This window comes from Nomascus leucogenys, chromosome 22a (assembly GCF_006542625.1).
Source record: "Nomascus leucogenys isolate Asia chromosome 22a, Asia_NLE_v1, whole genome shotgun sequence".
NCBI classification, from domain to species: domain Eukaryota; kingdom Metazoa; phylum Chordata; class Mammalia; order Primates; family Hylobatidae; genus Nomascus; species Nomascus leucogenys.
The window spans coordinates 113439549-113727906 of record NC_044402.1 but is presented as its reverse complement, the minus strand read 5'-3'; the positions used below and the strand labels follow the sequence as shown (position 1 = coordinate 113727906).

Below are 288358 nucleotides of genomic sequence, written 5' to 3'. Positions count from 1 at the left end.
ACTACTGATTCTGACAATCTCTTTGTTATCAATAACAGCAGACAGCCAATCAAAAACTGTCTCTGGGCAATCACATTTCCCCACATAGTATATTAATATTTAATGTAGTAAAAAAAGAGATTTTCTGCACATTTTGTTTAGAACGAAGTTGGTTTGGAGTTGTTAAAATACCTACCATTTAAAAATACCACTTACTATTATCCAGGCTGTAAGTGTATTATTTCTTTTAATTCTCCAAATCTTGCTATGAGGAAAGACACTATCATCAGAGATAAGAAGTAGATGCATAAAGAGGTTATATAACTTTACCATTTAACAAACGACAGATAACAGGTGGTGAAGCCAGGACTCAGATCCAGATATCTGGGCCATCTAGTTCTCACTTATGCATTTTACTATAGTGCTTCTCACTATGCTATATATTTGATTATTTTATTCCCATAACTCTGCTTCACAGAAGTCATCTAAGACTTGCTTTATTACTCCCCATTCCCAGCATTTTAAATCCTTGAGTTCTTTTGTGATATGGATAGGCATCATCTATGCTGAGTCATGAAAGAGGATGCAGGGAGATCTGATTTCTTATTACGTGACAGGACCTTTGCTTTGGGATTATAGCATTCCAGAGTTCCACACCTGATCCCACCATTTGCTGCTACGTGCTCCTTATGTCAAGTCAGCACATTACCAATGTCTTTTGAGTATTAAAAATTGAAAAACAGTGACCATAAAATGTGATACTGCTCATTAAATTAAATGTAAAATGAAATCTTGCATAAATAAAATTTAGTGTTAATTCTTTTTGACATGAAGGGTAATATATTAAGAATAGTGTGTGCATTTTAATACGGTGCAAGAATGTCGACATTACAAGTCAGGCTCCTGTTTGGATTGTATGGGGGCATCCTCACCAGGATTATCATACAGGTTCTCCAGGAAAGAGTGCTCCATATCTGCAACTTAATCCAAATTTCCAGCCACTTATATTATGTAGAAAAAGATTTGTTTTAAGACTTCCAATCTTATCTGCAGTTTGTTGATCATAGAGAGTAAGACTTCATCTGAATAAAGATTATAATTATCGCTTGAACCTGAGAGGTGAAAGTTGCAGTGAGCCGAGATCTCACCACTGCACTCCAGCCTGGGTGACAGAGGAAAAAAAAAAAAAAAAAGATTTTAATTAAGTGCTCTTTCTTATGAAGCATGCATGCATGTGCAGACACACACACACACACACACACACACAGAGCGAGAGAGAGAGAGAGAGCTAGAAAAGGTTTCTTACACTGTGTTCTTTACATAAACACAAGGCCTTAGCCTCATTTTTTCCACTCAAACTTAAAAGTACGTCTCATCCCTGGGACAGCCAGGAGGAGCCTATGGTGGCCTAAGTAGTCTTATCTGTTTACTCCACCATGATATCTTATACATTGTTATTTTCAATATGTATCATATGTCCTAAGTTTGGGGAGTCCAGTGAAGACATTGTTCAGTGCTCTCAATGTATAGGTAGAGTCTATATTAATCACCAGTGCACATACTTTCAGTGAACAATTGGTATAGTTTATAATTAGGGCTTTATATTATATGTCTGGATTTGCTGTTTATTTTTCAAATAATTCATTATTATTATTTTACAAAGGTATCTGCCCATGATGAAGTAGGGGAAAAATGGTCCTTTAAACATAGTTAGAGAGGGACATGCTCCAGGCTACATCTATCTCAATAAATAGTAAGTTCATTCCGTCTGCTCTTCTCCAGCGCTGGATTCCCTCCCAAATGCTTTTTTATGCTCAAGGAGAATTGATTTTAGTTTCTCAACACTCAAGCCAGGACCCACACCTGCTCCCTCGAGGTTGGAGGAGTCATAATCGCTTCCTGATGGCAAGTGCACTCTTGCTTGAGACCATCATCATGGTGTGGTCACCAACTGCAAAGGCCTGCTATTTATGTGAAACCTAGCTAGTAGAAAACACACGTCATTTGGTTAGCACTGGGGTAAGTTTTCCTTGTCTGCTCAACTTTTCCAGGGCTGCCAATGGTAAATACCATTTCTGCCCGTTATAGTTTTCTTAAACCTTGACTGTCATGCCCTTTTCTCATGTTACTTGGGTTGCAGTGTTTGAACTTACTAGATTGCCTCACATAACCTGTTCCCTGGTTAATAGGGACAGCATCTATTCTGTATCCTTTATGGATTATATTGCCTCATTAATTCAGAATCATGATTCTCATTCACCAACATGACCTGGTGTAGGAGTCAGCCCAGCAGCCTCATTTCTTCCTACGTTTATGGTAACTTTATCTTGGAGAGAAATTGCCTTCGTATGTTAAAAGACGTAGGACAATGCTAATCCCAGCAATTGCCACAACTTTAAATCTAATGTTGAAGAAGTTTAGGGTCTTTATCCCTTTTCTACTAAATAGCAACTGGGTTTGATCATCTCCTTCACCAGCAGGCTTTAAGCTTTCCTCATTAGTAGTAGCTTTTGCCAAAGAATATACACCACATGCATTAATTCCGCTTCCCCGGAAACTCCTTTACATATTTTTCCATTTTTGTTAACCTTAACATTTTTCATACATCACAGTTCGTTTTAGACTTTAGTACCTTTGACATTATCCTGACAGTCAGCATCATTGTAATATTTAAGTACGTAGCCTTTCTTCTTCTGTCTCGCCAATTTAACATCTGATCTTGTCAGTTGTTTCCTGGGAAGTTACACTGGTTTCTTTCAGTACATTGCCCTGTATTGTTTTTCTTCCAGACAATATGAAAATGTATAGGCCAACAATACCGATTTCCCTAATAGCTTTCTTCACCTTTTGCTGGATGAAAACTATCAGTAAGAGAAAACAAGACCTTATCAAATGCTCAGCTTTCAAGAAATTAGATTATCAGTTAAATGTGCACTTAAAGTCCAACTTTGTCATTTGCACCAGGTGAATGTTATCTATTCACTTTCTTTGGTCAAGTTCTCTCTAATACTCTTCTACAGTGATAATAATAATTAATATTTATTGAGCACCTTCTTTATGCCTGGAGATTTGCGTTTAATCTTATTTAATCCTCACGATAACCCTATGAGGTAGATATTATCATCACCCACATTCTACAGATGAGGAATTTGAAGGACAAAGAGATTAAATAAGTTGTCCAGGGTTCCACAGCTATAAGTGATATATTCAAGATAGGAGCCCAGGTAATCACCTTTAAAGTTCAGCCTGGTAACCACTGAGAGATACTGCCTAATTTTGTTTCTTATCTCTTTTTAGCCTCACACACATACCCTCCACAATTCTATAGATTTTCATGAAGGAATATATCTTCACCGTACTGCTCTACGATACCTTTCTTAATAATAGTTCTGTTTCTTTTGAACCTGGGATCATCATATCCTATCATAGTGTATTCTAGTAGTGAATTTCCTCCTTCATGCCCTCTCTTGTCACATGAACTTCCTTATGTCACAACCTCAGTTTCATGTTGTTTATTAATCATGTTTTTCAACTACTCTGGCCCCTAGGTAATACAAGTAAAACAGATGATCTGACCAGATTAATCTAATTTACTTCCCTCAAAAGTATATGAGATTTTGACAAATACAGAGAGGAGCATACCCTTATAGTTCCATTACTTATCTTAGATAGTTTTTAAGTGAGAACATTAAAAGAAGGGTTATTTATAAGGTTAAAGTTGGAACAGATTTTGGAATTCATCTAATTCAACACCCCCTTTTACCTTTTAAAAAATGATGCTTTGGTAGGTTAAATGATTTGCTTACAGTTAAAACAGCTAGTTTATATATTATTTTTTCCATAGTAATGCTTTCAGTAAGTTATCACTAGTGAAAAATATACTTCTTTTTAAATTTACTTATATTAACTTCATGATTATTTAACATCTTTTTCCCCAATTTAATATGTAGTAAACTTAAAATACACCCTTTTATCACTTTGTATTTTTAGTTAAGAAGGTTATAGTTATTTCAATTAATACATAGAAAACTAGATATTGTTATGTAAAAACTTCTACTTTAATTAGGCAACACATATTTTGGAAGATACATGTGATAGCCATGTACACAAAAATTTTATAGTATTTCCGATCAAAAAAATTCTAAAATGTCAAATATAAAAAAATTGACCAGAAATTACAATGACAAGAATATGAAATGTCTTAGTGACACTAATTAAGTGTCAAAATAATAAAAATAGTATACAGGTTATAAAGGTAATCTCAGGGAAATATACATTCAGTGGAGAAACATACAGCGACATTTTCTCTGATTTCTTTCTCCCTCCTCAGAGATTCAACAGGTTGCTTCTCTCATCCTAGTAACACTGGATTTGATGAATATACAGCAGTTACCTATGGTTGTTTATTTCATTATTTTGCCATAAATCTTATTTACTGACACATGTTATAAAAGCTATTCTAGTTATAAACATAAGCATTATTTTTTAAAAAGTGGAGCATTATGAAGAAAAAGTTTTCAAAATTCACAATTTGATGATAAAAATCTGCATGAGTAGGTCAAACTGGATATGCAGGAAGTCTGAGAAAATTAAAAATTGTGGAAAAACTCAGAAGTTTCAAATGTGATTTAGCTTTAATTATAACCAAACTCATATCCTTTCGTACATCTGATCTTCATATTACAAATAAAATTCAAAGGTAATGTGGAAATAGAATTTCATTGTAAATTATATACTTCATTTATGAGAATACAAGTTTGCAGACAAGGGCTTGTGGGGTGGTGTGACAATGATATAATGGAGAAGTAATGATCGCAACACAAAGGAGTGCATTTCTTTTCAGCTTTTATTCTGTGCGTGTGTTTGTGTGTGTGTGTGTGTGTGTGTGTGTGTGTTTGTAATAGTAGTCAGCCTCTCTACCAAGTTTCTCCTCCTTGTAGGTCACATGATATGTAGGATTCACTTTCTCCTCCTGTTCCACTAGAGGCTTATCCTTTACAAGTAAGAGACTGGTAGCTGACTAAGGTGACTCATCTACATTTAAGACCTATGATTACAAAATTGGGAAGGGTTATGTTTCAAAAAGTGAATAGTTTACTTTTTCAAATACAGGATTAACACATTTAGTGTTCTGGTCACAACAAGCAACCTGGCTTCACAGCCATCCTCAGAAAAGTCGGGGGTTCCACTGAGAATAATACTTCCAAACTAGAAGTGCTTGAGCTCTAGGCCCTAAATTGTAACTTAAAAAAGTGCTAATAAATTGAGGAAAGTCTCTTACGCTCCCTGTTCTACAGCATTCTTATCTATGTAAATGACATGATGCTAATTGTTGCACAGTCTTAATTGATCATTTGTATTAGTTTTATGTGTCTATTCATACCTCAATTTCATCTGAAAATAAATTTGGGACAGCTTCTAAAATAAAAGGAAAAAGATTAGGTTAAAAAGTTAAGTAGGAAGATCAGAACAAAAGGAAATATAAGGAGAAAAATATAAAATCAAGTCAGGGAAAGGATTGGTAGATAGTTTGCACGACTTTATACTTGAATATTAGCTTTTCCATAGCCAATGACTCTCATCTTAGTGTAAATTGATGTCCTCATTGTCAGAGATAAGCTGTTGATAGTGAGAAAGAGTAGAGAAAGCATAAAAACCCCACCTGCCTCAGTCACATAGGATAAATGTACATTTTTAAATTATATTACAGTTTTGCCTACACTAGAGCACACCCAAAAATAAATAATTTCTAAAATTTAAAGTGGGTCAGTATTGTTTGGTTCTGGCTGTGTAACCAAACCACTATATAATCTTTGGGAGGCCAAGACAGGCAGATGACGAGGTCAGGAGATTGAGTCATCCTGGCTAACACAATGAAACCCCGTCTCTACTAAAAATACAAAAAAAAAAAAAAAATTAGCCAGACGTGGTGGTGGGCATCTGTAGTCCTAGCTACTCGGGAGGCTGAGGCAGGAGAATGGCATGAACCTGGGAGGCAGAGCTTGCAGTGAGCTGAGATGGCAATACTGCACTCCAGCCTAGATGACAGAGAGAGACTCTGTCTCAAAAATAAAATAAAATAAAAAATAAAAACATCATAATTCCAGAAGTTGAAAAATCTTTTAACTGATGCTGACATAAGAAACAATCCTATAAAATATTTGCTTTTCTGATACTATCATCACTAAAACATGTAAAATCGTCATGTGTAACTGACCCTTGGAAATGTTTTCTTTCATTTTTTGCCACTCCAATTTTTGTCTTCCTCAGCTCCAAATTATGAAAGCAGTTTTCAAGGTCTTACAGATGCATTTCCTTCCAATAGAAAATAAGCTTTAATGATGTTAATGTCAGAAATTAGTTCCATAGCAACTATTATAGGAGCTTTCACATGCACACACATTTCTAGAGAAATGATGTTTGTAATTCACATTAGTACAAAGAAACTTAAACTAAAATTATCTTTTGCCTCTGGTACAAGAAATAGGAGTACTTCAAAGATCTTGAGGAAGTTTCTTAAGAGCTCTCCCTAGGTCAGTTAAGTTTTATTATTTTGCTCCCAAGTTCATGTTATTTTAAAGCAAGATCCAGAGCCTGGAAGTGAAACTAACTCTTCTATCAAAGTGATTTAAATGATCATACTTTCTGAAGATTAAAAAACTAGAATAATTTTGCCACTGTATTTCATAATTTCCTTTCTCACCTATAAAATAATTTTATTCTTCTAAGAAAACCTGCTGAGTTAATACGGGAGACATTTCCACTACAAGTACTAAAAAATCAGTCACCCTTACAGTTCATAGAAAGCAAATCAAATTCTATTTTAGTGAAGTTTTCATAACAGCCTTTTGGTAATAATGTTGAAGAATCATGATATATTTAAGAGATATTAATTCTAGTAATAGTCATTTATCTTTGATGTCAGAGAGAGACAAAGACTTGGGAAATAGAAGATTTACGATGACATATTATAGACTCACTTGGTAGATGTTGGATTTTTTACTCTTCCTCTGAAACGACAGATAATGAAGCTTTATCAAATTCCTTTTATTAAGGCTAAAAATATATCCTATAATAGGATCATAAACATTTAATGAAAATCACAGCTGTACTGAATTTTAAAATTAGGTGAGGATGGGCAAGTAGTTCATAGAAAAGTAAATCAGCATAACTCATACATTATGAGTTTACAACCCAGCTTGTTTTAATTTAATATATCTCTGGCTCTGACCTCTTTCCTGTAGTCCAGACATATATTGCCAATTTCCTAAATGAACCTGGATGTCCAAAATGAGTCGATTTTCCTCCCAAGCACATCTGAGACATGTCAGTGGAGAAAGCTCAAATTTAAGATGATAGAACAGGATGACAGATCTTCCCTTTATTCTTCCCATTGTTTTCTGGGAAGAAGATTAAAATTCTTATTATTATATCTCTGCCTTAAGTTGTATTCCCCAGAAACAGACTCTCAGAAGATGACTCATGTGAACACGATTAATAGAAAATTTTCCCAGGAAAATCAGGGGCATAGGGTGTGTAGTAAGGAAATAGGACCAGTAAGGTAAGAAGGCTAAGGAGGGGTATATTAAAAAGCAAAGTTTCATGGAGGGTAACTTTGTCTCTGTCCCAGAGAGGATATCTCTAAACAGTGTGGGTCAAACCTCAGACTTATCCTGATCAAGCCACAGTGGCTGGAATATTTAAACCCTGAACCTATCAGTGATTGGGTAAGAACTACTCCTGGAAGGATATAAGTCCCCAAATACTTCTACCACAGTGGAGCAAAGTAGATTCCGGCAGTCAGGGGCCACCCCTCCAATAAAAAGACACAGTGCTGTCAATGTGGGAATAAAAACACACGTGGAGACAGAGCCTGGGAACGTAAAAAGATTCAAGCAAGCTATGGCAGTGCACTGACTGTCTGCTTTAATCTACATACTGGTCACAATGTAATCTTATTTTCCTAATACCTACACCTTTATCACTTTCCATTTATTTACTCATCATTTTCTTCTCCTTTATTCCTTCCATGTGCATCCTGCAGGTGGGGTGAGGTCCTGGGACATCAATGGCTAGCAGTAGAGTGCCACCATAGGTTGGCACCAAGGTTGCAATTCCTTCCTTCCTCTCTGTTCTACTGCTTAATAAAGTCAGGAGATATATATCGTTGGCCAGCTCAGTATTTTAAAAACTTGAATATGACTGCCTTCAGATGAGATATTTTTTTTTCTAGTTCACCAGAATCTCCTAACACTATCAGTTAGGATTTGATTCAACTGCATGTAACAAAAAACCCAAAGTAACAGTCATTCTTAAAGTAGGGTTCCCGGACCAGTAGTATCAGCATCATGTGGCAGTCAACAGATACTACAGTTCTTTTAAGTCATGAAGAACCCAGTCATCTCTCAACTTCATGGCATAAGAACGCTGCTTTAGCAGCATCCATCATCTCCTCATTCCAAGCAGCAGGTGTGGAGGAAGATGCAAGGGAGAAGATGCAAGGGACTCATGCAAGATGTTGTTTGTTTGTTCATTTGTTTATTTTTAAAGAGGATAACACTTTCCAGTTGGTTCATTGTGCAGAACCAATAGTGTGCTGGAAAGATTTGACAAATAGTCCTCCATTCTTCATTGTGTAAATACGCCTGCTGTATCTGATTTCAAGCTACCAACTCGACTTCACTGAACAGTGATGGAGAGAGATATGCACAAGTGACTCTCGCAGCCTAGCTAGCTCCAGCAAATCACTGTCCATATCTAACATATAGCCATCCCTAAATACATGGGAAGCTTGAAAAAGAAGGCATTATTCCAAGGAGTTATGTGCTCAGAGTAAAATTTGAGTATACATTGTTAAAGTTGAAAGGAAGAATGGCTATTGTGCAGACGTTGGTTCTTTCTGCTGCAAGATTGCTGTCCTATACCCAACTTACATTTGCTTGTATCTATCCTTCCTGGACTCTGTAGAAATATATCTTTGTCTGAGATAGTGCCAAAATTCTAGTCTAATGGCTTTCAAAGACAAATACAGTTGACCCTCGAACAACATGGGTTTGAACTGTGCAGGTCCACTTATACACACATTTTTTTTCAACCAAATTAGGATTGAAAATACAGTATATGCAGAATGCAAATCCCACACATAACCAAGCACTGCCTTTTCATATACTTGGGTTTAGCCTGCTGATTGCAGGACTTGAATATGCAGATTTTGGTATATGCAGGGGGTCCTAGAACCAATCCCTGTGTGTTCTGAGTAACGACTGTAACTACTCACAGAAATTGCCAGGCAATATATTATAGATGCCAAAAGCTCAAAATACATTGCATGTGATCACACATGAAAAGCAGCAAATATCTGTAGATATATAAAGCTTATTCACTAACTAAAAGGTCATATTTTTGCAGTAGGAAAAAATAGAATATTAAATTGCCCATTTTGTGATGCTGTGATGATTCATGTGGTGTGCTAAGAAGCACCAGCTCTGTTGACTGGCAGACCTGGTTCAAACCACAACTCTTCCACTTAGACTGTACAATTTATTCATATTCTTGAAACTTGTGTCCTCCTAGGTAAGTAAATAACTACTTAAGCAGAGGAAGAAACATATTATTGGGTAGATACTTAGTTCACATATATATATAAATTGCTTATAAGAAGGAGCAGCACTAAAAAGGGATGCTAGATACAGTTGCATAGTAACTTTCCAAACTAAAGGTTATTGCCGTTCTGTATATTTGTGAGGTCAGAGTATGTTATGTTAAAGGGCTTTCACTAGCTCACTCTTTAGTTCAAGAATTTCCTCATAGAAAATGAAGCTATTAGAGCTCTCCTGCCTCTTCCTTCTCAGAACATTTTTGCTAGTTAACACTTGGAGCAATTTGTAGTCCTCTTTCCTGCTACCTGTCTTAGTGATGGTGGCTCCGAATCTCACAATCTATCTGAATTTCATCTCTTTTCTATGACTGTGGCTAAATTACTTTTGTCGTGGTTATACTACTGGGCTCTAAATTCAGTCTAGCTGAATTTGAAGTCAACTCGGCCACCTACTATTTAAATAACTCTAGAAACCTTACTTAATCTCTTTTGTGTCTGTGTGTTCCAATGAAACTGTACCCTTTTTCAAAAAGTGTTATTGAGATATAACTCACCTACCATTCAATGCACCTACTGCAAATTTCACCTACCCCACAATTCATTTAACATTGAAAGAGTACGATTCAATGTTTTTAAATATATTCACAGAGTTTTGTAGATCTGACAATCTAATTGTAAAACATTTTTTTACCCCAAAAGACAATCCATTAGTAGTCAATCCCGATTTCTTCCCTCAACCCTCCCAATTTCTGCAGCCCTAAGCAACCACAAATCTCCCTTGTGTCTCTGTAAGTTTGCCTATTACATAAACCATACAAATGGAATCATATAATGTTTGCCTATTTACATATGTCACACACATTGAATCATATGTGACTTTTGTGTCTGGCTTCTTTCACTCAGCATAACATTTTCATGTTTCATCCAAATAGTAGCATTATCAGTACTTCACTTTTTTAATTACTGAGTAATAGTTGTTTTTTTATTACTAAGTAATAGTTGTTTTTTTGTCTAGTTATTCTATTATTATTATTATTAAAGTAGAATTCAAGTTTCTAACTATTTTGTTGAATTTTCTATTTTTTCCCTTCCAACCTATCAGTTTGCTACATATAATTTGGAGCTCTGTTATTAGGTACACATACATATATATATATATATATATATACATATATATATATATATATATATATATATATATACACACATACATATATATATATCCTGATTGGCCCTTTTATTATTATTTAGTGACAGTTTTTATGTCTAGTAAAATTTTTTGTTTTAAAGTCTATTTAAAGTCTAGTAAAATTTTTTTGTTTTAAAGTCTATTTTCTCCAATATTGCCATAGCCACTCCAGCTCTTTTATGACTGTTATTTGCATGGAGTATCTTTCTCCATCCTTTTACCTTCAACCCATTTTTTAATCTTTGAATCTAAACGATGTCTCCTGTAGACAACATATAATTTGATCTTGGTTTTGTTTTGTTTCTTTAAATCATAGCTCTACAAGTGATTACAGGGGCAGATGGTGGCTTCCCCTCGTCTTCTTGGTTTGATCTTCTCAATGTGGAACTTCAACCCTATCAGTGAGCTGAGCCTGGGGAGGGGTATGCAATCAAGGCCTCAGTATTCTATGTCTAGTGTGCCTGGGTTAGAGCTTCTGCCCTACAGATGGGGCCTGCATGGGGACTAGACCCTCAGTCCACTCAGCCACACCTGCTTTTACAACATGAAGTTGAAAGGAATGAGAACTTCTGGTAGCCTGCTCCTCATGGGAAGATGCTGTAGCCCTGGACAGGGAGTTGGAGAAATAGGGAGTTCCTGTATTAGGTGCATATGCTGAGGTAGAGCTTCCACAACACCAAGCTGAATAATGAAGGAAGTCACAGTTCAAATGCCACATACTCTTATTGTTCTTATTTAGATTTAGTGCATTTTCTTAAATGAATATTTCTATCTTTTTTTGTATGTCTGTAAAACAATTTCCGGATATTTAAATGAATGCTTTTTATACTTTTCAGCAGTTAAACTGTTTCATGGTGAGACTTTCTTTCATTATTGTGGAGATCCTGCTCTCTAACCTCTTTAAGCATCACTTTTCTCATCTGTAGCATTTAGTTGATAATAATAATGGTTATATGAATATTAACTGATATGATGCTATAAATAATCAGAATATGCCACTCCAATCTATACAGTTTTGGCATAATGATTATTTTGAGCTGAAGGCAATTAAGAAAAGTCAACAGAAAAGCACTCTGCCCTTCCCTTACTTGCCTAAAATCTGAGTATACATCTCCCTTGGGAAGGTGTCTCCTTCTCTCATACTAGGAAAGGAAGAACAACTTTTATCACAGAGATGGAAACAGCACCAAGAAAAATTTGCATAAACAAAATTTTATTAAATAGCCTTTGTCTTCCATTAATTTCTGCTATATATTTACTGCCTGTAAAAGTCCAAATTTATTTTCCTTTGTTTTATCACTTCTCCATAATATATTGATTTTTGTTAGGATATTATGTAATCCCTTCCATTTCAACCACTTTTTTTGATCATTATTTCTTTCTATGAAGGCCTCTATGCATACCAAAATTAAAATGTTAACATCAAATAAAACTTGTATGCCTTCTCTCCTGTTAATCTGTGTTTTGTCAGATAAAATTAACAAGTCCCAGCTGCTTAATATCTTCCTCTATTTTAACAAAATTATCTATCAATACTGTTTTTATTTACCAAAGAATCAACAGCAATGTATTACAGAATAGAAAAAAATAGAAGATCTGGTCCTCAAGCTATAGAATGTTGTAGGTGTGTATATACTTGAATTTTAATTTCAGTTCTGTTTCAGGAACTCCTAATGAAATGTTGAATACTCTGTTTTACTGCACAAAATCACTCCATATTTGGTCTTGTTTTTTAACTTCACATTGTACAAAATGATCAAATATGGAACTTGTTCTTATAAGGAAACAGCTTCCTCAAGTGACAGTACTGTTTTCTTTATGTGAAAGGTAATAGAGAAAATAGTCTTGAAACAAATTCCTGGCACACGATTGAACTATATGCATCAATATATGTGACATCGAGACAAAATGTTCTACAACCAGGAGGTAGTTCCATCTCGCTTCTTGGAATGCTAAAACTCTATTTGACCCTGGAACAAAATGGAATGGAAAACAACCAGTTATTTTTTTTAAAAAAGATTCACATTGTAGCTTCTAGTGACTCATTTAGCAATTGAACTTGACCAGACTGGTTCTGTCTGTTCCTTTTTTTGCATTAGCAAATCAAATCCAAAGTAAGCTGGTCTTGATTTCTTTACTAGACTAAACTTGTTATTTTTAGTTATCTAAATGAATTTGTACTCATTCATCTGCAATTTCTTGCACAAACAACTTATATGTTTGTAACAATACAATCTGAGCTAGAATGAGTTAGAAACATTCCATAAGAACTTTATGAAAATTATTTTTGTAGATGTACTCTCAACTTTTAAAATAATTTTCATGATGTTTTTGAGAAAATCTGTTTAAAAATCCTTCACCAATTTTACTCTGTTTGATACATAATTTATCTGACTTTAAACCATTTGCTCTTATTTCTATGCAAATAATAGTGGAAGAGGTATTGTATTAAGCTATGGTGAGCTGTGAACAATTTAGTTTATTGTATTATTTCCAATCATGCAATTGTTCAGAGAAGTCTTTGGTCAATTAAGGAAGCAATTAAAAGCAAAGGAAATTGAGAACAGTAGTCAATAGACTGGTCTTTCCATACTGGATAAATGGCATCGTGGAAGATTATACAGACTCCAAAAAGAAAAGTAGGAATTTACCCTCTCACAACTGTCTTAGTTCAGGATGCTATAACATCCTCCACTCTCCACCAAATTCATATGTTGAAATTCTAACATATGAATTTGGTGGAGAGGGGAGGACACAAACATTCAGTTCGTAACAACAACTGTCCCTATATCAATATAGAATCTCAGCTATACCACATTAAAGTTTTGAAGTATATAAAGTATTTGAAGATATATCAAAATACCTCACTAATGTGTATGTCCAAAAAGCCTCTATGATAGTTTGTCAGGGGCATCGATGCAGTGCCATTTAAAAAGAACCTGACAGTTCTTTAAAGCTTCAAAACAAACATGAATAAAATGAGTAACATCGAAGAATCTAGTATAAGACGTAGGATTGTTTTCCAACGGTAACTTCACATAGGTCAACAAACACACATCATTTATTTATTCTAGTTATGTCCCCATTTTTATTTCTAACACTGGTTATTTGTACCTCTTGTTTTTTGTTCTTAATAAATTTTGCCAGTCTCAACTAGTTTTTTGTTGTTGTTGTTAATCTTCATTTTTTATCATTCAATTCATTAGTTTGTGCATTTGTGCATTGTTTTCCACTTTCTTGATTTTATTCTACTGCTTGAAATCTAACTTTCTAAGTTCAATGCTGAACTCATATTTTTCTGTCTTGTTTTCTCTTAGATATGTATAATGAGCTAAAAATGTCTCATTAATAAATTCTATAATGGGATCTCACAAATTTCTAGTGTAACGTATTCACTGAAATTCAATTCTAATGTCATAATTTACATTACTATTTCTTCTTTGATCCAAAGTTGCTTATAATTTAATTTTTTAGTTTGCCAAGATAAGAGTAAGATCTTTCTTTCCTTTCTTATTTTATTTATGGGTTGCATTTTGGTCTGGAAAATCATTCTACATCATATCGATTTTTTATTATATATAGAGATTTCCTCTCAGGGTGATGGGTAAATTATTTTTGTAAATACTCTATATGCACTTGAAAGAATATGTATTCTCTATTTCTTTTGAGAGCCTATAAATTGACCATTAGAATAAGCTTTTAGGTGTGTTATTTAAAATTTCCTAATAATTACCACTTTTGTTTAGCATAATTTATTGATTTTGAGCAAGGTGTTAAGTTATCCAATTGTATTTTTTCATATAAACCTGTCCATTTTTACTTTATATATTTTGAACCAACATTGTTATGTGCCTACAGACTGAGAAATATTTTATCTTTCTGATGATTTGAAAGTTGTAATTATAGGAGTCTTTGTGAATCTGCTGTGATTCTGGAATCTTCATTGCTCAATTAAACCCCTTTAAATTAATTTGGCTGAAGTTTTTTTTTTTTTTTTTTTTAATCAGAGGGTATCAGAAGCGGGATCTGAAGTGGAGCTTCTAGCGACCCCAGGAGCCCTGAGTGAACACGCAAGGCACCTGCAGGACCCACTGGTTTCCATTGATCTCTCAGAGCCGCTGGCAATTGTGGGTAAGCTCCCTCGTGGATTTTGCAGCTCCACGGATTCCTGTTTTGAGCTCTCCGAGTCTCTTTGAGCAAATTTCTGATCCAAACTGGGTTTGGAGTAACGACAGAAACTGGACTGGGTCCAGGAATGGATTTGATCTGGGAATTAACTGGCTTGGATCCAGTTAGAGGCCTCTTACGTCTGACTGGGCCAGAAAGGAGTTGGTAGTAAGCAATGATATTGCAGGGATTATAACATTTGTCTTTTGAAAATTCACAGGGATTTTTGAGTTCTACCCCTTTGTTTCATTTTTCTTGCAAGCTTAGGTAGGAAAAATAATTGGCTAAGTTAATCGAGAGAACCTGAGAGTAAAGCCAGTATTTTAGGTAAAAATGGGACCCTTAATTTCCGGAAAACTGAGTTCCTTCTGGCTTATACATTAGGCCTGGGAGGCAGTGAAGTCTTACAGAAACAGCAAAATCCTACTAAAGATAACTTACTGTGGAACATTCCAAATCAACAACAACGCATTAAAGTAGATTTAAAAAATGAGGGCGCTCGGTAAAGTCCCTTTTGGCTAAGAATGAGTTTGACACTACAGCATGTCAACTGCTATTCTCTTTGGAATAATCTGCCTTGCACTCTTTGCTGTCAGCTGTAGGTGACAGGATTAGGCATGTACAGGATCATGGGACATGGGGAGCTTTTTCCTCCCTAAAAGGGGAAACTTGAGAGATGTTGGGACTGCTGGAAAAGATGCCTTTGCTACCCAGAAGCAACCGCCTGAACTTTTCAGTGTCGCTGCAATGGGTGGGTCTTTCTTTGGCCTCCCTGATCATTTCGCCTTCCCCACCCTGCCACAGGTAATGCTTTTCTCTCTCATCTTTCCCTTTCTTAACTTTTCTATTACTTAGGGCAACCATCTTGCATAGACACCGCGTGTTGAAGCTTCTGGTCAGAGGTTGGGTTAACAATGATGGGGCCTAACTAGGGGCAAATTTAAGCCTTGTCAGTTTGATATTGGGTGCTAAGCAGAGTGGCTAATGTCTATGTTTTATCACACATATTTTACTCTGGCCAGAAGAAAATGGTAATTTTCCTTTATGATGTGGCTTGGTCCCAGCACAATAGTGTGGCAAGCTGAGTCACTGGGGCCACTCAGGGAAAGGGAACCCAGAACCCTGGCATGCTGGCAAAAGGGTAAGAATTTCTTGCCAGTCAGATTCTGGCTTCTCTCTCTGTGTGCAAATGGTTGAATGAATGGCAAAAATCACTGTTTGTCTCTTCTGTAAAGTTTTGATTAATGCAAAAAATAATTCTGAGGTGAGCCTTAAACTGATGTATTTGTGTTCTTTTTTTCTGGGTCGAGGAGTACCTTAGGATAAAACATGGGCTTAGGACCGCATAAGCTCACTGGTCAAGACGGCACAGCAAGCTGGTCAATAACAAACTTTCCTGCAGGTCCCTGAAACAAACAAAAAAACTGGATGGGGTCTCCATCTTGTTTTATGTCCTTGAGAACTTAACCTTGTAACCATGTGGCAGTATTTTCTCTTGGTCTCCACCTTCCATCGCACAGGAATTTTTGGGTTTATGTCATAGTTAGCTGTAAAAATTATCTTGAGTAGTTAAAAGCCTTTGCAAGCTCAGAATTAACTACTCTAGACTCCTTCTGGGAAAGACAATAGATATGACCCTGTCCTATAGCTAAGTAGCTATGATTTTGGCCTTGTACACTGGTGGTCCAGGTTTGGTTCCCTGCTTAGGAAGTAAGTCCGTTTGGGTTTAATATCTGCATAGCCTTGTCTGGTCTCTTCTCTTCCACAGACTGTCTTAAATTTTCCTTTTTCTGAGCACCTAGAAGGTTACATTTGGTAAAGTTCAAAAGCCAGAAATATCAGCTGTTTGGCCTGGCTAAAATCAGGTAATAGAAATTTTGAAAGGACTTCATTAAAGAGTGCTATGGTTAAAAGTCAGCTTAATTAAAAGTGAATATTCAAGCTCTAACTTCCTGGAAACACAGGAGGCACCAGAAACCCCTTTCCTGGCCCTGTTCTTCCAAGGGCTCCACCCAAAAGCCAATAACCAATTAAGAAACTTAAACACTGGCAAATGAAAAATCTTACAATCACTGTAGTAATCTTCTTCTGCCTATCTGGGTAAGTATATATATGTTGTGTGTAATTTTTATATAAAATAGCTCTAATTAATGAATTGACTTAAACAAAAATAAGCACTTGAATAAAACATTTTGAAAGCAAAATAAAACTATAATGCCTTTTAGTCCATGTAACTTTAGTAGTTTTGGGGAAATAAAAACAGCTTTAAAGATTATTGATAAAATAAAGACATTTTTATCTAAATTATGCAGGTAAGGTATGAGGTTTGCTAAATGCTTTAAGGTTGTAAACTGCTTCAACTTTTGAAAATTGTTCAATTTATTTTGGAGACATTAAATTATAAATAAGTCCTGGGATGGAATTAGCCATGGCCCTAGCTCTACAAAGAAGGTTATAAAGAAAAGAGATACTATATAAGAAAGGATGTTGTATGGTAAATTCTTGTCCTAAAGTAAAATGACTGATTGTTTAAAAAGAGGGATGTTTAGAGCAAGTCAGAAAGTCTAAACATGTCATACATCGTCTGTGTAAGTCATGAAAGAATTTATTAAAAGAAATGTATCCCAGCAATGTTGTACAGTTTAAAGGTGATTATGCTAAATGCTTCATAAAATGCCACTGTGACTCTTAGCTATACAGCTTGCCTGTTTTACAGCTAGGTAAGGCTTGTGACACGTGGAGTTAGATGCTGGAAAGAGTCAGACCTTATCTGCATTTCTGCCTGGGTCCTAGGCTCCACACCTAGTACATAATTAAAATCCCTTATTTAGCAAAGTTTTCACCAGAAGTAAAAGTCACTAAGAGTTAACACTGTAACATGTAATTGAGGCTACTGAAAAAATAAGTTTACATGCAAGGTGTGTAAGGAGAATGAAATGTGTTTTTTATAAGAGATTATAAGAAAGTACAGAAATGTAAATGTTTGCCTAGGTTAGAGAGTTAAAGGATTGTTTTAAATTAAATAAAGTTTGAACAAGTTGTGGATGGCTTATAAAAATTAATTTATAAGAGATTCTGTGTATGAACATATTGGCTAAAGTTAAAATGGCATTATTCAGGTTTTTTCCCCATAAATTGGAAATTGGAATAGAAGCACAACAGAGTTTTCTTAGAACATTGTTCTGCACTGAGAAAAGAATTGTAAAGGGTTATAAAAGGTTTATAAAAATCTTACCTTATGGTCAAACTAATTAAAACTGAATAGATTTATAAAATGTTATTTAAAAATTAGCTTTAACATGAAAAATACACTAATGGAAAAACAAAATTTGGTTTTCTCTTTTAAAAAGGATTTGCATGTAATATTAAAAGACAATGAAAGGTTTTTGTTTACCTTTTAAGTAAACTACAGAAGAAAAAGGGGGAAAGGGAAAGAAAGGAGACAGAGTCAGTTGGCTTCATGCTATCTCCACTGGGTCTTATTTGGAAAGCTGAGTCTCCTCTATCCGAATAATGTTTTTTCCTTTTAAAAGTTTTTGAGTTATCATTTTGGCTAAATGAATGACTTTTGGTAACCTAAGATTGTATTTTGTAATATTCAATGTTTTATACTTTTGGTATTTAACAAACCTTTCAAAATCAAGCTCTAGATTATCATGCTAAATCAGCCAATACTAAAATTGTTTAAATATACAATTTGAATGAACTCCATGGTCTAAGTCAAATTACCTACAATAACCCATTACTTATCAGTGCTATGCACCTAAATTGGAGAAGCAACTGGTATTCAAGAGGATATAAGTCCAGTGTTAAGCATGGACTCATGAAGAATGAGGATGGCCGCCTTGTCCTTCCTGAGTCCTTAAAACTATTGTTATTAAAGGTTCTACATTCCATGACCAGTCATGGAAAAGATAAAATAATCCAAATTGAATATATTGATGTGGTGACTTATAAATTGCAGAGGTGGTTTAAAACCAATGTTTGGTTCCATATTCTTGGGAAGACAATCAAAGCTTCAGGTACATTTAGCTACCTCATGGGCCATTTTAACATTTATAAAGGGATTTCATTCAATTATCATTTTCAGTGCATGTTTTCTGGTTGTATGAAAGCTTTCTCATGCAAGAGGGCTGATGTTATAACAGTAGATTATTATGATACAGTGTATTTTCACCAAGTAAAGAAAGCTTTCTATGGTCCACTGAGGACAGTCCTTTCACAATCTATAACCCAAGGATTGGATCTTCTCAGAACATCAGAGAAAGACTGTCCTTGCCACCCACACTACAGCAAAACTTTTGAGTCTTGAACCTTGGGTTCATAATCTCACAACTGAGAAGGGTCCCTCCACACTCCTGGAACTGTAAACCCATTGGAACCTTTAAGTTAAAACTAACCAGGAAAGTTTTTACCCAGAAGAAGATGGCATCCTTGATGTGAACAGCTTTTCCCAACATCACGGATCAAAACTTGTACTATCACAAGACTCTTATCTTTGAATATTTTTTCCTTGTTTATGTGTCTGTGAACATAGAAATGAAAAGGGGGTCTATTATGTGCACTTATAGGGCATACTTTGTGAAGAATTTTGAAGACAGCCTTATACATGAATAAACATATATATATAAAAACACTTATATTTAAGTTTATTCATGAATATATAAAGTTTATTTATATATATATATTTTTTTCTTTTTTTGAGATGGAGTCTTGGTCTGTCACCCAGGCTGGAGTATAGTGGTGTGATCTCGGCTTGCTGCAAGCTCCATCTCCCAGGTTCAAGCGATTCTCCTGCCTCAGCCTCCCGAGTAGCTGGGACTACAGACACACACCACCACGCCCAGCTAATTTTTGTATTTTTAGTAAAGACAGGATTTCACCATGTTGGGTAGGATGGTCTTGATCTCTTGACCTCATGATCTGCCCACCTCAGCCTCCCAAAGTGTTGGGATTACAGGCATGAGCTACTGTGCCTGGCTTAAACTTATATTTTAATAGATAAAAGATGAAGGCCCAATGTGGGTGAGAAACTGGTGGCACAAGCATTGCCTCATCATCAGTCAAAAATCCTCTGAACCCACATCATGGATTAAAGAGAACATTGTCGGGAGGCCTTCACTCTTCTAAGAGACATCATTTGTTAGGTCCTTTTTCCATGGTTTAGAATAAAAGAGGCAATAATTAGAAATGTCACCCTCACAATAGGTTCTACAGCAAATTCTACTGTAAAGGCTATAGATACACAACAGACTTTAAATTATCTTGTGAGAGTTATGCTAAATAATAGAATTGGCTAAACAGAAAAGTACCTGTGCAGCTGCTGACACTTGTGGCCTATGGAGAAATACATCAAATGTAGATTATAAAAATTCAGTTGAAGGGGATTAATGAAAAGACCACTTAATCAAGCGAGTAGACTCTTCATCTGGCTCATTCTTTAATCTATTTAATTTTATATGGTTTGGTTTATGGGGAACCTGGCTAAGGAGCATACTCCAAACTTTTGGTATTATCCTCCCAATAGTCATAATAGTCTCCCTGGTGCACTGTATTGTCTCAAAGGTTTTAAATGTTTGCATGCAGCCATCTGTAGAACATCAAATGGTCTCCAACTGGAATGACAAAAGCTGAAAGAAAAGTGTGACCACAAAGACACCATAACCTATGAATAATGTGCTGAGACTGGAAATCCAAAATGATGGTAACTGAGAGTGGTGCTAATGCCCTAAATTTTGGTCAGACTCTCACCTGAGAATGTGGCCAAAAAGGGGGAATTAAAAAAAAAAATTATGGGAGGCCTTTAATTTGGACTGAGCTCAAGCACTAGTTCCCAACAAGCAAAACAAAACTAAAATGGAGTCACTCGTGCTAAATGTGACATTAATCAAACTAAGGCTTTAAAAAACATATAGATCCTAGAATAGACCAGGTTTTGTTTTATTTTTCTTGTAAACAGAATGTTCCAGCATAAGGAGGTACTCTCTACTCAGTCCTTATTCTCTCCTTGCAAAACCCAGTGTTCTACTGTTTACCAGTGAGTTTCAAAACCATGTAAGTACATTTACCACAGTGATAGTAAGTAACATCAATGACTAAAGTTTCAGTCAGTCTCTCAAAATTGAGAAAATGACCAAAAGGGGGGAATTGTTAAAGCAAACTAAATATGACCTGAAAAGGACTGTACTTCTCTATTTGAGTCCTTGTCAATGTACTGTAAACTGGCTTAACAGTCAGACAAAATTGAAAACCTGAGTTAATAGTATGCACCTGTAACAGTGGCTGAGTGTTGGCCACCAGTGGCCATACTTCAGCCACTCACAGACTGCTGAATGCTCAACCTGCGTTCAAATAAGGCAAATGCCGAGCTGTAACCAATCTCACTATGTCTGTACCTCACTTCTGATTCCTGTACATCACTTTACCTTTTTTGTCTATAAATTTGTTCTGACCATGAGGCACACCTGGAGTCTTCGTGAATCTGTTGTGTTTCAAGGGCTGCCCGATTTGCAAATCATTCATCGCTCAATTAAACTCCCTTAAATTATAAAAAAAGAAAGTTATTATAATTACATACCCTATTAACCCTAATAATTTCTTTTCTTAAGGTCTGTTTTCTCTGATATTAATATACCTGTGCCAGATTGTTTTTGATAATTACTTTGTGATATCTCCCTTTCTATTCCTATACAATTATATTTTAAGTGAATGGTTTATGCAATCAAAGTTTAAGTGGCTTTCTTATAAATATCATGAATATAGCTGGGCTTTCATGAAACTCTAAGTTGAGAATCTGTCATTTAGTGAAAAAATTTTACCAGCATATATTATCATGATGCTATCCAGTGTATTTGGATTTATTTCTAATATATTATTTGAACTTTCTGTTTACCATGCATTTTTGTGCCTCTTTTTCCACCCTTCTTGCTTTCCAGTAGGCTGATAATTTTTATTTCTTCTTTTTTTCTTAGAGGTGTATTAGTCCATTCTCATGCTTCTAATAAAGATATACCCAAGACTGAGTAACTTATAAAGAAAAGAGGTTTAATTGACTCACACTTCTGGGGAGGACTCAGGAAACTTAAAATAATGGCAGAAGGGGAAGCAAATATGTCCTTCTTCACATGGCAGCTGCAAGAAGAAAGAGTGCCCAGCAAAGGGGGAGGCCCCTTATCAAACCATCGGATCTTGTAAGAACTCACTATCACAAGAACAAGATGGGGGAAACTGCCCCCATGATTCAATTATCTCCACCTGATCCCTCCCAAGACATGTGGGAATTATGGGAACTACAATTCAAGATGAGATTTGGGTAGGGACACAGCCAAACCACATCAAGAGGTATATTATTTTTCTATACTTTTAATGTTTATTCTTTATATATAACATGTTTACTTGCTTAATAATGTTTAAAGGTAATCATTATACAGAGGGGATAATTCGTTCATTTTTATTGTTTCAAACAATAGATTATTAGGTAGTTCTATATGTACTACACTTAAGCAGTCCTATAAGTTCTGATACAGAACAATCTCTAATTATGAGTTCAATAAGAAAATTCAAGGAACATTTCTGTATGTGTGTAATATGTTCTTTTTTGCATAGATATATATACACACAAATAACTATATGTGCAGATAAATGAATAGGAACAAAATATCTCTCTAAAAGTACACCTATGAAACTGCTAACAGCGTTTCATTGGGAACAGTGTTTGCTTCTGGAGGGAAGAAATAGGTACACATGGGACCAGTGTGAGAAGGAAAATGCTTCTCACTGAATGCCCTTTGTACACATTGAATTTTGTATAATATACATATATTACATTTACAAAAAAGGCAATAATAATTTTTTGAGAGTTAATATTTCTTCTCCAGAAAAATTCGGGGGACTTAAAATGTTTTAAACTCAATTTTTCTTACTTTTACATCCTTCTTAGTATGTAATGTATCCATTAGAGATTGCTGCTTATCTGAAAATCACAAAATCCCAGGAGCATTCAACAAGAAGCAATCATTTATCACTTTTTGGCTCAGCTGGGCTAGGCCAGACATGGCTGGACTGAACATTGGGTCCAAACTCTGCAATGGGTCCAGGTCTGTTTCCAGTATCTCTCATCTTCCTTGAACTAGTGGCTACCTGAATCATACTCTTATTGCAGAAAGCTGAAGAGTAAGAACAAATGCAACAGATATGCACATTTCAAGCTTTTTGTCTTTCAGTACTTCTGTTAACATCCCATTGACCAAAGTAAGTTACAAATCCAAGTCCAATATTTATGAGTCAGAGAACTATATTCCTCCCATGGCTATGAAGGGTGGAGAGTGAGTGCATACTTGCTGAATAATAATCAAATCTATCACACCTGGTATTATAGCTCTTCTTTTCTTTGAAATATCCCCCAAATTAGTCTCTTTTCAACACTAGATATTTACTTAGATTTTCCTAAATCTTTATCAATCTATTTGCCCAGGATTGCTCCTTGCATTCTATTTTTTTTTTTTTTACTTTATTCAATTTCCTTCTTAGTAAAATAAATATTTTAGTACAGGGCCTTTTCTGTGAATCCTTGAGTATTAAACTCTCACTGTATTTGTCTAGAACTATGTCTTGAATGATTACTTAGCTAGCTATAAGGCAGAAATGGCTAGAACTTAGACTTAAATAATTAGGTAGGTAGTTAATAGTACAAAAACATAACTTGAATTCATAACACTGCCAACTTCTTTGTGCAAAAGTTAGACATAGGGAATGAATGAACCCTAAAACATGAAATAAACACATCTTGGTGTACTCAGACAAACCTGGGAACTTGGACCCTGTCAAATTTCTCCGAACCTCCCTTCCCAGCAGAAACACTCACTTCTCACCTGTCTCAGAAGACAACCATTATTTTGTTTGTAGGCTTTAGTAACATCACTAGGGTAGTTACTTTGCAAAATAAATCCCATTCTTCTCAATACTTACCTTCCAATAGTCTTCACTGCCTCTAGACCTATAACTAGAGGCAAATCCAAGCATGCCCCAGGGGAAAGTACAAAGTGTAACCACACCTAATAATCTCTGAAATTTTGCTTATTTATATTAACGAAGTTCTGAGGAATACAAATTCTAACAGTGTCAGGCAAATGAAATGAAACGAAACACTGGACCAGACCAAAGTTATCAGTATAATATATGTCTCAGGAATTCTGAGTGTAATGTACAAGCTTCAACAACAGATTGTAAAAGTCAGATTTTTTTAATTTTTGATTTTTATTTTTGCCTAACTGAAACTTGGATCTTTGACAGATTATGGTTAATGAGGGTGAGATTCTAGAACTTTTCTTTCATAATATAGAGGAAATAATTGAAAAGCTTAGGAAGATGGGATGTGGAAGTACGTATGTCATATGTGTCTTGCATACTCACCTTCCCGTGATTTCTCACAGGAGGGCCCAGAGCATGCTCCCTTCTTTAAGACATTGAGAAATGCAAGAGAGGAGATCAGTAGCATCTTTGAATAGCTCTGGAAAATCTGGCCTATGGAGGCCTGGGAAAATGGTGTAAATGCCATCACTGAAATGTATTTCCTGATTTCAAAGGGTATAGTGGGATGTCGAAGTGCCAGATAGGTACAAATACCTAAGAGAAAGCAAAGATACAGATTGGGTGGCCAATATCAGACATGCATCTTATATTTTAAGACACCTGAGAGTTTTCTTAACAAGGTACCATGACCCCGATACACACACACACAGTCTGATTCTCGCTCTTAAGATGGCATTCTTGAGCCTGTTATTGATGTGAAAAATACCTCAAAGGAAATATTGAGACAATTCGGTAACTTGTAATAAGATCTTAAGTGGTACCCTCTCTGTTGCCCCAAAACTGGTAACTAGGACCCAAAATTTAGGGGAAAAAAGCCTTAAGTAACCTTATTCTCTAAATATCATAGCAATAATTGAGTCCATTGTAAGAACTAAACACCCATTTTGAAGATAAGAGGCAGCTGAACCAGCAATCCTCTCTCTTCTCCCCAACTGTCATCCCAGCTGCACCCTGCCTCATGATCTGTATAAACAGAAAACACAGGAGGAATGAAGTATGGTGGCTTTCATGTATCCTCCCCCACCATAGGTAGAAGACAGTGGGATGGGAGGGGCATTTACCTTCCCAAAGGCCAACAAGAGAGGAATTCAAGAAAAATCACTCATGCAAAATTAGAAATATTTGCTGGAAGTAGAAAGTGACATCTTAACCAGTTTAGTCAATGGATTTGTTGTTTTTCCCTGAGTCTACCAGAACCAAGAAAAAATTTTATTGGAAAATAATAACAATAGGTTAGAGACAAGGAGGCAACGTATCAGCCAGCTTTTCATTTCTTTTCTTTTCTTTTCTTTTTTTTAACCGTTTTTCATCACAGGGATGCCTAAATTTCCTGAGTCAAGAAACACAAATAGAAGATAGCCAGGTTTGAACTATCTTACTGGTGTATAAGAAAACCTGCCAGATGGGGGGACTATTAGCAGAAAGCAGTCATAGGGGATAACCATGGGCACTGACCAATGTCAGCGCAAGGAGCTCCAGAAGGATGGAAACTTCTCCAAATGTCATTAACACTTAGCAAAGTTGTGACCATTAGTTGAAAGCAGTGATTCAAAAAGAAAACTTCTTTCTTTTTTCAATGTTTGGGCCAAATTGACTTCAGAAGCTTCTGCTAATACATTGTGAGTCTATAGAATGTTGAAAGTGAGTGAGATAGAGAAGAAATAAAGAGTCTGAGTATTCATATTTGAGTGATTTGGAAAATGATGATTCTCCTGACCAAAGGAGAAGGAGGAAGAGGCCTACTTGGGAGAGGGCTGGAAAAAGTTGGGTTTTAGATATTTGATTTCAAGGAGTGCTGGAATATTTCCTAATGGAAATATCCAGAAAGTAACTGGAAATGTACTTTTAAAAGGGGTAAAAAAGAGGTCAAGAAGGACAGATATGGTAGACATTCAGAAAGAGATGATCACCAAAAATATAAAAGAGAATAAAATCTTCATGGTAAGGTGCTCATTAAGCACACACAGACGTCTCACCAAGTCATAATGCAGGGTTCCTTTTGTCTCCTTTAGGACAGAAGAGAAAATTAAAATATTTAAATAATGCATTCAAGTAATGATGGAAAAATCAAAACAGAGTGGCCTGTGCCCTTTAGCTATTCTGATTACTTCATTAATGAAACACTAAACTATTATGTTTGATGATAGGTATTGTATTTGTAATAAAGTCTCCTGCTTTTTATGAAAAGGACATGCCTTTCTTTTCAAGAAAGCCAAACTTTGTTGAAAGATCCTGTCACTTGATAACTCCAGTTTTGCTATTTAAACAGCCTGGATTTGTCCTTAATGACCAGACAAATGTCTGTCACTGTAAAATTAGGCAAGTCAAACTTTTAACTTTTGGAAACTTCAAGTTAACTTCCTGAGAACCATGCTTCACAGGACTGAGGGGGCAAAATGGATAAGGGCCTAATTTCCTAGACATATAATTTCTTTCCACCAAAAATGTTGTATTTATTTTCTTCTGTAAATTTGGCTTATATGACTTGAACTTCATTCATAAAAACTAAAAAAGATTAGGGTGTCCATTCCAAACAGGACAAGTGTGTGCATCTGGATGTTCATGAGATTTAATAAAGCATGCCTTAATGTGAATAAAGAAAAAAAAATCATCTTTAGTCTGAAAGCATGGGTGTTTTCCCCCCTGTGGCACTTTATGACACTTGGCAGCTCATTATCACACTTCACAGAGTCTCGTGTCAGCATGTCAGATTTCTCTAAATTTTGACAGAATTAAAGTAGTGCCGTTTGATATAATTGATATTGTACAGTTAATCAGGCAGTGGCTCCATCACAGAGTAACATTCTCAAAAGACTTAATTACTGAACTGTGAAGATTTACTGCCATCTGGAAGTTCCTTCCCAAAGTTCTGTTCCTGAATTTTATGTAGAGTTCACAAAAATAACTTGGTCCATTTAGAAATCATGCCCTCGATTTGGAAATTAAAATTGTTATTTTTGGAATCTCATTTGGCCTAGAGATCATAGAAGCCTTATGAAAAATAAAGGAGCAATGGCAAATGAGAGAAAAGGAAATAAAAGTGGAAGCTCTGGAAATTATTTTCTTTATGTAACGTTTAAAAGGGCAGACACTGGAGCCAGATGGCTTGATTTCAAACCCCATTTCTGCTACTTACTAATCATGTGACCTTGGGCAAGTTAGTTAAACTGTCTGTAAAATAAGGATATGAATAGTGCCTACATGATAGCATTAGAGTCACAATTACATGTATTAACAATTGAAAAGTAATCAGAACTGTGCCTGGCACATTGTAAGAGCAATGTTAAGTGTTTGCTGTCATTATTATTAAGGTTTTTAAATTACTTTGTCCTCAGATTTTTCTCACTTTAAGAGACAAACATATCGTTTGAAAAACTTCCCCTGAGATTGTAAACTTCTTGTGACTGAAGACTAATAAATTAAGTGTAAAGTAGCAACATCATTTGTCAGGAATCTTATAGCTGGGGTTTCTTTTGAGTAAAAAGTTGAATTGGATTCCCTCTAAATTCATCGTGATCTAAGAGTTTTTGATTTTATAGACTCTGTAAAACCAATTATAATAAATAAGGTAACTGATAAGAAATTTCAGAAATAGAGGCTTTAATCCAGAAGAAACATTTATTCATCATCTTCTATTCTGTGAATCAATACCTATAAGGAAGGAGGAGGAGGGGAGAGGAAAAGGAGGAGGAAGAGAGAAGAGGAAGGAGAAAAAAAAGAAGAATCAGTGTTATGATGGGAGTTCTCTATTGGTAGGAAGATAGAAATAATCCCTAGAAAGGAAATAATGTCTATTATAGCCTGAGTAGAACCCCAGTAGAATATAGTAAGACATACAGAAAAAAGAAAAGATAAAAGAGGTATATAAAGTTTATTCATTCCCAATAATGAGGAAAATATTGATTTAGACAAAAAAGAATTGGTTTTATAAAATCAGGTCATATGTTGGCAATATAGCCAGATTTGTCCATTTAAAATGCACTGTGAATATTTTGGTATCATTATATATTCTTCTATTGTATTATTATTATTATTTTGGTTAGGGATTCACAGTGTTTCATTGAACAGACATACACACAACTTATTTAACAAATCCTGAATTGATGAAAATTTACATCGGTTTTATTAGTTTAATGAGATGAACGTTCTTATGACTATAATACTGGACACCTTTTAAGTACTCCTTTAGATCCTCTTGACCTTTTATGTCTTTATTTCAGACACTTTGTGACAATCAATACTGCAAAAGCTCTAACCAGCTTCTTGGCTCAGGCACCTATGATTAACCTCTTTCCCCTCATCCCAGGAATTCTCCATTGACTCTGAGACATTAGATTCTAGGGAACCAGTTGGTGTCCACAGCCTTTGGGGTGGAACTTTGACCAATGGGAATGAAAACTGAGGGATACATGCTTATTACCTTTCTCTCCTGGGATGGACAGACCTTATATGCATTTTATATGGTTTCTCAGATGGTCCCACTGGATTTAGCAACATATACATAAAGCCCTTGTTTCAGGTTCTTCTCTCTGGGGAAAACAGATCATGAAAGATGGTACCAGGAATAGCCTTGGAAAGCAGACTCTCAGAAAAGGGTTTTGAAACTGGATTACTTAATGGTTAGACATTAATAAGAACTCTCTCCTCCCCTACTGGTGGTAAGAACCTCTGTTATTCAATAGCATCACAATGATTAAGACTTTCTCCTTCAGCTGATTAATATGAGGTATAGGTAGAAGGTGAGACATCTGAATGATATGGGAGCCATGATAACTAGAGTGATTATAAGGATTTTGGTATAGGCTAGTTTTTGTTAAGTGTGTTGGAAGCCTTGAAAAACAAGAAAATGAAGTCTCAGAAGAGCCAATCATCAAGGCTAACAAACTGTGAAACCCAGAGGGCCTGTGTGGAAGCTTTGAAGGAGAAAGTCGTTTCCTTCAGCTACAGTGCAGAGTTGACTGAAAATTGGGTTTGGAATACAATCATAAGAATGGCAGAGCTTAAACTGGATTAAGATGCAGCATCTGGATAGATCTTCTAGATCAGAGTCAGGTGCCATATAGGTAAAGGGTTGGACTTGAGAACTGAAATGAGGACTTTAGAGTGGACAAGCCCAAGAATCACAAACTCCAACATTCTCCTGAATCTTCCATTTTGCCGAAGCAGGTTTTTTGTCATAAGAGAGGAGGCTTCCCTTGCACGGAGAACTTGCAATGACCTCATCTGAGGCTAGTGCCTTGCAAGATGATGCAAGACTTACCCTTGAAATACCTCATTGCCTCCAGGCCAATGACCAAGGTCAAATCTCTAAATAATTACTATGTGCAGTCTCTGCTCTTGGAAGAAATACCATAAATAGCATGGAATTGCAAGAACTAACTAATAGTATTAGCAGGATTTAGGAGACCACGTATGAATGGACAGTTTGGGTAGATAATGAGAGTGTTGGAATAAAAGTCTAGATAGGGGAGAATTTTTTGATCTGGGATTTCTCAACTATAACTCAGGATTCAATGCCATGTCAGAACTTACGGACGTGATCCTAATACTCTTCTGGGATGACTCCTTGAAACTTGACCTAGAGCAAAAGAGATAATTGTAGAAGCCGGAACTTCTTGGAATAGATTGAGAAAGTGGTCCAAAGGTTCATGGAGGTGGGAATGTAAGAATGGATATTTATTATGAGTCCAGAGAATGCATGTGATGATTATATTTTTCAAAGATAGCCACAACATCATCTCTTACCTCACAAGTTATTCTACAAACTTACCACTCTCTCATCAAGAAGTGGAGTCTAATTCCTCTCCCACTGCTGGCGTTTGCCTATTTCTATGAATAGAACACAGAAGAATTGACACTATAAGATTTCTGAGGTTAGGTCACTGGTTGATCTACTATAGAGATGACATCACATTAATTGGACCAGGTGAGCAGCAAATGGCAAGAGTCTTGGACTTCTTAGAAAGAACCATGGATGTCAAAGGTTGCCAAAAAAACTCCACAAAAATTCAGAAGCCTACCACATCAGTAAAGTTTGCAGGGGACCATTGACCTGGGCATGGAGGAGCATCCTCTTCAAATAAAGATATGAACATGTGGCCCAGACACTCCATCTCAACCACTCTGTTGTACCAATACCCTTTATCATTAGGTTAGAGTGATATTTTAGCGTTAGTTAAGAATGCACTGGTGCTGCATTATGGCATGGCTTGGGATGACCCAAATTTCCCAGTGGTAAAGGGAAATTATCCCAGTGGGAAGACTGTGAATGGTACATTTGGCATTCAATTCATATGGAAGGAAAAGAGATCTAGGATAAAGATATATATATATGGAGCCCTAGACATTGGCAAATGGCGAGGCTGGTTTTTGGTGATCTAAAAAGAACAAGATTATAAAACCAATGACAAATCTGTGAAAAAGGTATGTGGTTGGACCTGTCACACTGGGCACAAAGCATGAGGATTTGTGTCTAACACCTGTGCATACCAGAGCATATCCACTACAAAGAACAGTATGACTTTTCCTGTGGATGTCAACTGACCGATTCTCTCTTCTTAGCCACAGTAGTGCAAAAATGATAATTGTCATGGTGGAGTCTGTACATGCACTCAACCGTATAGCCTCCCTCTCAGCAAGGATGACCTAACTACTGCCACTGCTGAATGATCAACCTGCCAGCAGCAGACATCAACACTTGATACAGCATCATTCTTTGGGGAGATAAGAAAGCCATTCTTGATAGGTTGATTACGTTGGATCTCCTCCACTCTGGGGGCCAAGTGCTGGCCAAGAGTAAGGAAAATCTTGAATTGATATTGAAGGAGGTAAACCATAAATAGTAATTACAATCTCAGGAGCAGTTGTATCTGTGGAGATGGTAGGTTTCTGTTTTGTTTTGCTTTTATTTCTCACTCATCATCTTATGTTAAGTCTTTGCAGAGACTGTGGCTGTCCTCCACCTTGAAGGAGACTCTGGCACATTTGATTTGTATCTCTCCTCTTTCAGGGAAGAAGTGAAGGAAACTTATTCTGACCAAAAATGAAGACTCCATTACATAGCAAGGGAGATGCACACAAATGAGGGACACAAACGGATCATTGTGTTGCAAGGGATGGACTTTATTGGATACCTCATATGCACCACTTCAGATCCTCTCAGTCTTGTATTTCAGACACCTCAAGGGCATTGATCCATTCTAGACACATGCAAACTGACAGCACCTCACATCAGACTCAGACAGAATGACCCTCAAGCAGACACGTGGGATACTGTGAAGTGAAGGATAGGGAGGAGCTGTTCTTGTGTAACCAGGAAATGTGCTAACTTTTGTCCAATGGGGGATGAGAAGAGGTACATAAATGTGCCCTTTCTCCTTCAGATGGAAAGCCTGAGACACATTTCCTATGACTTCCTGGACCATCCTGCAATAACAGGCAACCTCTTGCCTATGATGGTGACTGAAGTGATAATGCACTCTTTCTGGCTCTCTCCTTCCTCATTTTGCTTCCCTGTCCTCGTGCTTGCTCCTTGGGGTTGACATTCCAATATAGGACTCACCTATGGGGCTTCGTTTCAGGTTTGGCTTTTGGAGGACACAGGCTAAGAAACTAAATTTCTTCACAACTGTATGTTTCTTAGGATAAATTCCTAGATCTGGAATTGCTGAGTCAAAGCACATTTTTAAGGCTTTGATGCATATTGCCAAAATTGCTCTCCAGAAAGATTTTGCAGTTCCCTCTCATGTGTTTGCTATCATGAGGAATATATAAAGTGGCCATTTCCCCACATACTCGTTAATGATTGGTGTCACTTTTTTTTACTGTTCTTTAATTCAGTATGTTTTAAAATGGCATAATCTTATTGTAATGTTTATGGTTCTGCATAAGAATGAATTTGAACTTTATCCAATATGCTTATTGCCTACTTGTTGATATTTAGAAAAGTTTATATGCTTTGTCATTGTTATATCCAGTTTTCATGTAATTTCAAAAGATCTTTTTAAAGTTATGAATAAACCCGTTATCTTTCCTACATGTTGAATGTGTTTTTCCAGTTGTTTGCCTTCTAATTTTGCTTATGATGTTTTTAGACATACCAAAAACATATTATTGTTGCTGTTGTTTTGGAGATCTGACCCATAAAGCTGGCTCGTTCTACACGAGAATCATATTATTTTATTATGATAGTGGTATGGTCATTATATTTTAATATAATGCAGGCTTCCAATATGCTTTATTCATTTTAAGAAATATTGATGGCTATTCTTATACAGTTACAGTCATCCAATATGCTTTGTTTTAAGAAATATTCAAGGCTATTCTTATACAGTCATCCTTTTTTAAATCCCATTAGTTTGTTGAAGTTTAGCAATTACTTTGGATATCTGACATAAATGTTCACATGTCATTTTCATTTTCACTTATTTACATTGTGAATTATAGAAATATATCTCCAGATTAAATAACATTTTAATCTCTTGTGTAAGCCCAACAGAGTCTCTTTCTATTTCTACTGCTGCTACCTTCGTTTGGAACTTAAGCATCTTGTTTATTTGGAATTTTAATATCTGGTTTATTACACTATCATCTCTAAAAGGCTGAATGCCCACAATAACCCCTCTCCAAATCATTCAAATAATCAAATTTGATGTGTCTGATGTGTTTTTCTGGTTCTCGATATTCTTCAATGTGAGGTCCATTTAATACAGCACATAAGGGTCTTCATTATCTAGCCTTTTGGATATCTCTGCTACCTCATCCCTTGCCGTTTCTCCTGCACTTTCCCACCCCAACTCCAAGTGGGCCTCTGCAGTCAGTCCTTTAGTTGTTCTCAGGATGGGCAATATAGCCTGTCTTTGGTGCCATGCCCAGGCTGCTCTGCAAACACTATCACATCCTTTTACTGCTCATCTTTACCTGTCTAATGTCTGTTTATGATACTTGACTCAGGCCTCACCTTCTCTGAGAAGCCTTTCTTGACCCCATTTTGCATGTGTTTTCTTTCATATGTACTCTCTGTACACCTCATATTTACTGCTATCTTTACAATGCTCATACTCCGTAGCCACTGTTATTGAATCTTTAAAGTCTGTCATATAATAAAAAATTAGTTGAGGCCTGGCACAGAGGTTCACACCTGTCATCCTAACACTTTGGGAGGCTGAGGATCACTTGAGATTATTGAAACCCCGTGTCTACAAAAAATACAAAAATAAGCCGGGAGTGGTGGTGCACACCTGTAGTCCCAGCTACTTGAGATGCTTAGGTGGGAGGATCACTTGAGCCTGGGAGGTTGAGGCTGCAGTGAGCAGTGATTGTGCCACCGTACTTCAGTCTGGGTGACAGAAGAAATCCTTGTCTCAAAAAAAAAAAAAGGTCAGTTAATACATGGTGATAGATGGAATGAATAACTCAGTATCCACACATAAAAAATGAGGATATATTTCAAATGAACATTATATAATCCTAAAATCAGATAAATATATGAGAGGGCTTTAAACACTGTAAATTGGTATATAAATACAAAGTGAGAACCAAAGATGAAAAGTTACATTCCCAAATGATCAGAGTAATGGAGCTTTTACTTCATAGATTGAAGAAGAAAATGTAGTGATTTACATATTGAATTGTGTTTAACCCAGTGATACTCAGGAACAACTTTGAGTTTTTAAATATTTCATTTGGGATTTTTTTCGTTGGTACTTGGAAATGTGCTTATGATACATAATCACAGTTATTTCTACCTAACCTTTATATTCTGTGACATTCTCAAGTTTAAAATTTTTCTTTTGTTAAAAGGTTATATTTTACCATTTTTATAAAGCAGTTTTATCAACTATCTTAAAAGAAGAAATCATAATTTTTTTTTACAGTCTAAAAACTGTAGATATCTGCATTCACTTGAGAATGCCTTTAAAGGGCAAGTGTGCATCCTAAATAACAAGTTAGGTATATTAAATGAGTATAGTAAAAGTCAGAAAGACTAATCATAAATGTCTAAATTTGCTGACATTCTTACCACATAAAAAAAGAGCATTCAGTGGAAAGCTTTTTAAGTGACTCGTTAAAAAGCAGTTTATAAATGGATTTGGAAACTGTGATCTTCTAAAACTTAAAGACAAATTTTTATGTTAAAAAATGTACCAAATTGATCTATGAAGGCCATTCCATTTAAATGTTTTTATTTAAAAATATGTTTAGCTGGGTGCAGTGGCTCATGCCTGTAATCCCAACTACTGGGAAAGCTGAGGCGGGAGGATCACTTAAGCCCAGGAGTTTGAGTCCAGCCTGGACAGCATAGCAAGGCCTCATTTCAGATATATATAAATGTATATCTTTATATATATACCTTTATATATGTATATTTTATATATCTTTATATAACTTTATATATAATATTTATATACCTTTCTAAGTATATATATATTTATCAGTTTATCAGTTTTGAAACTCTGATATACATATTAGGAATAGACTTCCACTTTAAGAGATACATATAAAGATATATAAAGATACATAAATATATATAAATGTATCTCTTTACATTTGTCTTAATATAATATAAATTTTATTTTATAATTTTCAGTTATTGTAATACAAAATGTTTGTAATAAATATACCAGTGGTGAGGTTTATTTAAACACTAATATGTATCTTAAGAAATAGGCAGAGTAATCTGAATCTTGTCCTCATTTAACTCATATTCAACGTATCGACTAAACATATATCCAAAATATTCACAAAATTTTTGTAACTGCTCACTTCCAATTTTATTCAATTATAATCTAAAAGTATGTATGTTTTGTCATATTAAATTATTTTTGGATTGCTTAAATTACTGTTCTAATTCTGCATCCTTTTTAATTTCTTAATATTGACACTTAAAAAGCCAACATTGCTTTGATTTCTCCTGAATACTTTTACTAATTTTTGATCTATATAAAATATATTTAAGGGCAACTTTTTTCTTTCTTTTTTTTTCTTTTTTTTTTTTTTTTGAGACGGAGTCTCGCTGTGTCACCCAGGCTGGAGTGCAGTGGCGCAATCTCGGCTCACTGCAAGCTCCGCCTCCCGGGTTCACGCCATTCTCCTGCCTCAGCCTCTCCGAGTAGCTGGGACTACAGGCGCCTGCCACCTCGTCCGGCTAATTTTTTGTATTTTTAGTAGAGACGGGGTTTCACCGTGGTCTCGATCTCCTGACCTTGTGATCCGCCCACCTCGGCCTCCCAAAGTGCTGGGATTACAAGCGTGAGCCACCGCGTCCGGCCAACTTTTTTCTTTCTTAAAAGTAATATAAATATATAATGGAAATTTTCGGTACAGTGCTTGACTCATAATGTCATGAATTAAATAATACATTCCACAAAAAAAGCATTTCTGCTGGATGTTTGTTAGGGGAAAAAACGGGCAGTGGTTGCCTTTAAGAAGCATTTGAATACAAAACTTCCCTTGTACTTAGCAATTTTCACCTTTAAAACATTTTTTTCCATTTTTTGTTTGTTTTTATTCTTCCGGCTTCCAGGGCTGGAAGTTCACCTTCCACAGAGCCTATACTCCCTTCGCACTTCATTCTCTCTCTTACAAAGTTCTCAGCTCTTTCTTTCTGTACCCTTAGTGACAAAACTCTTCATTCAACAGATACAAAAGCAAAGTGAAGGTGAGGCTCCATACCTGCATATACCATTTTTATAAAGGAAAACAAAAAAGATAGGATGGTATGGAGTAGGACATGTGACCAAAACCCAGTACTCATCCCTTACTTGTTGATATTGTTCTCGACACTAAATGCTAAAGTCATACATGTTGGTGCTTAAATGGACTCATGATAAATGAAAATATATTTTTTCATCTTTTGGCACTAGGCTTGTTGAAAGTTGTGCAGTATGCTGTTTCACTCCCATTTGAAATGCCAGCCTAGAATTTTTAGCATCTTGAGTGTGTTGTGGGATCAATACAACAGACTGAGTATTGAGTTTGTAAAAATTGAACTTTGCGTATTTTAAAATATACTTTTTACTTGATAGGAAGTAAAAAGACAAAAAATAAAATAAATCACATCATATTAGGTGTAAGATAGATTGTCAACAAAGAACTTCCTATGCCATAAGTAGTATGAACATATTTAATCTTTTAAATATGTCCATTAAAGTGTCCATTAAAAAATTAAATGTCTATCTTAAAAAACTAAACAATTCAGAAGCAATGCTTTACGTAGTGAGAAAAAAATACTTCATGCATTATGAAAGAGAGAAATTACTTAAAACTTTCTTTAATCCTAAATTGTATATCAATTTTGAAACTCTGCACATAGTAGGGATAGACTTCCACTTTAAGAGATGCACTTTGGGGACAAAATTTTAGTTTGTCAGGGTGTTCCTCTTCCACTATCCACATGTTTCTTAAACTCTTTTTCATCAAGTGTCAAGGAGCCCTTCTTACTTATGACATTCTGTCTTCAGACAGTGTAAAACTTTCCCAGGAAAGCTCTAAGTCCATGTTTCCCAAATGTTTAAGCTGATAGATATTATAAGACTTTTTTTTCCTCTATTTTCTGAGCCCCCTCATCAAGCAAACGTATTTTATCTACTCCCATTTTATGTTATTTTTTAAATATGTATTTCCGTATATGGAATATGCTTCTCATTTCTACAAATGGTTGTTTTTAAAAATGAAAATAGCTTGCCTTTCTGATTAGCAAAATATTCTATGCACAATGTGAATAATTCAGATCATATATTACCACTTTCCATCATGTATACTTCTATTTATATTTTTTACATAAATGGGAACATACTACAGTTTATTTTTTTCACTTAACATAACATGTTAAAGATTCTAGGTCCATTCCCAGAAAACTGATTTACCGTGTATTTCCCTAATGACTGAAAAGTATTCTACTGGGTTACTGGTATCTTAATTGGCTGATCTAATCCCCTATTTACTAACACTAAATTTGTTTCCTATTTTCATTATCTGATACAATTTTACATTCTTGCACATATATTTTTATTCACCTCCTGGACTACTACTCCTTTAGGATAAAATCTAAGAAATGTAGAGGAAACACATTCTTTTAGTATGTTACAAAACCCAAATTGCCCTGCACAGTATTTATATCCATGTTCTGTCCCACCAACAGTGTGGGAGAGTACTTATACTGTCCTGTATCCCCATGATCTTGCTTATGCTAAGACATCAATATTTAAAAAATCAGATCATTAAAAAATGAGATTTGTATTATTTTAAACACCTTTGATTTCTAGTAAGATCAATGACTGCTCTGTTTTTGAGGTGATACTTAGAAAATACTTCCTGTTACAGACTGAATTGCATCCCCCAAAATGTGTATGTTGAAAGCTGAATGCCAGTGTGGCTTATTTAAAGATAGGGGCTTTAAAGAGGTAATTATGGTTAAATGAAGTCTTAAGGGTGGGGCCCTAATCCAATGACTGGTGTCCTTATAAGAAGAGAAAGAGCCACCAGGAATGCACATGCTCAGGGAAAAGGCCACCTGAAGACATAGGGAGAAGGTAAAAGGCCTCAGGAGAAACCAACCCTGCTGACACCTTGACCTTGGACTTCCAGCCTCCAGAACTGAGAAAATAAATTTCCATTAAGCCACAGGGTTTTTTTTTTATATTAATAGCAGACCTGGCAGACTAACACACTTCCCCATTTCAAGATTGTAGCATCATTCATCTGAATTTTCTTCTCATATTTTATAATCATTCTTTTCATTCAAATCTCTGTTCTGTTTTGTTTTGTTTTGTTTTTCTTAAAGACAGTATCTGGCTCTGCTGGCCAGGCTCTAGTCTAGTGGGTGATTATAACTCATTGCAGCCTAGAACTCCTGGGCTCAAGGGATCCTTCCTCCTCAGCCTCGCAAGTACCTAGGACTACAGATGGCAACACCCCCCTGGCAAATTAAAAAAAAAATTTTGTAGATACAGAGTCTTGCTATGTTACCCAGACTAGTCTTGAACTCCTGGCCTCAAGTGATCCTCCTACCTTGGCCTCCCAAAATACTGGCTTTTCTGGTTTACAGGTGTGAGCCACCATGTCCAGACTTAAATTTCAAAATATAATTAAGTGGGAGGCAAGGTTCTCTTATATTTTTGCAAACACTAGCCATTTGTTCCAAAACATTTTTTTGGAAAACCCATTCGGCACATTGATTTGAAATATCACCTCTGAATTCCCAGGGACTTACAGCTAGGTTTGCTTCTGGACTTTTTAATCTCTTCCATTGATCTGCCTGTTTACTCCGATGCTGTTACTCAAACACTATCGCAGTTTCAATTGTCACACCTTAAAAATATGGCTTGAGGCCAGGCACGGTGGCTCACGCCTGTAATCCCAGCACTTTGGGAGGCCGAGGCGGGCGGATCACAAGGTCAGGAGATGGAGAACATCTTGGCTAACACGGTGAAACCCCGTCTCTATTAAAAATACAAAAAATTAGCCAGATGTGGTGGCTGGCGCCTGTAGTCCCAGCTACTCGGGAGGCTGAGGCAGGAGAATGGCGTGAACCCAGGAGGCGGAGCTTGCAGTGAGCCGAGATTGCGCCACTGCGCTCCAGCCTGGGCGACAGAGAGAGACTCTGTCTCAAAAAAAAAGAGAAAGGTTTAATACACCACAGGCAAATTCCTACTTGTTACTCTTTTTTTCTCAGAATGTTTCTGGATATTCCTACATTTAGTCTTCCAAATAAATGAGAGTTACGTTGTCACGTCAAATACAAAATGGACCTCTGTGTTACACTTACAAATAGTTTGCAGAAAATTTACATCTTTACAGTATCTGTCTTTCCAAAAAGGACATGTCGTGACTCTCCATTCATTCTATTATTTTAGGCCCTTCATTTGGTTGGTTGGTTTGTGTTTTTTTCTTCATACGGGTTGTGTATATTTTTTGTTAAATTTATTCTTAGCATCCTTTGTATCTGACCTGGACTTTGCAGAGGAAGATAAGATGCCCTGCTGTGTTGGTTTAAGCCTGAAACTTATCCCTCCTTCTAAGGCTTGGCTTATTTCTAAAAACACCATTCTCGAACTTTGATAGGTTTCCAATCAATTTTGTTCTTGCGAACTCCATGGTTTAAAATACAGAACCAGAAATCTTGAAATGAGAGGCTTCTCCCTGCATCGCTACATCCACCTTGTCACTGATTCTCAATAGCTGCAAACGTGACCCGAGAAAGCTTTAGTCGCTTAGCAACAAATGGGACTAGCTCCTCCCCTCCCCATTCTTCTAGAAAGAAAGGCTTAAGCCTCAAGGCCCTGAAGGGAAATATCAGTCAGAACTCACAGTAAAGGCCCTTTCTTCCTTAATCTGCCTTTGCTTATTTCCAAAAGCCAGTGCTGCATTCCAAGCTTTGGTCACAGGATGGACTTAAAAAGGGATGTCTCCTCACATGCTTGAGGGAGCTTGCACTGGTAACTGCCTCAGAGAGGCTCGGGCGCCAAGAATTCTCAGCTCCCCATCCTGCAGGATAACCTTATGCACTGTCAGGATCTCAACCTTATCCTTAGAAACATAGCTTAGTAGAAGACTCTATTGCTGTCATTGAGGGCCCTGAGGGCCGAACGAAACCAGGGGCAGAGACGGCTTCCTCTGCAGAGATATCTAACACCTTTGCAGATCCAGATCTGTTTCCCACCAGGCAGCCCAGGGCAAGCTTGAGTTCCTGTGTTCCTTTTCCCACTGTACTTCATTTAAGGCTACAAGGAGTTACTGATTCACACTTCCGTTCAGCTCACGTATTTAATTACGCAAATTAAAAAAAAATTTTGATCCTCACCAGAGCCTTTTTCGGCCGGGACAGAAAGCACAGCGTGACTGTCCTTGGTCAGGTGTCTGTCTTTGATCCAGTTAGCTGTAGCCAGAGGTGGGGTAGAGTCAGAGGAAAAAGAATGCGGCTTTTATTCCTGTCGTTGGGATACTATTACAAGGAGAGAATGTGACTAGGCAATAGTGATTAGCGTTTCTAGCATAACGTCCTTTGCTGTTACCTTTTGAGTTGCATTATTTCAGCTCTCTTTTACATAACATATGGATGACTTTTGACGTCATTGGAGGTTTTGTCTATTAAATAAGTTGTTTAATCTCATTTTTATTTAGATTTAGTAATAGCAATATTTAATTTAATAACAAAGTAAATGTATTAAATGACTTAATTTTATAAAAGCTATCAGCATTTACAGAACCCTTGGTATGTGCCAGGTATTGTCATAATCCCTTGTTATATAAATAACACATTATCTTTTAATTCTTACATGTATGTTATTATCCCCATTTTATAGATGAGAAAACTGAGGCACAAACAGGTTAAGAAACTTGCTCGGTAGCACATACCAAGTAAGTAAACAGTGCACTAGGACTGGAACCTGGGCTAACTGCTTGCAGAGTGCAAGCTTTCCCCGCTCACCTTAGTTTCAGTCTTCTGTTATTTATGCTGTTTCTTCAACTTCTAATGTTTTGCCTCCTGTGGTCCCCTTGGTACTGTTCCTGTCCACTTCAGACCTCCTCTCTTGAGATTAGGGTTCTCCCCTCCTTCATCTGAGGGAACTTGGTAACTACGAAAATGTCAGACCGGAGAAGCAAAGTGAGGAGGGGCAGAGTGCTCACTTTACATTCCAGAGATGCCAGCATGGCCTAGGAATGTTGTTGAACTCCGGTGGGAAAGAGGCCCAAGGCCCGGTCATTCCTCAGAGCCTGCCTGCAGCGCCAACCTTTGTCTCTCTAATATTAGGATTTCCCAGAATTTCCTCACTGTCCTATAAGTCTGTGCTACCCTGGAAAAAAAAAATGGTATCTGGGTTCTAAATGCTGCCATATTTGGAAGAACTTCTTTAAGATTTGTGGTCTGTGTTTGGTACCATTCCCGACGTCAGTATTACTCCCCTGTGCACCCTGCGCCCCGCTGCACTGTACCTGTCATTGTTTTACTTCCGATCAAAGAAGTACATTTTTGTTCGGGGGTAGAATATGTGCCCTTATGCTGCCATCATTCTGGAATTGTTAACTTCCTTTTGATTCATCCTACATTCCAACAACATGAGGAAAATTTTTCAACTATCCACTATAGCCATTAAAACTAGGCCTAAATATTTTAAGAATAAACAACCAGCAAAAATTTATTGTTTCTGTACATAGGCTGCACTTAACTGGGGTGCCTAAAAAGTAAATTTAAAGGAAACTAAAAATAATGATAATAATAAGCAGTAATGTTAATATTTTATGTAAGAAAATCATTTAGCATATGTCTCTAGTATAAGTGAATAGCTATCTACCAGGAATCTGAATGTCATTATAAATGCTATTTATTTATAAAGAAATCTTATTGAAACCAGGAAAAACATTAAAAGAACATTACCCTGCTACATGGTACAAAGTTCATCAGTTTCTCGTTTGTAGTTTGTATTCTGGGATGTGCAATGAATTAGATTCTGGATGTCTGACAAAATTTCACAGACTAGAGTAAAGTCAATGGAAGGTTTTCATGAGTCAGATCATGTTGCTTAAGTTATTTAAACCCAAAGTATGGATTTGGACTAATAGATGGATGAGAAATCGATTAAGGTCAAGCAGTTTATAATTAATGTCTAGGCCAATGAACATTGCAGAAAGCTCATTCCAAAAATTATGCCGAAGTAAGACAAAAAATTTTTTCAAATAACTGAGAGAGTGCTCATTGAGTCTTACATTTTATTGGGAAAGGTAAACAAAATGGAGTAGTGATGTCTCCTTTTAAAAGTAATTTAAAGTTCCCATGCTGGGATTATTACACATTGCACACCTGTACCAAAATATCTCACGTATCCCATAAATATAATATACCTACTATGTATCCACAAAAATTAAAAATGAAAGTAATTTAAAGATTAGCTGAAAAATCTTTATATTCCATGAGAATCATCTGTCACATCTTTCTTGAAATCTTACCAATAAAAGTAAAACTGTGCGTGTTTGTATTTCATTAATGTTCCACAAACTAGTATAAGAAAAAATTTCTGAAGTATTTTTTCTGCTACAGAAAAAGTCTAAATATAATATCTACTAAAACTCATAAAATACAAAATCCTTTCTCACAGCCAGAGTCCTATAAGGGGGATGCAGCATGATCAGAATTATTTCTGGTTTTGCAAACATCAATTATGAAAACCATTAGGATTGTGTTTTTACCAGTAACTACTTACCACATACCTGGGAATTTGGTATACTTTTCACAAATGAGGGAGCTAATGCAGTTTTATGTTATAACTTACCTCAAAATAATACCATACCTCTCAAGTCACATCCTAGGTCTTGGAGATACTGAGTGCCCCACAGGAAATTGTATCTATGCTCTGAGGGAAAAAGAAAAATATCACAAGACATGTAAATTCACGCAAAGGAAAGGGGTAGAGCAGAGAGAACAAAGAGAACAGAGAAAGGGATAAAAATTTTAAAAGAGGAAATTATGACTGCTATTTCACTACAAAGTAATGATTCTGGTTTTAATGTGAAAATTTTTATTGCCTTTTAGTTATACTCCATACATCTTCCAGAAAAGAAAAAAAATCATTAAAAAAATTATGGCATATGGTTGAAAGCTAACCTTATGCCCTCAGTGAGGGGGCAATTAATTCAGTGTTTAGCATCCAGTTGTAACCCTGTGACCCTTACAATCCCTTCCTGACAAATCTGGTTCGTGGGCTATTCAGTGTATAATCTTTCTACATTCAATCATTTCTATAATAAATTTTGTGGCTCTTTTTATTATATATGAAATTATCACTTTAAAAAATTAAGATAAATGAGTCTTCTTTACCATATTTTGAAAAGGATTTTGAAAATGTTTTGACCTGTTGCTCTCAACTTTGAAGACTGATCAAAGCTAATATACTGATATTCATTGCATACTGATATTGCCTTCTCTAAGAAGATGCCAAAAACACGTATATGATTATTCAAGGCAACCTGGTAATTTTCCCTTGAAAACACAATTCCTGAGCACCCACAACCCAGCAGCTACATGCAGTGTGCCAGCTTCACAGTTCAACAAGAAGAAATTTTCAAATTTCAAGCAGATGAAGAATAATCTTTATTTGCATTGAGAAATATCTTTAGAAAGTGGACTATTTTCCAGCTTGTCCTTTCTCTGCCATGACTGACATTGGCCTGGATCTGAGGAAGCTGGGACTAATGATACATGATTTCATCTGCCATGTGACATTTGAGACAAATAGCTTGTAATAGAGCATGGAGTAAATAAATAAAATGAAAAGAACCTAGAAAGAAGGACTCCTGCTGATTAACAAACTCCAATGTCAAAGGAACAGACCAGTAATATAGATGAGTGACAAGGGCCCGTGTGAGTGCAGATGCATAGCTGAGTGGGTAGAGGGGACCCTGGCAAATTACAGTGAGTGACCCCTGTCTAAAGGGATAGACGAATCTGCTGATATATTTACATATGTATGTATGTATGTGTGTGTATGTTTGTGTGTATGTATACATATTTTTAGAAGAGAGCAATTCCTTAAACATTTATTAGCATACCCTGATCAACACTTGTTTCTGAGAATCCTCACTGAGCCCATGGCTTTAAAACCATACGCAAATGACGGACAGCACCAAACTATTCAGCTGAACTCTATTCTTTCATATCCAGCTTCCTGTCTGATATTTTCACTTAGACACGTACCAGCCATCTGAAATAGAATAGGTTCTTGATTCTCTCCTTTGAAATCCAAATATTAATAGGATCTTCCCTCATTCTTTCCCATCTCAATGAATAATGCCAGCAGGTGCAGTTTCCCAGGTCAAAACCTTGAAGTCATCTTTCTCTTTTTCCTATCTTCAAATCCATTAGGATGACCTGTGGCTCTACATTCGAAATATGCTCAGAGTCAGACAACTCCTCACCATGTCCACTACTACAACTTTAGTTTTATATCTGCCCTAAAGAATTGGAAATCATTCTCTTAACTGTTTCCCTGCTTCCACCCTAGCTTCCTCATAGTCTCTTCCACAAAGCAACTAGACATTCTTTTAGATAATAAAAATTAATACATTTTTCAAACATAAAGTGCCCCAGAAATATTTAGCTTTGAGATGATACTACTGCAGAAAATAAAAGGCTATTTAATACACCTCCACCTTGAAGACTTACCCCTTTTTTCCATACTGATGTGCATTTTTTCCAATTGATGTGCATACTACTAAATATGCACATTAATTTCATCACAATCATCACTCCAGAGCATTTTATCATCATCCGAAGTACTATACTTCTTCTTTTATACTTCTTCTTTTGTTAATTACTTTGTGCCTCTAAAATAAAAGTTCCAGAAGGGAGGCTTTGTCAGTGTTCACTGCTGTATCCACAGAGGCAAGAACTATGCCAGGCACAAAGTGGTTACTCAAAAATGAATAGATGGATGGATGGATGGATGAATGAAAAGTTCAGATTTAAATGCAGGCATATAATATCAAAACTTTTGCTTTTGCCAGTAAATAAGTTGACTCCTAGGATGGTGCTAGGTCATGAAAGGCAGTAGGAGTCACAACAAAGAGTTTCAATTCTATTCTCAGAGCAAGCAGTCATTGAAGGGTTTCAAATGAAATAATGGTGCAATTATATTCACACTTAAGAAAGATTGCTTTGACAGCATCCAGGAGAATATTTTGGATGAAGGAAAACCAATAATTCAGATTTGCAATAGCCTAAGAAAGAGATGCTGGTGGACTGGAATTGGATTGTGGCAGTAGAGATTAGAAAGACGGAACACTAAAAAGTTATTTATAAAATAGATTCATCAAGGATTGGTGACTGACTAACTGTGGGGAACAAGCAGACTGGAGTTAATGGTAATTCACAGGTGCCATTCTCTGCTCTAAGTACTAGCAGGTTTGGAGAGATGATTAGTTCAGTGTAGACATGCTGAGTTTGGATGTCAGTAAGACATCCACTTAGAAATATCCTAAGGCCAGCTAGATACACTCAATATAGAGATCTAAAGTCTTGTGCCTTACGTTTTTTAGTTATTCAGTAGGTAACTTATAGTTGGAGATGTTGAAGAAGAGTTCATCTAAGCAGACGATGAAGATTAGGAATTTAAAAAACGTAAGACAGAATCATAAAGAAAACAGGTAAGAGATAGGCAGAGGAAGAAAATCTTGCAAAAGGCAGGAAGAAGGAGTAATTAGTGCATGAAAGCAAAATCTACTGTTGTCTGCCCAGAAAAACCTAAAGCAGCTTACTGAAGTGCCTAACATATTCTCAAGAAGTAATATGCACCGGGAGACTCTGAATCCAATTACAACATCATTCAAAAGAGCTAATGTGTAAAGCCAACAGAATTGAGTAGATGGACAAGCTGGAAAGACATAATGGGTTGATCAATACAATGTCATGCTTGGTATTAAATATGGTATATGATAAATAAGCAATAACAATAACAGATAGCAAGGTGCTGGGAAATGTCTAGTAGAGGAATGATGACAGAGGAGATAAAAGAGAAACAAAATACCATACAAAGCTAACAGCTTATATACCCATTCTACCTCGATTTTCCCTCTATACTCAACATTTACTTGTAAAATTTAGCAAAACTCTGAAATCTCTGTAGATTGCTCTTCTCAGCATATATTTTAAAAACCCACTTTAGTTAGCAAACTTTTATGAGTTTCATTCTATTGTACATAGCCAGCCATGTTGCTCACTGTTAATTCTCATGATAAAGAAGTAATTCTAATGACAAAACCAGCTAATTGTCCATGGTTATCTCTGAGTATTACAGCAAGATCTCTTATATTGCTGTTTTAACAATTATGGAAGATTTTTTTCAATATAATTTTATATATCAGGGTGGGTACTCAGAATAAAAGTTGAGATTACGATAAAAAATGTCTTATTTAATAATAGCTGACATTTATTGAAATAATTATTATATACTTGGGAACCTTTTAAGTGAAATAGGCATATCAAATAATTTAACCCACACAACAACTAGAAAGTAGATTCTATTATTATCATCATTTTGCACATGTGGAAGCCAACGCCCAGAGAGTTTGAATGTTTTGCTCATCAGAACCAGGAGCTCTTGCCTTCTGACTCCAGCACCTATGATCATTTTCTTTTCAGTTATTTTGCTTCCATATTTTATCATGTTGGCCATTCACTTAACATTTATTTTGTGGTTAGAGCTAAATCTCATACGAAGACTCATCTCTGTCATTTTATATGATGTAGTACTAATTTTTTACAATTTACAATAGAAGCAAATTCTATTGTGTTGCTATTTGAACTGAACAATCCTACAGAAATTGAACTCAATAATGAAGCACTTACATATAGATTTTAATATGGAATAAATATAAAATTCTGATCAATACTTAATCTCTTCCAAATAATGGGCTTATTTCCATTTCCTGGTGAGAAAACCTCAAGAGATATGATCAACTGACAGAGCAGATGACTGGGAAGGGAGCACAGCTAGGTCAAGTACCTCCAAAGTAGTTCCTGAATGCCTAGTCCCTTTGCACTGAGATTATTTAAAGCATGCACAGCACACCTTCTGAGTTCATCTTGCCGCATTTACTCTTTGTTATCATAAATTCCCAGTTTTCTGTAATTTCTTATACCTTTATCAATATACTTGTTGACCGATAGGCATTTCTGACTAATTTTACTCTTAGAAGACATTAACAATCTAGAAATAATTTTATTTTTAATATTTATATTTATTTTAGCATTTTATATTTAAAATACAAATAAAACCCACGTGTTTATATTTTAATATTTTCCATAAATGGACTTTAATGTCATATACATCTGATGAACATAGGTAAAATGCTATATATAAATGGTGAAATTAAATCTTGGAGTGACTGAACCAGAGAGCAAAGTCACGAGTTTGATTTAATAATAATGAATAGATTCTTATAATTCAAATAAAAGATAGTGGAGCATGGAGTAAGTAAATTAATGAGAGTTTGTATTCTCAATTGCATTCTAGACAGAAAGATAAATAAGTATAGAGATGCTACAGTAATATATATACATGCACAAAGATACACAGCTGGTTGTGCATGTTAATGAGTGTTGCTCAGGGAAATTTACATCAGAAGTGTATGACCATTAGCAAATGAACCTAGACCTTTGTAAGCTAGCAGTGGAAATAGCAAGCAATAGGAGTGCTTGATTCATAAGGAGTTTTTGGTTTGTTTTTTATTTTTTTAAAAAACACAACTAATTTTTAGTTCAAAAAGTAAGTACAGAAAGGATGAGAGGTGGGCGTTGTGTTGGAACTGTTCAGTATCTTGACAGTCCAGTAGATACAGGCATAAAGGCAGGAAATGAAATTGTAAAGAACTTCACACACGTATGTACACAATACACTCATGCATACGCATGAACGCACAAATGAGGACAAATAAAAATGGGAAGTCTGAATAAGACTGCTGGATTGCATCAATATGGTTGTAATATTATATTATGGTTTTACAAAATGTTACCATTGGAAGAAACCAAACAAAGTATGCAAGGAATATTTATGTATTATTTCTCACAGAGTCATGTGAGTACATGTACAATTATCTCAATGAAAATTTCAATAAAAAGTAATTATATAATTCTAAATTAACTTTATTAAACAGTGAGTTAAAATAAAAATCAAATTAATTTTTTAAAAAACTACTTTTTTAACATGAAAAACCCTACAAGTATTTCTCAACTTGGATGATAATAATAATAATATCACAACAATATCATAGAAGAACAAGAAAAATTGCCAGCACTTGTTAAGTATTTAGTATATCTGACATTGATGTGTTTTGGTTTTATTAACTCATTTAAACCTTATAACAATCTTATAAGATTGGTATTATTTTTATCACCATCTTATAGATAAAAAAACTGAGAACAAGAGAAATGAATAATTCTACCCAGATCAAATATAGTAAGATGCATATATATGATATATAAGGTAAATATAGTAAGATATAGTATATCAAGATCAAATATAAGTGTCAAGACTTGAATTAAAAGCAAGACAAATTTCTTTCTTTCTTTCTTTCTTTCTTTCTTTCTTTCTTTCTTTCTTTTTTTGAGGCTGAGTCTTGCTCTGTCGCCTTGGCTGGAGTGCAGTGGCATGATCTCGGCTCACTGCAACCTCTGCCTCCTGAGTTCAAGTGATCCTTCTGCCTCAGCCTCCCCAGTAGCTGAGACTACAGGCGCCCGTCACCATACTTGGCTAATTTTTGTATTTTTAGTAGTGATGGGGTTTCACCATATCGGCCAGGCTGGTCTTGAACTCCTGACCTTGTTATCCGCCCACCTCGGCCTCCCAAAGTGCTGGGATTACAGGCGTGAGCCACTGTGCCTGGCCGGCAAATTTCTTTTGGCCTTTGACTATCTCCAATTTACCCAAACCTTAATGCAAATCCCCTCTTACTCAAGGTAACAAAATTAAAGAATAAAACAATTATGCTTTTATATTCAGTTTATTCAACAGTTTTAAATTGTTAATATGTGTTAACTACAACGTGGTGGTAGTGAGATCAAATGCCCAAGTTCACAAGTTTGATTTACTCATTCTACAAATATTCATTAAGCATGGCTATATGCAAAGCAACATCACGAAAGCTAGGAGAAATAAGAAAATATGTAAACTACAGTCCTTGCCCTCAAGGAGCTCAAAGTGTGTGAGAAAAGATAAGAAATGTAAGTAAATAGATTTAGTGCAAGACAACATGTGCTAAGATTGAAATAAATGGGAAAAATAAAATATTTAGAAAAATAAAATAAAATATGAGTACAAAGGTAATTCAGAAAGGTGTCTCAGTTATGATATTCAACTGGTTTTAAGTCAATAAAAGGTAATTTATGAACTTACAAACTTAAAAGGTCACTAGAGGTGGAAGTTTCAGGCAAGGCCTGATCCAGCAGCTCTATGGTATTCACCAAGGAGCAGTTTTGTTTCTCTAAGTTTCTTTCTATTGTGGCAAGTTTATTCCAAGGCTGGTTAACCTTGTGGTTGTAGAATGACTAGTATTTTGGAATACGCAATTTTGCAAAGACATATTGGAATGACAACCATGATAAGAGGGTGGGTGGGCATGAGAGAATGAGAAAATGGTTGATAGATTAAATTTCTTACCCAAAGCATCAACTGAAGTCTTGGGCTTCCTTCTAACTTGACCACATAAGCCCTTTGCTGACCCTTGACTAATCTCTTTAACCAGGAGAATTCTGTGTATTAAGTTGCTTACACCCTGATTCACATGTCCTATCTATGAACGTATCTCTACTGTAAGAGGGCTTGTGACTGTGTCAGTCAGATTGGCATCAACTAATCAGGATTCAATCTTAGGGTAACTGGACTGGCTTAATTCCACCCAAAATATGCGGCTGTTTGATAGTGAGGATGGTGTAGAAGGGATACTAGCGGGCAACCAACTATGTCTGCTGCAGCCCTCTCCATGCATCCATACATACCCTCCTTCCCATACGAAGGGCTTCTTGGAAGAGGTGGCATTTGAGTTGACTGTTGAACAGGAAATAAATATACAATTCACACTTTTCTTGGTGATTTCAAGAGGCATTTCAAGATCTTTTAGTAAATTAAGGACATCATTATATTGAATTTATTGAAGTGAAGAAACAATGAAATGTTGGTTATTCAAATCCCACAGATAAGTATTCCGTTTCAAATAGAGAAAGCTGTTTCTAGAGGCAAAGTTGTTTTGGCTCCTACATTCTATGAAGAATCTCCCCTTCCTCTTGCCCTTTCCCCAACTAACATCTGAAAGTGAAGTTTTCAAAACTGAAACATGATCAGTTTCATGGATGAAGGTGGGTGCTTAATTCATAGCGAGACAGTCTATTCCAAACATTGAAATGGATTTTTAGGTCCATGTTTATGGAGAGGCTTGATATCCCTTGACTGGAAATGTCTTTGATGTTCTGTAGAGGCCTCTCAACCAACTTCTCATAAATTCCTGTTATTCACTCTAGCTGAGGTCCGAAACTCCCCTGCTACTGCTTCCCAACTCCCAAATTTGAGTCTACCCTTCTATGCTTCTGTTTCCCACAGTGAGTCCAGTTTTTCTACTATGTCTTGTAAAACTTCTATTTCACTTACTTAAACTCCCGGCATAGTTCCTTATTTATAATTGTCACAAAATAAATGTTAAGTAGATTGGAGTCATCATTTTCTGACCTTATTTCATTACTCACTCTCCTTAAGTGAGACTGGATTTCCTCAGAAAATACCACAGTGCATATCTAGTCTGATAGAAACTATACCTTTGCTTGCCTTTCTCATGCCTACTTGATGGGGAAAAGAGAAAATAACTGATTCTTGGATCTCCAGATTTTTCACTCACACTTACTATTCCATTTTTGTCCTTTGATATTTAGATACCACGATATACCACTTTTTAGCCTTTTTGCATTTCTACCTTTCTCTCTGTCTCCACTTCCCAGGAAAGATTGGCCCTTCCTTGTTATTTTCAGAATTTCATAATCTGCCTCATGTTTTTCTCCTGGTATTTAAAATTTGGCTGCTATCCTCAACAATGTCAAATTATTGGTTGAATCTTCACATGATACAAACAATTTAAAATTCTTGGCTTTCCTTAAATCCACCAGGCTATCTGTCTTCTCCATAATGTCTCTCCAGCAATATGACCAACTCCTTCCAAATGGTATCCTCACGAGGTTCAGATTCACTAAGATTTAAGCCTTAATCCCTTTCCTCTTTGACCATAAACTTGCCTACTGCCTGTCTCTCTTCCACTGTACCTGCTCTCCCTCTCCATACAGAGCTTCCATCATTTCATCCTTTCCACATAAAACTTAAATATTCAGTTGACACTTCTTGCTACAACTTCCCAAGTCTGGAAACTACTCCTCAATGCTTCAATCTCAAAGAAACTAGGTTTCCACAGTGCAGCCCCCTACCTTGAAATCACTTCTGTTTTTCTTTTTCCCATCTCAATTTCTTGATCCCATCTTATATTCAAAACCTGTTTCATGGGGAGTACTGCTTAATTTAATGCTTTGCTTATCCAAAGTCTACAGTGATTTTCCATTACCTAAAATGATACTAGGTTTGTTGAGCAATCACTCAGTGAGTGCCACGCTATGCATATTATTGATAATGCACAAGTCTGACACACAAGTATGAGGAAACCACAGCTTTGGGAGAGGTTTAAAAGTTTGCTGGGCCGGGCGCGGTGGCTCACTCTTGTAATCCCAGCACTTTGGGAGGCCGAGGTGGGCGGATCACGAGGTCAGGAGATCCAGACCAGAGTGAAACCCCGTCTCTACTAAAAAACACAAAAAGTTAGCCGGGCGTGGTGGCGGGCGCCTGTAGTCCCAGCTACTCGGAGAGGCTGAGGCAGGAGAATGGCGTGAACCTGGGAGGCGGAGCTTGCAGTGAGCCGAGATTGCACCACTGCACTCCAGCCTGGGCGACAGAGCGAGACTCCGTCTCAAAAAAAAAAAAAAAAAGTTTGCCTAGTGTTCCACATCTAGTGAATGCGGCTGCTGAAAATCAACCCCAGGTCCTGTCCTTTGTTCCACAGAGGGAAAGTTTTGGCTGACCCTTCCAGGCTTTCTGTAATCTGTTTTGAATTTTTAATTTCTCCCTGACTACTCCTCAGTATGAATTGTACATTCAAGTTAAACTGGTTTACTTGCAACCCCACGGACATATCAGTGATTATTTTCACCTTGTATTCTTTGTTCACCCTCTTTCCCGTAGAAAAAAGTAGGTGTAGAAACAGTTTACTCTTACTTCTGTATTTACTCAAAGCCTTCTGAATTTCTAAGGAATCACTCAGCTTTCACCTCCAGAAGACTTTCTGCACACAGTGGTTCCTCTCTCTTCTGAATTCTCACAACACTTGTCTGTATAACTCACTTGGAACTTTATCATGTAGGTTTTATATTCAAGTTGTCGTATGCATATATGGGCTCTTATTGTTAAGAATGTATGATCCCTGAGAACAGAGTCTGTGTCTTATGTCTTTGTGTTTTCCATACAGTGCTAAGAATATGAGAAGGTCATAGCACAGAATGTTGAATAAAGTAAACTTAAAAAAAAAAACAACTTGGTTCTAAGGTGGGAGATTTTTGTTTGCTTCTTGGCTTGTGTATGTATTTTCCCTGCAGAATCACAAGTTTAAAAATAGGGTGCTTGTGATGATTAATTTTATGGGTTAACTTGACTGGGCTAAAGGATGCCCAGATAGCTGGTAAAACTTTATTTTTGTGTGTGTCTGTGAGGGTATTTCCAGAAGAGATTAGCATTTTTGTAAGTAGATCAAGTAAAGAAGATCACCCTCACCAGCCTGTTGAGGGCCTAAATAGAACAATAAGACAGAGGAAGGGCAAATTCTCTCTCTCTCTTTTTGAGCTGGGACATCCATCTTCTTCTGCCCTGGGATATTGGAACTTCTGGTCCCTAGGCCTTTGGACTCTAGGACTTACACCAGCCTTTCCTCCTACCCCCAGTTCTCAGCCCTTCAGACTCAGACTAAATTATAGTCATCCCTTGGTATCTGCAGAGGATTGGTTCCAGGACTCATGGAAAGTACCAAAATCCACAGATGCTCAAGTCTTTTACATAAAATGGAGTAGTATTTGCATATAACCTGTGCACATCCTTCTGAATATTTTAAATCACTTATAGATTACTTATAATACCTAATAAAATGTAAATGTTATGTAAATAGTTGTTATACTGTATTTTTTAAATTTATATTATTTTAAATACTTTTCTTTTCTGAATATTTTCTATCCATGGTGGATTGCATCCATGGAACCCACAGATACAGTGGGCTGACTACACCACCAGCTTTCCTGGTTCTCCAGCTTATAAACAGTAGATGGAGGGACTTCTTGGCCTCCATAATCATGTGAGCGAATTCCCATAATGAATCAATATATTGACCTCCTATTGATTCTGTTTCTCTGGAGAACCCTGACTAGTAAATTCAGTGCTAGAGCATAAATTTCTTCTTCCTAAGCCTTCTCTGTTTTCTTGGCAACTCAGTGGCTGCTTCTCACTCTTTATACAGAGTAAAAATTACCAAATTTCTTCAGAGTCAATTAGTTAACAAGTATTTGTTTAGCACCAATGTAGTTTCTTTGTGGAGATTTAGGACTTCTGCTTCCAAGGGCATAGGGTTTAAGTGTTAAAGGGGCAGTCACACTCCCTCATTTTGAGTTTGTTCATTCTCCTCTTTGGGTTATTGGGCAACAAGCTTCTAAGCTACTACAGACTCATCCAAAGACTGGTGACCTTCTTAGACTTTAAAATGTTGTTCTACTTGCTCCTCAAGATGTACCTCCTTTTTTGTCCTGGAGTTGACAAGGAACTTCAGTGGATTCTGGGTTCATTTTTATTAAACAGTAAATAGAAATTGTCAGTCACTTGGGTATATTGATGACAAGCTATATCTTAAGTGAAGCTAAATGCTCATCAGCCCCTAAAATATTTGCCCAGAGGGCAGCTTTAAACTCTCCTGTATTTACTTAAGAAGACCAGAGGTCATGGCTCTGAATTCTTATTCTAACTAAGCAGGGTGTTTTTATTACCCTAAATCCCTGGAATATGGCAGTGTTATCTCCCTACACAAATCTTGGAATTATTGCCCTGAAGTAACATTAAATGCATGTGATTTCAAAAAATGAAAAGCAAACCAATCCCAACAACCAAACAAGTAAAAACAAAAAAAAACTGTAAAGATGGTTTTGGAACTGAGAGTGAATTGTACAGTTTAGTTGTACAGTTTTTGTAACTTTTTTCCTGTAAATCCAAAACTAATCTGAAATTAAAAAGTTTATTTAAAAAACAGATTCTACCAACAAAAAAGGGATAGAAGACAGCATAAATGTCATTAGTCTCCCATTTTAGTCTTTCTGTTGTTTCAAATTATTTTCTTACTATGAAGCCATTGGAGTAGGAACAGAAAATTCTATTCATTGTATAAACTGAATTGTAAGATATTTCTACTTTTTCTTTTTAAGACCTTTTGCTTGATTTGCTGAGGGTCAGTCGGATAAAAAAGAAGAGCCATTCCAACCTTCATGAGAGATAAAGACTTAAGTGAATTGACATAATATATTGTGCTTCATATATAACCATAAGGCTGACACACTGTCAATAGCAGTCAGTTTCGAATTAAGGAGTGATGACATGTTGATGCTGAGCTATTCACAAAGAGCTAGAGGACATGTTCAGTGGAAGATGGGCCCGGAGCTTGGTTGGAAGTAGTACTGGGACTAAGATTCTAGTACACCTGGATGGGAGTCAAAATAGTGTCTGAGGCAAATTTTGCCCACAGTATGAAATTCTTCCCACTTTTGGCCAGGATTATTACCAGGAACTGGGCTAGAACAAAACTTGCCAATAGTGGTCCAATAGTGCACATTTCAGCCCAACAGCTTCAAAAGTGGTATACCCTAAGAGGTCCGCTGAAAAATCTCTCAGGGTTAAAGAAAGAAAACATTAGAACTTGTACTTATATTTATTTTTATCTAAAAAGAAATACATTACACTTTATTGGTATTTAGTATATGAGTTGACCCTGGTATCCTCACTAGATCTGCTCATTGGCCAATCTTCAGTAGAAGGGAACATGGTTTTCAGAAACCTTGTTTCTATTAGAAGGGACTTTACTAGGCAAAGTCTTGGTCTTTCCACCCCTCCAACCCAATACTGTCAGCCCTTTCCTTGGACTACTGGAATTCTGTCCTGTCCCTGGGGAACACCTGCCTCTCTGTAGCAACACCTAAATGGATTGGGTAAATTTGCTATATCTGGGGTCTTTGTAACAGGCCCATCTGGCGCTTATATTAAGCTACATTCTTTAATCTAGATTTCATAATACTAAACATGAGAATTTTCCTTCATATGCTACATGTTGCTTCATTTCTCAGTTTGTTTAGAAAAGAGGCCCCATTAGAGACCCTAACAGTCTTTTCTCACATATGATTATATGAGGTTTTTTGAGGGAAATGGAGGAGTTCCATAACTGGAGGGTTTGACAATGGCAACTTCATTCATTTATTTACTTTCAGTCTCTTACAGTTCACCCATGTGTGACTGATTTTATGTGGGTCAGATATCTTTCATTGGCCCCTCTAGATTTATTTTTCACTCCTTCTTCTTAGCCCTGAGAAAGGGCTCTCTTGACTGTCAGCTTTGGGTTGGTGACATTTTCTGTGGTAGCCAGTGGCTATACTGCCTAATAGATACCTGCAAAAATATAAATAAGCAATTCCTTAATGGTAGAGGTAATATTTTAACAATAAGTGAAATAGTAATTACTTTCAAAAAGAATATACATTTGAAAAGGGATTTTGGGGATGGTCTCTACCAGAACATTCTTTTATAGCTGAAGCAATGTAAGTAAATCTGCCATCTTTAAAAACACTTTTCATATTCTGATAGCTAAAAAATTTAAATACAGAATTTTCTGACATGCCAAAAATATTACAGTGTGTTTGAAGTACATTTGTCAAAAACAAAATAGCCAATCCTTTGATTACTTTGTAAGAACTACTAACATAAAGACAGAAATCGAAATTTATAAGTAAAATTTCAAAATCATCTTTGTATAAATTGGTGAGTCAGATAGAAAACAGAGTATCATGATGTTTTCAGTGCAGACAAATAGATATTTCTTCCATTTAGTTCTACCTCTGATTGTAAGGAGTCTTTAACTATGACAAGCACTAAATCCAAGCATTACGATAAACCAAATTACTTTTTTTTTTTGAGACAAGGTCTGGCTCTGTCACCCAGGCTGGAGTACAATGGTGTGACCCTGGCTCACTGCAACCTCCACCTTCTGGGCTCAAGTGATCTTCCTACCTCAGCCTCCCTAGTAGCTGGGACCACAGGCGCACACCACCACAACTGGCTAATTTTTGTATTCTTTGTAGAGACTAGGTTTTGCCATGTTGCCCAGGCTGGTCTTGCACTCCTGAGCTCAAGTGATCCATCCACCTCAGTCTCCCAAAGTGCTGGGATTTCAGGATTGAGCCACCATGCCCAGCCAAACCAAACTTCCAAACAGGTCTTTTAATTGCCGCAACTAAAAGTTTTAAAACAAGATTTTCAAAAATATAAGTTTTGGTCATTCAAAATAAAATAACCAAAGATGGAAGGAGCCTGGTTCTCTGAATTACCTAGTGGTGTGTCACTCATTATAAACTCACAGTAATATGTTACGTCAGTAGAAATTAACTATCAGTACATTAAGGCATTGAGATTTTGGTGTTTGGTTACAGTAGCTATTCCACCTTGCTAAGTACAGAAATTGGTACTTTGACATGTGCTACTATAATCACAATATCAAAAAATAAGTGGCATTAGTTTAGTGGCTGGCCAACAGAAAGTGAGCTATGATAGAGCAGCCTGGATGTCTGGAGAGTTCTGCTGTGTCTCAGCAGGTTTTCAGTAAAGCTGTCATGTGAGAGCTTGGAAAGCAAACCACACATACTACTGAGTCTGTGGCTCTAGGGCAAGTAGTTGGAACTGTCAGAGTGATAGTGAGTTGGCCACAACTTAAGCAAGAAAGATATGCACTCAGGTGAGCTTGGGCTGATTTCCAAGCAGAGAATGGACAGAAGAAAGTTCAGAGATCAAGGGCCTTACATGGTTGAAAAGTTGATAGCTTTTGGACCCCAAATAAAAAATGGTCCTGAGTGACAAAGAGCCAGTGAGATTTCTCAAAACAACTCAGCCCTTCAGTAAACATCAGATTAAGAGAGATACTTTTCCACTCTAGCATATTGTTTCAAATAGCCTCAAGGTACCTGCCATCAAAGTGAAGAAGAAACAGGACTAGGAAACAAAGAGTAAGGAGAGTTGAATAACTACATCTAGTAAAAACCTTGGCACATGGAACTAACTGGAAGCAAATAGATCAGAAGCTCACTAAGAAATTTTTGAAGAAATTATAGTGCCAAAGAACTCATGTGTTAGGCTAAAAAGGCCTTAAAAATAACCCATGGGAAGGAAGAGAGGTATGAAAGCTGTACAAGCCCCAAGAAGATAATATTCCCCAACAATTATTTCAGATATTGCCATGGAGGGCAGTAATGGTTAAGAAAGAAACTGAGAGACAGTAGCCAAGAGCCACGGAAAGAAGAATCATGAACAGACAAGAAACTACCTCACATTTTGGGTAGTTGCAGTGCCTACCCAGAAGGATTTAATAATTTCTGTGGGTCATTGACTGCTCTGTGTATCCTATTCTTCCTTTTTCTGAATGGAACCTTTTATTACAGTTATGCTGGGGAGACAACATAGATCACCCAATTGAGGTCTGGCTAAATAATTTGCAGTTCAAATTGAAAATGTAAGAACTCTAGTTCAAAAAAGCAAAGAAAATGTGCCATTAAAAGTACTAAAATATAAAACTTTCTCTTATCTTCTGTTGTAGGTTTTGACTGGTAATGGTGTTTTATATTTGTCACTTAATGCCATTCTAAATAAGGGAAAATCTAATTTTAATGTTCGTTTTTATCGTGTGCAATGCCAGTTTTAAATACAAACACAATAGCATCTAACTTGCATGTAGAATTACTGAACTTATACAATTTGTATTTCTTGAGCTTATACATGCCTACACATTTTGTTTTTCCCAGAACAGTGGAGATGCTGCACACGACTAATTTGGCTATTTTCATTTTGCTTCACAATGTGTCAATAGTCTAGCAATGCTCTCTACCTTTGGCTTACATTATTCCTTCCTAAGGCAGTAATAAAAGGAGAAGGAACTATGATTGCTCTATCATTCCCTTTCTTTCCATGACATCATTTTATTGTAAATTGTTGGCAAATACAGGGAAATATAGCAAAAGATTCTTTGGATTTTTGTGCTTCTTAGAATGCTACTGCCTTCTTTTTGTGTCTGAAGCACGTTTTTGTCCCAATGGAAAAATGTGGTTTCTCGAAGCTGTCAGTGCCCTCCTCACTCAGTCGTAGAAGTAACATGGTTACCTTGTTCTCCTTTTTTTTTTTTTTTTTTTTGAGACAGGGAAGTGGCATGATCACGGTTCACTGCAACTGCCACCTTCCTGGCTCAAGCAATCCTCCCACCTCAGCCTCCCAAGTAGCTGGGACTACAGGTGCACACCACCACCCCTGGCTAATTTTTGAATTTTTTTTTGTAGAGATGGGGTTTCACCATGTTACCCAAACTGTTCTCAAACTCCTGAGCTCAAATGATCCTCCTACCTCCACCTCCCAAAGTGCTGGGATGACAGGTGTGAGTGAACGTGGTTTTCATTTGCTAAACTCCCTAGCATCATAGGTCTACTGGAATTCTGTGCTCATGGGACATTAAAAATGCTAATATATGAATGGGACAGCAAGGAACAGAGGACATACATATCGCAGATACCTCTTCTCACATGCATGCTCTGTTATCCCATCAGATTTGATAAAAAAACCAAAAAACAAAAAACAAACAAACCAAAAAAAAACACAAGTTTAAAGATAAAATTATTGGCCAGGCATGGTGGCTCACACCTGTAATCCTGGCACTTTGGGAGGCAGAGGTATGTGTATCACCTGAGGTCAGGAGTTCATGACCAGCCTGACCAATATGGTGAAACCCCATCTCTACTAAAATTACAAAAATTAGCCAGGCATGGTAGCATGTGCCTGTAGTCCCAGCTATTCAGGAGGCACAGGCAGGAGAAATTTGGAACCTGGGAGGTGGGGGTTGCAGTGAGCTGCAGATCCGTGCCACTGCACTCCATCCTGGGTGACAGAGCGAGATTCCGTCTCAAAAAAAAATGATGAAATTATTAGTAATTTTAAGACATTGATAACAGAGCATTAAACCTAGGTAGGCCCACCTGATAATTTCACTTGGGTTGAAGATAAGTAAATTCTTTGTGTGGACAAAGAGTAAAACGGATGTTTTAGGTGAATAAAAAGATTAAGGCTTTTGACTCACCAAAACCTATTTCCTTTTTCCTTCAGAGCACACACACTTATTTGCCAGCCCCCCTGACCCTCCTCTTACTGTTATGTATGCCATGTGACTGATGCACAGCAGTTCCATGCTGGACCCTAGAAACTCCCCCTATGATTCTCTGCTCCCTTCCCTCCTTTGTCTGACAAGTTTGTGCAGAGGGGCCAGGAGAGGATTCAAATCTTCCGAAGAGACGATTGATCAACAGTTTAGAAAGGTCCTGAATCTCCCTAAATGCTTTGAGCAATATATGAAGAGATTTAGGGGCTTATTTGTAACAAATACTAGTTCTCTCCTTAATAGAAGAAAGCGCCGCCCTCCTAATATGTGATTTGCAACTGATGGCTTAACTGGCAACAAGGCAACAAGGCAAATCAGATTAAGGATGTCAGCTAACCTCGGAAACTGGACAGACATATGAGGTAATTCAGGAGTGTAAAGGAGATTTTGGTGGTGAGAATCACTGGGTGCAGAGGGTGTCACTGGTTGATAACAAAACCTGGAAATGGGGCTAACCCTGGATATATATGTTAAGTAGCTGTAGTTTTAAATTTGGTGGGCCATAGGGCTGTGGGTGGAGGGTGAGGTAAAGAATTTTTTTTAACCAATGTTATATTCTCCAAGAGGCCTTAGCATCCTCCATAGCATCCTCTACCCCATTGCTTTATTCCTTTTCATGTCACCTTATTTGATCCATGACACATAATACACATTGTGATTGTACATGTATTTGCTGAATTAATTCTTCATTGTCCGTTTAACCCAGTTTAATGTGTTTCATAAGGTTAACTTTGTCAGTTTTATTCAATCCCTGTGTCTAATAGAGTGTTTATCACTGAATGACCAAATAAATTTAAAAAAAATCTGGCCCTCCGTATTTATGGGTTCCATATCTGTGGGTTCTGCATCTGTGCATTCAACCAAACATGGATTGAAAATATTCCAAAAAAATAGAATGGTTGTCTATACTGAACATGTACAGACACTTTTGTTCTTGTCATTATTCCTTAAACAGTTATTTACATAGAATTTACATTGTATTAGATTTTTTTTTAGTAATGTAGAGATAATTTAGTGTATCTGGGATGATATGCATAAGTTACATTCAATTACTATAACATTCTATATCAGGAACTTGACCATCGATGAATTTTGGTATTCCTGGCGAGGTCCTAGAATACCAGGATACTGAGGGACACCTGTATATGAATATATGCACATACTACGCTCACTCATTGGGACGTTTACTACTTTAGACTGTTGTCAATTGATTCCTGTCTTGTCCCTTGGTACCACAGTGAATGGATACTCTACTTCTGAGATCAATTTTCCTTAACTGGGGCCCTGACTCCTGCAACTGGACTTCCCAACACTGAACACCCCACTGCTTAGGTCTCTTTCATTTGCCTGCCATTTTGACTATTGCAAAACACCTGCCCTACCTCTCCTTAGATAGATCACCTGGGCTTTCTTCCCTTGATTTGGATGGTTTGTCCTTGTTTCTCATGCTGATCCTCTCATTTCTGACCTTTCTTGAGACTCACAATTCCATGTGTTTGTTACCTCTGTCACTGATATTGGCTTCATACTCAGGTCCAAGATCACATATCCAATTGCTGCCATTCTGAATGCAAGTAAACCCAGTCAACATCTGCCTGTGAGTTCTATATCTCCAAATGTTCTTAGTATTCAACACAAAAGAGCTTACTTAGCCCCAGCTAACCAACTCTCCTGAAGTAATTGTGGTTCATATCAAACATGTACACTTTTAAAAATAAAATGGAACAATTTAAAGGAATAAGGATTTAATTAAAAATATTTTGGTAGTGCTGAAAAAAAATAGTGACAGGAATAATTAGACATTAATCTCAAAGAAAGGCTTAGGAGGTCAGATATTGTGTCTATACTACTGTTATTTCACACATGACCCCCAGTACAAGTACTCAATAAATATTTCTTTATGGATTGTTTGACTATTGTGTCTAAAAATTCATAATTTTAACAAATATTGATGTAGTAGAACATGCTACAAAGTCTATTCCTGGTTCCAGTGCTTTTTTTACCAGCCTTGGCTGGCTGGCTATCCCAATGATTATGTTCTGAGGTCTTTCATAGCCACATTTCATCACACTAGTGACAGTACTAAAGTGGTTGAGTGAATGTAGTGCCTGTTCACAAAATCATTTCAAGTAAAGGGCTTCAAGATTTTTCCAGACGCTATTCAAATCTATATAATTATTTACAGTAGAACATAAAACACCAAGGTCTCACATATTTTTTTTCCCTTAGCGAACTAAGCCAAGCCATGTAACAGGGCATTAAGGTGCAATAAAGTTGGTCGCTTCAGAATTTGTTTCCTCAAGCATTCTATTTTTTCTCTAAATTGTGGATAACAGGAATTGACAGTCACATGAACTTTAAGGGAATTAAATGCAATAGGCTAAAGCTTTGATGCCTTATAATGAATGGGCCACACACAGTGGGTGCAGATCACTAAGAAGTTATTATGTATCTGTTTTGAGATAAACACTTTGCTGCTGCTAATGTTCTGTAACTTTTTATTACATTTTCAAAGAAAGTAAGCCAAACTGGTTGCCATGGAAATGATTATGATGTCACAGAGGATGATGACTTCTCCTAATCTATAAGCAGCAAGAGCAGATGTGCTTGTAAGAAACAAAGATCTTGTTTTCATACAAATGCGCTCAAAATAAAACACGAAGGAAGAAAAATACCCAGAGCACATAATGCAAAGAACAAGAATTGCTTCTAAATAGAATGTTTTACAAAGTTTTCCATAAAGCCTCAGCTGCTCCTCAAGCCACAACCAGCTTCAACATGGATGGCAGACATGAAATTACAGTATTCACAAAATTAGTATTCAGTTCGCAGAATCTCTCTTTCCAAAGCCTTCAGGCATACTTTATGCATGCACAATTACAGAAGCAGGTAATGAGAGAGATTCTGATTTCTTCCTATTGTTGTTATTGTATTTAGCTAGATAAGTCTTGATAAAAAATTGCTTTGTTAAAAAGAAATCTAAGCAATAATTTATTAATTCTATTGAAAATATCTTTTGGCTCTTATTACAAGATATACTGGATGATTTCTCTAAAACACACATTACTGTGTCCATGGAGACGGGTAGTGTGACATATCAACTTTTAGTAATGCATCAAAAAGTTCCATAACAATTAATAATCTGCAAGCTACACTAATTTTTTTATAATTTTATTATTTCATATCACAACTAATTTCACTTCAATTATTAGAGATTTTAAAAGAGGATATTCACAGTTTATGACTGTGACCTCCTGAAATACATAGATATGATAAACAATATATCAAATGAATGGGTTGTGTCAAAATATATTACAATGTTTTCATTACATCACATTGAATTGAATCTTATATGCCTTCTTGGTCATTGAGACTCTCCTAAATTAATTCTTTAGATTCTCAAATATTTCTCACAGTAACTTCAACTATTCTTAGAATTAATCAAAGTTTAAGTGATAAAAATGAATGAATTATAATAAAGTTCTCACTCCCTGCAATAAAAAATAAACTTCCATCCAGTTTGCAACATGGATTTGCAAGTAAGAATTTTAAATTCTGCTATAACTAAATGAGAGATTTGAACTGAGTGAAAATGAGATAAGTTAACTATTTTGATGGCTCCTAAGATCCTGCTCCTAAAGAAATCTACCACCAAATAACCTTTTACATGAAAACATTAAACATTAAGACCAACATACATTGTGCTACAATTCTGCATTACTGTTAAGTGTATGTATATCCAATTTTACATTCAATTTACTGTCAAAATTAATTTTTTATTTAGAAATAAAAATATTATGAGAATTATATGAAAGAAAAACAAGTAAAAATAAACACGAAAAAAGTGAAAGTTCACTATGTTCTGTAGCCTGAGTTAAAAGAAATTGAGAATAAGTTAACAGGTGTTTCTGAATGCTAGACTTTAATCCTAGTTTTAGTTCTGCTATCATATTGAAGTCATATACTATTTTAAGACATAAGCTCACTTTTTTAAAAGTACATAGTATGAAGATAGTACTCTAAATGAACACCAATGTTTGAGTTGTATATTAGGACCTGAAAGACTATGATAATATAAATTCTGAAAAAAGGCTAAAAACACTTGACAGCCTTTTTATAAACACTGAAAAGATTTAAGAGACACCAAAGAGATGTTCGTTTAAAAACTACAGAAGACCATAATAGCTTGGTCGATTTAGACAAAGTGCAAAGGCCTAAATTTAAAAAGAACATCGGTATTTGAATTTAGAAAAAGAGAAAGGAAACTGCATTAAAAGTGCTTTTTAATGAATGAATGACTAGACGACAGTGGAATATTTTATAACACTTTGTTGATGAAGGGTTTTATCTCTGTGATAATTTTTATTACAAAGATAGTACCAAATCTGTTTAAAGCACTGTATTAAGAAATAAGAGCACTATAAAAACAGTTGACGAGTCTTTCTCTAAAATTGCTCTAACATAACAGTGTAGATAAGATACACATACAAGAAAAAATATATTTTATTGAGATAAATGATAACATTATTGATGTAGATAGTAGGTGCTAAATAACCTAAAGGGAATTACAAAGCATTCATTTATAATATATGGCATCAGCATAGTTCAGGGGCAAAAATAAAAATGTGGTGTAGCAATTTAACAGAATTAAAGCTGTATATAAATAAGTGTAACAGACTATGCTGTCTTTCCATATACATAGGTTTTTGTCTATAGTTTTTTTGAGCATATTTGATCTGATTTCATTTAAAAATGCTTAAGCGAAAAGTTTTCATTTTAAAGACTCCCAATGAGAGCAAACAAACAAAAACTAGGCAATTTTTAGTCCTTGGAGGAGAAAACTTAGTTGGCAGGTTGTCCTAAACTTTGCACTCCCTATGTAAGCATAGGTTAGTTCAGCTGATTGTTGCTATGTGAGGTTTTTCTAGGCACTTATACTATACAAATGCTCTAATTTAGAGTTGACCAAGGTCTGGATAGAAAAATTTGAATCTGATATATGTTATTTGGGGTATTACATTTTGAAGAGCAAGCATAAGTAATGGGTACTCTGATGTGGAAGAAAATATGTTTTTCATTAGTCTGATTTGTTCTTTTAAAAAAATGACATCAGACATTTGGGAAAAGATTTTTAAATATTGGGAAGGAAATCAATATAAAATTAAGGTACAAGCCTGAGCAATATAGAGAGACCCCCATCTCTAAAAAGTTTTTTTAGAAATTAGTCAGACGTGGTGGTGCACATCTGTAGTCCCAGTTACTTGGGAGGCTGAGGTGGGATTATTGCTCAAGCCCAGGAATTCGAGACTGCAGTGAACTATATAGTCACAACACTGTACCCCAGCCTAGGCAACAGAGAGCTATCCTGTCTGTCTTAAAAAAAAAAAAAGAAAAGAAAATTAAGTTACAAAACAATGATCAGCTTTTATGTCACTGAAATAATTAACTGTCATAATTTCAATCACACTAATTTAAGAATGTTCTTTGTAAAACTGCTATTTAGAATATTTGTTTGCTTATCAAAGAAATGCAAATAAAACCCCTAGCCATGAATGAGGCATTGCTCTACGCCTTGATTTGATCAACTATAAATATTAACTCATGTAAACCGTATTAAAAACAAAACTTAGATAAGTTTTATTATTTCCATCTACTATTAACAGATGAGAAAACTGAGACTATTAAGAAACTTATCCAACTGTTAAGTAACACAGTAAATCACAGGACCCTGGATTTGACAGCAGGCCTTCTGGATTGAAAGATCTTGATAATTATATAGCCAATGGTACTTTTGCCAGTATCCCCTGGGTCAAATTCCTCTTGGAGTACTGAGCTGGAATTTTTTTTTTTTTTATATATGGGCTGATGATTTCACAGGCTATCCAGACAATATGAGCTATGTAACCAACAGTGTGTTTCCTCTTTTATCTGATTACTATGTTTGCAAAAGTAATTTTTGTGTTCAATTGTGGCTTTTTCATAACCAAGATTTCTTGATATTTTTCTTTCCCCTTTGCAACTTAGTTTCTCTTATTATTTTCTGAATTTACCCTGAATTCGAATTCAAGCAGAAAGTACTGGTGGATAAATCAATCAACCAACTTCAAAAAGTAGCCACAAATCAGTCTTGAAAATAACTATTTCATGTTTTCCCATTTATAAATCAAAGGACTAGAGGCTACTATCAATTATTTAAGATAAAACATAGCTAAACTAAAGGTTCACTTGACAGTGATCTTAACTGCTTTTACAATTTAACAGGAAAAACATATACACATTCGATTATATTTGGCCTTCTCAAAATATTCATTCTCTCCTTCAGTAGCATTACAAGAACCATAGGTCACAAAGCCCACTTCACATAGTAAGATGAGGATAATGGTAAACTCTTGATTTTACAGTCCTACATAAAATGATGCCATGTCCTTTTATCTTTCATCAAAGGCATAATTACAGAGTAGAGAATGAAACACTATGATTCCAGATGACTTCTCTCTATCTAGCCTGAGTTCTACCATTAGCTAGCTGGTTAACTTTGAGTAATCACTTAAATTCTATGAGTTAAATATTAGATGAGTAAATATTTTCATTACACAAATCCACTTCTCCTTCCAGCCTGACTCTTTGATCATTCTCTGGTATTATCCCTTCATTTCACATAGGAAGAAGCAAGGACAAGAGCAATGAAGTCACCCAATCAGAGTAAAACAGTCAGATAATGGCAGACTCAGAATTAGAACAAAGGTCTCCTGTCTTCTAGAATTGTGTTTATTAAGAAATCAAACGTTGCAGATGCATCTCATCCTCCTCTCTCTCACACTGGAGGTTACTGCTATTCCCAAAGTGGTGTCTTTCTTTTATATTTTATAATACTTTTACTACATAAACATATGTACAAAAACAATATATATTGTTTTCTATGTTTTTAAGAATTAACAATTTATATAAGAATCCTTTAACAATTCACTTATCTTACCCTGTATAATATTTTAGGGATTTTTGCGGTGGTATTTATGTATTTATATATGTATTGATTTATGTAGTACATATATATGTGTCTGTGTATATATATATGTATTTGTTGTAGTATTTAGTTGCTGTGCAATATTTCAATGAAATGATACACTTCAATTTGTTTATCCATTCTCTTGGCCAGTAGCTTTCAGTCTTCTTTTGACCATGTAATCCATAGGGAGTAAAAATAGCTTTTTACATGGTGAGCCGATAGATAGATAGATAGATAGACAGATAGATCGATAGATATACCTCTGATACAAAAAGTTACCTTTTATTTATCTTTGTTGTGTGTGATAAATGTCCTCTATTCGATTCTATTTTATTTTTTTAGATGCTGGTTATGACTGACTAAATACACACAGCCTGCTAATGTGTTATAATGAGTCATTTGAAAAATACTGTTCTAGGGGGTATTTTCCAAACTGCTGTAACATTTCCAATACTCTGATATTCCTGCAGAACATAGTGGGAAGCTAGTGGGGGGCGAGTCCAGCTTAGAATTTTTTCTGTCAATGAAAGTTGGAATTAAATAGGAATATCTTTAACACGTGGATCATTTAGGTACAGAAAAAAGTTTGAACCATGGTTTTAAGCAGTGAGGCTGATTATGAGGTAATTCTAAAAAAATGTGTGTAGATTTTTAAACAAATGATTCACATTTTGAATTCATGCTGCTAGCTTACTACTTTAAGAATTCCTATGGACAGTCTGTTCGTAAACCGGAATGAATATTTTTTAGAAAGTGAATAAAAATCCCCCATTTTAATTTAATATTTATTTGTCACGGTCATTGAAGAATACCCCTAACTCAGAGAAATGGTTTTACCTACATTTCCATAAATTTTATCAATAAGCTTTATGCCTTCATTGCATTACAATAATATATTATTTGCAGACTAAAATACAAATGACCTCACTGACTTAAAGGTCTCCTGTGATGATGCTGTAATGAAGATTTCTGTGTTTAGTGAGTTGGGATCATTTCATTTTAAAAAAGGAATCTTCAATTACAATTTGGTTACATGCTATACTAGTCTTTGAAGGTGCATTTTAGCCTATGGTTGTGACTAGAGACATAAGAATATTTTGCTTTTAGCAAGGGTGGTAATTTCTGCTTCCTTTTTGGCATTGGCATCTGACTTGAGTACTCTAATCCTTTCGTCATCACCTCTCAGTGTACAATGCTTGGCAAAATCTAGTGACTTCGATGAATAAACCAGTCTTCATATGATCCAGAGGCCTTAAGCTGCCTTGTTTTCTTACCCTGATTTTGAAGCAAGTAATGGAGTTGGCAGAGACAGAGCTGAATCTGCCAAAGCTCAGAATAAAGAACACTCAAAACATAAGTGCAAAAGAAAGCAAATAGTAGGAGGTTATCATCTCAATTAGGAGTCATTGTATGGCAGTGATCTGGAGGAACTTGGACTCTGGTAAACGTTTATAAAGGTTTCTTACCTAAATCTGTCAGTTTGCAGTACAATAACTGCTGCAATCACTTGCAACAATGCAAAGACATGAATAATAGTAGGCATATTTCACCTATGAAGACTTGATTGTCCACTTGACTCCAGATGGAAAGAACGAGAAAGTTGACACAAAGATTGAAATGGAAGATGGGAGCTGAAGCTGAGGTCAACTCCTTTCTTCTGCACTCTCAATTACAACACTGCTTAGAACCTCCTTTCTCCTGAATCAATATCTCACTGCTCAATATGCTTTCAAAGCTTTTTCATTATGGCCCCTGGAACTCCTCTTTTAAGAAAACAAACAAACAAACAAACAAACAAACAAACAAGTAAATCCATCTATAGCCTCCTATCTCTTTAAAAAAAAACATTGCCTAGGCTGGGTGCTGTGGCTCACGTCTGTAATCCCAGCACTTTGGGAGGCTGAGAAAGGTGGATCACTTCAGGTCAGGAGTTCAAGACCAGCCTGGCCAACATGGTGAAACCCTGTCTCCACAAACATTACAAAAATTAGGTGGGGTTACATGCCTGTAATCCCAGGTACTCAGGAGGGTCAGACAGGAGAGAATCGCTTGAACCCTGGAGGCGGAGGTTGCAGTGAGCTGAGATTGCGCCAGCCTGGGTGGCAAAGTGAAACTCTGTCTCAAAAGCAACAACAACACAACAAACATAAAACAACACTGCCTAAATGAAAAAGGTCTTCTTTGAGGCCATTACTCCTTCTCATCTAGGATGAATATATAATGTCACACAGAAACCAAGACACTTAAGAATAAAAGGGGGTACTATTAATAATTATGCCAGGACCACAGGTGTAAACTGAGACAGTTCTTGGCAAACCAGCTCATATGGTCAACTTACCCATAGTCCTCTCAAGTGAAGGCTTTTCATTTTCTATTGATTCACCTTGCTCAAGTTTAGACTAAGGAGTCAGCATCCCCTATGTAGTCCAAAGACATTTTCAGAACATATACACTTTCATGTAAATCCCCGGTTCCTCTGATGCTCATTCTTTCCAGCTACCACCTCACAATTCTTCCTCCTTGCTTTTATTTATCAGTTTTCCAGGGATTCATTCTTCATACACTTTTGCACCTAGTTCAGTATTTCCCTCTCTTCCCCAAGAGCTACATCTCCCGATTATCCTTTCATGTTTCTGATATTCCATCCCCTAGAGGCCATGACTTCCCAACCTCCATTCTGGATTCTGGCACCTTGTTCTCCATCAGAAATTTCTGTTCACAATCTTCTATACTTTCCTATCTCTCACTATTCCTTCTTATGCAAATTATTTAACCTCACTGGGACCCAACTGAGGTCTCTGTACCCCTCTACTTCTACCTGTCAGTACCCTCTCTGCTTTGTATAGCTTGCTTGATGATCCATTACTCCAATTCATTTCTTTAAGTCAAGCTCAACTTCGATTCAATGTCTTCCAGCTCTGCAGCCGGTGAAATTTTTTACACTGGATCAATCCTGTGGTTCATTCTTTTCAAGATTCTATCTGGGCTGTGAGCCCAGTTACAGTTATAGCATTGAGCTTATTGATGGTTTATTTGTGGTCACCAGCCTTAACTGGGTCCTCTATTCGGCTTGCCTATTTTTCTACATTTTTTTTTCAGTTAGCCTCTCTCTATTTTTATAAAAGCAACGATTTCAAATTTATTCGCTCTTCTTACATTTTCAATCCAGTGGCTTTACAACCTTAATGAATAACATCGATACCTTCTTCATACTTTTCCTAAACTTCCCACCATGGCAACTCACAAAATTACTTACATCTCCAACCTTCCTTTCTTACTTATCCTAAGCACATGAGGTATGTCCTCTTCTAGCTGAAGCTACTCCTGCCAATTGTGCAATAGATTCTTTTCTTTCCTATTCCCTCAGGGACCCCACTTTACCAATTTTCTCATTAGCACTGACATATGTCAAGGTCTTACTTAAAAGACAAAACAAAACAAACAAGAAACTTCCCTCAACCCCACATCTTCCTGTAGCTACTAGCTTCTACCTCTCCTTTTATAGCAAAACTTCTTGAAATTACCGTCTATACTGACAGCCTCCATTCCCTCACTTATGCTTTTCTCAACAACTCTGCTGCCATTATTATAGGCAGAATTTGATAGTGTTAATCTCTCCTTTTCTCATTCTTAGATCTTTTGGGTTTCCTCTCAGATCTCTGCGGGGCTTGAGACAGGCTGTTTCAAAAATACTGCTGTCCCTCATGAATCGACTTAAGAAGGCTGGCTTGCTTATGAATCCACTGACATTCTAAAGCAGGTAGAAGGATGGTGGCCATATTCTCGAGGGTCAGAAGTCTGGCCAGGTGACAGGGATAGTGCCAAATGGCATGACCTTAGTGAACTCCACTTTCAAGAGACTGGCCATCAGCCTTAAACTCAAGTTTACAGATGCACTACTGTACTGTTCTTAGAAAGGAAAACCATACATTTCTAAACTCATAAGAAATAGGTGGAAAAAAACCAGAAATGTCATTTGTTTATAAAGAAAAATATAATGATCATGTATATTCCCTTCACACAGGAAAATCACACGGACAGTGAAAATATCAGAAAGTTGCTAATGTTGGGCTTAGAAATGATCAAACAGTTTTGTGTATGATAGACTGCCTAATGGCACCAGGCCTGACAGCCTGCAGTGTACCCCTCACATCAGGAATGACCTCTGAAGGCAATATTTCCAAAGACTTGGGGGTAGGGTACTCCTCTGTCTTCCATATTATGTTGTGAAGGAACATCATTCCTTCCTTTTTAAATATTCAACCAGTCTGATGCCAAACATTCATCTAACATAAATATGGGAAAATGTTAAACAATATATTTTTAACCTACCAGACACCATATTCATTTTATTTGTTGGCTACTATCTGATGTTTTAGGAAGCTCTTCTGGGTTACGTTATTCAAAACACCCTTAAGCAGAGTTCCCCTAAAATCACTGATTGGCTTTTCAAATAAATAGTGTCTTTGTTATCAAATAAAAGCATTATTTCTTTTCGCTTTTAGAAAAAATAACCTGTCATAAGAGAGCAAATATGTAACTTCTACACGCATGGGATAGGAAATCCTAATTAAAATAATATAGTTATGTTCTCTACTCCAGTATTCACTGTATTTGTAAATTAAAAACGAGAGAAATATTCTAATTTCACAAGCTTCATGTATAAACCCTAGCAAAATGTTCAACTTGACTTTTACTGTAAACTGAGAGCTGTTCTCCAATGGAAAAAAAATCTGTTCCCTGAGACATATCGTTTAAGAATGCCGCAACCATTTAAAATTACAGTATTTATCACAGAAAGCCACGCATTCATTATTTACACATGTAGGTAAAGTATGTCTAGAAAAGGGAGATGTATGATCCATCTGTTTCTGGGAGTAATAAATCTGAAATGGTCCCCTTTGAAATAAAATGTGCAAATATGCTTGGTGACCCAGACTTTAAAGTTATGTTCTTATCTGGATCTCTTTGTCACCATTGATTATTACTCAACTCTTTATAGGGTGACTTTCTTTCAATTCACTCTCAGTGATTCTCTCATGTCATTCACTTATTGAGAAGAGCTCTAGATATTAATAAACATCTGATTTTAACATACTAAATGCCAAATAGGTAATGTTTCACACATAGATAAGTATTGGGTTTGGTAAAAACTTCTATGTTGATACCACATTCGATTAACCTTCTTAAAACACCCTGGACATTTCAGTATGCTTTCAAGAGACACAACAGTGGACTGTGTATTACTCATAAGGCTGGATTAACTACAGTAAGATGTCTGTATGACTGATGAAAATAATTGACAATTTAGAGAGACTATAGTATGATGGTTATGAATATGGGCTTTCTAGAACCTAAAACATGTGTTTGACACTGTCTAGCTCTGAAACTGTGGGACCAGGGACAAGTTAATACTGTCTCCAAGCTTTCCATGTGAAAAATGGGGATAATATTACCTCTCTTAAAATGACAGTGGGTGTTAAATGAGATAATGCATGTAACATGCTTACCATGGTATCTGGCACAAAATAAATGGATATAATGATAAAAATGATATATGTGACTTTCCTAGTCCCACTGATACTTTAACTTAATTGAAATCAGTCATATCATCAATTTAAAATGCTATAGATTCTTCATATGGATTTATTTCTCAATAATAGTACACTTCAAAAGTATAGTCTTCCAATGTGGCCATTTCTGCAATATAGTTTACAGGACTTAAGAGTGATATTCTTAATCTACTGAGTGGGACTTTCCCAGGTGTCTAGTACCTCACCATGACGTCAGGTTTTAAATACTTTTGTGAAGCTTCGGCACAGCTGCTGGGGGAGATACAGTGATGGTGTTACTCTCTTCTTTATCATGTCTTACGACAGTTCAGAATGCCACACTAAGTTCTATATTAAGCTAACCTTTTTCTAAACCACAGTCATGAAAATTGGGGGAGGTGACATTTGACTTTACTACTTGTAAATGACCTTTCTTTGATTCAATTCCCTTTTCCATAGCTCACGCCCTCTTTCAGAGTTATAAAACAGAAAATGGCTCCCCAGTTCTATCCCTATATGGTTCTCAATTCCCTAGGTTGTAACCATCTGGCTATAAAAATGGGGAAGGTGAATTCTCTGGATTATTTCCTTTATTATCTGTTGGTAACGTGTTCCTCTATTTTTTTTTTCAGCTTAACACAATTGTTAAACAAGTGATTAGACTTTGCTTTACTGTGAAATAATTTTGGTTTATAAAGAGTTGAAGCTTCTCACAAACACTGGGTATGTACTTGCACAAGCTTTTCACAGGATTAAAAAGACAGTCATACTGCTATTGGCACTGGTTTAACCACCAAATGTTTCCCTTGAGATGCAACCTGTCATCACTCTGCTTTAGAGTATGGATCTCTCTTGCAGAATCCAACCTTTGATATCACAGATCTTTAGGTTAATCTGTCCTATTTTCACCTCCCAATTCCAAAGTCAAATGATTATGTTTGGTTTTCCTGCTGGTCCCCAGCAAAATAAGTTTCTTTTTAATCTCTTGCATGTAGCTGCTGAAAAATATTCCAAATAATGAGTGTTTTTTTTGCCCTGTGTCTAAATTAATGCTCACTAGGCATCTTCCCCTTTGTTACCCTCTTTTGGTAAGTTATTTCTTTACAAAGTTGAATCATATCTCTTTCATTTCTTGAATTAACACTTTATTGAGGATTCCAATAACTTCCCTGTACTTTTTGTGCTCTTAAAATTTTAGGGTTTCTTAGAAGAATGGTCTTCCCAATCCTTTTTAGAGTTGACTTTGAGCATCACCACTTGACCCAGCTCAAAGTTCCCTCGTTTTTGCATTAATGGAACTCATTTTATCAAATGCTGAACAAATCTGCATTTTGAAAGCAATTATGGTGGATTTTAATGACATCTTTAAAAATGCGTGCTTTCATTTTATTCAGGAACCGCTCTGGTCCACACCCCATTGGTTTAACTCCCATAATTTATAATTCTCATTTGGGATAGAGATAGCTTATCACCTGCTCTACATCAAAACACACTCTCTGGAAGAAATCTGATAGTATTCTACTAACGTGTGAATTTCAGTCATAATGTTACCTTTTTTAGGGACATGAGTATTTGCATAAGAGCCTTATCTCCAATTGCAAATGACACTCTCAAGACTGTTAAAAGAAACTATTGTTCAAGGTAGATGGAATTAGAAGACCCTCACCATGTGGGATTTATATGCCAGCTGAATAGACCCCAGACTATCAGGGAAGTAAAGTTTGACAGTATTTATATGCTTTACTTATGAACTGGATCTGGTATCTTAGAATATTTTCTTTGAAAAGGTAGTTCCATTTTTGGCTTTCTTGCTTCTTCATAGTGCCAATCTAGGTCAACAGGAGTAAGTGAGACCATTGTTCCATATCCCGCTTAAAAAGAGAACACTACTTCAAAGACAAGAACAACATCACCTGACAAAAATAAAACAAGTTATCAGTTTTAAAACATTGTGCTTATGTGTGCCTGTTATTCTTAACTTTTTCAGGGTTTCAAGTTATTTTAGGGTACCTATTCTGGTTGATTATATATCTAGCACAATAAAGCCATTTAAATAAAAAAATATAGAATTCATTTCCAAAAATTTCTTCTTTGATTTTAGGAATTATAATTTTCCAAACTGTCCCCTCCCACCTTCTGCTAAAAAAACCCCAAAACTTAAAAATATACAATTAATTCCTTGAGCAAACAAAAGGGGATTTTATCCAAATTCCTTTAAAGGGTATTTAGGGCTTTTAAATCTAAAATAGATAAAACAAACTACCCAAAGAAAACAGAACCAATACTCCATAATGTACCTTTTAGCTATATTGCCTTGTAAAATTTTTCTTTTGCTGATCACACTTAGTGATTACTAAATTAAACCTGTTGCACTTCTTGATAGTCACCCTGGTTCATGAATTGTCAGGTAGTAACAAGAAATAAATCATTTTTGAAACAGAGGCATTACATAAATGTATTTTATTCCAAATTGCATTTTATATACAACGTTAGCCACTTTTCATATTTATATTTGCAAAATTAACATATAAATGTTAAAAATATATATTTACATATAATTTTTTTATTTATATAACATTTTATATTATATACATTTTGTAAATATAACTGTTATCTACCAAGAGGTTCAGATCCTTTGTGTGGCTTGTAAGCCAGAGCTGACCTGTTAAGGATATTTGTAATATGACTTACGAGCCAAGATCTGACCAAATTCTTTATGAAATCAGCACGTATCTTTGAAATCTGACCCTTTTTGTCCTTTGAAAAGAATTTAATACATGAAAGGAGCTGAGTATATAATTTCCTACATATTCATTAATTTAATAAATGTTTATTGAGTACCAACTTGTACCAAATACTATGCTACTTCTGAGAAAACAATGATTAACAGGACATAATCCCTGGCCTTAAAAAGATCATATCCTAGTGGCAAAGACAGATTTTATTTTAAAACTCAACACATTAATAAAATATTTACAAAGTATGTTATGAAGGAAATATTCAAGGTGCTATGATAGGAGTTGGTGCAGGAAAATGTTTGGGTAGGATGGCACAGAAAGGATGAAAAAGAACCAGCTACGTGAAAAATGGTAAGGGTAGAGGAGTCTGTTTCCTCCCCACCCTGCCACTTCTTCCCTAAAGTAAAAACTTAACTCTCCAACTGGATACAGTGGCCAAAGAACATGGTACTCCACTTCCCTAGTGGTATATTTTAATGTACAGTATAGTTATATATGTACCTTAAAAAAATGTGTACAGTCTATATCTTTGGCAAAGGACAGAAATAAATGCACCCTCTAACTATCAAAATACTACCCAGAGAGGTCAGGTGCAATTGCTCACACCTGTAATCCCAGCACTTTGGGAGGCCCAGCACCCTGGGAGATCACCTGAGGTCAGGAGTTCGAGACCAGCCTGGCCGACATGGTGAAACCCTGTCTCTACTAAAAATACAAAAATTAGCCAGATGTGGTGGCGGGCGCCTGTGATCCCAGCTACTCGGAAGGCTGAGGCAGGAGAATCGCATGAACCCAGGAAGCGGAGGTTGTAGTGAGCCGAGATTGCTCCACTGCACTCCAGCCTGGGTGACAGAATGAGACTCAGTCTCAACAAAAACAAAACAAAAACGAACAAACAAACAAACAAAACTACCCAGAGAAATTCTGAACAAAGTGAATTACAGTTTATGCAAGGGTTCTTTCCCATAAGTGGATTGCATTGTGAATCTTAGGACTATAGACTCCACAGGCATGAAATAAAACCCAATCTTGGTATGAAAACATAATCTTGATTTCTCTGGATGAGTTAGATACACCATAACCTGCAAATAAGAAAGGAATGTAGGATGTTAAAAAGAGGGAAACATTTGCCAAGATGGTCCAATTCTCCCAGGTGGTCATGAGATCTTTGTTATTCTAAAATCTGGGATCCATTCAGGGGGAGGCAGGGTGACAGAATGTAGTGTCTGAAGCCTTAGCCACTAGAGGGAGAAAGTGTGCCTCTGGTGACTAGGCAGCCAATGAAAGTTAACTCTTGAAAAGGACAGGCTTCAAGGAAGCTAAATTAAGCTTCAATAAACCAGGGGCAAGGACTACATCAACTTGGTAACTTTGGGGAACTTGAGGATGTATCTTTAAGATTTCACAATGGATCCTCTTCTACCAAATAATTACATTGTGTAAACTATCAGACATTTCATCTTAATTTCGATTATCTTTATTTCATATTTTCAAGGATCTCTATAACTGTACAGATACCTAAACACTTAGGTTCAGTTTTTAGGAAGGACTTGTGACAATTTAGAGAACTTATGTTATCCTTTATATATTGGGCATTTACATATTATAAACGACATACAGATTTTTTGAGGTAATTTAAGACTAAAATATTTGCTCTCTGTTGGGATGATAGAGCGACTTACTGGTTCTCTACTAAGACTTTCCCAAATACGACTTTAGGAAAACTAATTTTACTTAGATAACTGGCAACTGTTTAAAAATCTGCCTTACCAATATATAACTCACAGGAACTGCAATTTTTCTTAAAATCATCATAATATTATTGCAAGCCTGAGTCCAAATAATTTCTCTCCAATGAAAATTTGTTAATCTTGTTTGCTGTATCACACCATCTACCATTTTCTATAGTTAAACAAAAAGAGACTATCGTTACAATTGTTTAATAATACACCGTATGGGAAAAAAACTTTCAAGCAGTAATTCATTATAAAAGCTACAGTATCACACAAGTTATATGGTATCTATTATTTAGTTTGTGTCGATGTGAATTAATTCCTTCCCTATATCAAAATGTAAAGAAAAGACACTATCCAAAATTACCTATAGAGTGGTGCTTAAGGTACTGTTGATGATTTAATTTTCAATATATCGTTTTTTTCTCAGCAGAAAGAAAACCTCAACAACTATTTCTGGGATTCTTCAAAGGAGTAAGAGTACGGTGCCTGTTGCGACTCTTCTAGCATTGATTTTCTTCACAATCTGTGATAAGGTTTCTCAGAAACACCGTTTGGCAGTCCTGATAATTTCATGTGTTTTCAAATTTCAGCCACCCAGACTACACAGTTCACTATTTTCAGCTCCTTTCATTTTCCTTTTCCCTTTAATTATAGAAGTCTCTATTCCCTCTTTTTGCAAATGTGGTCAGGAAAGATACTAAATGCTACTATTTGTAGAAAGAATATGCATTTGTTTTTCTCTTGACGGTTCACTTAAGTTCTTTCCAAATAAACAAGCTGTGATTGATAGTGATAGGTAACACTTCAAGGGTAGCAACTTTTTGGACTCTCATCCGTTCCTTTGACTTTGGGGGACGTGGCACATGCCCCAGGGGAGAAAAAGCAAATCAACACTTTAATTTTAAACTTGCACTGCTAAAGCACTTTCAAAAGAGTAATAGTTGAGCATCTCAGACATGAATGTCTTTCTTAGTCTATTCCCCAGGACCCCTCTTATCCCGCTTCATGTCCCGGTCAATGCGGTGCGCTTTCCGAAACGCGGCCGCAGAGTTGCCGGCGGAGACCAGTAGGTGGGAGGCTCCACGCACACTCCCCTACTCGGCCGGGACGCGGCTCCCGGACTCCGCGCAGGGCGCCAAGATCGCCGCCCCGCTCCCTTCCCCCGGCCTCCCCACCAATCCCAGTTTGAAAGAAAACTTCACGCGGCCGAAATGAACGTCACCTCACCGCTCCAAGCCTCCAGCCGGCAGAAAACGTGAGACTTATTATGACACGGGGTGGGGGAATGGGGGTCGCCGTGGCACACTCGGAAGCGGGTTACCTGGCCCCTGTCGGGGGCGGGGTCCGCAGTCCGGGGACCAACGGGCTGGGGGCGACACGGCCGGGCGCGCGGGTGGGCGCCAGGGAGTGCGCGCGTCGCGGAGCCTCCGGGGCAGCACTTGTCCTGTAATCGATTGCCGAGCGCGCCGAGCGGCTGAGCGCGCAGACACGCGCACACGCGCCCGCCAACCCGCGCGCGCGCGCGCACACGCGCTCTCATACACACACGCACAGGCGCTCGGGCTCCGCACACACGCACGCGCGCGCACGCACATCCGCCCGCCCGCGCCCGGGGCTCCGCTGCCCGCCGCCCGCCGCCGCCGCCGCCGCCGCCGCCAGCCCGCCCTCCGCCCGCGGGCGTCTGCGCGAGCCCGGCCGGCGGGGGAGATGTGCTCGGGCTCCACCGGATCGGTTTCTCGGGGTTTGACCAGCTGTCCCGGGCTAACCCTGCTCCTCGCTGAAGATGGAGGAAGTAAAAACAGGATTACCCTTAGCTACAGATCCACTGCCTTAGTTTCCACCACCAACTGCAGTGCACAAACACACGTTAGGCACAGGAAAGAAAGAAAGACAGAGGACACATTTACAGTAAACACAAACAAAAGGGTGATGGGATTATTTTACTGCATGCACTGCTGAGGTAAATCTCCGCTTGGCTTTTGCGTGGTGAAGAACAGCTCTTGTTTTGTCTTCTGATTCATAGATTATATATAAATATGTGTATGATTTGCAAAGGGGGGAGTGTTTTCAAAGTTAAGTGTAATTATATAGCATCTCGTTTTGCACTGTGATGTGATCAAATGACTTGTTGCTGTTAACCAGTAATAATAATAATAATATAGGTATTTTTCTCTGGGAGGGATGGATTGTGGTTCTGATTAGGGTAATGATTTTTGTAAAGGACGCTCAGGGAATCGGGTTGAAGATGATGTCCTCTGCCTTAATTTATCGTCCCCTCCTTGTAATCTGTTTCTGGGATGTTAATCGATTAATCAGTTCTCATCTCTATAGCTGTCATGAATTTGGACTTGTTTTGCTTTGTTTTAACTTGAATTCCAAGAAGAAAGATTGGGTAGGCTGGAATAAATTGCAGCTGTCTAGATAGAAGGTAATATCCAGATCCTGTTGGAATTAAAAAAGAAAAAAAAAAAACCCTGGCATGACACATGTAAAAAGGCAGCAGTTAAATCACTTTGACAGGTTCTAGTACGGGCGAAAGAGATGGAATTAAGATTTAATTTTTTTTCTTTTTTGCCAAGGGCCAAAAACAGTCCTGTGAAGTTGGCCTAGGTTCCTAGCTGGGTTCTGCCTGACTGTCCCTCCCCTCTACCCGCCCCCCCCTCCTCCTTTTCTTTCAGTTTTCTTGTCTTAGCTTTTGGTCGATTCTTAAGGAACCGGTGGATCAAGTTTTTTCTCTTGTTAATCGCATTGCTATAGCACTGACTGACCTCTCTCTCTCTCTCTTTTTTTTCCCTCTTTCCTGAAAGTACGTGGTGCCATTCCTGAGTGACTTTTCCTACTAGACCATCCCAAAGGGACGAGGGGGAGGGGTGGAAGGAGGAGGAGGAGGAGGAGGAGGAGGAGGAGGAGGAGGAGGAGGAGGAGAAGGAGAAGGGGGGTGTTCCTTCTCTCTCATTTCTTGGTTTTGTTTATCAGCCGATCTGTTTGCTGGATTTGGGCTTGGAATGACCCACCTGTAAAGTGCTTTTCCTTCCTCCTCCCCTTGAACTCTGCAGGGGGCTTGGCTTGGAGGGGGCAAGGGAGGGAAAGAGAGAAGGGGGAAACACAAAAAACTTCTTTCCTTCTCCCTCCGTTTATCTTCAGCCCGACATTGTCACCTCCTCTTTGAGGGGTTAGAAGAAGCTGAGATCTCCCGACAGAGCTGGAAATGGTGATGAATCTTTTTTAATCAAAGGACAATTTCTTTTGTATGTACATTTCGTTCTCTTTCTCCTTTTTCTTTCTTTCCTTCTCTGAGGGTTAATAACCATTTCATTGATGGGGCAGCCTTCTTTCGCTTCTCCCTGACGTTTCTTTCTTTTTAATATGTGTGTGTTAAATGTGTACATTTTTAAAGAGATAAGCTAATTTCTAAAATATCCGAAGAAACTGCTCCTCTTTTAAACTTTACGGATCTCTTTCTTTAAAGCCTTATATAATCATAATTTAGAAGAATGTGATAACAGTACAGCAGGTTGAAATTTAAGTGCTATGTAGTGACTGAGTCGGGAATTTGATCTGATTATTCCATAATGAAATAAAGAAAAGTTTTTTTTTGGGGGGGGGGGTGGTAAGGGAGGGTGGTGGTGAAGAAGGGGAGGGGAGGGAGAAGGGAAGTGGTTTTGGAGACAAGAAGTGAAGCTGCCTGTTTTCCAGTAAGTAATGGAGAAATTCCAGGAGCCAGGGCTAAATATACTTGGCGATCAATACAGAAATGGCTCATTGTGAATAATTTAGCTGCTGGTGCAGTGAGAGTTTTGAAACTAAAGGCAAAAAGGACCAAGGCCAAACGGGGGAAAAAAAAGTAAAAATCTTCTCAGGACTTGTCAATTCTTAAACTTTTTTCCCCACAGAATAGTTAGATTATCGATCTTTTCATTATGTGAATCAAAGCTAGGGGGTGTCATCTCATACAGTTTACTTTTGTTTCTGAGAATTATGTTCTGTTTTGTGGCATTTGTGCATGAGAATAATTGCCCAAAGTTTTTTTTTTTTTTTAATGATTCTCTCTACCACAACCAAAGTTTATGAAATTCTCAAAATCAGACTGTATTAAGTAGGCTTGGCATTTGTATCCAAGCATGGTCTGGCAGGAAATTAAGGTTACATTGAACAGGTGCTTACACAGAACTTGGGGTAGGCTAAAATGTCAATATAAGTCAGGGAGTTGGCCAACTGCTGTAAAAATCTTCAAGACACCGTTGGGCACTAAGTTTTTTGTTTTGTTTTGTTTTCTTATGTTTGTTTGTCCTCCCCCTCCCTATTAGAACATGATGAACCAACTTGCAACAATTGTGAATAGAGCTATCTGTATACTGGGGAAGTCCTCAAACTGCAGTGTGATTGTGGGAAGTAGTGAATGGTAAAACACTTAAATCCCAGTTAAAGCTGACACATTTGAGGTGTACCCCCTATTTTTTCTTTAAACCCAATAAATTTTGATTAAGAGAGTCATTCCTTTTTTGCTCTAGCCCATCTCACAGCACACTTATCTTTCCTATCCTATCTCCAGCAGGAATCAGATCATTTGCAGAAAGAGTTCAGTGACTTGCAAATGAGCACATACAGTACACTGTGTATGTTTCTGGGCACAGGTGGCAGCAGCAACATGGACTAACTGCTTGGAGCTTCAAATAAGTTAAGAATTTCATGGCAGATACTGAAAGGAATCATTGTATTAAGGGTATAATCTTTTGTTTTGCAGCATTGCACTTTGACTATGGAAACAGAGGCTATTGATGGCTATATAACGTGTAAGTATTAGTTTTCATTAATTTGTTATTGGTAATAAGGTTGCCTTTGTATTACCTGTGTTTTAATTCCTGGATTATGAAACTTTATTGAGAATGCTGTACTTTTTTCTCCCTGTTCACAATTTCACCTTTGAATGAGTTTGAAAAAATGACAGCACTGAAGTGAAATAAGAAGGAAATATAGAAATATACTAAGTTAAGTAGTATACTTAAATCAATAGTAGCTAGCAGATCAACACTTTCCTACTTTTTATAATTTACTTTGTTGTAAGTTGAGAATAGGCCAGGTTTCATATATGTCTATTAATATGGTGTGTACTAAATATTTACTTCTCTGTAACCTAATTTTTCAGACATACTATGTGAAAGAGAATTAGCTTTCCTAACTTGAGACATTTCTTTAGCTACCTGTCTTTTCCATCCTCTCTCTGATAGCCAGCATTTTGGAAAATGCTCATTATAAATTCTGTGTGCTTAACAATTAAATTAGATGCTAAAAGAAAAGTTATTTCTTTCAACTGAAAGATACTTTAGAAATCAACAACTTATGTATTGAGATAATAAAGTTGTATTAATTTTTTTTATTTTGGGTTGATTATGGCTTCTCATCATTTCATTCAACTGTGTATTTCTAAATGATATTTCCTTATAGTTTCTTTTAAGGGAAAAATGTATTACCTTACAGTTTGAAGGCTATGCATGCCATTGCGTGTATAAAGCAAAGTTAGTAATTACATCTTATGTGACAATGAATAGAAACCAAAAGATTATATTTTCTGAAAGCAGGTGACAATGAGCTTTCACCCGAAAGGGAGCACTCCAATATGGCAATTGACCTCACCTCAAGCACACCCAATGGACAGCATGCCTCACCAAGTCACATGACAAGCAGTAAGTCTTCATTTTATGATTTTTTTTTTTTTTTTTTTTTTGTATTTCTCCAGCAACAGACTTTAATTTGTTAGGTCTGTGCGGTCCTCTCACATTGTGGTATAGCTACTGTTATAGATTTTGCTAAAGAAAGAACAACACAGATTTATTCCTGTTCATTCTAGTATTATAAAACATGAGCCTGCTTACTAGTCTGAACTATCCCAAGGTGGCATTTGGGAGCTGGTGCTTACCTGTATCAGGTAAGAAAGGTTAGAATTTGCTGGTTATTGTTTTGACTTGCCAGGTTTATGACTGGATTTTTTGTTGTTGTTGGGTAAAAAATGTGGAAACGTCACTTCCAAAGGACTCTTCACAGTTAAAAAATGAAATAATTTTATATTGCCTTGGTAGAAAGCTAAACTGTCAGTGATAAAATTAGTGTTACTTGCTTTTAAAAAATGTGTAAGTTTCTTCTCCAAAGCATTGGAAGTGAAGTGTAATTGAAAATTTATAGAACTCATTTATATCCATTTCTGTAACAAAGTTGAAAGGCTTTTGTCAGAGAAGAACTGATAAAATTTGGAAAGATGTTTTGAATTTGTAGGAAAAGACAGTTTTGGCTACTATTTTTGATAAAGGGTCATTTACTGATGTAATATACATTGTTTTTGTGTAATAAGAAGCAACTTACATGCTGTCAGTGACAGAAGACAAAATACTTTCCTTTATTAAGAATATGGTTGCTTTTTTCTTAATTACAGTGTTTTATCAGTTTAGTTATCAAGTGCAAGTGCTTTATTACTCTTACTCAAAAGTAATTTGAAATCTTGTTTTGTTTATACTTTCGATTTATATTTTATTCTTATATGTTATAGAAAGGACATTGGACTTGCATGTAAATATAATTAAATTTACAAGTTTTCTGTTTTGGCAATATGTGAAGGAAAGGCAGGAAGTTTCTTTCCTTTTTTCCCCCCTGAAGATTTAATAACTGAGAAAAGTGAATCATCTACTTAATAATGAGCATATTCATAAATGTACTCTGACTATCCAGAGAGAGCAACTTTTTCTTTTTACTTCTAACAGCTCTCGAAACTTTAAGTTATTATAAAACTACAAGCTTAGTAATTAGTAAAGACTACTGAATTATAAGCAATTTATATAGAATACTATTGAATACATTTTGCAATATATTAACTTTAAGTAATTATAAAAACTACAAGCTTAGTAATTAGTAAAGACTACTGAATTATAAGCAATTTATATAGAATACTATTGAATACATTTTGCAATTTATTAACTTTAAGTAATTTTAGCTATTGACTTGAAATTATGATTGAGTTTGAATTTGCTTTATTTATTTAAAAGTTGTAGTTCTTTTAGGTAATGAGCACTTCCTAAGAAAATTTAATTCTAGAAGCAGTTCTTACAATTCCTTTATCATTTAGAAAGAAAAAACTAGTAAAGTTAGCGAGTGAATATATACTAAATTATCATACTAATCTCATAATGAATCTTTTGCATTCATTTTTTTTGCTAGTTGATTTGATAAAAAATATACTATGACTACAATTTAGGCAATAGAATTTTTACATTTCTATATACTAGTTATTTGGTGTAATGTTTTTATTTCTCAGATAACTTACACAATTTCCTAAAGAGTAAAAAGAGGTAATATATAGTTTCTATTAGTTAGCTATTGGCTTTAGAAACATTGCATGTATAGGGTAGGGAGTAACTGTTAATCAGAGACTTGACTGTCATCCCCTAGACACAACCACAGGAAAATGCTTGTCAAGTGGTTAATTGGCTGCTTTATTTCTGAATTTGATTCTGGTTTTGCAAGTACTTGCTTCAGAAAGGCAGTTCACTCATCTTTTTAAATAAACAGTGCAGAGTGTAGTAATGATCAATTTGAACAAATAAGAACTGTGCTTTTGACATTTGAGCTTTTCTCACCCAACAACAGTAAACTTACGTTTGGTAGAGAGTTTTTTAACTTACTAGCCTGTGGCAATTCCATGCTAGTACAGGTTTTGGCTAAGATGCACGTGTTTTCAGGTTCTTTTCCAAAGAGTTGCAGGTTAAATATTTTGGCTCTCACTTCAGAGCTGTCTCTTGCATCCTTTATGTAGCCTCTATTTACAGTATCTAGGTTACCCACTTAGGTGTTAGATGGAGAAGATACCCATTTTTCCTCTCTGTTAGATCTAGGAGAATATCAGCATTTTAGATTGCCAAAGCAAGTAGTGATAGAGAGGAACTCTTGTCTATTAATTAGAACAAGAGACCTAGAATTGGTCACTCTGATGTTTTTCTGTGACTTGGGATAATTTTTGTGTGCATCTGGCCTGTCAAATCACTTGTGTCTGAGATCACGGGTTTCCCTAAATCCCTTTACATGCATTGTTGACTTTGTTAAATGAAAAGAACTTATTTATTTTCTGCATTTTTTAATATCTTCAAATATACTTCCTGGAGGGTGCCTGCTTCCAAAAACAGAATTGCAATTTTGATTGAAAGTGTTAAAGCTAAAAGTAAATGTGAAAACCTTTAAGACAGTTTCTAGTAGCAGGAAGGAGAGGATGGGAATATATGTGTAAGGAGGAAAAAAGTTATTTTTAAATAGTTAAAAAAAATAAAATAAGTAAAATCTTTTTTTTTTTTTTTAAATAAAACTGCTAACATTTTGGCCAGAAAAGTATCAATAAGGCATGAGAGCTCACTTATTTTGGCTTTAGGAAGGTGGTTAGTATTACTCTAAGGTCCCAGCATTTGTTTAAGCTATTTGGTAACTCTTCTAAGATGAGGGGTTTCTGTGCAACTTGCTGCCAGCTATTGTATAAAAATAATGACAGCAGCTATCATTATTTGACAATGCTAGAATAGAGCACTGGCGACTTGGGAGGGAGAGAACTAAAAATGTTACAATGCCTGACAGTTTTTGGTTTTAAAATTTAGCATGTAAGATAAACTTAAGAAGAAGAAGTATTAGTGATCCTAACATTTTATAATGACTACTTCCTATGGTTTCAAATGAATTTTCTTAGAGAACTTTAAACTTTTTCTTCTGGAATAAGGATCTTTTTGATAAGAAGATAGGCATTCTTGCCTGAGATCATTAGTGTACATATTGAGTCTGCTAACAATCTTCGGTGTCAGGGATGACAGTATATGCCTTGATGGCTATTGGAAATAAACAGTGTTAAGTGATTTTTAAAAATAGTATCTGGGAGTTAAGAATCTGAGACAGACATCTCAGACAGAACAATATAAAAATAATCCATATTGTATTTTGGCCCATCAGATGAAACTTACTTTGTGATTCCTTCTGTTTCTTGGTTAGCTCATTTAGAATTCTTGCATAGTTGTTCAGTATTGGTTTCAGACTGTTCTATACTGGCAGGTGACTATTTTGAAAACTGTTTAAAGTTCAAAATTTTTAAATTAATTTTATTTTTCTTATCTATTTTTTATAATCTTTATGTATAAACTTACTTTGCAGGTAGTTACTTAAATGGGTATGAAAATACATCATGATGCAAAATTTGTTTCTATTACTTTAAAGCTCTTAAGTGGATCAACTGTACAGTCAATGCTATTTATCAGTCTGATGGCCAGGTGGCATGTATGGAATCAGAAGAAGTAGTAAGTCTAGTTTTACAAGGCTCTGACCAATAATCAGGTCAGGGAATCTAGTTTATTCTTTTCAGAGTGCTTCACATTAATTTTTTTCTTAGCTAGTTTCCATTTTTAGTACCTAGTGAAGCAGAAGTATATTATGATTTCTATTTTTCATATGTGGAAATTGAGGCTTGAGGAAATTAATTTACCTCTTAGAGAACTTAGCAGAAAGATGAAGTTATCAGGATTGGGACATAAAATTGTGATAATACCTTGTGGGTTAGTTAGATAACTGCTATCTCTACAATGTCACCTTCTCAGGGTGTCTGCCATGTCCAATACTGGCCCATATTTTTGTGACAAAAACAATATTTCAGAAATAGGAGAGTTACTATGAGGGTGGAGTGATATCAGATAATCTTTTCAGGTGGGTGTTCTAATGCACTTTTTGAAATAGAGCCTATATTATGGGACTTACCAGCTTTCTGAGTTGTCTTCTGTAGCTTAGTTTGGCAGTCACCCTTGCTTGGATTTCTGTAGGACACACCCTAATATAACACCAGATGGGCTTGATATAAAATCTTCTGTTTTAAGTCACCGTACTTAGGTTTGTGTATATACCCAATGTACTTTACATTTGGTTCTTATTTATTAGGGAATTAAATAAAAATAGTTCTGATTTAATTTCTTTACAGCTATCAGAGATAAATGTCATAACTATGTACCAAAAGAGAAAAAAAGGGAAAAAAAAGGAAAGTAAAGGAGGTATAGATTTGTTGGTAATTAACAGCAAAAGTGCTGTAATTTTTTCTTTGCACCTCATTCCACTCCCAACTCCCTATCTTTTTAGGCTGCTTAGTATTGAGAATTAAAGTCCGTTTTCAAAAAACAAAACAGCTTATGGCAGAAAGGTTATCCTTATCATCTCTATCTTTGTTCAAAATCTGTCTTTCCCACTAGAAGTACTTTTTTAAAAAAAGGTAACATCATTGATTGTGTTCTATTGAGAGTCTTCCTGTAAGCCGTAATGAATTTTCATCTCTGGGTTCCGTGCTCATCTCTCCTAACTTTTGATATATTGATATATTTTGAATATTTACATATTTTTATCATATTTGGAAATATCAATAGCAGAGTTCTAGTCCTAAAATGAGGTAGAATATATTGTTTTTCTTTACTTTTTTTCCTTCTTATCTGTTTATGTTAAATGTATTTATTGACCTGTTAGTATTTTCCTTTTGTGAATTAATTGAGACCCAATGTACCTCTGTTTTGACATAGGGAAGGAATATTTAGGGATGGTTTCCTTTATTATAAATGTTATAATCACCACTGGAGCGAGAGAAGGTAGAGGGGCATCCTTTATTGAGTGCACTTAGTATGCTAGATGCTTTGCTTATTATTTCACTTTGTCTCCACATCAGTTCTGTGAGGTAGGCATGTAAGTACTCTATTTTATAACACTTAAAACTGGGGCTCAGAAGCAGTAGATTGTGAGTGGTTAAAAATATGGGCTTTGCAATTATGCTGGCCTGGGTTAGAATTCCTGCTTTGCTCTGTGACCTTGGCCATGTCGCTTCACATCTCTGAGCTCCAGTTTCCTTATCCGTAGAATGGGGATAAGCAATATCTACCTCAATGGGCTGTTGTGAGATTTCAGTAAGGCAATATATGTAAAATGCTCAGCACAACTTCTGGCACATGCTAAGACTCAGTAAATAATCACTGCTGCTATTACCCAGAGCAGTCAAGTTACTTTTTTATGAACCTATGACTCATAAGAAAAAGGGTTTGTTTTCGAATCCAAATCTATTTGAAATCTGGGTCTTTTGCTCTTTTCTGTATATTGCACAGGTCCAGGGAAGAAAGATAGGGATTTCTGATAATTTAGGGTAAAAATTGAAGCAGGAACCCTCCGTTATTTAAAGCATCTATGAAGATTTTGGTTAAGAAAGAAATAGAGTTTGTCTGTATGTCAGAATTGGGGAGGGGGGTGGTGCTCGACATTCCTGAGTATAGTTTTGTGGTTTTGATTATATGTAAAGCAAATCACTGCATATTATTGGTGTTCCAGATATACCAATCATTACAAATAACAAAAGAAAAAAGTTTTCTTAATAGAGTAACCTATTCCTACAGAGAATCAATTCTTAGGGAGTCCTCATCTAAAATCTAACCTCATTTGATGCTTTTGGTAGTACCATAAATTCTCACTTGATGATACCTAATAAAATTGTTGGTTTAATTGTTGATTGTGCACTTCGGGGGTAGTAGTTTCGATGTTCTAAATTTGAAATAGGCTTAAATGCAATTATTAATTATAAGCATTTGACATTTTGCTGTTCAATTCTAGTTGATCAATTCAATAAATATTTGTGGGACACCTCATATGTACCAGGTATTGTAAGGTGAATCCAAAGGTGAATAAAGAGTGTAGAGTCCTTTTCCTCCAGGAACTCATACTCTAGTGGGACAGACAGACATTAAATAGGGCATTTTACTGTAGTAAGCTTAGTGTCTTGATTATTATGGGGGATGAGAGGTGGTGCTCGTTTGGAAAGATTTTTTAGAGGGAGAGACTGCTTGAGTCGAGACTTATTAAATGAATAGGATTTAGGGGGTAAGTGGAAGGCCTTTTCAGTAAATAATGTATCCACAATAAGAGGTGATGAGAAATAGCGTGCAATATTCTGGGAAATACAAGCAGATTGGTATTTCTAGACTATAAGGTTGGAGTCTAGGAATTTGAGGCCAGGAATAACTTTGGAGAGTTAATCAAGGCAGGTTAATGGAACATCTTGTATGAGAGGAAACTTGGCTTTTATTTTCATGGAAGTCAGTGGTTTTAACAAAGTAGGTGACTTCAGTCTTTTGACTGACATGGATCGATTTGACTACAATGTGGGGAAAAAGATTGTGGTTGGGGACCAGTCTCTAGGCAGGTGCATCTTTAACAGGCTGCTTCAATGATTGAGTAAGTCATGCAAGCTAGCAGTAGTGGGATAAAAAGGAAGGAGAAGGATCTAGGTAATATTTAGCATCTTAAAGTAGACAGTACTTGGGTAGTAGAATTAAGGAGAGAATAGAGTCAAGGATGACAACCTCTGAATTACTGGATAGATGGTGGTAGGTTCTGTCAGTGAAGATAGCAAATACTGGAACAGGTTTCCTGGAAAAGATTTAGCTTAGTTCAATTCTGGTTTGAAGCACCTTTAGGGTACAATTTGGGAGGGGGATAGCAATTAGGCACATGGATATAGACTGAAGTATGAATTTTCTTAATTAGTGAAAACTAATATTAGCCCATGGTTTGGTTACTTTTCTGCCCGTATTACTTTAACAGTAGTTTAATACCATATTTTGAAAACATTCATGTCTAAGTAATTGTCAGTATTTGATCAGTGGCCTTATTTCCCCAATTGCCCCATTAAATCAAAATTCTATATTGAATTATATGTGCACAGGCTTTAATAAACTCTTTGCTTAATGGAATCCTTTATACTAGTCTCAGAAGTTGAATTAATTGATGTGATTGACTCACTGATTTTTAAACAAAAAGCTCTTCAACATTTTGTGGTATATCTAATATCATAACTTCTATGTTTTTTTTAAAAATCATAAGATTAATGTATGCCATATACTCCAGTGCCTCTATTCTAATGATCTGTCTTTATTCTGTAACCTGTTTCCTTATAAATAAATATGCTATTGAAAATATTACATACTTATTACAGGTTGTTAGCTAAACACTGGTCAGTTCTGCCACATTAATAGCTAAGGAATTTAATACTCCTCATCAGAGCCTTTTTGAAGACTTTGAGATAAATATGCAGATATAATATATATTATTTTAAAATGATTTTGTATATAATTAATATTTTTAAAATATAATATCATACCCCTTGGGATGAGGTTACCTAGATGGGAAAGTATAGCATAGATAACATCTTAATTAACATACTTATTCTAAAATATTTATTATAGAATTCCATCTTAAAAATGTAAGCGCTGACTACCCAAGACACCATAGAATTCCAAATGAATGTTAATGCTGGAAACACTTCTTCTGAGATTTCCTGTATGTGGAGATTCAGAACTCCCTAGAGAGATATTTTTCATCTTTTGATCATTGATGTAGCAAACATTTATTAAGCACTTACTGTATATGATGCATTGCTGGTGCTGGGGCTCAAAAAATAGGTTTGGGGTGTTTTCTAGAGAAGGATATTATCTTCAAGGATCCAAATGAATTGATATTTTGTGTGAGATCGTAATACTGCTTATTGCATTTAGAAGTAAATGAGTGTGATGTGCTGTGACTTATATCCATTATAGATTAATGAGCTGCTTCTCACCTTTTACCTCCAAGAGTTTTTCAAATGTGTATAAATTTGAGGATGTACAGTGAAACAGACAAAAGGGCAACCAGCCACTTAGATAGGTTCTCAGAGGATAACATTTCCCCACAAAATTATTTGTAATGCAGGATTTGGCACTCATCCTTGCAAGTTCTGAAACTAGATTTGTGGCACACTTAGAATGGATCTGTATGTCAAGGTTGACTGACATTAAACAAGTTTACGAAAATAATATTTAAAATCAGAATACCAATTTATGTTTAGATATTGATTAAAAATAAAGCACACACACACACACCTCCAACCAACAAACATAGGAGCTGGATCACTCTAGTTGGCTTGACTAGATCATTTTGTTCTTGTGAACTGACCTATATGGGTAATCAGTAAAGGTCATTTACTGAGCAAGGAATCTGAATAAAGGGAGTTAGTTATATAATTCAAATGTTTAATGGCATTAGACTAAGAGAACCTAATATATTTAGCATCACAATAGAGATAGCATTGCTATTTGGATAATTATGGTTGAAGTCCTTTGTCCAGTTCCCTCTCCTTTTAATGGACATGGATTTAGATTCCCTAGATCTATGTTCAACCAAAATACTTCTGAGAGTCATTTTTTTTTTCCCTTGGCTTCCTAGGCTAAATCCCCCAGATTCAGTCTGTAACCTATATTAATACATACAATCAGGTTACGACCAGTTCTTTCTGGCCTGGGATCCATTCATTTTCTTTAGTGTGATTTATATTTCTGCTTTAATTTGTAAAATGTTGATTTTATAGCCTAACTTTATGAAGACAATCTTATAGTGCCCATAAAGGATACTTCCTTCAACTGCCATAAATTCAACCTTCCATTCACAGAAATCTCGATAGGTGATGTGGTCAGCAGTTTAAGAGTTCTTAATATCTATTTTAGATGAAGATGGAAAATAGCACTACCACCTAAGAAAGATCCTTAAGTTAGCTGGTGATATACAGGCACTTCCAGTTTATAGGTCAGAAGGAAAACAACACCAAAGCGGTCTCATGAAATTATTGAAGTGATCTGACCGCAGCAAATGAGATTTCATAGCAAACTGTTTTATTTCATGTTAGTTGGTAGGAAAGCTGTCTTAATTACTGAGTGTGAATTAAGTAACTTTTCAAAGCATATAGATTTATTTGGGGGCCACACATTGATTATAAAGAAATTAATCAGGTTTTCCAGATGTGAATCTTTGAGGAAAATGGTCATACCTCTTCATCCCTAGCATATGCATTGTATGCATTGTAGGAGCCCTGTAAATATTTGTTGAATGAAGGAACTACTTAAGATTAGTGTATTACATATGTCTGTTTAAATAATATGCTTCTGACCTACTTGAAAAAATTTGGAAACTTGATTTCTTAGTTGTTGAAATAATCCAAAAATCCTAATTTACTTGTGATTTTCTCTGTTTGGGGATGTGTTATTTTTATAATGTCTCACTCTGAAAAAGATTTTGTAATCTCCAAATTGGTCCCAAAAGCTGATCTCTAAGTTTCTAAACAGTTCTTATGTTTGCTGATTCTATACAACCATGTTCAGTGGAATCCACATGAATGTTAATGTCGATGTTTCCATGACACCACCATCATCATCTTCATTACTACTATTAATATCTTGATATAGCACATTTAAGGTTACAGATTTAATTCCATATACTTGTAATTTTAAAGCCAGTTCTCCGTCACTTAAACTGTTTTTAGTAGCATGTACAAGATGGAATGCTTCAATTAGCTTTTCTTATGCACTCCAGATATTTTGATGAGTGTATAATTAATCAGTGTGAAGTCACATTCTAATAAATTAACATTCTGGGTGTCTACACTTTTGACGTTTTTGTCATTGCTCTCATTATCATTGAAGCTGTAGTTCTCCTTACACTTGTCTATGTCAGCTCTACCTACTTCTTACTAAGACATTCAACATGCAGGACTTGATCTTATTTTGAAGGGCTAGGGTACTACGTTGCTCTGTTTTCAGTTGAATTAACAGTGAGAATTTCTGGTTGAGTTCTAAAGAGGCATAATTTCTTCTACAAGTATATAAAACATTTTCTTTGATGGCCATTTTCACAAATGTCCTTGTTTTGTTTAAAAATACACATTTTAACAAGTAATATTTACATATGGAAATATCTTATAGGTCTTCTAATCAGACTTATGCCAATATGCTTATTATTCAGATGGTCTGAAGTAGATGACTTTATTTTCAATACATCTGTTACTTTTTAGACTGAAAAGTGGCATTTCTATAATTTTTAGGGCTGAGGATGTATGTTTAATTCCTGATTGTAAAAGGTCTGTTTCTATTAGAAATGCTTGCTCAGATCACTCAAATATCATCTAAAGCTTGAAAATTGAGCTATTCAATAATTTTTAGGTACTAAAAATAGGTGATACCTAATCATTTCTGTGTACTGCTTTAAAATGACCTATGCCTTAAAAACACTGACTCGAATGTAGTATTTGGAAATGTAAAATGACTTCTATTACATTATTACATTTTTGGAAACTACTTGAAAGCAGCAATAGATTGTGTCTGGACATAACTGAGAATTATAAAAAGAAATATGAGATTTTTCTGTGAGTCTGCTGTTTTTAAGTTCTCAAAGCATGAGTTTACACACTGCCATCTGTCTGAATTATGACACATTAATGACCTAATGATAGTTTTAGATTTAATTTTTTTTGGAAATAAAAACAAACAAAAAGAAACACCCGCATACCTCAACAAAACATAATTTAAATTAAATTATTTTTTATGTAAATAATCATAGTGACGCTGTTTGCATAACTTTTTGGGGATACATTTGAATAGTTTTTGTTGGTGTTACATTTTGAGTACAATACCTGTAACAAATTTGAAAAGATATTTTTTCAGCCAGAGAAGCTATAGTTAACTAGACAATTGATTTCGTACAACTCTATGTATATGATAATGCCATTTATGTTTTTAAAAGAATATGTGTGCATGTGTATGCATGTGAATGTGTGAAAGCAAAGAATAATAAGAAGGAAACGTCAAAACTTGATATAGTTGACTTTGGGATATCAGAGGGTAAACAGGGTGTTTTATATTTTATTCTAAATAGTTCTACATTTTTTAAGTCTCTTACAAAAAATAAATTCATATATTATTTGGGTAATTTAAAGAAAAGACCAATGAATTCAGTCAACCATCCTCTAAAAGAAAGTATGGAGCCAGAAAACTGATAGTAGCTCTGATTACATCCGTTTAACTTTGAAATTTCAGTAAAATTATAGACTTGTAAAAATGATCAGCTGTCATCAATGATAAATACTGAAATCGGGCATTTTCATGTACAAATGATATCTTCAGATTTATTGAATAATATCTTACTATAGATTTAGTCAAAATATAAGGTATTTTCTTTTTCTTTTATTCTTTCTTTTATCTTTTCTTTTTCTTTTTTTTTTTTTTTTTTTTTGAGACAGTGTCCTGTTCTGTCACCCAGGCTGGAGTGCAGTGGCGCGATCTTGGCTCACTGCAACCCCTCCCTCCCAGGTTCAAGCAAGGAATTCTCCTGCCTCAGTCTCCTGAGTAGCTGGGATTACAGGCGTCCATCACCACGTCCAGCTAATTTTTTTTATTTTTTAGTGTAGGCAGGGTTTCACTAAGTTGGTCAGGCTGGTCTCAAACTCTTGACCTTGGGCTATCCACCCGCCTCAGCCTCCCAAAGTGCTGGATTACTGGCGGAAGCCACCACTGCGCCCAGCTCGCTCGCTCTTTCTTTCTTTCTTTCTTTCTTTCTTTCTTTCTTTCTTTCTTTCTTTCTTTCTTTCTCTCTCTCTCTCTCTTTCTTTCTTTCTTTCTCTTTCTTTCTCTTTTTCTCCCTTTCTTTCTTTCTTTCTTTCTTTCTTTCTTTCTTTCTTTCTTTCTTTCTTTCTTTCGTTCTCTTTGTTTCTTTCTTTCTTCTTCTTTTTTTTGAAACAGACTCTCACTCTGTCGCCCAGGCTGGAGTGCAGTGGCACGATCTGCCTCACTGCAACCTCCGCCTCCTGGGTTCAAGCGATTCTCCTGCCTCAGCCTCCTGAGTAGCCGGGATTGCAGGTGCGCCACCATGCCTGGCTAATTTTTTTTTGTATTTTTAGTAGAGACGGGGTTTCACTGTGTTGGTCAGGCGGTCTCATACTCCTGAGCTTGTGAGCCACCACGCCCGGCATTCTATTCTATTCTTTTCTTTTCATCTCTTCTCTTCTCTTTTCTTTTCCTTTCTTCTCTCTCTCTTTCTTCCTTTCCTTTCCTTTCCTTTCCTTTCCTTTCCTTTCCTTTCCTTTCCTTTCCTTTTTCTTTCCTTTTCCTTTCCTGAGATGGGGTCTTGTTCTGTTGTTCAGGCTGGAGTACAGTGTCACGATTATAGCTCAGTGCAGCCTGGAACTCCTGGGCTCAAGCAATCTTCTCAAGTATCTGGGGCTACAGGTGCATGCCACCATGCCCAGCTAATTTTTAACAATTTTTTTTAGAGTCAGGGCCTCACTATCTCACTGTGTTGTCCAGGCTGGTCTTGAACTCCTGGCCTCAAGTGATCCTCCCGCCTCAGCCTCCTGAGTAGCTGAGTTTACAGGTGTGAGCCACCACACTTGGCTAGGTTGTGTACAGTGGAATTTCCAAATAATGTTATATACTCTGAATTGTTTTATGAGTAATATTCATTCATAGCATGAACTGTCATACACTAAATAATGTACATATAAATATTAAAATGACATATCAATATTAAGGAGACATTGTGGCATCTGATGGCAAAAGAGATCTGAGTAGAATGAGTTAACATAGATTTTCAGTTCTATCTTGCATGTAACAAACAAGTTTACTTTTAAAAAAGAGCCTTAGTCTCTTTTTCATATTCATCAATTTAAAATTCCATCGAATGTTGCTAATTTTTTTCATTAAAACTATTAAAGAGAAACTATTTTTAGCAAGACAACTCTGGTATGTTGCTAATGGAGGTAGGACCTGTGAAAATAACTTAAGGCCTATAAAAGGAAGAGCAGAGTTGTGAAGTATAGAGAGCATAGAAGAAAGCTGGAGCAAGAAGAAAGAAAGAATAAAAATAACAGATTCAGAAGTGGAGGACAAGCCACAGACTCCATTTGAGTTAGTAGATCCGCTGGAGAGAGCAATAGAGTAAATGAAAAATAGCATCTTTACCTCCCTTTTTTCTTTCTTCACAAAAAAAATAAATAAAGAGAAATCAGAATTTATAAGTGAATCAAGGAAGCTGCCTGCTTAAGCGATGAGAAATGTGGCAATAAGATTAGAATGGTTTCTGGTAGAAGCTAAATGAATAAGCATTTAGATTCGGTAGAAAGAAGCATACTTCTTCAGATATTTGAAAGCCAGGGAGTAGGAGATGTGGGTAGATTTGTTAAAAGAACTGGGTCCTAAGGGATTGATTCTAGAACAATTAGCCAATTAAAGCAGGATAAAAGTTAGTGGTGCCTAGTTATTAAGTTATATTAGTTATAAACCAGTGCTATTATCAGTGGCCATCTTGGACTAATTATTGCTTTTATCTTTTGCAAAAATGATTGTGTACTATACTGTGTGTATGAGAGATATCCTAACTGGTCGTATTCCTAAATTATCACGGATGTGGTAAACTTTGATCTTGCCCCTCAGTTGTCTTTTAATTTACTTTAGTGGGAAAGGAGATTGGAAGGGGGTTAGGGAGACTGTAAGGCTGCCAGAAAGAACTTTCTCTGCTTTTTTTCCCCCTCTTGGGAGGTGGCAATGAAGAAGGAACTTGATATTGAGCAGATGAGATGGGGTTTTGCATCTAGTTTTTGTCCTCTGATCTCTGGTTTTTCCATTTTCCTCTTGAAGTGTCTAAGACACAGGCACTGAGGGTTCCAGAAGACTTTATTGAGATCATACTCTGTTATTTAGAAGGCTCAGGTTGGCTTTTACCCATTGAGATATATTTTTTTAAGTTAATCTGTTTTAATACTGTAGTAAAAATTTATCAGTTGTGAGATAAACTTTACATGTGTATCATTGTTGAAGAAAAGGTTTACTAAGCCCATAAATAATAATGATAAAAAGATCAGGGTATATGTTTAACTTGCTTAAAAAAACAAATTTTAAGTCTATTAAGAATACCATTTTATTTGTAAGGTACTTTTTTCAAAATGCTTTGACATCTAGCATAGAATGTGCTGATCAAAACTTGAGCTTAATATTTATGCAACCAGTGTCAGAGTAATCTACTCTTTTTGATAGTACTTAGCATTTTATTACTGGAAAATAGTAAACATTTATTAATTTATTTCTTTTTTCGAGACAGAGTCTATCTTGTTGCCCAGGCTAGAGTGCGGTGGTGCGATCTCGGCTCCGTTGCAACCTCCGCCTCCCGAGTAGCTGAGATTACAGGCACCTGCCACCATGCCTAGCAAATTTTTGTATTTTTAGTAGAGACTGGGTTTTACCATGTTGGTCAGGCTAGTCTTGAACTTCTGACCTCAAGTAATCTGCCTACCTCAGCCTCCCAAAGTGCTGGGATCACAGGCATGAGCCACCGTGCCTGGCCAATAAACATGTTTTTAAAAATTACAGAATTGAGGAAGTTTTCCTATTTCTTTCCCTCTGTGGTATATAAAGAAGTGGGACCTAATATATGTCAAATGTGCGGCCCCTAGACAGATATTTCATCTCTTGGAATCTCAGCTTTATTTGTAAAAAGGGGGTATTGCTCTCTGTCAGAGGAGTGGTAAGCATTAGACACAATATATGTAAAGCTTCCAGAACGGTGACTGGCTCATGGTAAGTTAGCCAGAATGATAGCTCCTATTTTATTGTTAGATAAAAAGAATATGAGAAAAAAGTTGAATTACATAATAACTAAGAAACAGGTCCCACAAACATATATCAAATAGTCTTCTAGGAAGGACATGCTTTTAGTCTGCTTTTAATCAACAATAATTTTAAAAATTAGTCCAAAGCATTGCATGGAACATAACATATCTGGATCACTTACTGAATATTTCTGCTTTTCATCTGTTTGAGTGCTGTCAGGTAGACAGACTCAGAATTTTTGTTTGAAAAGAAATGTGTATGCAGATAGGAGACAATTATTAATTCTGTTGTATTCAAATCAATTACTGAAGAAATGAAAGTAAAATTACCTAATTAAAGTGAATCACACATAAACCTACTCTGTTTGTGAGGGGTATAATTGAAATGGTAATTAAGTGGTAGTAATGCATTTCATTTGAGGATAGCAATTCAGAAGATGTGTTTGCTGGCAGGTCTTGGCTGCTTGGTGTACCTCCCTAGGTGACCTTGTCCAGAGTGAGTTTTTTGAATGGACTTATTTACTTGTATACTAGATGTGTTGGTGAATGAATTCCTAGTATAGCTCTGAAATTTTATTAATTTCCATACTTACAGTGCTATATGTGTTATATTAAATTCATGTCCTTGTTGCATATCTGGAATTCTCAGAACCACATATACATACCCCAGCAGTGTTCTTTTTTTTTCTCTTGTGTAGAATCAAGGAGAAAACAGAATATTCAGTTTAAAAGGATTTCACATTAGAGTACACATAAACAGACATTTTCATGAGTGAAATTCCACCTTTTTTGGGTCAGAGTTACTATTGTCTTAGGCACAGGACAGTTGATCGCTAATTCCAAATGATCTTTTTTTTTTTTAATCCGAGAGTCCCTTCTCTAAAAGTTTGGATGCCTTTATCACCTCCCATCCTGTTTTATCATTGCTTAATTTCTTGAGTACATCTTATCTCCTCTGTGTGACTGGAAACTCCTTGAGGGCAGGGAAAATGACTTTGTAATCTCTGCAGCCTGAGGGTAGCACACAGAGTATGACTTTTAGCACCTAACCAACTGGGATAGTATCTTTCCTGTGCTGTGTTTTAGTTTCCATGACCTCATCTGTAAAATAGGGAAAGTTAGTGCTTGTCCCTTGGAGTTGTTGTGAAGGTTAAACTAAGTAAAGCTTTTATCACGGTGCCTAATACATTTTAAGAAATAATTTAAGAAATATTTATCTTTTCCACAGAAGCTAACACAGTGACTTACACATAGCAGTCTCTCAATTAAGAAGATTTCCTGTTTATTTTAAAATATATTGTGAGTTAATACCCCTATGTGTTGGTGATCTGATTGACTGAATGCATTAGAGACATCTCTCAGTTATTCCAGACACTGTTATTCAGATTAACCCCACAGGTTACTTCAGTTATGCTATCTGTGTTGAGGATACCAGACACCAAATCACCCAGCTAGTCTTACCCAGAAGACAGTTTTAAAATAAATGCTGTAATGTTGGCTCTAGCTTAGACAACTTTTAACTCTTTTCTCAACACTCATTCAAGCAGAATACTACATTGGACTAAAAGCTTCTCAAGTACATGGCTTCAAAAGCTTCACATGGCTTCAAAATATACATCTTTTCAGCCAGTGTCACTCTAGAATTTAGAGATGGATTTTATAAAACACTTTAAGGGATACCTAGAGAATCTTGAAATGTATATACAAACAGGTCAGAGGTATTACTGGAAGATCTTAAAGATACAATTTAAAAGTTATTGTTACTATTATTGAGTAATGAATATTTCTGATCTTTATGATCCAAATCTTTCAAGTCATAAATCAGTCATTTAGTAGATATACATGAAAATGGCATGTAATTCTAATGTTGTTTTTAATAAACTTTAATCCAGTAGCTAAATCTCAAAGATCATTTAGAATCCTGTGAATCAAATGGCTCTTCCTTAAAACTGTTAAGACAGTTCTGTTTATACCAGATTGTGAGCCAGACCTCCATTTTCTTAGAGGAGTTGTGATAATTATCACATTTGTCTATGATTATTTTAACAGTACCTGGGTTCATATACACAATCTTTATAAAAGATATTTCCCCCAGTTTTATCCCAACATTTACATTCCCCCTCAGTTTAATTCTTACTAGAAATATTTGCTTAAATATGTCCAAGCAATTTGTTACATGAGCAATCATTATCTAGTTTTATAAGCATTTGTTTGTAATCATTCCTATAGCTGCAAGAAATAAGGCAGTATATTTAATAGCTTGAAGAATACCATGTATTCTCTTTGTTTACATTGTAACAGATCATCTTCTTAAGAAGTAATCTTTTATTGTATCTTTTTCACTGTTTTTTTTTTCTTTAACGTTACAACAAAATTTTATGTTATTTGGAAGCTCATGAAATATAATTTGCTTGGCGTACGGTTCTGTGAATTAAGCCCATAATATCTAACTGGCATATATAGGAAAGCAATGTACTTAATCCTAACTGAACTGAAAATTCAAGCTTGTATCTATATATTTTTAGTAGCAATTTAATGATAATCAAGTCATACGCATTTATGTGCCAAAAAGAACTGTTTGTGGTAATCAATCTGTAAGTTTCTGTTTGACATTTTTTCCTTTGAATTACTGTAAAATACTTTCAGCTACTAGTAAGATTATTTTAAATCACAATTAAAATTGATTTTTTCCCTACTTGGGTGGGTCTTAAGGTTGGTGGGGAACTTCAGTGCTTCCCCAGATGCTTCCTTTTCAAGTGTGAAGTTTATGGATATTTTGGATCTTACTGCATTCTCAGGATCACGTCTCTAGGTAGGCACAGCTTTCATGACTGATGTCTATTAATTGTGTTTGTCAGTTTATAACAAAGCATTTATTGCTCTAAAATGCTCTCATGCTTTGGTATTTTGACTTCTTTCCTGCCTGTGAGAGACCCTAGCTTAGTGATTAATTTTTATTTCTGAGTTTCTGTTTTTACGAAGTGTTTTTATTTTCTAGATTACTGGCTATTGGGATAAAGGAAATGATCCAGTTAGAGGACATCAGGAAACTAGAAGCTTTTGATAGAACAGTAAGATCTAGTGTCCCTATCTAAAGAGAAGAAATAGAGAAGGTGTGGCTTCATTAGAAGTGTTATAATCAACAGCTGCCAATTACTTAGTGAGCAGAAAACATCTGGTACTCACCTTCATCTGTTTGCAGCCCGTATCTTTATGTACAGGTCCTCTTCTCTCTTTCTCAGTTTATTTCTTTAGATACTGTAGATGCTTTGATGACTTTCAACTCTGCATCTAGCACTGTTTCTTTCCTCAAAGGAAGTCCCACATCCAGTCTATCAGAAATCCTTGGCTCTGCTTCTAAAATACATCCTGAATTTAAACAATTCTCACCAGGCCCGCTACTGTAACTTTAGTCTATCATCATTTCCTAGTACCTTAAGCCTAAAATATTGCAACAGTTTAACCGGTCTTCCTGCCTTCATTCTTGCTTCTCTATAGTTTGTTTTCCACACAATAGACAGAGCCTGACTTTCTAAAACCCAAATCAGATTGTAACAATTGCTTTAAACACAAAAGCTTTCCATTGAAACTAGAATACAACTAAAATTCCTTTCCAAAGTCTGTCAGGTCCTAAAGGCTGTGGCCCTGCCTCCATCTCTGACTTCCTCTTCTCTATTCTTTCCCTGTTCCCTGAACTTTTAATACCTCTTCCTTTTTCTTTTCCCGGACATGGCAAGTTCATTCCTGTCTAAGGACCTCTGTACTTGGTGTTTCTTTGGTTTGGGACACGTTTTCTTCCTAGTTTTGCATGAAAGCCTCCTTCTTTTCTTATTTCCATTTAACTGTCTCTTCCTTGGCAAGGCTTTGCCTGAGCATCCTAGATAAGTAAGCCCCTCTCCAGGCATTCTATGACATTATCCTGTTTTATTTTCTTTATTATACTTAGTAGTGTCTGAATTTATTTAATTTATGTATTTATCTCTTCTCCCAACACACACTTGAGGAACATTTGGCTTGTTCATTCATGTAGTAGGGCCAGGAATGTAATAGACAATAAATGTGGACTCACAGATGGACTGACTCCTTGTTCTTTCCCTTCCATAAATAGAATTCTCTGTGTGTGTCTATAAAGCAAACAAAGTGTTTTACACTGTAGTGTTCATTCTAAACCCTCTATTTTAGAAAGCTGTACATTGAGGCGAAAGTCACATGGGGAGAGAGTAGTACAACAACAATTAAAAAACCTTATCTTGGCCGGGTGTGGTGGCTCACGCCTGTAATCCCAGCACTTTGGGAGGCCGAGATGGGTGGATCACCTGAGGTCAGAAGTTCGAGACCAGCCTGGCCAAAATGGTGAAACCTCGTCTTTACTAAAAATACAAAAAAAAAAAAAAAAAAAATTAGTGTGGTGTGGTGGCCTGCACCTGCAATCCCAGCTACTCTGGAGGCTGAGGCAGGAGAATAGTTTGAACTTGGGAGGTGGAGGTTGCAGTGAGCTGAGATCACGCCACTGCACTCCATCCTGGGTGACAGAGAGCGAGACTGTGTCCGAAAAGCAACAACAACAACAACAAAACCTTATCTTCTGGCTCTTGGCTTGGTGTTCCTTGCTTTACATGATACACTCTTATGTTTTGGGGTGAGGCCCTGTAGAAGTAGTTAAGAGTACTGATTTTCATATTACATAGACCTGGTTTGGAGTCCTGGCTGTGCACCCTACTTTTGGGTTAAGCCATAAGAGATTACTGATACTCCATTGTTTTTCAACCTAATAGCTGTGTGACCTTAGGAATGTTCCTTAGATTTCCTAAATTTAGTTCCTTCAGCTGTAAAATGGTATAATAATAATAATACTTGCCTTAACATTTGAAGAAATAAATGTAACAATTGCATAGAACACTTAGCTCATTTTTTGGCACGTTTGCTGTTGTCATTTATAGACTACAAATATTTGCATATAGCTTTTTAATATTTATTAGATAAGGCTTCTAGTGTTTGAAAATTAACAAATACCAACCCCATTCTAAAGTTACCACTTGCATTCTAGGAAATACATTTTTTTTGCCTTGTTTTAAGATTTAGAATACCCTTTTTTATTAAACAGACAAACAAAACAAGTTTGCATCCTCACATTTCACCATTTCACGAATCTATTGTGGTATTTCACAAATCTATTTTATTTTATAATGGTAACTTTATTTAGCTTTTTCTATTTGCTTTTATATTATACTTAATAGTATTTTAATTATTATGGTTAATCATCATGGTAATTTAATAGCCTCTTAGGAAGGGAAATGCTTTGTAAAAACAATAAAATCTAATTTCTTTAGTTCCTAGGATATTTTGGAAATACATGTATTCTTAAGTTAGTTAATTGGGTGGAAAAGTTGCATGTTACAATTCTTTAGAAAAGAATGTTGACATATCTAACCAAAAATTCTGATGATAGATAGGACTTAAAGAGAAAATGTAAATAAGTGTGTTATTGATTTCAAATTACTTTTATTTGGGTTGGATTAGCTGTCTTTATGCTAGGACTATTTGTGTGTAATATAGATCAAATAAGGTGTTCAGAATGGGTTTAACTATCTGGAAGGAAGTGGTGTTATCTATACTACTACAGCTGGAAAATATGACAATTATAAACGTAATTGATCAATACTGTATCACATCATTATTCAATGATTAAGGACTGCTACGTGAAACTGACATAATGGGGTTTTCTTTTTGGAAAATAATATTTTAGTTGTATTGGTATTCCACTGGATATTTAGTAAAAGTGCTATTTACTGAGAACATCCTTAGGATTTAGAAAGAGAACTATGTAGTTTTATAGTTACAGAGATTCTGGTGCAGATTTGGGAAGAGGTTTGAAATTGGTATGTAAAGTCAGAACAGCATGACCTCAACTAATGTACTGTTTGCCCTTGACCCCTTCTCCACAACCTGCCACTAATGAAAGGTCTTTGATAAGTGTAACTGCCTTATACCCATTTTATTTACAGTTTTCATAGCTAATGAATAATAAGAAAATTCCACCAGGACCTGATTGTTTACCTCTCTAATAGCAATTTACAAATGTTGTATGCTGTGGCTGTTACAAACCATGTCCTGTAATAGCATTTGATGTAAGTAGCTGCTCACCATTCTGTATTGTGGTTGGAGCTGGAGAAATAGAAAACTGGTCATTTCCCGGCAGATAGCAGTAACTTTCAATTCAGTCAGAATGCTGTATGGGCTGTGATAGGTTTATAATTATTACCCAAAGATTGATGGTTTTTTGGTGAGTGTAAATTTGTGCAGCAGTAATCCATTAAGAAATCAATAATCATTCCATTCTGATGTGTAGTTCCTATGCACTGTTATAAATGTGTATCATGAGCTGAAACCAATGTGTTTTGCTTTGTTTTTTGAAATTGTATTTGGAAATGAGGAAATTATTATAATATTTTTTCTTCAGTCAAATTTTTTTCTTTGTGTTCCCTTGTACCATATGACATACCTATTGCAAGTCTGCATTTTTTCTTTGAAAAATTTTATTGAAAACTATTTCTAATGTTTCTGTCTCCTTTTTACCATCATTTACTTTGCTGTTTAATAATTATAAATTATTTTTAAGCTTAAAGTACCTCAGTGTTTCTTTCTCTAATCTGGAGGTGATATATTACCAACTCTATATGGTCAGGAAAGTAGGAACTTCTTCTCTTGTAAAATACCATTTTAACGTTAAAACAATAATCTCATAAAAAACAAATCTAGTGTTTATTTATTACTGGTACCTCCTAGGATGCCATTGCGGGAAGCTAGGATTAAGGCAGCATTGACCCTACTCTCAAAGGAGCTTACATTTTAGAGAAAGAAAGGCAGAAATCAACACACATAACATAAGGATGTGAAGCAATGGGAAAAGTGGTAGGGAAATGTCAACCCTGAAACCATCCATTACGTAAGTTCCGAACTGGAACTTCAGTGTTATGGCATGATAGTGCTAGGGATGATGGGGTGAGGGTGGTAAACTTCATCCCACAGGGTATATGGCCAGCATTACAAAATTCTGACATAGTGTGGGGCTAAAGAGCAGTCTAAATAGGGATTCTAGATAAAAATGATATAGGAACATAGTATAAAGTTAAAACAATGGAGAAAGATATAACATGAAAAGTAAAAGCTCTACCACTCAAGTAACCCTAGTCCTCAATTTCCTGTGCTACCAATTCCTAAATTATCTTTCCAAAATTTTTTAGTATATACTAGCACAATCATGTGTCTACATATTTTGTTTCCTTTCCTATTAATAGTACAAATAGGGTTGCAGGGTGCATACTTGCCCTATGACTCAATTTTTCATTTAGAATTTTTTTTAATACCAACATTGTTCTTGGGTGCATATAATACCTTTATACACTGATGATACATGGTGATTTAATTTGCTCCTCATTCACTGTTGGACATTTAGGTTGTTTCTACATTTTTTTTATTATGTAGATATTGTTTCAGTGATATTCTTGTTCATTCATTTACCTTCCTTACATCCTCAGGATAACTTAGCTGTATATTTGCTATGTCAAGTCTGTGCAATGAATATTTTAGTAGATAAAGTGTGGCCAAATTGCTCTTTGGAAAGTATAACAATTTACACTACAACTAGTAATATGTGAGTGTCTGTTTTCTCACCTTGACAACAATGCATTTTATCCATTTTGGTTCATCTGAATGGGGGAAGATGGTATCTAGGTATATTTGACATTTATTAATTATGGTTTTTTAGACATAATTTCAAATGTTTGTTGGTTGGAAATTCTGTATTTAATTTTTGTTACTGAAGAATATTTCTGCTTCAGTGTCTGGGAGAAATTATAATTAAAAACTCTATTAGGAACTAGGAGAAAGAGAGAAAAAAGATTTTATTCGTGATTTATGATTTGAGGCATATTTATTAAAGGATAATGGGAGGGAATGGATGATTTGATGTTAAGTAGAAATTTTCAAATGTTATACACTCTAGAACAGAAGATGTGGCTTTTATTTCTGTATCTGCTCTAATTTCACTAGTTATCTTGGTAAATCACATAAGAAACCCTTCCAAAGTATTTAGCATAGCAGTTCAAAGAAGTTCAGGGGTTAATGAAATCTGAATTTTTATATCAAGAAACCTTGTCATCCATGTAGTCATTCTATTAGGGGAAAAGATTGTGTATCTAATAAGAAGTAGCAAAGAATACAGAAAGAAAAATAAACCTTTACTTAAAAATTATACAATTAATTACATTTAAGTTGCTAGGTGAGGATAAGGGAATAGATACCTTGTGCAGGATGTAAGGGATAAGGACCTGATTTCTTTTTCCTTCCTATTTCAAGACTGGTAGAGAACTCTGAGTCTGTCAATTGATTAGCAAGTTGAATTCCTTGGAAACACATAGGCAAAGTCTACTCTTGAGAAAAGTTGAAACCTGGTACTTTTTTTTTGTTGTTGTATACTTGTTTAGGAAACTACCAGGTTTAGACTCACCCTGTACTACATGGGAAATCGAAATACTCTTGAGAGCAGAGAAAGTTCATTGCATGACATATACACTTGTACATGAAAAATTATGCATCCAAGTGTGTCTTGTAGTTTTGTAGCTCCCGGTCTGTCCCAGGAACTGGATGGTTTGCAGACTGTTAGAGAGTATGCTGAAGGTTACCTAGGACCTGGGTTTGTTCTTTGACCTAAAGAGAATCCCTAGGCAGAAGGCTCGTACCTGTATCCCTTTCCCCCTTCTGCACAATGGCAGTTTCAGGACAGAGCTGATTGATCTTCTTTGCTTTTTGCCTGTAAAATCACATTTTAAAATATCAGGCTTCCAAGTTCTTTTATGTGGCTGTGTGTCTGTGTGTGTGTGTGTGTGTGTGTGTGTGTGTGCGCGCGCGCGCATGTGTTTGCATGCACACAAGGACATGCACCCATGCCATTCATCTCACTGAAAATAATCCTTGAATCAGTTACTTGGAAGTGACCCCAAAGGTCATTTAGAACAACTTCCTAAACAAAGCAAGAATATCCTTGACAGCATGCGTGACAGGTGGTCTCTGAGATTTTGCTTGACTGCTTCAAGTGCTAGAGGAAAGGAAGTTTACTGTTCCATTGCTGATCAGCTCTAATTCTTAGAAAGTTCTTCCTTATATTGAGCCCTCATCTGCCTGTCTGAAATGTCACTGCTTTTTTTTTTGTTTACTAAGACTCAAGCTAAATATCTCACAAATTTTAGATGCTTTGTTATGTATTACTGATTGTAGAGTAGGCTTTCATGTAGGTTTTTAGAGTGTTTTGCATTGGCCCTTGCATTTAGAATACTATCATCATTTCTTCTGAGGAATGATGCTCTAGGTGTAGTGCTTAACATATATATTATGTCTTTTTCCACCTTTGTACCAACAGCTGCAAGTAAACCATGTTAAGTATGGTAAATAACAAAACCAAACCAAACCAAACCCTGAATTTATTTTCAATAGCTTGTATCTTATTAATGTTACTTTTAAGCACTTTACTCTTTTTCATTTATTTATTTATTTATTTTATTATTATACTTTAAGTTCTAGGGTACATGTGCACAACATGCAGGTTTGTTACATATGTATACATGTGCCATATTGGTGTGCTGCACCCGTTTACTTGTCATTTACATTAGGTATATCCTTTTAAGTCTTTTATTTGACAATTCAAATAACTTATGGTTAAAATAAAATTTTGTACAAAACTATGCCTATTTTGGAAGCAGAAATCCATTGCTTATGTTTCCATTTAAATATACAACTTTGACTTTGTGCATAGAATTTTGAGCAGATACTATAAAATCTGATGCTTTGAGACTTAAAAGTAGGACATAAAGTGAAGAAGGCTATAGGGAGATGTTACAAAACTCACATAAAGAAAGTATGATGATCTTTCAGGATTTTACTTTGCTTAGGTTGTGGAAATTCACCACGGTTTTCCAGCTGACATTTCTTAAGAAAGATTCCTAGGTGAAAAAGATAATATGGAGTCTACTGAAAGTGGTTGTAGGCATCCACATTTGTTCCTCTGAGGATATTAGCAACATTTGAATTAGCTTATGACTTCTTATTTCTCCCTTGCCTGAGTGGCAGTTTTACTGTGCCTTTATTGGATTTACTGTTGTAATTGGATATGGAATTGTGCCGGGAAGCATATATTTCAATATGTGCACCTTAGCAATCTAAATTGTTAGGATGGTGACTCACTCACATGTAACAGGGAAATTAGCTGGCTTCATCTTTGTGTGAACATTTGGGGAGGAGCTGACCCTAGCTGCAGAAATATCACCAGTGTTCCAGGTCACCTGTGGCAAAATCTAGCCATGTGAAGGGTTGGAGTTTCTTTTGATTATCCAGGCTAGATTTTGTCATTCACCTCTTTACTTTAGTTTGGACAATTATCTAAGTAGGAGAATCACTGGCTGAGAAATGATTGGATATAAATTTAAGAGCTATGTTAGCCCATTTAATTATGTCACTGCAGATTTGGTAAGAGTGTTTCAGCAAGGTCACGTAGTACTTTTGTGGTCTGCCATCATGGCAAGAGACATTATGAATTCTTAGGAAAGAATAATCCCTAAAACCAATTTATTTTTAAAATAGTAATGTCATAGGGTCTTTTTCTCAAACTTGCTTGATCATAAGAATCATCTAAGATACTTGAAAAAAATAAACAGTCCCAGACCTCAACTCAAGTATACTGAATCAAACAAAGTGTTCAAGGGAGGAGGAGCCTGCGACTGTAATTCTGATAATCAGGCAAGTTTAGGAAATACTGTCAAATAGTATATGTGCAGAGACTTGGGAAAGAAGATAGTGGTTGCTCCAAGGAGCTAAGATATTACAGCATTTTACCATCAATCACTAAAATATTCTCTGCTTTTCAGAAGATGGTAGAAGAACGTGACTGAACTGCATCTTTAGGGTTGGGTGGTAGGCAGGGAGAGTTGTAGCTCTTCTCAAGAAAAAACTAAAAATATAAGCATGTGTGCATAATTTTATTATTGTGGTTTGCCCCCCCCCTCCGCCCTCTCTGTCTGTCTTTTCTTTTCCTCTACCTGCCTTTGATAATTTTTCCTTTGCTTGGCTTTCTAGGTCTTTTTGATTGAGGTGTTTTATAAAATCATGTGAATATTTTCACACTGTATTTTGTTACACTCTCTGTTATTTATTTCTGCACTTCTCTCTCAGTTGTATTCCTTCAGCCTGTTTACACAAAATAGACACATGTTCCTGTTTCAGCCAGGGCGTTTGTGCATCTGTTAACACTTCAGAAATAATCAGTTTAGATTTCAACAGCTGATTAGTGTGCTGTTCTAACCAAACTAAGAAGGAACTCTTAAGAATGGAAACAGATATTATTCTATTTAGTTTTTTGTACAAATACGTAATAATGGCCATTTTAAACCAATGCTGTGGTTATAAAAGGCCTTTGCTAAAGTTTTGTTTTTCTTTATTGTACCTCAAAGAGGCTATCAAAATATTTAGTGACCAGTATTCCACAAGTTGCAATATGCCAGGAGTAATCACAAACATTTCATAATGGTCCTTGTATTTATAGAAACTCTATGAATGTTAGAAAGAATATTGGTAGAACTCCAGGAATATCCTACATGATCTGCTAACAGTTTCAGAACTCCAGCTTCCACATTGAATTACTACTGAATGTAAGAAATATAGCTAATGGTATCAGTGTAGCACCCAAGTACTGATTTGCCTAAGATAGGAAGCCATATCTCCATGAGCTGGAGCCAAAAGGAAAGAAGAGCTGCACATTTTAAATGCGCTTGTACAAATACTTACCTGGTTGACCTTATATTTCTCCAACAGTCTGAAGAAATAGATCAGAAATAGGATCAGAGAACATAATAGAATCAGTAGAAATATTATATAATAGAAATGGAATCAGAAAGCATAAAACTAGTTTCTAGAAAAGATCCTATAGGATAATAATTATGCATCTTGATCAGTCAGCAAGTATCTATTTAGTACTTTACGAAAAATATTATGTATAAAGCAGAGAAGAAGAATGCATTTTTTCCTTTAAAGAGAATGAGATTTCACAGTTACATCATACATAAATAAAAAAATTAAATAGCAGTTTAATATTTTAGATGTGAGTTTGAGACATTAGGCAAACATAGTAAAATTATTTTCATATAATTAAAGTACAGCAGCTTGGGCAACATGGCAAAACCCTGTCTCTACAAAAAATATAAAAAATTAGCTGGGCGTTGTGGCACGTACCCGTAGTCCCAGCTACTTGAGGGGCTGAGGTGAGAGGATCACTTGAGCCCAGGAGGTTGAGGCTGCAGTGAGCCAAGATCCTGCTACTGCACTCCAGCCTGGGTGACTACATGAGACTGTCTCAAAAATAAATAAATACATAAAGTGCAGGATAAAGTGATTTCTTAGGACTAATTATAGGTCATCTGCCTTCCAGTTAGATTTATAGAATTAATCATTGCCTTTCTGTAGTTTTGTCACCTACTTCTATTACAAAGATTTGTTTGCCATTCTTTTTTCTGATAACCAGAATGACTCCCCTTACCTGAGGAATGCAGTCTAATAAACTCTTTAGTATTTTATACTACAGCCTTTACTAAACAGCCCAATCTATCTTTTTGTCTTCATCTCCTGAAATTCCTTTTCACATATACTGTGGTTCAGCCACAGATACTTGCCATGTCTTGAATATAACATATTCTTTCAAATTGCCTTTTCTTTGCATGAACCCTTCTCCTTTCCTTGGATATCTGTACTTTTTCTCAACGAGGCAAGCTCTCAATCCTTTACAAAGGTCCAGTGTAACGGCTTATTTGAATTTTTAGTTATTCCCCATATTTCTATAGCACTGAGTATGTACATGTATCTATTATAGTATTCACCACATTGTTTTGCTATTGTTTTATGTCTTTGTCTCCCATATTAGATTTTGAGCTCCTCTGGGGCAGACTATGTCTTGTTCGTCTGTGTACTTATAATTTTGCCACTGTACCTGGCAGAGGATAGGTGTACAACTTCCCATTGTTTTATAAACAAATGACTAAAAGGAGAGTGAATGAACTTTCATGAAGTGGATGGGAGTAGGAACTGCCCTTGAAGAAAGAGAGATGGCGTTGGCTGCTTTACCTGGGGAATGAAAAGAGGGAGAGACCTGGGCTCACATAACATGTAGTCTGCCTTCAACAGCAAATTCTTTTCTCCAAACAAACAGATACTATCTCACTAAAGTCGAATAAGTGACACTGCTTCTTTCTTTGCCAGGTACTTACTGACTACTAACTAACTATTTTTCTTCTCCTTCAGGATTGCTAGTAAAGGCCAATTTTAATCTGATATCACATGCCCTTATGCACACAGGATGTAGTAGGGATCCATATATGATGGTGACCTCTGAACCCGAGTCTATAGAGAAAGCCTTGCATTCAGTATCCAAGTCCATTCAGGTTGGCTTCAGGCTTATTCTTATTGACTCGGAGCTGACCAAGATGGATATGTCTGTAGCTGTGCCTCATAGTAGGGTAGAGTATTAATACACAAAATTACTAGAGACTTCCTTATATGTGTCATCTGTAACAGAATAACAACAGAACAGTGGTACATCCTTACTTTTTTTTCCTCCTTCTCATGTTTCTTCTCTCCCACACTTTCATCTCTTGTTTATGCTGGCTCGCAGCATTAGATTTTTTATGAAACTTCCTCTGACTAAAGTTAGGGAAATTTGTTTCATCTCAGTCATTTGCTCTTTGTCGAGCTGACCTATTTCATTTAAAAAAATGAGGTTGTGGTAGGATGAGTATTTAGAATGCAGGAAGGGGGCATGCCACCAGTGCCCTAGCAAGGGTTATACAGATAGGGTTGGCTTTAGAGAATTACCTATGAATTGTTTTGGGGCCCCTTTTACTATTCTTTTTTTCTTTCTTAGCACTCCCATTTGCAAACCCACTTCCCTTGTGGTACTTGCTTGTTGCTTCGCTGTCTGCTCAGTCCTGCCTGCCTTTCAGGGTTGCGTGATTCTGATACGTGTCTTCACAATCTTCCTTTATTCAAACCAAAACCTGTCTGTGGACACTAGGAACCCTTTCCCCAGCTTTCCATCCTGTCATAGAACAATTCAAGTAAACGAATTCAAGCTAAAGTTTTTGAGACTGACATAGTTTAATAGATTACTCTTGTTTTATAGTAGCATAAATGCTTTAATACAGATGTCTCTAGAAATTGGTTCCCAAGCCATAGTAGTAAATTTCTGATAATGGAGATTTCAGGTACCAGATTATGCTGGAGGGTATGGAGAAAAAGTTTGGGAGAGTGAATATTATTCTTTTGTTTTCTGTCAAATTAATACCATTAAAGTAACTGTCTTTGCAGCCCAAAGGTAGTACCAGACCTGGGTAGAGACTCTTTTTTTTTCACAAGCACAGAATATTAGCACTAATGACTGACTTTGTAGTTACAAAAGTGTTAGAGAATATTAGAATCTGAAAGTGACTCTTTGGCCATTCTTTGACCCTGTTCCAAAAATTTTTTGGGGACAAAAGTTTTAGGTGACATCTGTAAAACTAAACAAGAACTTTGATTAATATTCTTTCAACTACCTTTTCAGTTTGTTAGAGTTAGTGTTTTTTACTTTTGTTATGTTTTAATGTAAGGAACTTCTAGTTATAGTTTTACAAATATAGAACACATTTACAAATATCTTTGAATATCGCATAATAGATACTCGATTGTCTTATAACAGAGCCCTCCACCTAGCTAGTCTCTTCTGGATAAGCAGTTCTCAGTCATGTGTAGTGTTGAAAAGGTGTGCTTATTTAATTATTTCCACAGTTGTCAAAACTCTGCCATGGAAAAGAATTTCAACTATTTTGATAAAGCCCCTATAAAACCACAGCTTCTAAATATCCTTAAAAATGGAAATGCCACAGGTATACAAAATATATTTTGCAAAAATATACTAAGTGTTTCTATTGTGGTGTCCAATTCACTTATTCTAGAATAGAAGGAAAGCCTGGTGTGTTGGAAGACAGAGTAAAAAGTCCTTAATGTAACAGAGATTGTCTTTTAAGTCCATTTATAAGCCATCTTTCTTTTTTTTAATGAGAATGCCTTTTTGTTCTGTATCCTGATTATGGTAGTGGTTATAAGAATCTATACATGTTGTAGAACTGAATGCTAAAAGGAAAAAAATGCTGGTGTTTTTTATATGACAACTTTAAAAATAAAATGAAGGGATTAAAGAATGTCCTTTTCACTTGAAACACTGCTAAAAATGGTGGTTAAATTCCACTGAAAGAAACAAAAATAAAAAGGCTTAGTTAATATGGCAATTGTAGTAGGGTTAATGGTATTATACAAACTAACACTATGAGGAAATACATTTTAAATCACAAATGGGAACTTGGGAAATACACTTTCCCCCGTTCACTGTCAAGAGTGGGAAACGGAAGTATTGTAATTAGCCTTCTGGTGCAAGTGGCAACAAATGCAGTTGCAGTGACTGCAGTGATGGATGTAGGGGCTCAGGATCAGAATTTGAAGAGGGTAGACCTAGAGTAATTGTTAGAGCCCCTGCCCTTAGCAGGGCAGAGGTCTTGACTGTTGTGCAGTTAACAGCTCCTTGTGCCTAGCATTTTTCCTGGAGTAGGTGTTCAATAACTACTGATTAAATTCTGGGGCCTAGGTTCAAATCTTGGCTCTACTTACCAGCTATGTGATCTTGGATATGTTACTTAACCTCTCCATGCCTCATTCCTCTCAGCCCTAAAGGGTGTGAAGAACATCTCTCTCATAAGGCTGTTGGGAGAATTAAATGAGATTAAGCTTTTAAATCTCTTACAAACTATGGAGCATATAATAAGTCTTCCAATAAATGTGAGATATGATTATTCAGTAACTGTGGGTTGAATGGCAGTATCTCTTAAGGCTTGTGTTGGGGAGGCAGTGTTGAATGACAATTGCTCCTTTCAGTGTTGGTTTGTTTATTGGGGTCAGGAGTTTTGGTGAAATTAATTTCTTTCACTGTTTAGCACAGAACACTCAGATGTCTAATATTTTAATGTTTGTTTCTTCTCTTCCTTATATACCTCTAATTCTGGGCTTTTTACCTACGGAATTTTACCCTAAGTGCTGTTGAGTACAAATTACGAGGTACAACAGTTAGATGAATTTTGTATAATATGGGTTAATTTTTCCAAATTGTGATTATTGGATGTGAAAATTGTGATTTTTATAAATTATATTTTAATGATATATGTTTTTTAATAAACATTTTTGATAGAATGAATGCAGGTTAATTAAGGAGAAGGGGAACATGCACAAGTAAAAGGAAGTCAGGGCTAAAGCAGTCGTAATTGTACATTCAGAGCCAATTACCATACACAATGATAATAGCAGATTTTTGTGTATGTGTGAGACAGGGTCTCACTCTGTCACCCAGGCTTGAGTGCAGTGGTGCGATCATGGCTCAGTGTTAACTTCGACCTCACGGGGTCAGGTGATCATCCCACCTCAGCCTTCCAAGTGGCTGGGACTACAGGCACAGGCCACCCTGCCTGTATAATTTTTTAAATGTTTTTTGTACAGACAAGATCCCACTATGGTCTTGAACTCCTGGACTCAAGCAATCCACCTGCCTCGGCCTCCCAAAATGCTGGGATTACAGGTGTGAGCCACTGTGCCCCCAGCCTGCAGAAATTCTTAAAGAGCATTTACTGTGTATTAGACATTGTTCTAAGTGCTTTGCATATAATTCACTTAGCAACTCAATGTATATCTGTTTAGATTATTTTCTATGACCATGTAAACATGGAAATGGATGGGATTGTATATAGAAATTATTTATGACATAATTAATTTTCCTTTAACATTGTACGTCCTCAACACTGTTTCATGTTTCTAAGCACATACATACATTATAATTATTAACAGCTACAGAGTAATTCTTTCTGTGGTAATGGACTGACTGGTATCTCTTTTTTGTGTTCCTGTAACCAAGAAAGAGTTTAACATTTAAGATGGTAATAATATGATTTTTGTTTTTCTAAAAATAGTGTTATTAACTAGAAGGTCAATAAAGTATAATCTATTATCCCTTTAAATTAAAAGAGGTTCAAGCAGTGCTTTGCTATATTTAAGAGTTTTACCTTGTTTTTGCCTTGTTTTCCTTGTTTTACTCGTATGCAAAATAAGAAAGCTCTGATGTTACACAGCTTTTTCTTTTTCTGTCATACACCCATACATTGTAATAATTTGATGGCTATTTATTTGCTAAAATGCTTTAAAGTAAAATAAAATCCAAGTATTTATTACACCATGTGAATATTTTGACTTTTTTGGTTTACTGATATTTGGTGTTTAGCATTTCCATTGTCTTTTGGTTTTGATGGGAAAAACTTGGTCTAATACCAATTATGACTGTTCCCAGATGGTAAATGGAACATACTTGTTGAGATGCACATGGTTTGAGTCATGCATTGCCTTTACCTATCCCTTTAATTTATTTTTAAGGCAGGAGTTCCAATTATGGACTGGTTTCAGGGTGTGAACATCAGTCTCTGATTATAATTCAGGAGATACGTGGATCTGAAGTTGATGGACAGGCTGCCTGGTTAGCCAGGCAAGCTCCCATTATCTCAAGAACCTCTGATGATTAGTTTGCTATCATTTTGAGAGACCTCACTATGGAAACAGACATTTTCCCAGGGTGGCAGAGAGGTAAAGGAAATATTCACCATGTGGTTAAATTCTTCCATTGTTTTATGCCTATAGAATTTTATTTAATAGTATAGCATATTTATTCAGGAGGAGACTAGTGTTATTTACTCTCTAGTCACTGTTTTCGTTCCTCATACCTCAAATTAGGATCATTTCATATTTAATACATTATATTATTTTCTTAGACCAGTGCCTGACATTGATTAAAACTTCAGTAAACATATCGAATACTGAATGAATGGAATTAGGTTTAGACCTGTGTAGGAACATGCAGTATGCTTTATTATAATGTATGCGATTGTATATATTTATTATCCAGCTTTTTCACAGCTGCCATCATCCAGCATTACCTACTATAGCTGTGATTCCACCTTCTTTGAGCCAGATGTAAAACTACACTGTTGTAACTTTTAAGGGTTAACATGCATTTGCCTTCATTCTAGAAATAGGTTTATGCTTTTGTTTCTTTGTTTTTTTTTTTTTTTTTTTTTTTGAGATGGAGTCTCGCTCTGTCACCAGGCTGGAGTGCAGTGGCGCGATCTGGCTTCACTACAGTTGCCTCCCGGGTTCAAGTGATTCTCCTGCCTCAGCCTCCTGAGTAGCTGGGACTACAAGCACACACTATCGTGCCCAGCTAATTTTTGTATTTTTAGTAGAGACAGGGTTTCACCGTGTTGGCCAGGATGGTCTCAATCTCTTGACCTCGTGATCCACCCAGCTTGCCCTCCCAAAGTGCAGGGATTGCAGGAGTGAGCCACCGCGCCTGGCCTATGCTTTTGTTTCTTAAGAGGTTTTTGCATTGATCAAAATCATATTAAATCAGTTGCTGTTCAGGTTCACATCTTCACACATTTTGGAAGACTTTTGGAAAAATCTCTTACCCTGAGTTTCACATTCTTTTTCATACACTTTATTTTGGGAAGGCATTTGGTTCATTCAGTGTCATACATCACATGGCCAATTAAATAATCACTATTAATTCCATTTCTCAAGTCCATCCAACAGTAAATAAATGGAAGACATAGGAAAGGAAGAAAAAACTTGGTCTTTTTAAATATTTTATTTAATTCAAAATAACGTTTTAGATGTTTCTGTAACAATTTACATTTAGGATCTCTCAAAGTCAAACTATCAAAATACTTGTCAGAGTAAAAAAAAAACCCTTTGCACCTTTGCCCCTATCACACACATCCAACCTTTTTATTATAGAGGAAGATTTCATTTTAGATTACTCTGAGAAAGAAAATTTTTTTTCAAGAAAACCTATTGTTATCATTAGCAAATATAAGCACTGAAAATATATTGAAAACTTTCAGTCAGCTATTATTTGAACTTAAAATTTGGAGTTGGGTGTCAATGTTAGAGATTTTAGGAAGACGTTTAAGGCAGAGAACCAGGCTCAAGAGATGTATTAGACATAACTGATTATTACAGGTATATTAGGAGGAGTTTGGGATTGCAGTTGCAGTGGGAGATAGGCGTTCTGGCCATTGCCAGCACTTGTCATCCTTGTGATGAGTATAAAAATAGCTATTTACCTTTATTTCTGTCAAACTTGTGTATCTTTGCCACTCCTTGCTCAATAGATGCCAACTTTAAGAATATAATCCCAGGCACATTTAGAAACATGCTAAAACAAAACAAACAAACACCTCTCTCCATTCCTTCCCTACAACAATTAGAAAAAACGTATGTGCCAAGTATCAGTAGGTACAGCTGAAGAAAGAGAAATAAGGGGAAAAAAACCAAGCAACAACCAAACTTCTTACTTCCAAAGTAAATTAACTTTGAAACATGGTTCTTTGTTTTTTAGAGAAACAGACATTTGCAGAGTTAGGGGATTTCTTGAGATTGTACCTGAAAGTAGGTAGTATATTTACTAGAGGTAATTTACATTTGAATACCATGTGCTACGTACAATGGATAAATCCCAGCAAACTTATGTAATAGTAAAATTATGTGTAAGAAAAAGCTATTCTCCATGGGCTCTAAAGTTAACTTTGAAGAGGCCCCGAAAAACTGAGTCAAGGAAGAAATTAGATTATTCTTTCCTCCAGGCTGATTTTAAGATGTTTAAACTCCTAAATACTGTAAAGATTAGGCTACTCTCTGCATACCATTTCAGAATGAGTTGGAGTTGTACCATTATAGATCTCCACTAAGTCTCTTAGTGTTATCAACTTCTTTGATAGTCATTAGAGCAAGGGACATCCATATAAAGTAGGAATAAAAGAGACACCTTAATGATTATTTAACTTAGCTAATATTTACTGGTTATCTCAAGGCCTTGAAAGAGAAGATCCGGTTCAGATTCACTTTAAAAACAATCAGATATTTAGATTATATTGGCATGCTCATAATTATTTTTATTAGATGATAGGAAGTCTGTATATTTAATGATTTCTCCAGAGTTTTTATATTTTGGGGATGTAAGTTTTTGCTTTGTTTAGCAACTGTAGGATCAAGGGAAATGTTTTGTCAAACAAATCAAATATAATATTTCAAACATATATTTATATGTATTAATTCATTTAATCTCAATACTAGGTAGATACTAGTATTGCCCCGCTGTTATAGATGAAAAACTGAGGTGCAATTAAAAGCCATTAAGAGGTAAAGCTGTGATTCAAACCTAGGTTGCCTAGTTCCAGAATCCTTCGTCTTAGCTAATATGATATTTCTAACACTGTAAATTTTAAGTTATTATGGGTTGGGGAATCGGTATAATGTATAGAAACCAACACTTTAGTAAAAATGATATGGAATAGAAAATATTAGAATATGAAATATTGAGCTGGGTTCAGTGGCTTGCACCTGCAATTTTAGCTATGCAGAAGGCTGAGGCAAGAGGATCACTTGAGCCCTGGAGTTCATGGCTACAGTGAGCTGTGATCGTGGCACTGCACAATCTGTCACTGGGAGACAGGGTGGGACCCTGTCTTAAAAAAAAAAAAAAACAGAAGACAAGAACTATGATTGTGTATAGTATTGTTTCATTAAGCCATTTTTCATAAACATTAATATGTATTTAGACATACATAGACATATGTATATATTGAATTGCAATAAAAAATATTTTTTATTGTCTGTCTGGGTCAAAAAAAAGTTTGCAAGCCACTGAACTACACAATCTCAATACCTTGAAAATAGTTGATGTTCAGTAAATCAGTACTAAGTTGAATTAATGTATTGTTAAATAAAAAATAACCCATAAACACTGTTAGGATAAAATGCTTCTGCTGAGCATATAATTTCCCTATGGAGTAAGACTGAAAATGTTAGTCTCACAGTTCTTAACCAATGAAACTGTAATTATCAAACATAATCTGTAAGTTTATAATCTATTATGTTTATATATATAATCTATTAAGTTTACAATTACATATAGATTATGTAATTATCAAACATAATCTATAAGTTTATACCTACTCCTCAACCTAAAGTTCTCCTCTGCAAATCTTTCTGGTTGGTAATTTTTTATTGCTTTAAGGCTTGGCCTCTTGTCCTTTAACAATATCAAGTAATAATAGTCCAAAAAGAAGAGGCAGTTTCTAAAAAAATAAATTACAATTTGAATTCCCTGAAAGTGATAATTTGTTATTAACAAAAGAAATTTATTTCAGCAGTGCAAGGATGGATCAATAATGGGAAATCTAATATTTATCATATTAAACTAAAGAGAACAATCATATGATTTTCTCTATAGACAGTGAAAAAACATAGGACAAAAATTAACAACCATTCTCTACACCCAGTAAACAGAAATAAAGGGAAACTTCTTCAGAGTGATAAAATGTATGTATGTGAGTCCAAAAGACATTATGATTCATAGGAAAACACATACGCATGCTCAGTAATTTCAGAAACTAGGCAGATTTTGTTTGCTCTCTTTACTCTTTTTTAATATTGTGCTGGATGAAACTGCCAATGGATTTAGATAATAAAAAATAGGATTATAAAAATTTGATAGAGATAAAATAATCACTTTTTGCAGATGATATGTTTTGTATCCGTAAACTGCAGAGAATCAGCTGAAAGACAAATAATTCATAAACAATAAAATAATTTAGTAATAGGGCAGTTTAAATTAACATGCAAATATTTAAATGTGTAATATTTGTATTAAAGAACACGCAGAAGCATACTTAAAATGGGAAAGACATACTGTATTCTTTACAGGTAGATGCAATATTGTTTATGTCTTACACTGAACTTCAGGATAAACTCTGAATTGGAACAAAGATATATACATGAAAGATAACCATATAAGTAATAGAAGAAAATGTGAAAGTCTTATTATGGTCTTACTATGGGATGCTCTTTTTAATAAAATTCAATATCTAAAAGTCTATTTCAAAGGATTAATTCATTTAAAATAAAAAAAATTTCTACATGGCAAAAAATAACATAAATAAAACCAAAAAGTAAACAACAAGCTGGAGGTAAAATTTGCAACTCATATGATGACTTAAAGAGTTAATCTGTCTAATACGTAACAGCTCCTAGTAATTCCCAAAGCACAGTAACTATCTAATAGAAATTTGGTTAAATTATTCTAACACACAGTTCACAGAAAAATACCATTGGCTCCTACACATATACAGTTTTTCTTAACTTCACCCAAAATAGGAGGTATATAAAACTATACTGACATAGCATGTCTAATTCATTATATTGGCAAAAAACTGAAAGTTTCATGTCGCACTGTGTTGGCAAGGCTGCAAGGAAACAGGGACTTTTATGTATTGTTGATGGGAGTATAAATTTATATAAATGTGAATTGGAACAAATGCTTATAAACTTTGACTCAGTACTCCTGTTTCTTTTTTTGAGACGGAGTCTCGCTGTTGCCCAGGCCGGAGTGCAGTGGCGCGATCTCGGCTCACTGCAGGCTCCGCCCCCTGGGGGTTCACGCCATTCTCCTGCCTCAGCCTCCCGAGTAGCTGGGACTACAGGCGCCCGCCACCTTGCCCGGCCAATTTTTTGTATTTTTGGTAGAGACGGGGTTTCACCGTCTTAGCCAGGATGGTCTCGATCTCCTGACCTCGTGATCCTCCTGCCTCGGCCTCCCAAAGTGCTGGGATTACAGGCGTGAGCCACCGCGCCCAGCCTCAGTACACCTGTTTCTACAAATTTATCTTATAATAATTTGTCAAATGTTGAGTGCACAGATTTATTCATTGCAGCATTGTTTTTGGTATCAAAAGATGGGAAACATTGTACAAACAATGCCCGTCAGTAGTGGATTGATTAAATAAATTAGGTATATCCAATAATTGAATATTATGCAGGTATATAAAAAATAAGAATCATGAATATAGAAAGATTTCCAAAATATATTTCTAAGTTTAAAAAAAAGGAAGGCGCAGATGAAAATAAGTTGGGCAAAAAAAACCCCAGAAATGTTTACTAATAATTATATTTAAAAACTCACAGGATAAACAAGAAGGTAATGAAATAATTACTTGTTTGGGAGTGTATAGATATAGGGATGACAGCTGAGCAGATGAGGGGCTGGGATGGAGCAAGACTCTTCGCTAGATATACTTTTATACTTCTTGATTTTTGAACCATTCAAATATCTACCTATTTGACAACAACAAAACAAAAGGAAAAAAACACTAATAATAACAACTAAACCACACTAAAAATATTAGTTTTTTTGAGAAAATGTTTCTATAGGGTGAGACTGAAAGTGTCAGCCCTTCAACTGTTTGCCAGTGGAACTGTAAGAAACTGTTGTAATCCATTAATTTGCTTCCCCAACACCCAATTTAGATGTAGATTCCTTACACTCAGATCATTTGTTGACAGTTTTATTTATTGTGTATATTTAATAATTTTAATTGCATTTTATATCTTTGTTTCCTACACATTAACTCCATCAATTAATATTGAACAGTGTAATTAAGTGGTAGTTTTAAAACACCAGTTGTACAAAAATCAAGATGGTGTTCATTTTAGAATTTACCATTTTTATACAACATGCAACTTTAGAAATGATAATATTATTTAAGATTTCTGTATATATTTTACCTTGCTTATATTTTTCTTCTTGAAATATAGCATTGCCAAATTGCTATACTATAACATCAAGATAATAATGGTAGTGTTAGGAATTTATTTTCATTAGTGGTCATAGTACAGTTAATATAAATATATAGCACATAAAAATAAATGAGAACACTAAATATCTGTTTGGAAATGGGATTCAAGAGCTGCGTCTTAAGTTTTGGCAGGATTCATTTAATAGCTGTGTGAATTACTTAACCTTTCAGAAAGTTAATTTCTTAATCTGTTAAAAAAAAAGTGATACTAATACATGCCTTACAGGGTTGTGGTCAAGGTTGGAGTGAATGTTTTTATAATACCTACAATAGTATCTTCAATGCAAGCATCTATTATTCCTGTGGTTGTGTTACTTATGATGTGTAGCACTAAAATTGCAAGATGAATATTAACAAGACAATATGCACAGTTTGCCACTACCTATAAGATTTGATTTATTTGAGTAAAATAAAGGGGAGGTGGATTATAAAATTTTCACTGCTATAATTTTGTGTCTGCTTGCACGTTTTACTTGCTGAGAATTTGGTAGGGTAAAGTGTTAAAATCACTTCTAAAATAAGCCTCCTCAAAGTGATTATTTAATTGGAGAATTAATTACTAATTTGAAATATTTTAAATAGTGGTCAATTATTTTAAAAATAATATATTAATTGGATAGAATAAAATGGAGCTGTTAAAAACAGTGTGCTTTAAGAATGATTAGGACATAGACATTTTTCGAAATACATACATTAAAAAGGTTATACAAGTTTATATAGTAGAATCTCAAATATGTAAATAAAAGCCTGCCATATATAAATAGATGTATATTTCATAGATGAGAGATGAGATGAATATACACCAAATGTGAATAGTGGTCATTTTTGAGTCTTGGGATTCTTTGTGATTTTTGTTTCATTTATACTTTTCTAGATTTTACATTTTTTTTTACAATGAGCATACATTACTTTTATATTAGCAAAAAAAGCAATATGTTGTATTGCTTTTTTATGTTTATGTATTCTTCGAGATTGAATTGTAGGATGAGTAGAATCTAAATATATGTACCTTCTTTTAAAGAAAAGCACTTTAAAGCTATATCAACTTTGTTAGTGGAATTTTATTCCAGAAGAGTAGAGGTTGGCACCTGGAAGCACTCTTGGACCGTTTTCCTATTGAGGAGGGGTTTATTTTGGTAAAGTAACACTACCACTGTAGCCCGATGGCTACTGCAGTGGGATCAGATCTCAGGTCACATCAGTTCAGTAGCTCAGCTTGTAGCTCTGCTCTCTCAAATTGTGGGGCACAGTGAGAAGGGTTTTTAAAAGCTGGTCCCTATGTCTTTTCATGCACACAAATCTGCTTATTATGACCACAGGTCACTGGGGATGGCAGAAGTAATACGTAAAGCTAACGTAAGCATAATATTTTATATTATGTAAAATATTTACATCATGTAGAAGAAATTTTTTAAAATTTGTAAAATTTTGTCAGAAAAACTTTTTTTCCTCAATAAAAATCACCTACTTTCCAATGGATAATTCTACATCTTATTTAGTCCTTATTTCATTTTTTCACAGGTTATCCTAGTTGACATCAAAGTATGCACCCATTTTGAATATTTCAGGAAATCTCATTAAACACTGAAAAGGATGCCTTGTGGGTTGCTCTATAGTAATTTCAATCGTTTTTTTCCCCAGTTTGTATTGACTCCATTCTCCTGACAACTCAGTAGGGTGTCACAGCTGTTTTTGCTTCTTTTTGCCTAATTTAGCATCATGCCCCTGATTGTTTACATTTCATTTAATCATAGCTTTTGAAATGTAGCACACCTCTCTTTGTTCTAGAGATATGAAAACTAACCTACACAGTTAGAACACAGGTAAACTTCAGGTCTTTTGATTTCGAATTCAGCATGTATTGTGTTCTGTCGTGTTCCAGTATTCTTGATAGTTCTCTAAAATGTTGTCAAGAAGGGCCTAAGATCTTTGTGATCTCGCCAAAGAATTTAGAAGTATGTATGTGTGTTGTTTGTTTTTCCTCCTGTAAGAATTCCTGAGATAAATTATCCAAATTTTCACTGAAAACTAATACAGGAAGGTAGTTACACAGTTCCAGCAATGACTGAACTTGAACCATGATTTACATACCTTCCCTATTAAGTGCCAATCAGGTTCTCACTACAGATGAGCAAATCTGCTTTTTCCACAGTGAGAAAAACATTTAGAGACAATTCTACAATTAGAATTTTGTGATACTAATGGAAACTATGTGTATGTACACGTACTTAAAATGAGCTATACAATTTGTTGGGAGTTCAGTGATCCCCCCCTTTAAAAAGTACAACTGTGAAGCTATAAGACCTCACAGTGATCATCTCTTTGTTGATGTAAATGTGATTAATCTTTCCCAAGACATATATAATTCTTTGTTTTTCTTGCTAAGCCTTAAAGTTCTCATGGGCAAGAGATGAGAAAGGGTCTTCTGAGGACTATTATTTGATTGTCTTTTATTAACAGCCTGAGTGCTTTGTGATGGTCTTTCACTGTATGTCTAAGGGAACCCTAAGTGTTGTTTCTGACTCTGAGCAGGCTAATTTGCTCATCATAGACAATGGACCTGTTGAAAAACAGGTACATTCTCCTTACCCTGTCCTATATGTGGTATAGTTGATTTCTAGGTTTATGATTTTCCCCATTATAATTAATCAGCAGCATGATATATCTGCTGTTTATCATATAATGGCTTTCTTGATGGGTGGCATAAGGAATATTTTAAATTAAAATTATTTTTTTTTGTCTTTTGCTTTGAATTGGAGAGATACTTTTTAGTACCTTTTCCCAAGATTACATATTAACCACGTCTTAAATATATGTATTACTTAATGTGTTCATCATAGTTACAAAATATGAAGAATAGAGTTATGAGTGAGACTTGAGATGTTTCACTTTTAGATTTTTCAAGTGGCAAGAAACTTTTAGATATTTAGTCTCAGAAATGGAAAACCTACTAAAAAAATATTTTTTTTCTTCTTTTCTGTTTTTTTTTTTTTTTTTTTTTAGACAGGGTTTCCCTCACTCTGTCACCCAGGTTGGAGTGCAGCGGCACAATGATCATGGCTTATGTGGCAGCCTCGAACTCCTGGGCTCAAGAGATCCTCTCACCTCAGCCTCTGGACTAGCTGGGGCTAGGGACATGCATCACCACCATGCCTGGCTAATATCTTTCTAGATCCGAGGTCTTACTATGTCTCATAGGCTGGTCTCAAACACCTGGGCTCAAGCGATTCTCCAGCCTCAGTCTTCCAAAGTGTTGGGATTATAGACGTGAACCATTGTGCCTAGTCATTTTTTTTTTCGTAAGAGTAGTTAGACCAACTCTTAAAAACAGATGCAAGGATCTCTTAAATTAAACAGAAAAATAGATTGGTGCCCTCTTTCCATAATTTTCTTTTCAACCACAAAAGAGATTTTTTTTTAAAAAAGATTGATTTTAAAGATATTTAAATACTAATTATTTGGATTGTAATTACTGGTCATTATGGTAATGCCTTTTTTAAAAAGAGAAGTAGCTAATCATGAAGTCTGACAATTTAAATTAAGACAGTTTAGGTAAATTTATATCTTAAAGTAAAAAATGGAATCACTTAATTTTGTTACTATATTTTAGGTCATAAAAATATACTGATTGAAGAAAATGTTTTCAAACAAATTGCACATTTATCTTTTGCCCAGGAAATCTATTTTTATCTGAACTAGGTAAAACCTAAGTCAGTGTAAAACAAGTTGTTTGGAAACTCTTAAATGTTTTTGAAAACATTACAACGAAATAACAAAAGTTTTCCAAAAGAGTCTGGTTAAGCATTGAGCTAGAGCACAGCATTTTCACAAGAGAAGTTTTAAGCAAGATGGTACCCTATCAATAGTTGTGGCTGAAGAAGTTCTTTGATTTTTGTTTGTTTGCAGAATTCTGATTTATAGCATTTGATAATCACAAATTAAAAAAGGATCTTTGCACTTATGTTTTAATTTTGGTCACAATTTTATAAATTGGTATGTTTTGATGTTTTTGTTAGGAAAAAATGTAATATACTGACATATCACCCCCCGTTCCCCCTCACACACTACACTTTTTTAAATGTGCCAGATAAAATCATTTAATCAAGCTTTTTGGGAATGTTTGAGTGTGTCAGAGGTGATGTATTGTGTATAGACAAAGGTAAAAGAAAACCAGTCCAGGAATGAGAACATCATTCCTGCACTGTATGTGCGTGTGTGTTTGTGGTGTGTTTTTCCTTTGCTCTAATGGTATTCTTCCCTTCCCCCAGAACCTATGGTGTATTTTCACTAATGGTGATGTCAGGTTAGGTACATTTGGGAACAGTTGGAAAGGAAAACAGCAAGGGAGAAGAGGATTGGATCTTCGGGTTATGATTGGGAGGGAAGGCAGTCTAGGGAATTGGTTTCTGTGGGTAGCTCATGAGGGAGAGCTTTGCAGTAGAAGAGGAGTCAAACCTTTTGGGAGGGTCAGGGGAATAAATTGGACATTTCAGGGAGTCCCTGGAATTGAAAGAAGCAGTCAAAGCATTAAGGGAAGTCTTTTTGACACTACTCAAAGGAAGCCAGTGAGGGAAAGCAATGAGCTCCTTTGAGAAAATTCTGGGACAGGAGCATGGGGGCCTGGGAGGGGAGGGAATCTCTCAAGTACCTTTGTTGTTGGCTCCACATAGGTCCCTGGTGTGTGAAAGGATCTAGATAGGTGTAGTTATAAATGGGTTGGCCCTGCAAATCTGTTTGTATATGTGAAAGTGTTTCTGATTTCCTCTTCTTTTTACATTCTTATCTGAGTATGGGAATGGCTGAAGGCTTTATTGCTATCTGTGTGTTGCATGCTATGTGGATCTTTTAAGGCGTGACCTTATCAAAGTTGGCATCTAAATGCAAAAGAAAATGCAGGGCAAGCTTGTTCTAGTTGGGGTTCCTGTCACCAGACCATAGCAATGTGGAACAATGGATACATTACCTGAATTCACTGGCAGCAAGCAGAGTCCCTGCTTCTATGCATGCCCTTATCAGTGTTTAAAATAGTGCCTCGTACTCTGCGTACTGTCTAGAAGAGAACACCTCCTTCCCATTCTCTTCCTTTCCCTATTCTTTATTAATATTTTGGGGGGAATGCTTTCATTTCAATAGTTAGAAAATGTGGAAAAACAAGATTGCAAGGTTGAGGTGAAAGTAGTACAAGATTGGAAGAATGAAACTCTTTTTTCTTCACTCAGTAAAATGATACTTTTGGCTCAAGGCCTAGGGAACATAGGCGAGTTAGGATGGTGCAGACAGGACTAACAACAAGTTTGTTAAGGAATGGGCTGAGAACCCCTTGCCTCTGCCCTGTGGTTTACTACTGAATTTGAGTTGTAACTCTTTTTTTTTTTTTTTTTTGTCCGTTAGAAGCAGTGGTAGAGAGATTACACACTAAGCTTTAAAACCACAGCAAAACAAAACTTTTAAAACACTTGTGTGGTAGCCTCAGAAGACAGGTTAACACATTCTGTTTTAACTATACTATTAACGTTTTTTGCAAGTTTGCAATACCTCTAGACATGGAGGTCTTTTTCCCCCCTACATTTTATCTATACTGCAAATCAAATCTGAGGTGTGGCTTGTGAGCATTAAAATAATGAAAACAAAACACAGTTTTATCCAGGAAATATGTAATTTTGAATAGTAAAAATCTTTTTATCATTTATATAAGTATCATCACTTTTATTCAATACATTTCAAAATATACTACTCTTTTTAGCAAATTCAAAGTCCTTTTAACATTTTCTTATTAATCTGATATCACTATATTTGTAACTAAGGAATTTTATGGTGAGATTATTTGAGCTTTGTTTATTTCTGTAACAGTTGTTCTAAGTTATAAAAACAAACATTTTTAACACATCTATATAGACTTTAAAATAGCTTATTTGTAATTTAAACTATCTTCAAATATTTTGCTATATTCCTATTTCCCCTAATTATTCAGTTTACAAAACAAACATTTATTGACGATCAGTGATGTCATAGTTTTATTGTAAGAAGACATTTCCTTTCAGAGAATTAATGTAGAAATAAGGAAGGTTAAAGAGATTTCCTATCCTTTCCTTAAAGAAAAAAAGCCTATTTATCACTTGCCATCTTATACTCATTCATTCATTCTCTCATTCACTATACATTCAGTAAGTGCCCACTAAACTTTTATTAAGCCTTTCTTTTCATTCAGTCTGTTGATTTGATAAATCAGAAGGTTGTCTTTGATAAGTACTCATATAATACTTTTTATTATCCTTTTGTGATTGTTTATTAAGCTATCTGTCCAAGCTTTGAAGACAGTCTGCAATGGTTGAAATCTAAGCATTGCCATTAGTTGTGGTATATGTGTATACATGTCTGTTGGTCTCTCTATCATCATTTATCACAATTTATCATTGTTTACCCAAAGGAATAACTAGCTACTGACTGAGTGACCTTGTATGAATAAATTAATATCTGTGAGCCTCAGTTGACTTACCTGTACAAAGTGAGAATACTTATATTTTTTAAGATTGTTAGATTAGTTGTATATTTAAGCCCCCACTACAGTATTTAGAACATGTGAGTAGCGTGGTTACTTATTATTGTTTATATTGCCATTATCCTGACCACTATATGGACTTGACCCTCCAGTTATTTCCTTGGGTCCATGCCATCTTACCTCTCTTATTTTTCCATTACTGCTTATCTCACAATATTCGAGAGTAAAAAGGAACCTTTTTACAATGAAAGGCTGCCCATTTCTCACACCTGCTTTCATCTTGATGCCTTCATGCATGCTGTTTTGCTTGCTGTTGTAGAGCACCAGAATATTATTGAGGAAGCACTTCTTTTTAAAAAAAATTTTCTGGTACAGCTGGAAATATGACAAGAAGAATAGAACTATTGATTATTAGTTAAATCAACATATTATTCTATAAATTCAATAAAATTGAGACCCCCCCCCATTCCTTTAAGTGTTATATTTAGTCTTATTAAAATTCATTTTGCTACATGCTGTGGATTTTTATGCATTATTTTTGTTTAATTTCTAATGAAGAGTTATTGAGATTTTATGAGATTGACGTCTTACTTACTTTAAAAATTTCCTATTGCTTGTACATTGGGAGCAAACCAAGAAGAGGTGCAAAAACAACCTCCCAACTTGTCTTGGTGTATTGTGAATTGCTCTGGTTTATTCCTGTTTGTATTACATTTAATGGACAAGTCCTGCATGGTACTATACATTTTAATTCAGTTTTGAAAATTATCAATTTGCAAATTTTGTCTTTTTCCACTTTCTTTTTCTGTTTCAAGAGCTTATTACCTTTGCTCCAGCTGGATAAAAGTTGGGCAAACAGATACCCTGAAAACTGCCAACATCACCACGCCTTGGTTTTCCCATGTACAGAAAGTAGTCAATATTTCTGGGACTACGCATCTGTCCCATCTGAAAGATGCCACTCACAAATTCTAGTTTAAATATAGAATTATTGAAAACATGAAAATCACCACTTCTTTAAAAATATGCATTGTATGTACTTCTTTCCTGGTTTTACCAAAAGAAGTAAAAAAGATCCATGTAGCAGATTTAGGTCTACAGCCTGCAAATTGCTTCCTGTTTGCTTGCATGGTGACAATGTTCTAAGTGCCAGTTTTGAATACTAGTAACCTGTCATGGATCAGTTATCTGAAATGGCAGGTTTATTTGTTATGGGAGGAATGGCATTATTTCCTGTCCTTTAGACAGAGCTAAAGTGAGAATAAAGTAGTAAGAAAGAATGTTTCTTTGCACTCTAGGTGTGAATGTACTATCATTTGTGCTACTGATTTGATTGCCACAGCTACTATCATTAGCATCTTGGACCAAACATGGAACAAGCTGTACTATATTTCATGTATGATGGAATACAGAGACTGATTAAAAATACTCTTAAAGGTGCTGGATTATTCATTTGATAGCTGATTGTTATAAGACGTTAGGGTCATACTTTCCTTTGTGGACATAAACATTTTTAATAATTGCTTTTTAAAATTAAATATAAATTTAATTTGGAGCCTAGGTAAGGATTTCCTTCATTTGAACTAATTTGTTTTTTTTTTTAATCTCAGAATTATCTTAATAGTAGGTAGTGTCAGTTGCCAGAAAAACCTCAATGTGAAGGAAATTTATATATCATAATTCTTTCCTAGTGTTTTCTTTAGGCAGACTACAGTGAACGTATCTATTCTAATCCTCATTCCTTTTCTGGATAAACATAGGTGAAGGTACTTTTAATTTGACCTCTGAAAGAAGAAAAAATTTTTCCAGGTTGGAGAAATAATGAGTAATGCTGGTTAGAGACTGCCTCTTATCTTCTCAAATCTTAGTCACTACTTAGTCTAGTGTTTTAATGAAATGTTTTCTAATGAAAACATTTTTATGGTTTCTGAGATTTTTTTAAAAGCAGGCTTGAAAGATATGAAGTAATTTACTGATAAACCAAATTTTAACATTATAGACATAAGAATGTTGTCTGTCCCTCTCACTTTGTTTCATTGTAATATTTTTTCTCATAGGTATAGGGAAAATAGGGGATTTTGTTTAGTCAACAAAGGGATGTCTCTCTCTCTGTCTCTTTCTTTCTCTCTCTCTCTCTGCCATGGCAGCCCAAGTAGGGTTCAACCATGTAGGTAGGATCTGTATTATTAATTTTCATTATGCCAAAACTGATAAAACATGTTGAAATCATAAAGCACTAGAAAAGTAAATACCTCGAAAGTATTATCTATTCTGTAAGAAAACAAACTAAACATTTTAATATATTATTGGACTTTGTTGGATTTATAATGTTGGGACTTCTCTTTACACAAGTACCTGGACTTTAAAAAGAAATACTACGTAGAGTAGCTGCAGGTACTGTTAATGTTGCCAAGTGTTCCTAAGTATATTGTAGTTAGATTAGTGTGAGGAACTTCCTTAAAAAATTTAAGTGTAAACCTGTAAGGTTACTCTAATTGGTTGTTTTTCATAGTTTATTTAGTGACTATTGCACAGTAATGCCTTGTGTTAAATCAACATTAAGTTAGAATTCAGTGGCTGTATTAAATAGCCTTTTAAGACAGTATGTTAAATACGTGGCTTTCACCAAGAGGCCCCTATGGTATTTTGGCAATTTTACTATTTCTTAAAATTCATACCTAGTTTGAATTGAGATTCATGTAAGTGAAACACCATTAATAAGGATTTTTAGTTTTAAATTTTAGTTTGTTTTATTATAAAACGGTCAATATCCATCATTCTTAAAATCAAGTATTCTTTATAACAGTCCTACTTAATATGCAGTCTGTAGGCTGGAAAGCATTTGTTACCAGTCTGCCTTGAAATTAAATACAGAAGTTGAGTAAATGCTTAAAACTGTCACCAAAGTTTGATAGAGTAATAAAAATCGGGGGCTTGTATTTTGTTTTTGTCAAATTTGACTTTATTATACAAATGTGATGAATTAGAAATTTAAAAAACCAATTGGTCCTTCCCACAGAAGGATATTTCATTTGAGAAATATCACTTTAGATGACATTAGAAGAGTTATCCATGTGCTTAGTGTCAGCTTAAATGCCATACATTAAAATATAAACATATCTGAAACCCACTTATATTAGTAACTTATGTAGATAAACCTATGATTTTTATAAAGTAATCTTAAATGAAAATGAAAGCCAATTCTTTAATGAATCTAAAGCAGTAGAGCCTTTACTCATATACCTAGTAATAACTATCATTTATTAAGTGCTTACAATGTGCAATAGGGTGTCTTTTATCTTATTTAATCCTCTAAAAGCACAAAGGGTTAGGTTCCATATTACCCTCATTTTAGAGATGCCGAGCTAAGGGTCAGAGAGGTTAAAAATGTGCTGATGGTCACTGAGCTAACTAAAAAAGCTAACACTAAAACATGCTTTTGTTCATAATATGATTACACATCTTGTGCTTCACGTTTTTTCTTTTCAATGAGGAGGTAATAACATGTACTCGGTAAAGAATGTTGTTTTGTGCTTGTAGGTAAAGCTGTGTACCACGCTATATATCAGGAATTAGTTAGAGCTAGAAGGGGAAAGCTCAAGCATGCAAATCTTCAGTGCTGAGTTGGTATAGGGAGTAAGATGAGGCTTCATCACGTACGTTGCTCTTGATCTCAGAGTCTGTTACTACAAATTGTTGATAAGCACAAAAATTTAAGGACATCATGTTCAAGTTACACTTGATACAGCTTATAAGAAAGAATCCCTTTTCAAAAAAAGCAGATGAGATGTGATTTTTAAATGGCATCTCTCTACTCTTCTTGTGTACATAGATACTCAACTTTCAGGAAGCACATATATAATATTGGCATCTTACAGTAATATTTACAATATTTGTTTCCTTCTTCAATCTCTTCAGTTATCTTTATAAAAGAAAGGAGGATGGGAGGAGGAGGCTGACTTTTGTCATGTAGCTTCCTCAACTAAAGCCTTCAGATCTTCATCAGTATATGAGTAAACTCAGTTTACTAGATGCTTCCCTTCTGTAAAATTCTGTAAATCAACTAGCTAATATTTAATTGAATTTTTATCTTGTTTTCTTCATTTGGTCCATTTGATTGCTGATCATTGATGTTCATCTGCCTAATAACCTTTGCACAGTGTTTAAGGATTGAGGATAAAAACTATCAAGGTGACTGACTCCCTGATTCTCTGCTGCCCTTGAAGGCACTGGATAATGGAGAAACAAGTGCCTGCATGTGTTGGATTTTGTTAGTTGGATCTAGCTCCAGTAGAGTGACAACTGAAGTCACGTCAGCACCTTGGAAGGCCGGGAAGCTGGAACTGGAGCAGCTGAGCCAATCCCCAGACAAACAGGTTTTAACCGGGACAGAGTGAGAGAGAATGCTTTGCTTTGCTTTGGAAACTGTCTGCCCATCACCTAAGGCGGTGATTCTATTCCTATATATTTTTCCCTGCTGTCTGTTCATTTTTGTATAGAAAAGATTAGTTATGAGGACTGCTTTCTCTTTATATATGGCAAAAAGTAATTGCGAAGTAGTTATGTTAGACTTTGAGATTTTTTTGTTTTCTTCAGATTCAGAAGCAAAGAAAATGTTACTTTTGAAATTAAGGTGGTGTGATGGAAGGACTGCTTATGGCATTAGTAAGGGTGATCATTTGTTGATTATCATCATTTTGTGTAAGGTTGAATGCCAATTAAATGTCATGGGTGCCTCAATATGTTTAAATATCTTCATATTATATAATGTACATTCAAACCTCTTTTGATTCCAGGAGGAGATTTTCTTATAAGTCCTAAAATTGGAAACTTGGATTGTAGTCTCATTTTGCGAGTTGCTCTACTCTGTAACTTATTTCTTCTCAATATGTAGAACAGTGGCTCTCAACTTTGGCTGCACATTAGAATCATCTGGATATGTTTAAAGAATACTGATATTTTTACCCCATCCCATACCAATTTAATAAAAATAGGGGTAGGGCTCAGGCATTGATAATGATTTATTAATTTCCCCAGATAATTTTGATGCACAGTGAAGGTCTAGAGCCATGGATATAGAATGATATCACTGACCTAACTTCTGTGATTTTTTTGAGGTTGATTAATTCATATTAACTGTTTTAATCACTCTTGTAAAAAGTTTTCTCTAATTTATAGTGTCTTTTTCAAAAATGTAGAATTAGAAGGGTCCTTTGATATACTTCTGTTCCTTGCCAGATTACATTCAACCATTAATTTAAGGTAAGGATGTTTGACAATAGATATTGTAAATATGTAATTATATTTTTTCACCTTTTAATTACAAATAAAATTTGATTTGTCAACAAGTACATATTGATAGAGAGCAGAGGGGGAGAGCTGGAAGTTAGGGAAAAGGGAATGGCATTTATTGAACACTTCCGTATGCTGTGTGTCAGGTTCTAAGATACAATCACCTCTAATATAGGAGTCACAATTTCTGCTTATATATGATGAAATCAGCATTTAAAGAGTTATTAATTAAGTTTAATTATATTTTATAAGTCATAGAATCTCAAGGGTATGACTGATCTTAAAAGTCATTTGAATAACTCATCTACTGCACATAAAGGCTAAATGTGAAGGTTTCTGAATACTTTAAAATATGAAATCAAGAATGAATGTTAGGATTTTAAATGTATGTCATCAACAAATATGGGGAAAAAATAGCCCAGAGAGAGATATTTGGTAATATGTTACACAGGTTATACAGTGTAACTGTTTGCTTCATGGTGTTGAGTTTTATTTTTATTTTATTTTTCAATTATGGCAGAGATAGAAGTTTAATTCTTTAGATATGATTATTAACTAATAAAACATTTTGAAATATTTTATATCAATTTATATTATTATAAATCTGATTATTTCCAACTATTGCATATTTTTTGGAATCACCATAGTTACCTAGAATGACTCCCAGTTGTACTAATTAGCATAAAAAGCTAATTAATTATCTCATTAAACTGCATGCCATCAGCCTTGATTTTACTGCATATTTGATGTATTATCTCTTGGTCTTTAAAAATATAGAAAATAATAGTTTAGTCTTTCAATAATTGATTTTAAATTGGCATTTTTCAAAAAAACTTTTGTAATCTCAGGAATTAATAATTAACACGACAAATTTATCTTTAAAATGCTTTAAAAATAAGAAAATAGACGAAGTGTTCATCCCAATTTTCAATCAATGAAATACACTGTAAAGTAATAAAATACCATGTTTTACTCACCATATTATAAGTGATGGAAACTACTGAGATTGTTTAACATCAAATAACATTGTATTGGTTTTATTGATAACATTACATTGGTAATGTTTTTACACAGTACTCATTCAAGTTTAAATTGACACCTCATTTTGGATGGCAATTTTATATATGAGAACTTTATAATGCGCTTGCCTCTCGTTTCACCTAATAATGCCTTCTTTAAGACTTCAATTTTAAGAAACCTATTAGAAATACAGACAGATTTATCCACAAAAGTGGACACTGGAGTATTATTATTGGAAATTACTTTCGGTACAGTGCTTAGGTAAATCATGGTTATTCCATAAGCTGAAGTATGTATAGTCTTAAAAATCATGCTGATGAAGAATTTCTTAATGACATGGAAATACTTAGGTTATTATGGAGAGGTAAATACTTTATAGTATATTATGTATACATCCATACATTATTTGTTTATCGATAGATAAAATCTCAACTTTTTTTTGAAAAGAAACATGCTAAAATGTTAAAAATAGGGGTAGATTTAGATACTGGTTTAAATATCTCTGTAAATACCTGTTTTTATATAATGAGGCATTGTTATTTTCATAATCAGAAAAAGAATAGAAGACAAAGTTTTTACCTATAGTTAGCAGCTTTATTTTGGTGGGGCCATGCTTGATTTGCTATTCTTAGACATTCTAAGACATTTTTAGAGTCAATATTTTCTGTTCTCTGGCTATTAAGTTTCTTTCATGTGAAATTCGCATCAAGTTTAGAGTATGATGCTCTCTTGATCAAGTAACATATCCTTAGTGAATGGGTGCTATTTTTTTGAGACTTCATCTATACCCTCTTCTCCAGTACCTCTTCTAGGCTCTTTTGGACATATCTTCTGGGTTACCTTCTCATAAGCTGTATAATATTTAGTGGTTACTGTAACCCAGAGATGGGTTACTTATGACTGTCAATTACTGTTAAAGATACTACAAATGGGAATTTTTTTTCTCCAAGTCATACTATTTAAATTTTATTTCAAATATCTATAATTACCTCTTTAGTAGATAGAAACAATATCCTTAGATGAGTGAGAAATACCAAATTAGGAATTTTCCCTGAGTTTTGCTTCTGCAGAAATACTTAACAATAACTTATTTTTCTTTAGATAGATCTAGTGAAACAGTGAAGTGTGCTTCTTAGCATGAACTGAAATGTTAATTTGTTCAACTTTTCATTAACACACACTTTTACCATAAGAAACTTCAGTAAAACTAGATTTAAAAAATTTGAGGCCGGGCGCGGTGGCTCACGCTTGTAATCCCAGCATTTTGGGAGGCTGAGGCGGGCAGATCACGAGGTGAGGAGATCGAGACCACGGTGAAACCCCGTCTCTACTAAAAATACAAAAAATTAGCCGGGCGTGGTGGCGGGCGCCTGTAGTCCCAGCTACCCGGAGAGGCTGAGGCAGGAGAATGGTGTGAACCCGGGAGGCGGAGCTTGCAGTGAGCCGAGATTGCGCTACTGCACTCCAGCCTGGGCGACAGAGCGAGACTCCGTCTCAAAAAAAAAAAAAAAATTTTTTTTGAAAGACATATTTTTACAAAAACATATTTTAATCTTTAAAATGTTTATGGTATACCTGTGGTTAAATAACATATGCATGGTTTTAAATTTTTGATTCTTCTATGTTTAAACTCTTCAGTGTCTAGATAAATCCTTATTTTTTAAAGCTCTTCATTGAAGATTATTCAAATTTTTTTCTAAGACATTTGACTTTACATATGTTCATTTTACAGACTATTTTAATTCAGTGATTCCCATCTAATTGGTCAACCACCAGTATGATGTTAAAAGTTACCCAAAGAGTCTAAGATGCACCCAGTTTGGGGATCACGTTTTAAAATGAATCTTGGCTATTTAAAAATGGTTTATTTAGTATATTTTATAACATTCTAATTTTTAATTTAATGATATGTTTTGGTCAATTTTAATTTACTTTATCCTAAAAGAAAGCTATCTATATGCACATTTATTCAGCATTCATTTTAATGTTCACTTACTTAAAGAGTTTATTTACCATTATCACATTTATACTGATATTTGCATAGTTTTCCCCAAAGTCTGTAACTTTGAGTTCAGATCTGAACTTAAGGTTTGTACTTTTAGTTGCCTTTTTGGATGTTTATGAACAACTATGAATAACATTTTCAACTTAATAATTTAAAAACTCATAATTCTCATATACCACTTCACTCAAATTTATTCTGTTTCCAAAATACCTTATGTCTGTCATTAATATAACACTCTCCCCTATATGGTTCTTCAGACTTGAAATCTTGGAATCAGATTACTTAATATTCTTTGTTTCTCCTAGTCTGTCATCTGGTATCTTGTTCTTTTTCCGTTAAGATTTCTTTTGATTCTGTCCTCTCTCCTCTTGCTGGTCCACATCTTATCTAGCCTTTCTTTACCTGTGGCTGATATTCACCCAGCTCTTACAGATATGATTATACTGGTTGCTAAAATATTAAAATGCTTTTGTACAGGTTTGAGAAAGAGACTTTTCCTCAAGTCCATTGAGTACCTGTACTCTGTTCATCCCAAGAGCTTTGTGGGTACCCTGCTTAATATGCTGTCAACTGGCTAACCAGCCTGTGTCCCAGCCTGTGCATCTCAGCCTCAGTGTGCCCATGGATATTCTTTCCCAGGCTAGGGGGGGTCTCAGATTCTTCCAGGAAAGATGGTACCCTGGTGTCAGTGCTGGTACACCAGCAAATAGTACTTACATGGGCCCCTGAAGCTATGGTAGTCTCTTCCCAGCTCTCTCTTGCTATTGCTTGTGGGAACTTCAGCCTCTCTGCTGTTGCCAATTTATAGAATTGTTAAATACATAGATATCACCCTATCTTTACTCCAAGCTTCATAGCTGTTATGGTAGATTAGTAGCCCCTTAGTTACTCTTTACCTCTAGCTACTTATCCTTCTGACATACTCAGCATAGCCAGATGAATCTCCCTAATTTTATCACTCCCCTAAGAAGTGGAAATTTGAACCCAGTTTGAACTTTTTATCAACTCACTTTACCATGTCTGCTTAACCTGTTAATCCATACCTTTCTCAGATGAACTCAGGTTTACCTTCTCACACAAAATGTTCTTATTTACCTTTTTATGTTTCCCTTTTCACATGTTCACATCTCTGAAGTTCTCTCTTGGGCAGTTTCAAATCAAACATTTCCTCTAAGTTGTATCTCGATTATATTTCAAGTAATTCCTCCTTGAAACTTTTACTAACTTCCCAAATAAGAATGACCTTCTCTTCTTAGAATCCACATAGCAGCTTATGTCTTATAATGTATTAGTTCCAGAACTAGAAAGTTCAAGGTCATGTAGTTGATCTTTCTTCTCAACTTAGGAAACCTTTGTACAAAGCATGTGATTTACAATGAAGATTTCTTCCAAGACAATAAAGCTAGTGGTTCTGTTATTGGGTATTTCTAGTTATTCCTTCAATTATCTGATAAAATACTTCTTGAGGCTTATTTTGGTTCAGGCACTAAGCTTGCTCTAAGCAGTGAACAAAACAGACAAGGCTCTGTCCTTATAGAGCTTATAGTGTGACAGAAGACATTAAAAATGTAAGCACATATATAAGTATGTAATAGTTTATATTAGATGCTGTAAAATAAAAATAATAGGACATTATAATTAAAAAGTACATCAGGTCCTTAGTTTATATTGATGATTTAGAGTAAGTGAAATTTAAACTATAGAGGAGGTAAGGAGTGGGGGCTACTCAGATAGCAGTAGAGTATGAGAGACCAGTATATATGTGCAAAGGCCCCACAGCAGGAGAAAGTTGGCTTTTATAATATGTTCACCAAAGAACTGAAAGAAGGCCTGTGAGCCTACTGTGGAGGGAGATGGAGTGGCTCATGATGTGTCTGGAGAGGTGAGAAGGAGCCATGTAATATACGTTTATTTTGAGGATTTGGGGAAGAAGTTTGGATTTTTATCCTAAAAGCAACAAACGACTATTGAAATAGTGTTGAACACTGACTTGGTAGAATTTGATTTATGATTTTTTTAGGTGTTGGGTGGGGAGAAGAGCAGATATTTAAATCTAGAAATGCTCATCATCTGTATTACTTGAATAACTTCCTTAGTTAAGCAAATATAGAGCAGGTACACAATCATTGTCATAGAGCAGAAAACTTTCTGACTTCATTAATAAAAGTCTGCCACTCCCTGAAAATGCACTTGTATTCTGCTCTGTAAAGCTGGTTCCTGGGGAGGAGATCAGTTTACACAAGTTGTCCAGTGCCTTCTGGGAGAGAAAGAACTAATACCTAGTCTCTGTTGACATAGAGCTGTGTGGCACTGACTCAATCCCAGTCTCTGGAAAGGGCAATGAGATTCCTGAAATGAAGTTACATTGAGGACAGAAAGCGGTACCCCATGTGGCAGCCAACATTCAAGAGAAGCCCTTTTGAACTCATGGGGCTGATGATAGAAAATTATGTATATGCTGTCATCAGTGTAGTTAGTACCTTAAGGAAGAACAGCTGGTAATGGTAGTTGCAAACACAGAAGTGGAGCACCGTTGACTGAGCCAGGCACCAAAGGAAACAGGATCATCACCGTGGCTTGAACAGGGTGGAGGGATGGTACCATCACAGGGGGGACTAACATTGTTGGGTGATAAAAGACCAGTAGCCTTGTGAATAGCAGATTAATTATGGTTTACCAACTCTCTGCATGGCATGGTATGTAGACTGAAGTTCTGGGGCAAGTGAGAACTCTAGCCAGCTATATTTGAAGTAAAAATTTAAATATGACCATAATTGTACGTTGAAATGATAGAGGAGGTTATTATGGTTACAGTTTATAAAAGATAGCTTATAGGCCAGACACAGTGGCTCACACTGTAATCTCAGCATTTTGGGAGGCCAAGGCAGGAGTTTAGTCTCGAAGTTCAAAACTAGTCTGGGCAACATAGGGAGATCCCATCTCTACAAAATAATTATTTTAAATTAGCTAGGTGTGGTGGTGTGCACATGTGGTCCCAGCTACTCAGGAGACTGAGGAGGGATCACTTAAGCCCAGGAAGTCGAGGCTGCAGTGAGCCTTGATTGTGCTACTGCACTCCAGCCTGGGCAACAGAGTGAGACCCTGTCTCAAAAATAGTATGTGTATGTATACAAATGCTAGTATAATAAATAAAATAGGTAAATAAATAAAAATATAATAAATAAAAAATAATAAGTAAATAAATTAAATAAAAATAGTATGTGTACACACACACATACACACACACACAGCTTATACTCTCTTTCACAGAATGGATTGGAAAATGTAAGGGAAGAAATGGGGAAGCTAGTGGCCATGGAGAGGACCAGCAATAATTAAGTAAAATATGTTAGCACTAGAGTGACAGTTACACAGAAAAATAGAATATTCTTTCTTTTATTAAGTTTTCACATCTTTTCTGCATAAGCTACTTCGATCCCACATCTTTCATAAATCCAGCCTTGATCTCATATCTACCTTTCCCTGTTGTTTTTCTTTTGGTTAACATCTCTAATTCCTTTCTTCTTCAGACAGATGATTTCTGGAATCAAAACTCAGCCATTGAGGGGATCAGGTATCCTTGTCAGCTGTGTGTCATGCACAGGTTTGATAAACATGCCTTGCAAGTTTCTTTTCAATCTTGTTAAAGTAGCCCTATGGCACACAACTTGAGATCTGTTTTCAAGTTAACATCTTTTCATTAATCAATACTCTTTGGGTGTGGTTGTTCAACCTGTTATGAATGTACCTCTCATATAATTTCCTACATATTTCTCCATTTCGACCTCAAGAACATTATGAGAGCTTTCTTCAGATATGGAATTAAGTTCAGAATGAACAAAGTCCACATTTTTAAACTACCAGTTTAATAATTCCATCAACAATAAAAATATTATTTTTAGTGAACCCATATTGGATCATACTTTTTTAAAAGTTGTTACACAAACACTTACCTTCCAATTTTAATGGGTTCATTGTAAGCATATTTATCTTAGATTGGCAAAATTCACATCCTTTGCCTTTAACAATTGTAAAATTAGCCCGTCTCTGGTCTTCTGGCACCTTTCCTTTCCTCTGAAGGACTTCAAAATGTTCTTGCTGTAGTGTCCCAATCACTTCTGCATCTCCTTTCTGGCTCCTAAAATATATCTCATCTGAGCCTGTATTAATTTCCTTGGTTTGCTGTAACAAACTACCACAGACTGGATGGCTTAAACGACAGAAATTTATTGCCTCACAGTTCTGGAGGCTGGAAGTCTGAGATTAAGGTGTAAGCGGTATTGGTTGCATGTGAGGGCTGTGAGGGCGAATCTGCTATGTCCCTCTCCCCTGGCTACTGATGGCTGCTGATATTCCTTGGTGTTCCTGGCTTATATCTGCATCACCCTCATCTTTGCCTTCATGTTCACAGCATTCACCCCGTATGCATGTCTCTGTCTAAACTTTCCCTTTTTGTAAGGACACCAGTCACAATAGATTAAGGGCTCACCCTACTCTAGTATGACTTCATCTTACCTTAATTCATTACATCTGCAATTTTTAAAGAACCTTAGTTTTTAAATTGGCTTGTTTTTTGGTGAAAAGAGTATGATATAAACCATTTTATTGTATAATTGTCTTCTGTCTGTGTACAGCCAAAGCAACAAATAGAAATGTGAATGCCAAAGTACATGAACCTGGAGTTAGTGACAGAAAAGACCATGTTTGTTTAGTCTCCTTTAGAAATGTTAGAGGAAAAGAAAAAAAAAACTGGACTTAACCTAAAGGCAGAACCAAGATGTTTACAGACCTTACCAGCCTTGGCTTCTGCATAAAGACACATATACTTTAGTGAGCAGATTGAGATGGTTCTGACTCTCTACTACTGGCCCCACTGGCCTGATTCATATAAATTCACCTTCTTTACCATGTTCCTGTCACCCTCTAGGAATCCACTGTTACCTCACATATGTCCAGAAACCATTCTCTCAGCTGTCACTAACACACACTGCCCACATTTCTCCCTTAGTTCCCAAATGTTTGCATCCACAGCTCAGGAGGTCCATTGGCAAAGACCCTTTGTTGTTACTCTCTATGAGTAGAAAATCAGTGCTTGAGTCAAGGATGCTTCTGGGTGTTTTGGCAGGAGGTCTCTCCCCAGCTGTGCGTGATATTATATTGTCTGGGCCTTAAAGAAGCTCTGCTAGTGCCCAGAGTATCAGGAAGTGTCTCTTGGTCAATTTCTGGTCATAATCTCTTTTCCAGAATTTCATTTCAGTTCCATCATTTTTTGGCTTCCTTTACTGTAAGCATTTAATTTCAGGCAAGGAGTCCAACGAAGAACAGATGCTAGGCTCTACTTTTTTCTCTATACTTACCTTTTACTAACCCCGAGTTCAATTTCCTCCTCCTTCTCCCCCTAACAGAATAAGGGTTGCCATGCATGTACATGGTTACAAACCAGATTGGGGCTGGAAAGTGGAGGTTAAGTTTTTGGCCCATGATCTGTCAGCGAAAAATGTTCTATTACAAAAGCAGTGGATATTCTAGTTAGAATCATTCTTGGGAATTGTAAAACTTTGCATATTTGGTGTCCTTGAGGAACAGCAAGAGTACCAGTTTGGTTTGGTTACAGTGGTCTGAAAGAGGGGAGAGATCTGTAGGGGATGATCGTGTATTTCATAAATTATCTGGGTCCCATGTGGAGAGTGGACAAAGGGAGAGGATTGCAAGCAGGGTGCCCTGTGAGGAGGCCCACGCAAAAGTGAAGAGGCCTGTGCTGAAGTGAGAATGTCTGCGTGAAAGTGATTTGTGTGAAAGATGGTGGTGGATCCAACTAGAGCAGGAGCAGTGGGGGTGGTGAGAAGTGGCCAAATGTCTTTTGTAAGTAGAGCCTGTTGGACTTGCTGATGGATTGGAAGCAGCATGTGAGGGAAAAAGAGGTCTAAGGTGTGACTGCTAGTGTTTCGCTTAAGTAGCCTGGTGAATAGTGATGTCACTTACTGACTTGGGGAAATGAAGAGCTGTGGTTTGAGCAGGTGAAGCTTGAGAGTCATTCCTAGAATCTCAAATCAAGATGAGTCTTAATCAAAATGTCTTAGCCAAAGGATTCGAGAGCCAGGATGCTCCTGCAGTGTAGTGTGATTATGGTTTCCCTTACAATGCAGCAGAGAACCAAAGCTGCCGAACAGTTTTCTAAGACTTAGTGTCCTCACTTATAGGTGGGGATATATTACTTATTTCACTGGGTTCTTTGAAGGTAACATTAGATAATGTTTGTGAAACTCAGTGTAATTCTTGACAAGTAATTAGCACCTAATAAATATCTTCCGTTATTGTTGTTATTAATTTTGGTAAAATGAACTTTATCTATCTATTTATTTATTTATTTATATTGAGACAGTGTCTCGCTCTGTTGCCCAGACTGGAGTGCAGTGGCGCAATCTTGGCTCACTGCAACCTCCGCCTTCTGGGTTCAAGCGATTCTCCTGCCTCAGATTCCCAAGTAGTGTGATTACAGCTGCCCACCACCATGCCTGGCTAATTTTTATGTTTTTACTAGAGAGGGGGTTTAACCATGTTGGCCAGGCTGGTTTCAAACTCTTTACCTCAAATGATCCCCCTGCCTTGGCCTCTCAAAGTGCTGAGATTACAGGTGTGAGCCACTGTGCCAGGCCAGGAAAATTATTTTTAAAGCTGATTTTAAATATCAGCTTTGGAATGAAATAGGATATAAATTAATACTTAGTATATCCAGAATCTACAAAGAATTTAAACAAATTTATAAGAAAAAATCAAACAACCCCATCAAAAAGTGGGCAAAGGATATGAACAGACACTTCTCAAAAGAAGACATTTATGCAGCCGACAGACACACGGAAAAATGCTCATCATCACTGGCCATCAGAGAAATGCAAATCAAAACCACCGTGAGATACCATCTCACACCAGTTAGAATGGTGATCATTAACAAGTCAGGAAACAGCAGGTGCTGGAGAGGATGTGGAGAAATAGGAACACTTTTACCCTGTTGCTGGGACTGTAAACTAGTTCAACCATTGTGGAAGACAGTGTGGCAATTCCTCAGGGATCTAGAACTAGAAATATCATTTGACCCAGCCATCCCATTACTGGGTATATACCCAAAGGATTATAAATCATGCTGCTATAAAGACACATGCACACGTGTGTTTATTGAGGCACTATTCACAATAGCAAAGACTTGGAACCAACCCAAATGTCCATCGGTGATAGACTGGATTAAGAAAATGTGGCACATATACACCATGGAATAAATACTATGCAGCCATGAAAAAGGATGAGTTCATGTCCTTTGTAGGGACATGGATGAAGCTGGAAACCATCTGGAGCAAACTATTGCAAGGACAGAAAACCAAACACCGCACGTTCTCACTCAGAGGTGGGAACTGAACAATGAGAACACTTGGACACGGCAGGGGAACATCATACACTGGGGCCTGTCGTGGGGTGGGGGCAGGGGGGAGGGGAGAGGGATAGCATTAGGAGATATACCTAATGTAAATGATGAGTTAACAGGTGCAGCACACCAACATTGCACATGTATACATATGTAACAAACCTGCATGTTGTGTACATGTACCCTAGAACTTAAAGTATAATTAAAAAAAATTAGTAATGGATAGTCATTTCACATGTGTAGTATATATATATATATATATATATATATATATACACAGACACACTAATGTAAATAAAACAACTTTTTCTTTTTAAATGAGTTGCATTTTCATCCTTAGAACTACAAAGTATTAAAATCAGGATTTTGAATTTTATGCGTACGTGTGAGGAACTTTCTGAATTATAAATGTGATTAGTGACATGAGTAAGTGTTTGCTGCCTCTTAAGATCTGCCATGCCTTTATGCAAATCGAAGTTCCCACAGAAATAATGAGTCAAATACAGCAACAGGCAATGTTTAAATTAGCATTTTTTTTCCTCTGCTCTGCTTGGGTCAATTTTACTATACATTGCATATCAAGACCTTTGATTTGCTCAGGTTTTCCACTGATTTGACTTCCCCTACCTTTTGTTTCAAAACCTAAGATTACCACTTTAAGTGTACTGGTATTGTGGAAGGTGTTTTATTCAGAACAGAGTAAATATATATTAGAGAATATTATATTGATATTCTCCCTATTGCATTAACAGAGAGATCTTTATGGAGCAAAGGCCAGATCACTTAACAAAACCACAGTCTGTTTTTTGGCAATAGTGTTGAACTTGGAGGAAAGCCAGTCTTAGCCAGTATAAAGTTAGATTCCATTCCATCAGCATAATAGTTAATAATAGTTGATTGACAGGGATGTGAAGGGTGCCCTCTTTTCCTCCCCCCTCCACTCCCATTCCACACTAAACTCTCTAGGGAATGTGCCATTCCTTTACCCATTCCTAAAATTCTTTGCTTGAGCACAGCCAAGGGCTGCTGGACTGGTGCCTGACTGTTTGGAGGCTGGAGAGTAGGGGGTCTCTCTGAAATAGTTCCTAGTCCCTGTAGTTGTTGCTGAGGAAGCCTAGCAATCTCTGGACGTCTTTAGGGATATGCAGTAAAGGTGAGCTTCTGGGCTAGTGTTTATGTGTGAAAAATAACCATACTCACCTGAACTACCTTAATACCATGGGATCAGGATCACTTTTGCTTCCCTTCAGCCACAGACATTCATCTTGTCCACAGAAATTTAGACCTTATTTTAGTCTATTTTTTGTAAATCATATATCATATCATATATTATTTTGCATTGTTAAAACTATATTTTGTTTGTGTTTAGTACTGGTAAATTAGTAACATTTGCAGCTTTCTTCCAACTCTTTTTTCTTTTTGGATGTAGGTATGTGCAGGATATGAACTATTCAAACAGTTACAGCATTCCAGAGATTCTTTCCCTGGATTCTACATGCTCACATGGAGTTATATTTGAATACCAAGAAGTATTGTTGAACATTGCTGAACATAAGGTTCACTAGTACAGTGTTTTAGGTGAAAATTCAAAAGTTTTTTTCTAAGTCCAAGTAATTTCTGTTTTTAGTGGAGTAATGATTCCTATACTAAGCAGTTTTGTGTTCTCTAATTTGGCGAAGTTAGCATTTGGTGTTGCCCTCAGTTTGGGTTAGCAATTACTCTTTACCCCATGTCTCACCACTACAGAACCACTTGCTAACTTTTAATCACCACCTTCTCAAGTTTAAGGACTTGGCCAGAGTGATCCCGGAAAGTCTCAACATTTTCCAGTGAGTAAAGTCCATCTCTTTTGGAGATCTTGACACCTATCATTAACAAGGCTGCAACCTCCTTAAGGATAATCGAGAAGGGAGACCTGCTCTTCTGTATGTATAGCAAAACATAACGAGGTTATACAGCAGGATACGATAGTTCTTAAATAGAGTGCATGTATTGTCTGGCAGGCTGACCCAACATCATGTTGCCTCCTTCATTCTACAGATTATGTTATGGGTTTCAGGTGTTTTTCTCAGGTCAGTTTCCCTATCATTAATGCTGCAACACCTTTACTGAGTAGATATCCACTCTCTCATTCTTTTATTACACCATGGTGAAACCAGCACTGCCAACTCTCATGAGTTGATGAATAAACTCTAATTTTACTGCATTTATAAATGAAACTTTAAAAATAGTTTCTGGAATAAGATCGCGGTGAATAAAGTCCTAACTAGATTTTTAAACAAAGCCACGTTTAAATGAATCACATTGAAATATGTTAATATATTTAGTGTTGGTATGTTAATATATAAGCCATTTATACCCTAAGATGTCAATAGTGTCACTTGCCTTGCTGGCAAATTTGGCTCATAATAAGAACATGTGTCCAAAATGCTTTTTGTTTAAAAACATACATAATTTGAAAAATATTTGATTGCTCTTTAGTGCCTTTTAATAAAAGAAGGAGCTCACCTTTCGATTTTAGAAATGCTTACTCAAAATTGCTTTTAACATCATCTGTTTCTAAGTGTTTCTAAGTGTTTTAAAAGAGAAAGATGACTTGGGAAAGAATTCAACTTGATTCTGTAAACATTTTTTGAACATTATTGTGTGCCAGCCACTGTGTTAAGTGCCTGGAATGCAGAGATGAATAAGATTGTTCTTGGGTCATAGCGTACAGTGTAATAGAAGCGACAGTTAAATTATATTTGCTGTGTAGATTCACTATTCTGTTAGGAGCCATTAATTTCACCAAAGTTGGTCAGAAAGGGATATTCTTTTAGGAAATCACATTGAAGCTGGACCTTGAATCATGAAAGCTAGAAAATGAGGACAAATGAGGACATCCAATGCAAAGGGATACTACATGAGCAAAGAGAGTTGTAAGTGTGTGATGGGCTCTAAAGGTTACAAAATACAACTTCAACAGGGCTTAATGTTATTGTATTCTTTCAGATTAGAGCAGGCGTGATAATATTTTTTCATGTATAAAAGGCCTTCAGATAATGCTCATCACCTGATATTGGGACTTAATGGTAACAGAAAATAAGAAAGGGAGAGTTGAAGGAACCTGTGTTTTTCTTTTTTCAATTTCTTTTTTAGAGTGACATAGATATATTTTATCATCTTATGATTTTTTTCAGAAATGTCTTTGTAAACTTTGTTACTTCTGTAAGATTTCATATATGTTCATTTCCTTACCCCCAAAGCCATAATAAAAATGATTATGAAGCACTTTTCTAACACTGACCATAAGAATGAAATTAACATTGCTGTGAGTAAACTGTAGTTTAGGAGAATCTTTTGTAGTGAGGAACAGAACTATTATTTATTGAGTATCCCTATATGTTAGGTACTGTGTGAGGTACTTTCGTATAGTCTATACAATTTACTCCTTAAAGCATCCCTGTAAAGTTATTATCTCAATTTTCTAAGCCAGGGAAGCATTCTAGGGAAACTGAGGCTGACTAATATGCTCTGTGATATACAGCTGGTAAGTGACAGGTTTGGGATGCAAAATCAAGGTGGTTGAATTCCACATCATATGCTCACTTTACTGTAGATTAGACAGGTGTACTTGAATAATTGGCAGGTGACAAGTGTCAGTTTGGGTATTTAAACTGAGGCCTGACTTACTCTAAATAATCTGTATTCTATCCCCAACCTTTTGGCACCAGGTACTGGTTTCCTGGAAGATAATTTTTCCACATCCTGGGGGGTTGGTGGGGGATGGTTTCGGGATGATTCAAGAGCATTACATTTATTGTGTAATTTATTTCTATTATTACATTGTTATATATAATGAAATAATTCTATAACTCATCATAATGTAGAATCAGTGGAGTCCTAAGCTTGTTTTCCTGCAACTAGATAGTCCCAGATAGTCTGGGGGTGATGGGAGACAGTGACAGATCATCAGGCATTAGATTCTCATAAGGAGCACACAACCTAGATCACTGGCATGTGCAGTTCACAATAAAGTTCGCCATCCTAGGCTGGGCGCAGTGGTTCACACTTGTAATCCTAGTACTTTGGGAGGCCGAGGTGGGCGGATCACCTGAGGTTGGGAGTTTGAGACCAGCCTGACCAACATGGAGAAACCCCATCTCTACTAAAAATACAAAAAAAAAAAAAAAAAAAAAAAAAAAAAGTTAGCCTGGTGTGGTGGCGCATGTCTGTAATCCCAGCTACTTGGGAAGCTGAGGCAGGAGAATCGCTTGAAACTGGGAGGCAGAGATTGTGGTGAGCCAAGATTGCGCCATTGCACTCCAGACTGGGCAACAAGAGCAAAACTCCGTCTCAAAAAAAAAAAAAAAAAAAAAAAAAAAAGTTCGCCTTCCTATGAGAATCTAGTGCCGCAGCTGATCTGACAGGAGGTGGAGCTCAAGCAGTAGTATGAGAGATGGGAAGTGCTGTAAATACAGATGGAGCTCACCTCCTGCTGTGTGACCAGTTTCTTACTGGTTCCTACTGGTCCATGGCCTGGGGTTTGGGGATGCCTGCACTAGAACTTACAGAAGTTATTTGAACTTCAAACATTGCAAAAGCAGAGTGTTTTCATTACTTAAAGTAGTGTTTAATTTTAGCATGTCTTACTTTCTGGCTATCGTTTTCAACTATATGGCTAATTTTAACTGAAGGTTTAAAAAGTCATTTTGTTGTCTCAGAGGTATAAGATTACCATCAAATAAGCAGACATATGAAGGAAAAGAAATATAAAATGCATTTCTGGACCTCTAAATGAATTGTTAAAAACCCTGCGAAGCAAAGCAACGTTTCTCCTCTGAAATTATATTTTGCAAACATATTTTAGAAGGAAAACTTGAAGTGTCAAAAGTAGTGAAATGTCTCCAGTGTTTATGGATGTAATAAGTTAATTAGCTGAAACCCCATCCAAAAAAATTGTCAGTGAAATTTATGAGTCTTTTTGCTATCTGTATGGAGTTGATAGCAGGTGTTTCTTACTCACACACTCACCAAACTTTGAAGAAGAGTATTTTTAACCCTTGCTTCATAATAGGCAAGTTCAGATGATCTAAATATTTCTTCATATTCTGTATACTGAGTGCCTTGAGTAATTTGAATGATATGGGATATTGACTATATATGTGTTAAGTTCCAAATCCAATAAACTTAGAGTTTTAAAGTTGACTTAGTCAGAGGGTTTGCTTCATTGCTAACATTAGCACAGATTCTTTTGTGCAAATGGACCTTTTCTTCCTTTTATCTATGTTTTTATCATTATAAATCTTATTTCTTGCATTAATATAACATCGCAGGATAAGCTAGTAAAAAGTACATTGGTTTATAAAAGAAGGGACCTATTGACATTTGCTTTACCTTGTATATTCGCTCATATTTCTAGATAGCTGTTTTATTTCCTTAATTTGGCTGTAAACTTCTTGAGAGTAAGGATCATTCTTTATCATTATTTTTATTCCTCAAACTTAGCACAATAATTTTTCTATTGCAAGCCTTAAGTATACATTTATTGCTGCTTGATTTCATGAAAAACTGTTTTAACATATAGCACATAAAAATGTATACAACAAAACTAGAAAAATTTCTGTTTGACATGTTATCAAAATCCCAGATTTTTCATCACTATTGGGTAACTTGTAGTCAGCCTCACTTGCCTTTAACTTGATCATGAGTCCCACTTGCTCTTCAGAGAACTTTCTTTAGGTCTATAAAGTTCTTATTAAAATATAACTAGTTTAGTTCTGATTAAAACTATTTAAGGACCTCCCTGACTTTGCAGCCAGACCTCTAACCTTTACAGTTGAATATCGTTAATGGACTCAGATTCAGGATCCTACCCCCAGAGGATATTAGGAGGGGTGTAGTAGCTCACTAGTTTAGTGCACAATCACATTTAATGTCAGTTCTGGTCTGACCTTGGTACCTCAGTTGCTCAGGGCATGAATTCATGGTTTGCTCTCAGGGTCTTGAGTTTCTTGCCCTGAAAACCCACTTTCCCCATAACTGGTACCTGATGATCACTCCATTTTTTCATACTCCATTGCATTCGCACATGTTATTCCCTCTTCTGGGATATCTTCCCACCAAGTGTGACTGGTAAAGTCCTCTTCATGTTTCAAGGTGGAATTCAGTCATCTTCTTTGAGAAACCTTCCCAAACCTACCCAAACTTCTTTGATCATCCTCTCTTTTATATCTTCTCCTTATACCTGAGTCCACACATCTATTAGTGCACTCATCATGCCATATTCTCATTATTTGTTGACTTTCTGTCTGTATTGGACTTCAAGCTCATTGTAGTTCAATAAATGTTTAAAAGAGTGAATTACTTCTGTGACTTTGTTTTGGATCATTGCCAATCACCTGTCTTGCATCTACTTTGAGGATATTATAGATACTGGATTTAATTGAATCTACTAATGACATACTTACATACCTGTTTTTTTTTTTTTCTTCTGTTCTGGCTAATATCCTGATTTCAGTGTACCTTTGGGCCATGCTCCAGTTTGTTGATTGCTGGGATAACCACTGGCCAGCTCTATATGCTGTAAGTCTTTCTGAACTACCTCCTGTACTCTTCCCAGGCCTGGTATGTTTCCACTTGACCCTCATGGGCCTTACTCATCTTTCTAGACTCTAGGCCTTCGGCAGACCTAACTTAATACATGTTGGACATATAAATAGAAACTCTAATTGCTTTTTTTATTAGTTGTAATAGATTTATACTAAAAAACTCAACCTAACACCAAATTTTTTTTCCTTATGAAAGGGATATTTAATGATTAGGACTATTTTAACAATAGGTCAAGATGGTGCCAAACATTTCATCCCTTATTAAATGGATTAGAGAAGGAGCTTAGTAAATAGCCTTTTTTTTTCCTTCCATATGTGTTGCAATTGTCAAGCCTATTAGAATTAGAATTTTGAGTCAGTGATACGTGTGGTATCATTAAACCATTTCTTGCCATGGCTAGCCCATGTCCTTTATCTTAAATTTGTCAATGATTTAAAAATTAATGTTGTTCCTTTAAAAATATTCACTAGATACATGAAAATTTACTAGATGTAAGAAAATATTTAAAAGTCTTTTCTGAACATTTGTTTCTCATTTATTTTGAACTAGTCTCAATCACTTGCATTTTACCCATGTCTCTTACTGTCATACATTATTAGAGGGTTTTTTTCACTTATTTTCTATTTCAACCATTTTCAAAGTTTTCTGAATTTTAATAGTTGCAGTTTCATAACTTTTGCTCCCCCATTCATTGATTGATTTGTTCTCCTCATTTTCTCTTTCCTTTAATGTTGAAAATTTGGATATATAGAGAAGTAGATATTTAATGGACCTTTGTGCCTCCATATCCCAAAATACTTTCCCTCCCAAATTATTTTAAAGTAATTTCCAACTTTAGAAGTTCACTGATACAGTATTTGTAAATTATGGGTGGGCAAAAGAATCTCCCTTTCCATATTATCACATTATAACAGAATATGACAAGATATCCGTATCTATCTATCTATCTCTATATAGATTTTTAAAATATATACTTCAGGGTAAACAGAAGCTCAAGCTTATCTCTTTTTCTCTTAGGAGAGTGTTTTTATTTCTTTTGTTCCTTTGAACTTTGTAGTTGTAAGTTGTGGGAACTGGAATTGGGTACATGTGTTTTTAAGTATTAGTCAAATTTCTTGCTAAATATTGCTTAGCAGTTTATCAGATTAGGTAATTGGTTTCTTAAAAAGCTTTTGGCAGGGTTCCAGGTGATGGGAGAAATGAAAAGTGAATTTTGATTGGGGGCAGGTGATAGGAAAGCAAATACAAAGTGTGGTTCATTTAGGGTATGTCATAGAAAGCTGAGCATCAAATTGGAGGGTGGAAAAACAATGGGCACTAATTAGATGCCTTAAGGTGGGTAGCACTTTGGGAAAAATGGAAGTTGCTGCTAGGAAAACATAGAGAAAGTAAAAATCAGGAGATGACAAGCTTTGCCTATTTTAATCATATTTTTACTTGGGCTGGCAAATGTATCCTGCCCAACTGTGGTGGGACAACACAAGCTTTCTCTCTTGGTAGTATACAAGAAATTTATGGTGATTGGTTATAGATGGAGATCTTTTCTTTTCTTTTGTCCTTCTCTGTCTCTCCCTCTCTCCCTCTCTCCCGTTTCTCCTTCCTTCCTTCCTTCCTTCCTTGCCTTTCTTCCTTTCCTTTTCTTTTCTTTCCTTTCCTTTCCTTTCCTTTCCTTTCCTTTCCTTTCCTTTCCTTTCCTTTCCTTTCCTTCCCTTCCCTTCCCTTTCCTTCCCTTCTTTTTTCTTTTATTTTCCTTTCCTTCTTTTATTTCCCTTCCCTACCCTGCCCTGCCCTTCTTTGTCTCACTGTGTCACCTAGGCTTGAGTACAGTGGCACAATCATGGCTCACTCCAGCCTTGAACTCCTGGGCTGAAATACTCCTGTCCCAGTCCCCCAAGGAGTTGGGACTACAAACACACGCTACCACACCTGGCTACATTTTAAATTTTTTGTATGGATGGGATCCCACTATGTTTCCCAGGCTGGTCTTGAACCAGTGGGCTCAAGTGATCTACCCAGCCTCCTAAGCTGTTGGAACTACAGTCATGAGCCACGACACCCAACCAAGACTCTTCTTTATAGACCTTCTCCCCCTTCTCCCTCAACAAAAAAGAGAAAATTAGACAGCAACAACAATAGCAGCAACAACAAATGCTGTATTCAAGGTTTATTTTTCAATAGATTTAACGTCACAATGATGGGCTAGTACTACTGTCCTATCAACCTGACATATCAGAAGTTAGTACTCACCATGCCGCTATTGTTTCCCATAGTTCTGGAAACAGAAAACTCAGAGAGTAGTTTGGTTGTGAACACAGTTGGTTAACATGGGAGAGAAGAATCACTTTGGTTTGGCAGGAAATGACAGCAGAATTTCATTCTATATGGTGGGTTGTCCATCTGGTCTGTCCATGCTAGTGAGACAGATAAATAAGAACTGTCAAAATTAGGTAGCCACTCACTCTATTTCACTAAAATGTAAAATTACCCTTCTGGTCTCACTTTTCAAAGGGATGAAGAAACACAGTATTTAGAGGGCAAAGCAAAAAACAAAACCTAAGCCCAGCTCTTCAACTTACTTATTAGCTGTGTGATTTTGCTCAAATCAATTGAGTTTTCTGCGATTCAGTTTTCTTGTACGTTTACTGGGGATAATAATAGCACCTACTTCATATTCTAGTGTGAAGATCTATTGAGATGGAAGATTTCAAAACACTCTGAACTAAATAAACTGTTTAAGTATGAGTTACATTATAATATAACTCATAAAGAAAAGAGTTTCTCGTAACCTCTGTAGGATACTGATTTTGTTTCTGGAAAGAATATAGTAATTGTTGCTGCGATTTGAGAACTAATTTAATGTTAAGAAAAGGGAAGAAAAAACCTTTATTAAAAATAGAAAGTACATTTTTAAAATTTTCAACAGAAGATAAAATATTACTATCTACATTTTTAAGTTTTCTTAGCAATTTCAGCCAATTTTCTCTACTCTTCTAAAATAATATAGCAAAACATAAATCTTCATATTCAGGAATTTTTTTTTTAAAGGACACATAATCTGTTTACACTTGAAGAGTTGAGGATACAGGAATATGTGGGTTTATCAGTGGGATCCTTAGTAGGATCATAAAGTTCTTAAGACGGAAAGGAATATGCAATCTTCTAATCTAACCCACTTGTATTATAGATTAAACAAAACTAGATTTTAGACAGAAATATAAATAGAATTTTATCTTCCAAACTAATGTAAACATGATTTTAAAAAAATAAGTACAAAGAATAGGCCGGGCGCGGTGGCTCACACCTGTAATCCCAGCACTTTGGGAGGCCGAGGTGGGTGGATCACGAGGTCAGGAGATCGAGACCATCCTGGCTAACATGGTAAAACCCCGTCTCTACTAAAAATACAAAAAAATTAGCCGGGCATGGCGGCGGGCACCTGTAGTCCCAGCTACTCAGGAGACTGGGGCAGGAGAATAGCGTGAACCTGGGAGGCAGAGCTTGCAGTGAGCCGACATTGCGCCACTGCACTCCAGCCTGGGCGAGAGAGCAAGACTCCGTCTCAACAAAAAAAAAAAAAGAAAGAAAAGAAAAGTACATAGAATAAAATCAGAACTGGAAGCTCAAAGGTCAATTATAAAAATTTAAAAAACAAATTGCAAAGATGTTAGATTGTTTCCCATTTTTATAGTTCTTACTATTTTCATTCATTTCATTGATTGAGAGCATTCACTATAGATAAGAGGTAGTTCATGGCAGTGGTTTAATATAAATTATTAGAGAAAATTTAAATACAGAAAGTTCAAGAAATTCATATTTTGTGATGGAAAAAAGACTAGTATTATTTTACTTGAGCTATGGAATATTACAATTTAGTATGTATAACACTTGTGCTTTTCATAGATACATTTTAAGAACCACTGATATAAACAAGTGACACATTAATACACTTATTTGTTCACTATTATCATATTCATTTGGTGTTAGAATTCTGTAAATGGAGAATTAAGTCACTAGAAAATCCTTAAAATAAGCCTTCTGTATACCAGATTCAGTGAATCTCATGTATGTAAGATGGATATTTATATAATTATTAAGCAGCTTGCATAAAGATATTCCACAGTCCTTTTGGTAAATTTGTACCTTTCTGTAAAAATCTTTTATTTTGAGGAAACCAAAATTTTCCTTGAAATGATTTATATATTAGTTGTATGTCTTCTGATTCACTAAGTTCATATACTTTTATTTCTTTTTTTCTCTTTTTTTTTTTTTGGAGATGGAGACTGGCTTTGTTGCCCAGGCTGGAGTGCAATGGCGCGATCTCCACTGGTGGCAAGCTCCGCCTCCTGGGTTCACACCCTTCTTCTGCCTCAGCCTCCCGAGTAGCTGGACTTTTATTTCTTAATAGTGAATTGTAGAATTTGGATGTAGAATTTGGAAGTTGGACATCTCTCAGGTTTCTTTTAATTTAAAATGTCATAATTTATCCTAAACAATTGAAGATAAATAATTATTCCATGGTATTAAGTACAGGGAAATGCCAATATCTCGTTTATTCCCTTTTCTATATTAAAAATTTAATTCCAAAAATATTATAATAACCAGCAGTTAATATATGAATTTAACTTTGGAGTTAAAAAGCACTTCACATACATATTTCATTTAATTTAAATCAATAAAGTACAAATGCTGAAGATAGATCGGTAGATGTTATATCAGTATAACTGTATTGCAAACCGCCATGTTTAATTTTTGTGTTAGGATTCTATGCCTACTATACATTATTTGTGTTTAAATAGTTCTGTGTCTTATTCTTCTCTTGTTTATATTACATATTTAGGAATTTTGTGTTTATTATTTTAGAAAATGAGATTATATAGTAGTTTTTTTTCAGTGTTTTAGAATAAATGGAATTTCTATAAAAAGAATTTTCTATTTTTTTTTTTTGTAGTGGAAAACAAGGTGATGGTGCATATGACTTCATCCCTAGGAAAATTATTAGTTTTGTAATGGGGTTTCATGAAGTTTACTTCCCTTCACTTTTTTCCCTGCCTGTTTTAAAAAAAAATCCAGTTTAGTTTAAATGATGTGTAGGAAAGCGTTGGGAAAACGTTATTTTTTTTTCACAAATTGTGATTTAAAAACATAGTCATTAGTGTGTCTGTGTGTTTTAAATTTGTATATGAATTTCTGTGATGCCTTATCTGCTCTGCTCTTTGCTGTGTGCCATTAACCTAAATTTGGTAAAGTGTGGTGGTGGTGTATTCTTAGTATTAGCTTACGATTATTTTATGAGTTTTTTGATAATATTATTCCCAGGCAGAGAAAAATCAAAAATCTTCTTTCCATATTCTTTAGTTTGAATGTCAGTGCTTGAATAATATCAAGATAGAGGTCACATGAAAATATTTTATCTTCATTTCTCACCCAAACGAGGATGGTTAAAATATACTGGGTGTGTTTAATATAAACTACTTAATGGTTATTATGTCAGTATATATCAATTAATGAAAAATCAATCAAATGTTTCCTTTGAGGATGCTAGTTTCATTAAAAGCAAACTTCTATGTGACATCAGAAAATTAATACTTGTATTCAGATTCTCAAATGAGAGTTGATAAATAATATTTATTTAGGTGACATTTGGAGCAAACTGTCACTTTAAAAAAATAAACTTCTACTAATGACATTATGACAACAACCACATTGGGGGAACTCAAATATAGGTTAAGATATATATTTTTTCTACTGAGTATAACTTGAAAGTACTTGGAATTTGTATTTATTTCTTGGTTCATTTTAAATATTATGGCAAAAACCACAGTTACTTTGGCATCAACCTAATATTTCAGCTGATACCCTAATTTTAAGTATTGCAATGGCCAATTTGCTAATGAACATAAACACATACAGCATGTGCCAATAGATTGTTTCTCTAAAGCAGGGATTAGCTTTTAGAAAACTTTTCCCAGTGAGATTTACTATTTCATATTTAATGTTAATAAATGGGAATGGGACATGTGTTGAAATAATGTTAAGGCCATATTAAACCAGCAGAACGGAACAGAACTTTAACTGAACAAAATAAGGTAGTATAGATTTCAGCATTTCTCTTTTGTTGAGACTGTCTCAGTATCTGTATAGTGTATAGCTAAGGAACAGTTTGAAAGCCACTTTAGAATTCTTCTAGAAAAGTACACACATAATTAAAATCTGAAATAACTGGAAGTTAGTTTTAAGAAAACAAACCGCCTTTTCAGGATCCATGCTTGTCTGTCTAGCCTGAATAATTTAGGCTTACATTTAATAACCATTTAAATACAATTCTAATAAATTCATCATCATATTAATAAGGCTTGATGAATCAAATTTTTATAGAACGTTTAAGAGAAGGTTTTTTCCTAAATGAAATAATTGCAGAACATTTGGCATTCTATTACTCTAGCAAAACTTGGCAAAGACCAAAGTACAGAACAGAATCTAGATTCTTAGTGAAATTTGAATCACAGCTTCTATGTGGTAATGCAATGTCAGTCTTCTAAAAAATATGTGTGTAAGCATAATCCATTGATTGGATTTAAGAGTTTTGTTAGGCTTTTGTTATTCTAACTAGTGTTCCATCTGGATTCTGGATTTTAATATTTGACGTAAATATATACAGTCATGTGCATGCCTGATAACTTTTCAATGATAGACCACATATACAACATATACAGCGGTGATGCCATAATATTATAAATAGGGTATTTTTAAGGTACATTTTCTGTGTATATATAGATACCATTGGGTTACAATTGCCTACGTATTCAGTAGAGTAACATGCTGTGCAGCTTTGTAGCTTAGGAACAACAGGCAATATATACCATACAGCCTAGGTATGAAGTAGGCTATCCTATCTAGATTTGTGATGTACACTTGATAGTGTTCACAGCTAAGGACACATTTCTCAGAACACATTCCTGTAGTTAGGTGATAGTTGATTTTATATAATAGTTATAAACATGTCAGAATAATATATTTTCCTTGACTTAGTTTTATACGGGGTTGAAAAGTAAAGGGCAAAATACTGCTACTCTGTTTATGTTTTTAGAGATGGATGTGTCTCTTCAAAGTTTTTCTTTTCACTCTTTTTCATTTGTATGATATTTAAATCAATGCTCTGGATATTTGCAACAAAATAATGAATATCGTCACTTTTCTCAGTTTGAGAGGATAGTAAAATACATTCAAGGGACCAGGGAAATGTGATTATAGGAGCTGGGTCAAATAGGTACAAGTTTGGATCCCAGGGACGGTGAAATTGAAATTTATCTTTTTCTACTTCTGGATTTTGCTTTAGAGATAATTCTTCACATCATTCTGAATTTTTAAAATTTAGGTTATTTAGGGACGCAGAGGTTGCAGTGAGCCATGATTGCACCACTGCACTCCAGCCCGGGTGACAGAGCAAGACTCCATCTCAAAAAAAACCAAAAATTACGTTATGTATAAGTTTTTATGGACTTCTGATTCGTTAGAAGTTAACATGGCTTTCACTTCCCTGATTTTCATTTTATATATTTAATATATGCTTTACATTTTGGAAAGGTGAAGTGTACATTGACTTTTCTGTTGTTTTTCTTGTAGTGTTACATCTCTCAAAGGTGTAACATGCTATCAAGCATTTGAATAACTCTGTCATACTCTAAAACATTTTTATATTTATGAAACGTAGATCATGTCAATAATGGATTACTATCATTTGTTTAATATTTTCCTGGCAGCATTTTCTGTTTAATTTTTATATACTTCTTCTGTGGTAAATATGGAGTTAGTTTATTTCTGGTTACTTATTGGGAAACTAACATTCACCTCCACTCTTACTCACTGAACTCCATCACTAACCAGCAGTAGAATCTAGGAATCTTACTTCTAGTTCAGTGATTGGTTTATTGTATCTCAGTTCCTAGTACCAGATTAACTATATTAGCTCCTTATATTAACTTTTATTTGTGATGTTTTTCAAGGAGTGGAAAAACAGTCTTCATTTTCCACTTCCCCCAAATCATGAAGAATATGGGCTTATGACATATTAAGTAGACCTTAAGGTTTTTAAGTAAAATATTTACATCTATTCCTGTAAACCTTCTGCCTTCTTGCATCTGAGACAATACTGTACTTGTACTGGATAAGTATTCTGTCTGAATATTTACTGAATTTATGCATTATTAAATGAATGAAAAAAGGAAACATTGATTGACCATCATTTGAGAGTATTGAAGAAGCTTAAGCAAAATAAAATTTATAAAACAGCATAAATTCAGTCTCTAACTGAATGGCTTTCAGTGCCTTAGATTTCGTGTTCATGTGTCATTTTCGTTGAATGTTTATTTCTTCTTCTAGGCCATACTTAATTTTTATTGAGTTGCTGTGTTTAACAGTTTTCAGCAAAAGCTTAAAATAAAAACACTAGAAAAATATAAAGTTTAATGTACCTAATATGCAAAGCTTGATAAGGTGCCCTATAAATGGGGAAACAAATAAATATGGTCCTTTCTCTTAACAGACTTACTTTCAAGAGTGCTGAAATTCACTAAGGCTTATAAAAGTTTGTAACTAAAGTCAGTATGTAGAAAGGTATCTTTGCCTTGTCTATCTTTGAATGAGCTGCTTGGTGACGTTATTCCACTACACGGATCAATACCCAGTGAGCGATAATGATAATAAAATCTGCAGATTGTAGACTGTCTACTGCATTATTCCTTACTATTGTATAACACTGTGTATTTTCAGCGAGTTTTACTCAATATATTTGCTGATGACAAAGTGAGTTTTTAAAGAAAAGAATTAGCTGACTAGTAACATTTAGGGAGATCATCAGTTGAAACAGAAAAAAAAAAAAGGAAAGGAATCTGAAAACTAATCTTTTTTTTGACCAACTAGTGACAGAAATTTCTGAGTTACTCCTTTCTTATATTTCATCGTTAGCTAGTTTGATTGGGAAAAGAAAAGAGATTTTAATTTTACCCCTGTCATGCTGGGCGAGAATTCACTGTTTCAAAACAGAACTGACAAGTGAATTTCATTAAGACTGATAATATGACAACATAGTGAAAGCTTGCAACTGTTATCAGCATGTAGAAATTTTAACCAAGCTATTATTTTTGACCAATGTTCTATTACTTGTCATAGGGATCTTGTATCTAATGATGGCAAATATAATGGATTGAAGAGGTTTCCTTTTAAGTTTTCATTCAAAAATTGTGTGTGTGTATGTGCGTGTTTCATTTTAATATTTTTAGGTTTTGCTTGCATTGTAGGGCTACCTCCATAGTGAAAAAAGATAATTATATAATTTTGTTTATATTTTTGGTGGAAACAGCCTAGGAAGTATTAGTGAGAACTACCAGTTGATACTGACGTGTATTTTCAACAGTAAATATTCTGCTTTCTTATAAAGGGATATATGGTAGGGCTCCAAGTCCATAGTTGAGGAATTTAAGTAAATTGCTGTGAGCCTTTCTTCTTCCCAATTCTGTGCCTTTAAATACTTCTCCTTCAACACAGACAGATACTTGAAGTGGGATTGTGATCTCTTCTTGTTTCCGCCTAATATAAACAGAATACGAAGTTAGGACTATGGCTTGATTGTTACTGTATCTTTAGTGCTTAGTAGTGTGTCTGGTACGAAAGTCTTACCCCATAAATATTTGTTGAGTGAAGGAATGAACACTCACATTTTATCACCTTGAAACTGGGCATAAAAGCCCAGATAAACTCACTTGTTACATTTAATTCCTTTTCTCTGCAGATTCTTTGCATTTTTCTATTTATTTTGTTGCATTTCACTCATTTGCATATTACTTAGTAAATGAGCTTGTTTTTAAATGTTGTATATTTTTATTCCGTAATATTCAGATATCAGTTACTAATAAATATTTGTTCGTATAGTATCTAGTAAAATACAAATGGCCCCATTAATGGAAAAAGACTTTGAATTCCCATATTTGTGGAAGCGTTTTCCCCCAACTTGGTTTCTTTTGTAGCCAGTGATATACATTATGAGGGTATTTGGCTGGTTCAGACACACAGTATTATTCAACATTGTGATGTGGTCCTGATCCTCAGCTTCCTTTTGTATAAAATGAAGCTAATACTTACTGGAAAGATTTGTTTGGTAATTAAATGGCTAATGTTGAAGGACGCCCAACTAAATACACCTTCACTAAATATTAGTACTTTTCCCTCTCTGTTCATTTGTTCCTTCCATTGCTTCCAATTTCACAAAACTAGCCACAGAATAATAAATTCCTGTGGCCCCATTGGCCCTGGATTTTAACCTTTAAGGGCCTTAAACCTTTGTTTTCCAGCAGTATTATTTTGAGAGACCCGGACACCATTGTTGACTCTCCTGTCTTTTCCTTTCCTCTCAAACACTGTATTTTGCACTGAGACCGTGCTCCCATGTGGCATTCTGTACTGTCCTTGTCTGAGAACTGCTTACCTTGTTAGGTTTGTCTGTATCCCCAACCAGACTGTAAGCCTGTCTTGTCTAGTCCTATAGATCCAATATTTAGCAGTGTCCAGTGTGTATACTGTACTCTATAAATTGGTATTTGATAAATGGATTTGCTTATTTGTTTTTCTGTTATTATGGGAAAGTGATGATGGGAAGAGGGTATCCTAAAAATCAGTGAATTCCCTGATCCTGGAATACAATCCAGTGACTTCCCAAGTCCACACTCTTTATATATTAGATGTAAGTAGTAACAGGAGTTTTAATATGTAAAGGAAGAAGCTAAGTTTTCTGTCTGTAAAAGCTATTCTTCAGGATTCTATTCCTTAATTTAATTTTGTTATGTAGTTAAAGATAATGCCATTTACTTACTTGATCTCTTTCTTAATAATGGACGTCTCTTTCCCATAACTAAGCATAGTTAAAATATATCCTGTGTTTTCCATATTATTTGAAAAACCATCAGGATTTTACTGTATTCATATGAACCTTGTAAATTGATAATTTTTGTGTCAGCTGGAAGTTTAAAGCTTCCTGAGTTTAAGGAAGTTAGTTCAAATTTCTGAAAGGTATTTTTTTTCCTCTGAGTGTAAAAGTCAAACCAGACATTTGAATATAAATTTAATCTCAAAATGCATGAAAATAATGGAGTATGCTAGGTGTTTATTGTTAAAAATATTGCACAATTAAAGGCAGGCTACCTTGCCACTAGGTAAATTAGTCATGCAATAGGTTTAATCTACTTAGAAATAGCACTATGAGGAAGAAAATAAAATTAATTCAACTGATAGTGTTAGATCATGGAAAGAAAAGACAAAAACAGCCTACTCTTGCCAAAAATATATTGCTAACTTTGTCCAGGTTGCAGCTTTTGTGTTTCATTTAGGTTTCAGCTTGTCCCAGGAGGTGTTGCTATACTGTGAAGGTGTTAGGTAGTGTAGTAATGGAACAGGAGATAAAATGGAAGGCACATAAAATGTCTTATCATTTGGACCTTCCTGGAGAAACATAGCTTGAATTTCTGAGTGGTCAGCTTGACATTTTAAAGCAGTGAGAAGTTGTGTCATTATTTCTAGAATACTACAGTAGTTAGAGGAAAAAGATTTAAAGTTCATTGCGGTAATTGCTGACAGCTTCCATGGAATGAGAGGTGCTTTTAGTAAGCATATGCTGCCTTGAACAAAGGCAACCTGCTAGGAACGTGAAAGAAGACAGTAGCGGGCTTTAGAAGATGAGAGTGACAAAAAGGTAGATTTGGGCATTCTTGTGCTCCTGAAATAATTGCATTCATTTTAAAGGTGGAAGAAGATTAAAATAACTTTTAATGGTTATTCATATGTTTATAGCCTTTAAGAAAAGAAAGACTTCAGGCTTATAAAACTAATACCTTACATAATTTCAGTAACAAAGAGTACAAAACTTGGTGGCTAGCTTGTCACAGGGATCAAGGTAGCTGGTGTCACTAGGCTTGGCCCAATCCATGTGAAGTGCTGAGGTGATCCCTACTGTAACAGCATTCCCCTCCAAAACCTGCAATTTGCCTCTTAGTCCCAGATGGGGAGGAAACTCCCAAACAGCCGCAAGCCATACATAATGGCAGGGTTCACATCCTAACGGGGACAAAGTAGAAAAAAAGAAAAATTCAGAAGAGTCTTTATAACATTATTTGAGTCAAGGACTTTATGCTTTTTGTGAAGGTTGTAGCACTTCTTTTTTCTTTTTTAAGTTTTGAGTATGTTGTTTGTGTGTGTGTGTGTGTGTGTGTCTTTTTTCTCCCTCCTGGATGCTAGCCAACATTCAACTGAAGGAAACACATGGGGATGGCACATTTATCACATTGCACTATCTTTTGCTTAAGTAGCTAACATTTATTGCTTAATAAAGAACATCCTGCACACATACCAACTAGGTTTCCAGTATATTACTATGCATATGTATAAATGTACATTCACATTTAAACATGCTCTTACCTGTGACCCTCAGAAACACCTGAACACGTAAAATTAGGCACGCCCAGAGGTTTCAAATATATGATCTAAAAGGTAGATCTTTACCTGAGATTTTGTATAAATAAATTTATACTATTATAATAGTGACCAATAACTATTACCAATTACACAGATTGTTATTTATGTAAAAAAGAGTAGTCTGGTTGTATTCTGTAATCATAGATAGATACCATAAATTGAAGGGACCTTAAGATCCTTAACCTCAGGCAGGTAGGCTTTTAAGCATTTTACCTGCACAAATTGGTAGCATTACCTTTATTTCACAGAAAAGGAAGCTAAGCCTCTTAGAACATAACTTGTACAATTCCAGGTGACATAGATGTGATCTTCAGTGCTAAATCACCAGTTAATAGAAGAAATAAAACCCAGTTTGTATAAATTTTGATCTACTTACCTCACCAGAAAACATCAAGTATTCTAAAAGAAGAAGTATTTTTAAATGAATAAGGAACTCTCTTACATCTGATTAATGTAATATCATACATACACAAGTGTTAAAAGAAAGCCATATATATGCCCTTTAACTATACCTTATATGTCTGTCTACTTTGCTTTCTATGGTGCATAGTCATCACTTTAATATGTTTCACATACTTTAGTTATGAGCTTTAGAAAGCTGTTTAAATGGTGATTTAGAAATGGGGACAGATAACTCATTGAATAATCAAGACTTCAGTCCACAAATACAAGGATGGCATGCTTAAAGTAACTAGTTACAATGAGAAGTTATCTTTTTGAATTAGTGATCTTATGAGAATATTTCTTGATTATTTATGCTCTATATTTTGCACTCAGGTTTTATAGTAGCTGAATATTCTGGCATGGTGGTGTGGGGCCTATGAATCCTTGTATTGCTCATTAAATATTTTACAGTGCATAGTTGCCTATATATATAAAAAGACAGACACATATATCTATATGCATACCTTTCACTAGTGCCATAAAAGCAGGGAATATATCTGTCTTTTTCACTACTGCCTCATGGTGCCTGGTACAGAGCAGGTGCTCAGTGAGTAATTTTGAATGATTTCTTAAGAGTTCTTCATACTTGGTTGTCCTATTAATAAGTTAACAGCATTTGTCTTTTGAAATTACTGCCATTCAAATATTAATTCTCTTGTATTTTCCTCAATTTTAAATGCTCTGTGGTTTTAGAATATGTTCTATTGTATATTATCCATTGAGTGTATCCATTCCAGAAAAAATGGTGTCATTCACAACCAACATGTACTCATGCCTTTTTCCTCTCTTCATGCTTGCCCCTATCTTGAGTGCCATCTAGTTCTTCTTTTATATAAGTCATATCCAACTTACTAGTACTATTTTACATGCCATTTCCTTCATAAAGCCTTCTGCATCTTCCCTGTACTTCCATGTAGTTATGTTTGTTTGATGTTGATACTTATGAAATGCTTTCACATAGATATATTAATGAGAAGCAAGTAGTTCCAAGTGTATTGTTTATACAATTTTATTTAATACCCAGGACAACCCTAGGAGGCAGCTGTTGTCATTATTTTGATTTTATAGATGAGAAAATTGAAACTTAGGTTTCCTAAGGTCATGTGACTTATAAATGAAAGAACCTGGCCTTAAACTCCAGGGTGCTGGACCTAGAGCCCTTGCTCTTTAAACACAGGGCTATGTTGCTTGCTTTAAGTGATTGCATGCTTTTCCAGTCTTCACAGTTTTAATGTAGAGGATATTATCTTCACTTTATACAGTAGGAAGCAGGGAGCTAGCAAGTGGCTTCCTAACATTTATATATGTAAGCATTTAAACATAGATGTTATAATCTGGTATTTCCATGATTTAAATACTTCACAGGATGCTTTGTAAATGTTTTTGCCTTTAATTATATACATTCTGTAATCCTACTTAAAATGTTCATTCATTCATTAGGAGTCAGAAACTAGGTATGAGCATTGTCAAGAACAACAACAACAAAAAACTGCTGCTGCTACATTGTGGAAAATAAGTATCTGGCGCTGATCTGTCAAAAGTTGCTTTAATTCCCCTTAATCACCGCAAGTTTTCTCTTTCTCACTACTTGATAGATCTTATTGGTTATTAATTTCTAACTGACCAATCCTGCATCTCAGGGCCAAATGCAGACTCCGTTTATTTGACTCAGACCAGTAGTACGGTGTTTATGGAAGAACAGCAGGGAAAGAACTTTTGTAGCCTTGATCTCAATGTGTATGACCCAAGGATGTTTAAACCTGGGGTATGGAAAGCTGTTGGCTTCCCCTGTTGCTTCACTTCAGAGACCCAGTAAAGCTGCTGAAGTGTGTTGCACTGCTTTGACTTCTCCCTCTGTTGCCATTGCCCAGTGATAGAAACCCTGCTCCCTTCCTTATCTCTTTCTGTTGAGCCGCCGGCAGCCTTGCCTTCTGACCTCGTTTAAGCGTCCTTAGTGACCTCTGGGAATCCTTGTGGGTCCCTTTGGGAACATACCCACTCAGCTGGATTTTACAGTAATGATTTTACTTCTTACAGAAGTTAGGTTAAGAATTTTGTACTCCTCTTATTAAAAAGATAATTTCACAATGTAATTTGCTTCACAAGCCTCCCACAGTTATGTTAAGCAGATGGTTGCCAAACACCAGTTCAGAGTAGATTGCTCTTATATGAAATAAAATCCATGCTCAGGAAATTTGGCAGTATAAGCTGGTCTTCTTCCAAAACAGGCTTACTCAGACAAATTTCTCTTTACCTCAAACTGGCAATCTACTACACCTGTATTCCACTGTGGAGTAAAAAACATATCAGATTGTATACACTGATTCAAAGGTATCATTCTTTAACATATTGACATCTGTTTTTTTTCTTTACTAACTACTACTAGCTACTTTGCTTTTGGCGTCATAGGGAAATAGCAAGAATTTGGTCATCAGTTCTGAGTTCCAGTCACAGCTCTGACTCTGAATATTTGTATGAATTGAATATGTTACTTCACTGATTTTGAGCTTCAGTTTCCTCATTTGTAAAATGAGGATAAGATTACGTACTTCATAGAGTGGCTATTTTGATTAATTCAGTTGATATATATAATGTACCTAAATTCTTTCCTGTCATTAATGGTTCTTTAATTAATGTTATGTTGATATTGATGATTTGTATTTAAAACAAATCCGTATTGTTACATTTATTCATCATGTGGGTTTGATTTATGTGAGGTCTTTGTAATTTAAAAAGAGAAATATTATATGTAAATCAGCAGCACTGGTTTAACAAATACATATTGGGTGCTTTGTATATGTAAGGATAGAATGACTTTACAGCTATGAATAAAAGCAGTATTTCCTCTCAAGGACCTTACACTATAGGCAGTGTAGAGGTAAGGCAAATGTTCTGATGAAATCACTGTAATATAAGGTGAAGTAAGTTTCACAGGAGAAGAACTTTTTGCTCAGAAAACACTCATGAAAAAAGGTAGCAGATAAGTGATCCTTTAATGATGTGCTAATTTTTATTGAAATAGGGGAAGTATCCCAGAAAATAAAAGCAGGTGTTTGGGAAAAAAAAACAAACAAACCAGTAAGTAGAGATGTATAAATGTGTTTCTGGAAAACTGAGGACAATGGTTTGACTGGAAAAGGTATGAGTAACTAAAAGACTCATAGGACATATGGCTGAAGGATATGATGGGACTACACCTTGGATGTTCTTAAATTCCACACCAATACGTTAAATTCCACACCAATATTTAATGTGTAGGCAGTAGGCAGTTCTTGAAGACATTTAGAAGAGTAATATGAACTCTGCAATAGGAAGATTAATCTAACAATTGAATATAGATGAATTGGGGGAGAAGAGTGTGGCAAAAGTTTGAAGGAAAGAGACCTGTTAGACAGTTTTTGATATTGTTCCAGGTAAGAGGTCATGGGGATCTTAAAGTAGTTGTATTGCCCAAGAAGATGCAAAAACAGTTGGATGTGCAAGACACAGAAAATATTGAACCTTTAGGACTTGGCAAATGAAATCATTCATTGAAAGGATGGATAAAGGGGATAGACTGCTGTTTGGCTGAGGCATTTCTATTTAAAGTAGGTTTATTTTCTCTGCATTGTATAGTTCTCATGAACTAGTTGTCTGCCAAAAAATAGAAACTCCATCCGTGGGCCACAATGGTTCTACTGTGCTAGCTAATAAAGGTGTGTGTTTTGATGATGTGCGTGCTATACAAGGTTTCATGCGTTGTGGAGGATCATCAGGAAGTTAGATATTTTGCCCTCCATTCTTTTACATTTTTTTTCCATGAAAGCAGGGAGGAAACTTTTTGGTCTTTATTTTGTTGCCAAGATCTGTTTAAATGTAAATAAAATTCTACATTACCAACTCACAGGTATGATTTATCTTTATATCAATAATTGACACAAGACTGTCAAAACATGACCACAAAGGAAATCCTGAAATGCTATCCTTCATAAACTATTGGTTTAGAGATGAAAATTGATAATATTGACTTACTGCTCAAATTGCTGCCTTGACCTACCACTGATAAGTCATAGCAGGACAAGGAGTATAGAAATTAATGTTAAAAAATAGAGAGGAGGAGGAAAAGATTGAATATTGACAGATTCTTCAGCAACTAGGTGTACTTCATGGACATACCCTTGACAACACTAAAGCAAATTTTAAAATTATGAGGTAGTTGTTTGGAGTGAGACATGCATCCCAGTTTTGATAGAAAGTCATAATTCAATAGTTTGGTTTATGGAAACTTAACATTTCTTCATCTGACCATTCTGGACTTAAGTTTCTGGTATCCTCTTCAACTGGTGGACATAGTTTTACAGCTACTGAAAGAACTGTTTGCCTATGACTGATTTTTGTCCTAAATATAATACTAATGTCAGTTACTTGTTTCATTGGAGAGCCAGTATCATGTCTTAGAAAGATGGACAGGCTACGAGTCAAAAGATCCTGAGTTGATATCAAGTTCACATTTACTAACTTGTATCCTTTCAATAGCCACTTAACAACCATGCTTCAGTGTTTATCTGTGGCTACCCTTCCCACAATGCAGTGATTGAGTATCAAAAAAGAATATGTCAGTATTTTATAAATCATAAAAACTGTCTTATTTTTCTATTATTAGTATCATTATTATTACTATTATCATTAAAAGGATTCTAAATCTGTAGTCTACCAGAGATTATTTTATCTAGCCTGCTGTTTTCAGGAACATCAAGTGTTATTTCCCCCGGTATTTTAGATGGTACCAGTGGCTGAGTCAGGACAAACAAATTTCCCAAGGTCCCATAACAAGTTAAATGGCAGAAGAGGTGGTAGAGACCCTGGTTTTCTGCCTTCAGGTGCAGGGTAACTTTACTACACTATTGTTGGAATAATAACAGTATTTCAGAAATCAGTACTGTCTTGATCTGGAGTAACTCCAGTGGGTTTAAGAAATACATAATATAGCCATTTTGAACAGAGAAGAAAGAGGATGGAGAGAAAAGTGAGGTGATGTGATATACAGATTTAGAATGCTACCCAGAAGTGGCTCAGCTGCAGCTCAGTGACACCAGTGTCTGGACATGTCCAACCATTTATAAAACAAATTCTTTAAGGTTGTTGTGAAGAAACTGTTTTTCAAGACTCATCCACTCATTTATCCACAGTCAAAAGGAACAAATACATTGGTGAAATTTTGCTGAGGATATTAAAAAATGATTGCATATACCTTTGTTGTGATTTTACTTTAATTGTTTAGACTGTTGGTAAATTCTTAGTAAATAATTGGGCTTTACATCACACTTTGGAAGGCACTTTGTTTTCCTAACACATTATTTAAACAGCTGTTGGAATATTAACATGGATTTAATCATGCTTTCTGTTTAGAAAGTTTAAATGAGGGAGAGTTATATTAGTGTAGAAGCAACTTCAATAAATTATTAGATAGCCATATTGGTTCAATTAGTGTATATAACACTATTTCAAGTGTCTGGCATAGACTGGGAAATGTTCATGCTTATAATTTATAAAATCCCTTAAGTGCCCACTTGAATTGCCGGGGAACAGAAACCAAGCATATAAAAAGTCCACTTACACATCACACATGAAATACACCTTCTTTTCATTTGGTAAGTAAGAATGGTTTTTTATTATCTTCTATTCCACACTGTGAAAAAAATATTTCTTTAATTCCCATAATATTTACTTCCTTGAAAAATTAAAAATGAAAATTAAAATATACACTTTGACAACTAAACAAATGTAAGTCACCAATTTCATAGAAATTAAACTAGAAAGCTTATTTTGTACTCTATAAGATCAATAAATATATCACTTTAAATAGAGAAAATAAATCATAATCCCTCTGCATTATTTTCCTGGTTAGAAAACTTGACTAACTTGTTTGTAGTTTAGTAGAATCAGGTCGTATTAATAATAAAGTCTTAATTTGTAGAAAGTTTAATATGTATATTTAAAAGTGTGTTAAATTGATATTTTCAGTTCTCATTACTATGTATGGTATTTCCAGAACTTGACATTTAAAAATTATAGCATTGTTTGTGAAAATAAAATTCTAATGATGAGGGTAGAATTTATCTTAATTTGAAAATTTAAAATTAATGTATTTATCATGCATATAAAGTGATCTTTTTCTTAAAAATTTTAAAAATTGAGAATTCATATTATTGAAGAAATAAATTTCCAGACTGCAAAATCATATGCTGTCTTGCACAAATGGGTGACTTTGTGAAGTTACAGCATAAAAAGTAGTAAAGTAAAATGTCCAAGTTTTAAAGAAGTGCCTTTTTACATTTATATATTGTTCAGTTCAATAAATTTATTATGTAACCAAATTACATATGTTAGTAAAATATTTCCTGTGTTCTTGCTCATGAACTCTTTTATGGCCATTTTTGGAGTACATACTCTTCTGTTAATATGGGTTTCTTATTTAAGTTAATAGTATTTTTTTTTGCTTTAGGCTTTAAACCTTTACGATTATTATTGACAAAGTATTAGGCAAGTAGTAGATACTTAATAAATATTTACTGGTTTAATGATTTTTAAAGAGAATTCAGTGCTGTCTTTGTTCCTTATTGGCTAAGGTAGACGAGTTCTGTGAATGAATGTAAGGTCTACAAATGTATGTAATGACTGTTGTGCATTTTATTATCCTTTTCATTCTTATGTGAGTAAAATTTGAGTTTTGGTTGTTTTTTTTTTACTTTTTCAAGTACAATGGTGGCAAAGAAAATGTCCATTATGATGACATTGATTGGATTAAATTAATTTGTTTTTAATAGATTCACAAAATAACATGATTTTGCTCCATTTGGTTTTAGATTCTACCTTTTTTTCACAATGATCTACACCTGTTTACCTGTGTAAAGCCTTTTATTCAGTTATTCTTTTATTATCATATTAGTGAATTAAAGGAAAGTCTAGTGTAACTGTCCATTCACTATTATGTATCTGGAAGCAATGACTATTGTGAAGCCTTTGACTGTAGAGAGCCTAGAATAGTTACTGAAGAAACTTTTTTTTTTTTTTTTTTTTTGGAGTCAGAGTCTTGCTCTGTCGCCCAGGCTGGAGTGCAGTGGCGCAATCTCAGCTCACTGCAGGCTCCGCCTCCCGGGTTCACGCCATTCTCCTGCCTCAGCCTCTCCGAGTAGCTGGGACTACAGGCGCCCGCCACCACGCCCGGCTAATTTTTTGTATTTTTTAGTAGAGACGGGGTTTCACTGTGGTCTCGATCTCCTGACCTCGTGATCCGCCCGCCTCGGCCACCCAAAGTGCTGGGATTACAAGCGTGAGCCACCGCGCCCGGCCATCACTGAAAATTATTTGGCTTGAAAGTCACTTTAAGAGTATCTGTGCAAGTGTCTTTACTTGTTGTCATTTGTAAATGGAATTGCTTAAACTAGGTGTTTTTATGGCATCAGGATTACATTCTAGTGTTTATAAATAGTATTTTGAAAGCATAAAGAAGAAGAGGGGAAAAGCTTGAATTCATGAGAATGTTTATATCCTGAAGCTTTTTTTTTTTTTGGAAAAATATGTGACACTTTTTATCCTGAAATATATTCACAACTTTTTCTATATATACTTGACCATAACAGTTTTTTTCTATTAACTTATTCTTTCCTTGTGTTCACAAACCTGAGTCTACTAAAATATGTATATAACAATTAGTTATAAATATAAATGCTAAATAGAAGTGCCATTACAACTGAAGTATAAGAAACATCTTTATCATCAAAACTAAAATCTTATTTCATATCCCCTTTTCATTGCTAACAGTTTGTTCTGGCAAAATTCTTTTTAAATTAAGCCATTATTGCTTATTAGCATATGATAACGTGTGTACATTTCCACAAATATGCCCAAGTTTTACATTCTTTATTTCATATCAGAGAAACGAGCTTGAAAAATAACACTAGGTATTGAGAATTGTAACAGTGAGATTTCATTTTACTCAAATGAACAAGTTTTCATCTTTATAGCCCATTTATGAGGATGCCTTTGTGTTACCAAATTGTAAAATAAATTTCATATAAATCTAATTTCAAATATTTGAAAACTAAAGCACTCTGAATATTATTGTACAGTGGTTAATAGTTGTAATTCAGTAGCTGTAGCATCATATAGTATAGCTACAAATATTATAACAAGTCATATATATGTAAGCTATAATTTAGAGTACACTTAAGTTTACCACTTACATTTAATCATTAATAAGTTAAAATATTAGGTGTTCTACATTAATTGCAAACATCTTAAATAGTGAAAATAAACCATGGGAGAGTTTCTATGAGTGGAGAAAACTTTTCTATTTAATAGTTAAGATTCAAAGAATAATTGCTTTTTATTCTAGAATTTCAACCTAATTGTAGTGAGATGGGTTAAAGATTAGTTACACTGGGATTTTGTTTGTATATATGTACCACGTAAATGCAAAATTTAATGTATGACATGCATATATTAAAATCTGTTGCACTTTATTGATTTACTATATCAGTACAGCAAAATTGTATACATTCATATATTCTAAACATATTTCTTTATAGTATTGTTAGAGGATCGATTACTACAGCTTTACTATTTCTTGTCTGTTTCAGTTTTAGCAAAATATACATTTTTTCTGTATTTATTTGAAGTATATTCTATAGATAAAAAGTTCTAACTATATTTGTAATATCTCACACTTTTAAAAATCACATTTTTATCTGTTTCATGTTATGTTTTAATTTCCCAATTAAATTTAGTAGTGTAATGTCAGTCATATTCTTCATAATTCTGAGCTATTTTGAAATTTAATAGACTCATAGTTTCAGGTTCTAAAACTACACTTTCAGTTATGTATTTCTTCATTCCTGACATGGAATTCTGATAAACTTTATGCACACTAAGTGGTATAAAGTCATGCGGAATAAAGTTACACTTTTCAGTGATTTTCTTTCTTCTTAATTTTAATTTTAAATGATAATTATGAATGGAATATAGCACTATATGGGATAACCAATAGCATTTTGCATTGATTTTAAAAGTCTCCCTTATCAGAAAAAATAATCATGGAAGAATTACTTAGATTATGGAAAAACCTATTGATGCAAGATATAGAATCCAGGAGCCATAACTGAAGACATTAAAAATTCAACATGTGAAATTTGCATATATGCCAAAAAAATGCCTTTGAGTAAAGACATAAACCAAAATGTTTGCAAAACAAAATCATAAACACTGGGCTAGGTTCCTTAGTATATAAAGAGCATTAAATTCAGTGAGAAAAGACTGACAACCTAATAGAAAAATGGGCAGACAACTTTGATAAACAATTCTGAGAAAAAATAAAGAACATTTCAACATAGAAAAGATGCCTAACTTCACTCATAATTTTAAAATGCTTTTTAAAAACCATAATAAAATACCAGTTTTAATCTGTCAGATTGACGGAACTATGTAGTATTGTAAAATAATGTCTGTAATAGCAAGAAACAAGAAATAATTTCGAATTTCCAATGATGAACTGGATGAACAAATTACACTACATTTATAAAATGGATTCAGACTATTTGGAATTTGAAAATTATGATACTGGTTGCTTTTGAGATAGGGCCTGAAAGATATTGAGCTTGGTTACAAAAGAACTTAATATTTAATTTTTATTCTTTATGTTTTTTGTTGTTTCTTTGCCATGTTTATGGGTTCTTTAAACATACAAAGCAAGTTTAAAGCAATAAAACTCTTAAGTTAGTAAAACATCTCAGTGAATACTACTTGAACATCTCCTATATACCACAACATTCTTGAGCATGCTGGCAATATAAAGATGGATAAAATACTGTCCCAACTCTTTTTAAAAACCAGTAAGGCAGTACCAATTTGTAAATAGGGTAAAACTCAATATAGTTGGTACTCTGTTAGAAATGGGTCCCGGAAGGATGCATATCACTTTGTAGATCTCAGAGTAGTTTATGTACTGTAAGTTGATTGATCTTCACAAAAACCATATGAAATAGAACACTATATGTCCAGAAAAAAAAAGATAAGCACATGTCCTATATTTACTCATTTAATGCTCACAGCAACCATAGGAAGTCGGTACCATTATCATCCCCATTTTATAAAGGACATGGTGAAATTAAACCTAAGTTCCTCACTATCCTCATTCTTAATACCTAAACTGTGCTGCTCGAACCTTATTCAGTAATCTGAATTCATCTGTACTTTGCAAACATGAGACTCAGTTTAAATAATTAGTTCAAGATTGTAATGCCAGTACTCTTCTACCACAGAGCCATTTTGATAGCGCACCCTCTTGTGATAAGTACTAATGACAAATCACAGACTGTGTGGTTTCTCTAAGAAAACAATGGCAGTGAAAAGAGCTTACTTCCTTTTTATGAAAATATTTCCTCTAATCAAGTAGTACCAAATAAGTTGTTTTGCTTAGTAACTTTGATATGACTTCTTAAGAAATTTTCAATATTACTGGATAAAAAACTGATACTCACTTAAAGCTTGTTTCTGCTTTACGAAAAGACTCTGTCAGCAATCCAGAATGAAGGCTGTACTAACAAAATTCCAACTTTTCTGTGGGATGATCCAAAATCAGCAAACGGAAGGCATTAAATTTCTTAACAGTGGCAAGTGTGTACATGCATGCTATGCCATTCCTGTGATTAGCTGCTTTTTGGTGTGCATAGATTAGAGTTGGAATACTTTGATTTTCAAACAACATGTTCCATAGGTAATTTTTTAGATAGAAAAAACAGGCAGAGTAACTTAAGAGCGTGTGAGGTCTGTGTACTACATTTATGTAGCTCTAAACTGAATATATGTGTTTAGTCTGATTTTAGAACATTGCCTTGACAGTGTATCTTCATATGTCAAAGACGTTTGCTGGATTAAGATCCTGAATTGCTTCTCTTGCTCTGTTCAGAAGCAGGTTTATACAAGTACTCTGATGTGAAACAGAGAATATGAAGTATACATAGTGATCATTAAATTAAGAGGAGGCATAGTTCAGTATGTTAAGCAATATTTAATCTTGTTTCTTCTATAATCCTATCTCAGTCCTAGGAGTCTTAGTGACAGACTCAAAAGCCAATACCAGGATTATTTAAAAAAAAACTTGTTTAAAAAGCAAATGTCTAAGCGAAAGAAACAAATGTGTGCAGAAATGAAAGAGTCATTCTGTTTACCTAGAGTTTTCCTGAGCTATCTTCACTTCCATGACATTTCACTAAATTATCATAGAACACAATATGTATTAACATGGCATTTGATGATGAACCCTATTCTACTTTATGTATCATTTTCATCCATTTAGTAGAATGACAATGAGTGGAAAAGAGATGTAGGTGAGAATACATAATATGTGTTTAAAATTTATTTTCTTCTTTTCAAATTACAGCAAATTCAGTAAAGCTAGAAATGCAGAGTGATGAAGAGTGTGACAGGAAACCCCTGAGCCGTGAAGATGAGATCAGGGGCCATGATGAGGGTAGCAGCCTAGAAGAACCCCTAATTGAGAGCAGCGAGGTGGCTGACAACAGGAAAGTCCAGGAGCTTCAAGGCGAGGGAGGAATCCGGCTTCCGAATGGTAAACTGAAATGTGACGTCTGTGGCATGGTTTGCATTGGGCCCAATGTGCTTATGGTACATAAAAGGAGTCACACTGGTAAGCAGCTGAAAGAATAACCTGATGACTGCCTGTGACATCTGATGTTGATATTACCTGACATCTATTCTCTTTCCTTTTTATTCAGGGGTGGCAGTGGTGAAAACTACCTTTTCAGAATTCTGCTAGTATTGGATTGCAGAAAAACAGAGAGTAGCCTGGGTCTTGACTTCCAGCCTTCAAATCTGAATAGCATATCAGAAAAGAAGTTTGGGATTCAGTTTCCACAGTTCTTAATATAGCAATAATATGATAAGGGTTCAAAAGGTATAGGAGAATTTCATTGTGTAACTTAATCTTTCTGTATTTCTATACATATTTTACCATACCCATGGGCAGGTAATATAGTTTGCTAGATAAGGGTTTATGCTACAAAATGGCACTCATGAATTTATATAAGTGAATAATTTTCACTTTATCCAGTTAACTCCTTGAAATACAATTTCTAATCGATCTCTGCCTACCACAGGTCTCAGTAGCAGGCAGGTGCTTTTGTAGTTCAGGGATGCTACCATCTTTCTGTAATTGTTGGTTATAACTCCTGCAAGGATATATGTAGGATTGAATATGACAAATAGTGGCTGGTGTGTAGGTTGGAATATGTAATTCCGGGATAGAGTGAGGAAAAAGCCCACAGATTAATTCATAGTATATTTTTAAACATTTGAGAGGTGAAAAGTTTTCTGTGAAAACTAACCAAACAAGAAGTTCTTATTTAAATCTTTTTAAACCCTTTGCCAATTTTTTTTTTCTTAAAAAGCAACAAAAATGAGATACTAAGTGGTATGCTAGGAGGATCGTTGACTCTTAACAAAAAAGGCTCAAGTTCATATGAAAATTGGTTTAATGGTAATGATGGCTTTCACTATAATGCAAAGTAGTGTAGTGTAAAATATTAATAACTAATATTCTCAGAGTTTTAAAATATACTCTTTTGGAAGAAATATAAATCACAATAAGTTTATTTAAAAGTTTTATTTCTAAATAGTTTAATAACTACATGCTTAAAACATTAAAGATACAAGGTAGGTCAAAGTCTTTTTTAATCTGAACCTTTCATAATACACATGAAGAAACAGTCAAGTGATTTGTCCATTATCCCTTATGTAGGTAAAGGCATTGCTGAAGCTAGAACCAGGGTTTTCTGATGCCCATACTGGTTTTGTTCAGACACACTATTGCTTGGTATATCAGTATACCAAGAATTTATTATAAGGTATGACTGTAAACTAAGGCTATTTTAAAAATTACAGTGAGAAGTTATACATTAAAATCAGTGTTATCATAATCAAAATCATCAGCTTTAGAACATATGTACTTATTCCAATCATACAGTCAATTACATTTTGCTTTTTGGTTTTTTATCTCCTTTTTAAACAGCACAATGTTTTAAAAATATTTATATTACTAGTGTAATTTTTTTCTTTAAATTTTCAAAGTGTCTTAGAAAAGGTTGAAAGATCAAGCTTCGTATCTATTTGATAAAAAGAAAAGGGAAAAGACTATAAAATAATCTACTTTTCATCTATGCTCATGAACTAATTCTAACGACAGTTCTGAAAACAACTTCTACAAAGTTATAATATATTCATTATGTAAGAGTGATTATATTAAGGAAGATAATACTCATTCAAATGTGTAACTTCTCCTATCTAGTAAAATACAAACAAAAGTCAGTCTAATGGTTTTTCATTTGAATTGCATGCAATGTTAAATTTTAAGCTAAAAAATAAACTAAAAGCAGTATTTAGAAGATTTTTAATTGATCTTTTATGTTCTGAATTAAGAAAATTCAAGGAACCAGAGTACAGTTTTTAGAAAATTTAGGTTAATTAGTGATTCACTGTAGCTACAATAATATTCATGAGGATTGTTAATTTGTAAATACAATAATAATTATATACCTACTCTATGGTCCTTTTGTTATTTACTAGTGTGGTAGAGTTGAATTATTTTATTTTTGAAAATAATCTAATTGGCATAATAAAGTTTATAAACAGTTATACAGATTTCCACAAATCCTAGGAATATGAGACTCACTCAACTAATAACAGCAAGGAGTATGTTAAAGTCCACTTGCAACACTATCTTTTTTGTTCAATCAGTGTTTATTGGAGCATTGTGCAAATTATTACACTTTCTTCAGATCTAGATTTTCCTTAAAGTTAATAACCATTTACGGAGAAGCTGTGATACCTGTCATGCTTTGTCAACTTTGAAATTGTGGATATGATATCTTTAAACTAGACACTTAAACATATTTCTTATGATCCAGTTTATACATCTGAGTGTGTCCTGCCATTTTCAACACCACTTTAGCACCATTTTGAGACTAGAAAGTCTATTTGCATTTCTTTAATTTAAACTAGATTGAGAAAAACGTAGTCAGAATCTAGTCATTAGCCAAATGTTTTCTCCTTAATACCATGAACTAGTCTGCATTTTAGAACTTCCCACTCTTATCAGTTGTTTATCTTTCATATTAAAGGTACTGTCTTAAAACCTTATAATGCCTTTGAGAAGCATATTTTTTAGTGTTTTTAGTTCATAGAATATCTAATATAATTTTTTTTTGAGTTGGAGTCTCCCTCTGTCGCCCAGGCTGGAGTGTAGTGGTGCAATCTTGGATCACTGCACCCTCCACCTCCTGGGTTCAAGCGATCCTCCTGCCTGAGCCTCCAAAGTAGCTGGGATTACATGTGCCCACCACCAGGCCCAACTAATTTCTGTATTTTTAGTAGAGACAGGGTTTTGCCATGTTGGTCTCAAACTCCTGACCTCAGGTGATCCACCCACCTCAGCCTCTCAAAGTGCTGGGATTACAGGCGTGAGCCACCATGCCCAGCCTCTAATATAAAATTGATAGTGAAAAAAGATGCACAACCATCCAATTCATTACAATATCATGGAGCATCAGATCAAATCCACTCTTCTTCTTTCTCTGTCATACTCTACTGAAGTACCAATTGCAGTGTCTTATTAATGGCTGCATTTTATTTATTTGGTATTGCTACTTTAGTAAGTAATCAGGTAATATTGTCATCGGATACTCCAGGCACTCTTCACTGGGAATATAGAGAGAAGAGTAAACAAATAGGGATAGTAAATCAATTCATGCATGAACATATATCGATTGGACATTATCCATATAGAATTTCCCTAATTTTGCCTCTCCTTAATCTACTCCCATCTTGTAACTCAGTTTTCAGCACCATATTTTGTTCATTGCAGCTTTGTGCGGCCATCGTCTTGCTCAAAGGCACCCAGCAGATGCTTGAGATTCTGCATATTTGTAGGTTGTTCCACCCAACATAGGAGCACCCTCTGTCTTTGATTCACCAAAGCAAGTTGATGCATATATATTTGCATTTTAATTGAATATTTAAACGCAGATCTAGAAATAGGTGTTTATGAAGGTACATAAAATATTGAAATATAAGATATTCCATAATAAAAATAATATATAATCTCACCCAGTCAATAAATAAAAATGGACCAGTAGATTGTTCTATTGGATTTAAAAATAAAAACAGAACAACAAGATTGAGATATGGACATGAAGGACACATGACCATATCTTAATTGTTTTCCTCGATCCAGTTTTATTAGTCTAGATTGTTGTGCCTACCAGGGGAAAGATTAGTCATTACGGTTATAACAAACTACTTAATGTTTTCAGCTTGGATTGCTCCATTAATGTAGTTAGTACATTTGTGAGGCTTTCTTAAAATTTGCCTTGATATACATATGAAGAGCATGATTAATATTTTTTTCAGACAAAGTCTAAACTGACTCAAAAAGGGCCCATTGATGCAGTCCATTTAAAGAACAAATTATTTACAAGAAATAATTGAGATATGTTGTTTTAAAGTTTCATAGACAGTATGGAGTTTTTGCATATGTACCATTTGCATAGAGAAAAGATGGTTAGCTGAACCTTTTACTTAATTATCAGATAATTTTACATTTATTCTGTAATGCCTAGGCCAGGAAGTACCCCACGACATTGAATAAAAGGGTTGCTAATGTTTTATAGAAATAACTTTATCAAAAATTGAGTCAATTCACTTTTTATTTGTTATTAGATAGATATGAATATTACTTCTATATATGGATTATTCCTGGAATATAACTGTGTATACTTCTAGAAATCTCATAAATTACCCTCTGTTTTAATCCTTGTTTCTAACAGTATTGTCTTTGAGGGTTTCAGTATGATTCCAACTAACTTTAGTTTGGAACACAATAGAACAAGTGGACTCTTGAAATGATAATTATCTTTTCATATAATCAAGACATCAACAGGAGTTAGGAAATAAAATGAGGAAAGCAATAAAATTAGTATCCAAATGTAAAAAGCATCTATCAAGACTTATTCATAATTCAAATCAATATCTCCCAAAGCCTTATCTTACTGAAATTAAAATGTTTTATTTTCAATGCCCCTTTTCTCTTACCAAAAAAAGGAAGAAAACTAGTTACCTTCATCATGCCTCTTCTTCTTTACTTCCCATGTCCATGAGAACTTATCAAAGGCTTCCATAGTATGACTTTCACACTCAGCAACAGGACAATATTTCCAGATATACCTAGACCACCTTTTGTTTCTTCTACCCCATTTGGGGATGATCGTATAAATTCAGAAGTAATTTCTTATTAAAAAGATTTGAAGATATCTAGAGTATTTTGTAAATGTAAAAACTAAATTACCCTGTCATTAATCTCATAAAACTCAGTTAGGTGAATTTTAAAAGTCTTTTTAAAAAAGATATTGTTTCATTTTTAGACTAGCATTATTTTTAAAGAATGAACTACTCTAAATTAGGGATTTTGAAATATTTCAACTCAAACATTGTAGGAGGTTTAAAGGAAATCGGAGTCAGCGTGCTATAGGAGTATTATCTAAAGGCAGACATGATTTCAAATTGTTCACCACACTTAGTAATTTAACTCCTGTAAAGTTATTGTGAACGAATTTGTTACTTGCTTGGGAAACCTTACATAGACAGATTTTAAAAGTAAAATCAAATTTTTGGAGTGAAAAGTATATATTTGCTATTTTCTTTTTTCTTTAAAAATTTAATTTGTGAAAGAAGTGCCTCCATCTTTCATTACTATGGCAGGGGTTCGGAGTGGAAAATTCTTGATTTAAAAAGTTGCAGCCTGTGATTCCATTAGGAAAGAGAATCAAATAATCAAGTTGTATGTTGTGTGTAAAAATAAAAAAGATCTGCCAGAATTCAATTTATTTTAAAACCTTATGTTGGAAGACTTTATGTGAGGAGATATAGATCTTACCAGGTTAATCAAACTAAAGAAGATACCACTTAAGGGAACTTTAACATTACGGATTTTTTTCAATCCAACATTATCAATATAGGACCTCTTGTACATGTAGCTCATAAGAGCTCCAGATTTCTTAAGAAAAAACCTTAACCCCCACCACACACACAGATTACACCTTTTTGGTATGTACCTCATTAAGTTCCCAAAACACTAAATACTACAGAATTTGAGATATACCTGATCTATCAATTTTTAAATTTATCTAGGTTTTATAACAAATCTATATGATAGAATTTGCAGTAGCTGCTGCCAGAAAGTGACCATGGTTTATCGTATTTATACCACTTAGCTTTCTTTAATAAAATAATCAATGAGTTTGCATTATGTCAAAGGGCCAAAAAACCTTGAGTTTTTATTCTTCACTATTATGTGTGTTTCAGTTAAAGATATATGAAACATGACATTTCAATGTAAGGTTTTTGAAAAACTATTAAAATTACAATCATCATCTAACTGCAGGTATAGAAATGGTCCAGTTCAACCAAAAGGGAATTGTTTTGTAATGTTCTTTTTATTCTAAACTTAGAGCTTTAGTATGATACATTTTTACTATTTACTTATATTTGAATTTTTATTTTATTTTATGTATATCTTTAGTGATAGGTGAATTTAAAATAATAGCATTTTCTTTATGGTTTGATAAGGCTATCAATTTGATCCTACTTGCCAGTTGTACTGCTTCATTGCGTACATGTTTTTATATTTGATAATATTGGTGAGTCAGTTGATGACAACAGACCAAACTTATAATTGAGGCTTAAAAACTTCATAGCAATATCAGTAATACAAAAACGGGGAGAAAAGATTCCTTTCAAATAATAATTTTCACAAAAAAGATACACAGGACATGTCTGGATGAATAATTTTATTTGGAAATTTTGCTAAAGGTTTTACTGTTAGTGACCAGGAGAATCAAGAAACCTGGCCTGTATTTGAAAATATTGTACTAATGAGCTTTGTAAACTGGTTCATTTGCTGTACCTTTTAGTTGCCCCTTTCCATATCAGCTAAATGAGGGAATTAGACTGAAGGTCTCTTTCAGCTCAAATTTTCTGCCAATTTTAAAGAGATAGCATGGTAAAATAAAGAGAACAAGATTTTGTAGCCAAACTGACCAGGTTCATTTCTCACCTTGACTACTTTCTAGCTCTGTGTAATAAAATACTTAGATCTATGGACTTTAATTTCTTCATTTGTTAATTAAAATTAATATGACCTAATTATTATCATTGTAAGAAAGGATTGAAATATTCTATGGAAAGCATACAATTGTGTGTAAGGCAGTAAAGTGACAGCACCTCATTGTTCAACCAATGATAAATGCTATTATTGTTATTCTTCTGAGTCAATGATAGGACTTTTGTCACATTTATACATAGAAGGGAAAAGATCATTTGATGTAAAACTTGAGACTTTGGTAACTGTATTAGCAAAGCAAATTCTAGGAAGATAAATGTTTAAAAGACTTATGAGGGAGATGAACATTTTTAGCATAGAGAACTGGCTTTGGTTAACAGTGGATGGCAAATTAGTCACTTGCACATACCCTAGTTGATCCTTCCCATTTCTTCTCCTTACTGCAGGTGAACGCCCCTTCCACTGTAACCAGTGTGGAGCTTCTTTCACTCAGAAGGGCAACCTTCTGAGACACATAAAGTTACACTCTGGAGAGAAGCCGTTCAAATGTCCTTTCTGTAGCTACGCCTGTAGAAGAAGGGACGCCCTCACAGGACACCTCAGGACCCACTCTGGTAAGTGTCACCAACTCCTTGAGAAGAAAAGTAAAACAGGAAAATTTAGAAGAGTACTATTGAATGATAGTAACATGGCTTTGTTATGTAGTCAGTAATGACCGAGACAATATTGTTATTGGTGTACATTAAATAATTGATAAATCTTGCAGGATGCATGTATCTTTCATTTTTAGACTTTACGGCTTGGCAGAAAGGAGTACTATCAACTGAAGAGTATCTTACTTCAATATATTAGAATAAGAAAGCAGCTGTTACATATTTTCTATGATTTTAAAATTTTATAATTAAGAATGTAGTCATTATGGTTAATCCAAGATAAGTGAAGATCCAGTATAATATCAGTTATGTTTCGAGTTACTATAGAGGAAATGAAAACTGATTTTTTTTGACTGATACAGTGCTGAGGCTGGGATCTCTGTGGAAAATAAAATTGTTTCTTTTAAACTTGAAAATATACTCAGAAAATTGGCTTTTCTTGTATTTTATATTCTAATTTTAACTCTCCTTGTATCTTTAGCTCTCAAACTGTAGTCACTGGGTACTCTGAAACTTTTCTGTGTTTCATAAATCATTAAAAAAAAGTAGAATATGACAAGTTCTTGGGAATAAAAGAAAAAATAAATTTAATGTTTTTAAGAAATGCCAGAATATAACACATAAAAGAGAAAAGAATGATCAGAAATCCAAATGAATCTCATTTGACTTTTAGCATAAATTTTCATAACCAAGAAGTTAAAGGTGGAAAATTAATATAGAATACTCTCAAGCCAGTTTTATTTGTTTCTTCTGTTCATAATGACATACTACATTTTAATTTTAATATGAAGATATGATGGAAGTGATATTTTAATCTACATTGACAAATCGTATTGGAGAGTGCTGAGGTTGTGAGATAATGCTTACTGTATTATCTCTCTTTACATTTTTCCTTTTTATCCTTAAGGCTGTACTAGGTTTTTAAACATGCATGTGAATTGTGTAAAACTATTTTAAACATTGACTCTTAAATTCGGGGCAGTTACAAAAAAATTAAAGCAAACACGAAAACAAAATATTTTAGCTATATATTTTTCTTTCCTCCCTGAGTTAAAGGAATTCACTTACTTCCAACTACAACATTTTATGTTTTATTTTAAAATTGTGCTATCAAAATTATATCTTAAAGCAGTGTTTTATTACGAAAAGTTCTTTATTGAAAAATACTTTTAGGACATGATAGGCATTTCCTTTAGCTTGTCATATACTCTAGCCAGAGTTAAATTATTACTGAGTTGTCCAAAGATTATATAACAAATAGATCTTCGTGAACATATAGTTTTGCCTCAACTTCATGTAATAAATAACTTTAAACATCCATCTTATTTTTATGGAAATCATGTTGTTTTTAATATCATGGTTTTGTGTGTACATATTGTTTTCTGTCTTCATAAATAAAGACATGGTCCTTCTAACTGCCATCGTGCTCATTTTGCAATTTAGTATATCAAGTTACGATTTTTGCAGATATATAAATAGATATATTCAAATTGGGTAATTCAAGAGAGTTTAATGGAGTCACTATTGGAGAGGGGGCATCCAGCTACTGCATCACCAAGAGCTGATACCAATTCAATCATGCTTCCAATTGGAATCTAAAATACTAGCCATCCCTAATGTTCTTCATAATAGATAGAACATAAAACAGAGTTGCTACAGTTTTTGCTTCTCTAATTTGCCAGAAAGCTCAAAATTGATCATTATAGTGATCTTCTTCCACTCAAATACATCTTCCCCTTACTCTTACTCTGTTTAGCACATCGGCTAAATAAGATTCTTTATCTGATAGGTGACTAAAATTTTATAGGTTCTGAGTCTTCAGTGGTCCTGCCTTTCTTATATTACTATAATTTTTCAATAACCAAAATTATTAGATTAGTATTTCTAAAGAGATGCCCCAGTAAATCCCCTGAGATCCAAGCATAGTTCTTCTTGTCCTCATTGTACAGCAACAGCTCCAAATCATTCTGGTAGTCTGGAAAAATTATAAGCCAGTCGCTGTTTGTTTAGCAGCTTGACATGCCCAAAATAGGTGGTGAGTGTTCTCAGCTTCCAATACAACAGGACCAGATCTCTGAAACCTGGAGAAAACATTCTTCTTTTGGGAACTGAGAGATCTCCAAAACCACCAATCTGAAGGTTTCAGGACACAGAGTAAAAAGCCTTTAAATGGGTTATTTGATGTTATTAGAGTGGCCACCTCTACCTTAACCTCTTTGTTCTCAGACTCATGCCTTCTGGCTATGGAGGAGATGATGTTGGCCATATATAATATCCTGTGGAACACACCCAAACTCCTCCCAGCTGGCAACCGTACATGAACCACTCCTTTGGTAGGCCATTTCACCACTCCATGTAGCCAGCTGATTCTGGGTGGTGATACATGGGGTATGACCCATGCATTCTCTAGATTTGCGCCAATTGTATTTGTCTTGCCATAAAAAGGAGTTTCCTGGTTGAAGGCAGTGTAGCAAGGAATACCAGGGTAATTGGTAAGGCATTCTGTTAAATCCATACTTGAGGGAGCTTGCAAAAATATTGAAGAGAAAGGGAAGGCACATCCTATTAGGATATATTTCCGCCTCCTCCATGTTGGAAAGAGTCAAATGTAACCTGCCTGCCACTACTTGCTTGGTTGATCTCCCTCAGGAATGGTGCCATATCAGGGTCTCAGCATTGGAAAATTGTGAGTTCAGCAGTGGTGGTAGTTAAATCAGTCATAGAGAAGAGGAAGTCCATGTAATTGAATCTGTTCAGTTTCTGTGTCCCTACTCCCATTGTCACTTTGTACATTGGCCCATTGAGAAAGTACCAGGTAAGCCTGGTAAAGAGTCTGAGATTCATGAGATTACCCGCTCCAGATTACTAAGAGCCTTCACTACAGTGAATGCCCTCTAGAGAGAATTTACATAGAATACCATATCATTACATTTTGTACCAATTCTGAAGGATACATCCTCATAACTCTCCCCTAGACCTTCTGTCACCAGTCGTCCACTTTTGTTCTTTGAAGTCCTTGACCATATGGCCATGCCATATATCATTACCTCAACTATCTCTTCTTCCATGCAAAGTGTACAGTTAAATGTACTAGCTGAATGAAATTCTGGCTGCTGGAGGGATAGCCACTGTATTTCAGGGCCCTCTCCCTTAAGTGGACCTGTTAACACCATAGTCACAGCTGGTATTGAATTCCAGACACTCTATTTACAAACCAGATCCACAGTTTCATCCTCATCAGCTAGTCACTGAGAATACCCCATGAGGCCGTACATACGGGTTGAAGCAAAAAGACTGAGAAGCAGTAGTAGCAGGGACCTCTGAGCTACTTGCTCATACAGTATACTTGGGCTTCCTCAACTAGCATAAGAAGGCTGCAGGGAAGGAAAATATACCAAGGAAATGCTGTTGTGTACATTTTTGATATGTTGAATTAGATAACACCTAGTTCATGATGCACGGTTTGGGCTACATTGTCATTCAGAGTCCTGTGGCCTGATACACAGTCTTAACCAAAGTTCATTAGCAAGTAAGGAGCGGCTTTTCAAATGGAGATTAGTTATTGTTAGAAAATTGCATGTCTTTACTATAAAACCACAAGGGACCTACACACTGAGGCTTCCATTGGCAGAGATGTCATACAGCATCTCCATTTGCCACAGACATTTCCAAAAATCATTGCATCTGCTGAATCTTAGAGTCAAAAGTAGAGAGAGCTTTCATCATGGCAGGATATGATGTAGATCCTTTTCTTGCCCCAGGCTGCTCTCAAAATCGACAGCCTGTGGGTTACCTAGTATATGCACCACAGAAGTATACCCAAATATGGTCTATGTTGCTTCTAAAATCTAGAGAGGACACCATATTTTGTGCTTCATTTTCATGAAGGAAGGTGCAGGGTGCAGCAATTTCTCACTTACGATGGAGGATCTATTTCAGCATGCCCAGATCAGTGGCCTATAAAATTTTACCAATGCTTAAAGTCCCTGAACTTTGTTGGAGTTTATCTCCTATTCTATAGCATATATCTCTTACTGAGGCATCTCAGGTATTTACTATATCCTCCTCCCAAGTTCAATCCGTGTAATGTCATGAATATAATATTCCAGCTTGATGTCAAGATGGGCAAGATTTCTCCAGACTATGTTATGACAAAGGGAGTAGAGTTGACCTAGCCTTAAGGTAAGAGAGTAAAAGTATGTTGCTCCTGTAGTGTGAAGGGAAAAAACTGCTTCTGATTATCTTTGTTATACAAATTACCTTAAACAGAAATCAAGTTCATTGCTTCATACCTAGTGTTGGTGACTATATTAATATGCTCCAGTAAAGATTGTACAGCTAAAACTGCATCTACAGTTAGCATTATGAAATGATTAAGTCTGCATCAATGCTATGCATTAGCCTAATAAACAGTTTAAATGGGTGTATAGTATGAATTATCACCCCTAACATCTTTCAGTTTTCTGATGGTTTCACTAATGTCTGTTATTCATCCATAGAATTATTATTTCTTTTAGTTTGCTGTCTTGGGAGAGGTGATAGTTGTAGGGCTATGCTGTCCAATATGGTAGCCACTAGCCTCATGTGGTTACTAAACACCTAAATATGGCTAGTGCTACATGTTGAAATAATATTTTTTATTTTTCTTGTTTTTTTACTACAGTTTTATGTATATTAATTATACCTCAATGAAGTTGTTGAGGGGGAGGGAGAAGATACTACCATCCCATGTTTCTCTGCTTTCTCATCATTGCTCCACTACCAAAAACTAATGGTCTTAGTATTGTCCATTGTATTTAGCATTGCAATGCTATAACCCTTCAAATCAGATTCTGGAGTTGGTCTTCAGCCTTATTTGCCCTGAGGCTTAAGTGGATAAGGGACCCTTTTAAAGCTGACATAAACTTTCTTGTATTTTGCCTGTATTCTGACTTGAGTATTCAAGGCACTCAGTTTGTCTTTCACCTTTGGCCATCAGCCATATCATGCTATAATCTTTACACACTACCATTGCTGCTTTAGCAAGTAATGCCACAGATCCCAAAGCTTTACCCTGCGTCATACATACTTCCATGCTACCACCAGTGACAATATGAATAATCATCTTGCCAGCACATGCCTTGGATCACTACTGTCCCATTAACTCCCTAGTAAGGAGGCTATCCTGCTATCCTTGAATTCCATTTTGACTGGAGCTTTGGGCCATTTCTGATATCAGTAACTCTTTATCAGTCAGGATCCTGACAAGAAAACAGTAAGACACTCAAGTGGGGAAAATTTGGGGACATGTATGAAAGACAAATATTCACAAAAGAATGGTTAGGAATAAGCGTAGTCTACAAAAAGATGGTTGGGTTTACAATAGTAGGAAGCCATTTACTAGCTCTAGCCTGAAAGAGAATGGGGATCTAGAGGTCACTGTAATTAAGAGAAATAGGAAAGGGTCTTGAGCACTGACCTTCAATAGAAGAATGTAGCCTTTGCTAACCTGTGACTTGGGGAATAAACACCCTGACCTCACTCTTTCCACCCTTCAGTCTCTTACTGGTGCCTCACATTGACTAAACTTAACCAGAAGCCAGAGGAGAAGGGAGCCTATTGATTAAAGCCAATAAAAATTAGCTTTTGCAGGAGCAGAGCAAAGAAGTGTGGAAAATGGCTATGGCAGCCAAACAGATAATGTGCCACAGATTAACTAAAATTTAAGAACTAGTGCTTAAAATTACTAGTATAGAGCAGGGGTCCTCAACCTCCTGGCTGCAGACCAGTACCAGTCAGTGGGTGGCCTCTTACAAATTGAGCCGCAAAGCAGGAGGTGAGCAGTGGTGAGCAAGCATTACTGCCCAAGGTCCTCCTCCTGTCAGATCAGTGGCAGCATTAGATTCTCATAGGCATGCACCCTATTGTGAACTGCGTATGCAAGGGACCTACTTTGTGTGCTCCTTATGAGAATCTAATGCCTGATGATCTGAGGTGGAATAGTTTCATTCTGAAATCATTCCCCCACCACCTGTCATTTGTGGAAAAATTATCTTCCATGAAACTGGTCCCTGGTGTTGAAAAGGTTGGGAACTGCTGATATAGAGTATTAAGGGGAATATAATGATTTTAAATTTAATCTCTGTTTTTATGAATATTATTATTGGTAGAAAGTATTTGCCTCCCTTTTTCCTCTGAGTAATAATAACTGTCCATTGTTTTATTGTATTGTTATTTATCATATCGGATATTAATACCACATTTCTGCTTCCTATATTGTAGACTTAAAAATTTCTCACCTTGATTTTCATTTAGTAGGTTGGTAACAATAAGCCCAGCGTTGATGTGCGTGAATACGTTACTATGATAGATGTTACAGTTTAAGAAATGAAAAATACTTTGAAAAATATCTGGAATACAATATGTATTAAGTAAATACTAGGGGTGCGTGTATGTGTGTGTGTGTGTGTTTCATTTACCTTGCATGATCCCTGTACAAGGTGGTATTTTTCTGCTTGGGAACTCTTCTTGTCCTCTAGAGGACACCAAGTAGGGTCTTGGTTTTTATTGCATAGGCCTGGTGGGTTATTTAGCTGGAATTTCTTGGGCTTTCCCTAGACAGTAGACACTATACTAAGCATTTTCCATGGTTTCTTTAATAAAAAACCTTTTTATCTAACATAAGCAAAAAGAGATTGTAGATTAATAGCAGTAAGTCTAGTAACATGGAAAATGCATTTTTGAAAAGGTTTTACTTTAAAAAATATAAATATAATATATATTTTATTATTTATCTTTTTATTTAAGGCCAAGCTCTTTTCTTTCAGTGAGAAATCTGGTTGTTGAATAGCATGTAATTTTTCTGGCCTAAACCATACCCATAACACATCATCTTTAGTTACATTTTCAGTGTCTTTAAGAACTTAAAGATCCTGTGAAGCAATCAGACTTCTATTCATTTTTAAAGATTTTTTCACTAATTTTTATGATTATTTTTGCCCACATTCATTTCTTTAGAAATATTTTATCAGCTTATCTTTATTGAATCTTTTCAAAGTGGTAAAATTTGGTTTCATAGAAACAGTATTCTTTTTGTAATTATTTCGTTGGAAATAATTATAGCAGGTAAACAGCATAAATAGGTTTTGCTACAGTCATACCTGACTCTCAGTGACTATACATACAGCTCAACTGCTAGAAGTATACTCGGACATACCAAAGAAGAACCTATGAACTCCAAGAATTCAGTGTTTTTGGTTATCCATTAGTATGTTTTACAAAGAGAATGAAGAGGCAGGTTCATTATGAGAAACTCTCGCTTTGGTTATTCCTATTGTACACTGAGGCAGTAAAGAAGTCACACAGGCAGACCCTGGATTTAAACTAAGGCAGCAAACTCCACAATTTGTGCTTATCACCACCCTGCTAAGGGATAAATGACACAGCTCGTATGTTTATTCTATAAAGCTTTAACTGTACTGAAGTAACTCCTGATGATTGACAAAAAAAAAATGTACTGTCCAGAAGTCAGGAGATCAAGACATGTGGGTTTTAGGGTGGCCTTGCTGCAAATTAGCTATGGGACGTTGTCAAGTCACTTAATTTGCTCTTTAAATCTGGTGGTGCTGCTATTATACGATGCAAACGACAATGTGTTATCTTTTCTCCCTGGATTTTGCTAATCAGTCACTACTACCACACCTTAAAGAGTAGTCTCCACTCCCTCCAAATTACTTCCTTTTTTTTTTTTTTTTTTTTTTTTTTTAGTATTTTGCCCTAGTTTATTTTAAAATAAGTTTGCATGAAGCCGAATTAACATCTTAAGGTTTATATTAAGTCTTCATAGTGCCAATATTTCTTGTCTACTACTGTCTGATATCCTACATCTGATAGCCTTGAAGTGTCTAAGAAAGAAAAAAATAGTAACTTTTTTATGTGAAATGTAAATGACATTTTAAGAAGGAGAAGGAGAAGAGGGAAAGGGGAGACAAATAATTGAAATGTTTTATGAACAAAGATTAGCTAAAGATTACAGTCAATTGTGGCTGGGCGCGGTGGCTCACACCTGTAATCCTAACACTTTGGGAGGCCAAGCCGGGCGGATCATGAGGTCAAGAGATCAAGACCATCCTGGCTAACATGGTGAAACCCTGTTTCTACTAAAAATACAAAAAATTATCTGGGTGTGATAGCACACGCCTGTAGTCCCAGCTACTTCAGAGGCTGAGGCAGGAGAATTGCTTGAACCCGGGAGGTGGAGGTTGCAGTGAGCCGAGATCGCCCCACTGCACTCCAGCCTGGGCAACAGAGCGAGAGTCCATCCCCCCACCAAAAAAAAGATTACAGTCAAGTTAGTAGCCCACTGAGAAAGTGAACTGGACTTTTAAAAACATGTCCCAGAGATACATTACATAAAATTATAGGAAAATAAAAGGTATTAGTCTATACTTGAAACTCTTGCTATTCAGTAATCTTGAGATTTACTATACAAATCATCTACTTTGCTTTATGTAAACTTTTAACATAGTATTTAAGATTTAAGTGACTTTTTTTTTTTTTTTTTTTGACACAGGGTCTCACTCTGTGGCCCAGGCTGGAGTACAGTGGCGTGATCTCGGCTCACTGCAACCTCTGCCTCCTGGGTTCAAGTGGTTCTCCTGCCTCAGCCTCCCAAGTAGCAGGAATTACAGGCACGCACCACCACGCCCAGCTAATTTTTGTGTTTTTAGTAGAGATGGGGTTTCACCATGTTGGCCAGGATGGTCTTGAACTCCTGACCTCAGGTGATTCGCCTGCCTCAGCCTCCCAAAGTGCTGGGATTACAGGCGTGAGCCACCGTGCCCGCCCTTAAGTGACTATTTAATGATGAATCAATGCTTCTGCTAGAAAAATGATTTTTATTAGTTTTGTCTCAGATTTTTCAGTTTTACAGGTGATTATAGTTCTTTCATTCTTATAAATTTGATTACTATACTTTGTACATTATATATATTACACCTTTTACTTTCTTGATTGTATCTAATACTCTGAGGGAAATAGTGTTTAAATTAAGCCCTGGACCCCTATTGTCAAAATAATATTTAGCATACTTGTTATTTTAAAAATTCTAGGAGGAAATAGAATTACATACTTTTTCTAATTAGCATTTCAGGTATATTTTGTATATACTCTTATGCTGTACCCAAATTAAAGGTTTAAAACAGAAGAGTGTATAATTTTAACATATGAGAAACATATATATGTGTTAAACATTTCTTTTTATAAATTATAAAGAGAAAAATGATGAGTAAGAATGTGTCTCCATAGAGGGAAACAACACATACTGGGGCCTATTGGAGAGTAGAGGGTTGGACGAAGGAGAGAATCAGAAGAAAATAACTAATGGTACTAGCCTTAATACCTGGATGACGAAATAATTTATACAAAAAAAAAAAAACCCATGACACAAGTTTACCCATATAACAAACCTGCACATGTACCCCTGAACTTAAAATAAAAGTTAAAAAAACAGAATGCGTCTCATAGAGTCTCAAAATATTTTTATGCCAGATGAAAAATTCAATTTTGGCTATAGAATTATACTGGTTCAGATTACTATGAAAATTATTTATTGCTCAAAAACGGAATCGTCCAAATACATTTGAAAATTAAAAATCTTAATTTCCCAAAGACATTTATTCATTGTCTCTTATATTCTATAAACGCCAAATACTTATTAAGAGTACCATATATTTAAGATACTTGTTCTAAAACTAAGTTATTTTTCAAAGATTTATAAGTAAAATGTCCTTAAGAAAATAAGTAAAGGAATTGTTTTCTAATATTTTTGTTCATCCTCATTTTAAGAAAATAATTATTTCATATTTTCAATAATGCTATTAAATTCTAAGTAAAACCTTAGCTTTCAATTGAACCAGCATTGAGCATATAATTATTTATTTGTGTATATCACTTAAAAATAACTACTTTGTAAAATTAGTTATCTGTATCACATAATTTTGGAGTAAGAGAGATTTGAGGAACCTTACAATGTCAAAGTTCTTTTGACTTAGGGTTGATATGCCTAAACTATTCTGAACATATATCTATCTTACTTCCAAACACTTTAGGAATGTTGATTTTTACAACACTACTTTGTGACCTATTCAGTGTTTGACAATTTTCAGCTTATGAAGTTTGTTGTTTATGTCTAATTGTCAGTTTAAAGCTATTCTGCTCTCTACTAAAAAATACAAAAAAAAATTAGCCAGGCGTGGTGGCGGGCGCCTGTAGTCCCAGCTACTTGGAGAGGATGAGGCAGGAGAATGGCATGAACCCAGGAGGCGGAGCTTGCGGTGAGCCCAGATTGCGCCACTGCACTCCAGCCTGGGCGATAGAGCGAGACTCCGTCTCAAAAAAAAAAAAAAAAAAAAAAAAGCTATTCTGTTCCATAAAAGGTAACTGGACCAGATGTACCATATAAATCCCCATCTGTTAAAACAACTTCCTCCCAACTAAAAAACATTTTTAGTATATATATATATGGACTATCTTTATTTTTCAAGTCCCTGTAGTTCCAAGGACTATATTTTATCCACAAAAATAGCTCAGAAATATTGAATGTTTATATTAGTTCCTAATATTGACTTTTAAAAATCCCAATTAAATAGCCTAGTTTATATTTTGTTCACTTATGCCTTTACTTATTATGAGAAGATTCCTGTAAAGTATTATGACTCATCCTATGTTTAAATATATTTGCACATTTATCTTTAATAGAATTTTGAACTAACATGCATTTTTAAGGTATATGCTACATGCCCTCGGAGAAACTGGTAAGACAAGATGGTCTTCTTCACATCTTCAAATTTCTTAAAAATAAAATAAAAAATTACCATGTGGCTTGGATCAAGATGGAGCTCATCTTTGACCATATTGTTTAAAGAAACAACATAATGTTAGTTGCTCTAGTTGTAAATCTCATAGAAATAGTCTCTTAATTTGTCACGAGAGTAGTATACCCTTAAACGCATTGTCATCTCTTACTAAGGAATTTATTATCACAAGCACATCGTTTCTTTAAATGGACAACTGATCAGTGATTTCATAAGCTAAAGTATTTTCTAATGTACTGTAGCATTTGTCATTACTTACTCTCTTTTATAATACACCAGTTTCTATTTTGTTTTATTTAAATTATCTTCCCCTCTTCTTTTGAGTGTTGTGGTCTGCTCTTTCTTGTCTTTCTTATAAGTCTTTTTCCCTCAATCCTTCATCCATTTGCTTCCACATTACTTCACTTTTTTTTTGTAATGACTTCCAGAAAAAAAGTACATAAATAACTTTCTTCAGTGTATGTATCATGCAAAATGTTTTGTATAAGATGGGATAGCTGCAAGTTATACACCTTTGGATATTAATAGTACTGATAGTTTTGTGGAATGATTGAAAAATTTCTGAAAATTAGGTACTTGGCCAGAAGATTATGATAATCAGTTGTTTTCATATTCACATTATTTTAAAACCAGACCAGCCAGATGCGGTGGCTCACGCCTGTAGTCTCAGCACTTTGGGAGGCCAAGATGGGCGGATCATGAGGTCAGGAGATCAAGACCATCCTGGCTAACACGGTGAAACCCCGTCTCTACTCAAAATACAAAAAATTAGCTGGGCGTGGTGGCAGGCGCCTGTAGTCCCAGCTAAGGGAGGCTGAGGCAGGAGAATGGCGTGAATCTGGGAGGTGGAGCTTGTAGTCAACAGAGATCCTACCACTGCACTCCAGCCTGGGCGACAGAGTGAGACTCTATCTCAAAAAAGAAAAAAAAAAGAAAAAAAAGGCCACCATGACTTTTTTTTTTTTTTAAGGATAGACACATGGAATTAAATTATGCTGGTTTACAAATGGAATCCAGTGCAGCTCATTCATAATAGTGATGGTGCATTAAATGTAGTATAATTTGTCCTGCAGGCTTCTCATGAGAAGGAACTGTTTTAAACTGATTGTAGACCTGGCACCTGGCCCACTTTCTGGGTGATCTCCCGAGTGTGAACTTTCCCCACCCTCAGCCCCTCCTTTCCTTCCTGGAGGTGACTGATAGAGGTGGATTATAATGATAATTACACAAGCAGTGTCAGTTGCACACATGATTTGCATAACTGTGCTGTGCTGATTTCATCCATCAAATTCTGATACTGATGCCCTTGGTGTGCCTCACTGTATGCTTTGCAATAAACACTGAAGAAAGTAGATGGGATTAAGATTTTCATTCTTGACTCTTAAAACACACACTTGGGGTCCTACTCATTGAAATTTACCCAGAAGGTAAAAGCCACTTTCAGTCAGGCCAGCTGTAAGACAGCCCATTTGAGTAGAGCACCTCTTTCCCCCTACCCTAGAACAATAATCATTATGTATCTACTCTTCATTATATGTTTCATATAAAAGAAAGTAAAACATGTAATAGCATATACAATCTCATCTTTTATGAATTGTAGTAGTCATGCTTCTTTCAGACCCTATTTCTAGAAGGAATTAATAAGCCTTTCTTTTATAATTCTATGTAGCTCTTTTCACTTTGGTGCAAGTCATTTAGAAGATCAATTTACTGTAGGAAGCTTTCCTTCCTCCTTTATTTTCAGGAGTTCTAAAGAAATGGACAAGATTCTTGGGTGCTTTCTCATTGTTCTAAATAATCTACACTGTCCTCATTCCAAAGCTTGCTACCACAGTTTTGTACCCTGCATGGATTTAGTGTGGACAGTCTTAACTTTGGCCATTTCACATTTTCCCCTCCACACCATGAGTCTGCAGGCCTGGCATGTTTGGAACTCCACAACAGAAGTGGAGAGGCTGCATGCAAACTTTATTACTCACCTAGTATCCAGAAGGGCATGACACACTGGGACTTGTATGTGTGTGTGTGGTGTGTTTTGTTTGGATATTTTTTTCTAACCTAACCTTTACCACTTGTTTCAAGTTTTCCTACTTGATCTGTGTATGTGAGTCAAAGAAACCTGTTCATCCACAGCCTATACCATCTTGCCAAATACTGTAAGAAAACTCTCAAATGGTAGAAAATCAGACAAATAAGAAAGATAAAAACCAAGTATCATTCATCATAAGCATGTAAAATATATTTAGAATACAATTGAAATTTTATGTAAGGTATCATAAATCTAGCAGAGTGGAGTCCTTTTAAATTGTATAGAAATATGATGATAATGATTATAAGCATCTGGATAAGAATAAAAGGTCCTAGATTCAGCATCCCAAAGAAGAGAGCTTATTCTGTTTTGCATCTTCATCCCTTATATACCATGTTGATAGAATGAATTAGTTAATGGACAGATTATTTTATTTGAATATTCTTATATTAACTAGAAAGGTTTTAAAGATTCATGGAGGTTAATGGTGGTTGAGTATGTTTCCTAGTACATGATAAGTATTAGTCTATTACAAAAATTAAAAATTATGAGTATATTTAATAAGTTCTTATTTTGTGACAAGCATCATTTTAAGGGCCTTATTTTGCAGAAAAGTAGAGTCAAGTTTAAAGAAAGAGATGTTACCTAATGTCCTCACACAGTCTGTCATTTTACTTATTACATGTATGCCTCCTCAGCTTATACAGATTATACTTTCACCTTATTTTTCTTTTATTTTCCACGGTTTGGCAAAAATGTATTATTGGATTAGATTTCAAACACACACATACACACCCACAGCACAATAAAACAAGAATCGTATCATGCTCTTATAAACAAAAATCTATCATGATGCTTGAAGACATATAGCAGCTTAAAACAAAATAAATCTAACAATAGTATAAATTATATTTATGAGAGTACTTTAAAAATTATGATCTGATATAGCAAAAAAATCATACCATTATAACTATATGTTTACATTTTATCCAGCTTCCAATATACTCATGAAAGCTGAGATATAAGCTCTGGTCTGTCTGAATCTAGGGTCTCTGCTCTCAGCCACTATACTCCTGCTTCCCAATCTATTCTCCAGATAGCAACCAGAATGTTACTTTAAAATCTGATTTAAATCATGTCACTCCTCTTCTTAAAATATTTTAATGGTTTTCCATTGCTTCTGTAATAAAATCAAACTACTAATCATGGCCATTGGTGGTTCTGCCCACTTCTCCTGTCTGATCTTCTACTGCTTTATGCCTCACTCTGGGTTCTTTGCAACCTGAGGTTTCTTTATTCTTTCCTACTGTTTTTGAACTAATGGATGATCCTAGAAGTCAACACCTTCAGCGTTTTCCCAAGATCTTGGCACAGTTGCCTTATTATCTTTCAGATGTTAGCTTAAATGTCATCTCTTTGAAAATAGTGGCATCCATAAGCAACCTACCAGAAACATCCCCTTAGTTCTATTTTGCTATCTCTGTCTTAATAAAAAGCTTCAATCAGAATCTGTGGTTATGTTGGGGTTTAGTTTATACACATGTTGTCTGTGCCGTCCCACCTCACTCGAACGTAAGCTCTGTGAGATTGTGGACTGCAAGACTGTCTTTGTGGAGCTTACATTTTAATAAGGGGAGATGGGCAAGAATCAGTTAAAAAATTATATAATATGTTAGAAGGTGTTGACTGCTACAGGGAAAAAGAAAGATTTTCCACTTATTGAGCATTTATTGTGTGTTAAGTACCTTGAGTTTTCCATATGGATTAAAAAAAATACATACTCACAGAAATGCTGTGAGTTAGGTGCAACTATTTCCTAATTTAACTTAACCTAGGCTTCACACACAACTGGCATTAGGGTTAGAATTTGAGATCCAAGTAAGAAACCACACTCTGGATATACAAATACATATTCTTTATATGAATATTCCATAAGTTAGAGCAAGCTATTTGCTTCTGAACTGATTATTTTGGGAGCTGTTTGCTATCCAAATTATTTGCTTACTCATAAGCCTGAGTTATTGTAATATAGAAAGTCAGATGAAAGGAAATACAAGCATAACTTCCTTTATTGTGCCTTACTTTATTGCACTTCACAGATACTGCGTTTTTTACAAATTGAAAGTTTGTGGTAACCCTAATTCCAAGCAAGTCGGTTGATACCATTTTTCCAATGACACATGCTCACATCATGTCTCTCTGTCACATTTTAATAATTCTTGCAATATTTAACATTTGCTCATTATTATGTCTGTTTTGTGATCTGTGATCTTTCTTGTTATTATTATAACTGTTTTAGGATACCACGAACCACACCTACACAGGCTGGCAAACTTAAATGTTTGTGTTGATAAATGTTGTGTAAGCTCTGACTGCTCCACCAACTGGCCAGTTTCTCTGTCTCTCTGTCCCTCTCCTGGCCTTTATATTCCTGAAATGCAAAAATACTGAAATTAGGCTACTTAATAACTGTACAATGGCCTCTAAGTGTTCAAGTGAAAGGAAGACTCACATTTCTCACTTTAAATCAAAAGCTAGAAATGATGAGGCTTAGTGAGGAAGGTATGTCAACAGGCAAAACATGCCAAAAGATAGGCCTCCTGTGACAAACAGCCATGTTGTGAATGCAAAGGAAATGTTATTGAAGAAAATTTAAAATGCTACTCCAGTGAACACACAAGTGATAAGAAAGCAAAACTGCCTTACTTCTGATTATGGAGAAAGTTTCAGTGGTCTGGATAGAAGATCAAACCAGCCACAACATTCTCTTAAATCAAAGCTTAATCCTGAGGAAGACCCTAACAATATTCAGTTTTCTGAAGGCCACGAGATGTGAGGAAACTGCAGAAGAAAAGCTGGAAGCTAGCAGAGGTTGGTTCATGAGTTTTAAGGAAAGAAGCTATCTCTATAATGTAAAAGTGCAAGGTGAGGCAGCAAGTGCTGATGTAGAGGCTACAGTAATTCATCCAGAAGAACTAGCTAAGCTAATTAATGAAGGTGGTTGTGATAAATAGCAGATTTTCAGTGTAGACAAAACAGCCTTCTATTAGAAGAAGATGCCATCTAGAGAGGAGAAGTCAATGCCTGGGTTAAAAGCTTCAAAGGACAGGCTGACTCTCTTGGTAGGACAATGCAGCTGGTGACTTAAAGTTGAAGCCAGTGCCCACTGACCATTCCAAAAATTCTAAGGTCCTTAAGAATTATGCTAAATCTACTCTGCCTGTGCTCTATAAATGGAACAGCAAAGTCTGGATGACAGCACATTTGTTTACAATATGGTTTACTGAATAATTTAAGTCTATTGTTTAGACACTGCTCAGAAACAAAAATTCCTCTCAAAATATTACAGTTCATTGACAATGTACCTTGTCACCCAAAACTTCTGATGGAGATGTACAAGCAGATTAATGTTGTTTTTGTGGCTGTTAATACAGCATATATTCTTCAGTCCATGTTCAAGGGGTAATTTAAACTTTCAAGACTTATTACTTAAGACATACATTTTATAAGGCTAAAGGTGCCATAGACAGTGATTTCTGTGATGGATGTGGGCAAAGTAAACTGAAAACCTTCTGGAAAGGATTCAGAATTCTAGATGTCATTGAGAACATTTGTGATTCATCTGAGAAGGTCAAGATATTAACAGGAGTTGGGAAGAAGTTGATTTCAACCTCGTGGATGATTTTCAGGAGGTTCAGGACTTCATTGGAGAAAGGAACTGCAGATGTGGTAGAAACAGCAACATAACTAGAGTTAGAAGTGGAGCCTGAGGATGTGACTGAATTACTGCAGTCTCATTATAAAATGTGAATGGATGAAGAGTTGCTTCTTACAATGAGCAAAGAAAGTGGTTTCTTGAGATCGAATCTTCTAGTGCAGATCCTGTGAATATTGTTGAAATGACAACAGAGGATTTAGAATATTACATAAACTTAGTTGACAAAGCAGTAGCAGAGTTTGAGAGAGTTGAATCCAATTTTGAAAGAAATTCTACTTTGGGTAAAATCGTATCAAATAGCATCACATGCTACAGAGAAATCCTTTGTGAAAGGAAGTGTTGACTGATGTGGCAAACTTCATTGTTGCCTTATATTAAGGAAGTGCCACCTCCTTCCCAGCCTTCAGCAACCCACCAGCCTTATCAATCAGTAGCCATCGACATCGAGGCAACACCCTCCTCCACCAGAAAGATTATGAGTCTGAAGGCTCAGATTATCTTTACAGTGTATGTATGTATGTATGTGCAGTGCAGTGGTGCAATCGCAACTGGCTGTAGCCTTGACTGTCTGGGCTCAAGTGATCCACCTCAGCCTCTCAGCCTCCCGAGTAGCTGGGACCACTGGTGCATGCTACCACACCCTGGCTAATTTTGCTAATTTTGTATTGTTTATAGAGATGAGATTTCATCATGTTGCCCAGGCTGGTCTAGCACTCCTGGACTTTAGTGATCCTCCTGCCTCCACTTCCCAAAGTGCTTGTATTACAGGTGTGAGCCACTGCACCTGGCCTCTTTAGCATTTTTTAGCAGCAAAGTATTTTTAAAATTAAGGTATGTACATTGTTTTTATACACAATTCTGTTGCACACTTAATAGATTATGGTATGATATAAACATAACTGTTATCTGAGAGACCCACTTTATCAGGATATGTTCTTTATTGTGATGGGCTGGAACTCAACCTGCAATATCTCCAAGATATGCCAGTAGTTTGATTAATTGAAATCTCATTGAAAGGAAGAGTCTATATAATTTGGATTATTCATTTAATCTGTATGCCTAGTAAATTCTTACTAGCCTTTCTGTTTACTTTGTATTCCCCATAATGAATATTTTGCACATTTGTAATAATGAAACAGTATCAAATATATCTGCTGTTTCTCTTGTGTCTTAGATTTTACTCTACCATCTCCTGGCCACATTAAAACTTTTTGCACCTTTATACTTTCTCTAGCTCTTTTTCCTAAATTCATCAACCAATCTGTTAAATAATTTATGTTACACTTACAGGAAAAGAAGTGAGCATCCCTAGGGGTTAAATGGTTTTTGAATATAATGTTTTTTATTATGATTATATATGTCACATTTTAGGCAGCTGGTAAATACATGTTGTATGAATAAACAATTGATATGTATATATTTTTAACAGAAGTGTAAAAATTTAGAGAGATTAAGCATCTACTTCCGTTTATTGTTTATTTTATTAGCAATGATAAAAATAAGCAATAAAATATTTTATGTGATAAGGAAATGCTGGGGAAGCATAACTGTTACACTGCCAAAATAATGTTACAATGTATGTTTTGTTAATCCCATTTTGCTTCCTTATTTTAGGTGTTAAGTTCAAGAAATCTGAGGAAACGTGTGAACTTAAAGTGATAGAAAAGTAGATGCCAACAACTTAGACTCTTATAAAAATAATCTTACATAAGACATTTTCTTGTTTGAATTGTGCCTATTTTTCTTCCAGAGTCCCTGAAACAATAAAAAGCAGTTTTCTTTTGCTTTCAAATGTCTGTGATTTTACTTTAAAGGTCCTATACATACTTTTTTATATAAAATTTTTCCTGGTGTTTGTGTCCTGTATAAGATTTTCAATTTACTTTGAACATTGTTATTACATTATAAAACAAACGGCAATATTTAGATGGTTAATAATGTTAGCTCTGTGGATGCAGGAATGACATTTGTCTCGTTCAATGCTGTATCTACAGCACCTAGAATGTGGACATGGAACACTGGAGGTGCTCAAGAAATTTATGTTAAAGGAACTAGATGTCTTTGCTCAACACCTGGCATATCCTGTTGAAGAAGAGTAAACAGTATTAACGCAGCCTGGCGCAGTGACTCATGCCTGTAATCCCAGCACTTTGGGAGGCCGAGGCGGGTGGATCACCTGAGGTCAGGAGTTCGAGACCAGCCTGGCCAACGTGGTGAAACCCTGTCTCTACTAAAAATACAAAAATTAGCCAGACGTGATGGCGCATGCCTGTAGTCCCAGCTACTCAGGAGGCTGAGGCTGGAGAATCATTTGAACCCAGGAGGTGGAGGTTGCAGTGAGCCGAGGTGGCGACACTACACTCCTGCACTCCAGCCTGGGCAACAGAGCAAGATGCCGTCTCACCAAACAAAAAAAAAAAAAAGAAAAAAGAAAAATGGTACTAATGCTGGCTTTTTGTGCCTCTTTTATTGTCATAATGCAGTGTTCTTCACAGTATGTTCACAAAAAATTATTTACTTGCGAAATTTACTAGTTGCTAAAATAAAAAAATTGTACTATATTTACAGTTTTTTTTGGAAAACATTGGGTTAAATAAGTTTTGTTTGTTTGCTTTTTTTGTTATTGAAGCTAAACATCCAAAAGAACCTTTGATAATGCTTGTGTACATTGTAAATCTCTAAGAAATCTGCATTAAATATACTGTCTTACAGACTTGTTTAAACATTTAACATTCATCCCCCCACCCTCAACTGCTTTAGTAAACTGTCCTTAGAGAGATAAAAGTTATTTTACTGTAATGATTTTTGACAGACACCTAATTATCCTGAAATGATTTCATATACAGAGATTCTCTTTGAAAGATATCTCACTTTTCAGGTAGGGATCTGTTTCCTTTCTAAAATATTCTTTTCCCACTTAATCGTTTCATTAAAAAAAGGAACCCAGAGTCATTAAGACTTCTAAAGATTTAGAAAAAAACAGTAGGTGTGGATATTTCTAAAAAATTCTGTATCAGGCAGAATTTTAAAACTTAAAACAGTAAAGAGATCACAACGTGGGAAACTACCAACAATTTTGACCACAAGAAAATATAAAACCTCTAAACCTCAAAAAAAGCATAAGTCAAATAGGTAAGTCAAGAAATAAGTCAAAGGCGTTAACATATACAGAGATCGAACAAATTGATGAGGAAGACAAAAGCAGTAAGACCATAATTTAAAAATAGGTGAAGGCATGAAATAGATCATTTGAAAGGATAGCATACAAATGGCTAATAATTTTTTTGTTTCATATTTAGTTTCACTAATGCAAGTGTAAAAGAAATGCAAATTACATTTTATTACCTAGCTCCGTGTTTCCCAAACTTTCTTGGTTCATTGTAACTGTAGTGTCTTAATAATTTTGTCAATGTGCATTTAGGGCTAAAAGTAATACTGAACAGTTTCATTTTATTAAGTAGTAAGGTCTAAACAACTTAATAATGATTTATGCCCTAACAACTTTTTATCCATTTGGGAAAATTATAATATATAAATTGAAACCCGAAACAGGGTTTCGTTTTGTTTTTTCATCCTTAGATGGCCACAGTTACTTACTAATGGGATGGTATGCCTTGTTGGGTATGCCTTGTTGGGCATACCATCCCATTAGTAAGTAAGTGAAATTGAAGGCTGATTATATGAAAAGATCAATAAAATAGATAAACCTCTAGCAAGATCAATCAATATTAAAAGAAGACATAATTTGGCATCATCTAGAATAAAAACCGGAAATCGCTAAAAATCCTGTAGCCATTGGAAGCATAATGTGGGGATATTGTGAACAACTTTATGTCAAATTCAGCTAGATGAAATAAAACATAGAAATTATTGACTCTCATTCAAGAAGAAATACACACACTGAATAGCCCACATTTATTCCACGAATTGAAATTGAAGTTAAAAACCTTCCCACAAAGAAAACTCCAGATGACTTCACTGGTAAATTCTGTTAAATATTTAAGGAAAATATAATTTAAGAAAAACATTAAAGGAACAAATTCTGCCAGACAATGGAAAAGGGAGGAGGGAGGCCTCCAAACAAATTATTATGTTCAGCATTACTCTGACACCAAAGTCACAGACATTACAAGAAAAAAAATACTGCATAACGATATTCTTCATGATGCAGATGCAAAAGTCCTTAAAATTTTAACACATTGAATCTGGAATATATAAAAATGATAATATATCATGACCAAGTGGGATTTATCTTAGGAATTTAAAGTTGGTTTAACATTGGGTGAAAAAACATCACTCAATGTAATTTTCCATATTAACAGACTAAAAAAAGATTTTAGTCTATCTTTAAAGTTGCATAAAAAGTATTTGACATAATTCAGCATTCACATATTATAAAAATTCTCTGCAACAGAGTAGAAAAGAACTTCCTCATCATGATGGTCATCATTTGATGAGTGTAATAAGAAAATGTGGACACTTAGGTTAATTCCATGTCTTGGCTATTGTGAAATGATGTAATAAACATGGTAATGCAAATATTTCTTTGACATACTGAGAATAAATCAAATGTATTTCTATATGCTAGGGAGGAACAGTTGGACATTGGAATTTAGAAAGCAATGCCACTGATTATAACATCCCAAAATGTATGAAATACTTAGAGTTAAATTAAGTAATATGTGTAAGAACTGTGCACTTAAAATCCTAATACATTGCTGAGATAAAAGACTTCAATAAATGCAGAGATGAGACATTATCATGAGTTAAAAGATTCAGTATTGTTAAGATGTTGGTTTCTCCTGAAATTGAGTCTGTCAGTTCAAGGCAATTTCAGTCAAAATCCCAACAGGCTTTTTAACAGAAATTGGCAAACTGATTTCAAACTTTGTTTGGAAATGGAGACCTAAAATAGCCAAAATAATTTTCAAAAGGCAAATTTGGATGACTTGCACTGCTGATTCCAAATTTATTCCTAAGACTTGCTCTGTTGGTTTAAGGATGGACATAGAGGTTAATGGAATGGAATAGAGTCCAGAAATAGAACCCAAATTGATCAGTTGATTTTCAACAAAGGTACTGAGATAATTTAAGGGGGGAAAGGATAATATTTTCTATAAATGGGTCTAGAACAACTGAATACCTGTATTTTTGAAAAAAATGGTCTAAGACTCTTATGCCATATATAAAAATTAAGTTGAAATAGCCATAGACTTTTGACAACTACAGTAATTATGTGAATAGATGTTAAACATATATTTATATGTTTTATATCTGTATATATGTAAATATTCTGCAATATGTGAAATAGTATATACTTATTATATATAGTACAGACACATATTTCTTGAGAGGTAAGGGACAAACATCCAAATTAGAGAATTTAGACCAGAGACATACACTAATATTTCAGAAATTTCAGAATATCATGGACAAACTGAAGTTACTAAGAGCTTTCAGACAAACAGGCCACATATAAAGCTACATTTATATAATACTTTAAAAAAGAAACTTTAGAGGTTAGTAGCCCAGTGAAAAAAAGTCTTCAAAATGTTAAGAGAAAATGACTTTCAATCTGGAAATTCTAAACCCAACGAAGAGGAAAACATGGGATTCAGGCAGCAGAAGACTAATCATGAGGGGGACAAAGGAAAGTTCTGGATAACAACTCTGTAATAAACCCAGGGTACCATCAGTTCCAACTGGAGAAAGGGATGCCAATGGTTGTGAGAAGGCAAGAGGAAAGTGGGATTGGCAAGGACCTATGACGTTGTTTTGGACTCTGAGTGTTTAGAACAGTTATCAGTAAGGTGTGAGAACCTCAGAGCGGGGGTAAGTGGCACTGGATACAGAAACACAAGCAAAATAAAAAGTGAGACGATTATTAACTCTAGGAAAAATTAAGAGCTGCACAGAAAAGGAAATGTAATCACTGTTGAGCCAAATAGTGTGTTATGATTAATATTTCTATGACTACTGGAAATTTCCATTTCTATACTATTAATCAGAAATGATTATGTAACTATTGAAAGACCACAGAAGTGAGAATTGAGAGGGTGTTTGTAAGAGAGCTGAACCTTAACTACCAGGACAGAGAAGCAATAGATTATCTCTAAACCTGATGAATAAAAATAACCCATATATTATTTAGAAATATGAATATAATCACCAGAAGAAGGAGCTGAAAATGGTTGCTTTTTGGGATTTTGATTAGATTGCTTGGGGGCAGGTAGGGCAGCATGGGGAAGAGACTATGTATTTCATTAAATGCCACTTGGGACTATTTGATTTTTTTTATGGGCATATCTAACGATGGTAAAAAGAAAAATAATCATTAAAGTGATAAAAGAAAAGGACTCAGGATGCTAAGCAAACTGAATAATTCAGCATTACCATAAATCTAGAATCTGGGAGAAAATGTTACCTAACAGCAGCAACAAAAATATCATTTCATAATAATGGGGAAATGTTCAAAATATATTGTTCCGCAAAATAAGCAGGTTATAAAATAACAGTGTATAAAATAACTCATTTTCATACCAAAATTTATCTTTGCGTGCATTAAAAAAACACAAGAGGATAATACAGAAATACCAAAGACAGTTATTTCTAAATGATATAATTATGGATTTTACTGGTGATTGAAAAAATTTTATATGAATATTTTACATTTGAAATTAGAAAAAGATTTAAGAAAAACTAATGAGAGAAAGCTATTTAAAGAGTTTGGAAATGATATCATTCATAAAAACTCCACATATTAGTTCTTTCTATGAGCAAAGCACCCTGCTAAACTTTTTGGAGGTTACAAAGATACATAAGATATTGTTATAATTTCTCAAAAAGGTCAAGATCTAACATGGAGATGAAAATTAGTGTGTAAATACCAGTATAAAAGTCACAAATAATATAAGATAGAGTGATAGAGTGTTGGAAGTGTTCTAAGCATGAGGGTCAATACAGGAATAGTTCTTTAGTGAGAAAGATCACTTTAAAATGGAACAGAGTTAAGGAGGTTGGAAGTGGAAGGATGTGGAGGATTTCAAGAGGTAGAAATCATATGAGGCCATTACAGCAACAAACAAGACTCAGAAGTGTAGGTGCAAAGTAATTTTGACTGGGGCCTGGGGTAGGAGTGGGATGTGTGCTTTGGGACCAGATTGTATAGAGTGCTGAATGCCAGGGAAAGGGATTTCGACTTAGTTCAATAAAACTTAACAGTTATTGAAGGTTGTTGGAGAGAGGAATAAAATAATTACACATGGGAAGAGAAAGCCTATTTGAAGTCTATTATGCCAGGCCCAGGTGAGCAATAATGAAAGCCTGAACTAGGATATTGATTGTGAGAATGAAAAGAAGGGATCAACTTGAGAATCATTTTACGAGTCCAGTATATAGAATTTAGCAGCTATTTGGAAGTAGGAAAAGAGGTAGAAGGTAACAAAAGTAGGTGCATTGTTGTGAATCTTGAGTGTTAGAACAGTGGTAACACTAGCAAAGAAGGGCAGTCAGAACAAAGAGGGAGTTTTGTGGAGGAAGATAGTTTTGGGTATCTTGAATGTTTGATTTGGTTTTGGGGGAATATCCATGAGGCAAGACTCAAAAGGCAGTTGCAAGTATGGATTTGAAGTAGTCATTCAGCAAATACATATTGTTTCCTATGTTTAATAACTCGATATGTATTATCAATTTAAAATTGAGTAAAACAAGATCTCCGTCCTCATGAAGCTCATCATTTGGACTAGGGAGATAAATAGGTATCAAATGGTTAATTACAACACAGTTGTTATAAGTAATGCATCAACAGAGTATGAACAGAGTTCTTTGAGAGCAGAGGAGACAGCTATGTCCTAATGCTCTTTGTTTTGGTTGTAGGGAAGGGATTCACTCAGATACTGAAAGATATACATGACCAGTTGGAGCTTACAAACATGGGAAATTATTCTTGGCCTGATGTGGATGTTTCATAAAAATGAGCACTTCATTCAGAGAGCAACAAGGGAGAACATTGTACTGAGAACAATATCTGAAGGGATGTATATAACATATTTGCAAGTTAGGAAAAAACTAAGAAGCAGTGAAGGGGAATGTAGGATCTGATCTCAGACGCTAAAACAGGAGACCCAAGACACAAGAAAGCTTGATAGTGGCCAAGAGATTAGGAAGATAGAGGGTTAATAAAAGCCTATGGATTTAGTGATTCAGAGACCATTGACTTTTCAAAAATGTTTCAATAATACCAGAAAAAGTCTGCTTCAGTTGGTGACAATATGTAGTAGTAATAATAATAATAATAATAACTATTATAGAAATAAAGGTAGTGAAATATTGGTCCTTTTATATGAATATATATGTTATACATATTAATTATGTATTTACAGATAAACTCATGTACAGATAAACACATGTATAAACAATATTTTTATGAACTTTATTTTTAAGAAATAGTATGAAATGGATAGGACATGGTCTTGTGGAGATAGTAGAGCCATTTAATTTGCAGGGATTGTTGGCAATGTCTGAAAACAATTTTCAAAGAGTAGTAAGGGCAGAATGTAGACTTTGAAGGAGCTAAGTATATAGAGGAAAATAAATGACTACAGGTCAGAAATCCTGAAATCCTGCCTTTCCACCCTCACTCCCCAATTATATAATGACTACTTTTTCTTCAGTTATCACCTGAAATGTTCCTACTTCAAACAGACTTTCTTGTTCAACCTTTTCAAACTAGTTTCCCCATGTTATACTACAACACCATTCTTTTGCTCCATGTAACCACCACAATTTGTAATATATTGCTTGTGTATTTTTTAAATGTCTTGTCTTCCTCGCCAGACTGTCAGTTGCATATGGATAGGCACCATGGGAATTTGTTTTCCACCTTACATTTTAGCCTCATGAGCATTGATGCATAGTAGTCTGTTATTGAATGAATGAGAGAGGTAAAAGGATAGATTGTCTCCAGAGCAAATTTATTGGAAATAGAATAGTTGTAAGAAATGTCCAAATCCAACATGTCACCTAATACTTGGGTTGCTGGAATAGAATGGAGATGAAGAATTGGGAAAATTAAGGTCATACTTTTAAAACAAAGCCCAACTGAAATCCCTGTTGGACTGAATGATGGGATGAAGAGGAAGGAGTGATGCTTTAAAATAGAGGACAAAATGGGAGAAGCTGAAATAAAGAGGATGGGATAGTAATGAGAGTAGTAAAAAATGAGTAGAAAACAGTAAAAACTACATGTCTTTCCTTATCAGGTGAGTTGGGACTGTTAGAGGGTTGTGAGCCAAGGGGAGTAGAATGAAAAACCATGTTTCAATTAAATTGAGAAGGTATAATGATTGCTTACAGAAATAAGGGGAAGAAAGTATAGGAGAATATGCTTATAGTACAACAGAGGCATCATAATGTGATGGGACTAATACCAGGGAAGACCAGGAAATGACTGAAGTAGTTTACAGCAGGCTATTAGCTTTGATGTAAGTGCTTAATAAGTACTAATTGGTTAATAAGCTTGTTCAGTGTAAATTCATTACTATTTCTAGAGAAATGTTACAGAAGAACCCAAAATTGAGTAATGGTAATAGCAAACAGATACTTTTTGTTATGTAGTCCCATATCTTGGAACATAATTACATGTAAATTTATTTATATTATTTACACTAGATGATTTCAGCAAAACTTATTTTTTGTATTTTTAATGCTGTCACATGGTGATATAAGTTCTGCACAGTATTCTCAGCTACTTCCCAGAAATCCATGGTTCTGAAAAATAGAAGCTGGTTTGCCAAGCATTTTTAAAAAAATGAATAATCACTCCATAAATAGCTTTTATGATAGTTTACAAACAGTTATGATTATGAAATAACTGATCTTAATTTATGTGTACCTCAATTACAATCTAAAGGTTTGGTGTAGTTTTCTTTTTCATCAGTACAGTGAAACTTTTAGGCAGCCATGAATACCTTGCCTTGTTACAGTATTTCAGTTCCTCTTGTGACCAATGTGATAGCATGGGTTTATAAGGTAACTGGAGTTAGGGATGCTATCTTTGGTCATGAAAACGAGTTGTCTGTTATTCTCTGGGCAAAACTAAATAATTCCTATGGGAGTCAAATAGAGACATGGGCCTGGATCACACTGTGCTTTTCTACTGAGGGCTTTGGCACATACCACCTGGGGTTTTATGTTGTTCTGTATTCATTCAAAACTAAGAGTCAAAGTGCTCTGTGATGTCCTTATGAAGAGTCATGCATTAAAACATGCTTCTTTCCATAGAGATTCTATTTTTCTTCTTTGTTTTTTAAAGTTTTTTTTTTACTGAACATATTAGTATTTTAACAGATGTATTGAGATAATGACACTGAGATAATGGCTCCCTAGCTATTAGGGAATAATTCATTTCCTGAATGTGAGATGTTTTGGAAACTATTACTGTCATTTCGTAACTACATATTGTGTAATAATCCTGACTCAAAGCACCTAGTAGGTTAATTCTTGGTATTATAAAAGCTGATGAGGGAGAATATACTTATCTGCCACAAAATTTTGCATGTGTGAATAGTTGCTACCAAGGTGAAAGGAAAGGAAACTTTACTTTCATCTGTACTTTTTCTCACCACTTGAGTTCTTTTTAATCTTCTTGGTACCCAAGAATAATCTCTTTATTAAACCATGACATTTCAAGTTGTTGCATTTTAAGTTTCCTTCTGTAAAATTCTCTGCCCTTACCCGAAAAGAAAAAAAAAAAACACAACTCATGATGTATCTAAGATACTCCTGATTTGTCTTTTGAATGAGTCAAAGCTAAGAGTCAGTGTATTAAGAGTCAGATAATTTGAAGATTGATCATCAGGCCCTCAAGGTCTAGAATACAGTCAGAGCAAGAATTTGATTCAGTATTTCCTCTGTTGCCAGAGGTACGATCTACCTCTCTTCTTGTCTTTTAGTCTTGGTAGAAATGTATTATCTTTTCTTACCAAAATTGGAATGTAAAGGGGGAAGAGATTTAAGTCTGAAAATTATATGAGTGCTTCCTCCAGACTATCAAAAGTTAGCTATTAATTTTGCTTTGAATGTTGATGAGACTAACAGCACACTGACCTTGAGTTCTCTTCACAGTGGGTAAACCTCACAAGTGCAACTACTGTGGACGAAGCTACAAGCAGCGCAGTTCACTGGAGGAGCACAAGGAACGCTGCCACAACTATCTCCAGAATGTCAGCATGGAGGCTGCTGGGCAGGTCATGAGTCACCATGGTGGGTAGAAACTGGATTCATCATTTTTATTTCCCCCTACTGCTTTTGTAGTTCAACATGAAGATAAAATCTTATGCTGTTTAAAACTATTTTAGATCACTTTAACTTAAATGAGTTGAGCTTTGGGATACATTGCAAATAATCTATATTGAAATTTTGCAATACTCCAAAATTATTTCTGATAACATTTGAATTAGCATAATACTGACAACCAACCTTTCATGTACCAAAGGAAGGTACTATTTACTCTTCTTTTTCATTTATCTAACCAGATAGTTAGAGCTGGTTCCACGTTAGTTTGTAGGCCGCCTAAAAGAATGAATTGGTTATTTGAATATTTTCATCTCTGTTAGGTAAGTGTGATCAGTCATATAATCTGAAATTTCTCCAATCGGTCCTTTAATTTTTCTGAGAAATTACTGATTTTGCTTTCTACAATGTGCAAAACAATCTAGACCAAAATGAGACACAATCTCTCTCCACAAAAAACATTCTCCAAGCAAAACATCCTGATCTCTAAATACACTACGGCAGGTAGGAAGGCAATCCCTAAGGTTTATCAATGAATAATTCTCTGTTCCTGAAAAGTTAATTTTAATAATCAGCCTTATATAGGAAAATAATGAATTTCAGTTCTTAAGATTTGTAGTGTCTATCTTGTCTTACTAATTAGATTTGTATACTGATAAGTTTTATTTATACAAAGACAAAAATCTCAACTTATTAGTACATGTATATCTTTTATTTATTTTTTTAAATTATTTTTTATTTTATTTTATTTTTTTTGAGATGGACTCTCACTTTGCCACCCAGGCTGGAGTGCAGTGGCGCGATCTCAACTCACCACAACCTCTGCCTCCCTGGTTCAAGTGATTCTCCTGCCTCAGCCTGCCAAGTAGCTGGGATTATAGGCATGCACCACTAGGCCTGGCTAATTTTTGTATTTTTAGTAGAGACGGGGTTTCACCATGTTGGCCAGGCTGGTCTCAAACTCCTGACCTCAGGTGAGCTGCCCACCTTGCCTTCCCAAAGTTCTGGGATTACAGGTGTGAACCACTGCACCTGGCCACTTGTATATCTTTTATTTAAAAAAGTTTTGCCCAGTATTAAATGGTATAGTTGGGGATTGCTACAGTAACTTTTAAAATATAAACATCTATGTATTGGCTTGGACATAGCCAGGTCAAGGATTATTTCTGGGGTTTTCTGTTTGTTTTATAGAGTATATACTATGGAACTGTGTTTGTTGGACAGCTAGTGATTATGTGTTGTTGAATTGGGAATTTTTTTAATTTAAAATTTTTGTTATCCTGAACAACTAAAGCATTTCCTTCTAGTTTCTATAATCTAAACAATCTAATTCTATTGATTTGTGATCAAGTCCATTTATTTTTATATTATCATCATTAACATTTTTTACAAACCTATCTGTGTGTCAAGTCTTGGTAAATTTGATATTTCAAGCTTGCATTACCTGGGCTGATGATGATAGCATAGGATCTAGAACATAGAGATTACAAAATGGTGTGTCTCGGAGTCTGCCAAACCTGCTCTGGCTACATGGTGTCTGGGTGTGTTACTCATAGGCTGGATTTGAGGATTAAATGTGATTGGATATGTAATAAACGCCCAATATATGGTTTGCTTTACTGTTAACATTTGAGAACATTAAATAACTGAATAACAGTAAATGTGCTATTCCCTATAAATTTGTTATTTACCAGCAATAACTTAAGCATTAGAAGTTTCATTTGCTGACCGGACCGAATACACTGTTACTATTTAAATTGTTGGATTTAAGGGTAAATTGAGGCAGGAAGCTGATGGAAGCTTGGGGGAGTATCAAATCTTCCCCAAACACCTTATGGCATTGCTACTAGTTTTTCTATGTTATGTTCTCCCATTGCAGTTCTGACATTTGATGGGGTTATGCATTTCCAACTTTATTTATTATTTTTGCATTCCTAGTTATTTATGGAATTCTGTATTGCATACATACTCCTAAAAGACTATATGGTAATAGGGAGGTAAAATGTAAATAAATTATTATAATCAACATTGAATTATCTGTTGGCAGATTGAACTTTTAGAGAATCAAATGCTAACAAAAAACTTAAACAAGTATATTTTGGAGGAAGCAAAGACATGTCTTCTAAACAACTGGGGCCTCAGTCTTACCCCCTATTCCCCAGATTGCTTAGCCCTCCACAGGCATAGGCCCTTTACAGGTGGTGCTAAAGCTGGAACCAAGTAGGGGAAAGTGGGAAAGAGGCAGGGGCACTGGGTAGGTAGAGCAGAGGGTAAAACCAAAGAGCAGAAGGGATTGAGGGTAGTTTCTGGTATCATTTATAGAACCAAATATTCTGAAATACTGGATATCGTTTTAACCACATAAGTTTACATTCATGCCATTTCATACCGTACTTTTTCTGGGTTTGTTATAACAATAATTTGAGATTATCCTTAATCTCCTCTACCTGTTATTAACATGCCCAATGGGAAATTGGCCATACGAGTTAGGAGTTGATAAATACTGTGAGAGAAAAACATGGTTCTGTAAAATGCTGCTAGAGGTCATCATTAACCTATGTCTCATATAAATAGCTTGACATATGTCTCTTTTTAAACAGAACCACGATGAAACTTATATTTATCCCCTTCTCTTGCTGTATCTTATTTATTTGTTTTTCTTTTTTGTGGTAGATATGAGAGTTGCTATCATTTTGGTTGCCATTAGCTCCATGAAATGATTTAACTATTACTCGTTTTTAAAAAATATCTGACATAGTTATATTTCCTAGTCTCTGTTTTCCAAAACACGTTTTTTCCCCATGTTGTTCTTCTAGTATGGAATTTTTTAAAGAAAAAGAGGCATTTTCACTTTACTCAGAAAACATTTATCAAGAGCTTACTATGTGCCAAGTTATATAGAACATTCTGGGGTATAAAAATAAATGGACACAGTTTTTTAATACACTTACTTTATAGTCTGGTAGGAAATACATACTTTAAAAAAATAAAATGAAATGAAACAAAAGCTCTAATAAGGATGCATACACAGTTCTCTGGGAACATAGATGTAGAATTAACCTAACTCCCGAAAAGTCAAGAGAGGCTTCTTACATGCAGGAGTGTTCAATCCAAACATGAGGGATGAGTAAAAATTGCATATATCAGGCAGGATACAGAGAATGTATATTCAAGGAGAAGAAGAGGCTTGGAGATATAAAAGATAATGAACAGCTTCCCTGATGTTGAGTGTAACTGCAGTTTAAGGAGTGGTAGGAAATGAAGCTTCTGAATTAGTAGGTTGTGATTCAAAGACAGAGTCTTCTCTGCTAATCTAGTGTTTGAATTTCATTGTGTAACTGATGGGGGGCCACTAGGGTAACCAAATTTGTTATTAATGAGGTAATCAAATCAAGAAAAATGTCTCCAATGAGGATACATGATAAATGCCTACCTGGGGCAGGGGGTATGGTGTGAGGAGAGACTGGAAATGAGAATGCCAAGAAAAAGATGAAAAGGCAACTGCAGAAGAGAACAAGGTGAAATATTGAAGACATATTTAGGAGGTAGAATAAAATGTTCTTAGAAAAGTTGATTGAGTCTGAGGAAAAAGGAGGAATATCATGACTCATAGTTTTGGAAATAATAATTGAGTTTTATGACAGATTATTTATAGAATTAAATTATTTAATTGGGTTTGATGAGCTTATTTATTTAATTGGGTTTTAGGGCAGATTATTTATCTTATTTAATTAGGTTTTATGGCAGATTATCTTGTTCAATATTATCTTTATGTTTCTTTTGCAAGTCTGTTCAGCTTGAAGAAAAAGCTTTAAAATCAAACTATGTTATTACCTGTTTTACCTAAACCTAAAGACGAAAATGAAAGTGCAAAGCACAAGGATAGCCAGCTTAAAATCTATATATATTGTTAGGTTTATGCTTTGAATTGTTTGGGAAAGGGAGGTTCTTTTTCACAGTATAGAGGCATTATTGGGCACCCCCAAACTTTGGAGTAAGCTTTTTTGACTTATTTCCATTGGGTGACATCATTCAGTGAACATCCATTGAATATTATATCTCTCTTGTATCATAAAAGGTATTAGAGACACAAATACAACAGAATGCAACCCCTGAGGTTATTTACCAGCTATTAGAAGATAGACCAGTAAAACAACAATTATAGTACTATGTGATAAGCATTATGGAGACAGAGAGGACATACCTAAATCAGCAGAACATCCAAGAGGAATTTCCTGGGATTGAGCTTAGTTTTAAAAAGCAAAAATGTGAACTAATAAATGGAGAAGGGTGTCTTCTGCAGAAAGAACAACATGTGTGAACAACTACCAATGTAGCATCTAAAACACTTGGGGTACCTCCGTGTGTGTTTGTAAAGAGATGTGATAGGGAGGAGGAGAGGCCGAAGACTGGATGAAAGGAAGAAATCTAGGATTTTCCACAGGTGACCAGCATGGCTGATGGAGTAAATAGTAGTGTCATCCACTGATACGGTAATTAGGAAAATAGAAGAAAGAAAGGTAAATGGAGATTTTACTTCTTTTACTGTATTCTTTTATGTCTCTATGAAATAGCCAAGTAAAACTGTCTAAGAAGAAGTTAAATATATAGATCTCAAGCTCTTGAGAGGGGTCTGAGTAGGAAACAAACAAAGATGCAGGATCCATCATAATTTATGTAGTGGCCCAATGTAGTAGTTTTTAATAAGGCAATATGGATAAGTACAGAGTGAGACATCAAGAAGGCCAAGAACACACTAGCAGGAAAAAAATTTCATGAAGATGAGTAAGAGCAGAGTAGGAACATGGAAAGAGTGATTTCACAGAAGCCAAAGCAAGTGTCAGCACTGCCAAATGCTGTCAAGAAAATAACGAAGATAACTGTAAAGTTTTTTTTAGATTGGGTAACATGGAGAAAATTTGCAACAATATATAAGACATCTGTTGTTTTTGCCTGCCTGACATCCCTTCCTCCTTCTCTTCATAACAAGAGTGTCCATTTACCTTTAGAGAACTTTCCAGTTGCAAAGCTGTGGTGGGACCCTCAGTCCAGGTACTCTGCCCTCTCCTGCTCAGGGGCTAGACATGTGACCTAATCTAGGTCCCTCAGACTTGGAATTTGAATTTGGGTGAACTGTTTGGTTTTTCAAAAGGATACATTGGGAATACACTTATGGTTTTGCCTTTATGGTTATCAATGTGATGAAACAGTGATCTAATGGAATTATGTTTTTATATTGGTTATAACCTCAAAGATAAGGTCAAAGAGGGTGTTTGGTTATAAAGTTTGTTCAAACAGGGGAAGTCACCTTATTGGTATATTTTTAGCCCAGATTAATGTCTATGTGATTAATGCATTATTGAGATATCTAGAGAATTTGTTTTATGTTTCTAGCAATGTATACACAGAAATATTTTGATGAGTTGCACCCAGATCCATGAAGCAAAAAAAAATCAGATTGGTTACATAATTAAGGAAAAATGTATCAGGTCTTTACTCAATGGCAGACCTTACAAATATGTCTGACTGGTTTACAAAAAGTCAACACTCAAAATACCTCTACAAAGAGTAGTATAGCATAATGGTTGAGCCAGGCTCTGGAGACAGACTCCTAGTAGTAATAACATTCTCTACTAACTAGATGTAAACCCTGAGGAAATTACTTAACATCTCTGTGTCTTTGTATTCTCATCTGTACAGTGAAGATGGTATTACACCTATTTCATGGAGTTTCTGGATGAATTAAATTAATTATTAAATGCAAAGCCTTAGAACATCACATAGCACATAGTATATGCCAGTTATTATTATTGCCGATGTGGTAGAAACAAGATCAATTTTTGACATGAAAAGGGCTATTGTAAAGTAGAAATTAGATCAGAACACTGCCAAAGTCATCATTTTCAGTTCACATGAGCTTCATTGAACTCGGGACAAATCATCTGAATTGAGGTGGATGTGGTGTGGGACAGTTCCCACACCCAGGTTTTGTTTTGAGTGTTAAATGCGTTCAAATATGAAAATTCAGGGTGAAACTTGGAGCAAAACTGCCAGGTTTTGGACTACTCATTTCAGAACAAATTAGCATATTCAATTTCGGGGGCAAACCCGTTAACCAGTTTTGCTAGTTTTTTAGCAAAATTTACAACAACATTTTTTTTTCTTGCCAAATTCTTTCATTTTGGATCTTGGTCTCTGACATATTTTCATCTTTGGTCCATACTTGGACTGCTTTTTAGTTTTATTGTTACTTCTAATAATGTAGTAAGTGCTTGTAAGTCCATCATCCAAACAAAAAGTTAAGATTTTGACCACAATTTGTATCTCATTACCTGTTCTCCACCACACCATCACCACTGTGCCAGTCTTCCGACTCCCCTTATGTGAATTGGTCATCCTTGAATGTTTTTGAAATTCTTTGCTTTTTTGTTGACTCTTTTGCTTTCGTGTAACTTTTTTAGTTGTTTCTAAAAGAGAATATAATGTTTTATACATAATATCTTGGGACATACTTTTTCAATGTGATAACATCATTAATGATATAGTGTAGACAATGATCTGTTTCCTTGTTCCTCAGTCTCACCTTGAAACTTTTTTTCCAAATTAACATCCAATAATTGCACAATCCCTTGCTATTCATAGCCAGAGGACTTCTTATTAAATGTAGATTACAATTCAATTTTTCTGACCCATCTATAGGTTAATCAAAACTTGGATGGAATGTTGATTTCTTTAAACATGTCCAAATCGTGAAAACATTTTTTCACACTATATTTCATTTTTTTCAAAATTGGTAACCTATTGGTTATTAAATACATCAACTGAATTGTGCACTCAATTTTCCTAACTTTCATCTCTTGCTTTCTCACTTACTTTTGTGTCTGCCAAGAGGATCCCCTTATAAATGAGAATACGTTTTTTTTGTATACAGTGGGACTATCCTATACAAATGAAAGGATCAGAGTAAATCATTTTTACAGTGCATACTGAACAAGTAAAGTTATTCTAAGAAATGAAAGCTTTAAGTTTCCAAACAGTACTGGCACAAGTGCAACTGGAGAAAGCAACAATAATCAACAAGTAATAAGTTATGTTCTTTCCTGAGAACACTGTTTTTAATCAACTGATTTGCCTTATCTGAGTTGTTACCCTATAATTAAACATCCTAGGGCGGTATTTCTACTCAAAAAACAACTGTTTTAAGTTCTTTGTCTGCACTATGAATGTCAGTGTCTAAGGGCTAACAGATTAGTCCATAGCAACTTAGAAAAAAGGGATGAATAGGGAACAGCATTGGAGAGTGTATGTCAAATGAATTAGGGCAGTAGTTTAGTGAGCCAATGTGCCAATTTAGAAATGGATTTTTCTTCCTGCTGAAGAGCTCTTTTTAAAATAAATTACAATCATAAAGCTGCCACAGTTTACTGTGCATAGACATGTTCAGAATTGGCTGTTCTTCATGAGGGCTGCTTGGTGCAGGTATTTAAGCTACTGCCAATAAGGGTAACAGCTCATCAAATAGGAGATATGCTGCAGGAAAATACATGGGTTAAGAAAAACAGTTAAATACAGTGCTGTTATTTTGTATGTCTGTTTAAGCTTTTCTCTCAAACAAGTTGACTTACTTAAATTGTTTTTTAAAAATAAACTCTAAAAGTCTTGAAAATAGTGCAGTCTTAAAAGTAGTATTGATTTTAGTCAATGCTAAAAACACTTTCAGGGGAATAAGATGAGAAACCACATGAACAAGTTTGCCACCAATAGTGGCAACAGTGTATGTCATGGATTTAAGAGAGACTCAAATAAAAACAAATCCTCTGGTGTATATGTGTGTGTGCAAATTTAAAGAGTAGACTTTCACACTAGAGGGTATTCTTTCTACTTGCTTCTATTCAAGCATACTAGCTTTTATAACACATATTGAGATGGCAAATCCAGCTTTGTATCATCCAAAATGTTGAAGAAATTATCAGATTGCATTTTTCTATGGTTTTGTATAGTACCTCCTATGGAAGATTGTAAGGAACAAGAGCCTATTATGGACAACAATATTTCTCTGGTGCCTTTTGAGAGACCTGCTGTCATAGAGAAGCTCACGGGGAATATGGGAAAACGTAAAAGCTCCACTCCACAAAAGTTTGTGGGTAAGCATTACAAATGCGTTTGTTTCTTTGCAAAGTGATTTTAATAGGAAAAGGCAAGTTCCCATGTATTAGAAATATATATGGTGTGTTTCAGTTCATGAAATAAATACCCATCTCTTTTCTCCATTATTCTTTTTTACTCTCTGACACTCTGTGTACACCACACTTACACCAACACACACAAACACATATGAGAGATAAAGACTGATAGTGGTCACCATCTCAAAATATGATGATATATAAAGTGAAATCACATGTAAAATAGAAAATATTAATTTCTTTAAAAAATAGTCATACAGAAGAGAAATGGTCCAGCCTATTGGCCAGTTTTGTAATCTGTTTTAAAATTTTCATTAGTGTCAGGTTTTTAGCTGTTTTTTTTTAACCTATTAACATTTATGCCTTGTGTTCCATTATTGGAACGCTAAGCATGTGGGAGTTATTTATATCCTTATCCTACTGCTCAAGGTCATCGCCAAGGTCTGACTGCAAAAATTAAAACAAAATTTCAACCTCAGGCATAAATGGGTTAATTATTTCAGTATTTTATCTGGAACGAAGAGAATTTTTCTTTTTTTCTTTTTTTCAAAATTCTGCATTGGAAAAATAATGCAGCAACCTACATTCAAGATGTTTCATATTTTGATCTTTATTTTATATTTTGATCTTTGTTTTTTCATCCAGCCTATGATTTTGAACTGAAAAGATTAAATATCATATATTTAGACTTTCGCTTTTCATTTCCAAACCCTTAGATATTCTTTGATACACCCAATGTTGGCATCATTCTGAATGCATGCTGTAAGTCATAGATTGTCTCTGAGGATACAAAAAGCATGGACTTTTTAAAAGAAATATGAATAATAGAAATTCAATAAAAAGAATTGTTAAAGAATTGTTATTCATTGTATATATAATATATCTATTAGGATAAAAATATTCAAACAGATTCTGACATTCTAGTGTCAGCATTGTGGGACATCCTGATTAAATGGTGATTGAGACAAAAATCTTTGCTTTGGTTATTTCAGGGAGGAGAAGATAACACAATTCCATTACTTCAATAAACACTTAAAGAAGGTTTCCTTTCAATCTGAAATTGAAGAACTAACACATCACCAAAATAGCACTCTAAGACTAGCTGGAGGGATTTATTGAGAACTCCTTGAAAGAAGGCCAAAGGGTGACTATAAGGGCCATAGTTTATACTATGTCAGTTGAAGCCCCTGAGTTATACACAAAGGACTGCCACAGGCCTTTGATAACTTTTCTTTCTGTTCTTTTGGGTAACTATGAAGAAAAAAAGAAATAAAGAGCCAGTTTACTTATTTTTAATATTGATTTTTTTGATGGATGTCATTAAATGCTTAAATCTAACTAGACCCTAGTGTAGTTGGAAAAAATAAAATATATTATTATTCTTTCTGTCTTCTGAATTTATATAGTCTACTCTTTGTAACAGTTTTGTCATGTTTCCTGACCTAGAGATGTTACTCTCAATTTTATTTCACTGCATTCCTTAGAAGAGGGACAGCTTTTTAGAAAATTACATTATGATTCTAAAATATTTATATTATATTTTTAATTAAGAATTTGAGAGTATATTTTTCTTTATTTGGATTCTATCCTAGTAATATATAACAAACAGTAGCCATAGTAACTACTTCTGTTATTGTTCTTGAAACAAAAAATTTCATCATTCCACACATTATAAATTGCCTTCTCCATGTGCCTCAGTTAAATACTATTCTTTGACCTTATCAAATTCTCCAGACCAATGATCCTTGAACTTCCTGCATATCTACTTGTCTCTCCCTCTCTGTTCTTATTCAACTTAGATTCCATGGCTCGTCACTTCTACATCTCTCTTGCCAATATTCTTGCCTTTCTTGCCTTGTTGGCTGATCTATCATCCCCTTCTCCTGGTGAAACCCCACTCTCTTGTAAAGCTGACTGAGCATCCTTTCCATACCTATATCTCAGTAGATGTGCACCCCAGCCTGCACATCTGGTACTTTTGGAGAAAATTCCATAGGCTGATGAGTTGGCATCAATATATATGAATGAATAACTGATCCCAAATATCAGCTGGCCTATCCATCCTATGGAGCAGCATCCCTGAAGAATCATCTCTCCTGCTCTCCGCCATGACAGTGCCAACCTTCTGTACTCTCTGCAAACATGCTGTCTCACTCCTTGGTGATCTTATGTCTATATTCACAGGGGATAAAATCACTGGAACTGATTTCAACATAATATTACCAATTATATAGGATTGTATGCATCCATGTAAATGCTTTTATCTTTTTTCCTTATTTCAATGAAGCAACTATCCCTCTTTCTAATTAAAGTTAATTCCTCCTCTTGTGCACAGAAATTCTCCTATCCTGGCCCCCCAGATACCTCACACTATTATTTTTTCCTCTTTCTCACTTACATTTTTAACCTCTCCCCTCTATTGGGCATTTCCTATCAGCATTTAATGCAATAAATTCTCATAATTAAAAACAATCTTCCTTTAAGCCCCATCTCCTTCCAGGTACACCTGTGGTCTCCTTTTCTTCAAAGATGAAATTGTTGAAAGAATCTCTGTGCTTGTTTTCAATGATTTTTTTTTCTATTCATTTCCAAGTCCATGCAACCTGTTTTTCTTTCCCACACTCCATTGAAATTATTCTCATTGAGGTCACAACTAGCTTCTGTAGTGCCAAATCCAGTAGACTCTTTTAAGACAGTATCTTACACAGCTCCTAGAGAGTATCTGCCACTATTGAATAGTCAATTCCTTTGGAAACACACCCTTTTCTTGGTTTTTATGACATTTTTCTCTCTCTCTGACTGTGTTCAGTATTCTTTATAGACTTATCCTTAACAGCTATGCAAGTTGAGCAAAGTACAAATGGAGGCCCCCATTCATATGCCTAAATATTTTTATATTATAAATCTAACTGTAAAACTTATTTTCTACCCTTCCAACTTGACTAAGTTCAAATAAATATGCAATTCTCAGATTTCCTGTAACTCTACACTACACCTTGGCAGCATGAGCAGAACCACCCACTGGCTTACAGCTAGGCTCCTCTCTTGGACCCACTCCTAGTTCTCTCCATTACCAAAGGGGGTCTCACACACACATGTATGGACACCCCAGCCTGCACATCCCGGTTCTTTTTACATTGCACATAAAGACCAGTGCCTTGGCCATCAGGCCTAGGTGTGTGCTTACCAGTAGCACAGTTGGTATGAAGTATTATGGACCCTATGAAGAGGACTGTGTAGACCCTAGAAGCAGGCTCAGAACCGTTTAGGCAAGGAATTCTGGGGTTTAAGTGAGCTTCAGATCAGCACATTCCCTTGGCCCTAGAAGCGCCTCATTTCCTGAGAAGAAAGGCCCAGGGCTTCCTAAACATGGGGCCCAGTGCAAACCCCACTTTCCCTGATCTATGAGTAGGCAGAAAAATCTTAGTGTTATTCCAGGTTCTATTTTTGACCCATCCCCTTCACACTCTACCTGGGTGATATCAGTTATTTCCTTGGTTTCAGAAGCTGCTTTCTATTAACTGATGACTCATTTCTACATCTCAAGCCCAGGTCTCTCTTCTGAATTTGAGACTAAATCTTACTGGACATGACTATTACTCATAGTCCTCCCCAAACTGAATTCATCATCTTTTCTATCACATTGTTATCCACTAAATTTCATAGGCCAGAAACCTGGGCCAGAAACCTACAGCAACAATTTCCTAAACCCCTTTGCTAAATTAATACCTTCAGGGCACTTCCCTGTTTATCCCCTTCAATCTGTATTCCTTTAGGGAAATATTCAAATTTTTAGCATATTTAGCCTTACATTATCTAACTTGTCTTTCGCACTTGTTTCTACTCTCAGCCTTATTGAAGTATAAGTAATTCCTCCTTTATAAGTGATGCCCTCTTGCCTCTGATTCTTTCTGCCAGCTACTCCACCTCATGTTTCTTCACTTGGCTAATGTTTGCAATCACATTCTTGTCCTTGATTCCATTTCCTTCAAGAAGTCTTCCTTTAGTCCCCTGGTATGAGCTAAATATTCTTCTTATTTGACCCCATCACACATATCACACTATGTCGTAAATGATCCTTAAATTGCTATTGTTCCTTCCAAACTGTAAGCTCTTTAAGAATATAGATCAGGTTTGTCTAGCTTAATTTTGAAATGTTTGACATTGCATATATCTTAAGTTGAGTGCCATGAAATAATTTCTCCTCGTTTTATGTTTCCATTTTTGTTACTCTAATCATTACACTGATCTCACATAGGGGCCATTTCTTCCAATCTGAGAGTACCTGCCAAAATTACAAGTTAAGCATCCATCCACAACAACATATTAACCATTTATGGAAAACCCATGTATGTTTTTAAGAAGCATTTATCTGTAAGATTTACTTATAAAAGTAACTGGTAAATAGAGACCACATTGTCTTAGGGACAGAATTTTTAAAAGACTAAATGTTCTGTTCAAAACCAGCAATATCTGGCTAAAAATCAAAACTACTTTTCCTGTTGCAAGCACCAAAACTCTTTTATAGTTAACAGTCAGACATTATGTTGATGTAAAATATTGGAGTAAAATTATATTTGTTGAGGTGTATATTTAAAGAAAAACTACAAACATGCTTCAATCAAGAAAAAGTATGGGAAGCTAGCAATGGGTGTACATACCAGCACTATCACATACACATGTCTAAATAAGAAAGGATGATATAAAAATGAATATCAATTTCAAGAAGCAAAATGATGAGACAAGATTTTCTGAGTTTATGAGCAAATACTTTTTGAAATAACTCCTAATTTTATTTTTAAATAACCCTACGTTTCATTCATTTTTATTAGGTGGTACAACTTTTAAAAGTATTTTAATAATGACTTTTTAAAAATCTCCAGAATGACATATATGGGTTATATATATTTTTTCTGAAATAGTGGCTGAATCAACCGACTTAACCCTACACAACAGTGAGGTGCCATATGTTATAACCAGATCACTCTCACTTTTATGATCTTTGTAGCTTGGTCACTAATGTTTAAAATATGCAAAATCAAGCATAGTCTCTGACTTATTTTTACTGGGTATTCTTCCTCCTATTCTCCTTGAGCTCTATTCAAGTGAGAATTTTAAAAGAAAATGAAAATATGATAAACTCAATCATATCTTTCAGACTAGATGCATTCTCATGATGGCATCAGAACAAATGCAAATGGCTTATGAAATTTTTATTGCTTTTATATTTTTTTCATGTCAAGAATATTTGTAGCCAGACCCAGTGGCTCATGCCTGTAATCATAACACTTTGGGAGGCCAAGGTGGGTGGATCACTTGAGGCCAGGAGTTCTAGACCAGCCTGGCTAACATGGCAAAACCCTATCTCTACTAAAAATACAAAAATTAGCCAGGTATGGGGGTACATGCCTGTAATTCCAGCTACTTGGGTGGCTGAGGCATGAGAATCCCTTGAACTGGAGAGGTGGAGGTTGCAGTGAGCAGAGATCACACCCCTGCACTTTCGCCTGGGCAACAGAGTGAGACACTGTCTCAAAAAAAAAAAAAAAAATGTGTGTTAGCATCAGCAGAATTGCCCAGATACTTGACTTATAGAATAATATATACCAAATTATGAAAAATGGAGGCCCCATACCCTTTCATATTTTTAATCTGATACTAATGTTGTTGTATTTTTTTTTTTTTTTTTTACTTCTTTCACCTCCCACTCCCTTCCAGGGGAAAAGCTCATGCGATTCAGCTACCCAGATATTCACTTTGATATGAACTTAACATATGAGAAGGAGGCTGAGCTGATGCAGTCTCATATGATGGACCAAGCCATCAACAATGCAATCACCTACCTTGGAGCTGAGGCCCTTCACCCTCTGATGCAGCACCCGCCAAGCACAATCGCTGAAGTGGCCCCAGTTATAAGCTCAGCTTATTCTCAGGTCTATCATCCAAATAGGATAGAAAGACCCATTAGCAGGGAAACTGCTGATAGTCATGAAAACAACATGGATGGCCCCATCTCTCTCATCAGACCAAAGAGTCGACCCCAGGAAAGAGAGGCCTCTCCCAGCAATAGCTGCCTGGATTCCACTGACTCAGAAAGCAGCCATGATGACCACCAGTCCTACCAAGGAAACCCTGCCTTAAATCCCAAGAGGAAACAAAGCCCAGCTTACATGAAGGAGGATGTCAAAGCTTTGGATACTACCAAGGCTCCTAAGGGCTCTCTGAAGGACATCTACAAGGTCTTCAATGGAGAAGGAGAACAGATTAGGGCCTTCAAGTGTGAGCACTGCCGAGTCCTTTTCCTAGACCATGTCATGTACACCATTCACATGGGTTGCCATGGCTACCGGGACCCACTGGAATGCAACATCTGTGGCTACAGAAGCCAGGACCGTTATGAGTTTTCATCACACATTGTTCGAGGGGAGCACACATTCCACTAGGCCTTTTCATTCCAAAGGGGACCCCTATGAAGTAAAGAACTGCACATGAAGAAATACTGCACTTACAATCCCACCTTCCCTCAGATGTTGACATACCTTTTATTTTTTTTTAATATTATTACTGTCGATAATTCTTATTTTGTGGAGGCAGTGTCATTTGCTCTGCCTAACTACGATAAGGAAGAAACAGAAGAGAGAAGGGACGGGAATATTGTTTCTTTATCACCTGGCTTGTTTATTTTATGGGAATTTAAGAGCAGTCCATTTCTACCAAGGCATATCATGCTTTGAAAAATCACTTGATTCATAAAGATTCACCTAAGAGATTCTGATTTGCCACTGATATTCAGGATTATGATGGAAGACAGGAAAGTTTAGAGTTTTCTGGGTAGGACTTTGGTGGTTTAAAAATGGTATAAGTAACTTTATTCTTGAAAGAAGAATGTGTTTCAAACTGTAAACCAATTTTTTGTTCTTCAGAGATCATGGAACACAAACACATTGTTATTTTCTGTGATAACTCCTAAGAGGAGCTGAGTTGTTGTGGGTTCTATGTTTACTTCCCCTATGGAATTTATAATTCAGTATGTTTTACACTGTACCATATAGCAAAACTTTTAAACTACAGGTAGTTAAGGGCCACCTACAATACATCTGAGGTCCTGTGATCTTATTTTTCTAAACGTAAGCACTGTTTTTCCATAGTTTTGATGACTGGCATTTTATAGACACCCTGGCAGCCTTACTTTTAACACCTTTAAGGAATAGTATTTTTATGTAGTTTTCAGAATAACATATGGTCTAAGAGTGGATAAAAGGCAGTCAGTAATTTCTGGGAGGGACTTCTACTTTCATAAATTTGTTTGAGAGGTTTTCTTTTAAAGTTGTAATGTGATGGCAGCATAGTATATGTATTTGTTTCTAAAAGTATGCTTACGATTGTCACTTTATCAGCATTTAATCAGTGTTAACCAGTCAGCAGAAAAATATAATTATGCTAACAGTAGGGGGAGAAAACCCACTTAGAAATCCCTTTTCTGGTATTTCTCTTTTCACTAGTTTTTTTCAAGGTGTGACCTCCCAGTGTTCTGTCCACAGTTCATTCATCCTTTACTCTTCGAGTAGAAGGTCTTAAAAGTCTTGCTGTCGGCTATTTCTTTCAAAATCTCCTCAGAGCAATTGCTAATTTGACCTGAATCTGGTAACTTGAACCCTGTAAGGTTACAGAACTAGGGCTATTTATTTTAGCATTTCTTCAGTAGTATTTACTACTCTTGCTGCAAAGAAAAGGGAATGGGACTTCTTTGTAACCTGTACCTTGGACAACAGATAAAAGAAACAAAAAAATAAGAAAGTTTACTTTTACCCTTTGTGGAATCTAGAATGTGACAGAACCCCCAAAGGAAGGTCCTGCACATTTTTCTGTTTCCAAAACATTTAATTGTGTAAGTCCTTGTCAGAAATGAATCTCAATCCCTTAGTATAGAATTCCCCTTACATGGTATAGGTTGCCATATTTCATGTGCAGATTTTAATTTCATTTATGTGGGTGCTCTGTTTCTTCTTTGCAGTCCAACCACATTAGAGGGGAGGAACCGAGTGATATTGATTCAAGTCATTTTAGGGGGACATACTTGGAAGGCAGAACTTGCTGCTTCTGTTTGGGGAGGACAGGCCTGACTGTGACTGGATTATCTGATAACCATTTGTGAATACTAAAATTCTGTTAGGCAGTAACTGATAACTGCTCTAAAAGATCATTAAATAGGATGCTGAAATTATGTATCTTAATACAGTGTGGTATGAGAATTACCAAGTCAAGAGAATTGTGGACATAAGCAAGTTTGGCCCCAATACTGCTCTTAACTCATTTTCCAGCTTACCATTCGCTATTTAAATGGTAAGCACCAGCTAAGCACTTCTAAGCACTAACACAGCTAGAACTAGGCAAAAATGGTTAGAACTCAGCTCTCTTCTGCTAGTCCGTATCATAATTATTTTTGGGAAAATGTCCAAACTGCCCCTTTAAATCTAAGGGAATGCACCAAAACAGAGATATATAGAATGTCAACCATTTCATTTTTTTTTTCTGCATGCCTTGGTACATTGTGAACATATAACCTATCAAAAGATAAAGCATGTTTTTGAGACTCGCTCACCCCCCCACCCAACCACTCCTAAATAATAATTGGAATGCCATTTTTTTTTCCTTTTGGATGAGGTAAATAATTTTAAGGTTCATAATTTTGTCTTTTACTGCAATTTAAGGAAACATTTGGATGTCAGTCAATATGTTCATAATTTTGGCTGCATGCGAATTTCTGCTGGCATTATCTATGAATTTTCTTCCTGCTTATTTTTTTTTTCAACATATGAACAATCATATATCTACCTGCCCCGGGATGAAACTGAATTTAGGTGGCCCCTAAACCTTATGAAGACAGTGCTAAGGCACTTTCCTTTTCTGATTTCATCTTTTTGGGAGTCTGTTTTATTGAAGGTAGGTAGTAGTTGAGAGTGCATTTGCTACAAGCATATACTTGTATTTTCCTAGCTTCATGAGGAACAGAAAGAGGTGGATATGGCTCAGGGTGTGGCAGGGACAAATGAGGACAAGGTCAATTCAAATTTGTGGGTCAGAAAGAATTTTTGTGAACATAGTGTTTTTGGAGAAACTCTTGATGGTTATATTTGCATGGCTTTTCTTCACAAAAGGAAATATGCAAGGTTGTACCATCTAAAAATAAATATAAGAGTCAGACACCAAATAAATCAAGTTTTACATAACAGTTGTATGCCCAGTTTATTTAGGTGAGATTTCACATTAGAGAAAATATTTGAGGAGCATGAAAATGGGTTATCTTCTGTATTTTCCAGTTTGGCAAAAGTTCAGAATTTCACCACATTGCTTTGCCCTAATTTTGCCCAGAATTTTATCTTAGCCTCTCTCTGACAGTGATGAATCATGCTTAAAAACCCATTTGAATTGGACCTTTTTAAGACAGGGAAAGGGACCAGTAGGCAGATTGGAAGAAATTTCAAGTCATTGAAATATTCCATTGAGATTTTCTAAAGGGACAAAATTGGGAAAATAAGAAACTACGACTTAGATTTGGCTACGTAGTAGAAAGTATCTCCCCAACATACATACAGGTAATTGTATGTATGAATCATAGGGTATATGTGTGTGTGTATTACACACACATTCTTTTAAAGAGAATTCATGGAAAAAAAGCAGTTGGAGTGATCAGATATATTGCAAAAACCTACAGAGAATTTAAATGACAGTTAATACCAAGAAATTAATTGGGTTTACTTTATCAGGTCGTAATAGGAATCACTAAAGAAGTTACTAGTGTGTCTTTAGGACCAGTGGCAATTCTTAAACTAAAACTTTGGGTCCTTATTATTTACTTAAAGAACAAAGTGAAAAACAATGATTAAGCTGATTGGATATAAATTCAAAGATATTTAAAGTTTTTTGGAATAGGAAGAAAATTCAGAAAATAAATATTATCAACAGTTACATATTGGCAAATGGAGAAAGACAAGAATAGTTTAGTGAGCCCGGTATTTTGTTTCTATAGTTTTTATCTCGGTTGTACAACTCACAAAACCCTGAAGTCTTTGGTATTTTATAAATGTTTAACAAAATTTACATCAGATTAAGGCATTTAGATGAAAATTATTATGTTCTCACTATCTTCCAAATTTTATTTCATCCTATCTATCTCCAAAATGATTTCTTAGGGTAGAAAAAGAGCAGAAGGGGCTGTAAAAATACAAACAAAAAACTGTGTGCCCTTAGTTTCAGGCAGAACTTAAACTGTCAGAGGTACTAGCTACGTGATTTGTTTTTTAACTTTGGATTATTCATGTCCAAAAATGGATAAATTACATTGGGTTTATCATCAGTTATATTTTATGTATTATTTTAATAAATACTATCTGAATGAAGACTATTCTAAACCAGAAAATTCCCCAAATCCAAAGGAAAAAAAAAGTGGGAAGGGGTGAAATTGAAGTTTGTATATATGAAAGTTATCTTAGACATATTTTTAATTCTCCAGTTTCTGCAAAATAATTAAAATATACAGTAACTGGTCTCCTAAATCCTGAATTTAATGTATTAAATACTTATGTTCTTTATATTGGTGCCTTTTTAAAATGCATTGAGAGTGTTGGTTAGCTGTTGCAGCTGTACAACACTTTTAATATGCATTTTTAAAAATCACTTAAAATTGAGTACTATATAATTCATCTCTGTGTTTTTAGGGCAAATCTTTAGAGCAATTTCTAATAGAGAAATTTTCAGCTCAGCTGTTAAAAGGAAAAGGAAACTTTGAAACTAGACTTTATTACCTTTTTAGTTTCATAGTATTTCTGAATATGATTACAAGATTATGCAGGTAAAATAGACAGTGAAGCTTTACCTGTGAATTGAATTATAATTTGTGTTTTTGTTTTGTTTTTAAGGAAGAATAAGTTCTGTATCAAACAAGAATTTATTAGATAATTTTTTGGTCAATAAAATACAGTATTCATTTGGATTTTCATCTCCAGACTAGTATTGTTCTAGTCTTGGAATCTGTATTTTCTAATCTGTTAGAAAATAGAGATTGAAAATTGATGGAATAATGTGAAAAAGCAGGTAATTAGTTCTCCTTAAACAAAGCAAAACTGAACAGTCATATCACATTGCTATTCTCCAAAGCATAATCTCAAATGGTTTCATATCATGGTTGTGTATTACTTGCAGTGGGCGTGTTAGGATATGACAGCTTTTTAAAAAAATGAGCTGCTGGTTTTACAAAGCAAATGGCATATGACCAAGAAGCTGTGATATGCTAGTGTTTCTTTTTATCATAGTGTATTACTAGGCCAAATAATGACACCTTGAATATTTTTACATTTATTGCAGAAACCTTAAACTTTGGAATTTCCATAAGGTTTTTATGTAATATTCTATTTCTAGCTTTTTAGTTTTATCTTGCTGTACTGTAAGTTTGAGGATATTTTTCACATGCACTCTTAGGAATAAGTTCATAATTCTGTTTATGGGGCTTTCCTCCCATAACACTGCATTTGTATATTTTCTGTATAAAATATGTTGTGTATTAACCTTTATCCCATACAGAGAGTGGTACCTGAATGACTAGTTTTCTAAGATGTCCTTTTTATTGTGAATAAAATATAAAATTCAGAGGCCCTCTGCTAAGCCACATAAAGTACAGCATATAAGTTCAAATAGGTACAAATAAACGAGTTTGCAGTGAATTGGGCCTTCAAATTACCTCAAGTGACACACAGTAAGAAAAGCTTCTTGAGCAGGTGGAGGTCACTGAATCCCCTACTATGCACTTATCAAGATTTTACTTACTTTAATTTACTGGAAATTGATTTTTTAAAAAATGAGTACACTGTAACAAGGGAAGGGATCTGGGTTTTTTTGTTGTTGTTTTATTCTTGTTTTTTTTAAGTAGTTCAAATTCTGAAACTGTGATTTAAAAATTTTTGACAGTCAAGCATTCTGATTTTGAATATAACTCCCTTCCCTTTCTGTGTAACAAAGGTCTCTCTGTTATCTCTTAAATTTTGTTACATCTCCCCCATCCTCTTTCTTTGTCCATCTCCCTTCTGTCATTGTCTATGGATGTTTACCTCTCTGTTCTCCTAAATGTTTGAAGATTAGGTCAACTCTTATTTCTAGTTCATTGGTAATTTAATCTTAATTTTTTTGTTCGTGATTTTTGTTGGTTGTATAATCTGCTGACATATTTTTATACTCAAGTGTAGTTTTCTATTAAAAAGAAAAGTGGTTGGATTAAAAATAGTAAGCTATATAACCCTCATGTTACTTTCACTTTCAAATATTGGGTACCTAAAACATTACTTCAGAGATTATGTAATCCTATTATAGTATGTTTGCTTTCCTTTTTTGTTGGATTTTACATTCTGATTTGGCTTTCCTCCAAAAAATGTATATCATGAAAGACTAGACAGTTATTTGCAAGTGTTTAGAAAGGTGTTAAAAATGTAAAGCAAAGAGTCTTAACTTTCTCCTAATTGGGAGAAAAATGCTTTAACATTACTATAATAATATTCCAGGTTTGGAGGGGGTCTCCAGGCTCCATATTTGCTGTTAATAGTTGGACCTTTTAGACCATGTGTTATTTGCAATCCCAGAATGATTGCTTCTGCTATTAGTTAAAAAGATACTATTCTTTTATTTCTGTACAAGTGCAATACTCCCCTTGAAGTCTTAAAAACTATGGTGATTTTTTTTTCTTTTCTGACCTATTCTTCCTTTAGCTAATGGCAAAAAGAAACTCATAAAAGTCATAGTATGTTAAAGGACACAACAAGCAAAGAGAAAAACTCTCCACAATCAAAAGATTACAGAATGTGGAAACCACTAGTCTGATCTCATGGTATCTTTATTTAAGCTAAATTTCCGTGGAAATTAGTAATCTTTTGCTTGAAAAATGTGTCCTAAAGTTGAACTTTTTACAGATTGCATCTTCTTCTTAGACCCTCGCCCAATGCTCTAAATTAAGAACCTAATACTTAATATTTTTATTTTACTTCTCCCCTTTTAGAAATAAACTTTTAAATAAAAGCAAAGCACTTAGCTGAGTTTTAAACACATATCACCTATTGGAGAAAATTTTTTTAAAATATTTGGAGGAGTCCTGTTTTCATACAAATTTAAGTAAGAAGTATTTTTCTTATACATATTTATATGTAGTGTGCTAATTTTCTGTTTTTATACCTGGGTCCCTGTAGTAAAACTGCTGTAATATAAATACATGTTTTGTTAAAAGATAACATTTCTTTGGCATTTCTTTTAAAGGCAGTTACTGCATTTCTGCATTTGTACAGTATGTGTCTTGGCCATTTTAGATATTTTTTCTTTAACAATACCAAAGGTAATTAGACTATTTTAAAGACTAATTGCTTGACAGTTTCTAGGGTATTTTGTGTTTTAGAAGCAAAAAAAAAAAAAAAAAATAGGTCAAACCAGTAAACCTCATTTTTTTTCAAACTAATAATTTGGGGAAATAAAAACTATTGTTTAAAAAAGAAATATATATATATATATATATATATATAAATATATATGTAAAGTTAAAATTCCAGACCTTGTATGTCAGGTTTGCTAAGTGTAATGTAGTTTTTTTTAAGACTCAAATACCATACCTCAGAAAATGAGGTTTACTATGGAAATACTGAAACAGTCTTTGCAGCTGTGTGACAAGTCACTCTACTACATACTGATTTGGAGACCTCCACTAAACAGTTTTATCACTGCAGACTAAAATGTGGGACTTGTATTTTCTTTGTTTTTAATGCACACACATACATGTTCTATGCATGTATGTGGTTACTGTGTATATGTGTATGAGTGTTGTATATGCATGTGTGAGTGTGTGTCTGTATGTGTGTACAACTAAAGAAGCTGCAGAAACTTTGTAATACTTTGTGAAAAGGATTATATTATAAAGGTTTGTACTGTCTGAGTGCACAGCTACTGGAATAAATTTAGGGAATCTCAGGAACAAGCATATAATTTGTCCAAGATTTATTTCTTCTCAGAAGTGTAAGTGCAGTTTTTAATTCTGTATATTATTTAATATTTTACCAATAAAATAAACTTCTGACATAAAAAGTTTGCTATAAAAACTTTCTGGTGAAAATTCTGTACACAAACATGTCCTCCAAATACAGAAGACTAAATTGTTGACTATACCAGGCTTAAATTATCATTGCCATTGTGTATTTGTCACACTTCTGGTTCCAGAGGTTTGGATACGTGTGATATCTGCAATCTACATCTCAATCATTAGTCATCTCCATCATTACTATGTAGTCCACCAGAGCAGAGAACAAAGTATTACATGATTTGTTAAGAATGACATCTCTGCTCTTTAGACAGCTTTCATACATATCTTATTTCACTTTTAAAAAAATAGACGAGTCTACATCAGAGGCTATCCCCTTTCTATATAAGAAAATAGACCTTAGGAAAGAAAACTGTGACTTACTCCAAAGAGCATGGTAGTGCACTTAAATTACACAAGAGGTCTGAGTGCTCTGATATGGTCAATGACACTACTAGAATAACACTACTGCTATAGAAACCAGTATTTCTTAGAAGTCAGACAAAGATAAAATTAAGAAGTCATAGCGATTGTTCAATCACACTGGCAAAAACTGGTTGCCAGTTCTGCTTCATGTTGTACAATCACTACGTGAGTCACACACATCTCTTTGTTTCTTAGATTTTACAAATGTAATTTATCTTTTGCCATGAGAAGTTTGTTGTGTTATAAACATCTTCATAACCAGAAATGCAAAAGGGCATATATGACTGCAAATTCATTTTATTGAGTGTTAGCTATCCACTATCCTTCAGGCCAATTTGAACTCCACCATCACATTTGAGATAGCTGTTAGAGTTTTTCCTCACTGATACGTATTTATAGAATTTCATGGATACATATCACATTCCCCTATAATTTCACTTCCACGTGTCACACAGAATGAAAAATACCATAAATTCAAACGAAATTTTCCTGCCTTGACTGTATCATAATTCAAAATACTAACCTAATTTGGGCAGGGGAGGATGTAAAGAACTGAAATAGCAAAGCAAAAAGAAGAAAAACTTACCAAATCATCCTCCAGTATTAAGTTTATAAAGGATTCCTTCAAGATCAGCAAGGAATATCAAATTCCCCTGGTGTATTATATCAACAGGAGCCAAATGAAAAGGATTTCTTGAAAAATGTGCCATATGCTCTTGACTTTTCAATTGCAATATGGTCAGAGAAATTATAAATAATTTAAATCTTGATATGATTGTAAGACTTTTTATCAGCATGCTCAAGCCAGAAGACTGTTCTTGGGGTGTGAACCACATGGTGAAAGGATTTCATCTAGCATTTTAGCAACCCTCCCTCCTGCTATTAGGGGGTTCCAAATGGACCCGTTAAACTTCCAGGAAAATCCCCTTTTTTGTTAATACCCCTACTGAAATTTCCCAGTGTGTTTATTTAACTTCTCACTAGAGGTTCCAGCGAAGGTAACAATTGGTGAATTTGAATTTTCCTACTTTTCTCCTGTTTGGCACAATACCCAAGGGAGATGTTTCAATAAAATAGCCTAACTGGCAAATGGGAGAAATCGACAAAGAAGGCAAAGTTATTTGGACATCCATAATCCCATATAAAAATGGGTGAAACCTGGGGGAGATCCTGGAAAATAAAGATGTGTTCAGTCAGAGAAATACGAATGTGTTAGCCTTTTTCTTCTTGCTCTTATTGCTGCTTTATAATCCTAAACTGTTTTGGATCAGACCAAGTGCTTCTAACTTGAAATTTGTCAGGCAAAGGACAAATCCCTCAAAGCAGTACAAACGGATACTGCCCATATTGGTGTTGAGTTGTTTGTTCCAGAAATCCTTAGAAGAGCTGTATGAACCTGATCATCAAACCAAATGGAATGTCTGTGAAGAAGCAAGAGGAAGAACCAAAGGTAAAAAGGAAGTAACCTAAGGGTGTTTGTGTTGGGTTTCATTGGGCCTTTGGTAAGCCTGTGGTGGAAGAGGGAGGAGTCGCTGTGTTGTCATTTCACCTCACCAGATGGAGTTGGGATCAGAATCAACTGTCTCCACCAGGAGTACTTAGTGAAATCCCTTGATCAGGAAGTAGGAGAATTTAGCTAAGACGGAATGGCAACAGAGTTCATTTTGTATCAATGCCCTGGGCCCACATATTGGTTCTGGTTTTGTGGACATAAAAGCTTAAAAAACTTTGATCAACATCTGTCTGTTCTCCTTGACCCTGTCACAATTCTGATTACTCTAAATAAAACACAATCTTTTTCAGTGTGAGAAATTTAATGCAACCACAATATGTGAATTTTAACCATACCCCCCTTTTTTACAAGTACTTTGCAAATGAGCACGATTGTTCCTGACTTTATCTAATTCACTCTCAAAACGCTCATGGAAAGTGTAGGGTATCTGATACTTTATCTTCATTTTATTGGCAAGGAAACAGATTCAGGTTGGTTGTGATTTTGTTCAAAAGCACCCCAATCAGTGAAAAAGCTAAAACTAGACTCTAATTCCACATATACTTAGTTCAGTGTTTTAATTTCTAAACCAGTTTATTCACCATTTGATTGATAAACCCAATTAATAAGAGAATCAGCAGGCATACTTTAAAAGTAATGTTTTGCTTTTCTAATTTTTAAACAGAATTATCCCAAATGAACTCACTGGCACAGTCATTAGGACTGAGAAATACAGTATTAAGTAGCAAGGCAAAAGTCATTTGAAATTAAAATATTGTTGCAGAAATTTTTTAATGAATAAATTATCCTAGCTTGGTCTTCTAAAGACCCCTTTGTGACCTAATTTAAATAAATGTGGGCTTTTGATTACTTACAAAATTTCCTTCAGAGTTGATGGAATTCTTTGCCGTTTTTTAAATCACTATATCTATATCCCCATACTCATTTTCCTTAGTTCTTTCATTGCAGAATCTACGTTCTAATATTTATACTTTGTTTTTTGCCTCCTCTTCATTTGAAAACCTTCACCTGACTCATCATTAAATCTATGAATCTATCAGTACTGGAAGTTCTGTCAATGACATCCTAGTGTTTTCAGTGATATCATTGTCATTATGTCTTCCAAATTCAGTGAGCAGCCTGGAGATTGTGCTTATTCTTCTTAGGTGCTAAAACCTGTTACTAATTTATCTCTTTACTGTTAATTCTGTAGCATAGAGCAATATCAAGATTCACCCTCAACCCCAACTCTGTTCTTTGTGAAATGAGTGACATATTTATGGTAAAATCCAACCTTATGTTGTCTATCCTTAGGAATGAGACATGTACTACCATTTGGTCAAAGCCAAGACGAGTTTCCCCAGTCTTCAAGGGATGGTTGCTGTAGTAACACCTAGCATTATGTTCTCCTTGTCTTACTTCTCCAGTGTAAGTAAATAACATTTTTTTGGCCTTCAAACAGTCTATTCTTTGTCTCCCCACTCCTCCTCACCCCACCCCTCTGCACAGCCCCTCCCCACACCCCCTCCCTTCACTGTTTGTTTGTTTATTTGTATCAGATTGTAACATGCATATATATTACTATCATTTGATAACACTCAAGGGGAAAAAAAAAACTGGGGCAGCAAATGACTCATGTTTTTCCAAGCTCTTAGCCAAATTACTTTTTAGTCATCCTAACAAATGGGAGTTTGGCTATACCATAACACTAATACGTTTTCCAAGCTGCAAGTAGAAGCCCAGAGTCTGCTGCTTTCTTCTTTAATGTCTTGACAAGTCTGATTATAGCTAAGAAAGTGATCACTCGATCACATAACAAGCATGAGAAAAATTCTGCTACAGGCAAGGGTAAAAGAAAGAATTTATTCTTTATTTGCCTTGAAGAATTCAAGTAGCTTTCTTGGGTCTTTAAGATATGAAATGGGTCATCACCTAATTCTTTTGAAATAAAGATGAGCTCTGTATTAGATCCCTTTTTCATTTTCTTGTTTGTACTTGAAATTCCAAAAATGAGTGCGCAATAATATAGTCAATTCAAACTACAGTATGCTGACACATTGTCTGCTCTAATTAGAAAAACGGTCTTTGACTCTTAAAAATTATGATTCAGCATCATATTGAGAGACTAGCCACCATATTCAATATGAAATATCTCAGCTTTAACTAAATGCCCATTTGTGTTAACATATTTTGAATGATTAATTTATCCTGGTTCGTAGTTTCTAATATATAGAAAACAAAATCTTAACACTAAAGAGCTTGATATGGTGTGGTGAGTTTGAGCTATGTAAAAAACATACTACCATGTCATTCCATCAATGTAGATTATCTTAATGATGTCGGATTTTTTAATGAGCAATCTGTCATAAGTATGTTAGGATACTCTGTATGTTTGGGTTAATTATATTATACTCCTTTATCTGACTCTTAGAATATAAACATGGCATGATCAGCCCAGTTCAAAAAAAAGAAGCACTTGAGAACTCCCAGAAATGAACAAGATAATGAAGGGTATGTATTTTCCTTTCTGTACTCACATGGTTCATATGAGTATCAGCAGGTCTTGCCAGCCACATTTCCAATGTGTGTATAACCCAAGTACAATTATTAGTCATCACATGGAAGTTTATAAGTAGCTTAGGGCAATACTAGTGTCCCATGGTAATTAGGCACATCCAAGTATCATGTATTAGTAATGGCAATCTGTCAGCCTGCCACTGGACAGCAAGGGTCACCTATAATAATACACCATCACAGGGTTAGGGAACAAGTAGTATAATTTATTTACTTGCTATGTTTCTATTTATTTATTTATTTATTTATTTAGAGACAGAGTCTTGCTCTGTCACCCAGGCTGGAGTGCAATGGCACAATCTTGGCTCACTGCAACCTCCATCTCCCAGGTTGAAGTGATTCTCTTGCCTCTGCCTCCTGAGTAGCTGAGATTACAGGCTCCCATCACCACACCCAGGTAACTTTTGTATTTTTAGTAGAGATGGGGTTTTGCCATGTTGACTAGGCTGGTCTCAAACTCCCGACCTCAGGTGATCCACCTGCCTCCACCTCCCAAAGTGCTCGGATTACAGGCATGAGCCACCACGCCTGGCCACTTGCTATGTTTTAAATCTACAGACTTTTTATTTCTATTTATCTGCTGTTTGTTCTTTAGCTCTCTGTATGCTGGGTTATAAATAACCCTCATATTTCTCAGAAGCAAAGCCTTTTTTTTTATACTTTTTTTTTATTTGTAAGACTAATTTACAGTATTTTGAGACCATGTAAATTACAAATGCAATAGTTGGGAGAATTGGCCCAGTGACTGTTTTGCACTTCTAAATTTGTTTTGGTCTATGAGACCTAAATTCATTCCGTTTGTCCAGACTATTATGGCAGAACTCCATAATAAAACTTATTTGGAGAAACAAAGGCAGCTCCATCATTGGCCATCTGAATGACAGTAAGAGTGAATGACTTATCCTACCTCATTTATCACTATGTACCAAGCAGGCCTGATTTATATGTAGCAACACCTTTCATGACAGCAAGGCCTTTGAATATTTTACTATAAGTAAAGTAAAACTATAATGGGTCTAAGTGTAAAAAATAACCTTATCATTTTATTGAGTAATATAAAACAGAGTATCTCAAGATTATGAAAGAATGTACACATTTTAAAACCTAAATTTAAATCCAACTTCAACCTAATTTTAATTTAAACCTAAGTTCAACGTGAAGGGAGTAAAATATTATCCTTTAAAGATGTAAGGTTTTTGCTTTGTTTCTTTTGAGAACCCTGAAAACGTTACCTGATAAATAGTACTAGAGGAATAAAAGACAAGTAGGGAACGACGTATCCACGTATTCTTTCCAGGATTCTGGCTCAGTGACATTATTTATTCTGGGATTCCTAGCAAGGCCACTTTCTATCCTTGGAGAAATTTAAGTAAAGTCTGCAGAATTAGCCTGTAGGATGAGACAAGGATAGAATGTGCAGATGATTTATATCTCAACATTAAATTTGAGTCTACTTGGAAAATTGGGTAGATCATAAGCTTTGTCCTTTCTTTCGATACTATCTTTCTTTCTGAATGATTGGTTCCTGTTACAGTGTCCACAAAAAAAAATTATCTAAAATTTAGGAAGTAGAGTATTTATTGCATGCAAGCCCCTTGACTAAATACTGTAGGAAGTTCATTCATTTATTCAGTACTTCCAATCTGCTGGTCTAGGTGCTTAGCACATAATATTGAATAAGACACAATCCCTGTATTCAAGGATAGAAAAATCTTACAGTGAGGAAGCAAACAAATAATTAGGCATCAAAAAACATGGTAATTATTACCATAAATATGAAAGAAATATACTATGGAAACAAATGGGTGGGGAACCTAATTCAGCCTGAGACTAAGAAAAATATGTCCTGGTAGAAGTCACAACTAAGCTGAGTTCAAAAAGATAAACGAAAGTAAATTTCACAAAGAGGGAAAGATGAAATGGGAAAATGGAGAACATGTTCTAAGCAGAGGAAAGACATCTGCAAAGTCCTGGAAGAGACAGTGGGGCAGACAGGGAAAGACAAGAAGAGTTCAAGAGAGACAATGACAGAAACAGAGAGTGAATAAATATGAATGGTTCCATTCAGAGAATTGTGTGTTCAGCATGGCTTGAGTGTAAGATAAGAACAAGAGATGAAATTGGAGAGTTGAGTAGAGTTGCATGTTAGGGCTTTGTTTTTCAAAATCAAGGAATTTGAATTTATACCAAGGGAAACAAGGACCAGTGGAGGCTCTATTTGGAAGTGATATGATTAGATTTGCAAAATTGCTTGGGCTTCAATATGAGATGAGATTGGAGGGATGCCAGACTGGAAGTAGAAGATGCTGCAGTAAATCCTAGAAAAAGATAATCGTGGCTTGTGCTATGGGAGTGGTCTGGAAATGGAGAGATACAGATTCCAAAGATATTTAAAAGGTGGAAAATACTGGACTGCTCCGTGCTGGATGTATGTGGGTAGTGAGGAAGGGGGGTTAATTAAGGATGATACCCTGGATTCCGACTGGGAAGGTTAGGTGCATGGTGGTGCCATTTACTCACATCAAAAAACACAAGGGAAAAAACAGATTTAAGGAGTAGAAAGGTGATGAACATGCTGAACCTGTTGAGTGTGAAATACCAGTATCACATTCAAGTAAAGATATCTAGTAGGAAATTAGAAATACTAGGTTAATATCAGGAGAAAGATCTGGGCTTAGATCACACACACACACACACGCACACACACACACACACATATAAATGCATATACAGTCATGTGTTGCTTAACGACAGGGATGTTGTTAGGCGATTTCAGTGTAAACAGTACAGAGTATGTATGTAGTTATTATGCAAACCTAGATAGTATAACCTACTGCTCTTAGGCTACAAACTTGTACAAGAAAGTGGTCCTAGAGATGCTATATAAGTAAAAGAGATTGTCTAAAAGCTGCGTGGGGATATAGGGTTGTTCTATAACTGTATAACCTGCCTCTTAGTGAGACCTTAAGCATTACTATATGGAATATAGTAGGCAATTATAATATAGATCACTAGGCAATAGGAATTTTTCAGCTCTATTATAATCTTATGAGACCACCATTCTATATGTGGTCTGTTGTTGACTAAAATGCTGTTATACAAGGTATGACTATATATACATATGTATATTTATGGTAATTGAAGCTACAGATTTGAGGAGATCAACTAGGGAGAGTACACTAAAATAGAAAACGTTAAAGTCAAACTCATGGAGTGTATAAAGTATAAGAAAAGTTATACCAAGGAATTCCTTCAGTAGAAGGAATAAGATTCATATGAAAATTAGTATAAAGAAAAGCTGTCACCGAGGGTCAAAATATAGGTATTGGCAGTATGCAGTGGCTCACAACTGTAATCCTAGCACTTTAGGAGGCCAAGGTGGGAGGATCACTTGAGGCCAGGAGCTTGAGACCAGCCTGGGCAACAAAGCGAGAACCCATTTCTATAAACAATTTTAAAAATTAGCCAGGTGCAGTGTCCTAGCTACATCAGAGGCTGAGGCAGGAGAATCGCTTTCATCTGGAAATTTGAGGCTACAGTGAGCTATGATTGTGCCACTGCGCGCCAGTCTGGGAGACGGAGTGGTACCCCATCTCTAAAAAAACAACAAACAAACAAAAAACCCAGAGGTACAAGTTACCTGGGACTCCCAGTAGGAGAAGGTTTGGGTGGCAAAGAATAGACTCATGGAAACAGGGGTATTGAAGAGAGATTCTAAAATTGTATTGGGAAGTTTTCAGAAAGACAACTAAAGACTTAGGTGGAAATCAGGGTACACAGTAATTTTAGGAGGAATGTACCTCAATTTTCAGTTCCTTTGAGTATGAATGTGTATTAGAAACAGAAACAAAGAGCAGAACCAGAGAGCCCAAACTTCCACTGAGCATAGCTTGGTCCAGAGAGTCCCTGAATACCTCAGCGGGGGTCTGAGGAATCTAGGCATGTGTCTTTTCTGTCATAAATGTTCAGACAGTTTCTTGTTTGTGTGTGTGTGTGTGTGTGTGAGGTATAGGGTAAAGTAGTACTTAAAATTATTCTCTTTATAAATGTGGCATATACAAATGTAAAAAGTAGGTATATATTTGCACTTACTGTTTGAATGTGTCATGTATTATCATCTCCTTTTGAGCTGGAGGTTATCAGAGAGCAGCTCAATTTATAGAAATGGAATCTGAGGCCTTCAGCATGAATCTTTGGGTGAATTTATTTATACAAGCCTGCTTTCTTAACAACTAGTTGGTCACATGACTAGAAACTAGGGTTTCGTCGTTGTCCATGATGCTCAAGGTCACACGAGACAAGAGGCAGGATGTACAGTTATAGAACAACCCTATATCCCCACACAGCTTTTAGACAATGTCTTCTCTAGGACCACTTTTTAACCACAGTCTATTACTGATCTTCTGGTAAACTGCATTCCTTTTAGCAAAATTCACTAAGTTTTCCCATCTGTTATCATACAGGTCTTCAGTTACCCCCACATTTGTAAATTAACTGGGTGTATAAATATGTGATACCCAAGTAAATCTTTATTATTATTTCCACAGGCTACATAAGGAAGACATCTTGCAAACATGATATAAAAAGAGCCTTTGTATCAAATTATAATATATTAATATGTCATTACAAATTAATAATCCTAAGAGAGAACATCTTCTATATATCCTATAATAAAATATTTCAAAATATTTTACCTGTCTATATAAGAATTTATAAGAGTTCATTATGGGTGACAACATTTCACATGAGAGAAAATTTATGACAAGATTTCTAAGTAAAACTACTCATGGTTTATAATTATTATTTATAGCAGTACTGTACAGTAGAAATGTAATGTGTACCACAAATACAAGCTGCATGTGTAATTAATTTTTCTAGTGGCCATGTTAAAAATATTTAAAACATACAAAATTAATTTTAACATATTTAATTTAATCCAATATATCTAAAATACCATTTCAACATGTATGCATGTAAAAACTTATTAGTGATATACTTTACCTTCTTTGTTTTTTATACTAAGTCTTTGAAACCCAGTGTGTATTTTACATTTATAGCATATCTCAATTTGGGCTACATTTCAAGGGCTCAAAAGCAGATCTATGGTCTATCCTAATAATTACATTGAACTATATAAATACTCCTGCTTTATAACAATAACCACAGCTACCTTTTATTGAGTTCTTGTTATGTGGTAGTCACTATAATAGTTTCCATGTTTTTCTTATTTCATCTTCAAAGCTATGATGGAAATTCCATTGTCACCCATATTTTCTAGGAATAACAAGAGGCTTCAAAGAATTTAACGGCCTTGCCTAAAACTGTGGAGTTAACAAGTGATGGACCAGGGATTCAAATACAAAGATTTATATGTACATTGACATAAGGTATATAAATTGTTATTTATATTATAAATTATTATAATATATAATTATAAAATATTTAAATTATTATTTTTTATTTTATGTTTTTATATGATTTCATATTTATAATTTTTCAGTAAAGATAGCCAATTCAGTTGTGAGAGAAAGTAAATTTGTGGTAAAGTGATTTGATAGTTGGAAAAGTTAGACCACTGCCCCACTAAACTTGTGGAACAGTAACAGAATTTATGAATACTAAAATAAGAAAAATAAACAAAAGAAATTATGTTGCAGAGATAATGATATTGAATAAAGTAGCCATAGGGCCTTGTTTCCTTGCCAAATAAAACCAAAAAAATGAATAGAGGTGGGAAGAATAATAGTATACCCTGGATGCATTTCAATGAAATGATATAGAAGACAATTAATATGTGATGCAATGCACTAAGTTGTTGAACCTCTACATTATTAAGTGTATGGAAAGAAAATCTGTAACAAGTGTTTGAAAAACTAGAGAATTGATTTTGGTCTGAATTTTCTAAAATAAGAAGTTAGGAATTTGACAGCTAAGAGATTTGGCACAAGATACGATGTCTGAAGAACTCAGATGAAAATTAGCCAATCTGATTTGGATAAAACTAAAGATGAATGTGATGGTCAGGGGTATGGAGTTGGAGGTCCAGGAAAATAATTAACAAAAAGATGTTCTGTCCTTCTCATGATTCTATGGGGTTTCTCTACTCTTCACTATAACATCACAATGGCTTGTTCCTCCTTCGAGTATGCCTATTTTTTATTTGAATCAGCTCCTTCATTCTCACTGGCCTTGAAGTCTGCAAATTAGATCCCTTTTTCCAAACACTAAGCCATATTTTCCCTACCATTGAAGATACACTTGGAATCAATCTACTCCAGGAAGTCTCTCCAAACCACATATGGGAAATATGATATCTTCTATGGAGGAAAACAATGGCCTGGATAATTCATACAAATGTTCTCATTCCATGGGTTAAGTATTGCCATAAGGTAAACCAATATCCTTGGGTCTGGTTTGCTTTACCATCACTTTCCCACCTCAGCTTCCACATATCTCTGCTTCAGACCATATAATCCTTATTGCGCCAGTTTGTATCCTTTTTTCTGAGCATTCTGGCCTCTGCCTCTCTTGTTTACTGTTTACCTACGAGTCTATTTTTTAAAATCCAGCGAAAGCAATATTAATATTCACAAGCAAGTGGCAAGTAAAAAGAATTGATTGGGGCCAGGAAGTCTTTACTTCCTAGAAGAGGTTTCATCTTACTAGCTGATTCAAAGAGATGTAATAGAGTTGAAAGAGAGCATGAGCTATGACATACACAGAGCAAGGAGGTCCCAAAAGTTATTTGCTTTGTTAATATTACTTAAGCTGTTTAATCTTTCCAGCCTCAGTTTCCTCATCTAAAGTGATATCAAGGATAACTATATGGCACAGCTATTTTATTTATTCACATATTTATCAATTAATTTGGGAATGGAAATAGCATGTGTCATTTAGATATTGAAAACAAGATATAAAAATACAAATGATTTCTTGCCTTCAAGAGATATGTAATAGATATGTAATGGGAAATAAAAAAATCAGATGTTAGAGTATTTTAAAGTGGTATGTTGGCAGTAAGTGCAGGAACATTGGAGGCAGAAAAAGGGAAATTACACATTTTACTTTGGAGGACAGAGAAATCATTCAGGAAAATGAAGCAGTATTAAGCATTGACACTTGAGCTACAGTGGAGGAAGGATGTAATTATTCTAGATATTTCTTAATATATTCATTTACTCATTTCTTTATTCCTTCAGCAAATATTTATTGTGTGCCCAGTACATGGTAGTGAAAGTAGGGATGAATACAAAAGAGATGGTCATTTCTAAGACATGCGTATTTCTTCTGTTATCACAGTGCTTACAGTCAATGTGAAAGAGAGACAGCTATGTTAACAGAAGTGCTGTTAATAGATCTCCATTTAACTGACTTGGCAAATTAACCAATATTATCAATTTCCTTTGCAAAACACTCTGATTAATATTCAGGGCTCAGTGAAAGCTCACAGCCAGTAGATGACGCTCCAGTAAGCCTACACATTTTTCTCATTGGTGCCGCTGCATGCTTGCCAAGAATTAGTTGTGTTTATTCCCAAACCACTTCCAGTTGACTTCGTATTATAACCATGTAATAAAAATAACCTTGCTTCCGTAATTCAATGAAATAGAGTATAAAATGAAAGAGTTGCTTCTTTGAAAATTAACTTGAATTTTTTGGAAAGACTCAATAAAGGAGAATTGCTAAAAACTTTCCTATGAAATTAGGTGGAGGAGATACAATGAGCAAAGACTCAGAAAAAAAAAAACTGAATAATCCAGAAAGTTCATATTTAGATTGGCTTGCAAATGTGTTTTTTTAGTTTAAAGATAGTGAAATTAGAAATTATGGATGGTACACTATAGTAAAGAAAGATTGTCTGGATCTTCAGTCAATGGACCTGTTTCCAAATTAAAGGCTATATCCTTAAATTAAAAAATAGGGGAATGAATATATAACTGTATTATATTAAAATAAATGTTTAAGAAATGTAAATATCTTATGCTTCTTAGATTTGAGTCTATTTTAATATTAGCAATCATATGAGATAAGAGGGCTTCTAGTAAAGAAATATATGTTATGGTATGGAAAGTATTAAGACCTTGGAAATCTACAGTGGAGTATACGATCAATCCTAGAGAATAGGAACTCTGAAATAGATTGAGCCAGGCAAAGAAAAGGGGTCAGGACAAGAGAGCATTCAATGTAAGAAAAACAGAGACAAAAAGAGACACAAGAGGCCGGGCGCGGTGGCTGACGCTGTAATCCCAGCACTTTGGGAGGCTGAGGCGGGCAGATCACGAAGTCAGAAGATCGAGACCATCCTGGCTAACACGGTGAAGCCCTGACTCTACTAAAAATACAAAAAAATTAGCCGGGCGTGGTGGCTCATGCCTGTAGCCGCAGCTACTCGGGAGGCTGAAGCAGGAGAATGGCATAAACCTGGGAGGCGGAGCTTGCAGTGAGCCGAGATTGCGCCACTGCACTCCAGCCTGGGCGACAGAGCAAGACGCCATCTCAAAAAAAAAAAAAAAAAAAAAAAAAAAAAAAAAAAAAAGAAAAGAGGGAGAGAGAGAGAGAGACAAGAGGTCCAGATACAAGCTGGACCATATAGTGTGAAAGTACACATGGTACATCATCTGGGCTGGTAGTGGGGGCCAGAACTAGATCTTAGAAATCCTTAAAAGTGATAATAAGTCTTTGAACTTTATCTTGAAGCGTTTTAAGTTAGGGGGTTATATTATCAGATTTGAAGAAAAATAGATGAGCCTAGAGCAGGATGGATTGATGTGGGACAACATTGGAGCCAAGAGATTAATTAATTTAGGTAAGAGTTGATGGCAGCCTGGGGTAAGATGGCTGCAATGGGATTGTCATTATGTAATGAATTTTATAGATATTTGTGAGATATAATCAACAAGATATGGTAACTAGTTGTAGGGGTCAAAAATAGTGGGAGAGGTCAAATATATCTCCTCAACTCTCACTGAAGAAATTGGGTGAGTGGTGTCATTTATACAAGTGTGCAACTTTAAGGAAAAAGAGGTTGGCTAGGGAGGGTTGGAGGATGAGGAATTCCCTTCTGAAAACACTATGTTTATATCATGCACAAGACCCTTATGTTGGAAAGTCTTATGAGCAATTGTATATATAGGGTTCAGGAAAGAGGTAAGCTTAGAAATAGAGGATTATTTGGCACTTGCACATAGATAGTAATTGAAACCATAAAGAGTAGAGTGGATTTCCCAAAGAGAGATAGTAGAATGTAAAGAGAATTGAAGAAAAGAAAACTGCTCAGGAAAGAGTCCTGGGGGCAGAATATTGAACTATAAATAGAAGAAAAATCGCCAGAAAAGGAGATTAATAAAGGAGAAGCCAAAGAATTAGGAGGAAAGGAAGTGTTCAACGTGTTCATTGCTACTAAGTGAAAAATGCCCAATGGATTTAGTAGTATAAAGGTCGTGGGTGCCCATGTTTAAGGGTACATTCAGAGGAGGGTCTGGAGCTTAAGGCAGACTCTTGTGGAGTGAGGAGTGACAGGAAGGGGAGAAATGGGAGATGGAAAATGTCATTATTTTGTTGTTTCAAGAGACGTATGTCTGGTGAAGTATATAAAAAGGAAAGCCTGAAAAAGCTGAAAAGGATAGGTCTAAAAGATCTTAAATGCCAAGCTAATGGGAGTTGTATTTTGTCTCATAGAAAATTCAGGGCACAGGGTAAAGTCTACATAATAGAAACTACTTACTTTGACAATAGTGTAGGGAATGGAATTATTGTGGGGTGAGAGGGTTAGTAAAGGAAGTTAGCTAAGGCAAACCTCACCCATGGTATACTGGCACACAGATATGCTGCAAGCAGTTTGCTGCTAGAAATACAGCACTCATATTTGCACAAGACAAAAGACTGGAGTGGATTCAAGTTTCCCTCTTTGCTAATTCTACTCTTAGTTTTTTCCCCAGTAGATTCTAGTATATTTCCTATTGGAATGGGAAACAGGGGGGTGGAGTTATAGCCTAAACTTCTGGAATTGTACTTAACATGGAGTATGCCTGATGGAGCATCATGCATGTGAACTTCATCCATTCTGTGTGTTGATATCAGGAATAAAAAAGGTTGAGAACCATTGAATTAGAGAAAATTGCAACCCTTAAAGCAGATACGGTAAGATTTTAATTAGGCATTATCGGCAGGGATGGTAAAGAGAGAAAGATTATTGGAGTGAGGTTACAGAGTTAGAAACAATAGGACTCAGAAGCTGATTGGATGTGAGAGGTGAAACATCACTGCCAAAATAGCAATACTCTTTATTGAATGCTTTTAATATGTCAAGCACACCCAAAAGAACATACACAGTATAATGTACATCATCCCATTTCAATTTCCCAACAGTGTTACAAAGTAGGTATTTTTATTCTGATTTTATAGATAACAAAAATAAAGTTTAGAGAGTTTGAGCAACTTTCTCAAGGCCATCCAGATTTTAAGTGGCATACCTTGGGTTCAAACCCAGGGTTGTCAGATTCAAAACCTTTGTTATCATCATTACTCAAATCTAAAACGACTGTCTTATTAGGTGTTTGGCTGTATGATGGTAAAATCAAATTCAGATGATAAATACCAGATGAAGATCAGGTGTAGGAAAAAAATGGCCAGTTCAATTTTAAACATATTCAGTTTTTGAAAGCCTGGAGAATATCCCTGGTGAAGATGTCTAATAGACAGTTACATATGTAAGTCTAGAGTTAACGGAGATGTCTGGAAGGAGATAAAGATTTATGAGGCATTAGCATTTAAATTGTGGTGAAAGTCATGGGAATGGATGAGATTTCCCAGGGAGATTGCAACATGAGAAAAGGATAAAGTGGAGAGCGAAGAAGCACCAAAATGTAAAAGGAGGTCAGAGGGAAGTATCAGTGAGGGAGTCAGGGGAGGAATGTTAACGCAAGTTAGAGGGAAGTAGCCGAGGGTGATATCACACTGAAGCAGTAAAGAACGGCAAGAGAAAGGAGTTATCAGTCATCCCATGCTATGGAGTGGTCATGAAAGATGAAGACTGAAAACATTTCAGTAGATTCAGAGAATTGTGAATGAGAAATACAAGTTGAAACAGTGTGAGATTTAATTTTAATAACGCCCAGTATCATCTAAGGTCTGTCAATAAACAGTTTGTAGGAGAAAAAAGTACAAACGCTTTGAAGAGCAAATTGCCAATGCATTTAAAAAGGGTGCATTTTCATTCTAAGTATTTTTCTAAGGAAACAATAAGAAATTAAGACATTCATTGCAGCATTGTTTCTGATAGCAACCATATCACAGTAGTTAAGAGCACCTACTCTAGAGCCAGCCTGAGTTGAAACCTCAGTTCTGCTACTTATTAGCTCTGTGAACTTGGGCAAGTTACTTTTCTGTGCCTTAGTTCCTTTATCTGTAAAATAGGGAGAGTAAGAGGATTGCTACTATTAATAAGGTTGTTGCAGCCTGGTTGGTTTTTTATTGTTACATAATAAAAAATCAGGGCAATTGGGGTAGCCGTCACCTCAAACGCTAATTATTTCTTTGTGTTTGGAATATTCTAAGTCTTCTCTTCTAGCTATTTTGAAATATACAATAAATTATTGTTAATTATATATAGCCTATTGTGCTATCAAACACTAGAACTTAATGCTTCTATCAAACTGTATCTTTGTACCCAGTAACCAACCTCTCTTCATCCCCCACTCAGTTGTTCCCAGCCTCTAGGAACTACGAATCTACTCTCTACCTCCCTGAGATAAACCTTCTTAGCTCCCACATGTGAGTGAAAACATGCAATATTTGTCTTTCTGTGCCTGGCTTATTTCACTTAACATAATGACTTCCAGTTCCATCCATGTTGCTGCAAATGATATGACATTTTTTACAGACAAATAGTATTTCATTGTGTCCCTATAAAACATATTTTGTTTATTCATTCATCTATTGATAGACACTAAGTTTGATGCCATATATTGGCTATTGTGAATAGTGCCACAATAAACATGGAGGTGCAGCTATTTCTTTGATATACTGATTTCCTTTCTTTTGGATAATACCCAGTAGTGGAGTTTCTGGATTGTATGGCAGTTCTATTTTTAGTTTTCTTAAGGAACCTCCATACTATTCTTCATAATAGCTGTACTAATAGACATTCCAACCAACAGTGTTTCAAGAGCTTCCTTTTCTGCACATCCCCACCAGCGTTTGTTGTTGTGCAATCTGTTAGCCTACAATCCTTATTTGTCCTAATTGGTTTTTACAGTAATTAAATGTGTAAATACCATAAAGTGTTCATTACAGTGCCTAGAACATAGCAAGAGTGAATTCTTTGTTAAATGAATAGAGATAAAAGTAATCAAAATGCTCAGTGGTGAGGTTGATTAAAATAAATTATATATCCATGCACTGGGATATTATGCAACTGTGAAAAATTATGTAGTTAACTATTTAACAATATGGAAAGATACTGATGGACTATTAATTAGAAAAAAGTTATAAATCATATGAATAGAATGATTCCATATGTGAATAAACAATGTGTACCTATGTGTTAGATATGTATGATAATTTTTAGAAAGATTTGTACCAAGATGCTTATATGTATAGATGGTTGGATTATGAGTTTTTTAATTTTACTTTAAAATTTTTACACATTTAAAAATTATATAGAAAAGATTATTTTTATGATAAAAATGTTTTAACATCCTGGAGGTCAGGATATTGAATAGCAAGTGATAATTATTCTTTGGCAAAACTTTTCTGTGGAAGAAAGTGGGCTGAAAGCATAGGAGCTACAGCATATTTATAACCAATGGAGTAGCACACTATGTAAAATGCTGTACAGAGTCCTGCTCCCTGGGAGGCTTCTAATAAACGAGGGTTGCTATTATTATTATTACCACTAAAATGACTTCAGGTCTCATAGACTTTCAGCACCAGCACAACTCTACTGAGTAGCCAAGGAGCGGGAAATAAGAGAAGAAACTTTAAAAAAGGAGAGCGTTCTAGAAAGAGGACTCTCCTTGAGAACATTCTGGACAGTGCTCCTGGACAGTGTGCTGGTGCTGAAAGTCTATGAGAACTGAAGGCATTTTAATGACAATAATAATAATAGCAACCCCTGTTTATCAGAAGCTTCCCAGGTAGCAGGAGTCTGTACAGCATTTTATATGTCCTGCTTCTCGATTGGTTATAAATAAGCTGTAGCTTCTATGCTTTCAGTCCACTTCGTTTCACAGACAAGTTTTACTAAAAAATAATTATCACTTGCTATTTCTATATCCTCACCTTTAGGATGTTAAAAAATTATCATAAAAACAATCTTTTCTATATATATATTTTTTTAAATGTGCAAAAATTTTAAAGTAAAATTTAAAAAAAAACTCATAATCCGGCTGGCCCTGGTGGCTCATGCCTGTAATCCTAGCACTTCGGGAGGCTGAGGTGGGTTGATCACTTGAGGTCAGGAGTTTGAGACCAGCCTGGCCAACATGGCAAAAACCCATCTCAACTAAAAATACAGAAATTAGCCGGCATGGTGGCAGGGGCCTGTAATCCCATCTACTCAGGAGGCTGAGGCAGGAGAATCACTTGAACCTGGGAGGCGGAGGTTGCAATGAGCCGAGATCATGCCACTGCACTCCAGACTGGGCAACAGAGTGAGACTCTGTCTCAAAAAAAAGAGAAGAAACCCCTCATAATCCAACCATCTACATATAAGCATGTTGGTATGTATCTTTCTAAAAATTATCATACGTATCTAATACATAGGTACATATTGTCTATTCACATATGGAATCATTCTATTCATATGATTTATAACTTTTTTCTAATTAATAATCTGTCATTGTCTTTCCATGTTGTTAAATAGTTAACTACATAATTTTCACAGTTGCATAGTATCCCAGTGCTTGGATATATAATTTATTTTAATCAATCTCACCAATGAGCATTTTGATTATTCTTATCTGTGTTCATTTAACAAACACTCAATTCACTCTTCCTATGTGCCAGGCACTGTAATGAACACATTCTAGACATTGCTCCTGGAGGTCAGGCCAGGTCCAGAGCTAATTATCTATAGGGACTGCTTCAGGACCACAGAGAAGATAAGACTCAAGGTACCAGACAATCTATACAGTGGCCAAGATAATAAGAAAAAATATATGGTTTCAAGATGCTTTCTTCCCACCTGTCATTTTTACAAATTTGTTTTGGTATCTAATCATTTGGGCTAAAAATGCTCTGGTTTATTTCTCATAGAGGCTATAAACCCCTAAAGGTTTATGAACTATATTAATCCTATAATACTTCCTCCTCTGCTAATCATCTTGTGTATTCAACAAACTCTACTTGAACAACTAAAGGCATGAGCAACATAAACCTACCATGATTAAGAATCATTTCAAATAGCTACAAACAATTTTATAGGCTTATTTTTTTAAAAAGATAACCCATTTCATTTTGAATTTCTGATTTCTTGGTTCCATTATGGACTAAAATTCTAAGGGTAAAAGCAAGTAAAATCCCAGGAAAACCTGCTGTTTTTACAGTCATGGCCATAATCAGAACAAATTTTGGTGACCTTAGAACTTTACGAATTTTAATAATTATATTGTAAAAGATAATTCTAAATCACTTGTATCATCAAATCAGAGCAGTAAGAAAGTGGAAGCTGCTATAATTGTAATCTATTTTAAAAAACTTGAAATGAAAACACAGCTTTAAAAAGCAAGTCAGAGTATATCGTGCATATGCTTCAGAATAAAGATAAACACACCATTTAAAGAGTTGCTTAAATTAAAATGTCATTTCTTTCAAGTTCTCTGTTAATGGCCCATCCAGTTAGCTATTGTCCTGAAGTTTTAGACTTGGGCAATTAGCCTGTTCAGGTCACCTAAACTTTCTAGATATTTAAGTCTCCATATTTGAAAGAAACACAGCCATGTTATCTAAATAGACAAGTCTAACAATTTCAAAGTTAAGGTAGATACAGAACATAGAAGAGGGAATTATCACTACATTAGTGGTTTGCCACTACTCCATAACTCAGCCCCTGACTTCCCTGTCCCCTTTCTTCAGCCCCGACACCCCTCCACCCCATCCTAGTCTATAGACAAACAAGCTCTCCAATCTAATTCTTATCAAGATAGAAACAAGGCCAGACCTGCTCTTCTAGATAAAATGCCTTGGCTTCTAACTGCCTGGCTGCTTATCTTTCATCTTGCAGTGTTAACCATAACCCCTTTCCTGACCTGCTCTACTTCTTGTTTTCAGATGAGCAGTAAGGACTGGGGGAAAATGAACAAGTTCACTCTCTCACATCCTTCTCCATTCCCTTTAAAGTCAATTCAAAATATCTTTCCAAAATTATCAGAAATCACATTGTATGCATTACATGTAACTTGATGTATTTCTAAATCTCTCTTTTCCAACTTTTACTCTTTCTATGCTATACTGCCACATATATCTTTTCCTAAAATTTAAAAGTTTTATGTTGTTTTTTTTTTTTTTTGGTTGTGGGTTAGGTTTTCTGAGGAATAGTAGGTTTTGTAAGGGTTTTTTTTCCCCCCTCCTTTTATTTTTTCTCATTTGTTTGCCTAGATCTGAATAAGCTGAATCATCTTCTCACCTAAGCTGTTTGGTTTGGATACCTGAATTTTTGTGCTTTCATCCAAACAAAGCATTGCACTTGTCTTTCCTGAGCAGGTGAAAGTTAATGCAATATAAACCTTGAGCAGTCAGGCAATGTAACTGCTAGGTTTGGACTAGCTTGCTGTGTGAGGTTAGCCTTCTTTGACCCTTGTTCCTTATACATGAAGTGGGAAAAAGAAAAATAAGCTAGGTTCCTTCTGTATGTGAGAATCCTAGGAAACTCTATTCTCCTATATTTTGAAACAGCTATTAAGTTGAATGATGTGAGATTACACAGGGTGCTTGCTGGTGTTGTAAACACCACGATCCGGTTTATGACACCTTTATCCCACACACACTCTTGCACTTGAACCTGCATGTCCTTGAAAATATGGGAGTCTTTTCGAAAGAATTTGAGCTTCTTGTAAGAAAACCATTCTACTAATATAAGATGTTTTGTCGTAACTTTTACTTTTTAGCATTTAAAACTAAGTCTACATTACATATCAGAAAATGATCTGATAGATACCCTGTTTTGATTCGGGTCCTCCATTTTATTTTCTTAGCCTAAAAAAGATTGAATCCAGAATTATACTGCTTCTTTTCATTTTTCATTTTCTTCTTGCAAATTAGAAATCTAATTGACCCTTAGAGACCAATTGCTTAACTGTCAAAGTATTATCAATATTGGGAAAATAGTGTCACTGAATTTAATTTATAAATACATATCACATGCTTAAACGTGTATGAGGTATTTCCTTAGATGCTAATGGGTAAAAAATAAATACATGCCTTTAAAGAAATGATTTCTTTGCCAGAATAATGAACTGTAATATTTTACCGTAATATTGACATTCTCATAATATTCATGATTCCACTTTAAGGATACTACATTCTCAAAAAGCAGAACATACATTTCTTAGTTTTATGTTGCCCAATATCCATAAACAAGGTTCTAAAGTTTATTTTATTATCAAAACAATTGATCTTCAAATATTACTTTCCTTAAAGGAGATTTATACTTATAAGCAAATATGATGTTTCATTTCTTATCTTTTCTCCAAAAGATCATAGGCAAGTAAACCTTTAAAGCTTGTTTCATTTGTGATAAATGCATCTTTCCCGTGACTCTGTTAGGGCTGGGAACTCACAGGGGTAATTGAACTTGTTGCACTTGTAGTTGAAGGAGGGGGATTTCTAATAATCTGTCATTTCTGAAAATTCTTAGTTGCCTATGGTCACAGGAATTTGTCCAAATTTTTATAGGACACTATTAAAACTGATCTACTTGTGTTAGAGACATGGAGGGGATTCATTTTCACTGGATCTTGTCTTGGTTAGGTATTTAGGTACTGTTTGTTTGGTTTGTTAGGTTTGTCTTTAACCTATAGTAGATCCTTATATGATTATAAAGCAAGGGTTAGGTTTAAATAAATATAATTATTCAGTGTTAAATGATGGAGTATCTTTCAAGTCTAGTGAAAATGTGGAAAGTACAGTTTAAATTACAGCAGTGGGACTAGGAAACAAATTATATGATAGTACATAGATTTTATAGCCTTTCTAAAGAGCCTTTAAATAAATGTTATTTAAAATTCTCTTCTACTTAGAAAATGTTAAAACTAGTCAGATTAATGTGCAAATGAGAGTGAAAGAAAAAATCACAGACTAGAACAAATTACAAAGAGGGAGGGAGGAGTAAACCTAACTAGAATGGAAAACTTTCAGCCTGACTTGGGCATAAATTTGCTTTAATAAGATAAATCTAAGGATTGGCTTGGGTCTGGGAAAGGAAAGTCTGGAAGTAGGAAGGCCAGTTGGGCTTTCAGTCAGCCATTCACACATGAGAAAATGGTAGTATGAATTTAGTAACAGTGACAATGGGAGGATGGAGAAAACATACATGAAACGTGTTTTGAATGAAAAATAAAAGGCCAGGATATAGTGATTTATTGGATCAGAAAAAGAAAGAAAGAGCTAAATCAAAGATGAGGTTTCAAGTCTGGGCAACAGAAAAACGGTGGTGAGGCTGACATCATGAAGTTAGGAGGGAAAGTTGATGGGAAGTGTCAGAAGAGAATTATATAAAAGTTCAGGGGTTGAAGAAATGAGATTTCTGACAGCTGTCTGTAAATTAGTGGAGCTACAGGCCTGGAACTCAAAGGAGAAGCTGGGGCTAGCAGTTCTGCTTTTTTTTTTTTTTACAGCCTTTATCATAAAATTGTTTATGAAAATTGTAGGAGTTTCCAGAGTTCACTAAGGCCAGTCATGTTTAGAGAGAAAAGCTCAAGTCAACAATAGTACCTACAGTAATAACCACAGTTGGGGGATTTATAAAGGAAGGGAAAGGAAAAGAAAGTTGGAGGGCTACCACAGCTTAATTTCAAGACTTATTGGAAAGCTACAGTCATGAAGACAGCATGATATTGGTGTAATATCACTATATTACACCAATAAGCCAATGGAATGAAATAAGCCAATGGAACAGAATATTAAAAAAATCTATACATATAGACAACTGATTTTTGACAGAGTTGCAAGGGCAATTCAATGGAGAAAGGACAGTCATTTCAACAAAGGATGCTGGAATAATTCGATATACATATGTCATAAAATGAATGCTGATTCATTTCTCATACCATGTATGAAAATTAACTCTTAGTGGTTCACAGACCTAACTACAGAACCTAAAACTAAAATTTCTAAAAGGAAACATAATTTTTTACTCGAATTAGGTAGAAATTTCTTAGATGTAACACCAAGAACATGATCAAAGAAGAAAATAAGTAAGATTTCATCAAAATTAAAAATATTTTTCTGAAAGACATTAAGAAGAAAGTCAAAAACTGGAAGAAAAATATTTGAAAATCATATTTCTGATAAAGGGACTTGCCTCCAGAATAAATAAAGTACTTTCAAACTCAATGTAAGAAAAATAATCCAATTTAAAAAAAACTGGCAAAAAGTTTGAAGATACTTTGCCAGGGAAGGAATATACATGACAAATTAACACATGAAAAGATGGCCAACATCACTAGTTATTAGAGAAATGCAAATTAAAACCACAGTGAGATATCACTACACGTATATTAGAATGGCTAAACTTAAAATAATGACCATACCAAGCATTAGTAAGGATATGAAGAAACTGAAACTCTCATACATTTGCTGATGGGAATGTAAAATGTACACCACTTTGGAAATGTTTGTCAGTTTTTTAAAAGATATACTACCATATGATCTATGCATTCCACCCAATAGAAATGAAAGCATTTGTTCAATAGAAAATTTGCACACAAATGTTCATAGAAACTTTATATGCAATAACCTTAAACTGGAAATAACAAAAATTTCCATTAAAAAGTAGACAGAATTGAAAGCCTGGACAAATTGTATAGGATACAATGAATTCAAATTAAACAATAAAAGGAAGAAACTATTGATACAGGAAATAGCATGATGAATCCCCAAATTATTATGCTGAGTGAAAAAACCTAGACCAAAAAAGAGTAAATACTGTGTCATTTCATTTATAAAACTTCTAGAAAATGAAAACTAATCTATAGTGACAAACCAGATTAATGATTGCTTAGGGATGAAAGCAGGGGATTGGGGAGAGGGAGGAGAGAGTGATTACAAAGAGTCATTAGGAAACCTTTGGGGGTGATGAATATGTTCCCTATCTTGACTGTAGTCATGGTTTCATGGGTGTGTAAATATATCAAAACACCAAATTGTATACTTTAAGTACATTCCATTTATTATATGTTAACTACTTCTCAATAAATCTGTTAAAAAATTAAACACATTAAACCACCCCTCAATAGAATCCCTAAAATAAAAATTTAAAAAGGGGGAAAAAGGAAGGGAAGCTACTGAAAGTTGTAAGAAGAGACAAAAAGGTACCAATAATGAAGCCAGTGTTTCAAGGAGTGTGCAGTTAAAATAACATGACACACAGATATCAAAACTGACAAGTGAGAGAAGTCCAAGGTCCTTGGCAAAGAGAAAGCCACTGACCATCCGTGGAAGTGTAGTAGGGTGACAGCCAGAATGTCAGAGGCTGAAGGGAAGCTATGTGAAACAGAGAGGATGGCAGCGAGGTTAGACCACTTGTTTAAGAAGCTCAGAAATGAAAATGAGAGAAGTAAGACAGTAGCTAGGGGGGACAGCCAAGTAAACTAAAGCTTTCTGGTGAAGTTTGAAAGCAGAAAAAAGTAAAAGAGAAGTAAAAAAGAAACTGAAGATTCCAGAGATGAAGGTAAAACATGTAGGAACAAGATTCTTGAGGAATTTGGAAGTGATGGGATCTAAGGCACAGGTGCCAGAGTGAGCCTTGGAAAGGAGAAATCTGTAACTGTTAACTCCTGACAGTCCTCCCAAAAGGATGGCTTACAGAGCCCTTGCATGGATTATTTTAAACACTGAGACAAAAATAATCATAATTCTTTTGCCAGCAGACTTCATGGAAAACCCAGATAATCCGACATTCTGACATTTCTTAAAACTGATCTCTGACAAAAGAACACATATTAATCATCATCTCTAACCCCCCAAATGTGACTTTTCCCTGCTGTAATCTGCTGACCACAGACCATAGGTCTTTGTCCCAATCCCAGTGCACAATAGCACTTCTGCTTTGCTGATTGCAGTTTCTTGCTGTTTCAGGAAGATTATTCTGAGTCAGACATTTCACAAGGAAAAGAGGGCAGGAGAAGAGTCAGGGATAAGCTGTGGTTTTATGTGTACAAGGTAATGAGAGACATCTCCATGGAGAAACAAAACAACCATAACTGGAAGGCATTGCTAAGGCTTACAAAATAATGGAAAGGGTATGAAGTTTGGAATTACACTTGATCTCAGGTCCAGCCTCCTCTTCCTACGTATGCTATGCCCATTCATCTCCTTGCTTCATCCATGCACTGGGTATACTATTTACCTCACATGGTTGTTCAAAGAATTAAATAACCTCATGGATTTAAGTATCTATTAGAACATAGGCAAGGAATATAGGGTAGCTATACTTATTATTTTAATGTGAATATATAGGTGTTCTTTATCCATAAAAATACCCCCAAGGTATTGTAATTCCATGATTGTGTACCGTGTATGTTCAATTAATGCCTGTTAACATTTCAGTGATTAATCTAGCGGTCGTTTTTGTACAACAGTTGCAAACTGACTAAAGGTCAGATAACACATCAGCGCGCAAGGTTGAAGTGAAAATGCAAACAACTGGCCTTTCTCCACATCAGCATGTTGCTTTCTCTTTGGTGCCTACCGGGACTTAATACCACCATTCTCCCTTCTTGTCACCAGTGAAGGCCCACAATGATGGGTCAGTAACTGGGAGGGGTCCTGTGACCCTAGAAGATGAATCCTCAAGGAAGAATCTCCAGTGGAATCCCTGAAGTGCAGGATATTTTGTAAGGCCATAAAATAGGGCCAATCTTCCAGAATATGATTATACTTTTACATTTCTGAATATAAATCCTTATCAAGAAGGAAAATAAAGTAACTCAACTATTTTCTGAAATCAAAGAGAACATGTGTTTAAGTAAATTAATCCTTTAAAATGCATACCCCATAGTACCTTGAGTCAAATTTAATTATAGTATTAGGCCCACTGCTGAATTATTATGGTTTTCTGATACATTTAAACTGAGGCTTTTTAGACCAACTTGTAGTATATTTCAGGCATCCTCTGTCTAGCAATTTAAAGGATCTAGAATTTGTGGGTTATATATGCTGTTCATTTATCAAGGGAAAACAGAAATTTCTTGATCAATTCTTAGAATGAATGCATAAACTCAGTAATAAGATCTATTTATCATGACTGGAAATTCAAATATGTAGTATGAACATATCCCGATGACCCTAATCATCAGTGATTTGATGGTAGGTAGGTCAGCTTGTCTCAAGCTTTACACTACAATCAAGAATTAGTTCAAGTGCAAAAATGGAATGTGGTCTTAGTTATCAGGATACATTTGCTAAAGATAGCACATCTTTTGCCCATCTGATCCTCCTGGTGGCAGTTCACTGCATACTGAGTCCTATGACTTAAGAGCTATAAAGGGTCTGGCATGAGTTTTTTCCTACTTTATATCATGGCTAGAATTCGTTGATAACCCAATCCTTGGTTATGGTTTGGCTCTAAACACTACTAAATTAATTCATATATTAAGTCTGAAGAATCTGCCACAAATATTTTTTTCATTTCCTAGGTCTTTGGAGAGTATATGATTGGGAAGAATATCACTGAAGCAAATATTTTCTTTGAGTTAAAAGAGGGAGAAGTATGTACCTGAGTCAAAACCTACAAAAACTGTCCAAACTTGAACTAAGCTAATAATGCTAAGTTAACATTGCAAAGTTAATATTGTAAAGTAAATTTGGCATATGTTTAATGATACACATTGTTGTGCTACATGGTAATTAGGCATAAATGGTAAGCAACTAGTATATCTGACTGAAATCAGAAGTTTTACACAGCCAAACCAAGTTCAAATTGATCATTTCTTCTTGCTTTGTTAATTTTCCATTTTCTATAAACAGCATTAATGTTGACAGCTTCTCTGATACCTTGCCTTACGAAGCTCAGCAGAAAATTATGGTACTGTTTTAAAAATGTACTTGAAATCACTCATTCGTTATAGGTTTGTGCAGTTTAACCAACCCACACTGACTGCATACTTAGAAAGTTTTAAAGGGATGCTGGATGAAGTCGCTATGGAGTGTAGATCTATGCTTCACTCTTCCCCATGCTGCTCTGCAGCCTGAGTGGCTAAAATATTAATATATGGACCACATACCATACACAGAGTTTCCTCATTGTCTGACTTCCAAGCAGGCAGAGAAGGGAGTGCAGAGAGTGAGGGGGATATGCATTCCTCAGGCTTCATTCTTGTGGGGTCTCAAGAGGTTCTGCTCTATCCAAGTACCCTTCCTGTCTCTGAGTTCCAGCAACCACCCTGTCCCCATTGCCCCTTCAGGCCTAAGGGCTATGTAGAAACCTCCTATCATACTGGTACCCTGCACTGGCCTGAAGTTTCCTTCTATTCAGCTCGTAAAAGGGACATTCAACTATTCCCACAGTTTTCTAATGTGAATATGCTGTTTGCTTCCTGCTTGGACCCTGACTGATTCAAAAGGTATGATTTCACCCATAAGCATTTATTTTGTCATGGTTAACAAAAAGCAATGTTATTGTAACATCCCAGTATTTCTTGTTTTGCTTGTGTTGTATTTTATCAGTCTTGGCATGTGGAATGTAGTAGGCACTGAATATCTGCTTTTTGAAAGAATGCATGAATCTGTGTAATGTATAATATTTCCTGAATTACAGTTTTCAACATCAACAGTTTTCCAGTAAGACAATTAGTGATCAAGTCATAAATTGTATGTAGATAAAAAATATTTATTTTGCTATGGTTGCAGGGTCACCTTTGAATTTAGAAACCACCTGCACACATTGTACCAAACTTTGCTTTCTGAGTTTCTTGCTCGTTAAATTGCTGAAGTTGTGCCTTTTCACTCACAACATAGCATTGATATAATTGCTTGAATCACCAAAGTAACTGTTTTTTTTACTTGCGCAAAATATATGTTTAATAAATTCAGTTAACAAACCAATTATTGGGTGCCTAATGTAGACAAGATCATTTGATCACTTGTGTGGAGAATGGATTGGACAGGAGAGATTGGAGGCAAAGAGATTAGTTAGGACTCTATTGGAATAGTTGAGGACAAGCTAAATATTTACTGAGCTTCGTTATGGCTTTGCTTTGGCTGTTTCAGTCCTGCTTAGTGTTAGGGTGGAGCTTTGGAGTGGAGCTGGTATTTGAGTTGTTGGGGCAAATTCTTCTGAGTTACAGTGTTTGCTTTCTTTTTCTGCATTACCTTTTCCTTTTCTTTCTTTGGTCAACTAATTTTAAAAGAAAAGACATCTTCCAGGCACTTCAAGTTACCTACAATCTAATTAGGAAACAAAATATAAACACAAGAAATATAATGGCAAAACATGAAAGCAGCAGAAGAGTTAGAGTATGGCTTGGGATTAACATCCATACAAGTGGGTAGAGATACACGTACTAGAAGATTATGGGACTGAGAGGAGGGTATAGGCTGGGAACCTTGGGAAAGTTTTGGGATAAGCTTGTCCTTGATGGATAGGCAGAGAACTAGAAAGAGAAAGGAAGATAATCATGGTAAGAGAAGTTCTAAGAAGAAAGGTAGAGTTGCAAGAAAGTCTTATTTTTCTTATCTGTTCCTTGTACGTGCCCCCTCCCCTTACCTTTAAAGCGCAGTGCTGTCTGAGTTATGAGCAGGGTGGGGAGGTGTTATCTCTGAATGGGGAAAGCCATTCCATTTCCTTTTTTTCCCATTCCTCAAGGCTTAGTGAGACCCAAAATGCTTGTCCAGCATGTTGAGGTACTACATGTCTCAAGCCTGGCCTCAGTTCACACTAAAGATCCATGTATAAATTAATTTACCCATTAATTTCAAGAATTAACATTGAATATATTTTATATTTTAATTGTAAAATTCATAGGATACTATTTTTCCAGGAATGGTATGTAAATGGAACATAACAATATATTCTTTAAATTATTCTAAAGTCATGGGGGACAATTTAAAAACCTAGAGCAGATGAAGAGTTGTGAAAAGAAATTTATCATTTATTGGGTGCACCCCAGTTGTAAATACTGATTTGAGTGGTTTATATGTATAAGCAGATTTATTTGTTCCTTGAAACAACTTATTAGTTTAGTGCTGCAAAATCATCCCAATATCATAGATGAAACTAGCAAAGGGAGGTAAAGTAACATACTTAATGCCCCACGGCTAGTAATTGCTGGACCAGTAATCAAACTGAAGTAGTATTGACTCCCAACCTTTTGCTATGGAATGTCTTAAGACGTCATGTCATTTATCTGATTCCTTGTCTGTAAAAATCCAGGAGGTGGACTTAGATAATCACCAAGGTTTCCATCTGGCCCTAACATTCCCTCTTTCGTGATGGTGTGTTCCTCATCTCTCTCACATATGCACCTTGACATTTGCCCTTATGTTAAAAATTAAGTGTTGGATTCATATCTTCAATTCCCACTCTTTTTACATGGCTTAAGTTTGAGCTGTTTGTCCTCACTTCTAAATGAATGCTCCCTTTAGACAAACTCTGACACCAACTGTTCTGTGTTTTGAATAACTTAGAGAGAATAAGATTCCAGGTCAGTAATGAGCAACCCATGACTCAGTTTTGCAATCTTCCCATATTTTCCATGTGATGAAGGACCTATTTTCAGGATACAATTAGAAAATTGCTCTGGATTATTACAAACCTTAACATATTGGTGACTAAGAAGTGCCTGCAATTTTTTCACTGACACTAAATGGATAATCTAGGTTGAATGAATATATCCACTCTCACAAAAGCCCAAATAAAGCTATCCCCATGTTAAATTTTTTAAGGTGGCCTGTAAACAAGTTTATTTTTCTCAAGTTGGTCTAAATAAAAAAGAAAATTGCTCTTTCTGGCACTAGCTCATGACGTACAGCCTTGTAGGACACATGCATGTTCCAGATCTTACCCAGCTGCCCCAGTATCTGAGGGAAGATGGGCACCAGACAGGAAGAGGCCTGATTTAGAGGCAGAATAAAACCCTATTTGTTCACCATGAGTTCCATGTCCCAGAATACTGAACAAGCCCCAAGCTCCATTATCATCTGTACTCCTGGACATAGGTATGCATCTGCTGCCATTGAGACAGCCTCTTGCACTGTCTCCAATGCAAAAGAGAGCACGAGAGCATGGGAAGAAGAGCAGAGGCCAAATCACCTACCACTATCACTTCTTCCATCTTAAACTTAATGGTCTGATAAGTAAACATGGTATGATAACTGAAATGTCTTAGGGACAAAATGTTCCAGAATTGGATGCAAGGGTTAAAATGCAAATCCTGCTAAAGAAAACAGCACAATGATTGAACACTCATAGGAAAGTATACATGAGAGAGGAAGAAACAGAGAGTTTTCTGGTTGAGATTACAAGAGGAGAAAAGAGGACAGAATCAAGGTTGAGGTCTAAAGACAAATTTCGTGTGCTTAATTATTTTTCTAGACTAAACTATAATAATTCTATGCATTATTTTCTGTCATAAACAGCAATGAAGAGGCAGCCAAAAGAACTACTAATAGAATCTGTAGGAAGCCAGCATATTATTCTACACCTCATTGTCCAGGTTCCCCACAATAAATACGAAGCATCCAAAGTTAGAATAAAAACTCAGCATGTTCTCTCTGTTTTCCTATGATGTATTGTGTGTCATAAAAGTCTAGAAGAAAGACAGCTTGAGGTAGGGGTAGGTATTTGATGATGGGAAGGGTGTATTTTCAGGATTTAGCCCTTCATTTTGTTTAAGCAACAGCCCTGACCACACATAGGGATGAGATTAGAATATGGACAGGCTGTGACTTCCGAATTCAGGGATGTGCTACTAAGATGTGAGAAGGGTTGACAAAGGGATAGGGCTGTCTCTTCAAAAGTTTGGTAAAATGGAATGCTGATAAAGTCCTCAAGTTTAGAAGATTCCAAATATCTTGATATTTTCTATATTTGCTTTTTGGGGGTTTTTTGTTTGTTTCTGTTTTCCTTTTAAAGTATTTCTTCTCCCCTAGGAATCTACAAAAACTCTAAATCATTTCTATCACCTTTATTCTGTCGTTTTTCTTATGTTTATGGTTTGCCTTCGGTATTTAATCCCATTTAAAGGCAATTTGTCTCCTAGATTGTATTACTCTGGAAATCATATTGCTATTTGCCTCCTATTTCAGTTTAGTTAAATGTCAATCAGGGCTTAAGAACTTTAACCACTGATGGTGCCTAGGGTCTGTTGGGTGAAATGTTGCTTGCAGCTTTTTTTGGAAAATGGTGGGATATATCTGACATTGTTTGAAAAACTGATGGTTATTAAATTAGGGAATTTGTCTGGGAGACTTCTAGGTAGTGGATGAACATATTTACTACATGTTATAGCACTTTAGTCTTCACTGAAAGGCCAAGAAGCAAGTATAAATATATCAGCAAAATGTAAATTAGTGCTAAGTATTCCATATAGGAAAGGGATAGGATAGTGTATGCATATCTTTGAGAAATTAAAGAAAGGTAAGAGAGAAAAGAAATATTTAAATAGATTGTTTAAAGATAACAGCCAGAAGAAAGTGCAAGTTCCAAGCCGATTTATTAATATTAACAATAGCTGGGTTGTTTTAGTTTTAATACCTATCTCCATCATTCTAAATAGTCTGAATTGCAGCCAGACTACGAAATACCTTTAATGAGTTAAATCCAAAATAAAAATCCATCTGTTCCCACCATGCACATTTGTTTTTTTAGCTAATATTACATGGTGAGTATCTTCCTCTTCACCTGTTAGCATAGGCGAAGATTCTACTGTGGTTTTTTTCTCTAGAAGCTTGTCTTCTAAGGATTAAATACATGTAAATAGATGCCATATTCACTTTATTTAGCTTTTTGCTGTTGGACACTTTTCATTTCCTAAATTTCTGATAGTTTCATCTAAGCTGAAGTCTGCATTTTAGGCCCAAATGAGACCCAAACAAATAATTTGAAGAAAAGTTTCCACTTCAGTAGTAACAACTGGACTGGAGAATATAGATCACTGAAGAGCCCATCCTGTCTCCTCTGCTAAAACTGGGAAGATTTAGGGTCTCAGTGTATCCCTTTTTAAACAAGAAGAAACATATTCTCACTAGAGATGTAAACCACAAGGAAATTCAGTTCTGTTAGCTTAAGTGTCATATATAGTAGGATGAACACATGAAGTCTAAGGTCAACTCCAGGTTCTTTTATAGAACGACGTGTCTCCCCTAATCTCAAAGTTAGTTTTAGTCAGTCTGCATGGTGTCGTACTGACATGAATCAACTTTTTCTAAATCTTGAGCGATGAGGAAAATGAGCAAGTTGGGTGGAGCTCAGAAATAAACAGAAAATACATAGCATGTACAGGCATGATTTAGACCAATATCAGTGAATATGACTTTTGAGTGAGAAAGGGGCATATTTGTAAACAGTTTGCAAGTGGAATGAAAGAGGCACTGTCATACAAGTAAGCAGTGTTGAATTAACATTTTTGTGTTAAAGGAAAAAAGAAAGCAGAATTGTTTGGTTTCTTATGAGTTCACAGTTTTCTCTGTCATCTCTGGAGTAGTTCAAATTATCTGTCCACACCAGAATTCTGTATACTAAGGGTGGAATGCAGGCTTTTGTACTTTGCAGAGTTCTCTTCTGGGCTTTCTACTTGACATGATATTTTGACTCACTCTGTGAATTCTGACTAATTGCTCAGTACCTGCAGGCCACTGGTTTCCCCACCAGCAGCATAGTGTAAGTGCTTACTTGCAAAAATGTTCATGTATGAAAATTAGTGTGAAAGACCTACTTCAAGATAATTCATAAACATAATATATCTTAGGATTATAAGTGGTCTTGATAATAAGAAATGTCTTTAAAATTTTGGTTGTCACCTGGACTGTTAAAGTATGTGTATGCCCCTCAGCCTTCCTTTCCTTCTCTTCTTCCTAGTAGTTAAATTTATGATAATCACATGTAGAGTCACAGTCAGAATCTGAATAGATTTCTGCAAACTCTCTACTGATTCCTACAGGAGAAGATAATCTCACTCCCACGTTTACAGTACTATGATGTTTTCACTGATCTGTTTTGTGATTCCAGATTTATTGCCCCAATTATGAGCTAATGAGCACAGAGCTTTGCAAGGAAATTTGCATTACTTGCTTAAGTAGGACAAATTATCAGCTTAACCAAGATAAAACATACTTTATTGCTTGAGACCCTTTAACTTACCCAAAGAGATGCCTATCATCTAGCCAAGTTAAATCAGCTTTCAGAGAAGGATGCTGACTATTACCTTGAAAACACTCTACTGCAACTTTACAGAGTTTGCTTGGCAGGTCCAAATACCATTAAAAGCCCCTTCTTTAATGTTCTCATTTAGCCACTTTTACACCCATCTCCTACTAATTTTAAAGTAGAAGAATATGAAGAAAGCCATTTACAAGTCTCCTTACAACCAAAACAAGAATTCAGAAATAATTTAACAAAGAAAATACAGTGTTGCAAGCATGCAGACTTTTAAGATCTCAAATGATGAGGTTTCTTGTCTTAAAGTGCAAATTACAGGTATTCTTTTCTTTTTATCTCTTGGAGCCAGAAAAAAATAGTAGTGCACATTTTACTTCATTTTTCTTTCTTTCATATTTTCTCATTGAGAGAAACAACTCTGGGCTTTGTTTTGGAGTTAGATGATCATCACTTTATTAAACAAATTAAAGCTCTTATTTTTAGCATTTACTTCCTCTTTTTAAGTGTATCTTTCTAATATTAAGTAGCAGTTTGAAAGCTCTCTTACTTTTCTTTAATTTCTCAAAGATATTGATACATGATATAAAATATAATACAAGGACACCACCAGGGTCTCCCTAAGAGATTAAGAAGAAAAAATGAGTTAGCAAATTAATCAGCTAAATTAACTAGTTTTTTAGTTAAACTAAAAAACTAGTTAAGTCTTCCCTTGGAAGACATGAGATCTTTAGCACCATCAGGTTATACCTCATTAGCTCCATTAGTTGCTTGACATTGTCATTATTCTACCCATTTCTTTCTGTGCAGTTTCACTGTGTCAGCTTTGATTTCCCCCTGTACTTATTTTTTTCCAGCTTAGAGCTATTATATCACCTTCCAGGAGCATTGATTTTAAGTCAGGTGTCACAAATTTCCCACTCATCATTTCCTTGCAAGCATGAAACTGACTGTTGCTGCTACTGCTGCACCCGTTCATTATTTCAGTATTCATCACTTGTTCCTATGGGCCAGTTCTTGCATTCTCCTTCCCTGTTAAGCTCAATGTTTAATTATTAAATATTTTAATTGAAAAACATTGAAGTAACTTTCCACCAGTGTGCTTTGGCAAACATAAACAAGAGGGCAAAGGAGAGGTGAATGATACACGCGTTTTTGTTAAACAATCAGACATTTGTAAAACATCTATTATTTGGCTAGAACACTAATAGATGATATTGGAAGGTTCATAGAAATATAAGATATCAACCACCCATGAGCCTTAAAGTACTTACAGTCTTGCTATTGAAGTAATTTTGAAAAATGGTTTAGAACTTGAACTATAAAGTTCACTTTTTGTTTAGCTTAGATTTAACTTGCCTGGATTACTGTAAAATTTTGGAAATAGTAAGTAAATAACCAGTAAAGTAAGTTTTTTTCCCCCAAACAATGCAAGTAGCAGTAATTATTAAAATTTCAAACAATGAATGGAAATTTTGAAACAGAAGTAACAAGCATTGCCAATTGAAATTTTAGTCTCTCACTAGAGGAGCTTACATACCCATACCAAAAGTGTAATACATGCCTTAACAATTGCTAAGATCCACCACTGCCTCATCATTTTAAATTTTCAAAATTTTGGCTGGGCGCAGTGGCTCATGCCTGTGATCTCAGCACTTTGGGAGGCCGAGGAGGGCAGATCACGAGGTCAGAAGATTGAGACCATCCTGGCTAACACGGTGAAACCCCGTCTCTACTAAAAATACAAAAAATTAGCCAGGCGTGGTGGTGGGCACCTGTAGTCGCAGCTAATCAGGAGGCTGAGGCAGGAGAATGGTGTAAACCCAGGAGGCGGAGGTTGCAGTGAGCTGAGATCGCTGCACTGCACTCAGCCTGGGCAACAGAGCCAGATGCCGTCTCAAAAAAAAAAAAAAAAAGTAACATACAGGTCATTTTCTTCCTCTAGATAAATAAAGACAAAAATGGCCTTTAGCAAAAACTACTACAGCTATTTAACAATGCAGTATCTGTCCTACGTGGCATAAAGACCATAACATTTTAAGACAGGAAGGTTCAAATTCACACTATACAGCACATAGAAGTTATGTCATCTATGAACAATATTTCTAAAGTGGGCAGAGGAGATATTACAAATATGGTCATCTTATTTGTCAAATGTTACACTTCCAGATTGGAAGTGATAAAAATTGTGATTTTAGGGAAAGAATGAGGGTGGTGTCAGGAGGAATTTGTATCATCATCCATGGCAATTTAGATATTTAAAGCTTCTTTTTGAGCTATGTGGTGTAGAATAATTTTGAAAGAATGTGTGTAAAAAATACCATAAGATAAAATGTTATTTTACCAAGGCTTAAGCAAGGGGTGAGATTACAAATGTTGACCAAACCAACTCCAAGGGATTATAATGTTGCATTATCTTCATCTGCCAAGCCATCTTTTAAAAAATTGTTATTATTCTTTCTTCTTTTCAGGGTTATTTCCAACTTTCGGTTGAAGTTCATCCTGCTTCTCTTTTTGACAGGCAACAATTTTTCTTGGAAAGAACATCAAGGTGATAGAATTTTAATCTGAATATAAATTCCATATCTGCATTCCTTGGGAAGGTAATAAGCTCATTTCCTACAGTAAAATATGAGTAATTCTAAAGACCAAATTCATCTATATCATAAGAATGTTGTTAAAATAAAATAAGGGGTTAATGGGTTTGAAAACACACAGAGGGAAAACATTTCATCCAAATGCCAAATGTTATTCTATTTTTTTGACAATTTGTAAACTTCTGCTTCTGTACATTTTCAAGTCACAAATTGTATGTTTACATGTTGAATACTTATGCTTAATTAAATTTGAAGGGATCATAGGCAATATCATTGAAAAGGTAATGGGATATATTTTAGTGAAGAGAAATTTAAAGGACTTTTCATCCAACTGCCAAGCATCAATAATGCCCAATCAAACTTTTCTGGAGAAGTTTACTCTAGTCACTCCCATTTGGGATGCCATTTGTAGTTTGAGGATCTTGAGTTAAAGTTTTATTTTTGACTGAACGATGTTGGTTGTAAATATGCCTGTAAATTAGATAGATAGATAGATAGATACAGATTTTTTCTTTTTTTGAGGCGGAGTCTTGCTCTGTCGCCCAGGCTGGAGTGCAGTGTTGCCATCTTGGCTCACTACAACCTCTGCCTCCTGGGTTCAAGTGATTCTCCTGCCTCAGCCTCCCGAGTAGCTGGGATTACAGGTGTGCACCACCATGCCTGGCTAATTTTTGTATTTTTTGTAGAGATGGGTTTTCACCATGTTGGCCAGGCTAGTCTTGAACTCCTGACCTCAAGTGATCCATCCGTCTCAGCCTCCCAAAGTGCTGGGATTATAGGTGTGAGCCACCTTGCCCAGCTGATATGTTGTTATAAATACACTCTGTCATCCTCAAGGCAATGTATCATTTGATGTTACATGAAATAACTACACAATTTTCTTGTATTTTGTTTCCATTGATTCTAATATATGAGGTAAAATTCTTTGGTAAACACCTATGCCTCTGCAGCCTTCCCTTAGGAGAATTTCCTACTTATACACATATTATTACAGCATTTATTCTGCTTTATAAAATGAGTAATGTATAAAAAGTTACTGCTTTACAAATATTAATACATACTATAATATCAAATACCTATAGTTGATTTTTTTATAATTATTCTTAACAATTTAGAAATTTCAATTCATTTTGTCCTATTAGTTAAGACAGAATAAAGTATTATATTGGGCAGGCATTGAGATATTCTGTATTTTTCTCACCTGCAATACCTGACAATGTAGTTATATTATTTAATTTGAAAGACAACAAACATTTCATTCTCACTTAGCCTGACTTGGAATTACTGTCTTATCTAATTCTATGGTACTACATAGAGAGACTCCACCCAAAGGGCTAATGAACATAGAGTAAGTTATACATATGGCATTTCTCTTCTGAAACAGCTATCTTTAAATTTAATATGAGGCACGAAACTGCATTTTCAGGGCTTTCAACTTTATGCTTTCTTGAGAATGTATTTAGAAATCTACTCACTATAAATACTGAGTATTTGTGGGCTCAAAATAAAATGACTTTATAACCAGTAAATCTTCCAAAGGGGCTATCTTAAGATAAAAGCCTGGCTTTACCAATGATGTACAGAAATATGAGCCTTGCCTAAGGTTATCTTGTACCTGTGCTAATATTGCTCAAGATTCCTAATTGTTTGCAAAATTTGCTCATCATCCACATGGAAACAGGAGTAAATTAAAACCATTGCAATAATGCTTCAGAAATGCAACAAATGATTCAAAGTATTAGCTTTTTTTGTCTTAATATTTCCCCTGAAATTCAGCCATGAGTACATGTCTACAGAACTTTCTGGTTTTAACAGTATAAGATGGTTTCTTTGCTGGATCCTTTTCTTTTTTAGTAACACCTCTATCTAGAGACCTATGTATATATTAATGTTAAACTTGTAAAAAAAATCATAAAGTTCTTAATTTTTCTCAACACACCTATTCTCATGTGGCTGCCATTACACACTGTATTTTTGCCCTAATCATTTATTTCTTCAAACAATTAAGCTGATGAAAAATATATACAATGTGCCGTAAAGTTGATTATTTAAAACAGAGAGATTCCTTGGAATGCCTGTAGAGAATACTATTTTAGTATGTAGGAAAACATATATAAAACCCTTAGCAGCATACCCAACGTAGAAGATCCCCAATAATTGTTAAATATTCATCCTTGCCAACATTTCTAATAATAGCTTAAGGCATTATAAGAAATTGAATTTCCTTTTGAGTCAGAAAAAAAGATAGGATTATATTTCATAACATGTAATTTCATAGGTTACACTTTCCTCATTTAAAATCATTTAAAAATCCATTTTCAATGGTGTAAATGAGAGGAGAAAAAAGGGGGAAGAACACATTACTCCATTTCCTGTAGATAGAGCCTGCCTTTGACTTCCATAAAAGCAGTCTTTCCTGTTCCAAGAAAATTCAGTGTAGTCTGGCCCCAGCAAATTCCATTCCCCAATAATGCCAGCATTTACTATAAGAATGACATTTTGTTACTTCATATTTTGAGTTACATTCTTCATGTGAGTTCTGAGTATCTTTGGTCTTAGCTACTATTTCTTGGTTTACTATTTATATTTAAGATCCTCCTCTCCATTGGTAAGTTCACCTAAATACTACTAACTAGTTTTCATTGCTGGGATCACATAATTGTTTTCTGAAAATCCCTCAAGTGCCTAAATTGGGTTTAATCATCTATCAACATTCTCATGGTCGTACCTAGCTATTGCTCATTTTTTCCCTGCGTCTTCATGATTTACCCACAAACTCATCTGTATTCATTTCTGAAGTTTCTTCAATACTGAGCTCAAAATCCACTCTATTCACAAAGCCTTTCCCATCCTAGTAAAGACAAATGGAGTCCTTGGGCCATTTTCAGAGATATCATTGCATACTCGATTTCAATTTGACCAATGTATCCTTTACCCTATGATAGATCTTATATCCAGTCATATGAATTTAATCACTGTATTTCATCTGGTTTTTGTCTTATCAGATTCTCTCAAATGTAGAGACTGCCCTGCATATTCCTTAAACTACTCCCCACAGCTCAAATGCATGGATATATGCAACATATACTTGATTCAACATATTTTTGGTGGTTCACAATAAAACATATGTTGATTTATGACCAGGTGCATACATCTGTAGTTGAAATAGCAAATATTTACCTCCTGTTTGTCTGTGGCTGTCTAATCACCACTACAAGTGGCAAAAATTCTGTCACCTATCTTTCTAAAGGACTGGTAAGAATTACCAGATGAGTAGGAGTCTGTTATTTTTGCATTGACAAAGGGGGCAGTAAAATTAGTCTTTAGGAAAACTAGTTTTCTATGTTCGTGTGTATCCTTTTAGTTGTTATTTCTGTGCTAAGTGATGGTGTTATAGCTTGTAGTGTTTGGTTTGCTTTTTCCACAGTCCTCCTAATCTTTGGTAACAAAGTCACATCTGCTTGATCAACAGTTTATTAGTTTAGCCAAGGGCATCTTGACACCAGAGCCTGACTTGGAATAAAAGCACAAGTCTGAAGTCTTATTAGAAGACATCCCTTGATTCACAGAGAAGCATGCTAGAGATGACATTGTTGTTACCAGTTCATCTTTGCACATGAGAAAGTCTCTCTATCTATCCTTTGTACACCACAGGATGAGTGCTTTAAATCCCTGTTTAATTTTTCCAGGTAGGCAATAATTTCAAATAAAGTAACTTCAGGTGTTCAAATGAATAAACAACTAAGATGACTGTGGAATTGGGAAATAAGATGCCACAGTGGAGTAATTTAAAATGGCATGAAGACACTGGATAAGATCAAAGAGAGTTCCCTTTTCAGTTGATACCACTTCTGGGGTGGGAAATCCACCTTACTGTGGTCAGTAGTTATTGTCTGCAAAAGCCTGAGACAATTCTTATCTCTGGTACCACAGTGTGAAAGCCTTTGAAACAGACTTGGGTTACCCAAGAGAGCACTGGAACAGAACAGATAGCAGAGGACAGTGGCGGGCATGCTAGACAGTAGCTCTTCAGTTAGGTGTATTTCAGGATGATGTATAGATAGTATTAATCTGTAGTAGGAATGTTGGTTCTGGCTCTTGTTTCTGAATTAGAAAATGATTTCTTACATATTTTTTTCTAATTCTATGTACAGGGAATGGTTTATTTCTTTAAAAACTGGGATCTAATCGCTTAGCAGAAGTCAAAAGTCTCCTCACCAAATATAATTCAGAACTTTGTATATACGGATTCTTTTTATTCTTTCATTCAGTCAGTTGCACTTCTGAAAAATATAGTCCCTTACTTTGGAGATTGCCCATGCAGTGTCCTAGTGGAAATAGCCTTCCTCCCTCTTCCTTGTCTCTACAGTAGGTCCGGGTTATGCTTTAAAACTTTCCATAGCATTTACTTCATATCTTCTTCTCTACTTCGGTGTCTTTGTTTCTTAATAGTAGACACTAAAAGCATTGAGGAAAAGTAACTCTCCCCTGTAAAAATGAAAACTTATAGGCAAGAAATTGGAGAACGGAACTTTAATATTCGTGGAAAGAAAAGGTAATATCCTTTTAATAAAAATATTCAGTGTGATATTTATTGAAAATTCACAGAACAACAACAAATATGGATGATATCTATGTCATAGGTTTAGATTTTATGAAAATCCAGTGTCTCTTAGACTTCAGAGTTGGAGGAGACCCTCAATATCAATGAAACCAATCTCTATTTTGTAAGTGAGAAAACTTAGGATCAGAAACGTCAAGGGCCTACCCCCAGGCCTCACAGCTAGTGAGATCTTCCTCCTCACACTGTTCTTGGTTTAGTTCCGTTTCTATTCTAACACATTGTCTCCCCTAGAGTAGTGAAAGAATGAAAAGAAATTGCTGTGTGGCAAAACTAGTCATTTGGGAATAAAGAGGCAAAGGTAAATATAGTAAAAAAAAAATGGAGAATGGCAATGTATTTAATGGTAATCTTACCTAGATTCCAGTTATCCTATAATATGATTTTTTAAACAGCATTATAGAATGTTTTGAAATAAGTAAAAACAGATCTGTGGTTTTGATTCCCTACAATCATATACAGTTAAAAACCTCTAAAAGATATTATAGATTACAATTGACTTGCCAGTTTTTACAATATATTCTTTTTCTCATGTAAGATTGTCCCCAAATGATTATTTTTCAGTCCTTATAACCTACTTTAGACTGTTTGAAATGTAGGGCTTCCTTCCTTTCTTTGAAAAGATAATTCCAGTGTAATCTATCTTGGGAATCAAGATAGGATACTTGGGAAACTGTTGTGACCCACAGAAAACATTTTGCATGGCATCTGATAAGGAGGCCAAAAATTACAGTCTTCAGATGTGAAATCACCTGGGAATCTCCTAACATCATTTAACAAGTGACAAATAGCCAGGGCAAGGAACACGACTGCATTCCTCATTAACCAATCAGGGCCATTTGGTAACTGGGATATCATCTGGAAGGAACAGATATCCAAGATGCCTGAAATGTAAAGTGCATTCAGACTTGCTTGCCTGGACAAAGCCCCAGTAGAAGAAAATGTATAGTACAGATACTTGGATGCCATGTAAGGAGTTACTAGCCAGCTGGGCAGAGTGAGTGACATTTGGTTGAGGCAGGGTGTGGGCACAGTACTCCAGGCAATCTGGCTTTCATCTTCCCTCATATTTATTTGGCAAACTCAGCCATCATTCCTCACTACTCCCCCTCATATCTGAAGCAGTCATCTTGGGGTGAGAGGATTTGTTATAAATTTCACATAGTGTTACTTAAAGAGCTTTCCAAGGGAAATAGGTCCTCCTGGAAAACATGCCCAGGTCAAAGAGGAATATAGTATGGCAGCACCAACCCTAACCTGGCCTGATTGACCTCAACTATTTCTGGCTTCCTTGTGTCCCTGAGATCTTCCTTTGTACTGCTAGATGAGCCCTAATCATGTTGCAGCCTCTTTAGGTAGGGAAGAGAGAACACACTCACTATGAGATAGAAGCTCAATTTTCCTTGGTAAGCTGAGGTGCTATGAAGGCTAGACAGAAGAAAAGCATTCAGTCATCTTCACTGTTTACTGCCTCTATTTGGGGAAAGGCATCATTTCCTCATTCTGATAAAGGGTAGTAAAGAGAACATCTATTCCCAGATGACTCTTTGGTTTTTAGCTTTCTTTGTCCCTCCCATGTCTGACCAGCTTTATTCAGGACAAAGTCAGGGAATCAGCTGTAAGGAATTGCTTGGTGCAACTTAGTTCAAAGAAGGAAAGACGTGTGCTCACACACGCACACAAATAAGTGGGAGCTGCTTTGTTCCCTCAGAGTCACAGTCAGTCTTATGATTTCCTTTGTTCTTTAATCAGGACCATAAGTAGGGCATGTGACTAGGACAAGGAGGTTACCGTTTGAAGGTGGTAATGGAATAGGGTTACATTTGTTCCATTTCCTATGCTCTTTACATTCACGAGATCATTATCATGAAAACGGATTTGTGCTGTGCCATTTCCTGTTCTTGTTACAATCTTTATCATGACAAGAAGGTACTAGGTTTTAACGCCTTGTGTTACATTTAACTGTTTTTAATAACTGGTAAGTAGTATGACTTTTCTTCCCATATTGTGTTGTCTGCACAAAAAGTAAAGCTGATGCAGTCCAGGAATTTGAGTGTTGGTTTACTGAGTGTCTTGAGGCTCTGAAATATCAGGGTAGGGACACATCTTCTTCTTTCTATATCCCAACCTAACCAACAGAACTTTCACAAGAGGCTCTGACTTGCTGCTGCACCTTCCACATAGATTTCAGATGCCCACTTTTCTTATCCCTGACTCTTTATAGTCCAAATGACACTCCTAGTGACAGTCAGATTGTATAACTTAAGGGGCAAGGCAGTACAGTTTCCAATTATCATCAAAGAATTTCCCCAGCATTACCATGCTGAGACTTCAGGCTGTTGATACGGATTAGATCAAAAATAGAACATGGTATAATAAGAACCTTTGCTTCCTGGCATGGACTAGAATCAGAATAGCTAATGGTACAACACTTTCAAGCTCTCCTTTCTTTAAAAGTAGGTTTAGTTCTTGTGAAAGCTGCTGAGTTGACAGCTCAGGATACTATGGATAGAAAAATGATAAGCTTTCCCTCCCTGCTTTTCCCAGTATACCTTCGGCCTGCCCTGGAGGGAATGTCTCAAGAAGAGAAAGGTTAGTTCTTTTTCCAGGTACTTTTAATCTTTGAATTTGGGAGTAGGAGGATTATCCAAGCTGATTATAAAGAATGTTTCAAGATGGGGCTATGTTTCCCCTAAGAACAAAGCTAAAATTGACAGATCATTTCATTCAGGCAACTGCAAAACCACCCAGCTAGAATCAGTTTTGAAATCATGTGTGTCTTCTCATAAGGGACCTCCAGAGCTCTCCAAGTGAGTTTTGCAATGGCTTGTGTGTGGTTGAAGTTTTAAGAACTCAACCTTTTGAGGAAGATAGGGTAGAGCATTTGCTTCATAACTAGTGCTAATGAAGAACCAGTCACTGATAATGCTGACCCACCTGCGTTTCTTCATAGCCACCAAGCTCAGAGCAACGGAGCTGACTAGGAGGGACTAAAGACTTCAGTGATAAGTTGGGGTTGGCAGGGTAGACAAAGTCTCCTAAAACTTGGTGGAATAGAGCTGAGAATTCCACCCCTTCCTTATACAAGCCTTATTCATAAACTTTGGGGTGGGGATCCACTGATGCATTTCAGGGGAGTTATGAAATTCCTGAAATTCTATATAAATTTCGGTGTAAGCTAATGAACTATTTTTTTTCTCTCCTGAGGGTGTGCCTTCCTAGCTTTTATCTAATTTCTAAGGAGATCTATGACATCCCACTTTTTAAGAGCCACTGCTTTAGATAGTCAAGTCTCTTTCCTCCAGTCCTGGGACCAGTTGTCACCAGACCCCCTCAGAAGACACTTAGAGAAAAAAAGGTGTTAGATTACTAATAACACTTAAGTTGATTTCTCTCATTCAAGCTGTTTTCTTATTTGCTAAATGTATTTTTATCTTTGACTTTGAACTTTTTGAAATGACATGTGTATAATGTATTTGATGTCTGGAATAACATCTTATAAAGCAAACTCTTTGACTACATGCATAATCGTGGCTGGTTCATCTGCCAGCACCACCCACCATAAGGAAAGAAAGGGTTCCCTTAATCAATACTACCTTTTTAAGAAAGTGAAACTAAGAAAAATTTCACCCAACTTATAAAGGATAAAAATCCATTTTTAAATATAGCAATTCTCCTCTCAGAAATAATCTTGAGTGCCAATAAAAACATAACCACATTGCTTGCTCTTATTTAAAAAAAAAAATAGAAAAGAAGCTAAAGAGAACAGCTCCTCCTTTTCCACTGAATATTGTTCTGGGGAGTTCATAAGGTCAGGAACTTGACACTGGTTTCGGGTGGAAGCCAGTCAAGCAGGATTTCTTTGCCCTCTGGACAAATTGTTGGCCTACTTCAGGAATTTTGAGTAATTATTGCTGTTCTCTTCAGCCAGGAGAAATGTACTTTTCACAAAGAGAAGAGCTTGTGGCATTAACTTAATCCCACTGCCTGAGTGCACAAAATCAGTTTTGCTCTGCAGAATTATAGTTCCTAATTTATGAATATGAGAATTATTTCATCTCACCCCTTGGGTCTTTGTGAAAATGAAGCACTCATGGTGTTGCCTAGAGCATGATGTGATGCCCAGCACCACGTGCTTCCTGGAAGGATATCACTTCATAAATGCAAGGTACTAAGAGGAGCAGATTGCTGTTCCAATGCTGTTTTTCACTAAGAAGCATAGAGGCAGCAGTTTTGTGCCTTCAACCATGCCAGTCAAGAATTCTGAATTTTCACTCTTTCCCACTAGAATTACTCCTAATCATTCCCATAAAGACACATTTGCAGTAGCTGAACTCTGGAGCATCACAGTCAGACATTTGCGATGAGACTATTATGGTATTGTTTTGAAACAAGTAGTTGTATAAACTAAATGTTTCTATGATCAAGTTCTTGAACAAAATTAGCATCTAAATTAATTTGAAGAGGACATGGTTTTGGCAACCACTGGTCAAAATTGCCAGTAGCCCTATTTTCATCAGAAAAGCAAAGGTCTCTTAATTTTTAACTCCCTCTTACTATCCCTTGGTGGTTTCTATTGTTTTGGAATCATTCCCTACCATACATAACAAGTCCTATGAACCATATGGGATTGCCTGTCCAAATTCCCAGGGAACAGGGTAGCTGTGAATATTTTTGTATGCCTCTATAGCATTGCCATAGTGCCACCTCCGATTACTAGAGTAATCCTCACCAAAAACCCTCCAGGCAACTAACATGTCAGGAATTAACATGCCTCTACTTATAATAGGAGGCCCATTAACACTGAAAAATAATATATTATTTTTTCACATGCACACAAATATATTGATTCAAATGTGTGTACATTTTTATCTAGTATTAACAATCTTGTCTATGTTTTTTTGGTAATCTGAGAGTTTTTGTATTTTTTTTTAATTTGAGAGAGGGAGTGTTGTGTATTTTTTTTTTTGAATTACAATCAATCCATAGCATTTAGTTGGTCTTTCAGCCCAAGTGAAACAAACACAACACCAATTCCTTTTACGCAGCCTATGCAAATGACCTTCTAACCAATTAAGCAGGCAACAAGCCTAGTATTTTACGTAGAGGTAGTTTCTCAATACTTTTTCACCCATGTTTGTGGATTGCTTTAATGTCATTTCACTACTAAAAAAGAGTTTCTAGATTAAAAAAATAGTTTATAGTTTAATTCTGTGATATTACACAATTTGCCTTGGTGTCTGGTCACTCAAGCTTTTCACTTGTATTTTTAAATTACCATTTTAGGGACACAGTTAAGAAAAAACAGGTTTAATGGCATTTAGTTATTTTGAGCTCATTAGATATAATTAAAAGTCTACAAGGAAGCTTTTCAAGTCAGTACCTGATTATGGGATTTAGCTAAACTTTTAAAATATGACAGTTAAGTTTGTGGGCATGCTGTACATCAGAATTTTGCTTCTTATACCCTATTTGGGCCATGTGAATCCAGACAGGCCCAAACTGAGGAATCCCAATTTATGAACCTTCACTTTGTTTGCTCAAACTTGAGTGTCCAGATTTTTTAAACAGCTTATCATAGAAGAAGATTTAACAATGAGATCTGTTCTCTTAACAAATTTTAAAGTGTTCAGTACAGTACTGTTAACTATGGGCACAATGTTGTACAGCAGATCTCTAGAGCTTCATCTTTCATAACAAACCTTATACCTACTAAACTTTCCATTTCTCCCTCTCCCCAGCCCCTGGCAATCACCATTCTACTCTCTTCTTCAATAGTTTTGACTATTTTCAATACCTCATATAAGTAGAATTATACAGTATTAGTTCTTCTGTGACTGGCTTATTTTACTTAGCATAATGTCCTCAGAGTTCACCCATGTCATGACATGGCAGGATTTTCTTTTTTCAAGGCTAAGTAATATTCCATTGTATGTATATACCACAATATCTTTATTCCTTCATCCTTTGATGGACATTAAGAGTTTTTCCGTATCTTGGTTATTGTGAATAATGCTAGAGTGAACATGGGAGTGTGAATATCTCTTTGAGATCTTGATTTTAATTCTTTTGGATAAATACCTAGACTAGGATTGCTGGACTATATGGTAGTTTTATTTCTAATTTTTTCAGGAATCTCCATACTGTTTTCTATAGTGGCTGTACTATTTTACATTCCCACCAAGAGTATAATAGACAAGGATTCCAATTTCTCCACATCTTTGTCAATATTTTTAATAACACTCACCCTAACAGGTATGAAGTGATATTTTATTGTGGTTTTGATTTGCATTTCCCTGACGATTAGCAATGTTGAGCACTTTTTTGTATACATGTTGGCCATTTGTATGTCTTTATGGAATGTATAGAATAGACATTTAAAGAAATGTCTATTCAAGTCCTTTGCCCATTTTTAAAATCAGGTTATTTGGTTTTCTGTTTGTTTGGTTTTTGCTACTGAATTCTAGAAGTTAAGTGTCTAGATTTGATATTCAATGAGATATCTTCTAGGAAAATGATTTTTATCTGTTTAAAAATACTTTTGTTGGCACCATTTAAATGAATATTGGGAAATATTTTTCTTCTGTCAAGAAATGTTGGTATTAGAAGCATCAATAAAACAAAATTAAGTTCTTTGCTAATTTTTGTAAATTAAGTGATGATGTTAGCTCTGTTATACCTTGATTCCATGAGCATACCAACATTATAGAGCCCTCATATATAAAATGTATAACCCTCCTATGGTGGCCAGGGAGTGTGCTACCTGAGTCTCCCTCTAACAAAGGCCTTGCTGATCAGCTGCCAGGAATGCAATTAAGTGACAGCCTCCAGCTATAGCACCTTTGGGATCCACCACAGCATTTAAGCTAAGGCCAGGCTTTTCCTGACATAACTTCTAGGTAAGGACTGAGCACAATCACTACAACGCTCCTAATTCCCAGCTGTTCCAACTCACAAGCTCCCCTGTGGGCAGTCTTTATGACCGAGCTCCCTGGTTGGGCTGGCTGAGACTTTCTCAGAGCTGCACCCTAGTCACAGGCTTTTCCTACTTAATCCTCCTTCCTGCCCCTCACCTTTCACACATGTCATTATCTAAAGGCTTTCCCTGTCTACTCCTGCTCCTTCTCTCCCTTATATTTCAAAATCATTATCCCAATAAATGTCTTGTACTTCTGGTTTCCACCTTGAGGTCTGCCTTCCTGAGGTCCTAACCAGCACACCTCCCCTGAGTCCCAAATGCCTTTCTAGCTATAGCGCCATTTCTTTTTCTGCTTTACAATAGAACTTCTCACTAGAGTGGTCTAATCTGTGGCTTTCACTTTCTACTCCCTGCTCACTTGTTAACCCCCATCTATCTGTCTTCCATTACCAATACTCCACTGAGAAACTACCATGAAAGTCACTACCTTACTTACCTCCATATTATAAATCCAACAGGTATTTTCCTATCATCTCATTTTGTCTCGCAGTGACACTTGATATATTTTTTCTGTCCCCTCAGAAAAACAAATTTTTCACTCTCAAATCAGAGAGGTGATATCAGGTTATTGTTAAGAATATAACCTCTGTATTTAGATAGCTTTGATTTGAATCCTACATCTGCCACTTTTGAGCTGTATAAAGTTGGGAAAATTATTTAACCCCACTGTGCCTCAGTTTCCCTGTCTGTAAAATGGGGGTAATAATACTTCCTATCTTTTGAAATTGAGGGGATTGAATGAAAGGCAATCAGAGCAGTATTTGGCACTGTAATTGCTAGTCGTCGTCATCATGATCATCATCATCATCATCGTTATCATCATTCAAGGACACATGTTTTTGGTTTTTCTCCCCCCTCTCTGTGTGCTCCATCCCTATCTTCTTTGCTAGTTGCTTCTTACAAATAAGACCTCTAAATGTTGAAGTGCTCCAGAGCTTGATCTCTAGCCATACTTTTTCCTAGCCCTGTGAATTTGTATACCACCAGATGCCAATTCCTCCTAAATGCATCTCCTCAGCCTTGACCCAAATCCAACAGCATATTTGACATTTTTACTTGTATAAAAATGTTTTAACATACCAAAAACAAGACTCATGATAATTCCCCATCTTGTCAAAACCTGTGCTAAGATTCCCCCATCCCCAATTTTCCTTACTTGCTCACGTTGAAAATCCAGGGGTCTTTGATTTTTCCACTTTTATTTGTCAGATTTGATCCCTCAGTGACTGTGTTTCTCCTACCACCTCCTTGGTCTAAACCAGCAAGTTTTCCCCCATCTCTAGCCTGGATTACTGAAATCACCACCAATCTGAGCTTCTAGCTCTCACTTTTGTTCCTGTCTGCAGTGGATTAAGCACCCAATTGCCAAGTTTATCTTTTGAACAGGCAGTGAAATTATGTTTGTGTTGTTGTTTTGTTTTGTTCTGTTTTGAGACAGGGTCTCACTCTGTCACCCAGGCTGGAGTGCAATGGTACAGTCATGGCTCACTGCAGCCTTGATCTCCTAGGCTTCAATGATTTTCCCACCTCAGCCTACTGAGTAGCTGGGACCACAGGCACACACCACTAACCCCCCCTCCCTTTTTTTTTGTAGAGACGGTGTCTTGCTATGTTGTCCAGGCTGGTCTAGAATTCCTGGGCTCAAGGGATCCACCTGCCTTGGCTTCCCAAAGTAAAAGTATCTTTATTTTCCTATTTAAAATGCTCTTTCAGCTTCTGATTGAATTTAGAATGAAATCTGAACACTCTTCTTTGGACTACATGATGCTATACATCCTGGTGACAGTCTCCCACTGTCTCTTTCTGCAGTGGATTAAGCACCCAATTGCCAAGTTTATCTTTTTCAACAGGTAGTGAAATTATGTTTGTGTCGTTGTTTTGTTTTGTTTTGTTTTGTTTTGTTTGTTTTGAGACAGGGTCTCACTCTGTTACCCAGGCTGGACTCACTGTCTCCTGTCAGTGCCCCTCACTGTGCTCAGCCAGACTGGTCCACCTGCTGGCCTTTGAACACGCCAAACTCTTATCTGCTTCAGGGACCTTGGGTTTGCTCTTCCCTCTAAATGCAGTGCTTTTCTTTGACTCTCCCAGGTTGGCTACTTTAACTCAAATTTCAGGTTTTGACTCAGAGGGCACCACCTCTGGGAGGCTGCCTCTGACCAGTTATCTAAAGGAATATCCCTATCCTTGATTATTCAGCCTTTTCTACCATTCATGAAAAATTTGAAATTATCTTGGTTATTTCTTTGCTTGTTTATGATCTGTCATTCCACCTTAGAATTTAACCCTCTTGAGAGAGACCTTGTCTTTCTTGTTCATACTTGTATGCCCACCACCTAGAGCAGTACCTGGTACACAGCAGGCACTTAATAAATATTGGCTGCATTAATACATGAATGGCTGAATCTTGGCAGACAGCAGACATTTTTACAAAGCAATGACAAGATAATGATTCACAATTTAAAGAGACCACTCTGGATAATAAAATATAGACGCAACTCTTATTTTCTGCACTAGAAATTGTAGATGTCAGCCAAGTGGCAATATTAAAAATAGAAACTATTTTAATATTCAAAACATTAAAAAATTAATATCTTTGTCATGGACTGCTATATAAAGTTCAGGTTATATTAAAATTTATGTAGATGTTGGGGTGAGGGGACATCAACATTTCTTAAATATCTATTATTTGCCCTGAACTCAGCTAGGGTATTCACATTAAAAATTTTCTATATGTATATATTTGTCAGAATATGCTCATTTTCTACATTTATATTAAATTGATTAAAATAAGCCATAATATTTATATATAAATAGAAAATAGAATTTTCACATTAATTCTTTTTATGATTATAAAATAACACTTGAAATCTAAGTAACATAGATTATGGCACCTTAAGATAATTTAGGAAACTATAAAGTTACTTTTCATTGGGATGTAATGCATTTTACATTTTAGCACATCATAAATCAGGAATAAAAATTATGCTATATTTTAAGTAGAATACTTTCCTGAATACTTTTATTGATTATGTAAGGCAAAGGAAGGTATTTAAGAGATAAAAATGACAGCAACCAGCTAATCCAGGTGATTTACTAAGTACTTGGCCAGTAGGGTTTCAGTGACATAGCCAACTGATCCTTTAACCAATTTAAACAACTGAAGCTTAGAAGAGTTAGGTAACGTCTCTAAATTCACTCAGGTGGTAATCATCTTAGCAAAGATTTGCACCCAGATCACTCTGATTTCAAGCTCTTAACCCATTGCTAGGCAATAGTTCTATAGCCTGAAAAGGTAAATCACCCTAATGAGAAAAAGCCAAGTTCTTTACTGCTCTAGCTGCAGAAGTAAAACCCACAAGGGATTTTTCTCTTGGTTCAAATAATATTTTATTAGAACTTAAGTTATAAATGTCTATGATGAGCTCCATCGCCAGAGAGATCTGGATCTCTGCAGAGTTGTGGGTGAAGTTCTATGGAAATCCTTTGGTGTATTAGACAGCAGCAGACTCCCTTGGGTGTCTCACTTTTGTGAGCACTAGAAATTCACACAAGTGCCAATGGGAAGATTTGAAAGGCTCCCAGAGCTGACCCAGAGTCTGAATGCCCCTTGCCTGTACTTCCTAGTAGGAGATTCTGACTTGATGAATTCCATAGTTTTGATCATAGCCGGCAGTGACTGTACATGGTGTGCGGGTGGTACTTAAAGCTCCCTGAGGGATGAAATGCCTCATCACTCAGCAACCACTTTGGCAAACTAAAGGGTAACATTCATTGGCTCTGAACAAGTGAATAAGAGAAACAGCCCCAAAATCTCTGGAGGAAAACATGATAGAATTTAAAAAAAAAACATAAAACAAAACCAAAAAAAAAAAACTACTGACTTAAAAAAGCCCTTCTAATCCAATCTTAAAATTTTCACAAATCCATATAATAATTACAAATCTATTTGCAGTTGGAAATCCAGACTCTTTCAGGAGGGTCTCAACAAAGTTATGTTTCAAAATGTACCAGTTATTTTATTCATTCATTTATTCAATATTTACTAAGTCCCTATTATGTGTCAGATACAGTTCTAGGCCCCAAGGATACAGCCTGAACAAAAAGTCCCTGATCTCAAGGAGAAAGAGAGATAAATAGATAACATATCAGGTGGTGATAAGTGTGAGGAAGAAAAATAAAATGAAGTAAGAAACAGAGGACTGGGAGGAGGGAAATGGATACTGTTTCCTCATCGTAGTCAGGGAAGGAAGGTCTATTTGATAAGAGACAGGAAGAGAATAAAGGAGCAAAACTTTCTGACCATTTGTGGAAGGAATAGCAAGAGCAGAATGGTGCATGAGCCATTTATAGAAATCAATGTGGCTGGAGCAGAGTCAAGTTGGGGAACAGGAGGAGCAAGAAGTACCATGGAACCAAGGCAGATGCCACTGTGTGGGCTTCCCTAGGACTAAAGCTTTTGCTATGAATGAGATGAAAAGTGATTAGAGAGTCTTGAGCAAAGGAGAAACAGGACGATGGTTCATAATGTAAAGGGGTCGTTCTGGATAAAAGATTATAGGAGGTAAAGTGGAAGCTGAGAAATCAGTAGGAAGCTACTCCGATTGTTCAGGAAGGGGTCAATGGTTTGAATCAAGGTAAATGCTATGATGGTCATGAGAAATGGTCAGATCTAGATGTATTTTGAAGGCAGAGCTTCTAGACTTTGCTGATAGCTTAACTGTGGAATGTGGCAGATAAAGAGAGTGGCTTACAGATGATCTGGGGCCATTTATGCAGATTGGGAAAATTGGAGGAGAAATCATTTAATGAAGGTAAAAAAAAATTGAGTTCTTTTAGAGACCTGTTAATTTTGAGACAACTTTAGATAGCCAAGTGGAGTAAACAGTTGGATATAGACACCTGGATTTCAGGCGATAGGCCCACGCTGAAGATAGCATTTTAGGAGTCATTCACAATATGAGGACATAGTTAAACACAGGGATCTAAAGAGATCACCAAGGAAGTGAGGCACAATGGTAACAGCTAAAGTTGAGAGAATATTTAGTATGTGCCAGGCATTATTCTAAGTGTTTACTTATATTAAACTCAACCCTCATAGCAGCACTATGAGGTAGATACCATTATTCAGCACTTGAAGAAACTGAGGCACAGAGAGGCTAAAGTTAATCTCTTCCAGATCGCAAAGCTAGATAAGTGGAAGTGGCAAGATTCAGACACAGACAGGTACCAGAGTCCTCCACAGAGGAGCAGGGTCCACATCGCCACTTTCAGACCTTGTTTCTGCTTCAGTGTCCTGTACTCCCCCCGGTAATGGTCAGAACAAAGAATAAAAACAAAAATCAGAGTTTTGTACCATTTAAATTCTAGGCTCACACAATCATTAACACTAGAAAAGGGAAGATTCATAAACAAGCTGTCAAAAACAAAACACAAAAGTCAAACAAACCTTCCCTTAAAAGAAAGGCAAACAACCCAAGGAAAGAAACTAAGATACTTTTTATCTTACTCTATTTACTAGATTTCATCTATAGGTTGTAAGATGCCTTTCAATTTGAGAGATCTAAAAGTGGAGGGAAATGTGTCTTAGAATTAATAAAATATGACACTTAAACTTTTTTCAGCAGCCTGCTTATTTTGTTGACTATGCTGTAAGCATTATTTCACCAGGAATGCATTGTTTTTAATATGCTTGCCATTATAGTAGACCATAATGCCTCCTCTATAATAGAAATGACTTTCTTTTTTAAAAATAATATTCAATGTGCACAGTAAAACCTTCATTTTTAACCCTCTAGTTATCTTATTGTGCATAACAGTTCAGAGTGATGTTCATAATGATGGCTGATGATGGGCACAAGTAACGTATAATTTTATATTTTTATTGAGAGTGGGATCTTTTTCTCATTATCTTGATATCGCTAATATAGCAGAGGCTTGCCAAATCTTTATTAAATTAAAATATAGACAATTCAACTTAAAATGTCTTCCTAGTGTCAAAATATTACTATGTACATATGCAAAATTCATATACAATGCTCACCTTTTGTCACTTTTGAATTTCGCTACTGTGCCCAAGTGCAGTATTCATGAAAATAACCATGTTATTTTTGCTGAGTTAATGTGTATATTTATCAAATTTCTTTATCTTGGGTATCTCTGGACATGACCAAACAGAGCATGCAGCATGCCACTAAGGAAGTTGTTGCCATTATCCAGAGTTGGCAAAGAGGAACTGCAAAGAGGCAAACAATTAAACCAGTAGCACAAATCTTGAAAACATTATGCTAAGTTAAATAGTGGTGATGGCTGCACAACAATGTGAATATATGTAATGCCACTCAATTGTGTACTCAGAAATTAATTTTGTGGTATATATATATATATATATAAATAACTGCAATAAACAAAATAAACACAAACTGTAGGGAAGCTACAATGCTACATTTCTCCATTCTTACTTAAGTGGTTTTCTAAAGACATGGCAGGAAAAGTGGGAATGCATGTACCCACTTATAGAAGCATATGTACACACATCTACCAGCATAACATGCTTCTTGTCTCCAAACAAATGATTTTCCCATCTCCCGGAAAGCCAGCATCAGCCCTGAAATTTAGTTTTTAGTTTACTTCAAACATGCAATTTACCAATTGATTTTAGGATATCTCTTAACTCAGTACTTGCTTACAGACCCCTGGAATGAAGGCCTGAATTTGCCCTGGGTTGAAGAGGGCTCTTTGAAGTCACAAGCTATTTGTCCTTGGGTCATTTACAATGGGTCCTCATCACCTGCTGGGAGAATCTGAGAGGCTGTTTGAGAAAGTCTTAAAAACAAAGTTTCCCAGGGTTGGGAGATCAAATACTTTGGAAAATACAGCTTAACATCTTTTTCTCCTAGAACCAGGATATGATGGAAAGGGAAACAGCCTTGCCAGCTGGCAGATCTCAGTTCCACATCTGTCCCTGCTCCCATTTCCCATGTAATCTTATGCAAGTGATTTCTCTGACCTCAGTCTCCTCATCTGTAAAATAGGGAACATTAATACTTATTCTGCTTGGTTATTATGAATATAGGTGTATCATGTAGGCACAAAGTAAATAATCAAGAAACTGTAGGTCCTTTTTCTTCCCTAATTACAGTATGCTGACATGACCAATGAGAGTTTTAAGTCTTGAGGCTAGTCTCCAAGCCTGTCCGTATGGAGAAGGCTTTGCTTGTGATCCTGTGGCAGGCAAAACAAAATCTGTAATACTGAAGGCCATCTAGTATAATGGAAATAAATCAAATGGTTATTTTAAACCCAAAGGAACTATAGCTACTTTGCTTTATATGGGGAGTGACAAACTCATATCAATAGAAGTCAATCAATACCATTCCCTTCCCTGGAGAGTCTAACTGGGGCTGACTAAAGCAAAGACCTGGATTTCAATGGCTCTCTAGTACCACTACAGGGAAAGAGCAAGACTAGATAGCCCCCTGTTTACGCCGGCCTGTTGATGTGTCTGTGGTTATGCAAGGGTGGAGAGCATAACTGCTCTGTCTAATAAAGTGAAAGGAATAGAAATTTGAGGAAAGCTCTGAAGCAGCAGCACCACTGGGATAACTGTATAAATTGCCTTGTTATCCTTAATAGAAAGTGCTACACACTCACCTGATGTTTTTGGAGCGCTGGGGGAATCAAGGAGAAAGTTCTTTATTCAGCTTCAGGGGTTGTGTGGCACAGTACAGACACAGCTCTTGTGGGAGGGCATCACAATTCATAACTTAACCTTAGAAGAAGCAATTCAGAGTCAGAATTGGCCAGGAAAAGCACATACCATCATCACCTTCCCCTCCCCTGTCAGAATTTATGGTAAGAATGAGGAATATGGGTTACCACCACGTGTGGGATAAGGCTCAAGTCCATTCCACTGAGTTCAAAAAGACAAGGCACCTCAGCTGATGCCTAAGGTACTCTAGTAATGGGCTGAGAAATTGGTAAGAAGAAGGGTGCCCTTGCAGGCTCAGATACTGTTACATGCCCCTGAGCAAAATTCAGGATTGCAGAGCAGGAATGCACTCTACTCTCTACTTCTTGCAAAGAAAGTTTCTCGTTAACTCTGGAGAAGAGATTAATTTTTTTCTATAGAATTGTTGTTATGTAATTACACATAAAACATACGTCTAGCTTCTTAAAGGGAACTGGATTCAAATGAGAAAATTCATCAAAATTTCCTTTCAAAGTGTTTATCACTTGCTAGCATGCATATTTTATACTCGAGCTCGCTGTTTGGATAAGAGATTCATAACTTCATTGAAAACTCTGTTTTATTTATTGAAAGCAGAGAAAAGGTGTGCAAGGAGACAGGCTCGCTCTTAGATATAGCTTAAATGTAGAGATAGATAAATTACCCGTATTCATTGTATTCTGTTTCACTGTTTGCTTTTTTTTTTTTTTTAACTGCCTAGAAGCTTGTTTCTCTGCTACAATTAGAATTTAATCACTGGTAATTTAAGACTAATAGACCCACAGATGGACATCTGTAATTAGGAAAGTATTTTTGCTTTTCGTTGCACCACTCAGTTTTTTTCCCTTTTTTAAAAAATACGTTTTTATGTTAGTGAAGCAAACTACTAAAACTACTGAAAATACTACAAGTTGTTATTTGAGTTATTTCCTCTGTAAAATTACAGTAACTCATTTTCAGCTGGCTAGTTAGCTATCTGAAAGGAGGATAGCTGTGCTAGCTCAATGCTTGCAACACAGTAGGTTCTCAGGAAATATGTTACATGAAATAAATTAAAGATTGAATAAATCAATGAATGAACCCATGAATGAATAAACTAATGAGAGTTGCCCCAATTTCTCTCCATTTATATAGGTAACAGTTCTGCTCTCTGCCCACCTTTTGTGCCATTTCCCCATCAACAACATCCCCAACAACAGCACAGGCACACTGGCACCAACCAGTGTGATTATATGAATGTTTGTCTAGGAAAGTGGGTACATAAACATTTTAGAGGTCTAGTCTTATGAGGTAGAAAGGTTGAAGTCCAGGGAAAGGAAAGGAATCTCTCTTCTCCTTCAAGTGCTTTCCATTTGTTCAGTGAGTACGGGTTAAATGAATGACTAGCGAATGCTTGATTCCAGCTATTACTGTTTCATCTGAGCTCTCTTGATTATCCCAAATAATTTTTACAAATGGCATAAAATAGAGATTTTGATGTTTATTAAGACTGTACATTTAATTACACTATTGTTTTCTCACAGCAGTGATACTAAATATATTTATATTACATTATTCAAGACCAAATGGAAGTGCTCTCTTCCTCTCTCCCTCTCTCTCTTAACAAACTGGTTCTTCATGGGTCTGTGTGTTTGTGATTAAACAATTACAGAACTCCATCCAAAACTGGAATTTACATGGTGCTGTGAATTCATAATATTTCATCTTGCAGTGATTAAAAGAAGATGCTATACATAGTATTATTGGAATGATAATGGGTAATATTATGTTGCCTGAATAAAAGAATATTAAGGTTATTAATACCTAGAGATTACCAAGGTTTCTGTTCAGGTTTAGAACTCTCAGACCTGAGTGACTTTGCCTTTTTCTTTCACTATTGGTACAATGAGAATATCTGCAATTAGATAATTTGCAATCACGTAGGACAGGTATGTAACACCACAGGAGAGAAGAAGCTGCAGCCGGCATGGCACATGAGGAGGAAGATTCAGGTACGCCTGACATATGTAACACTAGAATGTATAATACAAAAACATATATAGGCTGGAAGTTGATAAATAAAACAAAAAATTCTAAATGTGTTCGTGTATTTTAAAGGACTTAATCTTTTTATGATAAAATGATTAGTGCATATTGACATAAATTTTAAACAGAAAAAAAGGAGAATA

At 35.5% G+C, this 288358-nt stretch overlaps 1 protein-coding gene and 2 long non-coding RNA genes across 7 annotated transcripts; 2 read left to right on the top strand and 1 right to left on the bottom strand.

Annotated features, from left to right (window-relative positions):
- Nucleotides 1-39039: 39039 nt before the first annotated feature.
- On the bottom strand, nt 39040-40593 carry LOC115832441. The gene is made up of 3 exons (XR_004027944.1): nt 40453-40593; nt 39826-39900; nt 39040-39203 (listed from the first exon to the last, which is right to left on the bottom strand). It is a non-coding gene; the product is annotated as an uncharacterized LOC115832441 (long non-coding RNA).
- A 21056-nt stretch (nt 40594-61649) lies between these two features.
- On the top strand, nt 61650-73573 carry LOC115832433. The gene is made up of 4 exons (XR_004027928.1): nt 61650-61967; nt 70109-70278; nt 72269-72359; nt 73459-73573. It is a non-coding gene; the product is annotated as an uncharacterized LOC115832433 (long non-coding RNA).
- A 3464-nt stretch (nt 73574-77037) lies between these two features.
- On the top strand, nt 77038-231266 carry IKZF2 (IKAROS family zinc finger 2). Of its 5 annotated transcripts, XM_003254034.2 has the most exons (9): nt 77871-78070; nt 79255-79358; nt 80855-80903; nt 81690-81794; nt 173663-173851; nt 180859-181026; nt 208790-208927; nt 216958-217101; nt 222859-231266. In XM_003254034.2, exons 3-9 carry the CDS (start codon nt 80870-80872, stop codon nt 223581-223583), a joined length of 1503 nt encoding a protein of 500 aa, XP_003254082.1. In that variant the 5' UTR covers nt 77871-78070; nt 79255-79358; nt 80855-80869; the 3' UTR covers nt 223584-231266. The 5 variants fall into 5 exon arrangements, with proteins under 5 accessions (XP_030659404.1, XP_030659406.1, XP_003254082.1 ...); XM_030803544.1 differs by lacking the exons at nt 77871-78070; nt 79255-79358 and adding an exon at nt 77038-77365 and having other exon boundaries at nt 173663-173929; XM_030803545.1 differs by lacking the exon at nt 79255-79358.
- The last annotated feature ends 57092 nt before the right edge of the window (nt 231267-288358 follow it).

Excerpts from the sequence above, each read along its gene's own strand:
- IKZF2 (XM_003254033.2), top strand. Across the intron at positions 181,027-208,789 it reads ACACCTCAGGACCCACTCTG|TGGGTAAACCTCACAAGTGC; the intron begins GTAAGTGTCACC and ends TTCTCTTCACAG. Across the intron at positions 217,102-222,858 it reads CACTCCACAAAAGTTTGTGG|GGGAAAAGCTCATGCGATTC; the intron begins GTAAGCATTACA and ends ACTCCCTTCCAG.